At 32.9% G+C, this 265834-nt stretch overlaps 7 protein-coding genes and 1 long non-coding RNA gene across 13 annotated transcripts; 2 read left to right on the top strand and 6 right to left on the bottom strand.

The window, feature by feature from the left end:
* Positions 1–5477: 5477 nt before the first annotated feature.
* LOC132720148 (alanyl-tRNA editing protein Aarsd1-B-like) lies at positions 5478–15251 on the bottom strand. The gene is made up of 11 exons (XM_060704189.1): positions 15093–15251; positions 13475–13603; positions 12465–12482; positions 11885–12084; positions 10827–11103; positions 9979–10112; positions 9435–9501; positions 8760–8851; positions 8022–8076; positions 6874–6968; positions 5478–6001 (listed from the first exon to the last, which is right to left on the bottom strand). The coding sequence occupies exons 1-11, from the start codon at positions 15129–15131 to the stop codon at positions 5854–5856; spliced, it is 1254 nt and encodes a 417-aa protein (XP_060560172.1). The 5' UTR covers positions 15132–15251; the 3' UTR covers positions 5478–5853.
* A 4-nt stretch (positions 15252–15255) lies between these two features.
* On the top strand, positions 15256–36465 carry LOC132720133 (uncharacterized). The gene is made up of 8 exons (XM_060704166.1): positions 15256–15411; positions 18378–18860; positions 20096–21626; positions 23811–24133; positions 25661–30310; positions 30658–30812; positions 35179–35291; positions 36294–36465. Exons 2-8 carry the CDS (start codon positions 18527–18529, stop codon positions 36442–36444), a joined length of 7257 nt encoding a protein of 2418 aa, XP_060560149.1. The 5' UTR covers positions 15256–15411; positions 18378–18526; the 3' UTR covers positions 36445–36465.
* Positions 36466–47779: 11314 nt separating this feature from the next.
* Positions 47780–52381, top strand: LOC132720124 (A disintegrin and metalloproteinase with thrombospondin motifs adt-2-like). The gene is made up of 6 exons (XM_060704156.1): positions 47780–47966; positions 48188–48340; positions 49475–49663; positions 50123–50281; positions 50608–50742; positions 51749–52381. Exons 1-6 carry the CDS (start codon positions 47900–47902, stop codon positions 51955–51957), a joined length of 912 nt encoding a protein of 303 aa, XP_060560139.1. The 5' UTR covers positions 47780–47899; the 3' UTR covers positions 51958–52381.
* Positions 52382–52892: 511 nt separating this feature from the next.
* Positions 52893–59149, bottom strand: LOC132720123 (sperm microtubule associated protein 1-like). Its single transcript, XM_060704142.1, has 3 exons — positions 58482–59149; positions 53944–54043; positions 52893–53674 (listed from the first exon to the last, which is right to left on the bottom strand). The coding sequence occupies exons 1-3, from the start codon at positions 58743–58745 to the stop codon at positions 53469–53471; spliced, it is 570 nt and encodes a 189-aa protein (XP_060560125.1). The 5' UTR covers positions 58746–59149; the 3' UTR covers positions 52893–53468.
* On the bottom strand, positions 58695–79814 carry LOC132720110 (uncharacterized). 4 transcript variants are annotated; one of them, XM_060704116.1, is made up of 6 exons: positions 79320–79814; positions 75845–76105; positions 64899–65037; positions 64379–64502; positions 62886–62962; positions 58697–58835 (listed from the first exon to the last, which is right to left on the bottom strand). In XM_060704116.1, the coding sequence occupies exons 1-6, from the start codon at positions 79326–79328 to the stop codon at positions 58813–58815; spliced, it is 633 nt and encodes a 210-aa protein (XP_060560099.1). In that variant the 5' UTR covers positions 79329–79814; the 3' UTR covers positions 58697–58812. The 4 variants fall into 4 exon arrangements, with proteins under 4 accessions (XP_060560091.1, XP_060560099.1, XP_060560109.1 ...); XM_060704126.1 differs by lacking the exons at positions 75845–76105; positions 79320–79814 and adding exons at positions 66105–66245; positions 66545–66909; XM_060704098.1 differs by lacking the exons at positions 75845–76105; positions 79320–79814 and adding an exon at positions 71167–71897.
* Positions 79815–130928: 51114 nt separating this feature from the next.
* LOC132720055 (interaptin-like) lies at positions 130929–171713 on the bottom strand. Its single transcript, XM_060704045.1, has 12 exons — positions 171631–171713; positions 160543–160736; positions 157530–157601; positions 155353–155406; positions 154636–154815; positions 151386–151502; positions 138493–138636; positions 138007–138123; positions 134702–134818; positions 134110–134214; positions 133004–133183; positions 130929–131116 (listed from the first exon to the last, which is right to left on the bottom strand). The coding sequence occupies exons 1-12, from the start codon at positions 171711–171713 to the stop codon at positions 130929–130931; spliced, it is 1551 nt and encodes a 516-aa protein (XP_060560028.1).
* A 9163-nt stretch (positions 171714–180876) lies between these two features.
* LOC132720065 (myosin-11-like) lies at positions 180877–254876 on the bottom strand. 3 transcript variants are annotated; one of them, XM_060704055.1, is made up of 22 exons: positions 254732–254876; positions 249849–250022; positions 248510–248708; positions 247847–247891; positions 247313–247489; positions 246257–246373; positions 245363–245497; positions 244700–244753; positions 244345–244449; positions 201066–201182; positions 200180–200314; positions 199855–199908; positions 199512–199616; positions 195604–195783; positions 193202–193306; positions 192436–192543; positions 191159–191338; positions 186570–186674; positions 185794–185901; positions 182943–183056; positions 182056–182101; positions 180877–181598 (listed from the first exon to the last, which is right to left on the bottom strand). In XM_060704055.1, exons 2-22 carry the CDS (start codon positions 249885–249887, stop codon positions 181586–181588), a joined length of 2241 nt encoding a protein of 746 aa, XP_060560038.1. In that variant the 5' UTR covers positions 249888–250022; positions 254732–254876; the 3' UTR covers positions 180877–181585. The 3 variants fall into 3 exon arrangements, with proteins under 3 accessions (XP_060560038.1, XP_060560046.1, XP_060560054.1); XM_060704063.1 differs by lacking the exons at positions 192436–192543; positions 193202–193306 and having other exon boundaries at positions 180879–181598; positions 254732–254875; XM_060704071.1 differs by lacking the exons at positions 192436–192543; positions 193202–193306; positions 195604–195783 and having other exon boundaries at positions 180879–181598; positions 254732–254875.
* On the bottom strand, positions 204553–211969 carry LOC132720086 (uncharacterized). The gene is made up of 3 exons (XR_009624300.1): positions 211729–211969; positions 205879–206052; positions 204553–204726 (listed from the first exon to the last, which is right to left on the bottom strand). It is a non-coding gene; the product is annotated as an uncharacterized LOC132720086 (long non-coding RNA).
* Positions 254877–265834: the final 10958 nt, after the last annotated feature.

The following is a 265834-nucleotide window of genomic DNA, read 5'->3' as shown; positions in this document are numbered from 1 at the left end:
AACTTGTCTACTCGGCATTAATTTTACTACCCTATTTTCATAAACATTTATGAGGCCTAGAACAGACATACGCCCAGTCTCCATTTTACGTACTTCTGACGTTTTAGTTCAGTTGTTGACGTTGACACTAGCATGACCTTTAAAACTGTTTAACAATTGCCTCACGTTTGGGTACAGAGCCAGGGCCCCTGGACGACACTTGTCAAGTTTACGTTAGTCGTCCACATACGCCACAGCTCAAACTGAAACTCTCGGGCATTGTACCTCACATTAAATGCAAGCTTTAATGTGAATCAGGAAAGGCCGTCATTCTGCACCTTCATAAGTAGCAACTGTTGTATACGGAATTCCATAAACGACAACCTACTGTTTACTATCAATTGCCTACTGTCAACAGCTTAATCGTTAAGTTACTGTCAACTGCTTAATGTTTACAGGCGACTGATTTATGCTTACTGTTAACTGCTAAATACCAACTGCTTACTGTCAAGTGCTTAATGCTATGTATGAAAAATTCGGCAGACATTTTCTTTATCAATTAAAACTGATCTTCTCCAAACATTTAATGTTGATATTATGTATATGCTTAGAATAAAGATGTCCCACTCGTGTTAAAATGTTTAAATCAACAGGAATTAACAAGGGCGGATGTAGATGGGTCAGGGTTAGTTATGGCTTTTAAAATTTTCTTGTCTATCTCTGCGAAGTTGTCCGTTTTAGCCCGGACTCGTCCTTTTGAAACCTGTCTTAAATGTTTCTGTTATATAAACAGACTATGAAAAAACTAGCGTTAAACTCAAATTTTACAAACGGTTAAAATATGACCCCATTTTTTGATAAAAACAAAATCAACGACTGATCAGATTTCAACGCCGTTTTGATCAAAACGGTATGTTGAAATGTTGCAGGGCCGATTTTCAACGTTGAGAAATGTCTCATTGGGCTTATTCAAGGGGGAGAAATATACTACAACTTGTAAGTTTACAATTTAAACACTGTTGTCTCCATTGTACCGGTATTTTGTGATGTGTGCGCTAACGACATAAGTATTATTCCATTGATATTTCAAATATTGACAAAATCAATAAAAAATGTATCATGTGGATATTCTTATGAAATATTCATTGAAAGAAAAATGTTGATTGTAGTTTTGACATTTATATGATGAAAAATAATATTTTACTTACCAGCACCATCCATAGTTAATTATTTTTGTGGTTACTGTCACGTATGATACAAAAATTATAAATTTATGGTATTACATACCTTCTTTTATAGACCAATTCATTTTATTATATTAATTGTGATCATTTATTCTGAAGAAACAGAAATATGTCGATTATTTCATAGTGTTGTTTAATAAATAATATATTCCAAACAGTGATTTTATAATGATGTCGGGTCATTCGAATACGACGTCATCAACCAGGATTTTGCCATAAGGCCATCTAAGTACAAACATATATAAGTTAAAAGATCGTTTTTGCTAGATATATCTCTATATATTTCAATTTATATTGTCTCAATTTTCATCACTTTTAGCTAATATGAATTTCAAAATTCGATATCACATCTTCCTTAGCATACCCAGTAACAAATTGGTTTAAGTCTAACAGATGTGATAGACAGAGGAAGGATATCATCGTAAATGGCTATGGTTAAAACACATTTGATGAATATTCAGGATATGATCAGATTTCACAGATCATACAACCGTATAAATTGGTTTGTGTTTTGATTCTACATGAAATTATGAATCACAGCTCAGTAATTGTGTAGATATCATCATTTGCTTTAAGAATAAAAGAATATTAATTTCTTCAGTACACTCAGAACGAACATGTAAGTATAGTTAAGTTATTGTTACTCTTGGTTCAGTTTTGTAACATTAAGCTGAAATTTTTAAATGATTAAAGTATTTGTTCGGGGTAATAAAATAAATTGCACATGGGTTTGTGAGTAACAGGAAAAATATCATCCCTTTTATTAAGAATATCGAAATGTGTTTCTACCCTCCTGGCTTTCCTCTATATTTACCCATTTTTATTTGGATTTTTATGCAGTCTTCTTTGAGATATTCTTTCCGTCGTGGGTTCTGGTGTGCCCAAAATATGCAATGCGTATGAAGAAAATGCCGCTAAACAGACTCTAAATACTGAGTTGTCACAAAATCTTACCACCAAGCGATGCTTAAACATTCAAACAAACCCTTATTGAAACATTTATTGAGATTGGTCTCAAAATAAAGGAATTGCCGATCAAAATTCCATCTGAGCTCCATATGTGCTTAAAAGATCCATAGGTGCATGATATAGAAATCATCAAGATAATAACGGATCACTTCCATAAAACAATAAATGTTTTATTCTTTTGTGTATCTTTCTGTAATAAAAACTAATATATTCGATATACATGTAGACACATTGTCCAAAGACGAGCCTGGATAACATCACCATAAAAGATAAAAGACATTTAGTATACTGTAAGCATAGATTACCGCTATATTCGTAAGTCAGTGGCCTTTTTAAACGTACACATATAGGAGCTTTTATAGCGTCACTTATTCCGATAACGGTTAAAGCGAGGTTTGAGGAAGTAAAATGCCATCACTTGTTTCATTAAAATTATTTCAAATTATTTCACCCCTTAGTACAATACACACGTATTACAGTATTTGGCATGTATCATTGTTGTCATAGAGTACATGTACCTTTATTTTATACAATATTATGTGAATACCACCTACAAAAAATCAAACTAAAACGAAAACATAATATCAACTAGTATAACACGTTACTTCTATTCAGCTCCCCAATGTCACTATAAATTACTACAAATAAAAGCATATCTTATCGGTGTTGATTATATATTATATGTTACAATAACAGTTTGCTGCAAAATTATAAATAGATTTAAGTTTATGATTCTTCATTTACCATTGTCATAAATATATTTATTTGATTTTGCGTTGTTTACTTGACAGGAGAGTAGAATATTTTTTTTCGATGACAGTTTTAATGAAGAAGTTTACTTGCAATTCACTACATGACAATCAATAAGAAAATACTTGTGCCTTTGAATGGAAAATCTATTAGATACACTTGAGGAATCTTGAAGTGAAGTTTTTTATCAATACTAATTTAAATAATTTAGGGAAACATTATATGAAACAAAAGCTTTACAGAGATATGGCCCATTTTGTTTGTTAGCTGTTTAATATTGTCCACATTCCGTTGTTTTTTTTAGTGGGAAATTATTTATCATACCAGTAGTATTCGCTCTGTGTCAAAATTTTTATATACTCGGTATATTCTAGATATTATTTTATATTGCTAGCAACAGGTAGTTAGCCTATTGAGGTAGTGATATCTAATTACCAAACACATAGACTAATATACTTTCAGGAAAGCTACAGAACTTTAATTGTTTAAATTGGCTTAGACTGGCTATTCAATAAGTATATTAAAGTGATCCATAGATTTGTAGATGGCTTCCTATATCACCTTTATATGGATCTCTTCAGCACATAAGGAGCTCAAATGGAATTTTGACCGGCAATTCTTTTTTTTGCGCCCATTCTCAATAAATGTTTCAATAAGGGTTTGTTTGAATGTTTAGCATCATTTTGTGGTAAGATTGTGAAAACTCTGTGTTTGGAGACCGTTTAGTAACATTTTCTTCATACGCATTGCATATTTTGGGCACACAAGTACCCACGACAGAAAGTATATCTTGATGAAGACTGCATAAATTGTTATAATGTTGTCAAACACTTTTCAACAAAGGTGTCAACTCTCCAAAAAGTCCAGTTTTATTGCATTGTCACTCAATTTTGTCATATTGAATATTGCAAATCCTTTTATCCCCAAATTATCTAAACATAATGAAATAGCCAGTTCTCAGTTCTTTTCCAACACAATATTTAATCTTTCAAGAATTTGTTATATTTATACAAGAATTTTTATATACATTACAAATATATTTTATTTATTTACTGAAAACATGAAGAAACTGCTATCAGAAATATATTTCAAATTACCTCCCTTTATTTACATGAACTGTTGATTTTTTGTTTAAATTGAAAATATGAACAAACTCATCAGAAATATATTTCTAATTACTTCCCTTTATTTACATGAACTGTTAAATTCGGTCAAATATTTTTAAGTTATGCTTTTTGTAACTTATGATATTGATAATTCTTCATTTGAGCATCTGGTTTATCATATTAGACCTTAAGTTTTTTAGGTACAGAGACTTTAATGAATATAGGTATTATATTTCAGCAAAGGAATAACAAGTAAAGTTAGTAACACCAGTATTATAGCCCTAGTAACTGTTAAGATATTTACTTTCAATTACCAACAATAAAAAAGCTGCCAGGACAGCATGCTTTATTATTATTGGTGCTTGATTTAAACAAGTGCCTTGAAATTAACAAAGACAAAATTTTCATTTAAAATATATAATGATATATAGTTATGGATAGTTACCTAGGTATTTTGTTCATTAACAATCCATGCCTGAGTCATGTGTCTTGGAAAATGACCTTAAAGTCCAAAACATAAAATTACTTAGAAGTAAGTTTCGAATGAATAACTTCAGAAGTTTTGAAGATTAATGTTGCATGTGAAACTTAAAATTCACAAAGGGCAATTATTCAGTCAAAATATAGGTCTTTGGTTTATACAGAATTTATTTTAGTTCGACTGTGTAGGAAGCTATTAGCTTATAGTCACACTTTCGAATCCGTTCCTGGAACCAACCAGTACTGAGCAATGAGTGTAAAGTTTCTTGCTCAAGGAAAAAACGACTTGCCCCCGACGGGGTTTGAACCCTTGCGGCTATCGATCATTAGATTACTAGTCTGACGCATTAACCACTCGGCCATGCCGCCACCTATGGGTTTTTGGAAGTGCACACAGTTATCATAATGAAGACCTGTATGAAGTTTAAGGAAACATCCTTAGTAGTTTTGAAGATTGGTGTTGCACCATTAATTTTCAAAATTAACAAAGGGCCACATACATGTATCTGTCAAGTTCCATACTAGAGTTATAGGTCTTGGAAAATCACTTATATTGACATGGTAAAAAGTTCAAGATGAAAATAAAGTGAGAAGTGCGTGTATCATATTCTTCAATTTTGACATGAATGAGCTGTTCTATGCAGCAATACACTGGAGTAGTCATTATAAAACATAAAGTAAAGAATCAACCAAACTAAAACTCCTTTTTACAGGCAGTATGTTTGAAATAAATTACAGATTTTCTGTCTGCTCAGACAACCAGCTGGCAGACTACAAACAGAAACATGACAGAATAGACTCTTTGAAGGAAAATATAGGTAGGATGAGGAAGGAAAGGATGTTTCGGATACCAAATTGGTCAATTCATTGTTCTGTAGAATTGAGGTCATGATACAAAAATTAAACAGTTGTTTTTTTCTAATTTTTTAATCTTTCTTTTTTTCTTCAATAGATAAACAAGCATGTTGAAAGTGAAATAATTGAAATCAAATTTGAAAGGTGTTTGATAGAAATAGGAAGACTGTTAATTTTGTTAAAAACAAAAATTAACCAATAACTACATGGGCAAAGGACCGCCCTTGTTGTTGTGAAATATGCTTAAATTAATGACCTAACTAAAATTAATGTTCAACATAATTTTCATATTCTATGAAATTCAAATTACCTGACCTTTGTGTTAAACAAAATTAATAAATATATTTTAAATTAGGAAAGAGTGTTATACAGAGAATCTATTTCATCCACAAGAAATACTTTTTTTGATTTAACATGGATGTCTATGTGTCTGTAATAAAAACTTAATTGTCTATAACAACAAAACATCATCAAGACTCATTTGTTGTCTGCTGCAAGTCTCCTTGTTGATATTCCTGCACCAGCTTGGCAGCCTTTGTTCTGTTCTGTAATTTATTTGCCTTTCCTTGAAATCTTCCTTTACTGTAACCACCTTTCCCTTCGAACACTTCCATCACTCTGAATTATTATTAAAATAAAAGAAACAAAATGCTGTGACTCACATGCTGAAAAGTACAGAATGTTTTCAAAAAACAAGATCAAATAAATATTTTTTTCTCTAAAATGTTTGTACATTTTATTATTTTTACAGTTAAAACACTATTTTGTATTCTTTCACTTATGATTCCACCTTCAAGATGAAATTCCTTTTATCAAAATTTATGAACTTCAAGGCGTTTTATTGAATTTCAACAAAGAATAAAAATTATTAAAATTGTATTTATTTCTTTTTTTAGCTTAAACCAAACATTCAGATTTTGTATCATTTTCAGATTACTCCTTTTGATTTCCTAATACCACTTAAAGCTGTATGCCTCCAGATAAGCCAAAATATTTCAAGAAAATCAAACACTTGAGACAAATGTACTAAGATTTTAAGAAAAAAAAAAAAAAAGAAAAAAAGAAAAAAAAGAAAGGCATATAGCCGAAACGTATGCAGTAAAATTTAATTACTGAATGTTCGTGTTTGTGTGACTTGTCTGTTTATTCTAAGATTTTAAGAAAAGTTAAAAGAAGTTAAAAAGTAATAATTTACATGTTATGTCCAATCATTTACTGATTTTGCAGTATTAATCACCATATTGCCACTGCTTTATTAAATTTTGTTCATATTTTGACCTCTTTTTGGTAATTAACGTGGATTGTAAGTGCATTACAATGAGTAAATTATTTTTTTGTTCACTTCACATGATTTTTCATTTAAATACATTTTTAAAATTTTATGAAAATTAGCATCTGGAGGTCAATGCTACTTTAAATCTTTTTTTTTAAAGAATTTAAGATTTGTAAAACAAAATAAACATGTTGAACCACCAGTCTTATTTACTTACTTTGGACCAAGATCTTTGACAATTGTTTCTGGACCAGACATCATAACAAAACCTGTTCCCTTGTCTTCCCCAGCCGTTAACAGACATAACACAGTCTAAAAATAGTAACGTCTATACTTAAGCATATTACAAGTTATTTAACCCTAACCTTGCTGAAATTGTATAACGTACTTGGCAGTGCATTGAAATTAAACATTCTTTAGTGTGAAACATTAAAACTGAGTCACAATCTGATTAAAACCAGCTCTATATAATGCTCTGCTTCTAGATCTGACCGTGACCAAATACAAAGTCATTTCTGGTGACCTTTCACACAGCCAATCATCAGCCAGCTTTCATAATTTTGAAAGCAATGAACTTTACTAACAGTAAAAGACTACATGGATAAACAGTCAAATCTGCATCTTAACTGATGGCTTATGTCAGTAAATATCCTGTCTGATAACTGAAAATTTTGACTGGTATGCATTTAATTTACTTAAATCACAATATGCTATTTTATTTCATACATGATAAATTAACATTATCCATAGTCATGCATTACACTGGGATAAAGGTTTGTTGAGTTCTTCATTGTCACACATCAGAACATAAACAGTTAATATTTCAGCTGTATATGTACCCCAAAGTCACTCAACTTGATAAAATAACCAGTATTTTAATATGCTTTTGAAAAGATTAAGAATGTTAGAGAGTCATACCTGATAGCCAAACCATCAAAGTTTGAGTGTAATAGAGTTAGAGCTGTCACTGATTCAGTGCAAGGCATAACAACGATATACATGTATGATCTACTGATATATCAATAATTACCTATAATTACTTGTCTGTCATTCACTTTCATACCTGTTTAAATGATTCAGTTCTTGTTTATAAAAGCCCATTGCATGATTTTTATCAAGACCATTTTTTTTGGTCATTTTTGCTGTGAAATATTTCCACTAGATAACAACAGCATAATGTTAGACATGGGCCCTGCTTCTGTACGTTTTGGGTAAATTTTCATAATTTCTAGACATTTAATTAGTCAAAATTATCAACTTTTTTTAAATGTGTATTGATTATTTATCGACAGAAAAATAAACATACATCAATATTGTTTCTAATCCATGACATATTTCACAAGTGAAAGATTTAACCAATATTACCTCATCCCCAATCTCTTTTAAGAGTGTGTTCAAAAAATCTAGGTCCCCTTCTTTTCTGCAATAACACAATGACGGTTACATTACCAGTATGTATTTTTAAACACTGTTATGATTGATAATCAGTACAAGAGTGTATAATTAAAACTGTAATAAAATGTTACAAGGTTTTTATACTATCAATTACATGTATAGTGTACATTACAATATTATAATGAGGGCAAAACTAACTGTAGAACATCTGTTTATGACGTTTCAACATAATGACATCTACACTGGTACAGACTATGCCATTTAACTTCCAAAAACAAAAACAACCTTTGTACAGTCACTAAACACAAATAAATTTTAAAATGTAAATCTAAAACTATTGACATTTTTTTTATTTTTGATTAATACAATTACAAAGAAAGTATTTTTTTTTGGTTTGGTTTTACGTCACACTAACATAGTATATGTCATATGGTGACTTTCCAGCTCTACTGTTGGAGAAAGACCTCAGGTGCCCTTCTGTATATGTCAGGCATGAACGGGCACCTGAGTAGAACCACTGTAAGCTAGCTGGATAGCTTCCTCACATGAAAGAATTCAAAGACCCTGTCCGGATTCAAACCCACAGACGTGAGGGGCAAATGGTTTACAGTCAACAAAGAAAGTATGAACATCATCTAAATATTGCGCCATACATGTCCTGTGTTAATGTGATTAAGTCTGGAATAAATAATGAGCTCAGTGTGTTACCTGTGATATATAAAGTATGGAGGTTTTGTCTGTTGAGACTTGAACTTCTCTGCCTCAAGTGTGGCTAAATCTCTCAATAATGTTTGTATTGTCTGAAATATCCAATCTAACAAAATTATGAAATGGAAAAATACAAAACTACACTAAACCTTTGTCAGCATAATAATGCAAATTTAAGGCACTTATTATAAGGAAGTGCAATCAAACACATTTACATTGATCCCTTCAAAAACAAAAGAATTTAAGCTTTTGATTTTACAACATCAGATTGAGCTTCATCATATTCATCAAACATGTATATCTTATATATAAACATGTACCTTCATAGTATATGATGAAAACAAAGTGAGATTGTGAAAGAAAGCCTTGTATGTTACCCCTTCTGTAACACAATAAAAATTACCTTTAAATCCTGTGGATCATATGGCTTTGGAAACAGTTTGTATTCTTAAACATACATTATCCTCTGAAAATCTGACGTGATGAACAATAGGGGTAACTTTCACAATCGAGTGAATCATCCTATGAAATTTAACAGATTTAGATGAAACAGTAAATGAATTGAAACATGTACTTTGACTTTTACCTCTAACATACTGACCAAATAAAAACAAGTCCTACAAATACAAGTAAGCTGTCTGTTGAATGGATTTGAAATTTCTTCAGAAGATTTACCTTTTGAGAATTCTTTGACCCCTTCACAGCTTTCTCAGTAAGTTCATAATGCTGTTCTAATGGTCCTCTACAATGAAACAAATAATATTTATACCTTATGCTGTTGCAACTGCCTGTTCATAGTTCATTCAAACTGCGTTCAGATAAGCATACAAGGGGGACAACTTTATGAAAAGTCTTAAAAGAAGAAACTGAGAAGTTCAGGTAAGCATAGAGATGTTATAATTTGTATGAACAGAGCAGATCTTTTATTTTCTAGACATATACAAATGTACATTGTCTTGTTAACATGCAGTAAATACATAATATAAAACATAATCACATAAATATATGTATGGTGAGTGATTATAATAAATATTAATTTCCAGTTCCGTCATGTCAAAAATTCTCATTCGAGTCCCTTAAATATCTGGTGTCAGATAAGGAAACATGGTTGTGACCCAATTAAGGCTCAACCAATAATCAATGGGTAGCCAGGCAGACACCTAAACAACTTAACTATATATGCCCTGGTATTTTGTATATAGTTAAAAGTAAAACTTACTTTAAAAGAGCTGTAAGTGACTTTTCCACATCATAACATCTACTTAAGTAGTCTAAGACACGCTTCCCACATACAAAGTTGAGATTTGTAGAATTCTTCCTCTTTCCTTTCTCTGTTGACAGCAATTTTATCATCTACAAAGTCAAAAATTTACACAACAATAAATTTCTTAGTTATCTTACTGCAAATACTTATCTTATTAAACTATACAGATAAAATTTATATTGGAAAAGAAAACATATGGTTATAGTTGATTGATTATACCAAACACTGCATCAATCTCAATATATTATCATGCCAAATAAATAAGGCTGCATGAGACAAATTATGAAAATCCATTTTTAATGTTAGTGGTAAGGCTCCCATGTTTACAATTTTTTGTAAACGTTTACACGATTGGTAATAACCGAAACGATACCGTTTAAACGGTGGTACTTCTATGTACTATACTACATCATGTATTCGAATAGCCAGATGATGACTTAATTACTTTCTATTTTTAACACATGTACAAAACAAATAAATAAATAATGTTCAAGGGTCATCACGATTGTGTCGGCACACATTTTTTGCATTGAATCCCCATTTCTCTCTTTGAAAGATCAAAGAAAAATCAAATTTACAAACATGTTTTATGTCACAAGCAATTATTGCAAAGCAATGCTGTGTGGAAGGTTGTAAACACCGTTATTGACTTTGGAATAAACCAAATAAAATTGATAAAATCCATGATGACAGGCAATGATCAAGAAATTTTGTAAGATAATATAGTCATTTCGATTAAACGGTAAAAAATATCGTAAACGTTTACGAATGAAAATATAGTCAGGCTTAAAAAGTTAGGTTACCTGTAAATCAGAAGCATTAGAGACATGAGTTCCACAACATAAACAGGAATCTATTCCATCTATTGTGAGAACACGTACAGCTCCTTCGTGGTCGTCCGGTAGACCACGACATCTCGCCTTTGCTAGTTCCGGATCATCCTTGTCGTGATACAATGTCGGGTAAACTTTTACACCCTCACGTATTTTCTCATTTAAGATACATTCAAGATTGACCATTTCTTCAGCTGTCATTTTTGGAGTGTCAAGTTCAATGAACGACACTTTGTCTCCAAGATTCCTGCATAATACATAAACTTTGTTAGTAAAGCCATGCACATACATGGACTAGTTATTAAAAGACAAAGACTGAAACTGTTCAGTAAATTGATTTGTTACAAGTAAGGAAGAGATCTCATGCTAACTGAAGAAGATTTGTGGTTTAACCTAAGTAAATGTACTTGCTTCCATCTGAAATGATGTGAGAATAAGGCTGTGTCTCCCTCAACATGTAAAGCTGTTTAGTAATCATATGACTTAAACCATTTCCCCCCTAAAATATCTTAAATGTACATGCCCATCTATCAATTTAGGCAAAATTATTCATCATTTTAGGGAAAATTCCTAAATATGTAGTGAATAAATAGTAAACAATGTAGACCATGATGAAACACAAGGAATGCCAGCTAATCTTGTGATCTTGGTCTGCACTAGCTGCATGGGTATATATAATTCGTTTCTGTTAGCAGGCTGACAGTAATATTTGAAACTACAACATCTCTCCTCAAACCCCAAAAATTAGTAAAAGTAACAGAAAAACTCCAATTCTTCAATAATCAAGCAAAATTGATTGAACTAAAATGACAATCCAAAAACAAAAACATGCTAATATTAAATCTTTCTTCTTTTTTGAAAACAGCATATCATTTTAATGGCCTTGTTTATAGGCAACTACATAACCGATACATGTACAGTTTATATAATATAAAATACATTACCATACCATCTAAGCATTAATTTTTTTTCCCTAACAAATTAAGATCTGTCTTTATAAGTGTATGTCAAAAAAGTTGAGATGTTACCATGTTGTAGTTTTATATCCATACACGTTTTCTGCTATAGCCGTGATGAGATGCTGGCCGGAATGTTGCTGCATGTGATCAAACCTTCTTGTCCAATCAACAACGAGATGTACGTCCGTACCAGGTGGTATCTCACTGGTGACAAAGTTGACAGCGTCTGTTCCACGTCTTGTTATACGTAACACCGGAACATCATTTATCTGTAAACATCATTTAACCCTTCATTATCATTACTTATATCAAACATAATATTCTATAAAGATATGGAACACTTTTCATTAAGCAATAACCCTCTATTTGACAATACTTTTCATCTTAATGTTTTGCCATTTTAGAGTTAAATTATTTGTTTCAGTGTTCATATATTTGTACAGTTACAAAAAATAAATGTCATGTGCACATATATACAAAACTAATTTATCTCCATATAATACAATGTTATCACTTTTGCTCAAATGAAAAGCAATTTTTTTCAGTCAAGAACGTAATAAATCTTGCAAAATTGAACACTTTTGATTTTAAACTTGAACAGTTTATAGGTCATATCTGAATAGTTTAAAGATTATCAAACATTTCTTACTGTGCCTCTGTCATCTGGCTGAAAAAAACGAAGTAAATGCTCATCATTATTTTGTTCTCCACATATTTTACTGTAATCATCATATTTCATAATCAATTTGCAATTCACTTACTTAATAATATATGACCAGAACATCTGAATAGAAACAACATTATAAAACACTATTTGCTTTACTTCACTATCAGAAAGGCATTGTTATACTCTTTGACATTTGGGAATGCCTCCTAGCTCATATCTGAGGCAGTTTTTGTTAGAGAAAAAGGGCCTAGACTCATATAAAACAATTCAGCCATAGTGTTAAGGTACAATCATGAACTACTTAATATTGTTCAGTATTTGATTTATTGAGATGTGGCTCTTAAGCATACCATGTAGACTAAGTTTATACTAAATACTAAGTTTACACTATAGAATCTAAATTTACACACAAGACTTAGTTTACACTAAATACTAAGTTTATACTACAGACTCTTAATTTACACTAAAGACTCAGTTTACACTATAGACTCTAAGTTTAAACTTTAACATGACTTAAGACTAAATAGTTTACACTAAATACTAAGTTTACACCATTGACTCTAAGTTTACACTTAAAACTTAGATTACACCAAATACTAAGTTTACACTATAGACTCTAAGTTTACACACAAGATGTAGTTTACACTAAATACTAAGTTTACACTATAGACTCTAAATTTACACACAAGACTTAGTTTACACTAAATACTAAGTTTACACTACAGACTCTTAACTTACACTAAATACTAAGTTTACACTATAGACTCTAAGTTTACACTAAAGACTTAGTTTACACTACAAACAATGTACTAAGTTTACACTATATACTCTAAATTTACACTAAAGACTTAATTTACGCTTAATATTTAGTTAACAATAAATACTAAGTTTACACTGTAGACAGACTAAGTTTACCATAGAGACTCCTGGAATGTTAACACACTGGACTAAGTTTACACCGAGGGCATTATGTACACTGAAGAAAGAAATACCTGACCACCTCCTTCTGGGAACAGAACTGTATCTTCTAGAATCACTTCATAACCTTTCAGAACTTCCTTCTTTCCATTCTGAGTTACCTTTAACTCACCTGCAGTACAGCTCTTTACTTTTGTATCAAACTGAAATTTTAAAAAACAAAACATTTCTATAACTTGTGCATGTCAGCATTTAATATAACAACATGTATCCCCTCCACTTTAATAGTATGTCACTTGTCAAGGGAGTTAACTTGATTTGGCTTTTGGGACTAGTTGGCAAAACAACTTCAGGAGTCTGCATAATATTACAATTCTATAAAATAAAACACATTTACCTGAACTAATCTAGTACACCTCACCTGGCTAATGAACTTGTATTTTGGAAAAAATTACTGCAGTAAAAATTATCATGTCATCTTCACCTTTTATAAAAAAAATTAAGAAATAAAATTGCTCTTTAAATTGGCATCCAACTTTTAAGAAATAAAATTATTGCAATAGTTCGCTTCATGAAAAAGGGTGAAATGAATTATAATTATGCCCCTACATTCATAATAAAATTTCTTTAAGAACAGCAAAGTTTAGATTAACATTGAGGCTAATTTAAACAAACTGCATTAACTATTTTCATATTTGTCATTTCTTTTTTTCCTATTAAACGGATTAAAATAATTGTGAATTTCAAATATATTTTATCAAGTACAGAAAAGAATGACCAAGACTTACTTTGTAGATTATAACAGCTGTAAACTTTTAAAACAATCAATGCCACTAAATTGTTATCAGTTTTATAAACAAGCTCTAACATGATGTATATATATTACATAAGGATCTCATGTATCACTTTGAATAAAATTTACTGTATCTTTATATTGAAAGAAGAATATCAAGTGTCAGACAGGAATTTACACAACTTTTACTATCCTATTATCCTGTAAACCATATATAAAAGCATGAGGTATTGTAAATGACATATATCCTTACTGTATGTCATTTAACAAAGAAAAGTCTACAAATTTAACTTATCAGTAATTTTATGTGCAAGCTCAAGATCATAACTGTAAAATCCAAATCAATACAAGCTTTATAACAGCTCTACTAGCTACTTGAGTTTAGACAACTTAAAATAATTCAGTAAATTCTAATATGAAAATGCATGCATACTTAATAATTTACAATTGTTTTATATAAGAAAACTGACACTTATGTACATCTAATTACATGTACTGAATTTAACTGACATTATTTAGAATGATGCAATCTTTGTATTATTTTTAGAAACAAGTCAATCCCCAGGTCTTCCTGGAATGGAAACTACTGACTAAAATGTTAAGAGAAAATTTAATTATTAATTAAGTTATTAATGCTACCTCTTAAAGTAATCATTATTGTTATCTGCTGCTTTTTCATGTACACGGGCAGATTATTTCATTGAAAGTTTTAAATATAAAACCTGGGACAGAAGATAACACCAACAATGTGTCCTTTAGGCTTTACTTTCAATGACAATGTACTTCATATTCAGTTCATTAGATGTAGGTAAATATTAATCACCTATTCACTTAGTAAGTGTACTAAATTCATTGAAAAATACATTAATAACATTCCATCAATAATTTAAGCTGCTTACCTCTCTTAAATAACTGTTCTGTTGACAGGCTAACGCCATTATAACAAATTGGTGTAACTGTGCTGAGCCCTGTTCAGTAGTCAGTATGACACTAACTTGCGTGTATTCCAAAAAGAAAGTAGAAACTGAAAGTAGGACACTGCAGCATTATGGGAATGTGCGCCGACGCAGAAACCACTTCCTGTTTTAAAAAAGAGCAGCAAAATACGCAAATTTTCAAAAAAGAGGCTCTAATTCCAACATTAACCAATATGTTTACATACGAGGCATAAATACTTTAATACAGTGTGATATCCTAACGACAGTTCTTCCAAACATGGTAAATTATGACCCGTATTACACAATACTTAACTTTGTTTACGTTTTCACGGGGCACCTGTTTAATCTTGATTCGAAATTATGCAAAGCTACGTAATTTTTTATATTAAATTAATGATGCCAAGTTCAATTTTTAGTTGTTTTGTTTGTTCATTTTTGAAATATGCAATATTTAAGAAATTGACAAAGTGTCAATGGCTGTAAAGAATCCTCTCTGAGATCCATAGGACTAGAGATCTAATGAATTACTAATTAGATTATTTATGGAGTAACTAGAAACAAGTGCAATGTTGACCACTCCATCTTACCACTGTCTTTTACATTTATTGCCAAACCTATTTTATGCCAATTTGTATAATTTCAAACTGTCCCAAGATTATAACAACAAAACCATTGAACTTAAATAATTGGACAAAAGGTGTTATGTTTTAAGGGATTGCCCATTTAATCACACAATCAAAAGGTGAAAAGGTCCTTTAAGTATTAAGAACACACAACTTTACAAGTCACGCAGAGAGGTGCAAATGATTTTCCTTCTGAAATTCTTATGTTATACATGATCATTGATGTACACCAGAATGTTGAACCAGAGACATAGATAACGTTATCTATGTCTCTGGTTGAATCAATCATTAATTTTGTCAAGGCTTTTAATTGTATATTGTATAAAACATTTATATAACATAGTCCAAATAGAGTTACATTACAGAGAGAATCTGTCTATTAAACTGAAAAAGTACTACTGAGTATTCAAGATCCTGATGCATAGAAATATAAAAAGTTACTTCCGAGTCAAGATCCTGATGTATCAAAATATTAAGGTTAGGATAGAAAGAATGTCCATCATTTGAATAAAATCATTTTTATTGTAAGCAAATACAGTAGTTTTTATGTGAGATGATATGAATTCCCCAAAAGTCATTGTAAATCTTTTAAATCTCCTGCGATACTGTTTTGTTGTTTTTAGAGATACAGTTTTCACTTTTGTGAATGATTTTAAGTTGATTTAAAACAAATTTTTGAGTTCAGCAAGTCTATCTCAAAGATTATTTCTTGAACTTTCTTCCTAAACCATGAATATTGTAATAAATGAATACCCATTTTCATTTGTTCAGTATTGCACTTTCAGACTCTTTTCTACTATGATTTGGTAATTAGTTCACTCTTCATTTATTCATTCTTTCAATTCATTCTCTTGCAGTAATTCAACTGCAACTAATCCATTATGGCCAACCCTCTTATTTGTTCACTTCCACTTACATAAGCAGATTAAAGGACACCTGCTGTTTATGACATGTAAATTAACTTGTTTATCAACACCACTCCAGGTGTCAATTATTGAGGGAGTGTCACTATGCTGAAAGAGGTCTCAAACTCTGTAATGGTTTCAGTACAATAATGGTCCAGGTCATAAACCACACAAGTCAATATAACATTAATGGCAGTATTTTTTCTTGGTATTTTAGGTAAAATTATTAGATAAAACATGTATATTCTTCTTCTGTTGTTTGCTTCACAATCAAGCCAGTATCTGTGGTACATGCATAATTATATATTATACTGTATATTATACATAACAGGTTTCATATAACATCAGTGTCAGATTTTTAGTTCACATGTTTGGAAGAATGAAATTATGTTGTCAGAGCTATAATAATCACTAGGATATTGTTGCAAAAAGTTTAAGGTTGGATACTTGCTTATCCAGGCAAGACTTAGTTGTAAGACAAGGAACATTTTTATAACGCTTTTTTTGGGAGTAATGCCCCTTTTAATTTTTTTTGTTAAATTGCTTTTTTAAGAAGAATGTTATGAATTTTATCAAATGAATGATACCTGGCCTACTTCATTTTTTTCTTTTTGAGAAAGGGTACATGTAAGACAAGGCCCATGATCTTGAAAAATACTATATTTTGTGTTATGCCCCTTACTACATGTTCTACTTACAATTTTAATTTTTTTTTTGTTAAAATTTGTTTTCAATAAACCAATTATGAAAACTGTAGGAGTTGTTTTACTAATTTTTGGCATACTTGCAAATTAGGAGATGGCACATTCATAGGAAGAGGGATGTAACAGAGTGAATGATAATTCTAGAGTTATGCCCCCTTTCCATATTGAAAAATATGAAACTGAAATATGATGTAAATACCAATAATTTGAACATTCACAGTCAGAAAATTATTCATCTTATTTAGAAATAAACCGGCATTACACCTTACACTCTTAAATTAAATTTTAATGGCCTTATCAGATGACTATTGACTCCATAACTCTTGAACCAGTACCATGATAATTGTGAGAAAAAATGCATAGATGTTTTTTTTAAATATTAAAGTTGTGATTATTTTTCATGAAATTGCGATTTTATTTACCCAATGACAATTGCTCAAATGTTTTGTCAATTTATTAAGATGCTTGCTTTTTCAACTATGTTACCCAAACAAGACTCATACTTAAATACAAATGTACATGTTTAGTTATTTTGTATCTCCATGGTGCACTTGATGGGGTGAATGCCTGGTTTAGAAGACATGTAAACATAAAGAACATGACTCAACAACTTACTGAGAGCTTATGCATCATTGTATGAAAAAAAAATTTTTTTTTAATTGGTCAGAATTGTAAATTTTCATCAGAATTGTGAACTAATCAGTCAGACCCTCTCAGAAAATTGTGAAGGATTCTTTATGATTGTGAATGTGTCCGTTTTTAGTACCATTTATATAAGGGAAAAATGCTGGACTGAGATAACCAACAGCGGCTGTATGCAATAGTACATACAATGTAACTCTGACACAGATTTTGACAAAATTACAATCTGTTTTTACTAACAAGTTTTCTAACTAAGGTTAGATGTTTTAGAGAATAAATTGCTCTATTTTATTAATATAGTATAATTTATATATTAGCAGATCAAGATTTTAGTGTCTGACGTTTTAACAGAACTATGTTTTCTTTTTGTAGAAAAACAATGGGACCAGCAGTATGTTGTAAAGGAACAAGTTCCCATATAGACAGAATTATCTTTGTTATGATAGGAAAATGTTAAAACGGTTTTACCATGGAGATATGTGGGAAGATGGATACTTGTATGAACACTAAGACATTCTGGAATGGATAATTCCGGTTTTGTATCACTGAATTTTAGTATGAACGTTGCAAATAGTCAGCCACAGTCCACGAGTCAGATTCTGCAACAGTTACCTGGCATTCAACAACTTTTCACCACCCAGAATGCTTCAGTTAAACAGTCAGTTGCGCAACCTAATGTTATCCAACAGGCAGTTTTACCAGTCAATAGTCCACAACAGGCTGGCAATCCAACTGTCATGGCTGCTCACACAGGTTTACAATTTATTGGACCACCAGCTGGGTTTTTGGGCCAACAACAGCAGCAGCAACAACAACAATTGTTGGCTCAGCAGGCAGCTGCCCAGCAAATGTTAGGTATGTTTGTGTATATGTTTTTTTTTCTGTGTACAAGCACATTGAATGCAGGGAAGCTATTAAAATAGTGTTTTTCTGCAAAGTACCTTCTGTGCCCAAAGCAAAATTCAACTTTTGAAAAATTATTTGCTTATATACCACAGTCCACCAGTATAGAGTCAGTTCTGTCTGTACATCACTTAAAGCTGCATGCCTCCAGATGAGCCAGAATATTTAAATATAATCCAACCTGAGAGAAATTTACTAAGATTTAAGGAAAAGTAAAAAGATTAAAGGTTTAAGGAATAATTTACATGTTATGTGTGATTTATAATTGAAACTTCCTGTTTTATACTCCAAAATCTCTAGCATTGTATGTCTAAACTAGGTTTATTTATTATCAACTATTTTATTATTTCATGAATTTATTTAATTTTTTTTCTAATCCTATCAAAGCTTGTATTGATGTGTTGTCTCTGCTAGTGTTTATAGTTTAGTAATACTTGCTCCTAAAGCTGTAGTGATATACATTGTATATATAACGAACACTGCAGAACGTTGTCAAATATAACAAGAGGAAAATCAATACTTAACTACTTAGATAATTTTTATTGAAGTTAATTTCTTTATTGGGAAAATCTTGAATTCTCTGTGTTTGATTTACATAAATATATAAAGTAAATATACTTTGGTCTAATATTCTTTTTATGAACAGAATTACATTATATTTTACAAGTTTGTTTTACAATACCTAAAATTGCTTGATACTTTTGACAATGTGTCTTATCAAAATAGCAGCATGGGCCTTAATGTGGAATAAATGTCTCAGGTGAGCTAAAGTCTTAATTATTGAGTCTTAGAAAGACGACAAATGCTAGTTAAATATACAGTTCTGTGATACAAAATATTTCCTCTGACGTAACAGTGGCATAGTTATAGAAGGTAAAGATATACAAAGGAAATTATCAAGCATTCAGATTTATGTCTAGAGTATCAGTTTCAGCATTATTATGAATATTAGATATGGCTATGATGCTTATAGGATTAGCCTTAGTTAGGTGTTAATTAATACATGTATTTCTATTTAATAAACGTGTTGCCATTTTTATCTATCGGAAGTTTGCTTATACATTCGATTTGATACATGTATTAAAACATTATATTATGAACATGTCTATCATTTCTTAATTAAAACATGAAATGTTCTTGATACTCTTATAATTAAAGTGATATTAATAAAGTGATTTTTTTTTCAGGACCACGAGGTATATACACTGCCAATTATCAATTGATGCCGAGGAATTACACGTTAGTAAATCAAGGGGTACAAGGTACCGGGGTCGCTGTTCAACTGAGTCCTCAGCAGCTAGGAAGCAACATTGGTACAGCCACACTTTCTCCCCTTGAGCAGCAGCAACAGTTCTTACAGTCTGCGGGGTTTGATCCCCAGATAGCAGCTTTACAACATAATCAACAACAGATCGCCTTCCAGAATGCCACTGGTCAACTAATGATACAGAGTCCAACTCAACAATTGATGCTTCAAAGTCCAAACCAGCAGTTTGCATTGCAAAGCCCTTCTCAGCAGTTTACTATTCAAAATCAGAACCAGTTTGCTGTGCAGAGTCCTAATATTGCACAGTTTACACCACAGCATCAATTGCTATCAAATGGTCAAGGTAACAACGTCTTGGTCCAAGGACAAAATGGTGGAATGATTTTAAGTGAAAACTTCATCACACAAGGACTGAATCAAAATGTGTTTATGCAAAATCCTGGAATAGTTCAAAATGTCAACCAACAAATGTATGGAAATGCCCAGAATATCTTATCTAATCAGATAACGGGCCTTCTTTCTCAATCACAGGTAATAACCAATCAGAACATGGGAATTCTGTCTGTTAACCAATCACCAACTGGAAATGGAAACATAGACAATCTAACAAAAACAAACTCACAGAATAATAACCCAGGCATAACGAATCAACAGATGCAACTTTTAGCACATATTGCAAATCAAGGTGGTACAGACCTGAGTCAGAATTTACAAAACCAACAGAATATGGCCAACTCCGCAAACCCTAACCAGTCTTTGCCAAGTTTTGGACATTTTCTTTTACATCACCATATGCAAAGTTTACCTCACCCTTTCCTTCAAAACCTTGGATTGAACTCTATTGGTGCCCAGCAGGCAGTAGTTTCAAATGCTGCAAGTGACCAGAGTGTTAATAGAAATATCATAGGTGCTTCAAGCCAAACTGCCACTCTATTGAATCAATGTGTTCCTAATTTAAGTTCAAACGAAAACAGTATGCAAGTGCGGACGGTTAGTGATAACAATATCAACGCTGAGTTCAATAACTGGAATATTGGGCAGTTTTCAAATCAAGCAAGGGTTGTGAACAATATTTCATTATCAGGTGTACAAACAAAACATTTAAAAGGTGTTGAGTTAAAGCCTGGTGTTCAAAAAATGTGTTCTACAAAAACAACAGTGAGCACTGTTACAACATCAAATACAATTTCAGCAGGTGTTGTGACAACACTGTCTAATGTTCTCTCCAGAGTAACATTGCCATTGAAAGTTTGCACAAATGAACTGAAAGGAAGCATTTCTTTACAAGCTGCCAATGTATCAAATACAGTAAAACAAAATATCTTGCATGAGTTGAAGCCACAAGTAGATTTGAGTGAATCAAATCATGCAAGTGATTCTGATACAAAAACAATCTTGGTGCCAAATGGATGGGTAAGAGCATTAGAGGGAGATTCCATTGTTTATTACAGGTGATTATATATTACGTTTACAGGATTAAATTGATATGAGCCGCGTCATGACATAACCAACATAATGGGTTTGCGACCAGCATGGATCCAGACCAGCCTGCGCATCCGCGCAGTCTGATCAGGATCCATGCTGTTCGCTATCACTTTCTCTACTTGTATTAGGGTTTGTAAGCGAACAGCATGGATCCTGATCAGACTGCGCGGATGCGCAGGCTGGTCTTGATCCATGCTGGTCGCAAACGCACTATGTTGGTTTTGTCATGACACGGCTCATATATACATTGTATACATAATTGATAAAAATCATAATATCCATGTATATGTATTCAAACTGTTTTTTTTTAAACATTGATTTTTTAATGCTTCCAGAAGGGGAGGAGCATATACATGTACATGTTGGCACTGCTTTGTTTGTCCTTCCATCCACCATTTTGTCTACCCGTTCTTCACTCTGTTGTTTGGATATGACTTTTAAAGAATGGAATGAATTTGATCAAAACTTCACTCAGTGAGAAGTGCAGTGCCCAAGTACCATAATTCTACCTTCCTTAATTTTAAGCTCAACTACTATATTTTAGAATAGGAAGAGTACTAGTCTGTATATTACTTTATATGGATAGAAGAGTACATCATGTACACAGGTTCTTTAGAATAACATTTCAGTCTTCATCATTAGGTTTTATAAACCACTGATTAAAAAGTCTTGAGACATATACATGTAATAAAGATTCTGTATATTGTAATTAACATTGTTACCTCACTTAAGTGAAATTTTATATATGTACATAAGTACATGTATGCTTATAAAACAATTTTCAAACAACAAAGAATATTTAAAATATGAATTGCAAATATTTGTCCATATTATATGTAATCATTAAAATATATGCATTCATTTGTTATTGAAAAAATTGACTTAGACTATAAAGAAAATAAATTATTAATTACCTCCCTTTATTAACATGAAATGTAAATTTGGTAATATCTTTACAAATAATGTTTTTTGATAAATCTTCATTTGAGCATTACATTACATTTATGATATAAAATCATAAAAAAGTTGTGTTACAGGAACTTTAAATAAACTTGCTATGTAATGTTTGATTTTATAGTATCACTACCAGGTCATAATCGATGCTATATATTAAGGACCTTAGGTAAATGTTATTATATGCCCGAAAGAATTTCGGGCATATTATGTTATACCCCCTGGCGTCCGTCCGTCTGTCTGTCCATCCGTCCATCCGTTAGCAATTTGGTTTCCGGAGCATAACTTAAGTTCCATTTGGCCCACAATATTCAAACTTCATAGGATGATTGTCCATATTGGGTAGAAGACCCCTATTGATTTTGGGGTCACAAGGTCAAAGGTCAAGGTCACTATGACTTTAAAACTGAAAACAGTTTCCGGAGCATAACTTAAGTTCCATTTGGCCCACAGTGTTCAAACTTCATAGGATGATTGTCCATATTGGGTAGAAGACCCCTATTGATTTTAGGGTCACAAGGTCAAAAGGTCAAGGTCACTATTACCTTAAAACTGAAAACAGTTTCCGGAGCATAACTTAAGTTCCATTTGGCCCACAGTGTTCAAACTTCATAGGATGATTGTCCATATTGGGTAGAAGACCCCTATTGATTTTGGGGTCACAAGGTCAAAGGTCAAGGCCACTATTACCTTAAAACTCAAAACAGTTTCTGGAGCATTACTTAATTTCTATTTGGCCCACAGTGTTCAAACTTTATAGGATGATTGTCCATATTGGGTTGAAGACCCCTATTGATTTTGGGGACACAAGGTCAAGGTCACTATTACTTAAAAATTGAGAACAGTTTCTTGAGCATAACTTAAGTTCCATGTGGCCCACCATATTCAAACTTCATAGGATGATTGTCCATATTAGGTAGAAGACTCCTATTGATTTTGGGGTCAAAAGGTCAAGGTCACTATTACCTTAGAACTGCAAACAGTTTTCGGGGCATAACTTAAGTTCCATTTGGACCACAATATTGAAACTTCAAAGGAGGATTGTTTTGTGAAGGAGGTAATACTTTATTTAATTCCCATGTCTTACAAATGCTTCATCTTTACTTTAAAAAAAATCACTTTCGGGCATATAATGCTCCGCCTAGCGGTGCTCTTGTTATCATATATGTAATGATAAGTGTATTTATGTTTTACAGTCCAACATGTACAAGACTTACATCAGCAGAAAGTGTTAAACAATACTTGGTCACTGATGGAACCTGTAAATGTGGCCTGGAGTGTCCGTTTCATATTGACAGAGTGTTCAACTTTAGCAGTGAAGTTATAAGTATCAAATGGACTCACTCCAGCATAAAAGACACTGGCAATTTGTGTAATCATAAGAGAAAATATTCAGCATTGAGTGCATGTCAGACGACTAGAGCTAGTGTAGGTTTGAGACCAGATGTTTCCGTGGTTTCAAGCAGTGCAATGATGTCTCCACGTGTTTCAAGTACTGTACAAGAAAATCAAGACTTATGTAAGTTAAATATAATACGAAAATATGATAAAAATGTCAGATTTCATTCATTGCTATATGATTAGGCTTTCTAAATTTATATCACATGTCCCTGGCTTTGCATTGAGTTGCAAGGCTTTGTTGTTCAGATGTGAGGAAGTGGGGTGCTTGTGTCTGTGGCCGAGTGGTTAAGGTTATTGACTTTAAACCACTTGCCCTTCACCGCTGTGGGTTTGAATCCTGACAGCGACTTTGGGTTCTTTCATGTTAGGAAGCTATCCAGCTTGTTTGCAGAACGTTGGTGGTTCTACTAAGGTGGCTGTTTATGCCTGAAATAATGTTTGGAGGGGCACCTGAGGACTTCCTCCACCAGTAAAGCTGGAATGTCAGCATATGACCTAATACTGTGTTGGTGCAACGTAAAAAAACAAAAAAAAGGTGAGAAAGTTATTCATCTGAATCATGAGAGATAAGTGGTTCTACCCATCTACCAACATAAACCTAAAATAATGTAATGTTGTATATCATTTTACCACCTCAAGTTAGCCATGCAACATTAATAGCCTCAGTGAATTGATGACTTTGATTTAAACATAAACAAGAAGTAACACAAAATCATTATACATGCAGTATTTAAAACAGTGGAGAACGACAGTCTGTTTGCTGCAATGTTAAAAGTGTTAAAATGGATTCAAGTTGGTTTGTGTGAAGTCTTCCAGACATAACCTGTATAAAATTCAGTACATTTAGCATTTTTTGACTATATGAAAAAGATTGCAGTATTAAGTATAGATGATTAAACAAGACTTACCTTTGGAAAGTCGCAGTTTGAACTATGTTTAATCAACTACAAACCACTTTTGGTGATTACAAGGTCCACAAAAGGGTTTATTACCCTTCCAGATTTTTTCCGCCTTTTTGATTGGATATTGATCACCCGAAAGAAACTGATATTACGGAGCCAGACGGGTAATATACACACTAAATTTCCCCGTTGGGTAACATGCGCTGTGGCGATGCGCGTACGGTTTGATTTTACGCATTGTAAATTCTGATTTACAAGCACTTTTTAACTGTCAAATGATAAATATTTACCAAAATAGAGTAATGATACATATTCTCATCAGTATTGAAAACAAATATGACCTTGTGAAAGCTTGATATTAATTCCAAAAAAGTGCTTTCAACAGACTACTCCTTTTCTCTTGTTTACATTTGTTAGGTTCGAAAGAAAATACGTCGTGTATGTGAGGTCATGTTGGGTGAAGGGGTACCCTAAAGGGACTCTTATTTCGCGTTTCATTTGAAGTAGCAATGATTTGTTTTAAAATCGTCTTAACTTGGCACAGGAAGGGTAATAAAATTATTATTTTGGTTTAGGAGTGATATATGTGTATATATTACCTGCCAAGATAAAATATCACCCTCGCCTAACGGCTCGGGTGATATAAAATCTTGACAGGTAATATATCCACATATATCACTCCAAAACCAAAATAACATATAAAATGTAGTTGATAAAATAATATATAATCTTTTTGTTTTCAGACATGAGCAATAAAAAACAGAAAATTGAGAGTAAGGTTGAAAACAGTGATAAGAAGGCCGAAAATACTGACACTGAGAAGAAACCAAAGTCTTTTCATTCAGTTGAGTTACAGAATGTACCAGGTGATGATAGTCAAAATGGAAAGGGTGTGAAATCAGTTGGTGGTAGTTCGGATGACAAAAATGCAAAAAATATTATTTCAGATAACATTGTTAGTACAAGTTCAGTGGATAATAGTGGTGTTGATGAAAGTGCAAGACCAGATAAATCATTGGTGGAAAAAGAATCAGTTGTGCTCCAGACTGAAAGTCATACAAGTGATCAGATTGTCAAAACACCAAAAGTCCATAAAACCATTCCCAAACAGACTTTTGTAGTGAACTCGAGTGATGTTCCAAATACTGGTGTACTGACAGAAGCTACTAGTGTTAGCACATTATTATCTAAAACAATAGAGAGAAAAGTTTTAGAAGTGATGAAAAATGAAGTAGATATTCCATGTGCAAGCAGTGATGAAAAGAATTCTCAAAGCGTGCAGTCTACAAAGTCATCAGTGCAGTCAAAATCAACCACTGACAAGAAGTTGTCTCCAGCAAAGTCTAAAAGTCCTGTTCGGTCTCAGTCAAGGTCCAGATTATCTTCTGGCCTCTCATCTCCTGGGTCAGAAAGAAATTCGTCTCGGTGTTCTGACAGATCATTGTCTCCGAGAAATGACCATGTCTTTTCCACAGATATGTTCACACACTTTATGAACTTCTGTGGTGTTAATCCATCAGAGTTGCCACCAGTTTTCCAGCAAAATTTTGTAAGAGTTCCAACTGTAAGTCCGTCAACAAAGAGTCCAGCAGTGCAAGAAAATGTTCAGCAAATACATAACGCTCTGAAAGAGCGAATGAAATTACCTGTATTACCACCGAATCCACTGACACCTTTTCAGGCAAACGTTCTTGCAAATTTGCATAAATTGTCTAGTCCACCAAATCAACAAGTGTTCCCTCCATTTAATTTGCCGGGACTTGCTGGGAATGTCCATGGTAGTTATCAGCATGGTGCTAGTATTAGTTCAAAAGGCAGCTCTCAATCAGCTACAAATGTCCGACCATATCCTCACCACCAAGGACCAGGGTTTCCTTTTAGTCCTATGTTTACATCTCTAGGTGCACCTCATGCACAGATGTCAAATTTTGTTTGGTTGAGTCAAGATGGAAAAAGTAAAATTAAAAAAGGAAGGACCAAAAAGGCTGAATGTGAAAAAGTTGAAGATTTTTTTTACAGTGATGTTCCACCACCAAATGTTGATGTCAGTCAGTTGAAAGATAAAGGGCACGGTCCTATTCCAAAACAGAAAATAGCCTCTTTCCTTGACAATCCATCAGAATTTCTCAAACAACAGACAGAACTTGTCAATAACTCAATATCCTCTACCTGTACAAGTCCTGTTTTAGATAATAAAAGGACAGAATCAGAAGATGTGGAGAAGACAAGATCCGACTCTGCCTGTTCAGATAGGCTAAATAGTCCATTTAAACCTGAAAAAGAAGCATATGATAAAGATAGTACAAAAGCTACAAAGAATCCTGAAAACGAGAATGAACCTTCTAAGGTATTGTCAGAAAATGTTGCTACAGCTTCCAATAGTATTGTAATTACATCAACTGAAAATGTAGTTGCTGTCTCAAAGGATTGTATTGTCTCTAAAACATTGCCTGTCATCCAAACTGTACCTGTTGCAAGTGCACCACCCACTCCTACAACAGTGGTTCACCATACACCAGGATCATTGTCTTGCCATCAGATGTCTCTAATTAAAGCCAGACAACATGCACTTGGTATTAAAGAGGGGAAACAGGATCATCTTCACAAAGGAAATGTACTCAATCCAATTGCTGCCATATTAAATGATCCGACTATAGGGCAAGTCTTTCAACAGATGTTTCCAGAGGCAGTCCAAGAGGCTTTAATGCAATCTCTTGAAGTTCCTAAATCATCCATTCAATCTGTTGGGGAACAAAGTACAGCATCATTAAGTGCACCAAGAATATCAAGTGCAGCCCATCTTCCATCAGTACCGTCCTCGCTTCATCAAGGAAGCATTGATATGGTTCCTATGGGAATACAAAGACCAAATTTCCCTATCCAGGAACTACTGAATAATCTATCACAAGGAGAGTTTCCAGCCAGTTCTTTATTATCCGCAGCAGCAAAGGCGCAGATAACACAACAGAATCATTTAGGCATGCTAATGACGCATCCGTTTGATCCCCTGTCTGCAAGATTGTTACCTGTTCATAGTGAAACTGTTACAACAGCTTTGACCACAAATGCCTGTGGAATGCAAACAGTGCCTGCTACAGATAACAATAAATTGCAACAACCAGTATCTTCTGTCCTCGGGAAAACTTCTATTGCAAACATTGCTACAAATTCAAATGTATGTGTTAGTTCTGCAGAGAAGCCAAAATCTAAATCTGGTGCACCAAAAATTTCAGAACTGTTAAATAGGAGTGATTCCAGTAAACGCCATGAAGTAGATATGTTTAATATGATTCAGCAGTTACAAAGACAAGGTAATAATGTTAATCCTGGGCATATTTCTCTGCCAGAAATAGCTAAAGTTGGTCAAGTATTACCACATCAGCTGCCAACACATAGTCAAGCGAATCAAAATCCTGCATCTCAAGACATAGACAATTCAACATTAGTTACACCTGTTGTCAGTCAGCATCCAACATTACTTGATACACAACTTCTTCAGATGTATAATGCGCTTGGGTTTTCCTTACAGAATGTTACACAACATAAACAGCATTTAGTAGGATCTGATACAAGTTTAGACTCATCAAATCCTTCATTGAATCAGCATCAGATACTTAATACACAGTTACAGCCTTCTTCCATATCTGCTTCAAGTGTTCCACTATTACTGAGACAGCAAGATCAAGGCAATGGTAACATATCAAATGCACAAACCTTCGTACCTTTACTTGGCAATGCACATGCAGCCACACAGTTGTTGAATCTTCAAGGTGTACATCCTCCTCAAAATGTAAATGAACTTCTTCAGCAACAGCCTTCTTATGGTGGAAACAACTCGACTCCACAAAACAATAATTTTAATCTGCAACAATTACCACCAAACCATTCTGTTAGTATACCTAATACAGGTGTTGATCCTACTCAAAATCCTCTTCTTATTGGCAATCATTTGACAATAAATCCAAACACACAAGCGGTTATGAACATGTTAAACATCCAACATTCCATAGGAAATGGGACAAATCTAACAGCTATGCAGTTACAAACACTACAGCTACAGCAGCAGCTACTGCAACAATTGCAGCAAGTTCAAGGAATGCAAAATCTTATAAGTCAATTTAATTTACAGAACATAGGTGTGAACAATAGTTCTACTGTTGAAAGAAAGCAAGCAAATGCAGTTGCTAGTGCCAATATAGGAAATGATGCAGTTGTACCAGACCTGTCTAGAAATGATGTTGCAGGTGCACCAGTTTCATCTGGGACATCAAATATGGAAGTTAATGTGCAAACCTCAAATGATGTTAATAGTGAGGCAGTGGTAACAGGTGGTAATGAAGAGATTACACTGAGAAAATGTAGCACAACAAGAGTGATAGCAGCTGCTGATACTACTGAAGATTGTACATCAACAACTAAAACTGTTGATATAGGCACTGAAACAGATGCTATAGAGGAAGACAATTCTGAAGTTCAGTCTGAATATGAAGATGACCCGGATCATAATATTAGTAATGCATCTCAATCTGACATGGAATCTGAGTCAGGTGACGTAACATCTCTTATGTCAACTTCAAAAGATGTTTCTAGTAATATCTCAGCTGTAACTAGTTTACCTGTTGTAAGAACATCAAGCTTGAATACATGTTTAGCAATAGCAACACAAAAGGGCACAACTAGATCTAGCGAATTGGAGTCCAGGTTGCTTGGAGAAAAATCTAGTCTTGCTAGAAGTCAGAATCTGTCAGCTGAGTTGACTAAACCAAGTGGAAATGAGTTAAAACTTAAGATAAAGAGAAAACGATTGTTAGAGTCCTCCGTGGAAAGAGCTGTAGAGAGTGCAAAGAAGTTTAAATCTAAAGACAAGAAGGAAGAACAAATTTTGTTTGAGAAGAAAGAATTGCGATCGTCAACTCAAGCAGCAACAAAAGCATCTTCATCATTGGCAGCTGTAACAAGTAAAGGTAAAGATGCCAGTAGAATGAAGGAAATGCAGCTGGATGTTAAGTCTCAATTAAAACAAGATGAAAGTGAAAGTGAACCTAAACCTTCATGTTCAAATGAACTTGGTGTTATCAAAGAAATCCAAAGTAAAGCACAATTGTTTAAGGAATGCCTGGAATGTGATTCTTCCGTCGATTCTGAAAACAGCTCACACAATTTAGATATAACAAGTAGTGCAGAAGAAACTGTGAACAAAGACAATCTTACAAGCCGTATTGCAGCAGCATTATCCAGTCAGAAAGGACAGTGGCAGTTGTCATGCCTCAAGATGAATTTATTACATGTACCAGAACGTGTTACAGATCCAAAGGCAAACAATATGGATGGGTTAACATGCGATACAGAGCAACAACAAGAGGATGATGTTACTTCTAAAGATAACATTGGAGGTAAAACAATTTTTTTTTTATATCTTATTTATTAATTTCCATTACAGAACCCATAAATGAGTGACAGTCACAATCAAAGGTAAGAGGATAATGCTTTGTCTGGTGCAAAACTTCTCCCTGCATTGAAGGATTTTAATTTAACTTGACACAAGTGTCCACCATTATAAAGTAAAGTGGCATGTCATACAATTTAAGTAGGTCTGTAAGTTAAGGTCACACAGGTCAGATTAAAAGATTGTTCGCAGCATTTTTGTGCTGTTTGCAAAAGGAACCTGTAAAATTTCATGATATACATACTTTGTGACAATGGTATCCTTGGTTTTTGATAACTATTCTTTATGTTTCAGGAAACAATGATGGTAGTCAAGAAAAGCAGGCAATACACCCAAGGTCATTCAGTACTGGGGATCTTGTGTGGGGACAAATACGTGGATTTCCATCCTGGCCTGGCAAACTTGTTGACAATACTGAATCAAAGTGTGGAGATGAAATAGAAGGAAAAGTAAGATCTTATTCTTAGTCTTATTTCTAGAATTGAATTCAAGATTTAGAGGCATACAAAGCACATGCTGTTTTCAGTATTTTATGTGATACAAATATGTCACTTCTTTATATAGGAAAAAAAAATGTACGAATACTATTCACCGATTTTACTGTATCAGTTAATGAATGTTTATATATTTTCTGAACATTTACACTTTGTACATTTTCTACACTATATCTTGATGAAGGTCTTGAAAGACCGAAACTAGTAAATCCTTGAATAAACTAGTTACAAACCATCCTGATGTTTGATGTTAGTTCTCTCCTCTTGATTTACTTGTTAATTTTCTACACTTGTAATCAGTACCATACCTGGGTATATCCACTTGCCTGGGACCTTGGAATACTATTCTGCAGTTCATCCTACTGGGGCAACATGCCACATATACAATTCATTTTTGTGTCGCCTTGAAAAGGTGACATATAGGGGTTACTTTTGTCGGCGGCGGCGTCTGTGTCGGCGTCGTTGTCGGCGTCCCCTAAAGCTTGTCCGGAGCATAACTCAGTCACTATAAGTCTGATTGACTTCAAACTTGGTATGCATGCTTCTTTCAATAACCCGAAGTGCAGTGCACAAGGACCGGTACTCTGCAGTTCTTATTTTTAGCTCACCTGTCACAAAGTGACAGGGTGAGCTTTTGTGATCGCTTTTCGTCCGGCGTCCGTCCGTCCGGCGTCCGTCCGTAAACTTTTACTTTAAATGACATCTCCTCATAAACCACTAAGCCAATTTCATCCAAACTTCACAGGAATGTTCCTTTGGTGGTCAACTTTAAAAATTGTTCAAAGAATTTAATTCCATGCAGAACTCTGGTTGCCATGGCAACCGAAAGAAAAATCTTTAAATATCTTCTTTTAAAAAACCATAAGAGCTAGAGCTCAGATATTTGGCATGAAACATCTTCTAGTGAGTGTCTACCAAGTTTGTTCAAATAAAAGCCCTGGGGTCAAAATTGGCCCCGCCCCGGGGGGTCATTGATTTTCCCTATATGCATATAGTAAAAACTTAAAAAATCTTCTTTTAAAGAACCCAAAGAGCTAGAGCTAAGATATTTAGCATCAAACATGTTCTAATGGGTGTCTACCAAGTTTGTTCAAATAAAAGCCCTGGGGTCAAAATTGGCCCCGCCACGGGGGGTCATTGATTTTCCCTATATGCATATGGTAAAAACTTAAAAAATCTTCTTTTAAAGAACTCAAAGAGCTATGGCTAAGATATTGAAGATCAAACATGTTCTAATAGGTGTCTACCAAGTTTGTTCAAATAAAAGCCCTGGGGTCAAAATTGGCCCCGCCCCGGGGGGTCATTGATTTTCCCTATATGCATATAGTAAAAACTTAAAAAAATCTTCTTTTAAAGAACCCAAAGAGTTAGAGCTAAGATATTTAGCATGAAACATGTTCTAATAAGTGTCTACCAAGTTTGTTCAAATAAAAGCCCCGGGGTCAAAATTGGCCCCGCCCCGGGGGGTCATTGATTTTCCCTATATGCATATAGTAAAAACTTTAAAAAAATTTCTTTTAAAGAACTCAAAGAGCTATGGCTAAGATATTTAGCATCAAACATGTTCTAATAGGTGTCTACCAAGTTTGTTCAAATAAAAGCCCTGGGGTCAAAATTGGCACCGCCCCGGGGGTCATTGATTTTCCTTATATGTGTATAGCAAAAACTTAAAATCTTCTTTGAAAAAACCCAAATAGCTAGAGTTAAGATATTAAGCATGAAACATCTTTTAGTGAGTGTCTACAAAAGTTTGTTTCAAATAAAAGACCTGGGGTCAAAATTGGCCCCCGCCCCGGGGGTCATTGATTTTCTTTATATGTGTATAGCAAAAACTTAAAATCTTCTTTGAAAAAACCCAAATAGCTAGAGTTTAGATATTAAGCATGAAACATCTTCTAGTAAGTGTCTACAAAGTTTGTTCAAATAAAAGCCCTGGGGTCAAAACTGGCCCGGCCCCAGGGGTGTCATTGTTTTTAACTATATGTGTATAGTAAAAACTTAAAAAAAATCTTCTTTTAAAAAGCCCAATGAGCTAGAGCTTAGATGTTTAGCATGAAACATCTTCTTATGGGTGTCTACCAAGTTTGTGCAAATAAAAGCCCTTGGGTTTAAATTGGCCCTGCAACGTTGGGGGGGGGTGGGGGTGGGGGGTGGGCCTATATACAGGTGAGCGACCTCAGGGCCATCATGGCCCTCTTGTTTGAGTTATTGCCCTTTGTTAATTTTCATACTTTAATTTTTGTCCGGGCCATTTCTCTTCAACTAAAAAAGCTATGGACTTGAAACTTCATAGGATGATAGATCTCATTAAGAAGAAATGCAGTGCACAAGAACCAGTACTCTGCTACCTCCTTATTTTTGAGTTATTGCCCTTTGTTAATTTTCATACTTTATTTTTGTCCGGGCCATTTCTCCTATTGTATAAAAGCCATGGACTTGAAACTTCATAGGATGATAGGTCTCATTAAGAAGAAGTGCAGTGCACAAGAACTGGTACTCTGCATTTCTTATTTTTTGAGTTATTGCCCTTTGTTTATTTTCATATTTTAATTTTGTCAGGGCCATTTCTCATTAGGTATAAAAGCTATGGACTTGAAACTTCATAGGATGATAGATCTCATTATTAAGAAGTGCAGTGCACAAGAATCGGTACTCTGCATTTCTTAATTTTTGAGTTATGGCCCTTTGTTAATTTTCATACTTAATTTTTGTCCAGGCCATTTCTCCGAAAGTATAAAAGTTATGGACTTGAAACTTCATAGGATGATAGATCTCATTAAAAAGAAGTCAAATTAGTAAGGACAACACAGATATTCTTCAAACTATAAATTTTAAGGAACCCTCCTCACCGTCTAGTACAGAAACGGTTTGCCAAGATGAGCATGGTATGTTTAGTGAAACAAACGAATTCATTATAAACATTGGACAGATTAATGGATTATTAAACAAAGCATAATTAACTTTTGATCTTTTTTATTCAAACAATATACATGATATACTCAATGATAAACTCGTTGGAACAGTGCCAAAACTATATCTATTATTAGCAACAATACTTCTATTTATAGTAACAAAACACAAAAAAGTATCCCTAAATAACAGTACTTCAGTAGTTAGAATTTGATATTTTTTAAGCCTGATGAAGAGTATTGTATTACTCGAAACTAGTAGCCAATAAAAACTTTTTAAAAATGACCTGGTGTTGTACGTGTGTTCCTCACCTACTTTATTCATCATTAAAAAGAAGTGCAGTGCATAAGAACTGATACTCTGCATTTCTTATTTTTCAGTTATTGCCCTTTGTTGATTTTCTTACTTTATTTTTGTCCTGATCATTTCTCCTCAAGTATAAAAGCTATGGACTTGAAACATCATAGAATGATAGATCTTATTGATAAGAAGTGCAGTGTACAGAAACTGCTGCTCTGCACTTATTATTTTTTTAGTTATTGCTCTTTGTTATTTTTCATATTTCATTTTTGTCCTGGCCATTTCCCCTAAACTACATTGTTCACAAGGCGACATATCCGACTCGCGGAGTTCTAGTCTTCCATTTATGTGGTAATTTTTGTACCATGATGTTTATATAACAAAAATAAAATGACATTTTATAATAAATAACAGATTGAATTTGCAGTTATGGAGTCATTAAGGCTTTCCCTATCTTTGTCAAAATGCTTAAGGTTTAATATTACTTTTAGGTCAATAAGCTTTCATATAATGGTAACTTTTGAATTAATAATTTGTAACAGGTGTTAATCATGGAATAACTTTTGATAGAGAGGAATTGTGACATCACACAGTTAAAATCTGTAACCTTAGCATCATTTTAACACAACTTTACATTCTTTGGGATATTCCATAACTAATTTATTACCACTTAATGTCAATTTGATTTTTTAACAAAAATATAAAAAAAATTTCCCTGACCGCCCACTGCCAGACATTCACCATACTATAATCTGGGTTTGCACCTGTGATACCCGGCCAAAAATGGTTCAATGTACAGATCTTAAAGTGTTTCAGTAAGCTTATAATTTCCAACACAATTAAACTAAAATCAATTTCTTATACAAAATCTGATCAAAAGGTTTACTAATGAGACATATACTGAAACTGTTTTGGTTATGTTAATCTCTATTTATTCTGTCAAATCAAAACAAATGAGGGAAATCAAACAACACCTAGTGACAGTCTCATGCAAAGCAGTATGGTCATTTTATCTTTTTAAGATCTTTTTATACCTTCTGTAACAAGAAATGTTTATTTAATGATGTTAAGATTACATGTATTGTATTATAGTTTTTTTGTTTTACTGAAGGTATATGTAAAATGGTTTGGTGATAACACTGTGACCCAGGTTGAACCAAGTAAATTGAAGACCCTGTCTGAAGGACTTGAAGCTCACCATAAAGCAAGAAAAAAACACAGGAGGTAAGATATTTGTATTTATCATGCTTTACTTTTATTGTTTCTTTATCTGTTATGTTATCTGGGCTCGAATCCTGGCATGGGCTCTGGTTTTTTTTTCATGTGAGAAAGCTATCCAACTAGGTTACGGAATGTCGGTGGTTCTACATGGGTGCTTGAAATAATGCAAGGACGGGCACCTTAGTTCTTCCTACATTAGTAAGACTGGAAAGACCCAATGAAAAAACGGGTTTGAAAAAGTCTTTGCATGTAGTACCATTTCCTTTCAACTTCTGACAGTTAATTGAAGTTATTGGCTGAATTAATGTGTTATACCAACATGTTAAAAACCTGGCCATGTGTCCGCTCGATTTTAAAACTGATAGAAATTTTGAAAGAGAAAAAAAAATCGTATTATCTTTTTTATTTGGAATATTTAAATTTGTTAAGCCATATTAAAATCGATTGTGGTCTTTGTAATATTCAAATAATTTCTTGGCCTTAGTTTATTCATAATAGATCAATAAATAGAATAAGTCCTAATTATAGCATACAGATTACAAAGTGACTTTTAACATGGTTTGTCCATGTTTGAATTATGGAATGAATATTTAAATTTAAATGTAAAGGAATTTAAGGTTTAAATGCTTCCTACATTGTATTTGATGTACTGGGGTATTATAATGGAAGTCTACAGTAGAGGACAGAAAATGAACAGTAGTCTGTTGTATTTGAAGTACATTTTTACAATAAGGGATGGAAAATGAACAGTAATGTTATTGAAGAATATATTTACAATAGGGGATGAAAAATGAACAGTAATCTATTTTAATTGAAGTATATATTTACAATAAGGGATGGAAAATGAACAGTAATCTGGTGTAATAATATTATTGAAGTATATATTTACAATAAGGGATGAAAAATGAACTGTAATCTGATGTAATTGAAGAATATGTTTACAATAGGCGACAGAAAATGAACAGTAATCTGATATATTGTAATTTAAGTATATATTTACAATAGGGGACGGAAAATGAACAGTAATCTGGAGCAAGCTATACATCAAGCCATGGCTGAACTAGACAAGAAAGATTTTACACCAAGTGAGAGTAAGGAAACTAGTAAATCGGACAAGATAGTTAAACAAGTTAAAGTTAAACAGAAAAAGATGTGAACTATGACTTTCTTGATAAAAGTGTGCTTGATAAACTTTTGCAAAGTTTATCATTATAACTTAGTAAAACATTTTGCGATGGTATAATTGTTGAATACAAAAGAAATGTATGTAACAACATTTGATTAAGATTTCTGACATCTTTTGGACTGTAACTATTCCACTATTGAGACCATTTCACTTTTAAGACTTCCATTGTGTGTTTGTCTTATTCGTGGAATTTTACAGTGCTATATCCAATACAGGATAAAAACAGAATGTAGTCTAAGAGTAGAATTTTCCTGAAGATATTTAGAATTATTTTTGGTTTTCTTTAGTTCTTAGGTGAAGAATAAAAGAAAACTCTGTTATATGAATTGTTGTTTAAGTGGTTGTGAAAATAATAAGATTATTATGTAGAAATTATAAATTTCTTTTATTAACCAATTAACCTGCCCACAGTGAAAGTGATTTGCCTTTGCCACCAGTATAGATCCAGGCCAGCCTGAAAATCTATACAGTCTGACCAGGCTCTATATTGCTGGTAGCTCAAGTTTTGTATTTTGATTATGAAATCCCCTACACCTTTTAATGGACTCTTCCAAAATTAAAAGAAGGACAAATCCATTTCACAAATTAAACAGGTTATGGGTTAAATATGAAATGATTGTTTTATTCTGGAAACAATGGCTACTGATTATTTGTATATATAAGCCAAAATAAATATTTTCTTAGATACAGTTCTTTTACTTTGTGCCATATTGTTAATAATTGCATTATATTTACATGTTTTAATATAGGAGATCTGATGATATTTGTTGTTGGAAGTTTGTTCAGTACGTATACCAGTGATGTATTTATGAGCCGTGTCATGACAAAACCAACGTAATGGTTTTGCGACCAGCATGTATCCAGATCAGCCTGCGCATCCGCGCAGTCTGATCAGGATCCATGCTGTTCGCTTACAAACTCTATTACATGTAGAGAAACTGATAGCGAACAGCATGGATCCTGATCAGACTGCGCGGTTGCGCAGGCTGGTCTGGATCCATGCTGGTCGCAAACGCATTACGTTGGTTTTGTCGTGACGCGGATCTTATGTTAGATAAATTATCATGTTAACTTGTGTGTTCAGTTTTTTTTTCCATAGTATATTGTTCAAAATATTGTTAAAGATTTAACCATGATGAAAACGAAATATGCAATTCAATACTTATTTATTGTGATTAGTTATTTTAATCAAAATAAGCTGTTTCAGTGAATGAAATATGTTGACCTGCGAAATGACATATTTTGACAAAATATGTTATGTTATGTTTATGATATGTAATGTGTTAATATGAAGAGAATGCTATTCTTGAATATAGGGAAATATATAAATAAATATATATATATACATGTAACTATATATATCTAATAATTTTTCTTTTTCGTTGGCGGATTCAATAATATACCATATAATTTCTAATTTAGTTATTAATATTGTTGCATTCAATGCTTTTATAATTTATGTTTCCTGTTTTCTTTACTTCTACAGCAAATGTTTTATTTGTGTTCAAATTTTATACATTCAATAGTACTGTGTTTAAGAAGTGCTTTGGTTTTTGTTTCTGTGTTTTGTCTTATTCTATAATTATCACCCGCTTTGAACATAATAAAGTGCTACTTTTATTGTACTTTACTGCCTGAAATCTTCATTTATTTTTCAATGCTTTTTTGTATATTAACATCTTAAAGATATTTTGTATGAGTTCATCTCCAATTTAACACCAAACAGTTTATTTTTGGTGTCATTTTGTTCTTTAATTATAATTCTGTATATTTAGCGTGATTTCCCAGCAAGACGTTACATTATCGTAATGTCAATACCAGCTGAAAATGTGTATGATTGGACATAACAGTTAAAGTTTGTTGATATTTTATAGTAAGGTAGTCTTACTGCAATGCTTTCCGGCCAAAAAAAAATAGCATCGGCTTATATTGTACCATTACGGTTATTTTTGGAATGTTATTTTTTCAAAATCTTGGGCATTAGATTATTTACAATCACTCATCCTTTATTGCTATGTACTAAATTTTGGTTATAAACAGTTGAAAATTATTGAACACCGAAGATTGTGAAAAATAACGTTGTAGAAATGAGGGATTTATTATGATATTGGCCGATGTTAGAAATTTTTTGGGGAAAAGCATTTGAGTAAGGCTACCTTAACATGTTTAGTGCAGTTTTTAGCAGGTTAGTGCTAATTGTTGATGATATGTAAAGTATTTTATGCTTCTCTATGTGCAATATTTCTAGATTGTTCTTATTTGAGTTTGTTTATTATAGTAAAAATGTAGCTATGTAAATTACATAAATGAGCCGCGTCACGACAAAACCAACATAATGCGTTTGCGACCAGCATGTATCCAGACCAGCCTGCGCATCCGTGCAGTCTGATCAGGATCCATGCTGTTCGCTTACAGACCTTATAACAAGTAAAGAAACTGATAGCGAACAGCAGACTGGATTGATCCATGCTGGTCGCAAACTCATTATGTTGGTTTTGTCGTGACGCAGCTCAAATAATGAAAGTATGGTCCATGTATAATCAGGGAATGTATACAATTATTATCAGTTTACATAGGCATGGCATATGAGTAAAATGAATTTTTGATAATGAATAATAATAATTATATGCCTGAAAATATTTCAGCATAAGTTGTTATGCACTAGGTTGTCTGCTTGTACTACCAAATAGGGATAGGGGGCTACCTATCTGTCTGTTAACAGAACAAAAGAGGTCATTAAAGTTCATTCCATAACAATAGAGGAAGTGGCTTATGGCCTGTTATTAAACAAAAAAAAATAACAATAGAAATGACCCTTTATCCCAATTCTGTCACACATATGTCCATCCATCCCTCTGTCTGGCTATATCCTTTGAAGGAAAATGGAACTTCTTGGCAGAAATGTTAATCATAATGAGATGATGTGCAGAACTCAGTAGTATACAGTAGTAGACCTCTATAAAAGTTTTATGAATCATGCACATAGGGTAAAAAATGCCCCCACCCTGGAGGTCATACAGTAGATTTATCATAACGATAATAAAGATAAAACATGTTTTCAGACAAGTTTCTTTGATTGGGTCACTTCCATTATTGAAAGATTATTTTTGATTACTCAAACAAATTTACATTTGGGTGTATATTGCCCCGTCTTTGCGGTGCTCGTTTTACTAATGTGGAGATGAGAAGTAAGGATTTATTTATGGCCATAGTAGGTTTTAGTTGTCATTATTGGGCTTCCTTGATACACTTACGATTTTTATCAAACTTCACAGAATATTTATCTTGTATTGTCCTATTTTTATTAGGTCATTACAACATGATTTTAGTTGTCATGACGATGTCATTGATATAATAATATCTAGATTTTAAAAAAATCACAAATTTCTTATAATCATATATTTTGTTTCAATTTCGCTTTGCATTCTATTATTTTTAGTATTGTTTGGGAATAAAATGTTTGACAGTTTAAAACTGCATTGTGTAAGTATTCACAGATATAAAGTTCTTTTTCCAGCTGTTTGTATACAATTGCTGCTCATCTTGTGGTAAAGATTATTATACCCCCAAAAACGAAGTTTGGGGGGGTATATAGGAGTCACCCGGTGATCGGTTGGTTGGTCGGTCGGTCGGTCGGTCCAGACGTCCTTTGCATTTTCCTTGTCCGGAGCATAACTTGAAAACTAATGGTTGGAATTCAATATAACTACAAACAATGGTCAAGCACATTGAGAGGAAGTGCAGTGCACAAGAACCATAACTTTATCTTGACTAATTACAGAGTTATTGCCCTTTGTTACTTTTCCTTGTCCGGGGCATAACTTAGACTACTGGTTGGAATTAAAAACAACTTCATACAATTGTCAAACACAATAAGGGGAAGTGCAGTGCACAAGAACCATAACTCTATCTAAAGTAATTACAGAGTTATTGCCCTTTGTTACTTTTCCATTGCTTTCTTTTGTCCGGACCATAACTGGAAGACTAATTGTTGGAACTCATTATAACTTCATACAATGGTCAAGCACATTGAGAGGAAGTGCAGTGCACAAGAACCATAACTCTATCTTGACTAATTACAAAGTTATTGCCCTTTGTTACTTTTCCTTGTCCGGGGCATAACTTGAAAACTACTGGTGGGAATTATAAACAACTTCATACAATTATCAAACACAATAAGGGGAAGTGCAGTGCACAAAAATCATAACTCTATCTAAAGTAATTACAGAGTTATTGCCCTTTGTTACTTTTCCATTGCTTTCTTTTGTCCGGACCATAACTTGAAGACTAATTGTTTGAATTCATTATAACTTCATACAATGGTCAAGCTTATTGAGAGGAAGTGCAGTGTTCAAGAACCATAACTCCGTCTTGACTTATTACAAAGTTACTGCCCTTTGTTACTTTTCCTTGTCCAAAGCATGACATGAAAACTACTGGTTGGAATTCAAAACAACTTCATACAATGGTCAAGCACAATAAGGGGAAGTGCAGTGCACAAGAACCATAACTCCATCTTGACTAATTACAGAGTTATTGCCCTTTGTTACTTTTCCATTGCTTTTTTTTGTCCGGAGCATAACTTGAAGACTAATGGCTGGAATTCAAAACAACTTCATACAATGGTCAAGCACAATAAGAGGAAGTGCAGTGCACAAGAACGATAACTCTATCTTCAGTATTTATAGAGTTATTGCCCTTTATTACTTTTCCTTGTCTTTCTGGACTTATTACAGAGTAATTCAATAAAACTTCATCAATGGCCAACCACATTGAAAGGAAATGCAACATACAAGAACCACAACTATCTTTAATTGCCACAACCATAACTCTACATTTCAATTCTTTTACATGGTATTCTGTTACTAGTAACATCCTCATTTTTGAAGCAGTCTTGTGGGGGTATTAATCACATTCAGTGATAGATCTAGTTGTGATTTAAAGCTGCATGCCTACAGATGAGCCAAACTATTTCAAGAAAATCAACCTGAGAAAAGTACAAGGATTTTAAGAAAAGTTAGAATATTTACAAGTGAAATTCATTTAATAACTTACATGTTACATGCAATGAATGACTGATTTTGCAGCTGTATCTATCACTATATTTCTAAATAATACTGCATGACAAACACAGCAAGGGCTTTTTTCTTTATTTTGACATTTTTTTGGTAACTTACCTGAACTGAAATTGCTCTTTGCAATGTGTAGATTACTTTCTTTTTTTACTTGAAAATATTTTAACTTCTTGATTCATTTTCAAAATGTTCATGAAAATAAGCATGAATCTGGAGGCATGCTGCTTTTAACCCCTTCTTCAGTACAAACGAAGATCATTGCTTGTTTGCCAGCCAATCTCTTGTTAGGTTGCAGTCAAATTTTGTACTTAAGTACTTGCTGTACCATATTTTTTCTTTTGTAATGAATCTGTATGATTTGAACAAATATTAATTTCAGCTTTTTCATGTGATTAGTGCACCTTGTTAGCTTTTTGGAAAGATATCCAATTTAATATAGCTTGGATATACATGTACACATGAATGAACATAGGCTTTAATGTTGAGTATAAGTTCTATATGAAACTGGTAAAGGATTTCCTTGATTATTCTATGGGCCATCTTGTAAGAGAAATTTGTACCGGTGACTGAAATAATAGGAGGTAAAATAATTTGGCATTTTTGTCCAAAACCATAAATGCCTTTAAAGCAGACTTTTATATAACATGAAGGATACAAGTATATTTTAACATGGTAAATGTAACCATTTGCCTGCTAGTGGCAACATGTTTTACCCATAGGAAACAGAACAAACTAAGATCTGCTAGAACGTCCATGCTATCTCGTGGTCTATGGTGATCATTTGTACCTGTAACATGATGTTGAGCATTTAAAGCCTACATTTTCTTGTAAAGCTGGAAAAGTGACCATACATGAGCCGCGCTATGACAAAACCAACGTAATGCGTTTGCGACCACCATGGATTCAGACCAGCCTGCACATCTGTGCAGTCTGATCAGGATCCATGCTGTTCGCTCACAAACCCTTTTACAATTACAGAAACTGATAGCAAACAGCATGGATCCTGATCCCACTGCGCGGATGGGCAGGTTGGTCTGGATCCATACTGGTCGCAAACGCACTTTGTTGGTTTTGTCATGACACGGCTCATAGGACCTTCACATTGCTCATGGATACTCCATTGTTATTTTGTTCTTACTATTGTTCTTCTGAGCCACGAAAATGAAAATAGTCATATAAAAGCCTAGTGGAATGAATGACATTAAAAGAAAGTACAGTTACCTATTGTTCCTCTAGCCACATATGTATCCATATGTAAACTCGGTGAAACTCAGATAAATAGTAGTGGCTGATCCTCAATTACGTAACATAATTTTGTACTGAAAACATGAGAGGAAAAAAAATTGTTTAAAACTATAGAAGCTGATAAGGGGGTTATTTTCTGTAAAAAGGAATGATATGTGTTATTCTCATTTATTTTCTTGGGGTTGTGTATGTTTTGATGTTGCTTTTGTAAGTTTTATATATTTTATTTTTTTTGCAAGGTTCATTTTTTCATTGAATCATTTTTTTTAAATTCTACTAAATTCTTATACACATTGACAGGTGAAAGAAATATGTTGGCATGTAGGCTTAGCTAGATTTTATTTACAGTGTGATTTTTTATTGCTGTCTATTATATTTTGGTTGTTTTCTTGTTGTTTGTTTTATATACATGTTTAATGCTTATTTTCTCCCGTTGTTTTATGTTCTTTTAATGTGGAGTGCTTGATTATATAGAAAGGCATAAATGTTTTATTTTTTTATTTTTAAGGCATATAAGGCAATATGAATACTTTATTTTTAAAATTATCAACAATTGTAACATTGTATTAAGGGTAAAAAAAAGAATGGTGTGACTATAAAAATAAAAATAAAAAACCTAGTATCAAAACCTGATTAAGACGTCAAATGAAACCAAGTCTATATGGTAAAATTTATAACATATTAGACAAGATCAAAGATAGATTTTAAGGTCAAAAGACTCAAAACTACAGTAGGTCACAAGAAAAACCTTGTCAGTTTTCGGAAAGATACAGAATTGACATATTTAATAAGTTTGGTTAGAATTTTTCTGTTGTAGTTTAAAATTTGAGTATTAGTTTACTCACAGGTACATAGGCCAATAGCAGAGGTGCTGCATTTATTAGGGTCTATTGAGATCATGTATACATGTTCATTAATCTTTGGAATAAATTTATTAATGAGTAGATCATAGAGTAAGACTCTTGTCAAGTATACGTGCCAGTGGCCAAACTTTGAAATATGTTTACCTCCAGCTAGACTCAACTCAAGTGAAGGATGCTTTTACACCTTAATGAAACTTGATAAAGAGCCATGACATGACAAAACCAACATAATGGTTTGCGACCAGCATGGATCCAGACCAGCCTGCACATCCGCGCAGTCTGATCAGGATCCATGCTGTTCACTTACAAACCCTATTTCATGTAGAGAAACTGATAGCGAACAGCATGGATCCTGATCAGACTGTGCGGATGCGCAGGCTGGTCTGGATCCATGCTGGTCGCAAACCCATTATGTTGGTTTTGTCATGGCGTGGCTCATATAGTTTCTCTCTCATTTACATCTTTATACAAGATTGTCTATACAAGATTGTCGAATAAAACAAAAAACAAAATTGTTGAGTCAGTCTGTCATCTGCTCAAAAGTTTTAGCTGAAAATGTGTGATCCCTATATGTCAGACGCAGGAGATGTTTGGCTGTTGAACAATTTTTTTGTAACCCTTTCTGTGATTACGAGAATTTACCTAAATTTGTTTGATGTTTACACAAATTTCACCTGATAATGTTAAGATTTATGTTTTGAATTTACAGAAATTCTCTGAAGTAAAAAAAAGTTGCCTACTATGTGTTATGCCGGAAATGCTTTTTTTATTTTATGTTGTTTTATTTTACAATATATTACCATACACCTACTATGTAGTTCCACTTTATTTCTTTGTTACTGGATTTCTCCACAATAATTCTGTATTATTGATAATGGAAAATAAATACTTTAAATCATGAACAAATTGTGTTCTGTTTTCTTATATCATATACTGTGTATTGATTGTTGTTATCCTTTAACTATTTAGAGTATGTGTCAGTCAGTCTTTCACACATTCTTAAATACTGTGATAACTTAAAGGTCCATTATGCAATAGAAATGCTTTTATTTGTATTTCTCAAAATTTTCCGTTTTCAGTGGCCTCTTAAATTTTCCAAAAGTAACTTATTGGCTAATTACCAGAAACTATATTTCGCTTCTGTTATGTTGCCTTTATGTAATTTTACAGTTAAAGTGATTTAAAGTGAAAGTATTTTGTATGGAAGTCAAAATACCATTTCGTTTACATTTTGATACTTTTGTGACAAACAATTACACATTCAGTGCTACTTTCTTCAGGTGATACGTGTCATGCTCTAAAACAACTATTTCAACTTTATAAAACTCATTTTTCTCTTTCTAGAAAGGAAAAAAAAATCGTTCCTGAGGCATTATGTGTCTAAATATTTCAAGGGTAAGCTATTGGGTCATTCGTCTGACTGTCTTCCACTTTTTAGAATTAATAACACTCTATAGGATGCAGTTTTGAAGGAATCTTCAAACTTTGTCAAAATGGTTGTCTCAATGATGTCTTGAACTAAATTAAACCTGGTCAAAACTAGGTTACAAGGCCAGAAAAGCCTTGTTAATTAACATTCTTAATAGAGGCTCCCAGAGTGACAGTCAGGACTTCTAGAAATGTTTTAATACAGGTCATCTGTGGTCGTATGTTTTTACGTGGTCAGTTGGAGGCCCGTCAGGTGCAGGCCCGTGTTAGTTGGAGGTTTGTTGAAGTTTAGCTAATATCATACTACATTATAATCATTATTAGATACATCTTTAGTGGAAGAATCATCAATATAAAAGTCTACATTGCCATTTGTTCGATATAAATGGTACTGCATTAGCATCGCATTAAGACAAACTTTAAAAAACTCTTAGTTTCGTGCTGTTTTTTTTAATGTTCTTTGATTAAGCCCATTCCAATATTTTCTTATTGACTTTATTAAAATGTCTAAAATCTGATCCTCATTGGTTGAAACACGTTTCCTTCTAACATAAAGATGGTATTTTTTTAAGTTTTGAAACAAAAAATGGCTTATCTCCCTTATATGTAGGTAAGTAAACTATACATAAAGTTTGTATCAAAAGCTCTTCGAACTTTTTTATGTGTTAAACACATGTACATAATTCGAAGACAAACATCCTATATATTTGCAAGCCATGGTGTGTTCAAAAAGGAAAATAATGTCATATGTAATTGATTCTCTTGAATGGTTAGGAAATTGTTAACATGGCGTGCAGTTCGCCAACAGTTATTTAAGGTAAGCTTTGAAACAATATGCTTGACTTTACCCGAATTTTATTTGTAGCGATATCTGTTGTCGTGGACTTCATCTGTTATCCCACGTTTTTCGATTTTACTGTGTGTACACGATTTATTTTACAGTTTCCACTTTTTGTAATAGTTTGGTATACGCTGTTTTACTTTTATTGACTAAAATATTTATATTAAAGGAAGAGCCATTCCGCATGCTCATTCTTGCGTCAGTACTTGGACTGCATGATTTTACTCTTCGTTTCATTAGCTCGAGTGAAGTATATGATTTTTATACCACAAGATGAAAATAAATCCTGTATTTATGGACAGTATTTATAGAAAAAACTGGAATTTTCTGTTTATTATGTACATTAAAATTTGACAGACTTTTCTTTACATTAATTGTGTGTATTGGCTGAATTAAGAAGAAAGTAGGCCGGCAAGACACCAGTGAAAATACGGAAAATATGTTTCACTGCAGTGAAAAATAAATTTTTACAATGAAAATACGGAAAATGAAAACACGCATATTAATTTATAGATTTTTCTCAATATTTCATTTAGAATGATAAATACAAATACGCAGTTTTCTTTATTAAAATACAAGATATTCCTTAAGAACTTTAATGCTTGTCGGGTGAGAGTGTGGTGGGGGGAGGTATATAGATTTAGAGGTTTATAGATTTTTCTCAATATTTCATTTAGAATGATAAATACAAATACGCAGTTTTCTTTATTAAAATACAAGATATTCCTTAAGAACTTTAATGCTTGTCGGGTGAGAGTGTGGTGGGGGGAGGTATATAGATTTAGAGGTTTATAGATTTTTCTCAATATTTCATTTAGAATTATATAATAAATACAAATACGCATTTTTTTCTTTATTAAAATACAAAATATTTCTTAAGAACCTTTAATAGTTTGGTGAGTGTGTGTTTGGGGGGAGGTATTTGTTTGTCAAGTCTATATGTATCCCGAGGGGGGTAAAGCATGTAAACAGTCATATCTGTTATATGTTAACCCTGGTATCTGATTGTTAAATGGGCAAATAATCTGTCGATCTAATATGTCCAAGTTAGAATATAAAGTGGACGAAAACAATAAAAATATTCGTGCCATTATCATACTTGTATCTCAGTTTTGTTGTTGTGATGTTACTGAAGTATCCTCATGTATAGATGAAACATGTTGTTGATCTACTAATGAGACAATTGCTATATCTTGTTCAATATAACAATTATCCTTCATGAGCTTTCATTTCATACAGACATCGATTAAACTTGGAAAGCATTATAGAGCGGTCCTGTTAACATATCTAGGATGAAGTAAATGAAATATATTATTTTCATCAGTAGATGCCTGAAAACCATGGAAAACGGGAAAAACTCTCGTTTACTGTAAAAAAGTGGATAATTGAAAGAAATACAATTTTAATAGTTGTTATTGATAGTTAAAAGATAAACCAGATTTCATTACATTGTAACACCAGAACAGAACAGAATTTTTATTAACGTATACAATACATGTATCTTGTTAATACAACATCAAATTAAATACATACAATGATAATGATAAGCTCGTTATAAGCACGTATTATATTGTGACACTATGCCATCAGGTTAAGAGAGGTCCTGGGAACGGGCTTCATGTGCTTCTAGCAAGAAAACTTTATACTCGATATCCTACCTAAATGTATGTATTTTAATATGTAAATCATATTATATTTTATATTACTTTAGAGTGGTTGCCCAGTAACTTGTTTATTTCATATCTATCAGATATATCATGGTTTATAAACAAACAGGTTCAACGGTCAAATGATTTGGTCACCTTAAGGCATGAAACACGACAATAAAACTTTTCACCGTCCCAGGAGTGTACATCTGATTTTATCTTCTGTAGACATAAAACTATTCATGTTTTGTAATTTTCTGAACGAAAATACACTTTCAAATGTTATTATGAAAGCATCATATGTGTGATTAGCTATATAAATGAATAATGGAAACTTTAACATGGAATATGTTATTTGCGATGGTCATTTGTTCGAGCCTGTGGAATTTTGCTGGTAGGACAGTACTTGATTTTATTATATCCGAACAGCCTAAAATTATCTATTGAATTTCAACGTTTAACTATAGCCTAAATTTTATATATCTTGTGCATATGTTTTATTTTTTAATAATAAATAAAATATTGTTTTTATTTTATGAAAATAATTGACCTTGTGATTAAAAGGAAAAACGTTAGTGACGTTAAACTGATGATGAACTTTTAAATTTTAAACAGTGGCTGAATGGAACGATTGGAGCACGTGGTCCGCGTGCAGTGCTTCGTGCGGAAATGGTGTACGCACACGGCAACGTACATGTATGGGTGGGGTATGTGAAGGAGCAGAAGAAATGATTTCAACATGTGTACTCTCCGATTGTGATACAGAAGGTTTAACATTTAATTACATATTGAGATTATTTTGATTTTTACTGATACTGTACATTATATTATATTTTTTCTATTAGTTATAGATTTAAAATTAAGACTAATTTTACCATATAAATACACATTTAGAATTTAATACATGTATGTATAATTGCGTTTCGACGAAACTTTGGTATTGATTTATATGTAAAATATTTTATAATTTTATGAACTTTTTTCCGAAAATTATTTACATTATTATAATTAAGTTTACGGTATATTTTTGATGTACTGAAATATCAATAATTGATGCTTAATTAATATACTACAGTATCAAATATGTGGTTGTAAAGTGTGTTACGTTTCAACATTTTATATTCGTGAACTCTTTGTCATAACATGCGGAAATTTCCAAACTTAGTTTATGACATTTATGAGGATTATCAACATTTTAACAACTTCATTAAGCGTTTATTACATATGAGCCGCGTCACGACAAAACCAACATAATGGGTTTGCGACCAGCATGGATCCAGACCAGCCTGCGCATCCGCGCAGTCTGATCAGGATCCATGCTGTTCGCTTACCAACCCTATAACAAGTAGAGAAACTGATAGCGAACAGCATGGATCCTGATCAGACTGCGCGGATGCGCAGGCTGGTCTGGATCCATGCTGGTCGCAAACGCATTATGTTGGTTTTGTCGTGACGTGGCTCATGTAATGTTAGCGTTACATTATAGGAGCGACAATGATTTATTTTCTTGTTTACTGTAAACCATTCTTATTTTGGATATGTGATAAATAGAATATTATATTCGTAACGCTTCAATACAAAATTTATTGAACTCTATGAATAAAACAATAATTTGCTCACAAGAAGCCCGTGTAATATGATAAATATTCAACTTGTTCAATAAACTTAGTATTGATAAATTCAAATAGCTTTATCAATAAATTTATTGAACTCATTCAATAAAATAAGTTTATGCACGTCAGATGCTCGCATGAGATTTATTTAATTTGTTCAATAAATTCAGTATTTCAAACCTTCACTCATTCAATATAGATTTACTTGTTGAATTTCTTACATTAACAGTAATATTTTCATAAAGTACAACATCTAGTATGTAATGGGCAGGAAATCTGATTTTTTCAGTCGTGCAGAAATGGTGGTCAGATTGGGGGCAATGGTCTGTTTGTACACGTACTTGTGGTGGCGGAATGCGTACACGTACACGCTCGTGCAGCACGGGTAATAGCACGGACTGTTGTGAGTATACAGATGAAGAGTCGTGCCTGTTAGAACATACACAGACTAGAGAATGTATAAATGACGACTGTTTAGGTATGAAATATTTTATATATTTACTAAGTAAAACATATTATTAAAGTTTTAGAAAGAACAAGATCTTTAAATTTATTGTTTGATAACATAGACTCAAATGATACTTTCTAGCTTTTACTATTTAATGTACAAGTGAATGATTAAAATAAATAACAAATATCAGAGAAATAAAAATAGGATTCGGGCTTATTTTAACTGACAGCAGCATACTTTACTTGAGATGAAGAATTTAGTTACAAATCTATAATACACTCCAGTGTTGATCACCTTTTGCAAACTTTATATTAAGTCTTTGACAAGTGTTGGGGGAAATTTTATTATTAAAGATCAAAGTTATGAAAAGTCACCGAAATTTACATATTGATTTTGGATAATTGGAAACATTTCAAGCCACTTTTAATCAGCTTACTATTACAAGGTGTAACTAGATCATAACGCTCTAACATTAATCTGTTACAGGTACATGGTCAGATTGGCGTATGTGGGGGACATGCTCCGCGAGATGCGGCGAAGGTGTTCAGTCCAGACTTCGGGAGTGCGAGCCTACTGGTTCTAATTGTATTGGTGGTAAAGAACAATCAAGAATGTGTTACATACAATGTCCCCCATCGGTAAAATGTAAGTTTATATTATTAGCAGGATAAAGTTGCTTGATTAACTGAGCCCACATCACGTGCCTTCTCTGTTTCGAAAAATAGAAGTAAAGATATTTTCTTGACCGACAAAACAGAGGGTACGAAAACAGAGGGTACGAGAAAGGACTGACAGTTATTTTTATTGACAACAATTTTGTCTTGGAAACAGAAAAAAACCCACAAAAATGTATAGCTGTACTTTGCAAAAAAATAAATAAATAAAATAAAATAAATAGAAAAAAAATAAAAATGAATAATTGTCTGGTTTTCTAGAGAAAATTAAGTAATATTTTGACATTTATTATGTAGTCATTTCCGACATGGATGAGGCCAAAAGCTGTGACAATAACAATCCATGTAAAAACGACGGAATATGTGCAACCAATGGTGATCACGTGACTTGTATTTGCCGCGGAAATTGGCGAGGTCGTAATTGTAACGATAGTAAGTTTTCAGTTTATCTTACAATATCTAACGTCAATAATATAATACATTATTTATTGTTTTGCAGTGCTAAAATATATGACCCGGTAAAACTAAATATCTAACAAAAGAAGTAGGAAACATTGAAAATAATGAGGAAGAAATACTAAGTATTTAAAGCAAATTAATAGCAGAAGACATTGCACGAGGTTTTTATGTTATTGCATTTGATGTAATCACACACAAACATAACTTATATTACCAAAAAACGAATTATCTGGAGAACATAGAGTAACCTGCAATGCTAGTAATGCTTTCTCTGCAGTAAAATTCGTAATTCTTTAGTCGAAAGATGATTTTCTGAAAGTTTCATGCTTGTATTACCATTTGCACTATTTTCTCAATATCCGCCCCACCATGCTGCAAGTTTCAATGACTATAGGTATATGTCGATCTTGCCAGCCTTCCCAGTCGCGAAGTTTGACTGAATACCCCGCATTAAAAAGACCAGAGCAGGACCATTTCCGTTATATAATTTTGCTGGATTAAGGGGTAATAAATCCTTATTGAATGTTCTTTGTAGTGAAAGTTATTACCCCTGTTTTCGCATTCTAATTTGTGCCCTCATAATGTAATAATACTATGGTGGCTGATTTGGAACACTTTTGTGCGTCGTATTGTCGCTAGCGACAGCACGACAAAGCGTCAAACAGCGTGCTGTCGTACTGTCGTCCTGTCGCTAACGAAGTACACCAAACGGTGCGTTGTCGTGCGGCGTGTTATCGCGATGTCACATTGTCGCTCAGCTCAATTCGAAGGACTGGCTATTTGTATATATTTAAACCAAGCGACAGGGCGGCATTGCGACAACGCGCCGCACGACAAAGCGCCGGCTAGCGACAGGACGACAAGACGACAGTGCGTCAACGGCGCAAAGTGTACCAAAATTAACCACCATATAATACGGTATTTGACAAGATCACACTGGCACTTTTAGACAGATTTATTAAGAACTATATTTTTTCAGTGTGTTTATATGACAACGATGAGATGGCGTGTGCGAATAAACGAGGTATATTCTATGATTGTGCCAACTGTAACAGATTCATTGTGTGTTCACGCAACAGGGACGCGCCTATATCAATGAGCTGCACGACAGACAGAATGTGGGACGGTAATGGATGCCGTCTTGCCAATGAAACAAGGATATTGTGCCTTGAAAACAGCTATCCTTAACAGTGATCCAAAGTTTATTTTTTATCTAGTAATAAACACAGAAATATTTCTTGCATGGGCGTGGATCAGCGCAGAACTTACATTTTTTGCCATGATTGCAACTATATAAGGAAATATTCCTAAATTGAACAATTTGCATTACGTCTACAGTAAAGTTTGTTGGGTTGTTCTTGATCTTGGACCACAAGTATATTTGCTTAGGTAGGGTATTTTTTTTTATATAAGTGGGTAAACGGACGCACGGAGTTTGATCCGACGTTATTATATATGTACAAGTACAAGATCAATTAATCTAACATTGACCTTTTCATTCAGGATTTAGTTCTAGCAACTGCTTACTGGAATTCGCTCATCGTATATTTTCATCCAATGCAGTCAGTGTATGTGGCAGACGTCAATTTTCTATTGACAGTCACGACGTTAACATTGTCTATATACACGGTTGCTACAAATTTTTGAATCCTTTTTGCAATTAAAGAAATCAACTGTGCAATATTATCATGTAGTTACAAAGGCTTAATTCTGACAGGTTATAAGACCGGTTATATAAGCAGTTATATAAACAGACGGACCATCTAACCAATTAAAACATTAATAAATGATAAAATGTACATGTATACTGATATAAAATAACTTTTGTGATTACGGATAATTCAGAAGTTCTCATATTATCTGAACAAACATTCATCTTCCGTCTTTTCTTTGAAAGGAAAATAAAAAACTCGGCATAAAATATATCACCAATGGCGAGCGATATTATGATAGGTTACTCATATAGCGTCACTTTTCCTACTAGATCTTTTTTTTTATCAATTCCCATTCATCTATTTTTTTTATAAATCTGTCGTTTATATGATGTTAACATAATGTTAAGGACCGCACTATGCGGATCTTTTTTGTTTTAAATGTTGGAAAATGTGAAGCAGAAGAAGAAAATAATGTTTGAGGTATAATTTATTCTTGTTAATACTGCAGCCCAGAATTCTTTTAAATAATGTTTAAATAATAACAGACTTTTCATGTGAACTATTCTGGTGAACAGCCTTTCAAATAAAGCATAATCTATGACCAAAGAGTTTCTTGTATTTAAAAAAAGAAAAGAGAAAAAAAAAGCCATCTAACACAGTCACTTTCACGTTTATGTTTGTTTATTTTCAAAACAAAGTGGATGCATGTATATTTTTTTATGTTTGCAAAACTTTATGACTACTAACAGCACATTTATAGTAAAAAAATCGGTACTCTTGAAAAAAAGACACTGAACATCACTTTATAATGATAACGTATGTACAGAAAAAAAATCATAAAGTAGTATTTCAGAATTCGTCCTTGACTCGACTACAGGAAACAAAATCTTCAGTTCAAGTTTTACTTTACCTCAAAAATCATACAGAGCAATACATGATGCACGTAAAAATGAGTAACGTATTTAAATGATTCAATGAAAGGAAGAGAATTTTTTTTTATCCCCGATTACAAATAGAAAGACGATATAACAGGGTAGACATTGTTTATTTGGCTTGCACTGTTTTCCCGGAGGTACGCGGCACTACGGTTATTTCATGGGCTGGAGATCTGCTCGCTGTTCCGAATTTGGACGGACTTTGCCGGAGCCATGGTGTGTTTCGTCTGAAGCCAAACTGACCGTTGTAACCAATAGCAGGTTTAATTCCTTGCATAAATTGCGCATGCCCATCGCGTAATTCACTCGAATATCCTGTAAAAAGAACAAGAATTCTGTCAGTTAGACATTTGAATTGAAAAGGAATACCACTAGTCTTTTAAGAATTTAAATTTACGACATTTGAAGTACTTAATTTAGTAATTGGGTCTCAATAAACTAAATATGTGACAGAAGCTATAATAGTCTAGTCAAAGCGTAAAGAGGAAACATTAAAAGTAGGTCAACTTCATGTTAATGCAAAATATGACGTTGAGACTGTTTTATTAAACAAAATGCGGATACAAAATGTATTTTACACTCACCGGCCCCTGCTTCATTTCTTAAGCTAACATATTGACTCCCTGGACCACGTTCTTCAAAATAATCCATCACGTGACCATTTATAGATGTACCTGGAGGAGCCTGAAAATACAAGTAACATTTTTCTGTCAGTATGATACATTAAACAAGAAAATATATACACGTACTTACCTGTCATTTCAATGATAAAATTTATATTTATTGATTAGAAGTAATACTTCACTCAAATTTTTGAGCTGGTTATGTATTTAACATAAATTAATTCCTCATATAAACCAACTTTTCCGGAGAAAGGTCACAGTTAGTTGACCATCAATGAGTTTACTCGTGACTTTTACGTTAAACTTTAAACGCTAAAGTCACTGTCTCTGACGTTACAACAACAATTGAACGGCTACGTTCTTTTATAACATGAAACAAATCTAAAAAGTTGTTGTCCTCGGCGAGTATGTAGCTGGTGTTGATGACGTCTCTATCTGGCAAACATCGTGCTGACATCTTGTCCCTTGCACCTTGACTTCTTCGAATGTCGATAAAGAAGTTTACCATAAAAGACATATATTAAGTGTTGTTGAGCTATCTCGGAACATGTTACACAACTGACAATGCTTCACATAAATGCTTAAAACTCGTTTGGCTGTTTCCATCGCCATGATGCTTTTAGTCACTTCTCCTATTGATGAAATGTATCTGAACAAATTAACAATTTCATGTCACATTTTCGTACAGATAAACGCTCATTTCACGGTTTTCGAAAATACGTAAGCTCATTTCAAAATTTTCAGACAGACAAACGATCATTTCACGATTTCGGACAGATGAACGATCATTTCACGATTTCGGACAGATGAACGATGATTTCACGATTTCTGACAGATAAACAATCATTTCACGTTTTCGGACAGATGAACGATCACTTCACGATTTCGGCCAGATGAACGATCATGTCACGTTTTCAGACAGATGAACGATCATGTCACGTTTTCGGACAGATGAACGATCATGTCACGTTTTCGGACAGATGAACGATCACTTCACGTTTTCGGACAGATTGACGATCATTTCACGATTTCGGACAGTTAACGCTCATTTCCCGTTTTTCGAAAATACGTACGCTCATTTCAAAATTTTCAAACAGACGACCGATCATTTCACAATTTCGGACAGATGAACGATGATTTCACGATTTTGCATACATAACCACCTTCAGCAACAGAACACATACTTCGCACCATAATGTTGTTATAGCTGCACGAGTATCCTGATATTGTACTGCCATACACTATGTTAAAACTTAATTGTGTCAATTACTTTTATCTATCCCATATTTTTCATTTATTTGTTATCATTTAACCTTCTAAGTCTTTCATTTTGACTTAAAGCTTCCATTTTCGGAACATTCCATTATAGATTTTGGGTTTTTCAAGATTAAAATTTAAAGTCAGTCAGCCAACAGTATATAGCCTGGTCAGACTGCACGGAATTTCAGGCTAGCCTGGCTCGTTGTCGCACTGTCGTCCTGTCGCTAGCGAATCATGCCAAACGGCGCGTTGTCGTTCGGCGCGTTGTCGCGATATCTCCCTGTCGCTTGGCTTACATATATACAAATAGCCAATGCTTCGATTTGAGCCGAGCGACATTTGACATAACGACAGCACGCCGCACGACAACGCGCCGTTTGGCATGCATCGTTAGCGACAGGACGACAAGACGAAAGTCGCTAGCGACAACACGACGCACAAATGTATTCGAAATCAGCCACCATACATAGGCTACATTTTTTAATAGAAGTTCTAGAGATAAGATGACAACTTATATTAGATTCTATAAATCTTTCAATGTAATCATCAAGTAAATGTTTCATACTTAAGTAGAACTATCCAACATTAGTTACAGTCGGTAAGCGCATCTACTTCCTGTGCTGGCAACAAATGATACAGGTTGAATTTGATAAACTTGCAATAAATGATACAGTGATTTCGTTTACCAGACGTGATACTTGTAATCATTTTTCATGATATAACCACTTATAATAAGATTGTACGATAATTAGTCATTCAATCGTTAAGTCTCCTCAAATTATTGAGTGGGTTAGCTATCCCACTTCACGGCACAGAGCTTAATATAATTATAACCAAGTTGACTATAAACCAATTCAAAAGTGTTCAAATTCAGGCAACGACGACATTTGCCTTGAATAACATTTAGCCAACTAGTAGCGACTATAATCTACAAGGCGAACAAAGCAGATCAGCCGGTACATATGTACAGTCATTATAGATTGCACTGTTCGCTGTTCAGTCAATACTTATTTTTAAAATTTTCCTTAGAATTATTTATGGTCATATCCTGATTAAATATACCTTGACCCAAATGAACCTAGCTAGAATGATATAAATTTAAACATTACTGTGCACAGACACCGTCTTACAACGTCACCGTGCCTCTAGCTCGTATTCCTTTTATTTGAACGTGTATTCATTTGAATTAGTAAAGTAAAGTTTAATGCGTTTGAAGTTATGTATAACGCTTGCCAATTATTTCTTTTATTGGTTAAATATGATATTTATGTTCATGGAAATTGATCTTCTGTTACCGATAAAAATACTCCGCGCTTTAGTTAAACACTTTAGGAAATATTCATTATCGGGTTGAGCATATCTTCACGGATTTACTCTGTATTACACGTGCACCGTCTGACATTATTTTTCTTTTGATTGACATTACGATGAATTTAATTGAAAGTCATTGTAAGTTTAAAAGTTCGATATAGAACTGAATTTGGCACTTAACGATATAGGAGAACTTATATTGGCGTAGTTTATTCACGTTTAAATAAAGACCATTTATGTACTTTTTGTATTGGCATTGTGCGGGCCGGTCTTTAACACTGTATAGATAAGGTATACAATAAAACTTTTATAGAAAAACATGGCACATACGTGTCGAATTTCAGACTTATAATCCCAAAGTTAAATTGATTTTCTATAGTTATTTGACATTCTGTTTTAATAGCATATCAATATAAGCCTGTGAACTTATTAAATAGATGTTTTTAGTTATAAATTTAATGAATAAATCATCATCATCTTTGAAATATCAATTTAAGAATATTTACGCAATGAAACTGCTCAAGTGCACATCGATAGCGGAATGACAAGAAAAGAAAAGAAAAGAGATTAAATAAGACCAAATAAACGCTGACTTTACTAGCCCAAATATTCACTGAAAGTGGATACGTATGTACCTTTTATGTAGGGTTTATGCGATACTGTATCCTCAAGGGTCTAAATTAAAATATATAAGTCATAGAAAAAGTGATAACTAAATAGTTGGGAAAGACACACTTTTTATTTACGAAAGAAACACTCATTTAACATGAAACCTCCAGTATACAAAGTAAACAGTTTAACACCACTAAATATGTTCTATTATATGATATGCATACACATTATACTTGTTGAAACAATTGATTGAATATATTATTAAATTAACGTAACCATTTCAGGCAGTTTTATTCCTCCATTTCTATTGTTCATGAGCTAAATAGGTCACGTGACAGCTCGTGACCAATAAATTTGTTTAAAGCTAAACAAATATCTGAACATAAAAGAAAAAATAAACAACATACATCTCAAATAAATAAAACAATGAAAGTATCACATATTTTATGCAGGTTTTTTGTTTATGGATACTGTATATATATAAAACTATATATAAATAATATCATTAAATAAACACATTTGATTCAGAAAGATGAATTTCATACAGAAAACGACAGAAGTCAACCCACATATTGAATGTCCATTTAGCACACGCATTTAAAGCAAACAAACCTTTCATAAACAACAACAATAACAACAACAACAACAACAGAAAGCAGATCTTATTTACACATATTATGACAAATAAATACATTATTTTACTTGTACAATCAGAGCGTTCTAGAAGAATGTCAGCAGTTCCATATATTAATACGTTACACTACTAAAAGACAAGGCAACCCCAAAAATACTGATTAAATATTGATGAACATCGGCATATATAATATAAGTCTTACTTTCGCCTCTCAAATGTCTCAGTTATTGTAAAACAATCTTCATATGTGAATTTCCTTAACCGTTAACTTACAACATAGTAAAGCTATTCTTTCCAATGTGTAAGATGAATATTTCCATCTCAAAAATGATTTTAAATGTAAATATATGTTAGTGATAAGAAAAGTTAAAAAATTGGCGCGCTGATTTTTTTATGAGAAACAAGTACAGAATGACAAATTTATGTTGTATTACAATTCCGGTATACTGACAACATTGAAAAATGTCTCTGTATCAACGAAAAGGTAGCTTTTATAATGAGAAATACAATCGAAAAATTATAACAGAATAAAAAAATTCAAAATCAAAATGTACAATAAACGACAGATCTTACGATGAAATTTTCAAATGACCTGAACCAAATAGAAATAAAAATGAGTCGATGTTGAACTAGAAAATGAGAAAAGGATATAATAATAAATATGTATATAAAATAAACAAACCTGTCCTGTTTTCTCTAGAGTTTTATCAACGCCTTGAAATTTGAAATAATTACTAACATGTTCATCCTTTTGCGAATTATAAGGAGGAATAACTGGCCCTAGTTTAGGATTAGCTTTAGCAAAGTCAGAAGAAATGCTGCTGACTGCATTACAGTCAAGTACAAAACCTCTTTCCTCCATCATTAATTTCTCGGGAGGAGGAGTGGGTGGGGTACGATATAATTTATTATGTCGCTTAGCGGATTTTGATCTGTCGTCTGTCATTCTGTTCAAAAAGGGGTCGCTCCTGGCGTCTGTCTTGGTGTTCGTATGGACGGAGTTACTCCTGGAGTCACACTTCCGGCTGGGGTAGTGCTACAAAATATCAAAACAGTTTCTTATGTTAACTATCCAGTCAAATGTTTAAATAAACACTTTTATTCTTATCAAACGTCTTTAACAAACTAGGGCCATTCCTATCACAAACAATTTAAAGTTATTCCGTTTTCACAGCACAAGTCAATGTTTGTTCCAGATATCAAAATTTGTAACACTTCGATTAACTTGGTATGATTATAACACAAGATCATTCGCTAACAATCGACGAAACGAATGCCCTGGCCTGTTGCTATGTAGAACAAAAAAACCCTAGCCGTAGTGTAATACAAAACATAGCTCCAACTACCCGATAAATGCTTACCCATAAATGGCACCGATAGATTAATGCCTTTCAGTATTAATAATAAGTCGGATTTACACATTGAATTACAAAACATTGGTATAGAAATTATGATTTAAAACTTAAAACCGGATAAGTTATGTGTTTAAACTATAAACATGTACAATTGTTAATGATTGCTAAAAATCAATGGTCATTTGACAACTTTGTATTAAAATATTAACGTTCTTAAACCGTCGCCGGTAAATCAGATTAAAAAACATGTTCAATATATTTTTACACTGTTGTCCAGGTTCCCAAGACAAAGGCGACGATTTATAACGTGGACTTTAAAAGTTGGTTAGAAAGTACAATAAAGTATTTTGTTCAGGTTTTCCCTTTTTTCCCTCAGTCATTCATGAGACCCCATCCCGCCCCATATCATATCGTAAATATTTTACATTTATAAATCGAATTTATTTTTACTCAATAAAGTTACAATAATTGATTATAATGTTGTTTTTCAGAAACGTTAACCTCATTAGTTAAGGAAAAATAGCACTCATTGCCTTCACTTATCAGACCCTGTATTTAATGACCATTTTAAAGGAACTCCACTGAGGTCCAAAAGCTTAAAATAAACTAAAATACATAAATCAACCGGGGAATTTAAGAAAGATATGCAAAAGATAATTAAGAAATATACTCAGAAATTAATTGAAAATCACATTTTTTCGTATTTCTTTAGCATGATATGAGTCAAAAGCTTTGCAACGCTTTTCGATTTTCGATCAATTTTCAATTATAATCATTATTCTGGAAATATGAGAGAGCGAATGATCCGATATTTTACACATAAGCTATTGGTCAAGACCTACATCATATGGAATATCAATCTTGGAAATTATTTTCATTTCTATCATGTCAAAAAATTGACAGTGGAGTCCCTTTAAAATGCGTTATCTTGTATAAAACTGTTATCATGTTGTCTGGGCCGGAGGAGTGGGGGCAGCTTATCAGCTTTACTTGATTGAAATGAAATATGTGTGCATGTCTATGTACATTGTTATTGTAAATATTATTATAAATAAATAAATAAATAAATAAATAAATAAATAAATAAATAAATAACATAACATAACATAACATAACATAACATAACATAACATAACATAACATAACATAACATAACATAGCATAGCATAGCATAGCATAGCATAGCATAGCATAACATAACATAACATAACATAACATAACATAACATAACATAACATAACATAACATAACATAACATAGCATAACATAACATAACATAACATAAAATAACATGAACAGTAATCAGCTTTCTGTAAAAAATAATTTTCGAAGCTATGTACGTATTCACTCCGTACGCTTATTGCCTGTCTTTTTACTGATACAAACTTATAATAGATTTGAATTAGAGATAAAATGCTGTATACGTGAATTCCTTTCAAATGCAGATATCAAATTCAATGCATTTTAAAATCTAGAGTCGACGAGGACATTTAAATCATGTAAACATAAATATGAGTAAGATTCTACACGCATTTCATTCTACACCTTTTATACAGGGATAGAATATAATGCAGTATTCATGTATATAATTCATGTATAACCTTATACATTGTTGTATATTTGGTCCGGTTCTATATTTTGTATGTCTACAAAGCAATTTAATGGTATACAATACATTAAATGGGTGTTATCGGGTCATCAATATTTGAATAAAACTTCAATGCAAGACTACTGTTTATATATAATGTCAATAAGATATATAGCCGTGTAATTGCAATTTCAAACAATATGTTTACATATGGATTTATCCGCCTTACCCTATAATCTGCATACTTATTTGTTTCGATAATTTCTTCATTGAAATCTCGATATAACAATTGCGTATGATTTAAGCCCAATCTTAGATTTTTACACTAAAATAGTGTATTTTAGCCAGATCTGATATATATAAAAGTTATTGCTGGCACATTCGAGAGATAACGTATACATGTATTATAATAAAACATAATTATCTATTGTACTATGACAACATAGGTATTCATCGGGTTAAGCTATAGAAGATAGATTTATCATTTGATATCACCTGTATATAACATTTGGTAAGCTGAAGAAAAATATCTCGTTTCTTAAATGTTTAAATAGTTAAAAAATTGAGAGATAAAAGACAAAATCTGTACATACAATATAACAAATTACCATCTTAATTAAATTCATTACGTCATTACGAAGGTTATATTGGGGAGGATGAAGGGGGGGGGGGGGTAAGAAGATAAGTATACCGTAAAAATGATATTGTTATTTATGATAGTTTACATATATGTTTATAGATAGACATATAATGAATCTCCTGGTGGCGGTATTGACAATTTAGATAAGAAGACCGAAAATATCAAGTGTCTGTTGACATAAGCTTCCAGTGGAGGCCTTTTCTACCATAAACCTCGTATTGATTTTAAGTCATTCCTCGTTTACAATTGATTTTCTGTCACGATAAAGTAGAAAATTATAGATAAGTTTTTATATATCCACAGTAAGAGATATGAATCTAAATTGATGATTACACAATATGTAAACTTTCCCTGTTTATAACCACTAAACAAATCTAAGCATTTAAGCATGGCAATTGAAAACACTTGTCTAAATTAAATTTTCACAGGCAATAAGCTCAAAACATACACATTAAATGTGGAAATAAAACACATTTTGAAAGAATACCGTACTTGTTATGTGAAACGGTTTTTGAAAGGCACATCATTTATGGCATCCGATTATAAACGAGAAGAGGCAAACCAACCACTGGTATTTACTTATCTACTAGTATATGTTTTATTTATAAGCCATATATAAACAGGAGGGATGTCTTTCTTGCGAAAATGGTATGACATCTAACTAAAAACATAAATAAATGAACAACAACCACAACAACAACAACAATAATAACAACAACAATTTCTGCATGCACATATTTGTTTTGAATAATTACATATGAAATAATGAAAAAAATCTGTTTAAATTAAACTACAATTTAAACAAAAAGCTAGGAAGACGGATATATCTTCAGATACAAAACTGAATGTTTAATATACAGTGAAACCTGCATTAAAAGACGGTTACAGGTTATCTGTATTGACGATTATCATCATTAACCAAAAACCTGCCGAATTCCTGTAATGAACATAACCGCTTTGAATTTGTAATAGCCCGTTTAATTTTAAGGTTAAAAAAAGTTACCAAAGCTGTATCGAGCCTAGTCAGACGGCACGTGTATGCGGGATGACCTAGGTCTGTACTGGTACCATACCATAGTCATAGGTTCCAGCAGGTAAAAATTAAACAAGACATCGTCACCTTAGTGCAATAACTGGTTAACTCCTTTTAAATTTAGAAGGACTTAACCCGTTATTACATAACTTTTTTGCAAGGTAAACCAAATACCGGTTTTTTAAAATAGTTTTAGTGACAACTTGCTGTTTTTGTTCCTATCACAACAGAGGTTTGACTGTACATAAAACAACAACAACAACAACAACAACAACAACAACAACAACAACAACAACAACAACATTTTTATGCAAAGCATAGAATAGAACAACGTTAAATTTTACGATACCTCTATTAAATTGATAACATGTTATTAAGATGCTCTAACGCTATAGAATCTACTAAATTTCTACTGCACAATATGCATAGCTATCTACTTATGCAGGGCATGCATTATTAATTAATTTTACCATTTTCTCTACCAAACAGGCTGTAGCGTTTGGCTATAGTCATTTTTCTATTCCAATAATTTTCCATCTTATTTTCTCTGAAAGAAAATTGGCATTTAAAATAAATATTAACAAAGGGAGACAAAACCGTTAGCAAATTAAATTCTTGGCTTGGTAGCCTCCCTTTAACCTCGCTTTTAAACTAACCTACCTCGAGATAAACTAAATTTAATGTTTCTATCTTAACAGGAAAACTAACAAGTTATTTGGATAGTTAACGTTATAATCAGTGTTAAGCGCTTGTCAGAAAATATGCAGTCATACTTATTGTTGCGATCTATTTTTATTATTGACATTTTAATGCCCGGCGGAAACTGTCTTTGACTGGCCTATTCGTCTGTCTCCGCCCCTAAACATCTCAATTTTATGCATATCTATACTTCAATGTTCGAGATTTTATTTTTTCATTTATTTATACATGACCTTAGCAGTAAAATATCTTGACACTGTGTCAGTGAATTTTGTCTACATAAGAGTGTAGGCGTTTAATGAACGCATTTTGTTTGACTGACTGTCCGTCTGTCTGGTATCGTGTTTCTTCGAGTAAGATTAAAATATCTTACTTGCGAATCTTCGACGGTCAGATTTTGGAAATCCTGTCAACTATTATTAACATTTTCACTGGTGAAACAATAAGAGTTTGTGAACTTTTTGAATTGCCTTTGTTTAAACAAATTTTACGTCAGATTGAAGTAAGCTCTGGAATATTGACGGCTGTCTACGTAATGTAGCGTCAGATGTAACACGTGTCAATTTAGATTGACGTAACGTCATTTTCCAATCGCAGACCTTATTAATAATACGGTTATAGTGGTTATAGTCTGTTTTTGGTGAATAAAGATGTTTTAATGTTTAACAAAAGATACCAAATTTGGACTGAAATGTGCGATCGAAAAAATGGAGATACTTCAATGAGGGTTGTCTTTTAGAAATAATAAAATTTAGAAATAACAATGGCCTTCTAGGATTAAAGAGGCCTACCCCAAACAAGTGTGGGGTAGGGGGTAAGGAGGTGATGGGTCCTATAATGCTAGCAAGTTCCAAGTGGTGAATATCATGTTTTTATATCATTCACTCGAATACAACGTGAACGGGTAAGTTAGTATTCAATTCTTTAACCTATAAATCACACTTAGTAGAAATTAGAGAATAAAAATTGATTCATTTATTAATGTGAACAATTTATAACTGATGTTAGAATATTAAATGAGCCGCGCAATGACAAAACCAACATGTTGCATTTGCGACCAGCATTGATCCAGACCAGCCTGCGCATCCGCGCAGTCTGATCAGGATCCATGTTGTTTGCGTACAAACCCTATTACAAGTAGAGAAACTGATAGCGAACAGCATGGATCCTGATCAGACTGCGTGGTCGCAAAAGCACCATGTTAGTTTTGTCATGGTGCGGCTCAAATATGTATATTATGATATACAATGTATGTAATACTTACTCTGCTGATCGGGTAACATTTAGTAATTGTTGAACATCTTTTCTCTTGAAGTAGGCTTTACAATGGCGGTCTGAGGAGGCGTCGTATTGGGGGATTATATCTTTGAACCTTGTTCGTCTTTTTTCTGTTATATCATACAAGTGAAAAAAAAATCAGCTTTTTAATTATTTGCATAGTATTAAACCTTACTTTATTTAAAGACACGCGACAATCACTGTCGTCTGCTGATAATTGAATCGTTTGCTCATTCAAAGTTTGAAATTCTTTTTGACTTTCCCAAAAACAAAAACAAGACTGGTTTGTTCGGGCTTCATGTTACGTAAACAGATCTTATGATAATTCCCTAGACTTAAATGCACAACAGGACTGACAAAGCTATATTCGGAGACAAAATCCTTATGTTCATATTTATCAATGAGACCTAAATAAGATTGGTTTGTTTCTTGATTTGGCTATGCACCTTTTATTATATAACCGTTAAAACCTCTCAATATTCAAATAAACTGGAATTTTAGCTGACCTGTTACAATTGCGTCGTTTGTGAATTTAGTTTCTCTTGCCCGGATGTCCTGTATGCTGGGTGTTCTTTGAATTCGGTTTCTGTGTGATAACTTATTTATATTTTTCTCCTCTTTTAACATCTCTCTTGTCTTCATCTCCTGAAATGATAATTATTTTTTTTTGATTATAAGTAGTTAAGACTATAATTGGTTATTTTGCACCGTAAGTACTTTCGCGTGGCGGGACGAAAGAACGAATTAAGAAAAACTTGGTTTGTACATTTCTTTTTACATCTCGAGTTATCTTTCCTTTTAACGAAAATACGAATGTACGCCACTCGAAAATGAATAAGAATGCACGCCACATAAAAATACGAATGTATGCCAGCAAATGACGCCAAACGACAATATGAATGTACGCATATGATTGACGCCACGTAAAAATACGAATTTATGCGTACGAATTTAATGCACGCCACGCGAAAAGACGAATGCATATTGGAAATATACATATACGTCATACGAAAAGACAGCAGTACAAAAACAACAACAACAACAACAACAACCCCTCCCCCAGAAAACATGACAAATAAAAAGATAAAAGCTCTACATGACACTATCAGTTCACACGCTTCTATCAGTTACAGCAACGATATTTTTCAGGACCTATTGTACGAATAATTATATGAAAATATCCAAATCTACAACTCCTGGAGGAATGAAAATTAATTTAAATATTTTTCAGTTAAACAAAACCAAAATGCTTGAAATGCAAAATCGCCCATAATCTCGGCGTACATTGACACACAAATTCTCCTCCATAACCAAGGGAGGTAATCAAACATACACTTTTAATATAATCTATCTAGGAGTTATCTTTCTTGTTAATGAATGTTTTAAGTTTTATCACAAAGATAAAATTTGTTTGAGAGTTCTTTTATTATTTCTCCTCTGACATGTTAAACACAGAAATGACTTTAAGTAACTTAGCATGGTTTTGTAGTTTCTTGAGAACAATATTCATATGTATATAACATAATTCTACCATTCTCAAATTATAATATAAAATATATGAGGCGTATATCTGTATAAATAGATAATATAAACCTCACGGTACTCCAATGAAAATCACCATGACAAAAGTGCTGTATTTAATAAAAAAAATCTTATAAACGATCAATTAATAAAGAAAGTCGACGTGTATTTTCCATGGACACTTGGCTTACTCTATTTTTATATGGAGTGCCGACGAATTTATTATGACCATATTGTGACGGTGTGTTGGACATGGATCTCGCTGTCTGTGTGCCTCGTGGTGTACTAGATACTGGTACACTGGCCGTCTTCACAGCTTCATCAATGGCCTCCTGTAATAATTACATTTATATATGAAACAATTAACTTATTGTTTTAATGTATATAACGTATTTTTATATAGTATTTTATTTACGCTTCCTTTGTTAAGTGAAATATACTACATATACTTTCAGAACTGTACAATTTCTAAACTAAGATCAATAAAAATAATCTATTCTGATGTCACTATAATATATAAAAAAATCAGAACATTTCAGACTTTATATTAATCTTTATTATTATTGAATTATTACACATTAATTACAGACTTCATTTTAAAAAAGAAAAAAATGGTACAAGGTTTTCTTACCTCCATTTTTATTTGATCACCAAACAACAGGAAATATATAATGACGTCACGTAGAAACAAAGTATCCTTCTGTTTTTTTGTTGGTCAGTCAAATACAAAACACATTATTTCATGTAGAAATTAGCATCCAAATATTGACAACACTTATATCCGAAATACTGATATTTTTACATCAGCGTTTCAAAAATGTTCTAGCAACCGGATATGCCCACGACTTCAAAAGTTCTACTTTAACTTAATACACAAAGATTTTAAATTCAAACAATTAATTTCACTTTAAAGAAAAGAATTATACATGCGAATAATGTTAAGATATAGGTAATCCTCCAACGAGATTTATTCTTTTAATCTGTATAACTCCAAGACATGTATATCGTTTGGGACGATTGTTTTTCGACCAAAGGTTAAATACTTAATCTCCTAGTCTCATACATTTTCACAGAATGTACTATTCTATCAGGTTCAATATTGTTTTTTAGAAGGTCAGTACGTGTAAATATAAATATATCAATACCCACAAAAAACATATTCTCTAAGGTTCAATATTGTTTTTCAGAAGGTCATTACATGTAAATATAAACACATCATTATTCAAAAGAACATTGTGAGTTTAAGATAATTTTGATATACCATTTGGTATGAACAATGTCTGGAATAGTAAAACTACAGCCTGAAAAAAAAATCATTAAAATATAGAGAGATTGATTGTAAGACAGATAAATAGTGTTGACATTTTATATTATATTAAGTTTCCAACACAGTTCAGAACATTTTTATAAACACGTTGTCCTATAATGAAAATATAGCCGGTACAGTTTACTCCCGAAAACTTGTATATCTATACAGTAATTTCTGTGCATGTGCTTTACTAAAAGTCATAAAGTAACGTCAATTTTACACCGGAATAGTTTAATGTTTTCATACATAATTTTAATATCAAAATTTGAAACTAAGTAAGCAACAGTATAGAGTCAGTTGAGAATGTCAGTGTTGGTTTAAGACTAATTTTAACCACTAGTATTTAAAGAGAGTTAATCAGTAACTGAGTATAATCTTGTCCGTTTATTTTAACTTTTCGCTTAATTAAAGGTCCCTGAACCATTCTGAGCACCTCGCCGATTACCAATAATCGTAGTCTTCGGGAAGGACCGAAAAGTTGCCGTCTTATCACGTCACAATAGACATTTCCAGATTCCTTTAAATCAACGGTGCCGATTGTCATAATTACAAATCTATAGCGCCTATGATACCTTCATTATTATGTAATAACACTTGACTATTAAATGTCTAACTTAAACTTTACCAAAGAAAATAGATACATGCATTTATCTAATAACTAATTGTTAAAAGCAGTTTCTAATCTGAATTTTAACTTTTGATATGTTTGAGGTTTTATCAAATTATGAATGGGTAAACATCACTTAACTCAGATTTTGTCTGATCATATACTCTATGTTAAGATTTAACACACCTTTCCAATCCATGAGTCTATTCTGTTAATTTCTAACTTGCTAGTGAGAGCTTTCGTTTCCGTTTTATTTGCACAAAGCATACGTAATTCACTATGACCAATTATCATTTCAAAGAAAAATCACTTGCAAATCAAAATATATTGGTGATCTGATATTTTATTACATCACAAATTTCTTTAAAATTTGAGATTACTTTATCAAGGTCCTTGAAGTGGTCTTATTATCGCGACTTAACTGTACAATGAACAGAAATGTTGAAGGTACATGCTAATAATTATTGAGAAGAGACAGACTCTCTATAGCAAAGATTTTTGGGCACGAAACTTGTTTTCCGAATTTTCACAACCTCATTTATGTTTACAAGTTTAGACTTAAGACTCAGTTACGTGCGTGTTTGACCATTTACTAAGGACGCCTGCTTGGCAACGCCTTCTTATGCTCCCCTATAAGGTTTCTGTCAGTCCTAGCGGGGATTGCGGCACATTCTTGCACCAACATGACCTCAAGCTCCTGCATTCTTCTAGATTGCATCTTATGAACTGATATTCGTACCTACAGATTGATCCATATGTGCTAAATTGGATTTAGGTCGGTTGACCGGGTTGGCAAGTCATGGTGCTCAATATACTCATTAAAATGAAAACACCGATATACAGCCTAAGATGCTGGCTAATAACTCACCGATGTACCGATGACCAGTCAAAGTACCTCTTTTTATCACATCTGTCCCAGTTAATGCTTCCCCACACCATAACCTTTCCACCTCGTAGAGGTCGTACTCAGCAATATTTCCGGCTTGAAACCATGTCTTAGGTCTTTTTCAGAATCTCGCACGTCTATCGATAAAATGTAGGCAAAAAATAAACTAACTGATGAAGACTCAAAGGAATTCTAATCCAGGGTCTTTGTCATCGTAGATTGTGCAACTTTCTGGATAAAGTGGATAATCAAGAACAGGTATCGAGCTACTGCCGACACCTTTTGTCTGTCTCTGCCATGCCCCCAGACGGATGCTCTAAACTGTTGGTACTTTGCCTTCTCTCTGGTGATATTTGTGTGATGTACACCAAGCGACACACCAACACACCAACCTCGCGGTGTGCGCAAACGCCCCTCCGCCCTCCATGCTCCACCATCCATACAGCCCTCCACAACTCTGTTTCACTCAAAGTATGCCTTATCATAGCGTTTGCAATTTTCAGAGACCATTAGTCCGACCTTTGAATGAATATTTTGTAATATCGGTTCATATGGACAATAATGTGTCTCTGATCCCGCTAAAATCAGAAACAGAAAAACGAGGGGTGCGTGCATTTCGTGGCCCCATGGCGAGACCTACCTGATAGAACATCGGGTATATAGGTCTGAACCATCTCAAAACATTGCTGAATCAAACTATGCAAAATACACAATGTAAATAATTGAATCCTTTTTATACTTTTCGTACTATAGTGAGAAACTTTGTTACTCAGCAGAAGTTAAAACTTACAAAAATAACTGAGCTACTTTCCCATTTTAACTTAAGAATCATTTCGCGGGAACACCAACCCGGCTTCTTGTTACGTTTTGCCATGTTTCCGTATTATGCTTTGTCCATGGTCCTTCATAGGGCTTCGATCAATACAAATAAAGTTCTTCTTTTTCTTATACTAGGCCATAGTTAAATTTATAATACATGTATGCTAAAATAACAAAGTTTGTTGTTAAGTATAGCAACGTTTATATACATGATGAAAGTAAAATTTGTTATATAATGCTGTAACATGTTGATATACATGTACATGCATTGATGTACAAACGAGGTAACATAAAATTTTAACTTTAAATGTACACGTATATACATTTGTATATATAATGTATATATTAGAATGTATATACAAATGTATTAGGTCTGGTACGGTTGTTAAGTAGTATTTGTATCAAAGAAAACAATGTAATCGGATTGATCTAGCTGTAAGAAGTAAGATTTAACGGTCTGTACCATTGTATCATTTTAGAAATTCTTTCATAATTCCGGCTTTACACTCCTATACAGTATAGTTATTAATTGGTACAAAATGTATCATGATTTTTTTCTACGCATGAAAATTGTGCGACAAAGACTTTTAAATTTTAAATATAGAAAGTACACAAGTACATCGGAACAATATTGTGCTTTATACCCGTTTTTTTATGTTGTCCCTTTTTGTCTGTAGTAAAATATCATTTAAGCCAATATTCATTCAGTCAAATTCACAGATCTTGTAGATTTTAATCAATTGTGCAATATAACGAATTTGACATTTGCTGTCAATAAATATGAACTTCCTTAAAACTCGTTTAGAATTGTATTAAAAGAAATATTTCATATAACATACAGTAATTAGTCATGAAAGAACTATATACATGTATATATATGTGGAGTCATTAGGCTTTTCTCAATAAAATTGATAAACAAGTTTGATGATAAAGAGCATTTTTATTTTCAGATCAAAAAATTATTGGCATAATCATGCATGACCATCGTCCGATATAAAGGTTCACGGTTTAGATTTTAACTACGTGTACTTCACTTGAATAACAATAATCTAAGTTACTAAAATTATGTGGAGTTACTTACAACACATTGAGGATGAAAAAATAGGCTTGCACATTGAACAAATTTTTTTTATGTATTTACATGAAATTATTACTCAGTAGACAAAGGCTATTAATTTCACCCAACAATTAGATGACTGCATTTTATGCAAAAATGGTTGATCTTAATATCTATGGAAATACTAAATCAGAGAATAAAATTGTTCCTGAAAGTCTATATTGTAACTTGTCTTATATTATCTAATAATATATGATAGCATTCTATCTGTAAATAAATATATTTTCTATTACCCGATTAAGTGTCATACTGTATTTTGTGTTAGTATGACCACATGACGTGATAATTCTTTTTTATCTATTTGCATGGCGATGTACTGTGAACAAGTTTTAAATAAAACTGTTCTTAAATCTTAAAAAAAAAACTTATCGTAATTCAGACACACTTATCTACATGTCTTCGTGTGAAGAAAACGTTCCTAATTCAATTTGTTTATTTTTTAATATGAACTTTTGGGGAAAGTTGATGAATACTTTTGAGACATAGCAAGCAGGGTAAAACTATATATAACGCACCTGTGAAAGCCAGTTCAAGGCCTCTGTTTGGGTCTTACTCCGGTCAAGGCCGTTCACTCTGTACCAATCTGATGCCGCATCTACTTTCCCGCGTAAATCTTTTCCATATAAACTTGTCATTTGTTTAACATTATATTCCTGAAGATAATCTTGACCGTCGTTTTTTGACTGTCCCCATTGTGCCCATATAGCAGACTTTCGAAATGGCAGTTTGTCCGGTGACGTTGAACGTAGAAAAGAACGTTCACGTCGAGGTGATTGTGATGTCGAGCGCGTCGGTGAGTAAGATTTTAACGGCGAATGCTGATTTCTTCGTCTTGGGCTGCCCCGTGCATGTTCTCGTAAAATGTTTTCAATTTCTCTTTCCGCCGGGGTTGATGAACCATTTTGATCGATGCGATCTTGAAAGCTGCTTGTCCGAGTTATATCTCCGTTTAACTTATCATTTCTACCGCTTGCTTTCCGTATCTCAACATCCATTAAAAAGTCCGACATTTTTTTCTCTCTCTAATTTTATTAATTAGTTCTGTTCACTCACACATCACCTTTGAGTATCTCTTATAATATATATAAAATTTTGATATAGATTAACAGATAGCCTATCTGAATGATCTCGTGTGCGATTGATCGGATTAAATAAAGCGGATAGATACACAGTTAATCCTAACACTGTCTCCGTAATACATACATTCGATTCTCTCCCTTTAATATTTTAAACTTTCTGTGACAAGCGCGTTCTTTTTTCTGCTCTATGCCTCTCAGATACGGTATTATCAATTTTTGATTTTTTTTTATCAAGTTTCGAAACTGTTAAAAGTCAAGTTATTGTTTGTTTTCGAGATACGATAACAAGTTTATATGTTTGTAGACAATAAATTGTAAATTATCGTCAAAGATACGGAACACTTGAAGAGGTGAGAAATACACTAGTTTTGTAAATGGTAAATTTGTAAGAGAAGGAATATCTCAGTTTTCATAAATATTGATAACCGTGTTTCACAATTCAATCAAAAGTCAATAAATTCTTTTCGTATTTGAAATATCTGTTTAATAAAGTAAACAATAGGTTGTCAAGTTCTTTTAAGGTAGAATTCATCTTTACTTATGTCTAATTTATATACAATTAAAATGATTTCACGCGACATTATATACAAATACTAACAATCAATAACCAGTCATTGAAATGCTTTTTCCTAGAAACACTGTCATAATCTAAAGCGCAGCATAAATCTAACATTAAGGTTATTGTATAGCTATTTATTATATTAAAACAAATACGTTTTAGTCACTACATTTCAGTTTGAAGTTAAGAACTAAAATTTATACACTGAAGCGAAAAGAAACATTGCGTACATCGCTCGGAAAGACGTCAAGTCAGACTTTTTTGTCTAATAAAAACTTTAAATTAAACATAATTAATTCTATAAATATATTGGTATTGCTTTACCTAAATATGACAAATATATTCGGTTTTGTTTCCCAAAAAAGCCGGTGGAGTACACAAATTAATGGTGGTTATTGTGATATTGCTATTTTCTACACCCTGCTAAATGTAAATGTGGCAACATATCTGTTGAGTATCACAACCGTATTAATAATTTAATACTCGTCAGAAAAAAAGGCGGTTGCGACATTAAGCATTGCCAAAATGTACAAAAAAATCCATTAAAGAATGATGATAGGTAGTTTTGGACTATCATTTCTGTGTATCATTATATAAAAACAGTACAATACTGCTGGCCAATTTTCCTTTACAAAGGTTTAGAAATGTCAATATCATAAGATATCGTGCCAAATTGACAACATAACTCACAAATGTTTTGATTTTGAAACAAAATCAATTTAGTCATCACTAAATCCACTCTAATAATCTGTTCGGATAAAGAAATATGTGTGTTTCTATTCGATAATCGTTTCAAGTCAATTTAGAGATGTCAATGGAAGCCTTGCATAAATAATAGTTTGTTAATAATCGTATTCAACAGTCTGTATAAAGAAAATGTTTGAAATATAGACACCTTATCTTGATAAACAAAGCTTTATGCAAATATAACAGGACTTCTAAGATGTCCACGTGAGTCATGGTTTGTGTCTGACAGTGTAATGAAAATATTTGGTAACATGGAAATAATGATGATTTAATTAGACAAGATATTCCATGTCACTGACACGAGCATATTTTACATTCATTAAACGGTGTGCAGAAGAGATGTTTTTAGAATTAAAATCAATTGAGTACACTGCTAGTTAAGCCTTGCACACGATAGAGATTATTTAGGAAGCGTAAATAGGGAGACAAAATAATGCAAGTAATTCTGTGTCATTTTATATATGATTTATCTTTATAAGATCTGCATTACGTAAGAACTTTACAAGTATATCATTGTTTCACGACATTTTTTTTCATCTCGACTGAAAATCGGTGAAATTGTTAAAAGGACGGTTCCAAATTTCACTGTTATTGTTATGTTGTTAGTTCATCATATAACTGTTATTGTTATGAGAAAAGTTTCTCATTTTTACTGTTTTTGTTATTGTTAAAGAGAACAGTTTTTTCTGTTTGATTGTTAGTTCAAATAAAGTTAGTTCCAAATGTCAATGTTATTGTTCAGACCTTTGAACAATTCCCAATTGCAATGTTCCTGTTATGAGACCAGCACGCAGTTTCTATATTACTTTATTGTTTATCATTTTTATTCTTTATTGTAATTGTTTGATTATTTTATTGTTATGAGTACAGCTCCCAATCTTATTGATAAATTACCAATCTCAATCTGTACTATTATGAGATCAAGTGTAATAAGCCTAAATACTAGTATACTGAAACAAATGATCCTGGGTTATGAAAGTAAAGACTAAAGTTGTGTTCGCAGAAAACTTAAACAAGGGGTCTTTATAATCAAGTGTGAATTATAAAGTTTTCTTTTTGGAAACGTAACATTCACAACCCCGTCATATCGTTGTCCATACAAAGATATGTAAATACCACAAATGTATTACGTATCTATTGAACAGTGACATATTTGTATGAAAGATCAATCACTACTATACGAGTTGACACTTAACTTGCTCCTTAATCAACCTTTCATTTCTAAGAGACTCAAACATAGCTCTTCTAGGCTTTAAACATAGATATGTTATTACAAACTCAATGGTCTTTGTTCTATCGATGACCTTTACAACCCTATTCGCAGTTTCAAACAAGAGAAATGCCATTTTGAAAGGATTAACGTCCATACTACCGTGTATGTTTCCAAATCTAAACTATGAAGGGAAAAAATTCAAATCGGACATGAGTGAACATGTACAATGTATCTCACAATATATTTATGACGCCTTTGTTATGTACTATGTAGTATCGTTTTATCAACAATAACATACATGTACATTATTCTCGACACTATTTCGGTTCTATTCTGGGTTTTGGCTTTAAGGCTTTAAAAATATTAACATAAAACATTCCAAGTAAATTATAACTGCACAAAAATGCTTGAATTCATAATTAATGCAGAGCGCATATCACCGGGAGGCAAGCTTAACTTACTGGTGCTGAAACATTGAACAAGTTCGCAGGTATGGGCATCAGACCATTAATTGCTTGAGACTATACAATTGTTGCGAAAGACTTAAAAAATATATTCTATACATGGTTCGGTCTGCCTTCGACAGGAAAATAAAATGTCATCGCTAACCTTATTTGCAGGAAAGTGTTACAAAATATGAACACAAAGGTGACCGAGAAAAGTAATGGCAAACATTTTCTTGTTCAATGGCAGTGCTTCGTCGCAAAGGACAATACTTATTTCAAAAGCGTTAGTGAAAAATCAAGTAGGAGCATTAGATAAGAAGGTTTATTCTTAAAACCTGGCCCCATGTGACTAAACCCTTTCTAAATAGTTGGATTTTTTTTGTCTCGTGTATATGCTAAAGCTCTTGTACAACAGCATTCTGCCTACAGTACAGTAAGTTTTCTATTCAAACGGAGATGGTCTACATCGTCAACTATTTGACGAAACACATATAAATGTTCGTCTATCAATCACACAATGTACTCGTATCATGGTTTTATTATTTATTACAATCAATATTCAGTATTAAACTGTCTTATTTGCAAACTGATATGCACAGATTTCATACCATATAAGTATTTATTTTACCATTTCATGTTATTATATTTCACTACATGGAGTCCTCTTTACTGATAAATCCACCCACTTAACATAAATCATAAATGGATTGTAGTTGGCCAAACAAATAATGATTTATTAGTCTTCGATAGTCCAATTTTAACTTTTGATTGCAAACAGATAATAACCTTCATAACAATCATCATGTGTTTTGTAAATATACTTCTAAATTTATGACCTATCTAAAACTAAACAAGTTGTTAACAGTATTACAAAGTCTAGATACTCGAGAACCTGTAAAATAAATCACCATATCGTTGCCTTATTTGGTCATACTCACTTTGTTCATGCCGAATACGAGTATACCCTACATTAATAAATTAAATGTCTACATCTATTTAAGGTAGGGTCTCTAAAATATCTTTGAAAATATCCGTAAAGCAACCTCTCCTTTACTATGCTTTTAGTGGTTTTACCGTTTATCGTTAAATGAAATATTTCATATATATATAAGAAAATACTGTAGGAAAAAGAATAGAATACAAACTTACATCATCTGACATTCTTTCTCTCTTGAGTAAACTTTTGACAAGTGGTGACTGGAAATAGGCTTTGGCACACTTGTCCTGTCTGGCACTGTACACCGGGATGATTGGCTTTTTCCTGGGGTAATAGTACACCGTGGTTCGTATAGCATCGTTCACAAACTTGTTTTCAAGCGTTATAAGTTCTTTTGGCCCTGGAAGGTCTTTGACATTTTCTTGAACAGTATCTTTATGCCACAACGGACTTCCATAAACAACCCAATCAGTCTGAAATATTATAGAACGTAAAACTTTTCGTAAATTTTATAGTCGTATCATCTAAACAACTATGTTTCTAATGTTGCTGATTTATGACTATTTGAAACATAAACATAGCTTACATTTGTCAAAATGACCAGACATTAACTTGTACTGATATTCTAACAAACCTGAGATATCTGTTATTTGACTAGTTCTATAAAGATGACTTGTAATTAATGGTATTGTATTCTTTGTTTTTTGTACAGGTGTTGAAATGTGTGATGCTCAGGGTTTTATATGAAGAGTCAACAAATCTAAAACATGAAACATGAATCAGTAATAGAAGTTCACATAATATCGAAGTTTATCATATTCAAGTGAATTGGTCTATAATGGAATATCTGTTATACCATTAATAATTTTATTGATAGTATTTAGCATTATTAATGACAACAAACCATGGACGAATTATATATGGATGTTATTGATAAGTGTGAGATACAAGATCCGATATACTCTAGTAACATGTTTATATGTAGCAGATAATTAATTGTTCTAGAACAAAATATTATTATTTATCATATTAATAACGTAGGACTCTTATCCAACATTTCTTTTCTGAAAGAATTTTGTAAGAATAACAAAATGTGACATTTTAATTGTTTTATGAATATTTGAAAATATCATGGATAATGTGTCCTTTGTAGACCAAATTCTCTTTAGGTCAGTATCTATATATTATTACTATGTTTTTTGTTAATGCCGACAATAATTTCTACGGAATTTTTGCTACCCCACTCTCCCAAAAAGATTTCAATTTTATAGCGTAATTTTATTTTCTATGATAATGTAGAAACTTTGAGTGTAAGGGAATTTGTGTTTCATCATCCTAACTTGATTGAGGGTTATGGTTTTAGTACAGCTAAAATGCTTACTCACTTACAATATTGATGACGTATTATAACCAAGTTTTGATATACATGATTTTAATGCAGACAATATCTTTTAAAGTAAGATAAAAGTAGTGTTGTATGTAACGAGGGATTAGGTGCACAGGAGGTCCCCTTTTTTAAGACTAGCCACCAACTTGAAAACGTTAAAATTGTTAATAATTTACGACTTTGTTCTAACGTTTTGAGTAGTTTGTAAAGTCAAGAAATCCTTATCGTTCAGTTTTACAACATTGTCAAATATAGACAGAAAAATAAAGGGATTTTCGTTTCAACATTTTAAGACTTTGGATCGCTGAGAACACCGAAATCAAATCAAAGTAATAATAGAATGGTGTACGAGATAAAAGAAGATAAAATAGCATTAAATACAAAGCCTTATGACAACTGTCACATTAGCTCACAATAATTTATTTTCAAATCAAATCATCGATATTTAAATGTTGATAAATAAATCCATACATTTAAATACATTTAGTTTCTTTTGACACGAAAACTTGCAGATAAATTCTTCTTACATAAGTCAGGTTACTTTATGACAATACATGTATTCACATTCCTTTTTGTTTTACTGAGGATTTTACATTTGTTTTCAAAAGTTTGAATATACGGTTACATCTTATATAGCCACAAAAAGCGACTGCATTATACGTCATGTATTTGTATTGAAAGCAAAGTTATTGAACTTCATACTAATGTTTTATCATGTAATACTTTAAAGCGGCCTTCAGTTTTTTATTGTTTTATTTAAAAGAAAAAAGCAATACTGTATTGTTTCAAACTAAGTATTTCAGTAATTTTAACTCATATAATCGTTAAGCCTTCTTCAAAACAGCGTCCCGAAAAAATAGACGATGGGGGAAACTAATCATCTACTCTAATAATTTACATATAGAGTGCGGACCGGTATATTAAAGGTATGATCCGGGGGTTTCCTTATTGTATATGTATTTCATCGACGGCAAATTTCGTTTTTTCACCTTAATTCTTTTGATTTGACAATTATATAAAACGATTTATCTAAAGATAACATATTTAATAACTAGAAGCTGAAGGCCGCAATGAATCCAGCTGTTTCGTGATTGACGTTTATATGCTACAGCAGTCATATCTATATAATTCCTTTTAGTATAAGTATAACATATTATATTTGGATATAAATATATGATAAATTTGTTTTCTGCCTTTGAATAGATCGCACGAGTATATAGAACAACCTTCGTGTAAATTTTTGGATGTTTTTTTCTCTTAATTGAAGTTTTATAAATAGGCAGTGAATAAATCAGGCAATCATATAAGTACATGAAATAAATCTGGATTTGTCTGTCACTGTTTCTTAGTCTAACAAGATAAAATAAAATGAGAAAAAATGAGCATATCTTTTCTTCATTTTCTTAAAATGGAAGGTTTTTGTAACCAACTTGAATTATAGTTTAAGATGAAAGATGTGTTAATCCGGCTGAAGTGCAGCAAACGACATACTAAAACTTGCTAGGATATTCTAAAAGTATTTACCACCCGGAAAATCAATCTGGAATTCTTTAGAAAGTTGTGTTTTATGGACCAACTATTTTTTCCAGGGAGAATGTTCAAAGCTGCGGTTTTCTTGTTAATCTTTTAATGATTAAATAAAAAAGAAAACTTGAGGGAATAAAAAACAGCGCTACACAATACATCATACATATAAATAACACACGTGAATGACAATTAGCGTAACAATAAAGCTTTTTTTTAAAGTTACATTCGAAAGTGTAAAATGTTGAATAAATAAAACACTCTTATCTGGCACATGAAAAATGTGAAGATAGTGAGTGTAAGAAAATGATAAATATATAAACTACGAGGTTTTATTTAATTATACTCCAACTTAAACGTTATGTAATCATTCAAAGTAGGTGTTAACTCTCCTTGTTCAAATTTTGAAAAGCTTATCCTTGTATATGTTATATTCTTAATTGAGACATTATAAACAAATAAAAAGCACCCATTGGCACAATCTTTGGTTCTGCGTAATCAGGTAACTGGCAACATTTTTTTCAAATATTTTTTGTTAATTATTTTGGTTCATATTTATACAATTTTAGCATACTAAACAATGGTACACATGTATGTACTTAATACACTTATTTTTTTAAATTGAAAATTACATGTACCATTTCAATGATGAAATAGAACACTAGAAACCATTAAAGAAAATGAATCAAATAATATATTACAGAGAAACAAACAAAATGAAATAAGGCTTCTTTCACGTGATTTTAAAGAATTCATAAAGTATTAATTTCACTTACCTGAGCCATTATGATCCACCCTGTTATTTTCTATCACAACGTATGTCTTTAAAACACTTTCCTGTCACTCAAATCAACAGTTCACTTGAACAATGTATCAAAAATATCTTCCCATTCGACAATTGTCACGGGATTTTTTTTTTTAAAAAAAAGGTTATTTAACTGAAGATTTACAACACGTTGTCTGTCGAATTATTTACTTTCATATCCTGAAGTTTTGTTTTATTATATAACTTGAAAAGAAAACAAACCCGATATAGCGAAACCTGTTAGAGTCTATACTTGATAGTAAATAATAATCACTGTCCGTATTACACCCTACCCGGAATGAAATGGCTAACTATAAACTATAATTACGTTTAAAGATGTATCACTTCATATAATATTGGTTTATTTGAATTTTTATTTCAATACAAAAAAGTAAAGTTTCTAAGTTTTATGTAACGGTAATGTATACTGTTAGATTAACATTATCAGTGTTTATGACCGTTTCATTTCATGCAATTGTTGTTTATCGCACTGGAGAAACCAGCAAACGGATTGACGACGACTGTGTATTTTACGCTTGCATTGTGACATGAGGAAGGTGACTTTGTTGTGTTGACTTATCAACGAACAACTGATAACATGTTTACTTTGATAATTTTTTTTCTTCCAAGAGTCAACCCTGTAAACATACATACGGGCATATCAAAATGTATGCGATGAAACAAATTAAAAAAACAACGAAGAAATATAATTATAATTCAAATTAACAATTCATCATGATCGTGCTTTAGACGAAAAGAAATACAGAAATCTACTGCAGAGATAAGTTTAAGTTATTCTTATCTTTAACTTCTTTGTTAATTTTATTTTATTATTACATGTACTTGAAACAACGAGGTACTCTAAGTGTTCAAGTTGGAAATAAACTTTTCTTCTTCTTCTTCTCTTAACGTCGACAAAAGGGAACATAAAAGTATTATAGTAAAAGTAAAGTATAGTTTCTATTAGAGACCAAAATACATGATGAATGATCATATTTGATGTAATCATGAGAAATAAAATTTTAAAGATGCTGGTTATTATTTGTTTTTGATTTCAGCCAAACTTTATTACTACATGTACTGTAATGTATTTACTTATATTCACTTTTCCGAATTAAAAGATTGAACTTAAGTCTTTATATTTTTTTTCTGGTCATTCGTGATTAGTGATTCCTGCGCCTTTAAATAAGCCGCGTCACGACAAAACCAACATAATGCGTTTGCAACCAGCATGGATCCAGACCAGACTGCGCATCCGCGCAGTCTGATCAGGATCCATGCTGTTCGCTATCAGTTTCTCTACTTGTTATAGGGTTTGTAAGCGAACAGCATGGATCCTGATCAGACTGTGCGGATGCGCAGGCTGGTCTGGATCCATGCTGGTCGCAAACCCATTATGTTGGTTTTGTCATAGAGCGGCTCAAATGTAGGAAATTACCGCTCATGCCGGTGCTACAGGGCGCGAGGGTTGTTGCTCATTTTCATTATACCTCATGTACAGTACATGTACATGCATCCGAATGATCACCATTTTCCCAGATTTTATTATAGTTTGAAAAACATTGACATTAATAATAATAATAATAATAATAATAATAATAATAATAATAATAATAATAATAATAATAATAATAATAATAATAATGATGATGATAATGATAATGATAATGATGATGATGATGATGATGATGATAATTAATGTCAAGATAAAAAAATGCCTAAATTCAAATGAGAAAACAGGTCCTCGTTATGGTGTAAAATAGAAAAACCGAATCCCTAAAGAAAGCCCAACTTGAAAATGTTGCAGGCTCGGTTTGATTTAGCTGTTCATGGAAGGTACTGGAAAGCCAAGCCACCGCTCACACACCCAGCACCGGTCCAAGCAGAACTCAACATTTAATCATGGTAATGGTAAAATTTTAAATTTAGAAACATCCGTAGACGTGTTCATACGACGGTTATCATGGAACCTTCAATGTGACACAGTAGTGCCATTCCATGAAAAGCGGCCTATCATTTTAACATTACTTATGCTTTGTTAAGGTTACAACGTAACTGTTCAGTTTACACATTAACGAAACGTTTCTTTATAACGGTCAAAAATCTCTTATGTAACAATTTAGTGTTGGTCGCAAACAGAAGAAGAAGAAGAAGACAACTTTAGAAATAGAGCTACTTTTTGCTCCCAAGGAAATTAAGGAGCAAGAGACACGTATGGTAGTGTTTCAGCTACCAAATACACATGTAATGCTCGTCTTTCCTTTACACGTTTGTTATATCTCATTTAAGAATACAATTTTGCATCACTCACAGTTCGTTTCAAATCGGATTTGGAATCCTTACATTCTCATACCAGGGTCGCATTAATAACTACCAAGTAGCGCATAATTAGTTACAAATATTTTGAGAATTGCTCTGATCATTTTATTGCTTATTTTGTGGTAAAAAAGAATTAGAAATAAATCCTCTTTACAAGTAGAAATCTGAACATACAATACATGCAAGATACTAAACCAATTTCTTCTTGATGTAGATATTTATATATAAATATTTATACATCTTTCTTTATAAAACCAGCTCGTTAACGAATTAAGAGTTTCATGCTTACTTAAAGGATTACATGTACAAAATAAAACAACTATCTGATTATAAACACACAGTAAATATTTCTTTAAATAAACTGTTAACTGCTTCATTTCTTTGTCATTGTAAAAACGTATTCATATGTAGTTTATTCAAATTCTGAAAGGTCAAGTACGAATTAATTTTTCTCTTTAAATTTCTCTGTTAATGATTTAATGTATTTACGCTAATTTATTACTAACAAGATTTCCTCTCAATTGAAAAACCGACCATGTCGATTCTACTACAGAAAAAGAAAGATTTGAACTACTCTGAATTTCTCAGGCATCTGGTACCTTTTCCTCACACGAAAGGTTCCTCCAGGATCTATCTTGGGACCGTTATTATTTTTAATACACGTGAATGATATGCAGTCTGTGAATAAATGTAAACTCTTGCTATATGCGATTGACCCCGTTATTCTTGTTGCTGGGAAGAATATGTATTTTTTAAAAAAAAATCATTAAATCGTTTTTTTTTCAATCTATCGGTTGGTACCGTTAATCCTGTCTAAATTATTACTTGACAAAGGATGGCATAAGGAAAATCCATGTACTGATGGCCATTAGCTCTTTATTCTAAATTTGACAGCCATAATTAAGATTTGTTATTAGCTGAATTTAGAAAATTATGGTGGCTGACTTACGCCATGTCGTACTTTCGCGTCTTCGCCTCTAAATGCGAAAATGCGAAAACACGAAGGGACGACAAAGTTAGACAACATATCTTTTGACTATGTATGGATCTATTATTAGACTATTATCAGACATTACAAAACTTAATAATAATAATAAATTGATGTCTCCATGCGCAGGTACAACCGGAACGCGAAAATGTAACAATGCGAAAATGTAACAATGCGAAAAAGTGAAAATGCAACAATGCGAAAATGTAACAATGCCAAAAGAAAAGTTGTACTTTGTCTTCACTTTATGTTTCCGCATTTCTGTATTTTGAATGCGAAAAAAGGCGAAAATACAACATATGGAATGCCAATATACAACTGATTGTATGTGTCGTTTTGCCTCGAAAATCAAAAAAAAAAAAAAAAAAAAAAAAAAAAAAAAAAAAGAAAAAAAAAAAGAAAAAAAAAAGCGAAAACACGAAGACACGCCAACATTGTCGTCCCCTCGTGTTTTCGCATTTTGAGGCGAAGAAGAGGAAATACGTCATGGCGTAAATCAGCTAGAATTAAACAAAAACTATTTTTTAGGCTAAATGGCTCTTTAATCCTTAGTCTGCTGACGACAACTGAGTCTAACCCGGCAACCAGTTCAGACCAAGATCGTGCCGGCATATCCGTGCCGTCACAATACGGTTCAATATGAAGTCAGTTCCTAAAACATTTCCTTAGATGATGACTTGTTTAGGTCAGACTGAAAAATTGTCAAGTTCATTTAAGATATTTAGCTTTCTAAGGGTTAAATTGTTCAGTTGGGTCATATAATATTATTACCTGATACCTTATATAAATGTGATTTGGTATTTTTTTTTATTATTACCTGATACCTTATATAAATGTAATTTGGTATTTTTTACTGTTTTCTGAAATTTTAAAAACGTCCACGTTCGCAAACTGTTGACCGGTCAATAGTGTCGACTGAATTCCTCGCGTGCTCTGACGTCATTGACGTCATAGAGGATTCCCACTTGAAGCGTCCATCGATCTTGATCATAAACCAGACGTGACGTGACATAGTTAAAGCATTAAGTTTAATTATTAACATATGTGCAAAACAATTTTCTTGTTCCTTTCTTCTTCTGCAAGTATTATTAAAACAGCATACGTGATTTTGAACAGTCAAACAGTTGTCCCTCGGTGTCGGGGATAGTGTTTTGAACTGTTGCCCTCGGCCTATGGCAAAGCACTACCCCCTCCAACTCGGGCCAATTGTTTGACTGTTCCCAAATCACATATGGAATACTGTATACTGTTTTCTGAAAATCTTCAAAAACGTCCACGTTCGCGAACTGTTGACCGGTCAATAGTTTCGACTGTTCCCCTCGCGTTCTCTGACGTCATAGAGGATTCCCTTTAAAGCATACATCGATCTTGATCATAAACCAAACGTGACGTGACATAGTTAAAATATTGTTAATTGAGAAAGTTTAATTATTGATATATTTGCAAAAGTATTTTCTTGGTCTTTTTTTTCTTCAGGAAATACTGTTTAAACAGTAATTGAGCAGGTAATAAAACAGTTATTTCATATGTCATTTGGAAACAGTCAAACAGTTGTCCCTCGGTGTCGGCGATAGTGTTTTTAACTGTTGCCCTCCGCCTACGGCCTTGGACAACAGTTCAAAACACTATCCCCTCCACCTGAGGCCAATAGTTTGACTGTTTACAAATCATATATGAAATAACTGTATTCTAATTGTTTTCATGCAGCCTGCAAGCACAATATGGTTCATAAAAGTATCAAAAACACATTTAACAGCTCCTTTTATGATGATGTTTAATTTCTACTAAGGGTTTCCCAGGCTTTTAATTCTTCTAGTGACACATTTATTTTATATCTATTGTGTTTATAAACTGACAGACTTTCATTTGTTATGGCTCCATTATCAACATCAAGACAGAAGATAGAATCCAATCTCCTAGTTACCCAATGATTGAAGTGTGTCGGCAGATGAAAAGGGAAGACCACATAAATCTGTCAGTGAGATTGATTTAACCCTAAAGACAATAACTTAACATTATACTTGCATATAAATATATACGAAGGGAAGTAACTCTAATACAAACTTTTTATATGTTTTGTTTAGATTTTGTATCCATGTATTTGGATGTGTTTTTTTTTCATTTATTTCTTATACGAAAAACATTTTTTTAATTAATTTTATAAACATTGGCAGCAAAATAATTTATCAATGTTACAGCTTGTAATGTCATTAAACAAAGTTGCAATGTTACTAAATAAAGTGGCAACGCCACTAACAAAGTTGAAACATCACTAAACAAAATGGCAACGTCACTAAACAAAACTGCAACGTCACTTAAAAAGTTGCAATATCACTAAACAAAGTTACAATGTCACTAGAAAAAGCTGTCATTGCGATTGTAATATTTTTCATACACGCTGGAAAAAAGATGTTACTGTTGGTAAACGAAGCTGATATTGTTTCGACCTAAAATGAAATATTTTGACAGACAGTAAGATATAAGATATATAGCTTGATTAACTTTAAAGTTGCAATGTCACTGAAAACGGTCGTAATCTCAAAACCGAATAAAGTGTCCTTGGAACAAAAATATACTTCTTCAAAAACTATTATTAGAAGGGCACATGCTAATAATGAAATTTAGACATATGATGTAAATACGTTTAGTTTGAAATACCATTAACTGATTTTAAAACGATTATTCAATGATCTCATAAATAAAACAATTATTTTTATTTAACTAGAATAAAATGATACATTTGGGTCTGCATATACAATTTGCATCTTTATTGATGCTTTCAATAATATAAATATAAAAAAGCTATTCAGTCTGCTTCTTTGACCCTCAAAAAGATTCATATACTTGAAATAACTTGTAACAACAACAATAATATTGCGAACATATAACATATTGTTTGAATTAAAGGGTCCACTTTGCAAACATAACTTCATCATATGCTACTTGTGGTAATACTTTTGTTATGTTTTAAGACAAGAACTGATCAGTTTTGACATTTATTCTGTTGCATTATTGTAACAAGGAATACTCGTGAATAAATTTAGTTTAGCAAAGTATCTGTCTAAAGTGCAATGTCTCATATATGGTCATTTTATAGAAAATATTTGTTTAGAGATCCTGTATATTGTAATTGAGGTTGTATACCACACTTAAGTGAAATTATGTATATATGTGTACAATTATGCTTATAAAACAATTTTCAAACATCGAAGAATATGTAAAATATGTACTGCAAATATTTGTACATACTATATGTAATCATTAAGATATAGGCATTCATTTCTTATTGAAAAATTTGACTTAGACTTTATAGAAAATAAATTTTTTATTACCTTCCTTTATTTACATGAAATTTTAAATTCGGTAATATCTTTATAAATAATGCTTTTTTGGAACTTAAAAAATTGATAAATCTTAATTTGAGTATCATATTCATGATATAAAACCATAAAAATTGTGTTACCGGATCTTTAAGCAAAATAAGTTATGTATTCAAATTCCGTTATATTGTCACAAAATATCCTGTATAATTATTATTGTGTAAAAACAAAGCAGCGTTACACCTGTGATACACTTGACAAAAGTACAAATATGCTTTTATTGCTTAATCAGAGGCCACCACCTTGCTAATCTCCAATGAATTTGCGAAGAGTTATGCAATATTGCTTGGAAATAAATGTTGTCCAAATTCTTAGTGATATAGTATGAACATTTTTATATAATGAATAATATTTTTCTTTCTGAACATTTCATTATCTGCTATATAAATACATAAATACATGTATATGTAATATCGGATCATGTATTTCACCCTTTCCAACAACATTAATATATAATTCCTCTGTGGTTTGTTTTTGGTTTAGTATCTCATACTTAATACTACGAGGGATGTTCAAATATGAATGCAACTGGGTCAATTTTCAAATGGGCTTAACAGAAAGTGCCAAAATAATAATCAAAATACTCATCACCATATGATATACAAAATTTTAGTGTTTTAATCCAATTTTTAAATGTGTTTTCATACGTATGTCATTCATAATAAAAATATGAACATATTTAGGTAGGAATTTGCTGTCTGTACTCCTGGTTGATGTTAACCTGACTTTTTAATCATGGCGTAGACCAGATAACGCCGGAAAACGAAATAGCTTGCAACTGAAGCCCGCTCTAATACAAGCAACTTCCAAGGTTATGCAAAGTGTTTGATAAAACGGCTTATACACTGACGGAGATCAAATATTCTGTGGAAGGCTTATATTTTCCCCCGTAGACTGGTGCATATCCCAAAGAAATTGGTAAGGATTAAAATATTTACGGCTATTTTCTTTTCCGAATCGAGCAATATTTGTCTTGGAAATGATGCCGAAAATGACGTTGAAATGTCACGTGGTATTGCTACACTGATCATGGGACTTACATGATTCTTCATAGTAAGGAAGAGTTTTGCTTATTAAAGTAAAGTTAACCTCAAAATTGGATGTCGTATCTTTAGAATCACTCTACTTCAAACTGAGTGAACATGATTTGCTTTTAAATAAAATCCAGATGTACAAAAGTAATACCATGACCGTTGTCATTTTTTAACATTAAAACGTAATTTTTTCTGCCGATATTTGATGGGTATTTCCCCTATATATGTAAGCTTAAGGCCTCAACAGACGGTAGGATTTAGTTGTACAACACTAATTAGAGATAAGATGAACAATTTTCAAAGCAATACAACACTTGCATTCAGACCGTAATTCTGCATTGTAGGAATCATGTGAGGTTTCCCTAAAAATAGTTCCCTCTCAATTGATCCTAACACACTTTACTCACTAAATATTTTTTCTCTACGAGTAATGATTAAAACACCTCCATTTTTCATTTTTTTTTTCAATTTTAAATTTTCTACTGACTGAGCTACCCGGCCGGAGGGGATTAGAGAACAGTTCGATACTGTGACGTAATCATTCCAGAATAATTTGGGATTCGAACATACCACAACTTTGGGTCTCCTGAAGAGTCTACCATATCTTACTTCTGTGTTTACCTTTAACCCTATAATCGTTTTGGAATTTCATTCATTACACCCATTATCAGGCGATAATTTGGCAATCTGTTACTTTTTCTTTGCGGGAGGTCTGTACGACAAGATTTTCAAAATAGAACATTCCTATCCCTGACATCTACTATTAAGGTTTACGAATTCAAGAAATAATAGCCTTCACACATTTAAGATTTGCTTGTACATCTTAGTTTTAATTGGTGTTGTAATTCAAAATCCTATCGTCTGTTGAGGCCTTTAGTGGAAGAAACTCTGCTTCTTCTGCTGTAATTGAAAACAAAAATATAGTGTGTTCTCTCTCTCGAACAAGAAGGGGCGTGCAAATTTGTTCGAGAGATCGGTAGTTAAGCCCATCTCACACGGAACACATGGCTTATACGGTTGGCCGCCCGTGTAAACCGTACATACAACCGAACTAACCGTGAATTTAACCGAGTTACACCGACCCACCAATGTCTGTCAGGCTTATCATGACTTCTAATTCCCTTATCCTGTCATCTGTTGCTTTTGGCATTGTTTGATATAACCAATATCCACATATATAGGTGTTCTTCGTTGAAAGTTCGATAATTTATAAGCCAAGCCATCAGACTGGGTCAATTCATATCAAAACATACACAAATACGTGATAATTCGAGCAGATCTCGAACAAAAGTCGGCGGGACCCTATGTAAACCCTGTGAAAGTCGAGTAAATCGAGTAAAAAGTCGTGTTTAATCGTACCAGGCCGTACTAGACCGTACTTGGAACCGTGCAACAATCGTATGTATTCGTATGCAAATCGTGTTCAAACCTTGCTTGACCGAGTATATCCGTCCTTTATTCGTACATGCTCGTGCTACATTCGAGTCTAACTCGTGCCAACTAATCCCCAGGCACGGTTGGAGCTAAATACTCGTACCAGTCAATCCGTGTATAACCGAGTATACCGTATGGGAACCGTGTGCCCAACCGTGTTTTGTGTGAGGAGCCAACCGCAGTTAAGGTTTTATCATGTATCGTACTTTATGGAGATATAGGTGTGGAAATTACCGTGGTTATATACTTGTTTATTAATGTACAAAATGAAATAAATTATTAAGTCTTTACGTAAGGGAAGCACAACTATGTTATGTCTGCTTTAGAAAGGTGGTTGTTTAAAACATGTGTATCTGAAAACAACACGAACATTTTGAGACATTTTTGATTTGCGGTTTAAGCCATGATTATGTTGAATATTGGTGACCGCGTATTCAATTTTTACTGAAGATGATAGCCTATCATCTGCTTATCCTTTGCAGACACTCAAGTCTAACATTACATCCAATTTTTGTGCAAAGGATGACCGTATTAGGTTCCATAATGATTTACAACCTTATTGAATAATAATAAAAAAACAACGCAAAAACGTGTCGTGATTTAGCGTAAGAAACACACTAGCAATAACAGAAGTTATCATAAGAACTCTGGGATATCTTCAGAGTTATCACAAGAACTCCAGGAAATTTAATCGGTATAAATTTGTTAGCAAGGGCTTTATGTTTGAAATTTTGCATTATAATTATGTAATTCATTTAGACACAGTATATGAGTGCTACCAGCGTGAGATACATGTGAGCATTTTGAGTGGTACCAACCTGCTGTACTTTTGACTAAAATATTATGCGCGTAACTGAGTTACCATCTTAAAGCACTTTAACCATACGAGTGTTACCAATTTGATGTGCATTTTAGTATATTCAGTGTTATCAACGTGATATACCTTTTTAGGATATGAATGTTATCTGAAGTATATTTTAGTATACGAGTGTTACCAACTTGGCGGTGGCTCTTGTTAAATATATAAGTTTTACCAACATGAGATACTTTTTAGGTACTGAAAGTTACCAATTTTTGGGAACATTTTGGTATTTAAAAGATACCAATATGAAGGTCCTTTAACCATATATTTTAGGTTAATAATGTTAACAAATTGAATATATACATTTTTCACTATTTAAATGTTATAAATATGAGGGTTTTTATGATAATTACATGTACTTGAAGTACATTTATGTATAACTTTGTTGATGTGGCATTCTTTATGAAACGAGTGTTAGCAACTTGAAGTTTTTTAGCATACGAGTTTTACTAACGTGAAGTACCAAGTATGTAATTGTAACCACTTTGATTTTTTTTAAACATAGTAGTACATTCTTAGTATATGGAATGCTTTTTAGGACATGAGTGTCAGCTACTTGAAATACTTTGTATTATACTAGTTACCAAGTTGAAGCACTATTGAGCATAATTATGAGAGTTACCTAGTTGTAGTACTTTTTAACAAAATGAGTGTTACCAAATTGATGTACTTTTTAGTATATTTTGAAGTAGCAATTCATTATATACGAGTTAACAACTTGAAGTTCTTTTAAACATATTAGTGTACTCATAATACACGACTGCTACCAACATGAGGTACCTTTTACGACATCAATGTCGTCAACTTTAATTACTTAAAGAAAGCGAGTGTTACCACATTGAAGCATAAATATATAAGAGTTATAAATTTAAAGTACTCCTAACCATACAAATTTGATGTACTATTTAGCTATTTAGTATATGAGTGATACTAGTATTAACTACTTTTTTAATATGTAACAAACTTGCATTAGCTTTAAATATTGGAAAGATACCAAAATGAAGCAGTCTTTATATACATTAGTGCCACCTATACATTTTAGGATATGATTTTAGCAAGTTGAGCTACTTTTAAGTTAAGACTGCTAGCAACTTAAAATACTTACCAGTGCTTGAGTGTTGCCAACTTTGTATATATTTATGTAGGTAAGTGTTTCTTATTAATATGAAATACTTTAAAATATAATTAAGAGTCTCATAAACATAGAACTTTTAAGTATATGAAGTTCTTTTAAGTATATAAGAATTTTCAACATGGAATTCTTTCTAGTATATGTACGTTACCAACATGAAGTATTGTTTAGTAGTGAGAGCTGGCAACTTAAAGTACTTTTTGTATAACATGAAGTACCTTTTACTATGCGGGGTTTATTTAATTGGACATGACGCTATTTTAATATACATTTCCTTGTACGAGTATATAGCGGGTATTGAGTTTACATTTTTCTCTCGTTTCCTTTGATTTATTTGTTGTATACTATAATAGTATTTGTATTCAGAAATTATATTATGTAATGTCAAACGAATGTTTAAATAGTATTTGTATCCATTGAAAAAAGTATAATGTATAAAGTAATGATAAACGAAAATGTTAATTAGAAGTTGAATGAGCATACTGTAACGGTTTTTCAGCATTTACTTGTGGCTACTATTTAAGAGTTAAGAATTTTGTTCTTTTTTTTTTTAAAGAATAACAGACAGTATTCAGACAGTATTTTGATAAAACGATGACCAATTGTTGTTTATATTGTTAATAAAATGTGCATTATATATATAACATGTACATTTGTGAAAGGAAAATTGATTACAAAATAAATAAATAGAAAATATGTAACATTCAGTATTAAATATTTTTGTACATATTCCTAACTTGATATAACTTAATGTAATGAAGTTTTATGCAATCTGATCTGCTGATATCACAGTTTATAAATTGTTCATATCTATAGTCATGTTATGGGCATTTGCTAGGAACATACTCTCAGGCTTTCGTTCAGGTCAAAAGAATTTAAACCAAAATTTGTGATTCTGGTGAACGTGTACAAAACATTTTGAATTGTTGTATGCCTTACATATGAGACCGGTTAGACCATAATGTGGATCTGATTCTCTTAATTTTCAAACAGGAAGGAAACAAGATGCACAATTATACAACTATAGCGTTAGTTGGTAATTCACATTTTGTAGACGTTACTATATAGCTTCTTGAGATTTTTTTAAAGAAGGCTAAATGCCGAGACCCATTGAATCTGAAATGTTTGATATTGGCGTCTAAATCCCCATAACATGCAAGATTCATACTTCGGGTGCAAGCGTGAAAAACTAGACTGACATCGCATAATATTCTGTTTCGCCATTCTAATTAAACATTACTGTAAATGGCTGGTTTGATCCTGTTTTTCCATGCGTATGTGGATTGTATAGTTCCAGTGTTTATGTAAATTCATACGAACGAAGTAAGTCCATAGCGACCTAATATTTTGTCTGACAGACACTTTCCTCAGCTCCGGCATGTAGGATGTAAGTCTATTTTTAAATACTTGTTTAATTTTAAATTGTGTATGTAATCAACAGAATAAACCGAATAATATAAGTTTCCTTTGATAAATGATGACACTTATCGGATAAATGCCAAGGCTACTTAAAACGCAGTCTGTCCTTGAACTTTTCGAAACGCTTTGTATGTTTTATGCATTTACGGTGAGCTCGTTCAAGGGGATTTAACTGTACCCCATATAGCGCGCGCGGTAAAACCATTGATTCATACAGTGAACTCGACAGTTCCGGGTCGTCGACAATTCCGGGTCACATTCAGAAAAATTTTTATGTTTATTATTTGAAAATCATCCCAAATGATTTAGTTTTTCATTAATTTTATAATCAAGTCATATTGACTAATAACTTAGCTACTTTCATGTTGATTTCGGATGTTGTCATTTGAAGAATGGATGTCGCAATCACGAAACGCTTGACGGCATCATTTCCCACGAAAGTGAAAGCAGATATTATTTGTTTACATGCCACCGCAAAAACTGTTATTTGTATAAATAATGTAAGTAATACAGGTATGTTTTGCACAATTATTTGAAGATTATTTACCACTGAACAAGATTAAAAACTTTCATCGCTTTTGTCAAACGTCTTTATGAAGAACTAGCAGACAATATGACCTAGTTTACATATGTCAATTTCGGGTCAGCCAGAGGGAAATTCTCAAAATTAGGAATGTCTTTCAAAAACGATTTTGGTAACTTTTTAAGAGTAATTAAATGTATATATTGATATATCTAAGGTAAATCCTTGTGACTGATCCATTTAAACTTGTGTTTACATATATTTTTGATATTGCTTTAAATGTGGATTGGTGTCTCTGTATAGAACTGTTACAATGGTTTCAACATAGGTAATCGGCGCGTTGATTGGTCACTACCCCGCACCCCCTCCCCCTCACCCCCCACACCCACTCTACAGCCCTGATACTCTCAAAAACCATGTAAAATACAGTATTTTTCATTTGAAACATGTTTAATATTTGGTTTATGCTTTTAATTCAATAACCTTCATTTCCTACAAAAAATTAAAAAATGATACATATATATTTAGTAAAGGTATGCAACTCGCCGCTCAATTTTCAGCACTCATCTTAATATGAACTCCATAACTTCAACATTTTTTCACCAATTTTCAATATTTTGGTACCAAATGGTAGGGAATTGATTACTCTTAAAAGGAATTAAAGTTGTCATTACAATCATTTCAAGTTATAAGAGAAGATATGTAATCTCGAAGTCACCGCAAGTGTAACTCGACAGTGATCTGACCGCTGGGTTTTCTTCAAAATTACCGACTAAAACGGCAGTTTATTCGAAATGAATGCATATTTCATTGTATTGCGCATATAAATATGATCAAATTATATTATTATTATTTGTAATAACTGTTCAATCAAAAACATTTATAAAACTATAACAACCTTTTTTTCCTATATGTTAAATTCCAAATTATAATGCAAGTAATAGTTCTACAGAGTGCTCTCCCCTTCATTTTTTTGTACGGAGTATTTTCATTGTCTAAGGTTTTCATACGACAAATGAAAATACTCCATACGAATGCTTCCGTTTATACATGTGTACTTTCATTTTGGATTGGAGAATTTGGCATATCGGAAAAAAGGTTTGTTATAGTTTTATTAGCTCTTTTGATTGAACAGTTATTACAAATAATAATATCATTTGATCATATTTATATGCGCAATACAATGAAATATGCGATTCATTCGAATAAACTGCCGTTTAGTCGGGTAATTTTGAAGAAAACCCAGCGGTCAGATCACTGTCGAGTTACACTTGCGGTGACTTCGAGATTACATATCTTCTTATAACTTGAAATGATTGTAATGACAACTTTAATTCCTTTAAGAGTAATCAATTCCCTACCATTTGGTACCAAATATTGAAAATTGGTGAAAAAATGTTGAAGTTATGGAGTTCATATTAAGATGAGTGCTGAAAATTGAGCGGCGAGTTGCATACCTTTACTAAATATATATGTATCATTTTTTAATTTTTGTAGGAAATGAAGGTTATTGAATTAAAAGCATAAACCCAAATATTAAAACATGTTTCAAATGAAAAATACTGTATTTTACATGGTTTTGAGAGGTATCAGGGCTGTAGAGTGGGTGTGGGGGTGAGGGGGGAGGGGGGTGCGGGGTAGTGAACCAATCAACGCGCCTTTTACTATGGTTTTCAAACCAGAGTCTTGAAAAGTTGTATGTTTTTTATATTGTTACAGTACTTAGATTACAAAATGTATTTTTGTGTGTGTTTTTAGGGTTTTACTTGTTGATGTTGTTTGTTTGAATTTCTATTTTTTTTTTTTTGGGGGGGGGGGGGGGGGGGGGGGGGGGGCCCGGGGGCTGGCTTCATTTTTATATTTACTGTATAAATAAATATTAAATTGATCTTTTTTTAGGAAATATTGGCTCCGAAAGAAAAACGGAACATACCTTTGTTCACATTGCAGACCCTGTTGGAGAAGATGAACCATTTCCAGTGTCCTGATTGTACACTGAAGATGTTAATATTTTTTGTTTAAAACATATTTCTTAAGTGAGATAAAGTTTTTCAAAGATTTATATAAATATATATTCTGTATGTTCTGTAATTTGGGGAAATAAAGTAGTTGCACTCTGAGTATACTTACCTAGCTTTCCCATCTGTCAGCATGTTACTTCTTTTTTCTCAAGCTGTGTATTTACTTTCATTGGATTATAAAAAAAATAATTTATAACTTTGGTGGTGCAAAGTGCAGCATTTTGTAAAATGAATGTGACAGCTCTTGGTAGAAAAAAATAGTATAGCACTGTATTACTTTTTTTATTTCAGCCGAATAAACGATCCATTGAACACAATCAACAGACAAGATGTTCAGAGAGTGTTTGTAATCAGTAAATGCATGATGATAGACCAAGCTATTTCAGTCATTGAGAATACAGAAAATCAGTTTATTCAAGGGGTATCATGCCTTACAAAGAAAATTCCGGATCACCATATAAACAGGTACCTCCAAATGCGCTAAAGAAGTTGTTGTAATTCATAAGTTTGGGGACCTTTTTGTTGAAAAATGTGAAGATGTTAAATCGTATTACATATACATGCACAGTGCGTTTTAAACTGAGTGGCAGGTATTTAGTTACCCGCACTCCAGAGGCATGCCGCATTGATTGGTTCATCTTTGTCTGGTCGGGGGTATACATATTGGTGAGAAGAGAAGGGATATGATGGAAAATATCTATTCAGATGCCTAGTAGTTCATTGGTTACTTTTTTTGTGGGGTTTTTATCATTGTGTCATGCTCCTTTCTATTAATAGAGAATACAACAATATTATTTATGCTTGTTTGGTGGTTGGGTACCGACCATTAGACAAGTTTAATGAAAATATGCCACTCAATGGTAACAGAATACCAAACATTGTTTTTTTTAAATTATTTGAATAATTTGCTGATCTGCCTGTAGGGGCATGTTCCTAGGTCTTTGGCAGAGTTGTTTTCATTCTGGTATAAGATGAAAAGCGGTTAATATCTTTGCCGAGGCCAAGGAGACCAATACCTAGTTTCCCACCATGGGGCCTTCAAAAATGAGAGAAGGAGGGAAATGGTTATTCCTGCAAATATTTTATATTTAAACAAAACATAAATGCAGTTATCTCTCGTTAAGAAGTAATAAACCACTTCAGTTTAAAGAGTGGCTACGAAATGTTGGTGATATATAAGTTAGCAAGCCTTTGTATGTAGACAAGTGATTTAATATTCAACATATTGTGACCCTAGATATTACTAATTCATGTTAACTTACTGGGGTGATTTTTCATTTTCAACTCCTGGTTTAATACATGTCTTGCAGTCCTATTTTTTCTTTCATGTTTTTAATTATGCATATTTTAATGTTTTTTATATGCAATAAGTAATTGCAGGTGATCTTTTTTTGTTCTTTCTTTGCCTGGTGATATATTCTACCTCTTTTCAATTTACATTTTATTTTTATATTGAACAACATAAATGCTCAATTAAAAGTGTTATTATTACTGACAAGCTGTTGTTTGTTGAATAATTACATCGTTTGGAAGATGTCCCCGAAGACAAATATAAACATTTTTCTCACGTGACCGGAATGGCAAGTGCGACCCGAAACTGTCAAATATACAGCGGACAGATGTAGTCTCTGAAAAATAAGTTTACCAAATTAGTAGAATTGTTGAATTATATCATAGTAAGGAGGAAGTATTTGTTGCACAATTTATGCAGTTTAGTTTCTCTCAACTTTCTTTTCAAACAGTCACGCTTCGGTAATTTCGTTACTGACCCGGAACTGTCGAGTTCACTGTATATTTTCCTAGACGTGAGCGGGTTTAACTCCACGATCTGCACAGATATAAAGTGTTTTGCGGAGTTAAGTTCAACTTTCCTCTATACATGCATTTTCTGATAAAGATAATGACTTATTACAAGGCACTCCCAAGTGCAAATAACCGTCAGTTTCTTCGAATTCTCTGCTTCTAAATCTGCATTTACGGTGAACATTAGTTTTGTCATTGAAAACAACGACATTTGCAATACACACAATTCATTCATTTTGATAGTTTGTATAACATATGTCAAGAAGATTATCAAGTTCGTGTTTAACATGTGATACCTCTCGACGTTGGACAACCACATTTTATATAGCAGTATTCATTGTTTTCTATTTCATTCATCAGTTGATGCATAAACGAAATAAATAAATACCATATATACATAAGAACTGAGGCACTGTCGCTGCCTGGTACCTTGCAGAATCGGAAACCAATCCGATGCATAGCACTATTGAAACATTATGTGAAACTTGAATAATGTAATGTCAATACCGGTATTGTATAATTTGATAACTAGTAGAGATGTCCATGCTCTGTGAACGCTTGCTTAGCGTCTAATACACACGTATATACTGGCGATTTTTTTTTCTTGAGCGTAGTTAATATATATTTACGTAACATATATGTTGTCGTCGGACAGTTCACATTTTTTTAAATTCTCCTTGCGATGATTTAAAGTGTAATTTTCCGTCGTCTTCAATTACCTGCATGCGGATATTTTCATAAAGTTAAAGCACACAATAAAACAAAAATAGTTTCTTTTTATTGCATCCCTTTATTGTTTTTGGAATAATCCCCCTCTTTTTTTAATCGGTCGGAGTGCGTAGGGTAGTGTTAGCATTCCATTAAATAACTTGATTAATACACTTCGGAGTAGGACCCAGCCACAGGCAAAGTAATCGGACCTGGGAAGAAATATATGACCAGATTGATAAAAAACCTGTGGTTCATCTTAAAAAGTGCCAAAAAAAAACAAAAAAAAATGTATAAATGACCCCTTTAAAAATAACTAATAAGTTAGGGGAAGGCCCGGAAACTCCAGATCGAGCCTACGAGCCAGGGATTTCAATTTCCCGGGCCGCGTTGTGAAAACAATTGGCTCTGACAATTAAAAAAAAACTTTTATCACTATTTCACGTTTATATAAAGCTTCAAAGATGGGAGACCTAACCCGCAAGTCCTCTAAGCCCTTACCCGTTCATGAAATTCTATCAGGAAACGAGCGACTTCGTGCTAAAAATCCTTGGTAAGACCTAATTGCGGCACAATAACAATTGCGGTAACGTAAAACATAGAACTAATACATGTATGTCAGCTGACTACGGGTCAAAATTAACTTGAATTTACTAAATAATAAATTTACTAAATTACATTTAAGTTTGGAAACCACTCACAACCGTCAGTAGCATCTTAATACACACTGAGATTGGAGTTTCAAACATTTACACGGTCTTTCAATCGCTTTCTAACGCCATTTTGCATCTTGTGTGAAACGTTCCGTTTCGTTGCTATTGGCCAATCAGAAAACTCCCGTTACAAATTCCGAACAGCTGATTGAACAATGGCCGTAAGAAAGTAATCTAAAAGACGTGGAAAGGTTTGGAAAATTCGAATTTTGCGTGTATCAGTGCTCTGGGACGGTTGGTGAGTGGGTCCAACTTAATGTATTTAGGTAATTATTATTAAGTAAATTTCCAAGGTAATTTTAACCCGTAGTCCAGCTGACATACATGTATTAGTCTATGTTTTACGTACCGAATTGTTTGTGCCGCAATTATGTTACCAAGAATTTTTTTTAGCAACGAAGGTCGCTCGCTTTCCCTGATAAGATATTTCATGAACGGGAAGGGCTAGAGACCTTAGGTTGGTCTCATTTTGAGCTTTATATAACGTGAAATAGTGATAAAAGTTTTTTTAATTGTCTGGCCAAGATTGTTTTCACAACGGCCCGGGGAAATTGAATCCTGCTCGTAGCCTCGGAATCTGGAGTTTCCGGCCCTTCTCTTACTTTTATAGTATATTTTAAAAAGGGGTCATTATATGACATTTTTTTTTGTTTTTTTTGACACTTTTAAGATGAACACAGGTTTTTTTATCAATCTGGTAATATTTTTTCTTCCCAGGTCCGATACTTTTGCCTGTGGACCCAGCGTGAATAATGTTTTCATATTTTTACACGCCTTACCTTTTCTACTTTTTTATGTGCTTACAAAATCATTTCTTCTTTAAGTAAAGGTTTCAACAGACGGTAGGATTAAGTTGTCAACAACTTAATTAAAGATATGAATGTACACGTTTTCGAAGTAATACATCACTTGCATTCAGACCGTAAATCTATATTGTATGAATCAACCAGGTTCCCTCAAAAATAATTCCATTCAGATAGATCCGCTTTATCAAGAATTTACTCAACTTTTAATTGCTTAAATTAATTTATGTAAATATTAAATATAATTTGACACAATTTAAAAGATTGATTTTATAAGGAGCTAAATCGGTGGATTTGCATGGGGGGAGCAATTTACGATATTACCATGGTTCTTCGGAATTGAATAACATAATTTGGAAACAACCTTAAAAGACCTGTTTTTAATTTTTGATCTCACAGTGGATAAATATTTTTTCTGCATGAGTAATGATGGAAACTCCTACATTAAAAAAATAGTCTATAATCATTTTCAGATTAATTTGGGATTCGAACATGCCACTACTTAGGGGCTCCATAAGAGTTTTTCAACATCCATTTTACTCTTTCTTACTAATTTTGTTTACATTTTAGCACCAATTGCTCTGAAATTATATTCATTAAACACATTATCAAAGGATAATTGGTATATCTGTCAACTGTCATCATGGGAGGTCTGTACAACTAGAATTAAGCGATATAACATGTCCTATCCTATAAATCTAGTATTATGTTGTACGAATTCAAGTAATAGTAGCTTTCATACAATAAGATTTGCTTGTACATCTAAGTTTTAATTGTTGATGTACTTCAAACCTACTGTCTGTTGAGGCTTTAACAATGCCAGCGTTTCGTTCCAATACAGTTTAATGTAAGAGTTAGGATGTATTAGGCTGTCGCTAGTTTGGCAATAAGAACGGTAGCCGAGTATAAGTCGTTGAATAAGTGTAGTTTCACAAATTTCGAGTTTTAATGGGTATATTAGAACGTCCCTTTTGTCTAAGAATGTTCTATAGCGCCTAAATCTTCCTGTTTAACATTTCGCCAGTGAATTACATTTTGCGTACTATTTCTATCAATTTCTTTTGCCGCATGCACATGATAACAACATACAATAAGCCGATGTGTGAAAACACTAAGAGCATCGTCATCTAAAATTTGACAATCAATTACATTTTGTATATAATTATCATGCACAATTATATGATGAATAAGCGCCTGTCTATCACTATTGTACAGTACATTGCTGACCATTGACCCTTAGCATAAAGGAAGTGTGTTTAATGATTTAAGATCAAATTTTGGCACAGGATTTGACAACGAATCAACGGTATGGATAGGAGTTGAGATGCGGCTTGGTTCAAGTTCAGCATTGTAGTCGCCAGTTATAAATAATGTACCTTTATTTTGATATGCACATATGATATTTTCCAAGTCTTCAAGGTTTTGCTTATACAAGCGTATTGAGTGACTTTTACATGGCAAGTACACTTGCACGAAAAATATATAATATCCAGGGACGTCATAATGATAACACATATGAAGTTTTCACAGTTCAGTTTTAAGTTTGGTTATACAAAATATTTATGTCACAAGAGAACAAGCCCTCCCTTGCCTATTTTCTCGTTGAACATATATCTAGATCGGGATGAATTAAAGCATAACTTACATATTAGGAGTTTATACTTTCTAAAGAATGTAAATCCCGTCTGAACAACCAATGTTCAGATATCCAACAAATGTCAAATTTATCATTTGCCGGAAAATCTGCAAAGAAGCTTGCATGGGACATTACACCAGTTGCATTCCATGATGCTATTTTTAAACTTTGAAAAGTATCAAGTGGTTATCCTATCCGTTCTCTACCTTGCGCCCTGTCCTATTTTTGTTTCGGGACCTCCTATGTCCCTTGCCGCTGGGTCGTGTGGAGATGCGTCAATTGAACGCCGCCTTACCTTGATGATCTTGTTTATCATATCATATTCCATTAGTTATAATGACAATTTTATTTAACATCGCCGTCAAGATCGCTATAAGGATTACAATCAGTCAGATTATACTGGTCATCTCTATGACGATTAGAAAATCGCATGTTAGACGGATAACGAGACTTTCCGTTATTGATTTTTCTTGTCTCTTTGACCTTTTTGGCACAGGGGTACTTCATTCCGTTTTTATAACCGTTACATGATAACCAAGATCTACATTGAATACCTTTTGGCCAGAATTATGGGCCATTGACAAGGAAGTTTGCCATATGATTGTCTTCATTGTCTACATTTTTTCGGACAACTGTTGACCTAAGGCTCGTATTCAGAAACGACACTTAATCTCAATCTCGACTCAAACTCACGAAAGGTCGCCTCAAGTAACGCTGGAGTATACTTGGGGTAAGTAACTCACAATGTGCAAAGTGGTATTCGTTTTGTTTACTCGACCTTTCCTCTCGTGAGGGAGACTTGAAAAGTTGACCGATCGGTTTAATTGCATAACATCACTCAATTTACATTGAAAAGGTGTAACCATGTCGTTTAAAAGAGTGTATTTCACCGAAGTGGAACAATTTTGTTAAAGAATTAATTATTAAAAATCTTTATTTAAAAGAAAAAAAAAACGAAAAAAAAAAAAAACGATTTTAAATATATGTTCGATAAAACAAAAGCATGAGGAGAAATTTAAAGAGAATTTAATAATTTTCAAGTAGTAAATGCCAAAATAAAATAATGTTGGAAAACCTGAAAGACAGGACGAAAAAAAAGAAGCTAAAGAAAGTAGTGAAAGGCTTATAACAGGCATTTAGAACTGAAAAAAGAAATACATTTCAATAGCGTTAACTTTATTTTGAAAGTAGCATGCATTTTTTTATGTCAATGAAATTCTTTTTGCAATACACAATTATGTTTCCATTTTTTAATCGTCGTATGACATTTTGCCTCAGAAATTCTATCAATTTTATTTCTCAAAGTTTCAACTTTTACAAAGGGTATACTCATATTGCATTATCTTTTTATATGGAAGTCAAAATACTACATTACCATCATAACACTTTACTGCACGTTCAGTGCAACTTTAAATAGTTTTTAATTATTTTTTTAATAATTAAAATAGAAAGAGGCATAACGTGCTTTAAACAAGACTGTTTTATTTAAATCTTTCAAATATATAATCCTTATCTTTTTAATTTCTTGAATCAAATTCAATGATTTTGTACATAAAAATCCCCGTCAAGACCCCCCCCCCCAAAAAAAAAACAAACAAAAAAAAACAAAACAAAAAAAAAACAAACAAACAACCCTGTTTGATTGTGATGCTGGAATGCCTAACGACTGAAGCGGTAAATCATTTATCAGCTGTTATAAAAGTTACAAACTGAATCTAAGTATTGAAACGCCATACTCGTTTAGTAAAGTATATTTTACATAAATCATGCTTAACAAATTTTGCTACGTGGATTTTGATTGTTGTTTATAAATAATATACTCAGACGTCAACGCTAATTTTATGCCATGGTTATTCATGACGCAATGAAGATTTTTTTTTTCTGTCATGTTTCCTTTGAAATATCTTTAAATATGTGGATTGCGAATTCTATGTCAATCCCAAAGATATAACTTGTATCTAACTGTTATACATATGCCTATATTTAGACGCATACGACAAATCATCCGAGGACTTGAGTCCAAAATCATCGATGGTCACATTGACAAACACAGGAACACTCATTTTCATGGATATTAGGGAATATCAAGAAATTTCAAATTTGAAACCATATAAATTAATTTCTTTTTGGCAAAAGTACTGGTATCCCGCGCGCTGAATACCCTGTTAATACTTGTATCATACTGGGTACACCCCTTTGAAAATCAAAAGTTTTGATAAAATTCAACTTCTGGAATCATCTCTATTCCTAAGTATCTGTTTTTCAACATTTATTTTCTAAAATACTGTCAGTTCGCGTATTTGATGCACTTAAATGTATATGGGACGAAATAAATTCAAAATCAATACTCACAACTAAGTGGTATTCACTATTATTTTATTGAAGACACCTCAAGGTAGCCCCCTCCTAATCTCACAGATTCTCAACTTTCCTGAGTTCACTCGACACTTACTTTATAACCTGAATACCACTTTACTGAAAGGTGAGGACTGTCTTAACCGTTAGGCGATTATATGGGATTTATTCATTGAGTGTGAGTGTAAGTATCGATTCTGAATACGGGCCTAACGTTCTTATTTCTGAAGACCGAACTGGTGGGCCTTTGTTACCAACATACTTCGCTAATTTTGCCTCAATTTAAAAACGTTTAGTTCGGCGGCGGGTGTACTGTAAGAAATCATCATCAAATCGGTACATTTGGTATTCCAAGATCTCATTGTATTCTCGGTTAAAGATGCTGTTTGAGATTCATCTGAAATAACGTTTTGATATGAATTACCAGATGACGCAAGTTCGTTGAACGCCGCCTTTCCTTGTTGATCTGGTTTATCATATCTACTTATTGTTTGCCATTCGGTCGGATATAATAGGACGGATGGGAAGACCACCGAACGTAGGTTCCAGTTCTTTCTCTTATTGATCGTTTACTGTGTAAACACGACGAGCTGTGTAAGCATAGCCATTGGAGGAAACGGTACTGCTACTTTCGGTGAGGGAGTGGGGCGGTTTTCGATTTCAGGTTCGGTGTAACAAGCTGAGGTTCAGATACTAAAGCTGTTATAACATTTTTGAGACATTGTTGTATGCCGGAAGAGGTTGGTCAGTTGGGTTTGCATTATCAGATTCATAAAATGGACAGTTGTATCTAGAGTATGGTGCATGTCTTTATTTTCTCTTTTATTTTTCAATCATAATAAACTTTTAAATCATAGTTACAAAATTCATAAAGTATAATTTCTAATCAATGTTATCAAATTGTGACAAATATATTTTTATCTTAACATCTTCTTATAATTTTTTGAAAGAAGAAATTGAGTGCTAAGAAAAGCTAATAGTACTTTAAAGTGCATAGTAAGTATGAGAGAGAGAAAAGTAAGTGTAAGAAAAAAAGATAAACGGAGAATGAGAGAAGAAAAACATAAAATAAGAGAAAAAGATAAGGTCAGTTATGTCCCTATTAAAAGATAGTTGAAAAAAATCCATTTATAATGATATTTGACAAACCTAATACTAGTACGTAGTATATGATAAAATTTATATAAATTTAAAATTTGACCATTTTTCTTCACCATTTTGTAGATTGTATTTACGATATTTGCTTTTTCAATTCTAATTCTATAAGAGAGAAATGGCATAACTCCTTCAAAAGTGGGTATCTTTTTTTAAATTTCATTTTAAAAATGAAGTATTTATACAGAGTTATGATAAAATTTACAGTGTTATGTATACCTAATATACCGACACACATGTCTTAAGCTGAGAGGTATTTCGAAACCTTAAGAGAATAAAAATGTTTGGATTTTGTTCCAGAAAACTTGTTTGAATTGACATTCCCATATTAAATGTTCATTAGATTCTATCTCCATAGAACAATTATCAGACAAATTGATAGATGATAGATGATAGTTTGCATATTTTTTTTTTATGATTAACGCATTTAAATTGTATCGATAACTACAAAGACTGGTGTTTACAGTAGACTGTAAATATTGGTTTACAATCTGTTTCATAGTCATTAAAAATGTGTTCCCATTTGATAAATGCAGTTGGATTTTCAACAGTTATTGCATTAATTTGAAGTTTATACAACTAATTTGGTGACTTTGTTTTTTAGTTTTTCTATTAGAACATCTTCTTTATTCCTGTCGAGAAAATGCATTGAAATGTTGTCTTTCAGGCTTTTTGGGACAGCTGAGATTAATTGATGATATTTTAAATAATCTTGTGTATCTTATGTATTTGTTTAACACATTTTTGAAGCAGCATGAGAACTAAGATTACTTTCAAAAATAAATTTACCACCAAATCGTTTTTAAATATTATCAAAAAGGCTTCGCCAGTGTCCATTGCTTTCATTTGAAATCAGTCTCTTTACCCAGCAAGCTTTAATTGAAGTTAAAAATGATTTTATATCTATTAATTTTAATCCTCTTACATCGAAGTTGGTTATAATAGTTTTACGCTTAAATTTGTCTGTTTTACTATTCATTAGAAGTTAAAAAATATTGTTGTTATATCTTTAGTAATGTGGTCAGGCAGGTTTTCAAGAACTGTAAATAAATTAATTAGTTTTGGTAATGCAAATGTCTTAATTACTGTGACTTTTCCCAACAATTTTTATTCACGGTGTTGCCACTGTTTTAAACATGTTTTAAATTCTTGTAGTTTAGGTTCTAAGTTTTGCATATTCATTTTGGAGTCGTGGATTTGTGTAGAAAGTAATCACAAGCGTTTTTGCATTGGCTAAGTGAAATTCATATAATCTGCATAATTTAAAGGTATTCTTTTCAGGGCTCCAAGGTTCAAGACAACAAATTTTATTATCTTTTGCAATTCAGTTCGTTAAAAAGTGAACACATATGATTAATACGGAAGACGAAAGGGGACAGCCTTGTAAATACGATTTTTGTACACTTTATACAACAATGCTACATAGATTAATTAATGATAAACTAATTTCCCTTATTCAGAAAACATTTGCACGGGAGAAAGTACCTTTCTTGCATGTAATTCTAACAAAACCGTTTTTATTTGTTTGGGTCGTCAGACCAAACAAATAATGGTAGCGAAATTTCAGACTCTAATGCTGTTAATTGCAAATGCCGAAAGTAGTCCGCTTTTTTGAAGCGGTTACTTCCCTTTATATGTACACTAATGCCGAAAAATTCAGAGGAGATTACTGCGTAAAGATGGTCAAAAGACAGGCGCATTAATTTTCAAGCAAAATAATTCCCGAATGGTCGAAGATTTCTAATATTGTTTTATTCTTTATAGATATACATGCTTATAGTAAGCTCCATGATTATTTACATCTAGCTGTGTTAAACAACATTTAGCGTTGTTACAAACCCTAATTAAGAATGATATGGTTTTCTTCAGGCCGTTAATATATAAATTCACCGTGGCCGAGGGTGCGCGCGCTCGCTTAGGAAGCGAGAGGTCTGGAGTTCAAATCCCAGTTGAGGCAACTCATGTTTTTTAATTGTTTAAGTCAAATAAACATTGGACTGAATATCAATGTTGCAATTAGTCTTATAGCCAATTTACTACAATTAAAACGCTGGAAAGGATTGGTGGCACATTACAAAAACAAATTGGTTAATAATCTCACAACCTTCACCTTTCTGACATTCTGATACCCAAACAAATTCAGCGCCTTCTGTGCTTTGATTTTACTAACGGTATTGTTAAACATTATACTATGTGGACATGTGACGAAGCACTCTCTTTTCATTTAGACAACATTTACGTCAGGTTTGGTAATACCCTATTTAAACAAATCATAGGAATTCCTATTGGTACTTATTGTGCACTCCTGATCGTCGATTTGTTTTTGTGCTGCTATGAAAGAGACTTTATGTTGAGTCTCTCTGAAGATACACTATAAGATGTTGTAGTAGCATTTAATAATACAAATGTACTTGCATTTCCTAAAGCCCTAACATTCAGTGTGGTTATTGTAGATTCCATATATAAATGAAATTATAATTGTTATTTTGGATGTTGTTAAGAAAGGAAACGATCATTGTTCTTGATTTATGAAATAAGAAAATATTGTTCATTTATGAAGTTGAAGGCCAAGGGCAATTTAATATTTAATTTCTAGTGTTTTTATTCTATGTGGTAATGTATTGGATATATGTAATAGTAAGATCTTTAATCTAACTACAGAAAGTAATTTAAAGTCAATCAGATTTTTTTTAATTGGGAGAAGAAAAAATGGTGGTCTAGAGATGCATACAAAGGAAATTGTAAAAAAGATTCTGTAATAGAAGTAAAAAAGAAATAATGATGAAATAAAAAGAAACAAAAAGAAATAACAAACAATTGACTTGGAAAATAAAAAAATACGAATTAAATGATTTAAAAAGGAGCAAAAAATAACAAAAAAAACCCCAACAACAATTGACTTGAAAAACACACACACACACGCACGCACGCACGCACGCACACACACACACACAACACACAAGAGAGAGAAAACATTATTTATCTTCACCCGAAGAAGTGAAAAAGACAAAACAAACATCTCCCTACCAAAAAAGAAAATCCCAAGCATAATTCACCATGAGAAACTCTCTATAAAATGTAAGCATAATATGTATACTCAACTAGAACTATTTTGTGTTTCTCTCCTATATAGACACAAATTGTACTTTTCATTTTTTTTTATAAATAATCAAGAAATATAATATTCACAATAAACGTGTACATGAAATAGCAAGAAAAGCTATTATGCAGTTTACAAAAGTTAAACAATAATACACAATTTTAGTTCCATATATGATACATCTTGCGCAATGTAGTTATTAAAAGGCCAGATAGTTGTTTACATTCTATTTTGAAACAGTTATTCTACATGCAGGTTTCCAAAGTTTATAAAATTTAGCATTGTCAATATTTTACCACTGTCCAATTTTAAAGATGTATGATTCTTTTACATTGCATTATATGCCACAAAATTATTCGCTCACATATTTCGATAACTGCATCTTAAATTACTCATTATTTGTCAAAAACTTACATAAACAAAACAAAATAAAAACAAAAAAGCAAAATATAAGCAACATAATGGCTAAACAGCTCACATGTTCATTCAATGGAGCAAATCTTCTCCTTTGTTAAGCATTGGCATTTAAAAAGATTAGGTGTTACACCTTTAACAGTGTGTATATGGAATAGAAGTATATGTAAAGAATGCTGACAAAATTCCATTGATATTTATATATAGAATTTCTAGAGTGAAATTTTACACGTCTCCACAAAGGGAAAGTATAGCTTCTTAACTTCAGCGACTGGTGAAAGTTCGTCTTTCTGACCAACTAATGACAAAAACCGATTTTCTCAAAAAATGTCAGTAACGAGAGTTTTTGCTTCTATGTGGCTGTTTGCTCTCTCTTAAAAAGAAAACAGTATTTTTATTATTTCATTGTATATGTCACGTGACATTACTTTATAATATTATTTTATTTTCTAGCGTTTTCTTTCATTTTTACTATGACATTCTGTTAAAAATAAAACCCATATATGCTTTTTATTGATTGAATAGAAACGTTATGTACCTATGTTAGTGGAACACTAAAGGCGCGTCAAAGACAACATGACTCTTGTTAACTGTAAACCGTTGTATATGGACAGGTGATAAGCAGAATATTATAGATTAAAAAGTAAATGTATTTAACTCATTAGATAAAACAATATTATGCTTATCAAAACATAAAATAATTTTATTCAACATTTTCATTTAAATGTAGCTCATTCAATATCCTCTATTTTCACACTCAAGAAAAGATTGAGAATATAGAAAGGATGAAGTCACCTACCTTTGTAATGAGCAGCTTCTTGTGATAGACGCATGTTCTGTGTTTCTAATCTTTTCACTTCATCTTTTAGGTCACAGTTCTCTTTTATCAAGTCGTTGTATGTCCCCGATGCTGTTGCATCTTGAAACACATAATTATAGACGTTCACACATTCCTTTTCTTTTAAGATTAATTAAAAATTTCGAAATGTAAGACAAATGGTGTATTGCTTTTCTGTTTTTCAAAGCGCTTAAAACTTGAAAAAAAAAACAAAAAAAAAACAACAACAACAACAACAAAAACAACAACAAAAAACAAAAACAAGACACCAAAAACATTGTTTAACTGATAAATCACACATAAGTACAACACATATCACTTTAAACTTAAGTGTCACTCAATTGAACTTAAGTGTATAGTACATGTATCTAAAACAGACACAATGCCAACAAACTGAGCAGTGCCAAGCATTTATATATATCGTCGGAACCCACGGGTACTGATTCTGGTGATAACGTGCGGATGAAGGGTATATGGAACGAGTACTAATGGGTAACAGAGGATGAAGTTAAGACATGAGCTGTCACGCAAGTGACGAATGCCCCCGAAAAGATTTCTTAAGCATGCACGTATTACATAATAAAAAGAGAATAAAAGTAGCGTATTTCTTTATATTGGTCTTGTGAAATGAAGAGCTATCTATAGCAAAATTACACCTTGGGGCAAGGGTCTTGGATGCGACACATCATCTTGATGTGGTAGACATTATTGATTTATGCCAAGTTATTTTAAAACTCTTTAATGCATTTCAAAGTTATAGTCCGAACACGAATGTATGTACCTATAATCTCTAATAATCCTTCTATACATGACAATGTTACAGTTTGGAAACTAATATGTACCTTCAAACTCTTCTTATGGGCATAAGTACCTTCAAACTATTACAATGACCTTGGCTTTGGAGGCTGGAACATGGGTCTTACACATAACACATCAGCTTGATGCGCTAGACATTTGTGCCAAGTTATTTTAAAATCCTTCCATGCATGTCAAAGTTACAGTCCGGACACGAATGTGTGCACCTATAAACTCTTGTGATAACGTGAAACTTCAAAATGTTAGTGTGACCTTGACCTTTGAGGTAGGGACGTAATTCTTGAACGCGACACATCGTCTTGGTGTGGTAAACATTTATGCATAGTCATTCAAAAATCCTTCGTTGCGTAATAAAGTAACAGTCTGGACACACATGTGTGTACCTATAAACTCTTATTACAATAAATTGAAACTTCAAAATGTTGGTTTGACCTTGACCTAAAGGCTAGGGACGTGTGTCTTTAATGCGATACATTGACTTGATGTGGTAGACATTTATACCAAGTTATTCTAAATTTTTTTAAATACATGACACAGTTACAACCCGGACACAACTGTGTGTGTAACTATTAACTCTAATTGTGATAATTTGTAATTTCAAAATTTTGTGTGACCCTTTACCTTTTTGATAGGAGGAAAAAGGGGGAGCACAGACAGACAAGACGGAAGAAAAAACCCAACCTTTTTTGGAAAATAACTAGTAGTTTTTCAAAGTACATTAATTTTTTTTTTCAAATGAAATTCATTTTCGATGGAACCTCAAATAATACTCATAAGCAGTTGAGACAAAACGTGTATACATGACTACAAAATAATGAACATCTTAATCCTAAAATGAACTGGATTTCAATATCTCAATATGTGTAAAAAAAATAATAAAAAATATACTAATAAATGTCCCCATAAAGTGAAAATTAATTCACCTTTATTACTAAAGTCTTGTAACAGTGATCCCTCGGAAACATTAATCACAACAACAACAAAATTACATAAAAATTGCAGTCTCTGTTTGATTGAGTCTGCACATGAGGGATAATGACAAGTTCATAATTTTCTTTTAAAACAATAATTTGTTACCTCCAACATCCTCTCGATTTTTCAGTTCAGTTTCCAGTTCAGTCACCTGTTTATTCATAGCTTCATTCCTCCTCTCTAAGCTAGTTATTTTGGTTTCATATTCTTCTAAAACTGAAACTGAAACTTGGAAATGAAAGAAAGCGTGTGAAATTATCGAAATAACACTATTCTTAGAATATAATATACTTTTATAATGGACAAACACGATGCGATGATTATGCCCCCCTGAAACTCTACCGGAACAACCAAAATATGAAAAGATCTACAAATCAGAGCGTCATTCACGTAACGCAGACTCCATCACTACCTGGCCACACAGAACACCGGTGAGGCACTTAATAACAAAGAAAAGTGAGCAATTATATGGACTACAATAACTAATTTTAGGAATATAAATGTTAGAAACTAACACTACACTCTCCTTAATGAATAATAAATGAACTAACAACTAGAGGAACAAGGTGAGCCAATAAACCAGAGAAACAAGGATAGCCATTATCGTTCATCAGGCTATAAAGGCTCTACATGACAAGTATAAAAATCCAAAAACACATTAAGCCTTAAGAATAAAACAGCTTTCCTTATATCGAAATACCAAGAGCTTAGAACCTAAATTAATCGATATCAAAGTTTAATTCCGCGTCTGAAACTATATATATGGTATAACAACACAATACAGTAGGTCACATGGTCAAAAACTACGTTAACTGATATAATTAATAACATATGAAATTGTTTATGTGGTTTCAATTCTAACAATTTAGCTGCCATAAAAAAGAATGTAATAAAAAAGGATGTAATAATGAAATCATACTGCAATTTTGCACCAGAAATTTTTCACATGGTTTAAATTCCAAAGCTGTATTTAATCATACAAAAACTGCGTCAATGATTTACATATTCAGTGAAATACAAAAGCGTGTATATGGTACAAATTTCAAGATTTGAGCTCCAAAAGCAAGGAAGTAGGTATACAAGTCAAATAAGATATAGGTAAATTGATATCAAATGGTGCCATTTCAGCAATTATGGTAGAAGTCTGCAATGCTACATACCAAATACAAGTTAAATATTTATACGCCGGCAGTAGAATTTTTGTTAAAGTCAGTAATTGAAGTTACACAACTTGTCAAATATGTATACAGTATAAAAAGGAAGGAAGGGCCAAAATGAGGAATTCTAACTTCCTTTGATCTTGCACAGTTACATGATGTGGCGATCATACATGGAAATTTTATGTACACGAGGTCAAAAAAATTGCACTTTGTGTATATTATGAACAAAAGTTCGTAGAACACGATATATGCCCCCTCTAAACTTTCTGTTAGTGACCTTTGATCTACTGATTTTAAAATCAAAAGGGGTTATCTGTGAATGATGATTAACTTCCCTACCAACTTTAATGATCATAGGACAAAACATACCGAAACTATCATCCAAAATGGTCTTACCATTTTGGGCTACTTGACCTTGACCTACTAATCTCAAAGTCAATATGGGTTATATACCAGTGATTAAATCATACTTAGCAATGTTTTAGCATTTTGGGTCACTGTGACCTTGATCTTTGACTTACTGACTTCAAAATAGATAGGGGTCATCTGTAAATGATGAACAATTTTCCTTTCAAATTTCGTGATCCTGAAACAAAGCATACAAAAGTAACGAGCCGGAAATGGTTTTATTATTTCAGGTCACTGTGACATTGACCTTTGACCTTACGACGTTAAAATTAATAGGGGTCATTTGCCAGATATCATCAACTGCCATATCAACTTTCATGATCCTAGGCCAAAGAGTACTCAAGTTATCCTTCGAAAATTGTTTAAGCATTTTCGGTCACTTTGACCTTGATTTTTGACCTACTGAACACAAAATCAATAGGTGTCATCTGCCAATGGTGATCAACCTCCCTGTGAACTTTCATGATCCTAGGCCAAAGCGTTCTCGTTATTATCCACAAAATGGTTTTACGATTTCGGGTTAAATACAATATTTAATATTTTATAAGTCACTTTCGTATTTCTCAGTGTGAGCGAAAGGAAGATCGCTGAGCTTGGATATAAAAACCATGCATATAAATGGAGTATTAATCATCTTAATGATTATTTTTGACAATAAGTATTATAGATTTCTGATAATGTACGTGTACAAACTGCAATATTAGCATAAATTCCAATTTAAAAGCTTTTATTTGATATCTTATAAGTCACTTTCGTATTTAGTTTTCAATGTGAGCGAAAGGAAGATCTCAGAACTCGTGTATAGAAATTATGCAAATAAAGGGCGATCAAATCAATATTATGATTATTTTTTATATTAAATATTATTAGTTTCTAATATTATTCGTCTGCAAACTGCAATTTTATTTTAAAATTCTATAAAAACGCTATAATTTATATTTTTAAAGTCACTTTCGCCAAAAAATCACTTTCGTATTTTAGGCAAACCCCGATGCGTAAGTAAACCACAAGGACTGGTGTAATTTGCATTGGATGTTGTTTTTCTTTAGCGAGAACTTTAGTCATGTGGCTAAATAAAAGCATTTCTTTTTCATTTTAAATTATTTCATCACGTTTTTTATCAAAAAATTATTATAACTTAATTATATACTGATATTCGTTCATGTTTTGAGAAAAAAATAAAATTAAATGAAAATTCTCGCGAGACTCATTTACGCGAGATTAGGCCTAAACGAAATGTTCTTGTGGTTTCAGTAACCTGACCGACTCTAACCGCACCTAACCTAGAACAATTTATTGCAAAAAATGGAGAATGCTTTAGTGTATATATCTGACAGTTAAAGTTCAATAAAATACTAATTAAAAAATGTTTTTTCGTCCTACCTACCCTTTTATTTTTCAGCATGTTACCAGAACATCAAGAACATTTTGTTTTGGCTCTATAACACATAAGCTTATTTTACCCATGGAATTTTTATCTTATGTATACCATATCTCGAGTTCCTTATGGTTCCCATTACCCATGGTCTACCTTAAGCTCTAGATATTGGATGTTTGGGAAGAAAAGATTTTCCCACACGAAACTATAAGATGCCATCAGGGCAGGGCAATTTTTGACCCCAATGTTATTGACTTGAAAAAAGAATTGTTAAGATCCAAGACAAAATGCTTTACAACAAATATCTAAGCTCTAGATATTGGATTTTTGACCGAAGAAAAGGAAAAGTTTGATGACAGTGTCATTATTTGAATAAGCTTGATAGGGATTCTTTTGAAAATGCTACACATCAAATATCCTAGTTTCATTTTCATTTCATAGTCGAGTTTCATTTTTTTGACATTTTGGGCTTGAATATTACTTGTGACGTATAATCAGCGAAGGTCTCAGTTTTGTGTCCTTAAAGAGTATTTATCTATCTAAGATTTGACACCAAGATTGAATACTAAAATAGAGAAAAACAGAATGCTTAGGGCAGTAGGACAGTAGTGCCATTCCATGAAAAGCGGCGTATGGTCCCCAAGTAAAAGAATGCTTGTGCCCTAAACGAGAAAAAAATGGGCGGAACTGCTGCGTTCATTGAATGCCGCCTTTCCTTGTCGATCTTGTTTATCATATTTTCTAAGTAAAATGTAATTTTGAAAGGGGATCTGAGGTTATGAAGTCTGCATGTCACAGATGAGACGTCAAAAGAGAAATTTAAAAAGCAGGCAACATATCCTAAGGGTGATTATACAGTATTCAAGTAGGAATACTGGAACCCCCCAAGTTGAAAAGGGCCAAAAAGAAGAAAGTAAAAGTACCACATAACATGTATAAACAACAATAATGTGCTGAACGATCTTCAATGATCGAAAATATAACATCATTGATTAAATGTACGGGGATACTTTTTACAGCAGCCACGCGGCACAAATAACACGGATGTGAAAGTCCAACACGACAAAATTGAAAATATTGCAAACTCGGTTTGATTGAGCCTGTTCATGGACGGTACTGGAAAGTGCAAGTTATCGTCCACGCCCCCTAGCACTGGCTTAAGAAGAATTCAATATTTAACACGAAAATAGTGAAATTTTGAATTTAGAAACATCCACAGTTGTGTTCATACGGCGGTTATCATGGAACCTTCAATGTGACATAGTAGTGCCATTCCATGAAAAGCGGCGTATGGTCCCCAAGTAAAAGAATGCTTGTGCCCTAAACGAGAAAACAATGGGCGGAACTGTATAAAATGGAATTTTGAAAGGGGATCTGAGGTTTTGAAGCCTGCATATCACAGACAAGACGTCAAAAACCAAATTTAAAAAGCAGGCAACATACATGTATACTAATTTGATAATATAGTATTCAAGTAGAAATACTGGAACCACCCAAGATGAAAACGGCCAAAAAGAAGAAACTAAAATTACCACATAACATGTATACACAACAATAGTGTCGTGCTGAACGATCTTCAAAGATCGAAAATATAGCATCATTGATTAAATGTACGGGGGTACTTTTTACAGCTGCCACGCGGAACAAATAACACGGATGTGACAATAAAATAGAGAAAAATAGAATCCATAAAGAAAGTCCAACACACCAAAATTGAAAATGTTGCAGGCTCGGTCTGATTGAGCCTGTTAATGGACGTTACTGGAAAGTGCACGTTATCGTCCACGCCCGCTATCACCGGCTTAAGTAGAATTCAACATTTAACAGGAAAATAGTGAAATTTTGAATTTAGAAATATCCGCAGACGTGTTCATACGGCGGTTATCATGAAACCTTCAAATTGACACAGTAGTGCCATTCCATGAAAAGCGGCGTATGGTCCCCAAGTAAAAGAATGCTTGTACCCTAAACGAGAAAACAATGGACGGAACTAGATAAAATGGAATTTTGAAAGGGGATCTTAGGTTATGAAGCCTTTATATTAAAAGTTCGGTAATAATTTGATGAATATATGCGCTGAAAATTTAGATGCTAGCGATTTATTTACACAGATGAAAGTTGAAAATAATTTTAATTTTGTAAAGTCATATGTTTTTCTTCATATAACTGTTTTTGTCAATACTTATGATGTTTGGATTTTGTATAAGGGTTTTGGGTTCTAGAGGGGGAACGGGGGTATAGTGTAAGTCGAACATCTGTGATCTTAAAGGCCTATTCTAAAAGATTGTACTGTTCATGTGTGGAGACAATACATTCAAATTAAACAAAACAAAAGTCTCTTTAACGGCTACCTCAATTGGACATGATGGTTGGCTAAATCACTGATCCTAAAAATTGCTTTCAATACATGATTTTGTAGTGATTATAAAAGTATGTTTTTGTTATAGCAGTGTAACTTTAAATGAATCTTCAGGCAAATTAATGACAAACATTTTAAAATGATCTTATGCACTCAAATCGCGCTAAAATAAGATTTTTTTTAAGTCCAAGCACGATTTTCTGTATAAATAATATATATTTTGGGTTTAAAGCGAAATAAATCTATATATGTTGAACGAAATTTAGACACCGACAGAATCACCAAATAGTTTCAAAAAAGTCATATTGCTCGAACAAATTCTGGAAGTACAATAACATATATTGTGGATATTGTATGATTGAAACAAGTCTAAGCCATTCACGTTATTTAACGTTTCCAGAGTTCTCTGTAACAACTAGTGTGGTATAACTTGACCGAAGTGTGTCAAATTAGGAAACCACCATTTTGTTCTGAATAAGGAGAAAAGTTTTGTTCCAGTGACTGCCAAGTGTATTCATTTTGAGAAAAATTAAAGAATAGTGAATGAAAATTTTGCTGATGTTCCCTTTAAATGGAATAAAGCTGATATAAAAAAGGTGAAAGGTTTTTTAAGCTCCTTAAATTAAGTTGGATAAGTAACTAGATTATAATGTTGAATGCCGGCTTATATATAAATGTAGAAGAATCACAATAACTTAGAACCTATAAAACATAAACATACAGTTTAAGTACAGTTTTTTGCACAAAAGGTTTAAGGATTACAAAATATTTGTAGCAATAATGAAAAAAGGAAAGGAAACAAAACAGAAAACTATAATTGGTGGAAGTGAAAATAACATTACAGAAAAGGGAGTTTAATCTAATAAAAAAGAGATTGACAGACTGCAGCAAAAGGTACACATTCAAAAGTAAGGAATGCTTAGGCTACATAAACTTATAATTAGAAAATATTAGTGGAAGTTTAACTGAAGTTTGGGGTGAGTTCAAAACATTAATTAAAAATGAAGACACCTCGAAATTCTGATACAACAACTGTTACAAACATTATGTAAATATATTTTATATATTAAACGTACATTTTTATGCAAATTATAAAAGGAAATGTTATTTTACTGTTTTTTTTTCCAAAATTGAAAATAAGCCCCAAATTGTAATAAAAGATTTATAGACTGTATTGCTCTTTTCATACTGTTGAAATGGTTCTTAAATCCTGAACCATGCGATCGATATAAGAGCAACCTTGGTACATAACTTTGAAACATTTTCTTAACTTATACACATTTAGCACACATTTATCATACGCGAGTTATATTATCTAAAAAAGAAATGAACTTCGTTTACAAACATAAAAATAAAAGAAGATACTAAAGAATTCCATTTAGATCTGACGAAAACATGAAAGGACCAACACCTTGAACGTTCACAAGAACAAATTGCAAAAAAATTAATTAATTGCTCAAGAAGCAAAAAAGAGAACTAATCATAATGAGTATTATACTAGCTAAAATAATGTAAAAATCTTAAAGTGGCAGCAAAAAATGGAACTGAGGACGTCTTGACAACATATGTACAAAATATGATAAACAAGATCAACAAGGAAAGGCGGCGTTCAACCCCCATACGACCCAGCAACAAGAACCGGTGGCAAGGAGCCCAGGCGGACCCCAATCAAAAACAGGTCAGGGCACAAGACAGAGCACGGGCAGGTTAATCCCTGAAATGATAAATAATTTGTAACTGATAAGGAACTCAAGGAAAACAAATGATTAAATAATAGGCCCACAAAGTCAAATGGCATAGGGGAAGGGACATGAGACCGGGGAAAGGGTGGTTAATCAAAAAATAAAAACTAGGGGCAAAGAGGAAGATACCGTAGACGAGAAAACAACAAGGGACACAAGCAAAAGTGTCACCAAAACAGTATGAAACAACATTGACAAACATCTGAGGAACACAGAGGGGCGCCGCCTTGGAACGGTAAGCAGCATAATAATGACTGCTGGGGAGTTTAAACCGGTTAATGGTGCACCAAACCTCGCTCTTAGCCCCACCATGTTCCTATAAACGAGACAGTGTAAATAAAATGAATCCCCGTCAAGTGAAATTCTAACAAATGTTATGGTTACAAAAGGTTAAATAAGTAAAACACCAAAAATGAGCATGTAGAAACATATAAAAGTAAACCCAATGATCATAACAAAGTACTCAATGTCCTAAAGGAAGACAGAGCAACAAGAATATGACCGAGACAACATAAACATATTAACAGTACATAATACAGTGCTTGCAAAAAATATATAAATATAAACAAACATAAATTGTCACAGACAGATATATTGTATAATGAATTGATACTATGCAAATTAAGAAGCAGTTTCTACGTCGACTAATCCTTTTCTTATTTGAAATTCTTCATACGAATATTTGGCAGTTTTTCATAACTTATTCTTACTCTTACATAACATAATGTTTGAAAAGTTTGCATGCTAGGCCTAATATTTTGTTCCAATTGTGGTATTCAGATTCAACAAGATTGGCATTACATGTTTTACAGATTCGATCATTTCTATGTATACCTTGATATTTACCGTCTTCAATTTCAAAACTATGGGAACTTTATCTAAAATCTGACATGTATTTTCTAAATTTATGTATATCAAGACATTCCAAATATTTTTCAAAACCAAAACCTTGTTTATACATTCAATAGTTTAACAATTTGGACATGTCTTCTATATCATATTGATCTCATAACCTCTGTTTTAAAATAGATGCAAAGTTGTAATTGTCCCTACAAGATAAATAAATACAACTACATCCTAAGTCATCCAATAATGCTTTAATCTTCCCCTCCCCCTTCTTTAAGCCCCCAGATACGTAAAAAACTCTGTTAGTTTCATATTTGGAGACATTCTAACACATGATTTAACATTTATATAAGTTGACTAAATAATATTTATCATTTTACAACTAATACCTGTTTTAAAAAGTTTAACCCATAATTCATCTCGAATCACAATATCAATTTTTTTTCATAATCAATAAAGGCACAAAGTAATTAGTTTACTTTGTATATAATTCAAAACGAATATATAATCAGTTGTCGAATGCTTATCTCTAAACCCAAATTGTGACTCACTAAGACATCACATTGTTTACATCATTTATTCAATTTATTTCTTAACAGCAGTAAACAAGAGCACCGCTAGGCGGAGCATTATATGCCCGAAAGTGTTTTTTTTTAGTAAGGATGAAGCATTTGTAAGACATGGGAATTCGCTGTTCATCCTATAAAATTTTACAGCTGTAGGTTGATTAATACTTAAGTTATTAATAATAAACTTAACCTTTGACCTTGTGACCCCAAAATCAATAGGGGTCTTCTACCTTATATGGACAATCATCCTAAGAAGTTTGAATATTGTGGGCCAATTGGAACTTTAATTATGCTCTAGAAACTGTTTTCAGTATTAAGGTAAAAGTGACTTTGACCTTGTGACCCCAAAATCAATAGGGGTCTTCTACCCAATATGGACAATCATCCTATGAAGTTTGAATATTGTGGGCCAAATGGAACTTACGTTATGCTCCGGAAACTGTTTTTGGTTTTAAGGTAATTGTGACCTTGACCTTTGACCTAGTGACCCCAAAATCAATAGGGGTCTTTTGCCCAATATGGACAATCATCCTATGAAGTTTGAATATTGTGGGCCAAATGGAACTTAAGTTATGCTCCAGAAACTGTTTTCAGTTTTAAGGATATAGTGACCTTGACCCTTGACCTTTTGTCCCCAATATCAATAGGGGTCTTCTACCCAATATGGACAATCATCCTATGAAGTTTGAACACTGTGGGCAAAATGGAACTTAAGTTATGCTCCGGAAACTGTTTCCAGTATCAAGGTAATAGTGACCTTGACCTTGTGACCCCAAAATCAATAGGGGTCTTCTACCCAATATGGACAATCATCCTATGAAGTTTGAACATTGTGGGTCAATTGGAACTCAAGTTATGCTCCGGAAACTGTTTTCAGTATCAAGGTAATAGTGACCTTGACCTTTGACCTTGTGACCCCAAAATCAATAGGGGTCTTTTACCCAATATGGACAATCATCCTATGAAGTTTGAACATTGTGGGTCGAATGGAACTTAAGTTATGCTCCGGAAACTGTTTTCAGTTTTAAGGTCATAGTGACCTTGACCTTTGACCCCAAAATCAATAGGGGTCTTCTACCAAATATGGACAACCATCCTATGAAGTTTGAACATTGTGGGTCAATTGGAACTTAAGTTATGCTCCAGAAACTGTTTTCAGTATCAAGGAAATAGTGACCTTGACCTTTGACCTTGTGACCCCAAAATCAATAGGGGTCTTCTACCAATTATGGACAATCATCCTATGAAGTTTGATCATTGTGGGTTGAATGGAACTTAAGTTATGCTCCGGAAACTGTTTTCAGTTTTAAGGTCATAGTGACCTTGACCCCAAAATCAATAGGGGTCTTCTACCTAATATGGACAATCATCCTATGAAGTTTGAACATTGTGGGTCAATTGGAACTTAAGTTATGCTCCGGAAACTGTTTTCAGTTTTAAGGTCATAGTGACCTTGACCTTTGACCCCAAAATCAATAGGGGTCTTCTACCCAATATGGGCAATCATCCTATGAAGTTTGAACATTGTGGGCTAAATGGAACTTAAGTTATGCTCCGGAAACCAAATTGCTAACGGACGGACGGACGTACGGACGCCAGGGGGTATAACATAATCGGGCATATAAAAAGATGATTTTACTTATTGCCATAACAAGTTTTAAACCCTTGAAATTTGAAGAAAAACTAGTATCTCCCTTTTGTATTTGTATCATAATACACTTACACCACGACTCTGGATATAAACCGAATTTCGATATTTTATTGAATATACGTAGTTACAAGATATAACACAATATAGTTGCTAGAGTCAATGAAGAATTCTGCTTCATTATTATTTAGATTACAACTTATATACCTTTTCAATGAAAAAATAGTTTAATATTTCTTTAACTGTACATGGTTCATCTAATTATTTAATATTTATGTCGTTACTTTGATTTGAATTTACTTTATCAAGTTTAAACTCACAATGTGCTTTATTTAAAACGTATTCTTAAAATGTTACAAAACGTCCATTTAACTCACATCATTAGAATTTACTTTATGATTATTCTTAAACGTTTTATTTTACATATTTCCAAAACCCTTCGTGGACTGTTTTTACTCATATTACAGAGTCTTGACGTTTCTTTTAGGTTGAAAGATCTCTTAGCATTCCTATTCACTATTGCTTAATATTTCCTACTTTTAAGAAAATTAATTTTACTTATATCATTATTGTTTATATCAAATGTTGTTTTCTTCTCAAGAAAAGTAAATTTTGCCCGCCTGCAATCTTCATTAAACCAAGGCGCCTTTTTTTAATTATTCGTTAACAATTGCTAGATTTAAAAGTTCTACCATGTATATTTTATGAAATGTCATATACAGTTTAAGAAAAAAAATGAATTAACACAGGTTTTAATATAAAAAAACATCAAAGCTCGGTTTACATATTAAATCATCAAATACATTTTTATGGATATTAAACAACATTTCTAACTCTTCTTTGTCTGTATTATCCCATATAATTTTATCGTATCGAGTTTATAGAAAAAAAATCATTTTCAACATTCAATGAAAACGTAATAGGATTACGACAATAATGCTCCCCGAATAGGTTTTCGACACAGAAAAGTATACCTCTTGTAGTTTCAAAATTATGTTCAAAGTATAAGAAAGAACAACGGACAATAACTCTAAAATTAGGCTAGGCAGAGTTATGGTTATTTTGCAACGCACATCTACCCAATGAGATCTATCTACATACAAAGTGTCTTGCTCATATCTATTATACTTTCAGAACTATGTCCTGGACACTATTCAAAGTGTTGACTATATTGCGTAACGGTTCGAGGAGCATAAAATATATATCATTTATTGACCCTTAATATTTTGCATTTAATTTAAACCAAATAATTATGATTTAAATCAACAAGTTCTTATTTATTCACGTATTCATGTTTATAATATACAACCACCAACTACATGCCACCACTTAATCGTTTTGCTCTTCTATTAGTTTTTGGACTGGGACATACAAAATATTTAAAACCTTTTAAGTCAATATTAGCAATATAGGTCATAAGAGTTTACGAAATTAAAAAAACAATCTGGATTATCTAGTTTGTTTTAAGCTATAATAGTATTCGCAGCTGCTAATCAGTAGCAGGGAAAACACAATGACCACCAATATAGAGCTTGTCAAATACTAAGTGTTCTAATCTAAAACAGCCGATTTATTTTGATTCAGTACTTTTATAAAAATTCTGGAATTAACATTTTTCGACGGTCTTGGATTTCTTTAGGATACTGATCAGGTATGCTTTATTCCTGTCGTGTTACTGCTAAAAAAAATTATGTTTCACATTCACTTTATCTGGAGTGTGACTGAAGTTTACCACTATAGGGTGATTTTTGTTGTTATCAAATTTCCCGATTCGATGCGCTCTAATGATAATGACGTAGCCCCTTCAATATTTAGGGCATTCTCACAAAAATAGAGTATTTTATTGGACAATCCTTTAGTTACCTTTTCTCTCCTGAAATGCATTACATTGTTTAAAGTTATAAAACAGAAGATTATCCAAAATAGACATTGACTGCAAATCATCCGAAATACGTTCTTAGTCCATGACAACATTTTGTAGCTTTTGAGAGTCAGAGATTAATTTTCTTATCTATCGCAGCCCCTTGATATATAATTTTCATCACAAATTTGGCTGTCATAATGCATGCTGGATTCGGTGTTTCGACCTGTTTATTCAGATCAATCGAAAGTCTCTCAAGAGATGTGACACGCGTGTCCATTGAATTCGGTTTATGTGACAAGGCAGATATTTGTGCCCCAATTGAGTCAAGTGTTTGCAACCTCTAATCAATAGCTTCTTTTTCCTATATCATTTGGCTATAGTTGGGAACATTTTTGTACTTCACAACAGCAGGTGTCAAGTGCTGTGTGGCAGCTGTAAAAAGTTGCCCCGTACTTGCTTCAGTGTTGTTTTTGGTCGATGCCAGCACTATTGAGAGTTGAGAATTGAGTACCGCTCAAGCCGGTGCTAGGGGGCGTGAGGGATGTTCCACGTATTCATTATCCCTCATGTACAAACTCAATCAAACCGAGTCTGCAATTCCCTTGTAATTTTGTTGTGATTAATACTTTCGAGGGATCACTTTGTTTCCAGATTTTTTTGACATGAAGGTAAATGTTGTATAGATTAGGACACTTGATTGTTACACTAAGAGTGTGGGAAAATTAATTCCAGCGTAGCGCGAAAAATGCAATAGAAAGCTTCCAGACATACCAGGAGATGGCACTGAAGATGATGTTTGATCAGTCATTGCAGAGCGTTTACCTATTGCTCAATATCACAATTTAATGAAGACGTAGTCCTCTTTTTTGTACCTTATATTTAGCGCCCATTCAAAATTCTGGAAACAAAGTGATCCCTCGGAAGCATTATTCAAAACAAAATAACATAAGAATTGCAGACTCGGTTTGATTGAGTCTGTACATGAGGGATAATGAATGTGTGCAACATCCCTCACGCCCCCTAGCACCGGCTGAGCGGTACTCAATTCTCAACACTTTATAGTGTTCAAACCAAGGAATTCAAAGGAACATCGAAACTTCTTGCCTTTAAAAACACCATCCGATGTATATCCAGATTGATAGAAGTTTGTTTTTAGTTTCTAAACGCAAAGCACATATAATCCAATTACCATATTGAAAATATCAATATTTGCCGAGTGTTTACCCGAAAATTTTCACAAATCAAATCCGGAGCTTAAAAAAACACGTCCGCCATAATCATCACGTGAATGATAATGCAAAAATTGAAATAATGAAAAAGACAGGTACCTGAAAGATGATGACCATAGGCTAAATGATAATTTACACGGTTTGCTCAACAGGTTGTCCCCAGATAAAAGAGGTGCTTGGATTATTAATGGCACTGTCTATAGTGCTACAAAAACAGCAAAACGATATAAAATATGATAAACAAGATCAACAAGGAAAGGCGGAGTTCAATGAACGCAACCCACACACAACCCATCAACAAGAACCAGCGACAAGGAGCTCAGCTGGACCCAAAACAAATACAGGAAATACAAATACAGGGCACAAGGCAGAGACCGTACAGGCTAATCACTGAAATGATTAGTAATTTGTAACTGATAGGAATCGAACGAGAACAAATAAACGAAAGAATAATAGCCCATCAAGACAAAGGGCACAGGGGAAGGGGACAGGAGACCTGGGGGTAATTAAAGAAATAAGACTAGGTGCAAAGGGGAAGATACTAACCGTAGACGATAAACAACAAGTGACACGAGCAAAAGTGTCACCAAAACAGTATGAAAAAACATAGACATACATCTGAGGGACACAGAGGGGCGCCACCTTGGAACAGTCAGCAGCACAAGTACTGCTGGGGAGTTCAAACCGATTAATGGTGCACCAAACCTCGCTCTTAGCCCCACCATGTTCATTTAAAACGAGACATTGTAAATTAAATGAATCCCCGCCAAACGAAATTTTAACAGTTGTTATGGTTATAAAAGGTGAAATAAGTAGACATGATCATGTAAATACATATAAAAGTAAACCCAATGACCATATCAAAAGTACTCAATGTCTTAAAAGAAAACAGAGCAACAAGAAAATCACCTAAAATGGTCCGACGAAGCAAGACAGAGGACGAACATTAAGACAATTCAGTCCTAAAGGGCTTTAAGAACTGTCCATCATAGTCTTCCAAAGAGGAAGCGTAGTGTCCAACTGTAACAGGGTTTAAGACCAAGCATGCAGTATGCCTTAAAATAGTAGAGTCATAACCTATTTTAATAAAACGTTTAATGATTTGAGTAAAAACAGCAGAAAAATTATCATAACCCAAGATCTTACGAAATTCTGGAAACAAAGTGATCCCTCGGAAGCATTAATCACAACAAAATAACATAAGAATTGCAGACTCGGTTTGATTGAGTCTGTACATGAGGGATAATGAATAAGTGCAACATCCCTCACGCCCCCTAGCACCGGCTTGAGCGGTACTCAATTCTCAACACTTTATAGTGTTGGCATCAATGATCCCGAAGGACCAGAAAATATAACAACACTGAAGTGAAGAACGGGGCAACTTTTTACGGCTGCCACACGGCACTTGACACCTGCTGTTGTGAAGTTTGTAAAATAAAGAAAAAATAGATAAATACAGAATCCCTAAAGAAAGCCCAACACGGCAAAATTGAAAATGTTGCAGGCTCGGTTTGATTCAGCCTGTTCATGGACGGTACTGGAAAGTGCAAGTTACCGTCCACGCCCCCTAGCACCGGCTTAAGCAGAATTCAACATTTAAACATGAAATAGTAAAATTTTTAATTTAGAAATATCCGCAGATGTGTTCATACGGCGGTTATCATGGAACCTTCAATGTGGCACTTCCGTGCCATTCCATGAGAAGCGGCGTATGGTCCCCAAGTAATAAAAAAGCGTGTGCCCTAAACGAGAAAACAATGGGCAGAACTAAATAAAATGGAAATTTGAAAGGGGATCAGAGGTTATGAAGCCTGCGTATCACAGATAAGACGTCAAAAGACAAATTTAAAAAGCAGGCAACATATCCTAAGGGTGATTCAACAATAGAATCTTCAAAAAATAGAATCCCTAAAGAAAGTCCAACACAACCAAATTGAAAATGTTGCAGGCTCGGTTTGATTGAGCCTGTTCATGGACGGTACTGGAAAGTGCAAGTTACCGTCCACGCCCCCTAGCACCAGCTTAAGCAGAATTCAACATTTAACACGAAAATGGAGGAATTTTGAATTTAGAAACACCCGCAGATGTGTTAATACGGCGGTTATCATGGATCCTTCAATGTGACACAGTAGTGCCATTTCATGAAAAGCGGCGTATGGTCCCCAAGTAAAAGAATGCTTTTGCCCTAAACAAGAAAACAATGGGCGGAACTAAATAAAATGGAATCTTGAAAGGGGATCTGAGGTTATGAAGCCTGCATATCACAGATAAGACGTCAAAAAACAAATTTAAAAAGCAGGCAACATATCCTAAGGGTGATTCTACAGTATTCAATTAGGAATACTGGAACCACCCAAGTTGAAATGGCCAAATAGAAGAAACTAAAAGTACCACATGACATGTATACACAACAATAATGTCGTGCTGAACGATCTTCAAGGATCGAAAATAAAACATCATTGATTAAATGTACGGGGAGACTTTTTACAGCCGCCACACGGCACAAATAACACGGATGTGACAATGAAATAGAGAAAAATAGAATCCCTTAAGAAAGTCCAACACAACAAAATTGAAAATGTTGCAGGCTCGGTTTGATTGAGCCTGTTCATGGACGGTACTGGAAAGTGCAAGTTACCGTCCACGTTGCCACATTGCCATCACATTGCCATTAAAATCAGACTGGCTAATCCCTTGTCGAAGAAATTTTTTCAAATCGCTATTGAATTTTAAAATTAAATCAAAATTACGATTGTAAAATTTTGTAAAAATTTTACGTTACTTATGATAATAAAAATAAAACTATTATGACAACAAAAACTCTATAATTACTTTAAGTTTTGAGAATTGAGCACCGCTCAAGCCAGTGCTAGGGGGCGTGACGGATGTTGTACTTATTCATTTTCCCTCATGTACAGACTCATTCAAACAGTGTCTGCCAATTTCATGTAATTTTGTTGTGATTAATGCTTCCGAGGTAACACTTTGTTTCCAGTTTTTTTTACAAATATTACAATCTTTATATGTTATTATTTTCAGGATGACAATATCATTGTTTTCTTCAGTAATTTGGAATCTGATTCTCAAAATGGAAAGGAAAGGGAAGCGTACGCCATAGATTGCAAGGAAATCCCTTTAACCGGTGTAGATTTTATCATGCAAGTCGAGTAAGTTGATATACATGCGCTTATAAATTGCAGACAGTAATATGGTAGATAACGTCTGCCATTTCCAGTTTTTGTGCCTTCGCCCCTCAAAAGTCGAAGGCGAAGACACGATAATATGCTTACTTATCTAGTAAATAAATAAATAAATAAATAGTATTATTATATCATTGAAATAATTTCATGTGCGGAGAAATTTTAATTTATGTTTGTGTCGTTATATATAACTAGAGAAAATTAATTATATGAAAATATATCATTTTAGGTTAGGCGAGCTAGAGCAGACGACTTGTACAAACTTAAACCCGGAATTCCGAGTCCAGAGTTTTATATGATATGTTAGTCATAGCAAAAGTGTCTTTTTAGGCTATAAATACATTGTAAATACAAGGCGGCGCCCCACTGTGTTCCTCAGATGTATGTCTTATGTTGTTTCATACTGTTTTGGTGACACTTTTGCTTGTGTCCCTTGTTGTTTTCTCGTCTACGGTAAGTATCTTCCCCATTGCCTCTAGTTTTTATTTCTTTGATTACTCCCCACCCCCTCCCCCGGTCTCCTGTCCCCTTCCCCTTTGTGGGCCTATTTTTATTTTCTTTAAATTCCTGGTCAGTTACAAATTTATTATCATTTAATGATTAACCTGTCCGTGCTGTCTTTGCCCTGTCCTGTTTTTGTTTGGGGTCCCCCGGGGCTCCTTGCCATTGGTTCTTGTTGCTGGGTCATGTGGGGGTTGCGTTCATTGAACGCCGCCTTTCCTTGTTGATCTTGTTTATCATATTTTAACACTGAAATACTTTTTTTGTAATTTGATTATAAGTAAGATAACAAATGTTTTCTGAGTGGATGTTTTAAAAGCTTATATGGTATTTGAAGATGATCTTTGTAAAGATAATATAGAGCAAGTATTACATATGCAACATTTTTACAATCACAGTTTTTAATTAGTAAAAATTCAGACATTGTATTATAAAGAAATCAGATTTGTTAAAGATATTCATAATGAACTATAAATGTAACAAAAATATACAGGGTAATTTTGAGTATATGATATTTAGAACGGGTCAAATGCAAACTCGTGATTTTTTTCCAATACACAGTTAAATATTTTGATAAGTAACAAAGTGTTTAATGTTCAATGCCCTAGCTCTAATTTTAAACCTTTTTTATCTATGAACAACAATAACAAGTATGTTTATGAAACTATTGCCAAATATTTTTATCAATACGTGGCAAATTTGATGTGACTTAGCATTCATATGCTTCAATATATTCTCTAATCACAAGTAAAATGCAATATGTACTCACTGTAGATGACAACGATAGCGATAATATACACATATGTCACATGTTACAAAAAGCACTAAGCAGTTGGCGGTAAGCATGATGCGAGTTGAAATATTTTGCTTTCATATTATGATAGCAGGTGTCGCATTTTTCGGTACATCCCGCTATTTTCCGGATGGATCCGCTATTTTCGCTATATTTGTATACTTAATTAATCACCAAGCACATACACGGACACTTTATTATAAGAATAAGCACGTAAAATGTCTTAATATATTAAAACTGCTTATATGTGCAGACGAAACCGGATTTATTCTTAACAGAATAAATGACTGCGGTATCTCAAAATGATAATGATAATAATATTTAGAAGCGCAACTCTTCATTAAGATTTACTATTGATATTTAAACGTTTGTAGCCTTTTGTAAATATTGTTTTGCATGAATTAGAACCATCTCAATTAATATTTGTTTATACCACGAATACTACATAATACAACGTTATATATCTTATATGATGCATTATAAAATCATTAAATAAGTGACCTATAGGCCCATTGGGCCGTGTACTATAACTGTACACAGATATGATTAGACGCCGCTTGCAAGTAGATATGCATTTGTCCACACAGCAATGTGGAAAATTTTAGACTTGATTTTGTGTATTTTTTGTTTTAACAAAATCACACTGTTCTCAAATTTTCTAATAAAAAAAGTTTTACTGATGTACAACATGTCACGGAGCTTTAAGGAATTTGAATAAACTTCTGACTGAAATGATAATGCCAAGTTTGAATATCATATTCTTTTTATCATTATCTAATTTTATTTACATAGTAAATTACGTGCCAATGAGCCAGTCTATAGTCGATTGTTCTAAAACTTAACCGTTGAAAGAGGTTACGACTGAGGCAGTGTCACTTACTTCATTTGCTCCGCCTCTGTTGAAGTTCGGCTCCGCCTTAAATTGTCGCAAACAAAATGATGCTCCGTATGCTAGCATTTATTCTTCGTTGACGGGACAGAAGGGAACCAGGACAACTTTGATGAATATCACTTGTCGAATCATTAAAAAACAAGTCACAAAGCCTAAACCACGCCCATTATCAGAGAGGCGGTTCTTCTGCAACCGTAAACTCGTTACGCTACGACCAGTAAGGGGAGATCACTGCAGAACAGTTCGTCCTCAAAATCATTTGAACATTATGCAATTCGTACCAATATTAACATGGATATATTCTCGGCACATATTGTCTTGAATTCATTTTAAGTATACCAGTCATTTCAATTTTACTTGCTATCCAATTTAATTTGCTTCGACCAGACGTTACAATCTTTGTCGCAACAGAAAAAACATTTTAGAATTTCAGACATGGCATGACTTTGTGAATTTATGCATTCACAAAAGTATGCAACTTTATTATTAAACAACGAGCACATACCAAGAATATGGAGAAAAAATTGATTTTTTCTTCGCATATTCAACTGTAATAGAGAACGATTTTCAATGCTGATTGACTGTTCACATCATTTGGCGGCGTCTTTGATGTGCAGCATCAACATTTCACTTGTTATTACGTAATTGACTATCACATGTCACAATAATAAATAATCCTTTCTTCCTTCCTTCCTTTCTTCATTCCTTCCTTCTTATATGTTGTACTGCGTTACCCACCTATTCGCCACTATTTGGAAAGTTAATAGACTAGTCAAATATGCCGGTGTTATGTTCAAGTCGTTTGATAAGGATCTTTTCCAGCCCTGAGGCAGATGCTAAACGACTGGATGACAGCATGTTTTAATAAGAGAGTACACTATGTCAAATATTGCATGAAACTGACACGTATATTTTCTATAATATTCCAGCCCAGGTCATGAACGTATCTTAGGGCTAAGCTGGTGGGGGTGCTAGAGCCTGAATCCGCCACTGAATAAGTACCCCATTAAATAAGTAATAACTATTTTTTCTATTAGATTGTATACATATATAAACTTGTATTGCACAATTATAACCTTATTCTACTTATACTTATCTTCTTTCAAGGGCAATTTATTTATTTAGTGCTTGGTACGTGTTTATATTTACACAAAAGAATATCGTTCTATGGTCACCGCAGTTTCTGTACGGAAAGTTTCGATGAGAGGCCAAATGTGGAAAAAAAAACACTTTGATGTAGATAATAGAGTTTTCGCCCCTTAACAGTTGAAATCGTTAAAAATTGTTAAGATTGTTTTTATACAATGTCAGATGATCAAACATGATCCACAAAGCATCAGACACCGAGCTTTTTTTAGTATTAACACTGAAAATTGAAATAAGCGAAAACTAACAGTAAAAACGCCATAAGCGATAAATCATATCAGGCAAACTTTAACAAAATATATCGTGTTATTTTCGGTGTACAAAAAGAGAAGGGAACAAAGTATAATCGATTTTGAATCTCTTGTACAAAAAAGTAATACAAACAAATACTAAACCGTAAATAGTTTGTATAAAGAATGGGGAACAGTTTATGGCGTTAACATTTTAATATTCCAAAACAGTTCGATAAATGGCTTGTGCATGTTCAATAGTTATCATTCAATGAAATAATTAGTCACTTCGCAAGTTTGAATGAAATAATTAAAAGTAAATTCAGATTAATACAAATAAGATTAAATATCATGAAGCAAGTTGGAATCAATCTTAATGCCAGTTTCAGTATCATCAAGCAAGATTGAATTAAAGCATTAATCTGTTCTATAAAAACGTTATACCTACATATATTGGTTTTACAAATAGTTTGAAATTAGCATGGCGTATCCATAGAAATACAAATTTGACAGTAGAAAAATAATAGGTGGGCAATTTTAAGATCTGTTTTGTTTCAACTGCACTAAATAAGTTAAAAATAACTTAACCTCGTAACACATAAATCAAATGTTAAATAAAAAGTAGTTTGATTGTTAAATTATTTTTAAAAAATGGGACGCTTATTGTATGTACGTATGTTTATAAACATGTATATAATGTAGGTGTGTTTAATATTATTTACATAAACACAATTATTGTGTAATACATACATTGCATATAAATATGTAAGGTATGATGGGAATGAGCCTGGTCCTCTTATACCTATTGCGGGGTAAATAAACGGCGAGATGGGGCCTCAAAAATATTAGATCAACTTAAATCAAAAATTAACAAAAATCAAGCAAATTTTAGATATTTAACCTTAAAGATCAAGGTCATATATTTGTTAATGTCAAGTTTAGTCTGGTGTACTTGAAGGTCTTGTTCCAAGGGTTGTTTTGGCAAGTATGAAAAAAAACACTAAGAACTTAAAAAGAATTGAGTTAGCGACGGCAACGCCAACATGACTGTAACAATACCAATGTTTTGTGTGAGTGTTTTTTTTTTAGTTGAGCTAAAAAAAGGATATCAACAAGAAGCTATCTACCTTTCAAAGAGTATATCTGGAACATGAAGTGCATCTGAAAGAAGGATAATCCTACAAATGTATCTACCTACCGTTTAGATCTGTTATTTTTTGTTGTAATTGGTCAATAGCAGAATCCTTTTCTGGCACAACTGTATTGTTAAGATATTCTAGTTGCTCGGAAGCTTCAGAGTACTTCTTCTCGTACATCTTAAGTTGCTGTATCTGTACAACACGCTGCAGACATTCTCTTTGTGACGTACCTAGTTCAACTTCAAGCAAAATATTATATATACTGTAAGTTACAACATACAAAAGCCTTTATCGTTTTTTAAGATGTTTTACTGAATAAAGCTTACGTGCTCTCATTATGATAATACATTTAATTCTATGTAGTGACCTCAGAATTTAGTCAGTAAAGCCTGTGTAAGCAAATGTGTAGAAATCTATTTTGGCACTCTTGTTCTTGACCCACTGACTCCTTATTAAATCAAAAGGATCATAAATTAAAACATGCAATAAAATTGTACATGCATAAATTTAATACTTTGAAAAGTAACATTTTTTTATGTTTAATACCCTATAATAAACAATACTTTCAAACTTATTTTATTTATAAATAACAATAAGAAATATGTTTATGAAATTATAGCCAAATATTCAGATGTATCAACATGTCAAGAAAGATGGAACATATGTTTTCAAGACAATAACATTCATTGGCATTTAATATACAGTTATGTTTCCCAATGTTTTTAAATGGTTTCAAACAAGAATTATTCGCAGACATTTATCGACAAATTCACTTTTGTTGCGAATGAAAATTGTTGAAACTAAAACGTGTACTTTTTTAATGCTGTGAAAAAACACATTTACATTTATTTTGGGAATATCAAAATATTCAAAACCTATTTCAATATCTGACAGAGAATTTACATAATTTTGATGATGTTTTTCTCCAGTAAATCATTCATATTACATGTAAGTTCGGAAGCTAGAAATCTTTAAGATCCTGTCACACAATTTTTTTATGGTTTTATTTCATAAATATGATGCCCAAATTAAGATTTGTCAATATTGTAAGTTCCGAAAAACATTATTTCATGTAAATAAAGGGAGATAATAACAAAATTATTTTCTATAAATTCCAAGTCAGATTTTCCAATAAGAAATGAATGCATATAATTTATTGATTACATATAATATGCGAAAAAATATGTGCAGTATATATTTTACATATTCTTCGATGTTCGAAAATTGTTTTATTTGTATAATTATATACAGATATAAGTTCTTTTAAGAGTGGTACACACACAGTAACAATATCAATCAAAATGTACAGGATCTTTAAGTATGACATATTGTGTTAAGAATTAAAAGTATATTCATTTGTGTTAGAGAGAAAAAAATATACCCCTATGTTTTGGTTTTACAAATAGTTTGAAATTAGCATGGATACAAACTTGAAAGTAGATTAAAATAATAGATTGACAGTTTTAAAATCTTTTTTGTTTCAACTACACTGGTTAAGTGGAAAAAAAACTTTAACCCGAGACACATATATCAATTGTTAAATAAAAAGAAGTATGAGTGTTCAAATATTTAAGAAAAATGGATGCGTGAATTGTATGTACATTTATGTTTATGAACATACATATACGGGTGTGTTTGATATTATTTACATTAACACAAGTATTATGTAATATATTTACATAGTGTATAAAGGATATAAGATATGATGGGAATGAGCCCTACTCCATACTACATATTACGGGGTAAAAAAACGAATAAATAAATAACAAAGATGGAGCTCAAAACATTATAGCCACTTATAGCAAAAATCAACAAAAATCAAGCAAAAGTCATAATTTAACCTTGAAGGTCCAGGCCATTTATAAATAAATGTCTGATGTAGTTGTAGGTCTTGTCCCAAGGGTTGTTGTGGCAAGTATGAAGAAAATACACTAAGAACTTATAATGTTATGATCAAGGTTAAAGTTTGCAGTCAGCAATGCCAACACGACTGTAACAATACCTCTATTTGTTTTAAAAAGGTTGAGTTAAAGAAGATATCAACAAGAAGCTTTCTACACTTCACAAAGCATATCTGTAATATGATGTGCATTTGAAAAGAAAGGATAAACTATAAATGTACTTACAGTTTAGATCTGTTAATTCTTTTTGCAATTGGTCTATAGCAGACTCCTTTTTGGGCACAACAGTATTGTTGAGATAATCTAGTTGCTGGGAAGCTTCAGAGTACTTCTCCTCGTACATCTTCAGTTGCTGGATCTGCTCAGCAAGATGCAGACATTCTCTTTGTGACGTACCTAGTTCAGCTTCAAGCAAAATATCAAACATACTGTAAGTTACAACATACATAAGCCTTTTTATTTTATGTTTTTCAGTGGATTACTGATTTATCCGTGAAAATTATATTTGATAATTTCACAGTAAACAACCCAGCGTTCGTAAGGCTTCCAAGTTTTCCAATTTCCTATCCACGTTTTTGAATGTTTTCACATCTGTCAACACTTATTTATTGTCTGTTACAATCCTCAAATAAGTTTTCTTTCTTTTAAAAAGGTGTATGACTAACAAATCCAAATGATATCCCTCTGAATCAAACACAATTACTTTCATCCAGTGAAATACACAACTTTAAAAACATTTAACATAGCCAGGACTAATATAATTTCGCAGTCAGTAAAAGAAATATGGATGGATGGTCGGACTTTTTGTCCTACTAGAATTGTTTGTTTTTATTATTTAAACAAGCATTCCGACATATTTTTTTAATAAGATGAATACTATCACCACCATGTAACGTTGATTGTGGAACTTATTTTTCAGCCCATGACTTCTTGTATTTAATGAGAAATTCGAGTTTTTTGAGGCTCTAAATGGGGAAAACAGATTTTAATATTAACGTAAATATTAAGGAAATTTCGTTTTAACTTGTTTTTAAGCATAAAATAAAAAGAAAATTTGTTTGTTTGTTGTGTAAGATGTAATTTTATTTCATCTCGTGAACTTTAAAAACAGTATTCTCACTCGTGGCTACGCCCACTCGATGAAAAAAAAATTCATCTTACACACAAACAAACAAATATCCTCTATATAGATTTTTAAGATGTTACTAAGTACAGCTTAAAGATCTCATTGTGATAATTTATTACGTTCTATTTAGATGTGACCCCAAATTTTAACGCTTAAATATTAGAATGAATCAATAAATAGATACATTAAAACATACAGAACTCACCATCCAATAACTGGTTCTGCTGACACATTTGATCTACATGTTCCTGTAAGTGTGTCGTGGTAGATTCACTCCTTTCTAATTGTTCCTTTTGTGTTTTTAAATTATCTGTTAATCAAAACCTGAATTATTTTCCATTGTGTTTGTAAAGATAAAATATATTTCTACCATGAACTTTTGTATTTCTCTTGAAACACTATTGAGACAATATGTGCTTTTACATTTAAAATCTTATATACTTAATATAATGTAACTACTGTTTAATGGTACTGAATAGACTGATTAAATAATTCATCAAACTTTGTTATTTGCCATTTAATGTTCAAATATGCAATTGTTTGTTCAACATGAAATACCTTTTGCACTTTGAAGTTGCAATTTGAGATGCATGTTTTCTTTTTTAACTTCATCTGCAAACATATAAAATACGATTTTATAAAGAACTTACTAAATTTGAAGGACAAATGCATTGAATGTTACGAAAATTACATGTTAAAATAAATAGTTAAATCCGAATTTACCATCATTTATATGAAAAGGAAATACAGTGTATATTAAACATATATAATCTCTAATTATTATAAATGATACTCACCAAATTTAGTCTGAAGGCTAACCATTTCCTTAGTTTTCACCCTAAGCTGCACCTCTGTATGTTTAATATGTTTGCTTTGTTCCATTGCTAAACGGGCCTCAAGAGTTTTGATATTTCCTGACAATCATTAATAAAAAGCAGGCATAAAATGTATACGAGAAGAACCAGATTGATGGTAAATACGTATATTAACCCATTGCTTCATGAGCATTTTGTGAAAAATGGCTGTTTTCATTGAAAAGTCTCCCGTTACAAGTTCAAATTGCTATAATACTATTAAAACTGCTTCAACACTAATCAAACTTGGCACAAATGTTGACTGGACCATTGCCCTTGCAACAACATGCTCAGGCTTAAATTTTCTGTTACCATGGCAACGAGGGGACATCTCAAAATTGCCAAAAATCACTATTTTGCGTTGATTTTTTCCATCAAAATTGATTTCAAAGTGCTGCAACTTCTCAATGGATTGAGATAGAGTCAAATGCTTTTCAGCGTTGGTTACACGTTACCTTATGATCAATCTGGGGTCATTTACAGCCTCTCACAAGTCCAAAATTTTCTTGGCGATGAGGGGGACTCCGCCCCCCTTCAAACCCCCCCAAACAGAAGGGGGCACATCCCCCTTCTGGCAACCCCCTGATGTATCTTTTGGTTTGGGGGCCGCGCCGAAAAAGAGGTCACTTTTTTTAACAACATTTCTCAAACAAAAACAAGTGTTTGGGGCCTAAATAAGGCATTTTTTCATCATTTGAGACAACAAAAGGGGGGGGGGGGGAAAAAGGCGTTAAAAGGCGTGTATATGAAGTAATGGGTTAACAAAAAATGATGAAAATACTTGAAATTACCCTTAATTCGCGTTTTTTCATGTTTAAACATGGTCTGTCATATAAATTTGAAGAAAAATTGTTGTTTTGTAGATTTTTTATTTTATTCATTAACAAAAAATGATGAAAATACTTGAAATTACCCTTAATCGCGTTTTTTCATGTTTAAACATGGTCTGTCATATAAATTTGAAGAAAAATTGTTGTTTTGTAGATTTTTTTATTTTATTCATTAACCCATTGCTTCATGAGCATTTTGTGAAAAATGGCTGTTTTCATTGAAAAGTCTCCCGTTACAAGTTCAAATTGCTATAATACTATTAAAACTGCTTCAACACTAATCAAACTTGGCACAAATGTTGACTGGACCATTGCCCTTGCAACAACATGCTCAGGCTTAAATTTTCTGTTACCATGGCAACGAGGGGACATCTCAAAATTGCCAAAAATCACTATTTTGCGTTGATTTTTTCCATCAAAATTGATTTCAAAGTGCTGCAACTTCTCAATGGATTGAGATAGAGTCAAATGCTTTTCAGCGTTGGTTACACGTTACCTTATGATCAATCTGGGGTCATTTACAGCCTCTCACAAGTCCAAAATTTTCTTGGCGATGAGGGGGACTCCGCCCCCCTTCAAACCCCCCCAAACAGAAGGGGGCACATCCCCCTTCTGGCAACCCCCTGATGTATCTTTTGGTTGGGGGGCCGCGCCGAAAAAGAGGTCACTTTTTTTAACAACATTTCTCAAACAAAAACAAGTGTTTGGGGCCTAAATAAGGCATTTTTTCATCATTTGAGACAACAAAAAGGGGGGGGGGGTGAAAAAGGCGTTAAAAGGCGTGTATATGAAGTAATGGGTTAAGAATAGTAGTTTCAAAAAAATTTTGCTTAGTTAGAATTTAACTTAGCAAAGTGATTTGAAATACAATGTAGTATATTCCTGCCATTTAACATCATAATGTGTAGGACTAAAAAGACGTTTTTGCCTGATCGGATAACATTGTATTATTCGTTTTTGAATAATTGGTGTCTTGAAATGCTGAAATTTGATACTGCTATTTTATTAAATACGAGTATATCAGAACCTGCATAAGATATTTTATATAAATCAGCGTGTTCTTATATCATCTAGACGTTTTAAGTTGAAGAAAAAGCTGGGGTCACTGGTCTCGTTTTCGAGTTTACTGTAATTTAATTTGTTTGGTTTTCCTTTTAGGTCATTTCCAGGGCTGGTAACTCACAAAAAAGTATATAAATTGGCATGTCATTGCTATGACATTTGATGAAGTTAAAATATATTAAAGGAACCAATAAAACATTATCAAATGTATATAAATGCAAAACTTTGATCTCTAACCGAGTGAACCCAAACTCCACCCGAACTTCAAGGACCACCTTGAGTTTGTTCCTTGTATGATACATTGGTAAACAAATACAAAGACTTGAAAGATATATGTCCTCCTCAAATAAAGGCTTCATGGGCAAAATTGTACAAATCTATTTTAAGCGCTTTTATCCTTTCTTGAACTGACCCCTTATTCAGTCCAAAGAAAGAGGGCTATGCAAGTTATCATCCTTTCAAATAGGAAGAATATCAGGCAAAAAAGAAAGGTTGTATAAAGAAATGTGTAAGAATCTATTTTTGGCATCCCTGACCATGACCCATTGACCCTCAACATGATTAAAAGGAAGAATTCAATTCAAATTATCTTTCAACAAAATATAGAAGACATCAGTCAATAAATAAAGGCTGCAAAAGTGTAGAAATCTAGTTTTAACACTAGTGACCCTGACCCAACCGACACCTAACTCTATCCAGGGGAAGAAGATAACTCAATTTTATGTTTAAATCAAATATAAAAGACAAAAGTCAATGATATAAGGTTTGACATGTAAAAGTGAAAAATCTATTTTTGATATTTGTGACCTTATCCCAAATAACCTTTAACTGAACCCAAAAGAAAAGGACCTTCTTAAAAAATGCTAAATGAGCAAAATTTTCAAACCAATGACCTTGACACCTTGACTTTTAAGAAAATGACCTTTTACTCCAAAAATACATTTCAGACATAAAATAAGTATGATATATTAAAAATAAATCCAACTTGCTAAAATGGTACAAGGCCCTATTTACAAAGTGCTAAAAAGGAATAACCGGGAAAAATGAATGGCACAGTTATATTACTTGGCAATACATGTACATGTATCATGTATTTGTATTGGTTAGTAAGTGTGGAAATTATAAAGTCATTACTTCGAGAGAACTTAGGATATATCCAACTTACCAGTTTAGATTAACCATACAAAATCGTACATGACGTTTTAGGTTAACCTCGTACGGACGGACGGACCGACTGATAGACGAACAGTTCAATTGCTATATGACCGGGGGCAAAAAATGTCTTTTTTAAAAGATATAAACATTATAGCATAGACCTTTAATTTATAATTATAAATGTTTCAAATGTTAATTTACCTTGATACTGTCGGTTTTTTTTCGTAAGTGTTTCCACTTTATTTTGTAGATCAGTTGATCTTTCAGTCAGAGTAAGCAGTTTGTCACATAATACCCTTGTTTCTCGTTCACACTGGTCTGCAAAATGTGTAAATTTGTCATATATGATAAACAACAGCGTTATATTTTTTCCGGAAAATGTATTCTGTTTACACACAGTTAACATGTGTGTTAAACAGTTGAAACATTTAATGTTGCAATTCTTTCGAGAATCCACCATAAGATTATAGAACAACAAAAGATACACGTTCATCACCAGGCTCAATCAAACCTATCGGTATCGACGTATTTTGTCAGTGTAGTGGCAGGAATTATATTCTGGCTCGAGATCTTTTTTGATCATACCTCGTAATAAATGATTAAATCCGAAGTTATTTTGCTTTATATGAAAAGGATATACAGTGTATAATGAAAATATAATCTGTAATTATTACATATGATACTCACCAATCTGAGCCTTAACTGTAACCATTTCCTCTGTTTTTGCCTTTAGCTGCTCTTTTATATATTCCATATGTTTCCCTTGTTCCATTGCTTTTAATGATCCTTCTCTTAATGACGTCAAACTGACCTCAAGTATTTTGATATTTTCTGACAATCATTAATAAGAAGTAGGCATAAAATGTATGCGAGGATAACCAGATTGGTGGTACATACGCATAATGTAGAAAAATAGTTTCAAAAATATTTTGCTTAGTTAAGATTTAACTGATCAAAGTGATTTTGCAATACAATAAGGTATTTTATCCTTGCCATTTAACACCATGTTGTGTAGGAATAAAAAAAAGTTTTATTACGGAAAAGATAGAATATGTACTATTCGTTTTTGAAAAATTGGTGTCTTGACAACACTGAAATTTGACACTACTATTTCATTAGATATAACGGACACTGCATAACATGTTTTGGTAGACAGACATTTCACTATTTGGACATTTCACATCAAGACGTTTCACTCCCTGTCTATACTTATACCAAAATTATTCTGATACTTCTGATATACTAAAATATACCTTTAATTTGATAAAAATGAAGTAAAAAACTAAGACCGGGTTTCACTTTGTCTAAGTATTAAAAGTTTGTATATCATAATTGTTAAAGTTTATTAAATTTTATTTCACTTGATTGGAGAGATCCTTGCAAATCATCTCAATTAATTTATTTATGTCTTATTATCTGATTAAATGTTACTTTACTTAACGCAAAACTTTTGGAGAAGTTTCTGGTTTCAAGACCATTGTTATATGTGGCTGTTGTCTGAAAACAATTTTAATGGTCCAATAAACTGATAAGTAAACTGTTGATTTTTGGGGAGGGTCCCCAATGTTAATACCGTCCGTCAAATCCTACTGCCGCGATTTTTTCTACTACTTTCTTACTACCTTGATTTTTTCTAAGCTGACTCATCACTCATCACAGACATTTACAATATGAAAATATTTTCATTCTTTAATTTCATATCTGCAATTTGTAAAGATAATAATTCTCTGAAAAATTCTTGATTATTGTTTGTTATTTTTTTTCAAAATCACTACTCCGTGATGTCATACTGCTGCGGTAATCAGGTTTAGGCATACGTACGTTGGTAATAAATAGTTCTGGTATGAAAACCCTTCTATATAATAACTTTATCAATATTTTTTTAACAAAAAGCATAAATGAAAATTTATAGGTAAATGCTTTTATTAGGTGTCAAATTTTCTTTATTATTTTTGAAAACAATTTTCCAATTACTACGCAGCGACCGACTGTTTATGACGGGTCAAAAACTAGAACGTTGCAACACCGTAGTCTCAATTATCATGCAGTTATAGACCATTAATAGTCCTTAAATTGTTTTTAAAGACAAAAAATGGTAAACTGTCGCTTACATCAGAGCACGGATTTAAATTACAATAATATAAATCCGTGATCAGAGACATGGATCATGCTTTCGTGATAACTAAGGAAAACTAACTTATTAGTACACCTTAGGAGGTTGTACGCGGAAAACGCTCATAAACCGCTGTATCATATAGCTGTTAGTTAATATTTTGCATACATTTAACTAAAAATTCACTAATGGTGATGAACATATAGTTTGAAAACATTATATTCTTAAACCATGTATCGCCGAAAAAAAACTATTTAACTACAAAATCCGTAAGGACCCTCCGACAAAATTTCACCACAAGATTACATTTAATATTAGCAAAATAAAAAAAGCAATACTTATATTTTCATCTTACATAATTCATTAATCAAACTTTTAATATTAAAGTATCTTTTAAAAATATGTCTGGCAATTGACAGATACCTACTCTGATCTTTTATTTGTAAAGGAATAAATTTAAACATGTGCTCTTTTGTTTAGGAATATTTGTAGTGAAAGTCTTAATATATCCACTAATCTCATAATTAGAATTAGACAGGTCAGGTATTTATACAGCCAGTTGTTTAGTTATCTACGCTCATTTTAATCCCAATAGAAACATTCAAATATTTGGGGTAAAAAACATGTCCAAAGTACCTAGTAGTCGTTTACTCGGTGGTGATCCCATTAAACTGATTATAGATTCGAATAGAAAACACAAATAGAAACATGTGTTTCGGTACAACAAAAATCGGAAGTAAAGTGAACAGTTAAATGACAGAAATATGTGGTCAAATATGTTTTAACAAGGAAATAATTATTTCAGAGAAAGACGCAAAGATCAGTCTTCAATCAAATGAATGACTCCGTATTGTGTAATTAGAAAGTTTATTCAATTCTAGGGCAACGAATCATAATTTGATAGTCCATGTGTAATAAAATTTTCAATACAGATTATGAGATACATAAAATCGTAATTTATATCGCATATGAATTCGTTTATGTTTTATTAGTAACCATCACCAATTTCTTTAAGATATGTATTTCAAGCCTATACTGTAACGTTAATCTGTTCCATATGTCTGGAATTTACAACTGTATATTTCTTTGATCTTATGACTGCACAATAACAGCAGGAGGTGCGCAAATTGTACACTTTCACATGGGAAGGGAGACTAAGTTGTAATGAATCACGCAAAACCCTTTCATTCTTTGAAATGCGCGCTATTGACAACTTCTATACAGTACCATTTTCTTTGAAATGGAATAACATTTGTAGTTAAATACTGCAATACTTATATATATATTATATTCTTTTTTCTTTACACTGAAAGTGCAAAAGTGGATATATATCGTTATGTAAATTTTACTGACTTTTCGAACTTTTAAATACTCATTTTACATTGTTCAACATTAACGTTTGGATTTACTCTGTAAAAAAAAAAAAAAGAATAAATCTTTAAAACAAAATTAGAAGATAAATGGATTACTAGATGCTGAAAGATTATTCCTGGTTGGATTTATATATAGATATGATCGTTCAATGTATACAGACAATCAAACATCGATGATAGCTGAAATGATGGCGAATTCTCCCAGACAACACGATCTGAACTTCTTAATTTCCAAATACTTGATCATCATTCACGATTAGAGTTATGTGAGTACACTGTTTAGAATTAAATGTTCTTATAACAATATATCTAACTTCATTGATTTTGCAAGTAAATTTTCGTTATGAAAACAGATAAATTACTATTGATTGAGTATACTTGTATATAATAAATTTAGAAAATTTGAACCAATTAAACTCTGTGTCAAAATTTCTCAGAGGAAATTAATTTAAGCCTAAATTGCAACAGGACACGCATACTAAAAAAAACAACATATATTGACTACGAATTAAAATATCTTATTTTAGCATTGGTCATAATTACAAATTATATTTACACATTTTGATAGGATACCTACTAATTCTCTTACTATTATGTTATCGCTCTTTATCATTAAAGAAAGTTTCAATTCAACATATTATTAAAAGCATTCAATAAAAGCTGGCTTTGGTCATATTTTGCAAAGACTATTGTTTGCATATTCTTTAGGAAACAGATGTATGTTCTCCTATCATATTTTCATATTTGTCTAATTTTTATATAATTAAATGTAAGTCTACATAATTTTAGCAGAAGTTTTGATAAGCAACTATAAAACTTTCATTTAGAATTGACCATTAAGCAAATAATTTTGCTTATATTCAGGAGATAATCACTCCTATTATAATGATATACTGATGCAACATTACAACTTGTCATTTTCTCAATAATCCGGCATAATTAACTATCCGGCTATTGATTTTAAGCTAAATTAATTTTAGCATTGGTCATTATTGCAAATTGTATTTGCGTTTTTTGATAGAAGACATACTGATTCTCTTACTATAATGTTGTTGATGTACGTATTCGTATTATTAATATATATCATTATAGAAGGTAACCAATTCAACAAAATGCATTATTTAATAGCATTGTTTGAATAAGAGCTAAAGTCTTCCGGAATTAGCTCTGTTAACTTTTGCAAAGCATATACTTTAAGAGACAGATGTTTCTTCTATCATATTTTGATATATATTATATGAACACATTTATTATTTGTTTATCATTTATTATAAGTCTGCATTATATTAGCAGCATTTTTGATCTGAAAATGATCATTTTTAGCAAGTGATTTGCATATTCTTTTAGGAGATAGAAGCTCCTACTATAATGTTATATTGATGTAACATTAGTAATGGTCATTGTTACTATATTCCAGCATTATTTATTTGCAGGATATTGTATTTCAGCTAAATTATTTTAGCTTCGGTTATTCATTGCAAATCATCTTGTGTCTTTTGTAGGATAGAAATCCTACTATAATGTTATATTGGTATAACATTATATAATATCATTTTAAAATATCCTTGCATTATTATTTAGCAGGATATTAAATTTAGCTAAATCTTTTTAGCTCCGATTACATTTTGTAATCATATTGTGTTCTTGTAGGATAAATATCCTACCGTAATGTTGTATAAGTTAATCATTATTTATGGTCTTCTTTACGATATTTCTGTATAATTAGTTAGCAATACATTATATTTAAACTAAAAACATTTTTAGCTGTGATTTATTTTTAATCATCTTGTGTCGTTATATAGGACATAAATTCTACTATAATGCTATTTAAGTGTAACATTATATAATGTAATTTCCAGTGTTTCTACATTATTTATCAGCAGACTGTTGAGTTAAATCTAATTTAGCCCTGGTCATTTATGCAAATTATATTTACATTTTTGTTGTAAGAGACAGATGCTTCAGCTCTTTTGCTATATATATGCTTATACATGTATATATTTATATAAAAAATAGAATAAATTAATAATAAAAAATGAATAAATAAAAATAAATAAATGAATTAACAAGAAAAAAAATAGATAATGATAATAAATAAATCCAGACGCGCGTCCGCTCAAATTAAGAAATATATCAAGATAAATACCCTTTTACGTTTGATAATTAGCGCACATATGTTTTATGTAGTTGTAGCAAAATTGTGTTGTTAATTCATGTCCAACATTCTTATGTTTGCGCGTCATGTCCTTATACATTATCCTAGCAGAATAGGGAACCAAATTTATTTTTATAGCAATGATCTATTTTTACAAATCATTATATATTGTTTTAGGAGACAGGTACTTCTATTATGGTTATATTCGTTTAACGCTGTTATTCGTGATTTTCTTTTGAACGTATTTGATTTTGTTATGAATAACAAATCCTTAAATTAATAAAATACGGCAGATGTATTACTATTTATATATATTTTTTTCCGTATTTTTTATTTCTGCATAAAATAGTGGTTAAACAAAATGTTAATAGTTATATGATATCGCTGTAAATTATGAATATTTATCGATCCTTTACAAAAAGTTTATTGATTTAAAATGGAATCAGTTTTTGTATACAACAATTCTATTACCTCAGTCACCTTTTATTATTAGATATCTTTTTTAATACGACTGACCTTTATACTTCAATACAATTTACTACCGACATGCAAATACAAATGCAGAGGAATATACCTCTGAAAATAAATCTATGTTTTTGTAAGAAGAACAAGGTACTCGTTCTCTCTCATTTATTTTACAGGAGAGCCTTGAAGAAAATCTACAAACTTTGCTTACAACTACTTGTAAATACAAAATTACGGAAGTACGAGATTATACCACAAAAACATTAAAGAAGGACATCCACGTAAAGGGAATAATTAGTTGTAAAGGAAGGAAAGCCTAAACGTTACCACAAACAATCTGAAGGATGGAAACACTTGGATGTTCTTACATTCCTGTACTGGATACACAAAGATAACCAAATAACGATCTCTATAACAATAAAACTGATATAAAAACAAATTAACTCCAGATATTTCAATTTTTTAACATTTCTTGAGTGTGAACCATTTCATACATCTTTCATATAAGTACATGATAAAATACATGAGGCACCTTAAGGAGCTTGACAATTTTACATATCATGTATACAATATCATTTGTGAAACTTTCTGGATATTAATAACCTGATCTGTGATATCTTGTGAACTGCCATATTGGGGTGTATGGTAATAAGTAGACAATTCATTCAGACATACGTTTAAAAGACGAAAGAATATTAATAACACACTTTTTATACTGACAAACACACTTTTTATTGCGACTGATTGTAATAATAACAATTTGGTAAAATATCAAAAATGAATTTTTTTGTAATATTAATTATTTGTTGGAATTTCTAGTTGCGATATCGGCAACAAGTTCAATACAACAAATACATGCAAGTCTGCTAATTAACCATGAATAATTTCATTTTACTTTCATGTAAAACACTGTCTTATATTTGTTTTACTAATTTAACTCTTTATTACAATAATAATAATCAGGACTAGTTTATGTGATTTTATCAATATTTGTGGTTCTAATTCAGATTGGCATATACTTTTGATCTGCTATGCAGATATGATAATCATTACAATATTACATAACACTGTTGATAGTATCAACGAACCCATGCAATGTTAGTTGATAAGATAATCAGTATCACTGTAGTGCCGCGTAGTTTAAGTACCTGTGTTAATTAATACCACATGTAACAAATTGTATGGGTGATTTTATAGGCATTTAATAGGTCCATTAGTTAGACTTATCAATCTGTTACATACTTCTGAAGCTTTTAAATAATTATATTCATTTAATTCAGTACAACTGAATTTATGAGATGGTAACTATTTATGAACAAGTTTACAATCCTAGTGTGAATATTAATGTCGAAAGTGTTATTTACATAATTATGTTATTTATTTTATCATGAGTTTCTTTGTAAAAATTTAAATACTATACATTATTATTTTAACACATGTTTTTTGATAAATAAATGTGGTTGTTTTAGTTACGACAACATTTAAACATATTGTGATGTATTTTAAATATAAATTAGCAATAATATATATCACAATTTGAACATAATTACATTTTATTGACGTTGTAACATTCCATAAATTGACTATGTATATAACACAGTGATATTTTGTCTATAACACATTTCCAATTTACAGCATTATTGTGTATGTTAAATATGTGATGCTAGAATGAAAGATATAACATTTTTGTTGAAATTGATATAATTTGACAACATTGTCAAGATTTATGCATTAACGATTTCCAGTTTAATAGATTTTAATCTAATAGAGTGAATATTAAAGCATTAAGACAATCCCAGTTTACGACACTAGTTTAACATATTGGGGTGTATGTTAACTACATGTATGGGTTGTTTAAATATAAATTATAATGTATACATTAATTATAAAATTACCTTATATTTTATTCATGTACCTTATAAATATGTTTTTTATAAAACAATCCCTGTTTTAGATACTAGTTTAACATATTGGGGTGTATGTTAACTACATGTATGGGTTGTTTAAAAATTAATTATAATGTATACATTAATTATAAAATTACCTTATATTTTATTCATGTACCTTATAAATATGTTTTTTATAAAACAATCCCTGTTTTAGATACTAGTTTAACATATTGGGGTGTATGTTAACTACATGTATGGGTTGTTTAAAAATTAATTATAATGTATACATTAATTATAAAATTACCTTGTATTCTATTTTCAATCTATGCACCATGTACCTTATCAACATGTTTTTATAAAACAATCCCTGTTTTAGATACTAGTTTAACATATTGGGGTGTATGTTAACTATGTAGTGCCTAAATGGTAAATTTAACTTATAAATTGAATTAAAAAATACTTAAAGTTTGTAATTTCTTTTCAAACTATGCATTCATTTAAGTAATAAAATGTCTTGATAAATTGAATCCCAGTTTGGACACTAGTTCAACATATTGAAGTATATGTTAACTATGTATCGCTTAAATGTTAATTATAGCTTATATATTGAATTTAATTTATCAATATAACAAATCAAAATGTTTTTGTAGTTTAACACACAAGAGTCATCATTAACTATGTATTACTAACACATTAATCATAACTTTATTTTGAACTTTATGTTTATTTATGAACAGTTTGTGATAAAATTTCAATACACTGATAAGATGAGATGAGATGAGATAAAATAAGATCTGTTTATAGTGACACTAATTTTAGCTTTATTGCTTTATTTATTTTTTTTATTTTATTTATTTTATTTTTTTTTAAATATAACTTTACATGTTAACATTCGATTATATCAAATTTTACTTAACGTGTACAAAGCTATAAATAGGCTGCATGTAATATAAAAAATTATAAAATGCATTTTGAAATATAATATTACAAAATACCTGACAAAAAAAAAAAGGTAGACAAAAATGTTGTTTATTGGTCTATGAGCAAATTGCACATGCACGCGTTCATTTTTGTTTGTAAATTGTAATTGTAATCTTTATGTCACAATTTAAATTGTCGCTCTTCCGTTTTCGTTGCTTTTCACGGTCTGTCGTTCCTCCTTTGGTTGGACAGTTTGGTGGTTTTTGTTGTCCAACTTTGTGTCATCTATTATAACGTTTGCTACAATTGTTTTCTATATGAAAGCGTATTTGAAGATTCTGGTTAATCTTTTGATTATATCATAATCTATTCTTAGACAATAAAGACGTCTGGCTCTGCCAGACATTATCAATCGAATTTCTGTGTTTGTATTAACTCTACTGATTATGACACAAAATAACAAGGAGGAACATGTACCGTGGTAATAGTAAAACATAAAATCGTAATTTATATCGCATATAAATTCGTTTATGTTTTATTAGTAACCATCACCAATTTCTTTAAGATATGTATTTCAAGCCTATACTGTAACGTTAATTAATCTGTTCCATATGTCTGGAATTTACAACTGTATATTTCTTTGATCTTATGACTGCACAATAACAGCAGGAGGTGCGCAAATTGTACACTTTCACATGGGAAGTGAGACTAAGTTGTAATGAATCACGCAAAACCCTTTCATTCTTTGAAATGCGCGCTATTGACAACTTCTATACAGTACCATTTTCTTTGAAATGGAATAACATTTGTAGTTAAATACTGCAATACTTATATATATATTATATTCTTTTTTCTTCCCTTACCTCCCCTCCACCCACCGGAACTAGAAGTGAGATAAATAACTTCATTTAACTTGGATATTTTGTATTTTAATGGAATAGTTTTTGTAGTCTCTATGTATCACATTGGACTTTACCTGTATAAGTTTCCTTTTGTTTTTGTTTTACTTTATATTTTTGCATAATATTATCAGCCTACTAACTTGAAGTTAAAGGTTTGTAAAATATTTTTCAAGGATGTAGCCCTACATCAAGTGGTTCTAGACACAAGATAAAAGGGCACAGGTTTCCATAACATGGTTTTTCCTGGGCGAGTCGACCACGATTTGAGAAATATTTTATGAACAGTACTTTATATTATATATACAATATATCTATTTATATATATGTTGGGCGTGTTTGTTGTCCAACTTTATGTCATCTATTATAACGTTTGTTAGGTGGTTTTTGTTGTCCAACTTTGTGTCATCTATTATAACGTTTGCTGGTTTTTGTTGTCCAACTTTGTGTCATCTATTATAACGTTTGCTACAATTGTTTTCTATATGAAAGCGTATTTGAAGATTCTGGTTAATCTTTTGATTATATCATAATCTATTCTTAGACAATAAAGACGTCTGGCTCTGCCAGACATTATCAATCGAATTTCTGTGTTTGTATTAACTCTACTGATTATGACACAAATTAACAAGGAGGAACATGTACCGTGGTAATAGTAAAACATAAAAATATTAAAGAATAAGAAGCTTTAAAAAGCAAAACAAAAAAAACGCATATATATACGAATGACTTACAGTCGAGCATCGGAAATTCATCAACATATCTTACGAAATTTTAATTTGAAAACGATATTTGCGCGCGCTGAAGTGATTAATGTTTATTTGAATAAATCAAATAAAAGAACTTTTCATTTTACAACACTTGAAAAATTACTACAGAAAATATGTTTTGTTTTTGTTTTGTTTTCAACAAAAGTGTGTGTGTTTTAAGTTCATTTATTCTCGGCGCCGGAATAACCATATGTCCGAGATTATAGCATCGGGGACGTCTTTTTCAAGCAGAATCTTCCTGGTAGCCCATTCTTCGTTCGTTAGTGGTAAAGGAGACGACAGTACTGTCAAAGCATCAACTTCCTGACTGACGACAACAAAAACGGCATTCATTAGCGCCAAACCTCCAGAGTAAGTTACGACAGGTCAACCAATCACCTCTGGTACTTGAGATGACTTGACCTTGACCTGCCGTGTGCCTTCTCCGCGACGTGCATACCTCTGGAAGAATTTGGAGAAGTTTCAACAAAAACCTCCCAAACACGCTATTTATAACACCATTCATAGCACACTGACGCTTCGATGTTCTCATCTATTTGCGGGAAATGGTCGACATGGAAAACCCTACGTAATAATTTCCGCAGTATATATTTCAAGCTAGTGAGGTTTAAAATCTATCGATTAACTACCATAAGTTGGTTGGGTGTTGGCGGTAAAAAAAGAAGATATAACTTCCTGATCAATTTTCACTTAGGTTGATTCAATTTTGAATAAGCTTTACAGATATTTTTTTTCAAGAAATATTTAGCTTTAATATTATCCGAAGCCGTCAAAGTCAGCGACGAGTAATGAAATGGGAATAATTTTCTGAAACGTGATTTTATTCGAGATTTGCTTCGGGAGAAGAGAACGTTCTGTCTCCGTAGAGCATGAATATTAATACTCATCACAAGACAGTGTCTTATTGATCTCAATTATGGTACATGTAAATATGTTTATTTTTTATGTTCAATTAAAATGTTGCTTAACTTGCAGATGTTATTATCATTCAATGATATTAAAATGACATAAAGTATTTATGATGAACAGTCCTAGAATATTTTGATAAGGAACCGTCAGTTGTAAAATGGTATTATGATCTTATAATGAACAATCGTCATACCTGCTGGTATGTCATTTATAAATGGTTTTTAGGTTTTTCAAAATTTGCATGATTAACAGTCCGAATGTAGACCTCAATGAAATGTTCTGGAATATTAACAAAATGAATAGTCAACCATATTAACCATATTTATGAATGGTTGAACGATAAATGGCGCAATGTGCATATCTTCTTATTTAACAGCACATTGTAAGCAAAAAGAAAAGAAACTATAAGTCTGAAACATTCTGTCATAGCCTCCCCATCAGTACATTCAGTGCTTTGATTTAATATACAACTGATTCAAAAGTGATGTCAAACTGTTAGTTGCTGGTCTCATTGTTTATACAACTAATTAGGTGACGAGATTACTGTTAACACCACAATAACATATTAAAGTTTGTTTAATGGCTACTGTTTAATAAATTAATAAATAATTTAAAAGAATAATTAAATTATACACATTTGTTTTGCATTTCAGAGTTTTAGGCTTACAAAAATTATAGATATATTTAATATATTGTTATTTTTGTTACTTTTAAAAATATTAATTGAATAAAAATATTTGATATCAAATAAATGACATTATTCCATATGGCTTTTTTTTATATATCAAAGTCCTAATGAAAATAGTATTCTCAAGGATAAGCATAGTATGTCTTAAAGTATAGTATATATTAATATTCCTTTATAATAATTATGTGTTTTGTGATTCATAGCAAACCATATCTTCATCATAACGTTGACATTTTTCAATGTAACAAAAATGAAACAGGATGTTTATTACAGAATTTGTACACTGTCAGTGCATGAAATATTGTATAATTAAGTTCAGGTCTTAGAAACATTTAATTGCTTATTTACAACAGAAAAACATACATATGTTATATTTTTAGCTTACCTGAGGACAATTTCCTCAAGGTGAGCTTTTGTGATGGCCTATTGTCCATCGTCCGTCCGTCAGTCCGTCCGTCCGTGCGACCGTGCGTCAACAATTTTTTTAAACAACTTCTTCACGTAAACCACTTGGTCAAGTTTGTTGAAACATTGCAGGAATGTTCTTTGCATGAAGCTGTACCATTACTCCTTACTCAATCAAAATGAAAAAAATACATTTCGTGTTATCTTCCTACCAAATATGAAAAACTTCTTTCAATTGATAAAGTATGTATGGGCAAAAATGTAGAAATCTATTTTTAGCACTGGCACTTTGATCTAAATTACCTCTAACTTAACCCAAAGAAAACGTCCTTCTTCACATATCTGTATTAATACGAAAGACATCGATATAAAAATAAAGGCTGTATGAGCACACATTTCTAAGTTAAATTTTCACATCAATGACCTTGACCTCGACACCAATAACCCTTACTCCAAAAATAATTAGAGGACCAATAAAGATATCTCCCTACTAAATGTGGAAGATTTCATTATTACATTAAGTATTTAGGAAAATTTAAGATGAAATCAAACTTGCTAGAAAAGTTTAACCATATAAGGCCATATTTTCAAAGAGATAAAAAAGGAAATAAATGCGAAAAATGGATGGCAAAGTTTAATATCTTAGCAATATCATGTACTTTGTATCGGTAAGTAAGTGTGGAAATTATAAAGTCATCAGTATAGGCAGAACTTAAGATATATCCAATTTACCGGATTGGATTAACCATATCCATTTTCAAAGTGCTGAAAAGGGCAGTAACTTGGAAAAATAGAAGTATAGTTATGTAACTGGTCCAGACTATGTACTTTGCATTGATTAGTATATGTGTAAATTATTAAGCCATTCCATTGGTACAAGTAGAACGTATGAAAAAAAAACAACTTTAATTGCTGTAAAATGCATTTTTACAGATATAAACACTATGACATATACCTTTAATTCGATTATAAATTATTCAAATGAGAGTTTACCTTGATACTGTTGGTTTTGTTCCGTAAGTGTGTCAACTTTATCTTGTAGATGAATTGATCTTTCAGTCAGAGTGGGTAGTTCGTCACCTAGTTGACCCTTCAGGCGTTCGATTTCTTCTGCAAAATGTACAAATCTTTCATTTACAATAAATTTGATATCATTAAATATTTGATATTCTTGACTTCACATATCATAATTAGGTCCATTTTCCACTGCGCAATAGTCAATGATGTATCAAAGGTGTCCAGCTAACATTATAGAGTACTGGATTCCGAACATCTACCTGACAAAAACCGAACTCTTCTTAATGTGCCTAACAAAAAATAAACGGGACAGACATTATTTAATATTTTTTAACTTTTTTAGCCAATCTGAATGTAGCGATTAGTGAGGCCCGAAAAAGCAAGAAAGCTTTGTATTATATTTCAGAGGAGACCATCTAAAGATTATTTATTGAGTATGTATATTCTTAGGTTTTGGTAACAAACATTCGCATGTTCTAAATTGATATGCTTCTATTAGGGGGTCTTTTCCCTTAGTTTTTTTAAAAAAAAACCCAGCACTTTAAAAAGGGGGCCCGGGGCCCGGTTTGAAAAAAAAACTCTTTTTAAATGATAGAAAAGACACTGACGGGATAAATCATTATTCAATCTTCATATGATTTTATATTTTGTACAATATCGTAATCAGATCACAGTTTGTTATGATTAAAGGGTTTGAAGCTAAACGTGATGAAATATTTTCATTGAATCGAAGGCCGAAAGAATTGTAACATAGAATGTTTCTGGTATTTAACGCACATGAAAACTTTGCCTGAAAAGGATAAATGTTTCGGAACAAAACTTAACGCTGTTATTTTAAGCAGGTTTTGCCGTTTTGCAATGGTTTCCAGCTTGTGCAATACGCTTAACAGGAACTTTATCAATATATCTTTTATATACGAGGGTTAGTTATATAAGTCGGGACACGAGATAGTTAAGTGGTTCGCACGAGTAACTGAGTCGTGGCCACGAGTTGCTATGTCATGCGCACGAGTTAATTAAGTCATGGGCCCCGAGTTTACTATTTAGTGAGAACAAACTTTAATTGTGTAAACCCAGCTGCAAAAAAGACTGATTTTATAAATTTTTTTTTAAAATTTTTGAAAGTTTAAAAAAAATCGACATTAAACCTTTGAAACAAACTGAACTTTTTTCATTAAATTTTGTAAGCTTTTTTTCAACAAAAAATTTTTTCCCGAAAAAATAAAAAGCGGGTTTAAATTTGGGTTTCCGGCAGCGCAATCCGTTTCCAAAAAAAAAAACAATAATGTTGGTTTTTAAATTTAAAGAAACATAAAAATAATACTATTCCAGAAATTTAAAAGCACAACATATTATGCTTAAATAATAAAAAAATCTAAATGCTTCGCTTACAAATAATTTTCTTCTTTTTTATTACCTCCCTTTACACTTGTAATATCTAAATAACAAGAATAAAGATCAACAAGACAAAGGCAACGTTCACAGGACGCTGCCCCCGGTCACACCTATGTAGGGCACCCAGAAGGCACCAAACAAAAACCCGGAGTGGACACAAGGGCGAAAGGTGTGGGACACGTAATGTGAAATAATATAAACCAAAACGGGCCCATAAGGGAATTAAAGGGATAAGGGCTGTACGGGTTTGAAAAGGTTTGGGAGGGGGGGGGGTTAAAAATGGAGAGGGGGGGGGGAAGAGAAAATACCTACGTCAACGACAATCTTTAAAAAGACAGACATCACAAAACATATAGACATCCAAAAACAAGTAACAATACAGACAAGAAAAACACGTGAAGGAACACAAAGGGGTAAATTTGCCTTTTGGAACGGCACGTCAGTGGTAGTTAAAGCAAACTGGGAATTTAAACCGGTTTAGGCGCGCCAAACCTCATTCTTTAGCCCTAATTGATGTTTTCCTGAATGACACGAAAATGTATATAAAATTTATCCCCGCCAAGTGAAATTCTAACAATGGTCATGGTTACATTAGACGAAATCAATAAAACACATACAAAATTATGTAAATATGTAGAAAAAGTCTGAGGTATTCCAAAACTGGGCTCGCTCTGCACATCATCTCATTGTGATAAACATTTTTGCCAAGTAGTTACAATTTCTTTCCACTGGTTCAAAAAATAATATTACAGACTGGACACGAAAACTCATATATAAGACTATGTAAATGAATTTATCCCCTTGTATGGGCAAACTTTAATTCTACTAAATCCAAACTTGTGTTCTGCACACCGTCTCCATATAAGTAATTTTTCTACCAACAAGGTTTTAAATTTCTTTCTATCGGTTCAAAAGATACAGAGCGGACAAAAACTCTTCATATTGAAACGAAATCACTAAGTGTGACCTTTACCTTGAACTGAGTAAGGTCAAACCTGCAATCTGCACTTCGTCTCATTATGGAACATTTCTGCCAAGCAGTTTGAATTTCCTTCCACTGGTTCAAAAGATACAACCGGACACAAAAACTCCAATAAGTCTATATAAATCAATAAATCCCCGGGGTGTGGTCAATCTCATTTATAGGAAGTCTAAAAGTGTGTTCTGCACACCGTCTACATACAAGTAATATTTATGTAAAATGACGGACGGACGGACAACCAGGTGCATAACAATATATGCCGAAATTCTTTCGGGCGTATAAAGAGAGAGGAAGTATTTTATCAAGTGAAACAAGTTAACTGATTCCAAATAGTGCCATTTCAGCAATTATGACAGGAGTCTATAGGACCATGCTACATACCAAATATCAAACGTCTAGAAGAATTTACAAAAATTGATTAAATACCTCAGCTCTAGGCTCTGCCCTTTTGGATCCAGAGAAGAGCTTAAAAATGCAATAATGCTTTTTAAAAACTTCTTTTAACTTTTTTTTATATAGAAGTTCATGATGCTTGCTAATTGCATTGATAATTTAATTCTGGCAGAATTAAAGTGACTATTCGTTTTGATTACCTCAGTTTATATAACCTGTTTACGTTGTTGATTTTGATATCAAACTAAAAAAGTGTCTCATTTACCACTTTTATTGATTTAGATTTATATTAATCATCACATACGTTTTTGTCATTGTTTCAAAAATAATAATCCTAGTCAATATTAAGATACATATTCCATGATATTTTTCAAGTTCTTGTTTGGTCTCAACTTATGTCTGAAATATGAAATGCTCTTTAAAAGACAGGATAAACCCACACATGACTCTACTTACTGGTTAGATGTGTTAATTTTTCTTGCAATTGGTCTATAGCAGACTCCTTTTTGGGCACAACAGTATTGTTAAGATTATCTAGTTGCTGGGAAGCTTCAGAATACTTAACCTCGTACATCTTCAGTTGCTGGACCTGCTCAGCAAGATGCAGACATTTTTGTCGTGACTCTTTTAGTTCATCTGTAATGAAGTTAGTTATAACATACAAACGCCTTAATATTTTTTAAATGTTTACTGAATAAAGCCTACATCCTCTCACGGTGATAATACGAGTATATTAAGCTCTTTGAAGTTGTGACACAAACATTTAAAGCTTAAATATTAGAATGAATCAATAAATGAACACATTAAAACAAACAAAACTCACCATCCAATATTTGTTTCTGCTGACATATTTGATCTAAATGCTTTTGTTTTTGTGTCGTGGTAGTTTCACTTTTTTCTAATAGTTCCTTTTTAGATTTTAAATCACCTGTAAATTAAAACCTAAATTATTTTCCATTTTGTACGTAACGATATTATATATTGTGACCATGAACTTTCGTATTTCTCTTGAAACACGACAATATGTGCTTTAACATTTAAGATCTTATATATTTGATATAATGTAACTACAGTTAAATGGTACTGAATAGACTGATTAAATAATTCATCAAACTTTGTTATTTGTCATTGAAAGTTCAGACGACATTTAATTGTTTGTTCAACATAAAATACCTTTTGCACTTTGAAGTTGCAATTTGAGATGCATGTTTTCTTGTTTAACTTCATCTGCAAACATATAATATACGATTTTATAAAGAAAAAACTAAATTTGAAGGAAAACCGCATTGAATGTTACGAAAATTACATGTTAAAATAAATGGTTAAATCCGAAGTTACATTGCTTTATATGAAAAGGATATGTAGTGTATAATAAAAATATATAATCTGTAATTATTACATATGATACTCACCAATCTGAGCCTTTTTTCAAGAAATATTTAGCTTCAATATTATCCGAAGCCGTCAAAGTCAGCGACGAGTAATGAAATGGGAATAATTTTCTGAAACGTGATTTTATTCGAGATTTGCTTCGGGAGAAGAGAACGTTCTGTCTCCGTAGAGCATGAATATTAATACTCATCACAAGACAGTGTCTTATTGATTCTTCAATTTGGTACATGTAAATATGTTTATTTTTTATTGTTCAATTAAAATGTTGCTTAACTTGCAGATGTTATTTCATCATTCAATGATATTAAAATGACATAAAGTATTTATGATGAACAGTCCTAGAATATTTTGATAAGGAAACCGTCAGTTGTAAAATGGTATTATGATCTTATAAATGAACAATCGTCATACCTGCTGGTATGTCATTTATAAATGGTTTTTTAGGTTTTTTTTTCAAAATTTTTGCATGATTAACAGTCCGAATGTAGACCTCAATGAAATGTTCTGGAATATTAAACAAAATGAATAGTCAAACCATATTAACCATATTTATGAATGGATTGAACGATAAATGGCTGCAATGGCATATTCTTTCTTATTTAACAGCACATTTTAAGCAAAAAGAAAAGAAACTATAAGTCTGAAACATTCTGTCATAGCCTCCCCATCAGTCATTCAGTGGCTTTGATTTAATATACAACTGATTCAAAGTGATGTCCAAACTGTTAGTTGCTGGTCTCATTGTTTATACAACTAATTAGGTGACGAGATTACTGTTAACACCACAATAACATATTAAAGTTTGTTTAATGGCTACTGTTTAATAAAATTAATAAATAATTTAAAGAATAATTAAATTTACAACATTTGTTTTGCATTTTCAGAGTTTTAGGCTTACAAAAATTATAGATATATTTTAATATATTGTTATTTTGTTACTTTTAAAAAAATTAATTGAAAAAAAAATATTTTATTATCAAATAAATGACATTATTCCTATGGCTTTTTTTTTATATATCAAAGTCCTAATGAAAAATAGTATTCTCAAGGATAAGCATAGTAGTCTTAAAGTATAGTATATATTAATATTCCTTTATAATAATTATGTGTTTTTGATTCATAGCAAACCATATCTTCATCATAACGTTGACATTTTTTCAATGTAACAAAAATGAAACAGGATGTTTATTACAGAATTTGTACACTGTCAGTGCATGAAAATATTGTATAATTAAGTTCAGGCTTAGAAACATTTAATTGCTTATTTACAACAGAAAAACATACATATGTTATATTTTTAGCTTACCTAGGACAATTTCCTCAAGGTGAGCTTTTGTGATGGCCTATTGTCCATCGTACCGTCCGTCAGTCCGTCCGTCCGTGCGACCGTGCGTCAACAATTTTTTAAAAAAACTTCTTCACGTAAACCACTTGGTCAAGTTTGTTTGAAACATTGCAGGAATGTTCTTTGCATGAAGCTGTACCATTACTCCTACTCAATCAAAATGAAAAAAAATACATTTCGTTTTATCTTCCTACCAAATATTGAAAAATTCTTTAATTGATAAAAGTATGTATGGGCAAAAATGTAGAAATCTATTTTAGCACTGGCACTTTGATCTAAATTACCTCTAATTTGTCTCATTTACCACTTTTAATTGATTTAGATTTATATTTAATCATCACATTACGTTTTGTCATTGTTTTTCAAAATAAATAATACCTAGTCAATATTAAGATACATATTCCATGATATTTTTCAAAGTTCTTGTTTGGTCTCAACTTATGTCTGAAATATGAAATGTCTTTAAAAAGACAGGATAAACCCACACATGACTCTACTTACTGGTTTAGATGTGTTAATTTTTCTTCAATTGGGGTCTATAGCAGACTCCTTTTTGGGCAACAACAGTATTGTTAAGATTATCTAGTTGCTGGGAAGCTTCAGAATACTTAACCTCGTACATCTTCAGTTGCTGGACCTGCCTCAGCAAGATGCAGACATTTTTGTCGTGACTCTTTTAGTTCATCTGTAATGAAGTTAGTTATAACATACAAACGCCTTAATATTTTTTAAATGTTTACTGAATAAAAGCCTACATCCTCTCACGGTGATAATACGAGTATATTAAGCTCTTTGAAGTTGTGACACAAACATTTAAAGCTTAAATATTAGAATGAATCAATAAATGAACACATTAAAACAAACAAAACTCACCATCCAATATTTGTTTCTGCTGACATATTTGATCTAAATGCTTTTTGTTTTTGTGTCGTGGTAGTTTCACTTTTTTCTAATAGTTCCTTTTTAGATTTTTAAATCACCTGTAAATTAAAACCTAAATTATTTTCCATTTTGTACGTAACGATATTATATATTGTGACCATGAACTTTCGTATTTTCTCTTGAAACACGACAATATGTGCTTTTACATTTAAGATCTTATTATATTTGATATAAAAAAATGTAACTACAGTTAAATGGTACTGAATAGACTGATTAAATAATTCATCAAACTTTGTTATTTGTCATTGAAAGTTCAGACGACATTTAATTGTTTGTTTCAACATAAAATACCTTTTTGCACTTTGAAAGTTGCAATTTGAGAATGCATGTTTTCTTGTTTAACTTCATCTGGCAAACATATAATATACGATTTTATAAAGAAAAAACTAAATTTGAAGAAAACCGCGCATTGAATGTTACGAAAAAATTACATGTTAAAATAAATGGTTTTTAAAATCCGAAAGTTACATTGCTTATATGAAAAGGATATGTAGTGTATTAATAAAAATATATAATCTGTAATTATTACATATGATACTCACCAATCTGAGCCTTAAACTGTAACCATTTCCTCTGTTTTTGCCTTTAGCTGCTCTTCTATATATACTATATGTTTCCCTTGTTCCATTGCTTTTAATGAACCTTCTCTTAATGACGCCAAACTGACCTCAAGTATTTCGATATTGTCTGACAATCATTAAAAAAGCATGCATAAAATGTATACAATGAGAACCAGATTGATGGTACATACGTACATAAAGAATGAAAATTTCATTTTTTTGCTCAATTAAGATATAACTTATCAAATTGATTTTGAAAAAATCTAGTTTTGTTAACTCTATCCCTGTCTTATAACACCATGTTGTGTAGGAATAAAAAGATAGAATATGTACTATTCGTTTGTGAAAAATTGGTGTCTTGATAATGCTGAAATTTGACACTGCTCTTTTGTTAGATATAACGGACACTGCATAACATACTTTATATAAATTAGCGTGATCTTAAATTATTTAAACTTTTAAAGTGGAAGGAAAAAGTGAGGTCACCGATTTCGTGTCCAAGATAACTGTCATGTGCTTGCTTTTGCTTTAATGTCATTATCAGGGCTGGTAACTCATAATTATGTCTATCAAATTTCTTACGGTCTATGTTTTTATATATCATTCGTCGTAAAATAAAAATCTGGTAACAAAGTGATCTCTCGGAAGCATTAATCACAACAAAAACTACTAGAGAATTGCAGACCCGGTTTGATTGAAATTTCATCAAAAGTTTTCATTTTAAAGTTTCATGGAATTCCATATTTTGAGTTACAACTTACAAATACAAAGGCTGTTTGAACACGTGTAATAAAAATTGTGCGCACGAGTGACTTTGACCTTGTAGCTCTAAACTCTGGATTATCCAAGGTATTTTCGTTCCAAAATCTGTGAAACATCAGTCAATAAATAAAGCCTGTGTAAACATATTTGGAGAAATATATCTTTGTCATCCTTGAACTTAACCCATTGACCCCTAACTCAATCCAAGTGAAAAAGATCATGCAACATACCTTTCAACCACATTAAAAATATATTTGTCCAAAAATAAAGGTTGTATGGACAAAAGTGTTCACATTTGATTTAGCACTGATGACCTTGATCAAACCGACCCCTAACTTAATCAAATGGAATTCGAATATGCAAGTTATCATCCTTTCAAATATGAAAAACATTAAGCAAAACATAAAGGTTGTATAAGCAATTGAGCAGAATTCTAGTATTGGCACCATTGACCTTTAGTCATTTACTCCTTACTCAATCAAAAGGAAAAATACAAGTCATGTTATCGTCCTACCAAATACGAAAGACATCTGTCAATAATTAAAGGCTGTATGGGCAAAAATGTAGAAATCTGTTTTTATCCAAATGTCCCCTAACAGGACTCAAAGAAAAAGGACCTCCATCAAATGTCTGTATTCACACGAAAGACATCAATTTAAAACAAAGACTGTATGAGTGAATTAACACCAATGACCTTGACCCCAATAACCCTTTCTTCCAAAAATGTTAGAGGACCAATTCAGGTATTTGCCAACTTAATTTTGGAAGATATCATTAGTTACATGAAGTAATTAAGAGATATCCAAGATAAAATCCAACTTGCTAGAATAGGTAACCATACGAGGTCCTATTTTCAAAGGGAAAAAATGGATAGCACAGTTATATAACTTGGCAATATCATACACTTTGTATTGGTAAGTAAGTGTTGAATTATAAAGTCATAAGTATAGACAGATACATCCAACTTACCGGTTTAGATTAACCAAATCCATTTGCATAGTGCTGAAAATGGCAATAACATGAAAAAATGGAAGCATAGTTATGTTACTGGTCCAGACCATGAACTTTGCATTGATTCGTTAGTGTTTAAATTATAAAGCCAGGCAATTATGGGCATCCCATAGTATAGTATCTCGTGTGCACGAGATAAGTAACTATTTCATGTCTTACTTTTATCATTTTATTTGCATTGTCGGTCTACAAATAACGCGGGTGAGTAAGAAGGGGATTCTCCGCCACCGAGCTTTTGCAAATCTAGGATTTAAAGCTTTTTAATGTACATATGATGTAAAACCTCTATTAATATCAATCATTTAATTTACTTACAGCTTGTTAACGGTTAAATGTACATGAACATTTTACCGTTTAATCGGTTTATTTTGGCAGTTTGTTCACGTTTTGTTTCTTCAAGTCGACTTATTTCTTGAGTTTTTATTGACAGCAGATTATCGGTTAAATTTCTCATTTCTTGATCTTGATGTCGCATAACTCTCTGTAAAATGTTGCACAACTCTTCAATAGACATTCCTTTACCTATCCCAATGTAAGGAAAACAACTATGAAAAATATACGTAGAACATATGCTTAGAATACATAATAAATATCTATAAATAGATTTAACTCCACAAAAAGTGTTTAATACGAGTAAGATTGTTTCATTAAATGTTGAATCAATTTTAAAATTGAATATTCCTTGATAGGAAATGTTCAGAACTTGCCTTTCTCCATAATTCATCAACTACATGCTTGATAGATACATTAATAATATACATAATATATCAATAATAAATGTAATATATCTAAAACAATATATGTAAAAAAAATAACACAAATAAAAGTAAGACTGTTTATGCCTTTTTAATTAATTTTAAGGGTATGTAATATGATAAACAAAATCAACAAGGAAAGGCGACGTTCAATGAACGCAACCCCCACACGACCCAACAGCAAGAGACACCGGCAGGGAGCCAAGGAGGACCCAAAACAAAAACAGGACAGGGCACAAGGAAGAGCACGGATAGGCTAATCACAAAAACGATACGTAAGAAACAATTTGTAAGTGATAAGGAATTAAAAGAAAACAAATAAATGATCGAACAATAGGCCCCGAAAGCCAAAGGGCACAGAGAAAGGGAAGAGGATATTAGGGAAGGGGGGGGGGGGGTAAATTAAAGAAAATAAAACTAGGGGCAAAGGGAAGATACTTGACGTAGACGAGAAAACAAAAAGGGACACACACAAAAGTGTCATCAAAACAGTATGAAACAACAAAGACATATATCTGAGAACACAGAGGGGCGCCGCCTTTGAACGGTCAGCAGCATAAGTACTGCTGGGGAGTTTAAACCGGTTAATGGTGCACCAAACTTCACTCTTAGTCCCACCATGTTCCTATAAACGGAACAGTGTAAATAAAATGAATCCTCGCTAAGTGAAATTCTAACAGTTGTTATGGTTACAAAAGGTGAAATAAGTAAAACACCGGACAGCTCAGGTAGAAACATATAAAGAAAACCCAAATCCATAACAAAAAGAACTCAATGTCCTAAAGTCTTAAAGGAAGACAGAGCAACAAGAAGATCACCTACAAGGGCCCGACGAAGCAAGGCAGATAACGAACATTAAGGCAATTCAGTCCCAAAGTACTTTAAGAACTGCCAATCATAGAGTCTCCCACTTGGTCAGTCAGATGTAATCAAAACAGGAAAGAGTAGCGTCCAACTGTAAAAGGGCTGAACACTAAGCATGCGCTATGTCATAGAATAGTAGGGTCATAACCCCTTTTAATGAAACGTTTAATAATTTTAGTAAAGATAACAGAAAAATAACAATGACCCAAGATCTTACGAAGTTTGAAAATAACATCCCCGTAAAAATCTGGCTGGCTAGTCCCTTGCCGCAGAAGTGGTTCTTTAGATCAATATTGAATTTTGAAATTTAATCACAGTTACGATTGTAAAATTTGGGAAAATATTAGCCCTGTTCAAGTAGCTTGCTAGTTATGAAAATATTTCGCTCGTTAAAATCCGTTACGTTGCTACAAGCTCTAGCGCATCTAATTAACTGAGATATAAAAACCCCATCCAAATGTGAATAATTTACTATGCCAAAATCAAAGTCATCTCTTTTGCCACAAATTTTTGTGTGAATAGATTTGTTTTGATAGTAATATGAAGATCCAAAAATGATATACTTAAATTTCAAGAATTCGTTTTATTAAGTTGTAGGTCAGTAGGATAAATATTAGACACCATTTGATCGAAATAAGAATTATCTAAATTAAAAATGTCATCAAGGTATCTGGAAGTGTTATTAAATGCTAGTATAACATCTTGTTGGGTATTTTCAGAGAGGATCAACATAAAGTCTCTTTCATAGCAATATAAAAACAAATCGGCGACCAGGGGTGCACAATTAGTACCCATGAAGTTATACTCAATGAAATAGTTTTATCAAATTTATAAATGGTATAATTATGATAATTCTATAAACTGATATAACATTCTGAACTCGAAAACATATATCTGTGATATTTTAAGTAGTGTTATGACCATTTAACAATAAGTACAATTCAAACATATTTTCATCATTGCAAACTGCATATAGCAGATGTAAAGCTTTGTAAACATTAACGAAGACTGATTATTTACCTTGCCGGTTTCTTTCTGCATGTTCCTGTACCTCTTTAAACTTCCCTATAAAATAAGATTCATTACGAACAATCAGTACTCAAAAATTAAGTTACCTGCACAGATACAACAAGTTAGTGTTTAGGTGGCATAAAAAAGGGACACACATCCCTGAATGACAAACATGTCCGGCAGAAAATAAGTCCGTGAAAGCGTCAAGCGCCACGTCAATTCAGTTATCCGTTGATACGGATAGGTGTATAAAGGTGCAGGAGCTTACGGAAATTACTGATGTGAGCGTAGGAACTGCACATCGCATACTGACGAAAGATTTTAGCATGAGAAAAGTAAATAAATATTTTTGTGTTGAATAATCCTAATAGAAGTTTAATAGTTTAAGTATAACATATCGGCGTTTTGGATCAAAATAACAAGCATTATGAGTAATAAGAATTCGTTAATTCTGATTTAAAACTTTTATAATTCCTGCTTCAATTTGTATCAGCAAGTAAGAAATGCATTAAGGTTATAAAAAAACAGTATCACCTATCTGCTTTAGTACAATGTATTTATGTATTCGCACCGTTTGACATCGCCATATTCCCAAATATTCAACTTCAATTGAAGGACGCGCTATTTGACATACTGAAAGACCTACAGACTGCAGTAAATGGTATTGTATAGTCAACAACAAGAGAGTGGTATGAAGACATTATCATCAAAAGTGGGTTGCACTCCACCAAAGATGAGTTCTGCATTCGGGAGCATATTTTGAAAAGCCATAAATATGATCATAGCGACGTTAACTGCGCGAACGACGTCGCTGACGTCGCGACATATTGTTGTGCGGGGGCGATAGTGCAAACATGACTTTCTTATAACATTAAAACTGTTTTATGGATTACTTTTGAATTTTTGAGTGTATTCAGAAGTGAATAAACCTTTTTATTATTTATTGTATATAATAGTTGAATGTATCAAATAAAAATATGAACAGTCTCATTATATATTGAACAACCCTCGTATTTTATATATATTTTATATGTGCTTTTAACAAATGTAATTGTTTGCCCAAAAATGACTTAACAGATTTTATGTAGAAAGAAATGATTCCAAGCATTTCTATATACACAAAAATTGTATACGTATAATGTTCAGCGTATGGAAATAATACATCGTTCTTACTATTTTCTCAAGTTTCTTCTGTAAATGCTTATTAATCTTTTGCTGAATGCACTTTACATGAACTTCATAGTTTTTCCTTGTGAAATCATTAAAACGTTAATATCAAGCAAGTATTTTAGAGCTGTTTAAAAGTAATCAAAGTAATCGCAAATTCTAATAAGGTGTGGCTTTCCTCTCCATTTAATAACATATTCCATATCTAAACAAAATTAAAACGTGGATCAATCATGACAGAGTCGAGTATGAGGTCGCTAAGTTTAATTAGCTACCCAGAGTATACGTAATATGTTTTGATTTATAGATTTTGAAATATTTTATTCCGGTTTATTCTTTTAAACAAACGATCCTTACTTTTAATTTCCTTAAACGATTTGTCCTCAATAAGGGAGTTTGCAGTTATTGATTGTCTGCATTGTGGACAATTCTGTTTCCGCTTCATCCACTCTTTTCACGCAGTTTGTACAAAATCGATGTCCACAAGGAGTCATTGACGAATCGTCTATTTCATTTTTGCAAATTGTACACTCGAATATTTCATCAATTGTGCTATCCTAGTAAATACAACAATGTTGATCACTTAAACAAGATGTAATATTTGCGAACTACATGTGCTTCACCCTACAACGCTGAGTAATACATCTTCTTGTTATTTTTATAATCTTATAGTTAAATGTGTTGAAAGCTTACCCATAATGAGCTGCGGGTCTTCTTTTTGTTCAATTCTCACCTTGAGAATTGAGCATACCTAAATTTATTATGGCCAGTATACTTTGCTACCATACTGAATAAAATGTATACAGTTACTTTTTCTTAAATAATAGGAAATACTAACCTAAAGGTTATTTAAAACACAAAGCGATCTTAGAAAAAGAAGTAATTCATTTCAACAAAATTTTTGCCCTTGATACTTTTAATATAGTCATATGTAAAAAAAAACCATCTTTTCTGTTTCAGTTTTTATTTCATTTCTATATATTATTACACAGAATTCGCAGGCACGTATCCACCGGGCGAAGGGAGGGCGTAACAAATGTATGCATGTATGTGTTTATGTATGTGTATGTGTGTGTTCGTGTATGCGTGTGTGCATGCGATTAAAGGCCATTATACCTCAAAAATGTTTTTATTTTTATTTCTCAAAAGCTGTTTTTTATTGGTGTACTTTTATGATATCCAAAAATTACTCACCGGACAGTTAGCTGAACCATCTTGTACTCTTGTTTCCTTTTGTAAATTAATCCATGTATAGTGATCTTGAATCTAATATGGAAGACAAAATACTTCTTTGTTTACATTTTACTACTATAATAACAAATAATTTTACATTGAGTGCTACTTTCTTCAGATGATAAACATGAATCAAGCTCTATAACCATTATTTAAGCGTTATAAATATCATGCGTGTCTTTCCTAAAGAACAAAGAATCTTATATATTTTAAACTTATAACAAATGTGTTAATGTTTCATATCACAATTTAAAGAAGCTCCATTTAAGTCAGAAATCTTAAAAACATACACATTAGAATTTTTGAATTTATCAAGTTAAAGTTACATTTAATAAATTTCATAAAAACAGAAATAGCGACATTTCATTAATAAATTGGGTTTTATATCGACTCCAGATCTTATTTTGGTGTCCAGACAACCAAAATGAGTTTTATAAGCATACAAAATGGACAACCTCATTGTGGCGAAATCGGAGGTACAATATCTTTTGCATTCAGATCATCCGTACATTAATATTAAATCAACAAACATGACTATAAGTAGCAGTCCTAATTTATCGGTATATTTCCGCATTGTAACGGATGTTTTCATACAAATTTAATCTTTTTTATGAGATGATTACTTTTTACTGAACCTCAGGCCTAGTGCATCGTGAAGTTAAACGGTTAACATGTGTTTGCACAAGAAAATCTCACATTTGTTGTGTTCCGGATAGCAGCTTTAACACTGTGACGTAGCGCATACACAAGCTGATTATAATCTTCATTTGCATGTTTAAATTCGTATACGAACTTTAGTGTTACCGTGGGGATTTCCGTTTAAAATCCTAATTTATGAACAATATTTGTTGAGATTTACAACAAGACTGTTAAAAAGGTTTATAAAATATCCCGTCTGCCTTCAGTCTTGGTCTTCCAACTTCGAAATTTTCATGTACACCATATTTTGATTGTTCACTGAAATTTGATAGCTTAAAATACTTGACTGAATTTTAAAAGGTGTGCATTAATTTTTTAATGTAAGATTAGTAAATTTCTTCTTTGAATTAAAGGAAATACAAATTTTTCTCTTTATTACATCTGCATATACTTAATATTTTTTGCATTTTTATTTTATCGTGGGAACTGACAGATTCGCGTCATTTTAGTGGTTTCGCCGCGGCTGTCCACCGTGTTTTATGACTTATTTCTATTCTTAGAATATTTCATTTAACGAAATTTTTCTTTCTTCTTGTTTTCGTACATGTTCATAAATTGTGAATTGCTATAAATTGCTATAAATTTGTTGATTCTAGAAATATTGTTTTCTTTTTGCTTAGTTAAGGTATTTCCAAAGATTGTTTTTAAAATAATAATTAAATAGTTTGAAGTCCAAACGTCAAGAAGCGACCAACCGAGTAATCATTCAAGTCGGCCCTAGTTTTTACAGTTACGGTGGTGAGCAGCTGAAACTGAGATCAGCCTACGTTAGAAAAAGTCAACTCACAGCTCACATTGCTAGGTTGCTAAACAGACTGCAAAATTATATTGAAACAGATCCTGACAGCCGACACTTAAACATATATGTACATGAGAATCAATACAAGTAAATGAAAAATGAGGGGTGACCATGAGCAACACAGGTTATTTTAGCGTGAGACACATTAGATCAATGTTAAAAAAATTATGTATAATTGTTAAAACTCATCCATGAATGACAATGTTGTAGGAAGGACACAGCCATCTATTAAGCACATTATGAATATGGAAGTACAAGTGTGCCCTTGAGTTTTAATGCTAGAGGCTAGATTTCTGAATATGACACATCCATATAATGTCCAAAAACAATTTTATGAAGTTATTTAAAAAAATTATCCTTGAATGACAAAATTATTGACTTGCCATGACAAACAATGCACAACTTATGCAAAATTAAATTTATCCATATATGACAAAGGTATGGACCGCACAAAAAGTATGAAATACTTTACAAATTGGTATTCCTTATATTTTTTGTAGGGGAGTTGCATTAAATGCTGCATTTATTTAAAGTATTCAAATTGACTGTTTTCGTATAAATACATCTATACTTTATATTCATATAATTTATGTATTCAATTTGTATTGTAAGTTTAATTTTCATTAAGGCTGACACACCTTTTGCTTTTCACTATTGCGATGTTCTATGACTGTGATTTTATTCAGTATGATATTGGTACAAAATTCGTTAATGAATGCTCCTTTCATCAATGACAATACCACTTCTCTTTTCTTTCATATTAGACAATAAAGTAGTCAAATTTAAAATGATACTGATGATGTTTCCACCAAAACTAAAATTTATATCAAATGTAGTGAGATCGAATTCATTTTACAATTTTTGCTGGAAGAACATTATAGATTATGATTTCTTTTCAAAAAGTATATATTCATACAATTCTTTTGTTTTCAAAACATATAAAATGCCATCACATAATTGTTTAACAGAAAATATTGAACAAAAAAGCAAGTTCATGAACATTATATCTAATGGTTTGGGTGTTATTCCCCCCCCCCAAGTTTCAGAAATCTCTACTCTTCTAAGATATATGATCTGCAGGTGTTAACTTTTAATAATAACTTGACAAGCTATAATAAACTAATGAAAGACAGACAAATGTGACATAATTTCATTCTACTTTGTGTCAAAAAAAAAAAATAATATCGGAAGGCAAAAAAATATCAAATAAGTGATTTGGCACCATTCATTTTTTGGCAAATTGATTGTGATTAATTTAAAGATTGCGATGACATGATGTTTCTTTCTTTTAATATGTTTTACAACTTTTATGTTTCATTTCACAAAATTCAAATAAATGATTAATGGACTAAAATTGAAAAATAAGGGCCAGTTTTATGAGCTTAATTATTTTGAACGTTTTTTCTTCTTTTTTTCTCTCTCTTTCTTTCTCGGTTATTTAACCCCGCCCATTTTTTAAGCTGTGCTCTTCTGTGATAAATGCTCAGGTAAATAATTTTTATGCTTAACTGATCAAGCAACCTTCAAATGATAAAGAAATTAAAGTTTAAACACAATTTACTTTACATTAAACTGAAATTATAAAGTTAAGGGCAGTTTTGGGAACATTGTAATTTTAAATATTTTTTTTTCGGTAATTTTATTCCATCCCACTTTTGAAGCTCTACTCTTACGGCATAAATGGTAATATACTGATTTTCTATGCTTAACTTGTCTAGCTTTGTTAAATTGATAAGAACACACAATTTATATTGTTTGTTAATACGGAAAAACGAGTCATCAAATTGTCAAAAAATGTTATTTTACCACTTTTATGGTAAATTGATAGTGATCATTTTAAAAGTTTGCCGTATAATTGTCATTTTTGCTCCATTAAATCATAAATTAGCCATATTTTATTTGATATTGTGCAATAAAAACTATTTTGTACAAAATTTTGTAAAAAGTCAAAAACAAAATAAATATGGTATTTTGTAATTTATGGTGGCCACATTGGCGGCCATCTTGAATTTTTGTACTTTTGCTCGGGCTGCGCATCTTAAGAAATTGGTTTTTAGAAACTACAAACGATATGCTTTATAATGGCAATGTTTCTTTTTTGATATAGTTAATTGCAATAAAATCCCGCCAACTCCTGGACTAATAAACAAAAGACATAACTCTTTTAAATGAAACCAACACATTCATGAATCCACATCATTTTTACGAGATACATCATTTGACAGTAAAAGACCGCATTCGAATTGCGCTTATTCGAAGTTTGGCGGAAATGCCGATAAGTTAAGACTAGGGAGACAATAACAGGTCGGCTGCTACAAATATACAGATCTTACCTGTCTTTCCGTTCGTGGTCGACTCCATGCCTCTGCCATATTTCCGTTAATGTATCTGTTATATCTTTGTCAAACCTAAGATTTCTGTTTGTGTGTGTTTTTTTCCAATTAATAAATACCTTTCATTATTCTATATTATCCTTAAATTTTCCTTTCTTCTGTTCTTGCATCTTTATACCTGTAATAAAAAGTGACAGTGTTTTAAAGGGAGACTCAGGCAAAATTTTGATTTCTTAGTTTTGAATTTTTCATTCATTATTCTGTAAATGCCCTCAAAATAAATATATTAGACAGTCAAAGAAACAAACCTTTCCTCCATATAAAGAATAAAATGATGGTTTCCTAACTTGACCCGCGTGGGTCAGGTTAGAGCGCTAGGATTTCACAATAGTTGTCAAAGTGAACTCTGGAAAGGTTAAAGAACATGTCAAATGAATGACTTAGACTTGTTTCAACCATACAATATCCACAATATCTGTTATTGTAACTTCAAGGGTTTGTTAAAGTCATCTGACTTGTTTTAAAACTATTTGGTGATTCTATTGGCGTCTAAATTTTGTTCAACATATATAGATATATTTACGCTTCCAGCCAAACTATATAGAATTTAAGCAGAAATTCATGCTGAAACTTCAAGAAAAGTCATTTTAGTGTGATTTGAGTACATAAGATCATTTTAATATTTTTGTCATTATTTTGCCTGAATATCCCTTTATATATATACAGTTTGTGCAATTTATGCCAAAATTCTGGAAACAAAGTGATCCCTCGGAAGCATTAATCACAACAAAATTACATAAGAATTGCAGACTCGGTTTGATCGAGTCTGAACATGAGAGATAATGAATAAGTGCAACACTCTCACGCCCCCCTAACACCGGCTTGAGCGGTACTCAATTCTCAACACACACTTAATAGTGCTGGCATCAATGATCCCAAAGGACCAGAAAATATAAGTTCACTGAAGTGAAGTACGGGGCAACTTTTTACAGCTGCAACACGGCACTTGACACCTGCTGTTGTGAAGATCAAAATTCTGGAAACAAAGTGATCCCTCGGATGCATTAATCACAAGAAATTTAATTGAAAATTGCAGACTCGGTTTGATTGAGTCTGTACATGAGAGATAATGAATAAGTGCAATGCATCCGGCTTGAGCGGTACTCAATTCTCAACACTTAATAGTGCTGGCATCAATGATCCCGAACGACCAGAAAATATAACAACACTGAAGTGAAGAACTGAATAACAATCTGAATCAAGTTCAGATCTTATTTCTTAGATGTAGATCTGATTGTTAGTTTGTTTCATTTTACGTCAACTCAGTGGGAACGTCCGTATGTCTGTCCTTAATACTTTTGTTTCTAGTCTATAACTTTTAAACATATGATTCTGTTTTGAAATAAGTTGGCACAAGTGATCACCATAATAAGACGATGTACAGAGAGCGCAATAACTGGGTTGCTACACCCAAGGTAAAGGTTAAGTGCTAAAAGTCTACATTTCATGTCCGCTCCATTTTCTTTAAAATATGATAAACAAGATCGACAAGGAAAGGTGGCGTTCAATGAACGCAGCCCCCACCCGAGCCAGCAACAAGCGCCAGCGGCAAGGAGCCCAGGAGGACCCCAAAGAAAAATAGGACAGGGCATAAGGTAGAGCACGGGCAGGCAAACCACTACATAAGAATAAATAAACCGCTGCAATGTTTTTTAAGACTACTTGGCAGAAATGATCACCATAATGATACCATTTGCAGAGCACAATAATCAAGTCATAATCCTTAAGGTCAGGGTCACACTCAAAGGTCAAACGTAAAAACATCTATTTTTCATGTCATGTCTATAACTTATTGACAATTCAACTATTTTAGAATTTTCTGGCACAAATGATCCACACCATGACACAATTTGAAGTCCTTAAAATCCAGTTTGCTACCCGAAAGTCAAGGTTATATGTTCTTCACATCTTTTTGACCTTATGGAAGATTTTAATAAGCTTGGCACAAATAGTCTCCATCGTGAGACTATGTGCTTATGTTATGCATGGTACAACATCAAGGCCATGTGTGGTAAAAGGTTAATAAGTAATTATTCATGGTTACTATGAAAGGGGATTAAGCTGCCCTTCAGACTGTCTCGTTGACATAAATTTACCCACTGATGTACAATTATAACCCAATTCGACTTAATGTCAACAGGTTGTCATTTTGTACTTTCGGTCTCGACAACCATAATAATAAGTATATAAATAATGTACTGTTTACTTTTTTCTATGAATTCACTTATTTCAGGTGGACATTTACTTAATATACTGGAAATAAACTTGTCAACAACTCCCAGCATTAAATTACTATTTGTTTAAATGTCTAGTTTATTTGCGTCGGTATAACCGAAATGCCGTATCCGCTTTTTGCATTCAACTATTGTGTTCGAGGTCATTAGCTGAAGACTTGAGGGAAATGGCCGAAAAGTTGCGATTGTAGACAGTATATAAAAATGTTTGAATTAATTTTAAACAAATTATTTTGAAGTAATGGACTGAATTCTTCATTGGCATGATTGATTTGCCAGCTTACCTGCCGGCTATATGAGCAACGCCATGTTTGTTCATTTCCTTCTCAGTATCATTTACACCTCTCAGACACTGCACCTTAGCCATATATTGCACACATTTCATCCCTCAAACACTTCAGTTCTCTTTTGATAAAACTTGATTTAGACACCTTACGGGTCATTTAAAGATATAGGTCATATCTGAATTCAACATGTCCGTTGGGTCCTAAAAGTTGTATTGTCCATGTATGCATAAACAACAAAATAATGACAACTTAACCAAATTTTAATAACTTGACCTTAATGTTAAGGTCAATTCAACCGTTTCCGAGGTCTTGTCCAAAATATTTTTGCCCAGTCAATTTGTTTTTAACATACAAGAAGGCCCTGACATGTCTTGTTTTGTCCAAGTATAAATCAAATCTGTACATAAATAACAAAATTATGACAATTAAACCAAAATTCAATAGTTTGACCTTGACGATCAAAGTCATATAAAGATCAAGGTGAAAGTCAGTCCAACCGTCTTGAACGACTTGTCTAAAAGGATGTGTTGTCAAAGTATGAAGATAATCCATCAATTAGATACCAAGTTAATTTCAATTAAAAAAAAATACAATTCAATAATTTATTTTCATTGTTAAGTTCATTAATCTGCCAAGATCAAGTTGAGTTTAATTTACATAAATGTCTAATCCTAAAATATTTTGTGTCTTAATATGAAGTTAAACCATTCATCAATCACAAAGTCCAATTACAGCAAAACAATTCAATTCTATAATTTTACCTTCAATGTCATTTATGAATTTAGGTCAATGTCTGTCTAATTCACTTAATGGTCTATCTTTAAAGATTGTTTTGTTAAAGTTTGAAGACATCCATTCAAAAATAACCAAGTTATACCCTCTTATAGCAAAACTCAACAAAAATCATCAAAATTTTGACTTCTGGCCTTGGTGGCCAAGGTCATTTATAAGGGTCCAGTCTACATGAAGGTCTTGTCCAAAGTGTTTTTGTGGCCATACATGAAGACAATACACTTAGAACTGAAAAAGGTAACGATGAACGTTATCTTTTTGGGACGGCAACAGAAAAGGGAATGCCGCCATTACTGTCGTTGGAAACAGACAAATGTCCCTTAAGCAGAGCCCAGTAGGGGAACCATGACATTGACTTCACCAAAGGCTTGATTTCTATAAAAAAGTGTTTCAGAAAAATAGAAACATAAACATATTCTCATAATCTCAGCCCATTTATCTAAATACAAATCCGTGAATGAATGACAAAAATATGACTAGACTCAACTACCAATGCAATCCCATCATCTGTCAAACTGCCAATTTCAATTGAAATAAGAAAGTTTTCAACATGTAGATTAATTTTATCTAAGAAAATTCTTAAGTAGCCTTTTAAGTATTACTAAGGATAAGACTTACATTGACTGTTTAGCGGGACGGACGGAAAATGTACGAACTGAAGGTTGGACGATGCAAACAAAAGGCCTGCAAGGCGGGGGAGGGGGGGGGGGAGAAAGGGTGGGGGAGTGGCAAAACATAACATAATAGTTGTGACAACATTCAAGCCAACATTGTCTGGAGATTTCCAAAAGGGTCTGTATTAAGTAACCTAAATTTAAAATTTGCTGGAGAAAGATATTTAAATTTTGAGTATGCGAGGAAAGTAGACATTATGAAAAGTAATAATAAGAATTAGAACTATTCCGTTGACATTTCGGAATCAATATAATTCACCATTTTCTTTGCACATGCGCAATGTCACAAACAGAATTAGTAGTCTTTCTAAATTTTGTTTCGTCATGATAGTGAAGTATTACAAGTTTCTAGTTGTTTTGAAATAATCTTCCTACTAAAATTGTAATAATAAGCAATTTTGGCAAAAAAAGGGCATAACTTCTAAAATATAAAGTTTAGAATAATGTCATTATTACTTCAATGCACATCAGTCAAGAAATTAATGCAAGAAGAACATTAAAGAACCAGTGACCCCAATAGATATTACAATATATAAATATAGATACCCTAATACATGAAACCTAATGTATTTACCTCTCAAATATGAAATATCTCTCTCAAATATGAAATATCTCTACCAATAAATAGAAACTACAAGAGCAAAAGTGAAGAAATCAAATAATTTTTTATCAGTCTCGTTAAACTGACCTCGACTTACGTGACCATATTCTCTTTCCAAATTTATAGGACCATCCAAAATATTTACCTACCAAATATGAAAGACACGATGGCCATCAGTCATTAAATAAATTTTGTGTAAGCAAAAGCAAAACGATATTTTAGCACTTGTAACATTAACATTAGTACCTCTATACCAAACCACCTTTGCATCGTTTTGCAAAATATAAAGCATCGGTCAATAAAAAGGAATGGCTTTATCACACACCCGTGCCGATTTTTCGACTCCGTAAATATGGTATTGCTCGGCCGTGCATATATCTTGACGTGACGGCATTAGCGTTATATAAACATAGTGTAAAGACGCGCTAAATGTTAGCGTTATACTAGCGGCGCGTCAATGAAAAATTACTCTTATTTTACTTTAAATGGTCTTTATTTTGGGTATGTGATAAATAGAATATTAAATTCGTGTAAGTTCATTATTTAATTTATTGCACTCGTTGAATAAAATAATATTATGCTCGCCAGAGGCTCGCATAATATGATTTTATTCAACTCGTGCAATAAATTCAGTATTGAACTTACACTCATTCAATATCCTCTATTTATGCGCTAAAATGGTACATAACAAGGGTTAATGCCAATAATAAAGGGAGATATTTAAACAATCAGGCAAGGTTATGCACATTATAAAGTTATACAAGTAGTCCTTTGACATTTAACCTCCTCTTTGTTCTTAGTCACTGTTTGATGTTTAAATAAAATTCTTTCAACACTGTCGAATTCCAAGTCTTTTTTGGATAAGCACTATTCTATATTATAATCGGAGCTATTTAAAAAACTAGAATAATGTTGAGTTACGGTACTTATACGAATAAGAAGTTTATTAAGAAGGAGAAAGTGATATCACTCTCTTAAAGCTTCTTGTCTCATATTGCATTATTTACATATTCGTTGCTCTCCAGGAGTGTTTTTATATCTACCAGTTTCTATCAATAAATTATGGGAGAAAGTTCGAAATGTAGTTAAAACAGTTCTGTACTTGCTTTCTTCGACACAGACTAAATACTTTTCCATTTAAAAGAATTTTTAAATTTGCAGTTTGTTTATAATCTTTGTAAAGTATTAATAGACGCATAAAGTCTCAACTAATCATTGTTTAAAAGTATTCTATGTATATCTATATCGAAATCGTTTGTCTTAAATATATGAAAAATTAGGTTTTGAAAACGTGGCATTAATAAAATGGCCAATTTTTTCGTTATAATTTCGACCAACATCTGTGTCTGCACGCCCGTTTAACTCACAACGAGTGTAAAATGTCCATCGGTAAAAATGTTGTGAGCAACTTCCGTTCCTCGTTGTGAGCACCCATCTAGGACGTGTGACACGATAAACAAGGTGAGTTTTTCATAATTTTTGAAGATTACAGACATTTATGTAAATATATCGGAATGCAGTTAGCTAGCGATGTGTTTTCCGAGTATGCACATGTAAAGATATTGCCTGTTGGTGGACAATTTGAGGGAAATACCGTGCGACGCAGTCACTCGGGGTAGCTGGAAAACTGGAGAAAACTTCTCTCCGGACCAAATTTAACATTGAAAACGTCGATTCTGGTAAAGTTTTGTGCATTCTAACCTGAAACAGATGCCCACAAGTCTTCAGCGTAAATTATTACCTGAAAGTCTTCATAGAAACGAAGATATACCCTTTTTTGCTTTAATCCTCGTTGTGAGCACCATAACCTCGTTGTGAGCAAGACAAGCGCAGTGCGTGTCTGGTTTGAATATGTGATTCAGATGGTGAAAATATAATTTTCAATCTACAAAAGCAATTAAAACGTTTTTGCACAGAAGCATTTCGTGCATACCCCGAAGGGAGGCATATTAGTTTTGAACTGTCCGTCCGTCAGTCCATCAATCCGTCCGAAAACTTTAACATTGGCCATAACTTCCTTATTAGTAAACGGATTTGATTCATATCTGAACACAACATCCCTTTGCACAAGACCTTCCTACGGACCTGTATTTTTTACCTTGACCCCTGAATGGCCTTTACATTTAAGGTCAAATTGTCAAAAAACATTAACATTTGAACGAGTTTGTGCATGTAAAATATGGAGGTTATTATTCATTACGTTGTGCCTGATAAGAACATCTCATGCTCTCTTAAATCCTTTTTTTCTTCGATACAGTCTTTATCAAACCACTTTTGCTCAATTTTCTATGTCTATAATTTAAGATTCGTTTTGTTTCGATCACTTCGAACACATCATATCTATTTGTAATTGTTCGAAAGAAAAATAAAGTTTACATACATCGATACTAATAATAATAATAATAATAATAATAATAATAATAATAATAATAATAATAAAACAATAATAATAATAATAATAATAATATTAATAATAAAGAGTTTATTTAACGTGAAAACTCTTTTGAACAACATGCCAATCTTCCATGAGGGCCTCCAAAAGGAACACTATAAATTTAACATGCAAACAATTGTAACATACATGAAGCTATCAATTTGTATTCACCGATATGTTACAATATCTCAAAATTAAGGTTTAAAAATGGTTCACTTGATAAATTAGATTCAACAGGCAGTATAAAAGTATGATAGATCTATATATAAACACCGCCTTAAGTAAACAAAAAAAACAGCGCTGATCTTAACAAAAAAAATCCATAATTGATTTTTTTATTACTTTAACCAATTTCTAGAAATTGATCTATAATAAAATGAGATACCTCTGCTAAATCCCCCTTTTCTAGTGTTTGAAGACTTACCAAAAATATGTTCTACACCATAATCATTTATTATTTAAATTTTAAGTGATATTTATTGATAAGAAAAAAAATGTCATAATACACTCCACTTACCTGAGCTTTTGTTATTGATTACTAACCTGTTTTTGCTCTATTGTTCTCTACATATTCCATTACAAATTAGCCGAAACAAAAGTTTAACGGCAATATAAGGTCATAGAAAAAGCACGAAAAACAATTGGTATGGATTATTACCAAAGGTTTTCCGACATTGATCATGAAAAGCAAACAATAGTTTTTTGTGAAAGGGTTAAAAGTCGTATTTATTTATTTAAATTTGATTAAGTATAAAATTATACAGTGTTTTCGCCCGTCCAATAACCGTCTCGTTTGTGCCATAAATTGCACCATTCTGACAATTTTGCAATCCGGGACATGAACGGTTGAAAGGTAAGTTGAAAAGTTTTGCTGATGTTATCTTTCCGCATCAAAAACTTTCAGTGGTTAAGTGACAAAATATTAAAATTGTATTTGTTTGGGTTATAAATTCCGTTTTTTCCCAACATTACTTCATTTTTTATCGTTATGTAATGGAGATAAACAATTTGGATCATGTACCAGTACTAGCATGTTCTCCATAAGTATGGTTCGCACTCACGGTGTCACGATCCGTTCAATACTGCACGTGATTTTATTAAACAAATATATATAGAGAGAGGAAATACTAACCATTTACTTGAAGAATATTTAAGGATCGTAAAAATTTCACAGTGGATTTTATTTACAAGTTTTTTTTCATAATACGTTAATATTTTACAAAAAATGATTATCTTACCTTTTGCCTTCTCTATATCAAGAGCTTGAAATAGAATCACGGCGAGTACTGAGTAAAACAAGGTAGTGTGACGGACATGACCTTTAACCATCAATGACCTTGTGTCATGCATATTATAAGCACATAGTCTCATCATAGTAATTATTTGTGCCAAGTTATTTAAAATCTTCCATGAAGTCAAAATGTTACGATGAACATTAAACCTTGACCTTTGGGTAACAACCTGGTTACTGGGTTCTGCACATTGTGTCATGATGGTGAGCATTTCTGCCAAGTTATCTTAAGAAAATGCAGCGGTTTAAATGTTATGGAGCGGACATGAAATGTAGACGTTTTAATATTTGACCTTTAAGTGTGAAATTGACCTTGGGGTGGTAACCCAATTATTGCGCTCTGCACATTATCTCATAATGGTGATCACTTGTGCCAATTTATTTCTAAAATTTTCAGCGGCACGAAAAGTTGACATTTTAACACTTGACCTTGGAGTAGCAACTAAATTATTTCGCTCTGCGCATTGTCTGGTGATAGTGATCATTTGTGCTAAGTTATTTAAAAAAGTTTTCAGCGGTTTAAAAGTTTTGGAGCGAACACGAAAGTGTAACAGAGGGACAGACGGGAGGACGTACAGACTGAAAGACGGAGGCCATTCCTATAATTACCTTCCCTCCCCTCATTGGTCTGCGGTTTTCACTTGACCAATGAAAATGCTCCAAATGAAACAAAAGGAAACAATCTGCTGCGCTAATTACTTTCAATAAAGAATATGACATATCGGAAAAAAGGTGCGTTTTAGTTTCATATGACGATTTTATTGAAATGTTATTACAAATAATAATTTAATTTTATCGTATTTAGAAGCGCAATACAAACAATTATTCATTCATTATGAATTAAGAGTGTTTTACTCGTTGGAGTTGTACCAAAACAATGCAATCAAATTTCTTCTGAGTTTCATTTTTTGACAGTTTGGGCGTGAATATTTTCGTATAATCAGCGTAGTTGTCAGTGTTGTTTCCTTAAAAAGTATTTATTTATCTAAAATTTGACACAAAGATTGTTGAAAGCACATCATGCCCCAGAAACAAATTATTTTACTTCTTTAGAAAGGGCAGAGCTGAATTTTATCATGCTTATATCATAGTTTTAGATTATGTTAGATGCTTGTTACCTGAAGAAAGTAGCAATGAATGTGAAATTATTTGTCATAAAGGTTTTCAAATGTAAACAAAGTAGTATTGTGACTTTCATACAAAACATTTATTCACTCTAACTGTACTTATTGCTAAACAAAATACCATTTTACATGCCGTCAACTAAATTTTATGGTTTTAGCAATCATGCAGTAACAGACAGATATGACAAAAACCTGCTAACGTACAGACAGCGTAACAAAATGACAGACAGACGGACGGACAGCAAAATGGCAAATCAATATGCCGTCGCAAAAACATGTAATGTTAAATATATCATGTGTTATAACGATGCTCAAAATACACTGTTACATGTTACATTTACGTATTGTCACATTATTCATTGTTATAGAATACAGTGTCACATAACTCAATGATAACATTACACACCGTCTAAAAACACGTTGTCACAATAAACACAGTCACAACACATAGCCAAATTTTACACTGTTACTCATTTAACATGGTTATAATATACACTTTCACAACACGTAGTCAAAATCTACACTTTTACACAACACATGGTCACATTATTTACACTGTCGCATAACAAACTGTCACATTTCAAATTGCAACATCGTCGCATTATACATTGTTTCAAAACATAGGGTACTTTAACACTCTCACATAAAAAAGTCATATTATAAACTTTTACATAAAAAGTCATGGTCACAATTCAAACTGTAACATTACACATGGTCACAGTTTACACTGTCACATTACACATGGTCACAGTTTACACTGTCACATTACACATGGTCACAGTTAACACTGTCACATTACACATGGTCACAGTTTACACTGGCACATTACACATGGTCACAGTTTACACTGTCACATTACACGAAGTCACACTTTACACTGTCACATTACACATGGTCACAGTTTACACTGCCACATTACACATGGTCACAATTTACACTGTCACATTACACATGGTCACAGTTTACACTGTCACATTACACATGGTCACAGTTTACACTGCCACATTACACATGGTCACAGTTTACACTGTCACATTACATATGGTCACAGTTTACACTGTCACATTACAAATGGTCACAATTTACACGGTCACAATTTACACTGTCACATTACACATGGTCACAATTTACACATTCACATTAAACATGGGCACATAATACGCTGTAACTCACAACACACGGCCATAATATATACATTTTAAAAAATCATAGTCACTTTCACCTTTCACGTAGTGTACATAGTACATAGGCATATTATATACTGTAACAACATATTGTCACAGTATAAACTGACACTATGTCACATCTAGTATCGTCAAATTATACAAATTCAAATTATATATACATTGATATACATCGTTACATTGTGCATTGACTCATCAAACATTGTTAAATTATACATTTACAAGTTATACAATGTACATGGTTAAATTATACACTGGCACGTTTAACATCGTTTACACATTATACATTGTTATGTTATACACTGACATGACAAGTATATAATATATCATTATACGTTAGATTATATATTGGCATGCGAAACATTGTGAAATCATACATTGGCACGTTATACATTGGCACGTCATACATTGCTAGATTACACATTGACACATTATTAAACATTTACGAATTATACTTTGTTAGATAATACATTCTAACGTTATACACATTGTTGAATTAAAATTTGACAAGTTATACATGATTTAATTATACATTGACACTTTATACTTGGTTTTATAAAACATTGACACGTAATACCTGGCAAAATTATACAGTAGCAAGTCAAACATATATTATTTAGACACTGACACGTAATACATGTAAACATCTATTTGGTTATTTCAACATTTGCACGTTATATAAATTGTCACATTATACATTGACATGTTATACATGGTTATATCATTGATACGTGATACATGGTTACAACATACATTTAGACGTTATACATTGTCAGATCACACATTGACACGTTATACATGATTACAACATACATTGACAGCTTAAACATGATAATATTTACATTGAAACGTCATGCATAGGTATATCAAACATTGACACGTTATACAAGGTAACATCATACATTGACATATTATACATGATAACAGCATTCATTGACAGCTTTAACATGATAATATTTACATTGAAACGTTATGCATTGCTATATCAAACATTGACACGTTATGTATGGTTACATCATACATTGAAACGTTATACATGGTAACATTATACATTGACACGTTATGTATGGTTTCATCATATATTGAGAAATTATATATTGTTAAATCATACGTGACTGTTAAATCATACGTGACAAGATCAACAATGATACATTGTCGCATCGTACATCGACATAAAATATTTAATCAAGAAATAAATAACTGATTCAGATATTTATACATTTTAACATTTCACCATTATAATAAGATTATATACGAAAATAAATTATACGTGTCATAATTAAATTTAGATACAATGCTACAAAGATATTGTCATTTATACACTGCCACACCTTGTCATAATTTGGATGCTGCTAATATATGTCATTTTATACACCGCCATACGTTGTCAAAATTTAGATGCTACTAAATAATGTCATTTTATACACCGCCATACGTTGACATAATTTAGATGCTACTAAAATATCGTCATTTTATACACTGCCATGTTATACGTAGTCATTTTACGGTTGTAACGCTAAGTATGGATATAATGTCATATAAGATGACATCAACATTTCCATATGATACATTGTTTCATTATATTACAATATTATACATTCATATTTTATCACTAGTGAAATTCTTAATGGCCAAATTATAAATAGTGAAATTGTTCGTTGCAAAATTGTACATAATGTAATTGTTCTTTTCCAAAGTAGACATTGTTGATTTGAAAATGTCGTTCAAACTGAACATTGCCAAATTAGACGTCGTTGTATCGTACGTTGACAAAATAATAGCACGCGGTATTTCCAGCTATATGTATTTTTTTAATGATGTAATTACATTAGTCGTCAATGCTACATCAACATCACTCCTCAATTCTGAAAGACAAAAAATACAATCTCATACAAAGTATATAATTTTTCATTTCTCTAAGATATTTTCGATCAAGCGGGACGGTAATATTAACTAGAGTATTCTAAGTTAGCTTTAACAGCGATAAATTATGAGATTATTTCTTTATCTTTATTGAAACATCCATCGCTTCTGTTAATCATTTTCTATAGTAACAATAGCATGATTTTAGTTGCTTGTCACTTGCTGAAAGACTACAAAATTTTATGACATGGACGTCATTTCGTTTCTGATTTCAAATTGGTTTTTCCTAAAATTTGAACCAAAATATTTACCGTTGCATGAGGAGAGACATTGTTTAAGATAATTTTTATATGAAAGCAACTGTTGAGGGTGCCCGTCATTAAAAAGTGATACATTTTATATGCGGCATAAACGTTCGAAAGGCATAATCATGCTTTTAAAAGTTATAATTATACTTACCTATTCCTTAGAAAGCTGATTTGTCTTTCAAGCTTGTTTGCTCTCTCTTAAACAGAAAACAGCACTTTTTAAAGGTTTTATCATTTCTTTGTATATAGCACGTGCTATTCAAAAATATTGTTTATCACATACACATGCATATATTTTGACATCATTTGCGTTTTACAAACACAGCGTTTAGACGCGCTAAATGCTAGCGTTATATATTTATACGTTGTCATAATTTGGATGCTGCTAAAATATCGTCATTTTATAATTTTATACACTGCCATACGTTATCATCATTTGGATGCTATAGAGGAATGATTCTTTTTCACTTCAAACGGTCTTTCGTTTTGGTATGTGATAAATAGAATATTAAATTCTTGAAAGTTCATTAATGAATTTATTGAACGAGTTGAATAACACCATAGATTCGCATAATGTAATTTTATTCAACTCGTTAAATAAATTTAGTATTTAACTTACACTCATTGTATATCCTATGTACTTATTATCTAGTTTATACAGAATATATTTCAGTTCGAGTGTGTATAAAGCAATGCGTTTGGAAGACAACAAGGAAACCACTGATTGACCCTGACATGGCAGCAATCCTTAGATTACTAGACCGACGCGTTAACCACTCATTCTTGCGATCACTGTTTTGCTTATTTTCTATTTTTGTTAGTTATATGTATATATGACCTTCTGGTATAGTATGAATAATATCTAGGCTTTGATAAAACAGAAAACATATCATTTAAGCTATATCCATTGTTTGAACTTAAAACTTAGTAATTTTTATTTTTACTCAAAAACACGAATTAAATCTATACTGATTCAATATCATCTATTTTTACACACAAGTCAACATAGAAAATAAAGTAAGGAATTACGTCACTTACCTTTGTAATGAGCAACATGCTTGTTCTGTTTCTCTAATGTTTTCACTTTATCTTTTAGGTCACAATTTTCTTTTATCAAACCCTTGTATGTCCTCGTTGCTGCCTTCAATTCATCTTGAAACATATATTTAAAGACGTACACTAATTTTTTTGCTTTAAAGATTAACTAGAAATGTTTAATTGTAAAGGTAAGTGGTGTTACACGTATTGCTTTTTATGTTTTTCAAAAGATTAACAACTTACAAAAATGCTAATTCGTTTAACTGATACACAAAAAGTACGACACAAATCGCTTGGTTGAAGCTTCTAAGTGTAATGTACCTCAAAATATGATATAAAAAATAGAGAAATACAGAATCCCTAAAGAAAGCCCAACACGACAAAATCGTAAATGTTGCAGGCTCGGTTTGATTGAGCCTGTTCATGGACGGTAATGGAAAGTGCAAGTTACCGTCCACGCCCCCTAGAAGCAGAATTCAACATTTAACACGAAAATGGTGAAATTTTGAATTTAGAAACATCCGCAGATGTGTTCATACGGCGGTTACCATGGAACCTTCAATGTGACACAGTAGTGCCATTCCATGTAAAGCGGCGTATGGTCCCCAAATAAAAGAATGCTTGTGCCCTAAACGAGAAAACAATGGGCGGAACTAAATAAAATGGAATTTTGAAAGGGGATCTGAGGTTATGAAGCCTGAATATCTCAGAAAAGGCGTCAAAATACAAATTTAAAAGCAAGTACATATCCTAAGGGTGATTATGTACATTGTAGCATTCAAGTAGGAATACTGGAACCACTCAACAAGAAAAATATCAAATAGAGGGAACTAAAAGTACCGCACACATGCACAACAACAATTATGTCGTGCTGAACGATCTTTAAGGATCGAAAATATAACATCATTGATTAAATGTACGGGGAGACTTTTTACAGCCGCCACACAGCACAAATAACACGGATGTGACAATAAAATAGAGAAATACAGAAAGCCAACAATGTGAGCAGTGGTATGGCTTAAAAACAACTAGAACTGCCACTGTCATGGCCTGAATACCCCCGCATACCACATAATCAACAGTGGTCAATTAAAGCTCAATAACAACCTCCCTGCCATATCTGAGGGTAGTAAGCCAGTGCATTGCATAATTATGTATTCTACATGTTTTTGTGGCAAAGATCAAAGTGACCTTACCTTTGACCTCAAAACTGAAACTGCCAATGCATGACTTGAATACCCCCATTCATGCAGCTTTGTCTGGTTTTTTTATGATGAATATATGAGAACATAATTATATGCTTCAAACGTGAAAATGTCAAAATCAACAACACTCAAGACAGGTAATCTAAAGCATTTGAGCGGATAAACTTATTGTAGTTAAAGCCCCTGTTACCTTGACCTTTGACACAGTCACCTAAAAATCAATAGGGGTCATCTACTAGTCATAACCAACCAAAATACCAAATATGAAGACTGCTGACTAAAGTGTTGTTACGCAATTGAGCACATAAGCTTTTTGAGCTTAAGGCTCCTGTGACCTTGACCTTTGACCCAAGGACCTCAAATTCAAAAAGGGTCATCTACTTATCATGACTAACCTCAATGCCAAATATGAAGACTGTGGGTGAAAGGTATCTTAAGTTATTGGGCGGCAGGCTTTACATAGTCAAGGCCCCTGTGATCTTAAAAACCATGACCCAGTGACCTCAAACTCAATAGGGGTCATCTACTCATCATGACTAACCTCTATGCCAAATATGAAGACTGTGGATCAAAGGAATCTTAAGTTATTGGGCGGACAAGCTTTTTAAGTCAAGGCCCCTGTGACCTTGACCTTTGACCCAGTGACCTCAAAATCAATAGGGGTCATCTACTCATCATGACTAACCTCCATGCCAAATATGAAGACTGTGGATCAAAGGAATCTTAAGTTATTGGGCGGACAAGCTTTTTTTCAGTCAAGGCCCCTGTGACCTTGACCTTTGACCCAGTGACCTCAAAATCAATAGGGGTCATCTACTCATCATGAATAACCTTCATATCAAATATGAAGACTGTGGGTCAAAGGAATCTTTAAGTTATTGGGCGGACAAGCTTTTTTCAGTCAAGGCCCCTGTGACCTTGACCTTTGACCCAGTGACCTCAAAATCAATAGGGGTAATCTACTTATCATGACTAACCTCCATGTCAAATATGAAGACTGTGGGTCAAAGGAATCTTAAGTTTTTGGGCGGACAAGGAAAAACCGACGGACGGCCGGACGGCCAGATGGCCGGACGGACAAGCTGATTCCAGTATACCCCCTTACAACTTCGTTGTGCGGGGGTATAATTAACTAGCCTAAGGTAAGCATCGTTGGAACGCATAGGGACTGATTCCGCTAAACATCGTGCGAATGAGAGTACGCATTGGTTATCGTGAATAAAGGTAGGGAAACAGATTATTTCAAATTATTTTAGATAAAACAAATGTCTTTTTTAGCAGTTGATAGACGTACCTCGAAAGTATTAGATTAAAGATTAGCTCTCACAATTTAAATATAATTGGAATGCGTTAGGTGACCAAAAAAAAATATTGGTACATACGCAGTGAGATATCAATTCATAAGTTTATATCGTAGAAGAAAAATTAATACTTGAGAAAATCAGTGGTGAATGAAAAGATTATAATGGAACCTCAGCTTATATTTATAAGCAATGAAGACAAGGCTTGTGTATTCATGAATACAGAATTATGAACATTTCTAATCTTGAAATGAACTAGTTTACGATGTTTCAATATGCGTCTTAATAATATAGAGTTGCTTTTTAATAAAAGATTTGTTAAATATTTAACAAATATTTTATTACCTCCAACATCCTCTCGATTTTTCAGTTCAGTTTCCATTTCAGTCACATGTTTTTTCATAGCTTCATTCCTCCTCTCTAAGCTAGCCATTTTGGTTCCATATTCGTCCTCTTCATTAAAATAATATAAAACGTTGAAGGTTACAGAGATATTTTGAAATTATAGAAAATAAGCAAGTCGCAAAATATAATATACTTTTATATCATGATTGTGTTTCCCTAAGAACTAAAATTTGAAATGAAAGATCAACAAGGAAGGATGACATCTACTAAACGCACTCCTCAAAATACCCAGTTACACAGGACCACCTGTAAGGTACTAACAAACACAACTGTTCCACGCCCATAGAAAGGAGAGCAAATGGTCTGCAAGAACTAATGCTAGGAATATAAATGAAATTATAATCTCTACTAAACAAATAATAAAATATGATAAACAAAATCAACAAGGAAAGGCGGTAATTCAATGAACAAATTATCATCAACAAGAGAGTAAGAGAGTTATGGTGACCCAAGATTGTCCACCTGTTAATAAAGGCTATATATGTCAAGAATTAATAAAAGAAAAAAGAAATCAGGAAACAAAGTGATCCCTCGGAAGCATTAATCGCAACAAAATTACATGAAATTGGCAGACTTGGTTTGATTGAGTCTGTACATGAGGGATAAAAAAACTCATAACTTAAAAGTTACTTATATTGATTAAGATCTATTATCACATTCGTTTCTGTCATTGTTTCAAACAACAAGAAACCTAGACAATAGTAAATTTAACTTACCATAATACTGTTTAAGTTCTTGTCTCGTCTCTGCTAGTCTTGTCTGAAGAATTTCCACATGCTCTGCTTGTGGAATATTGTTTCTTTGTAAATCCGCCACCTCATCTGATTATAAACAAACAATTATCATAGTATTGCAAGCAATCCATAAGTCCCCTACCGGTTAGAACCCCAGCAACATTCTGATGGGCCATTGGCCATTCAATTTTACCAGTGAATGAATGACATGAATGAACTTAAATCTTTTGAGTTCTAAGTTTGTCTATATCACAGTAATGTGTTAAGTTTCTTTGCCTAGTAAGGAAATTATGTTTATACAACCTTGTCATATTATTACGATGTGGGATTTTAAAGTAAATCCTATAAGGAATGAAGAAGTTGGAGTAAAAAATACCAATTTCTCGAAAAAAATCTAAGTTCAAGGGGGACATAATTCTGGAAATAGTCTTGCTAGAGTATTTAACCTTCTCAAAAATGTTGAGTGATAATAAAAAACATATATATGAAGTTTGAAGTAGATACATTTGGAAATAAAAAAGTTATTTAAAAATAATAAAGAAGTTATTTAAAAAAGACAACATTTTTTTCATAAAAATTCTATATTTAAAGTTTGAAGTAAACACCTTAAGAAATAAAGAACTTATGGTGAAAAAGCTGAAAAAATTTAAATCAGAAATCTTGAAATTCAGGCTATTTGTTGCCATAGCAATTCAGTACTTTTTGAGGTATCACTGGATCCAGTTTATGTGTTAAATTTGCCATATTTTCAGACTATTTGTTGCCATAGCAACCAGAATATTCAACATAGGAAGAAAAGAAAAAGATGTGCATAATCTCCAGACTGCCATCTACCCATATTTCAAGTTTCAAAAAATATTTTCAGAACTTTTTGAGTTATCACTGGATCCAGTTTATGTGTTAAATTTGCCATATTTTCAGACTATTTGTTGCCATAGCAACCAGAATTTTCTACATAGGAACAAAAGAAAAAGACGTGCATAATCTCCATACTGCCATCTATCCATATATCAAGTTTCATAAAAATATTTTCAGTACTTTTTGCGTTATCGCGGGATCAAGTTTTGTGGACGGACGGACTGACTGACAAACAGACGGACGGACAGACGGACGGACGGAGGGTAAACCTAAAGTCCCCTCCGGTTAAACCGGTAGGGGACTAAAAGGAATAAAAAGGAAAAGAAATTCATTATGTATTTATAGAATCATTTCTTTACCATCTATCGTATTTAGTTTAGTTTTTAAAACAACAACAATAAAAAACGATATCAACAAGAAGCTGTCTATAATTCGCAGAGTATATATGGAATATGAAGTGTACCTGGAAAAAAAAACAAAAAAACAAGAGCTGTCGGTAGGACAGCAACGCTCGACTATTTTTAGTGCTTGATAATAAAAAAAAATGCTTGATATAGTTACCTCCTCCTGTTTACAGGTTGGGGTCATGATGGTGAACAAGTGTGCAAAGTTTCAAAGCCATATGTCAATGGACCTTGAAAATATTTGAACTATTACAAAAACTTTAACGTAAATTCTAAGTCCAAAAAGGGGCATAATTCTGTCAAAATGCTTGATAGAGTTACTTCCTCCTGTCTACAGTTGGGGTCATGATGGTGAACAAGTGTGCAAAGTTTCAAAGCCATATGTCAATGGACCTTGAAAATATTTGAACTATTACAAAAACTTTAACGTAAATTCTAAGTCCAAAAAGGGGCATAATTCTGTCAAAATGCTTGATAGAGTTACTTCCTCCTGTCTACAGGTTGGGGTCATGACGGTGAACAAGTGTGCAAAGTTTCAAAGCCATATGTCAATGGACTTTGAAAATATTTGAACTATTACAAAAACTTTAACGTAAATTCTAAGTCCAAAAAGGGGCATAATTCTGTCAAAATGCTTGATAGAGTTACCTCCTCTTGTCTACATGTTGGGGTCATGATGGTGAACAAGTGTGCAAAGTTTCAAAGCCATATGTCAATGGACTTTGAAAATATTTGAACTATTACAAAAACTTTAACATAAGTGGTTACGCCGACGCCGACGCGGACGCCGACGCTCGGGGTACTACAATAGCTCTACTTATTCTTATCGAATAGTCGAGCTAAAAACAACAACAACAGGATATACTAACACATGTTTCTACTTACTGATCAGATCTGTTTATTTTTTGTTGCAATTGGTCTATAGCAGAATCCTTCTGTGGCACCACAGTATTGTTAAGATAATCTAGTTGTTGGGAAGCTTTAGAATACATCACCTCGTACATATGTGGTTCCTTGACCTGCTGAGCCAGCTGCAAACACCTTTGTCGTGATGCATCTAGTTCAGCTTCAATCAAAATATCAAATATACTGTAAGTTACAACACACAAAAGCCTTTATCATTTTAAGAATGTATACTAAATGAAGCTAGAAAATTATATTTAGTTCTATTTGGTTGTGACCCAAACATTTAACGCTTAAAATATTAAAATGAACAAGATATGTTTGTAAAACATGTTTGCCTGTAGGAGCACATTTGTCTCACGAGGTGTGACCGATGTCCTATTTGCGACAAATTGGAAATGAGCACACAATAGAAATGATACTCGAAGCACATGTCTCACATTCTTCTATTAAATTCTAAAAAGGTAATAATAATTATGCCCGTCCGTATAACGACTTCTTGCCATTGTTCTGTGTTTTCTGTATTTATAATACCGTTTTTTGGTAACTTCCGGTCAATCAAAAACATACTGCCTCTGCATAGGAGTCATATATTAACTTAAAGAATATCCCTGTTCTGCATGTCACAATGAAATGTATATTAGTGCAGTATTCGGAACCCAAGCTTATACTAGTATGCTGCAAGTCTATTCTTATCGCTTTTAATTGTGACACGTTTCCTTCCGATGCTTGAAGTTTTATTGATCGCACGGTTTGGAACTTTTCTTTTGTTCTTACTAACCCATTATACTCAGTACACTTCAATGAGCATTTGAAAACTGTATTGATATATATTTCATTGATTCATATAAGAAAAAAACTCGACTGCTATACAGCGGTTGATTTTTTATTTATCAATATAGTTGTTTTCACAGAGGCTCCAATGGGGCAGTAGTAACGGACATTCCCAGTAGCAAAAAAAATAAATAAATAGGAATCAATAAAATAAAATAAATAAATACAATGAAAAATATAAACAAAGATAATTTATGAAATGAAATTTACTCTCATTTTAATCAAAAGGTACATCCGCTGAATAAATAATTTCCACTGAAAAAAGCCCTTTAATTTTGAATCAATTTTGGTAACAGTTTTACAATTCGCCTCTAACAGTGGATGTCTTTTGTATATCTTTTTTTTTTGCTGCAGCGAAAACAACTTGAAAAAAACTGCCTTATCATAAATAACTGTAATGTAGCTAACGATTTATTTATTAATTTATTTATTTCTATTACAAAAAAGTAAACATTATGCCATTGCGATAAAACAGTTATAGTATATGAAACCCGTTAGTTACGAGGATATAACACTGGCTGGGCGACACCTCGGGATGTTTCTGAAAAAAATTGTCTCGGTCTAACGGCCTCGCCATTTTTTAGCGACAACATAACCTATACCGTTATCGCCTTTTCGTCTTGTCGCTAGCGACAACACGACAAAGCGCCAAACGTCGCGTTGTCGCACTGTCGTCTTGTCTCTAGCGAAGCATGCCAAACGGCGCAATGTCGTTTGGCACGTTGTGACGATGTCGCCCTGTCGCTTGGCTTATAAGCTAATCCTTCGATTTGAACCGAACGCGACAATGTGATATCACGACAACACGCCGCACGACAACACGCCGTTTGGTGTGCATCGTTAGCGACAGGACGACAAGACGACAGTGCGACAATGCGCCGTTTGGCCGTTTTGGATTACTTTAACTTTAAACTTAAACTTCTAAGTTTTGGTTTACTTTAACTTGTAACTTTAAATTCTAAGTCCAAAAAGGGGCATAATTCTGTCAAAATGCTTGATAGAGTTACCTCCTCTTGTCTACATGTTGGGGTCATGATGGTGAACAAGTGTGCAAAGTTTCAAAGCCATATGTCAATGGACTTTGAAAATATTTGAACTATTACAAAAACTTTAACGTAAATTCTAAGTCCAAAAAGGGGCATAATTCTGTCAAAATGCTTGATAGAGTTACCTCCTCCTGTCTACAGGTTGGGGTCATGATGGTGAACAAGTGTGCAAAGTTTCAAAGCCATATATCAATGGACTTTGGAAATATTTGAACTATTACAAAAACTTTAACGTAAATTCTAAGTCCAAAAAGGGGCATAATTCTGTCAAAATGCTTGATAGAGTTACCTTCTCCTGTCTACAGGTTGGGGTCATGATGGTGAACAAGTGTGCAAAGTTTGAAAGCCATATGTCAATGGACTTTGAAAATATTTGAACTATTACAAAAACTTTAACATAAGTGGTTACGCCGACGCCGACGCGGACGCCGACGCTCGGGGTACTACAATAGCTCTACTTATTCTTATCGAATAGTCGAGCTAAAAACAACAACAACAGGATATACTAACACATGTTTCTACTTACTGATCAGATCTGTTATTTTTTGTTGCAATTGGTCTATAGCAGAATCCTTCTGTGGCACCACAGTATTGTTAAGATAATCTAGTTGTTGGGAAGCTTTAGAATACATCACCTCGTACATATGTAGTTCCTTGACCTGCTGAGCCAGCTGCAGACACCTTTGTCGTGATGCATCTAGTTCAGCTTCAATCAAAATATCAAATATACTGTAAGTTACAACACACAAAAGCCTTTATCATTTTAAGAATGTATACTAAATGAAGCTAGAAAATTATATTTAGTTCTATTTGGTTGTGACCCAAACATTTAACGCTTAAAATATTAAAATGAACAAGATATGTTTGTAAAACATGTTTGCCTGTAGGAGCACATTTGTCTCACGAGGTGTGACCGATGTCCTATTTGCGACAAATTGGAAATGAGCACACAATAGAAATGATACTCGAAGCACATGTCTCACATTCTTCCATTAAATTCTAAAAAGGTAATAATAATTATGCCCGTCCGTATAACGACTTCTTGCCATTGTTCTGTGTTTTCTGTATTTATAATACCGTTTTTTTGGTAACTTCCGGTCAATCAAAAACATACTGCCTCTGCATAGGAGTCATATATTAACTTAAAGAATATCCCTGTTCTGCATGTCACAATGAAATGTATATTAGTGCAGTATTCGGAACCCAAGCTTATACTAGTATGCTGCAAGTCTATTCTTATCGCTTTTAATTGTGACACGTTTCCTTCCGATGCTTGAAGTTTTATTGATCGCACGGTTTGGAACTTTTCTTTTGTTCTTACTAACCCATTATACTCAGTACACTTCAATGAGCATTTGAAAACTGTATTGATATATAACAGTACAGTTTTTTTCATTGATTCATATAAGAAAAAAACTCGACTGCTATACAGCGGTTGATTTTTTATTTATCAATACTCGAAAGTATTAGATTAAAGATTAGCTCTCACAATTTAAATATAATTGGAATCCGTTAGGTGACAAAAAAAATTGGTACATACGCAGTGAGATATCAATTCATAAGTTTATATCGTAGAAGAAAAATTAATACTTGAGAAAATCAGTGGTGAATGAAAAGATTATAATGGAACCTCAGCTAATATTTATAAGCAATGAAGCAAGGCTTGTGTATCAATAAATACAGAATTATGAGCATTTCTAATCTTGAAATTAACTAGTTTACGATGTTTCAATATGCGTCTTAATAATATAGAGTTGCTTTTTAATAAAAGATTTGTTAAATATTTAACAAATATTTTATTACCTCCAACATCCTCTCGATTTTTCAGTTCAGTTTCCATTTCAGTCACATGTTTTTTCATAGCTTCATTCCTCCTCTCTAAGCTAGCCATTTTGGTTCCATATTTGTCCTCTTCATTAAAATAATAAAAAACGTTGAAGATAACAGAGATATTTGGAATTATAGAAAATAAGCAAGTCGCAAAATATAATATACTTTTATATCATGATTGTGTTTCCCTAAGAACTAACATTTGAAATGAAAAAAACAAGGAAGGATGACATCTACTAAACGCACTCCTCAATATACCCAGCAACACAGGACCACCTGTAAGGTACTAACAAACACAACTGTTCGACGCCCATAGAAAAGAGAGCAAATGGTCTGGAACTAATGCTAGGAATATAAATGAAATTATAATCTCTACTAAACAAATAATAAAATATGATAAACAAGATCAACAAGGAAATGCGGTAATTCAATGAACAAATTATCATCAACAAGAGAGTAATAGAGTTATGGTGACCCAAGATTGTCCACCTGTTTATAAAGGCTTTATATGTCAAGAATTAATAAAAGAAAAAAACAGGGAACAAAGTGATCCCTCGGAAGCATTAATCGCAACAAAATTACATGAAATTTGCAGACTCGGTTTGATTGAGTCTGTACATGAGGGATAAAAATCTCATAACTTAAAAGTTACTTATATTGATTAAGATCTATTATCACATTCGTTTCTGTCATTGTTTCAAAACAACAAGAAACCTAGACAATAGTAAATTTAACTTACCATAATACTGTTTAAGTTCTTGTCTCGTCTCTGCTAGTCTTGTCTGAAGAATTTCCACATGCTCTGCTTGTGGAATATTGTTTCTTTGTAAATCCGCCACCTCATCTGATTATAAACAAACAATTATCATAGTATTGCAAGCAATCCATAAGTCCCCTACCGGTTAGAACCCCAGCAACATTCTGATGGGCCATTGGCCATTCAATTTTACCAGTGAATGAATGACATGAATGAACTTAAATCTTTTGAGTTCTAAGTTTGTCTATATCACAGTAATGTGTTAAGTTTTTTTGCCTAGTAAGGAAATTATGTTTATACAACCTTGTCATATTATTACGATGTGGGATTTTAAAGTAAATCCTATAAGGAATGAAGAAGTTGGAGTAAAAAATACCAATTTCTCGAAAAAAATCTAAGTTCAAGGGGGACATAATTCTGGAAATAGTCTTGCTAGAGTATTTAACCTTCTCAAAATGTTGAGTGATAATAAAAAACATATATATGAAGTTTGAAGTAGATACATTTGGAAATAAAAAAGTTATTTAAAAATAATAAAGAAGTTATTTTAAAAAAGACAACATTTTTTTTTCATAAAAATTCTATATTTAAAGTTTGAAGTAAACACCTTAAGAAATAAAGAACTTATGGTGAAAAAGCTGAAAAAATTTAAAATCAGAAATCTTGAAATTCAGGCTATTTGTTGCCATAGCAATTCAGTACTTTTTGAGTTATCACTGGATCCAGTTTATGTGTTAAATTTGCCATATTTTCAGACTATTTGTTGCCATAGCAACCAGAATATTCAACATAGGAAGAAAAGAAAAAGATGTGCATAATCTCCAGACTGCCATCTACCCATATTTCAAGTTTCAAAAAATATTTTCAGAACTTTTTGAGTTATCACTGGATCCAGTTTATGTGTTAAATTTGCCATATTTTCAGACTATTTGTTGCCATAGCAACCAGAATTTTCTACATAGGAACAAAAGAAAAAGACGTGTATAATCTCCATACTGCCATCTATCCATATATCAAGTTTCATAAAAATATTTTCAGTACTTTTTGCGTTATCGCGGGATCCAGTTTTGTGGACGGACGGACTGACTGACAAACAGACGGACGGACAGACGGACGGACGGAGGGTAAACCTAAAGTCCCCTCCGGTTAAACCGGTAGGGGACTAAAAAGGAATAAAAAGTAAAAGAAATTCATTATGTATTTATAGAATCATTTCTTTACCATCTATCGTATTTAGTTTAGTTTTTTTAAACAACAACAATAAACAAGAGCTGTCCGTAAGACAGCGCGCTCGACTTTTTTATTGCTTGCCAATAAAAAAAGTTTTTGCAGTAAAAGGCAATACAAGAATCTCTGTATTTTTAAAGTGAACAATGGCCATGAGCATTAAGATATTTAGTGAAGAATTATTTTATTATGACATAATTTATGGTAAAGTGAACAAGTGGATAGGAATGAATTTTTTTAGATTTTTTAAGTTTTTTAGTGCTTGCCTATAATACAAAACATTGACAGTTAAGGGCCATAATTCAAATAAAATCTTTGACAGAATTACCTTCTCCTGGACATGTTTGGGAATCATGATTGTAAACAAGTATTCCAACTTTCAAATTAATATCTCAAACAGTTCAGTCAAAAAGTGGACTGGTACTAAAAACTTAACCAAAGATTCTAAGTCGATAAAAGGCCTTAATTTTTAAAACAAATCCTTGACAGAGTTACCTTCTCTTGCGTACAGATGGGGGTAATGATGTGAAATAGCATTAAAAGTTTCAAAGCAATATCTCAAAGGGTTAAGGCAATAAGTGGATTTTTACCCATATTCAATGTATTTTCTAAGTCAAAAAGGGGCATAATTCTGTCAAAAACCTTGACAGAGTTATGTCCTCTTGTCTGTTGATGAAGGTCGTGATGGTAAACAAGTATGGTCAGTTTCAAAGCAATACCTCCAATGGTTTTGAAATAAAGTGAGGTGGTACAAAAAAACTTAACCAAGCTCAATACACTTTCTAAGTCAAAAAAGGGCCATAATTCTGTCAAAAACCTTGACAGAGTTATGTACTCTTGTCTGTAGATGGAGGTTATGATGGTGAACAAGTATGGTAAGTTTCAAAGCCATACTTGTAATACTTCTGAAATAAAGTGGGGTGGTACGAAAAACTTAACCAAGGTGTGACGCCAACGCCGACGCCGACGCCGACGCCGACGCCGGGGCGAGTAGGATAGCTCCCCTTTTCATAGAAAAGTCGAGCTAAAAACGATATCAACAAGAAGCTGTCTATAATTCGCAGAGTATATATGGAATATGAAGTGTACCTGGAAAACAAACAAAAAAAAACAAAAAACAACAACAACAGGATATACTAACACATGTTTCTACTTACTGATCAGATCTGTTATTTTTTGTTGCAATTGGTCTATAGCAGAATCCTTCTGTGGCACCACAGTATTGTTAAGATAATCTAGTTGTTGGGAAGCTTTAGAATACATCACCTCGTACATATGTAGTTCCTTGACCTGCTGAGCCAGCTGCAGACACATTTGTCGTGATGCATCTAGTTCAGCTTCAATCAAAATATCAAATATACTGTAAGTTACAACACACAAAAGCCTTTATCATTTTAAGAATGTATACTAAATGAAGCTAGAAAATTATATTTAGTTCTATTTGGTTGTGACCCAAACATTTAACGCTTAAAATATTAAAATGAACAAGATATGTTTGTAAAACATGTTTGCCTGTAGGAGCACATTTGTCTCACGAGGTGTGACCGATGTCCTATTTGCGACAAATTGGAAATGAGCACACAATAGAAATGATACTCGAAGCACATGTCTCACATTCTTCCATTAAATTCTAAAAAGGTAATAATAATTATGCCCGTCCGTATAACGACTTCTTGCCATTGTTCTGTGTTTTCTGTATTTATAATACCGTTTTTTGGTAACTTCCGGTCAATCAAAAACATACTGCCTCTGCATAGGAGTCATATATTAACTTAAAGAATATCCCTGTTCTGCATGTCACAATGAAATGTATATTAGTGCAGTATTCGGAACCCAAGCTTATACTAGTATGCTGCCAGTCTATTCTTATCGCTTTTAATTGTGACACGTTTCCTTCCGATGCTTGAAGTTTTATTGATCGCACGGTTTGGAACTTTTCTTTTGTTCTTACTAACCCATTATACTCAGTACACTTCAATGAGCATTTGAAAACTGTATTGATATATAACAGTACAGTTTTTTTCATTGATTCATATAAGAAAAAAACTCGACTGCTATACAGCGGTTGATTTTTTATTTATCAATATAGTTGTTTTCACAGAGGCTCCAATGGGGCAGTAGTAACGGACATTCCCAGTAGCAAAATAAATAAATAAATAGGAATCAATAAAATAAAATAAATAAATACAATGAAAAATATAAACAAAGATAATTTATGAAATGAAATTTACTCTCATTTTAATCAAAAGGTACATCCGCTGAATAAACAATTTCCACTGAAAAAAAGCCCTTTAATTTTGAATCAATTTTGGTAACAGTTTTACAATTCGCCTCTAACAGTGGATGTCTTTTGTATATCTTTTTTTTTTGCTGCAGCGAAAACAACTTGAAAAAAACTGCCTTATCATAAATAACTGTAATGTAGCTAACGATTTATTTATTAATTTATTTATTTCTATTACAAAAAAAGTAAACATTATGCCATTGCGATAAAACAGTTATAGTATATGAAACCCGTTAGTTACGAGGATATAACACTGGCTGGGCGACACCTCGGGATGTTTCTGAAAAAAATTGTCTCGGTCTAACGGCCTCGCCATTTTTTAGCGACAACATAACCTATACCGTTATCGCCTTTTCGTCTTGTCGCTAGCGACAACACGACAAAGCGCCAAACGTCGCGTTGTCGCACTGTCGTCTTGTCTCAAGCGAAGCATGCCAAACGGCGCGATGTCGTTTGGCACGTTGTGACGATATCGCCCTGTCGCTTGGCTTATAAGCTAATCCTTCGATTTGAACCGAACGCGACAATGTGATATCACGACAACACGCCGCACGACAACACGCCGTTTGGTGTGCATCGTTAGCGACAGGACGACAAGACGACAGTGCGACAATGCGCCGTTTGGCCGTTTTGTCGTGTTGTCACCAACGACAATGCGACGCACAAAGCGTAGCAAATCAGCCACCACGAGTTACATGTATTAGAATTAATAGTTCCACTTTAGGTTTTAGGGTTAAGATTTCATAACAAGAGCTGTCGGTAGGACAGCAACGCTCGACTATTCTAGTGCTTGATAGTAAAAAATAATGCTTGATACAGTTACCTACTCCTGTTTACAGGTTGGGGTAATGATGGTGAACAATGTGCAAAGTTTCAAAGCCATATGTCAATGGACTTTGAAAATATTTGAACTATTACAAAAACTTTAACGTAAATTCTAAGTCGAAAAAGGGGCATAATTCTGTCAAAATGCTTGATACAGTTACCTCCTCCTGTTTACAGGTTGGGGTAATGATGGTGAACAAGTGTGCAAAGTTTCAAAGCCATATGTCAATGGACTTTGAAAATATTTGAACTATTACAAAAACTTTAACGTAAATTCTAAGTCGAAAAAGGGGCATAATTCTGTCAAAATGCTTGATACAGTTACCTCCTCCTGTTTACAGGTTGGGTAAATTATGGTGAACAAGTGTGCAAAGTTTCAAAGCCATATGTCAATGGACTTTGAAAATATTTGAACTATTACAAAAACTTTAACGTAAATTCTAAGTCGAAAAAGGGGCATAATTCTGTCAAAATTCTTGATACAGTTACCTCCTCCTGTCTATAGGTTGGGGTCATGATGGTGAACAAGTGTGCAAAGTTTCAAAGCCATATGTCAATGGACTTTGAAAATATTTGAACTATTACAAAAACTTTAACGTAAATTCTAAGTCGAAAAAGGGGCATAATTCTGTCAAAATGCTTGATACAGTTACCTCCTCCTGTCTATAGGTTGGGGTCATGATGGTGAACAAGTGTGCAAAGTTTCAAAGCCATATGTCAATGGACTTTGAAAATATTTGAACTATTACAAAAACTTTAACATAAGTGGTTACGCCGACGCCGACGCCGACGCCGACGCTCGGGTGACTACAATAGCTCTACTTATTCTTATCGAATAGTCGAGCTAAAAAAGCATTCGCAATATTTCTTGATGATTGAACTTGACATGAGGTTAAACGGCGAAAACATTTCTGCCGTGGGAATATATATGACAAATAATTCATTAAAACTGACACGCGACAAATGTGCTTTCTTGTCCCTTAAAGAATATGAGACAAATGTGCTTTCTTGTCCCTTTAGAACTTGATCGGAGCACATCTGTCACACAAATGGGTGTTTTTTGGTAGACATTTGAGGTCCCATTTGTCTCATGTGGGACAAATGCGACCGCATCGGCCTTACGTAAGACCAATGTGCTCCGAGTCAAATGTGTTCCTACAATGCCCACTATCGACAGCCAATTAGTCATGTGGTCAGGTTATTATGACTGACTTTTGACCTAATGACCAAGAAAGCAATAGAGGTTATCTACCGGCCATGACTAGTCACTAGGTCATTGTGACCATAAAGGCCGTGTGCAGCAATTTTATTTTAAGTTATCAGAAATCCTACCAAATAAAATATGCATACATGTTATGAATCATTTAGGTCTCCTTAACGACAGCCAATTTGTTATATTACATAAGACCATGAAATGTGTGTACCAAAGGCATTTTTAGTTTAATAAAAAGATCAACAAGGCAACTTGAGTTGTTGAGTTATTGGTCGGAAAGGAAACCGTCTGTACAAGATCAATGTGACTTTGAAATCAATAGTGGTTATCTACTGGCCAAGACCAATGTACCTGTGAAGTGTGAAGATAAAGGCCCCATGTGTTGTTGAGATATTGATCAGAATCTGTTTTACCTATAAGGTCAATGTGATATTGACCTCTGACCCTTGAACCTAAAAATCCATTGAGGTCATCTTTTGACCAAAAGCAATACGTTTGTGAGTTTTGAATGCGAAGGGTTCATGGGTTGTTATTGACAGGAAGCTGTTTGGCATATAAGGTAATTTTTCCTTAGATATTGATCAGGAACCATTTTACCTACAAGGTCAATGTGACCTTGACCTTTGATATATTGACCCCAAATCAGTAGGGTTCATCAACTGGTCATCAACAATCATCATTGCAAGTTTGAAGTTCCTTGGTTTTTGAAGTGGGGTATAATCAGAAAGGCATACGAAACTCACCATCCGATAATTGTTTCTGCTGAAACATTTGATCTAGAAGCTCTTTTAATTGTGTTGTGGTAGTTTCGCTCTTCTCTAACTGTTCCTTTTGTGATTTCAAATCATCTATAAATTAGAACCTAAATTATTTTCCATTGTTTAGGTTACGATAAAATATCTATTGAATTAAAACTTTCGTGTTTTTCTTAAAACAAGACAGTATGTTCATTTACTTAAGATGTACTATCTAATATAAAGTAACTACAATTTAATGGTAATGAATTGACTGACTAAATAATTCATCAAACTTTGTAATTTGTCATTGATATCTCAGATATTTAATTGCTTGTTTAACATGAAATACCTTTTGTACTTTGAAGTTGCAACTTCAGGTGTAAGTTTTCTTTGTTAACACCATCTGCAAACATATAAACATACAATTTTATAAAAAAGAAACTAAGTTTTCTTTGTTAACTTTGTTAAGTTTTCTTTGTTAACACCATCTGCAAACATATAAACATACAATTTTATAAAAAAGAAACTTCATTTGAAAGAAAAATGCATTAGATTTTACGAAAATTACATGTTAAAATATATGATTTAATCCGAAGTTACCTTGCTTTATATGAAAAGGATATGCAGCGTACAATAAAAATATATAATTTCGAATTACCATAAATGATACTCACCAAATTGAGCCTTTACTGTTAGCATTTCTTTTGTTTTCGCCTTAAGCTGCTCTTCTAAATTTTTCCTGTGTTGCTGTGCTTGTAATGAACCTTCTTCTAATGATGCCAAACTGGCCTCAAGTGTTCTGTTTTTATCTGACAATCAATTATAAGAAGAAGGCATAAAATGTAATAGAGGAGATCCTGGTTGATGTATATACTCGTATATTTAGAATAATAGTTTCAGAAATATTTTGCTAAATAAAGGAATAACTACCCCAATGGGCACTATAAGGAACTAAAGAATTGACAACATAAGTCAGATATATACCTTAAAGGACACATGTATGTAAATCTTAAAGAAATTTTACAGTATGGTAAACGAGTTATGGCTTTTTTTCTGAACTTAAGCTTGGATGTTAAAAGGGTCTTTTTTTAGAAATGATGAACCTTTAAATAATCTGCGAAATAATCCTTATGAAAAATGATACCTCATTGATCATTCTTTTATTTCTTTCTCATATTATAAGATTCTATTTTCTATTTCATTTTATAAAATGGAAACTGAATAACATATTTTATATAACTTAGCGTGACCTTGGAATATTTAGATGTTTTAAGTTGAAGGTCACCGATCTTGTTTTTAAAAGTTAAGTGCTACTGAATGAATGTATGTGTATTTTGTTTTTGTTTTGCTGTTAAGTCATTAAGTGTAACTTTTTGGTTAGCCTTCTCATTTATCCTTGGCGCAATACAAAGTTTCATGGAATCCAATAATTTGAAAAGAACTTTGTTTGATAAGTAAAGAGACTAATGAAAAATAAAAAATAGCCTTTTTGAAAGATTTGAAAACTATAGCATAGACCTTTAATTCGACTATCATATATGAATGAAAATGACAGTTTACCTTGAAATTGTCGATTTTGTTCTGTAAGTGTATCCACTTTATTTTGTAGATGAGTTGATCTTTCAGTCAAAGTGGGAAGATCGTCACCTAATTGACCTTTTAGACGTTCAATTTCGTCTGCAAAATGTACAGACTTGTCATATGTAATTAGATATCATTTAAAATTGACTTCACAGATCATAATTAGTTTAATTGACCATTGCGCAATAGTTAATGTTATATTAAATGTTGCCAACTAACATTACAGAATCATCTACCCGACAAAAATCGAACATTTCATATATAGCTTAAAAACAAACATAAAATAATTTACTATTTTCTTTTCTTAGCCCATATGAATGTAACGATAAACGGAGCCCAAAAATGTCTCGCAAAATCTTTGTATTACATACATATTTGAATTATTACTTTTCAAATTTCAAACAACTCTTGTTAACTTTGGGCAGCAGAGATATAATTTTAAACACTTTAACATTGGTGCAAAGGAATATTAAGTCCATTTAATTATGCAATGTCTTTAAAGCATCAAAATTTGTTATCTGAGAAATTTACAAAAGCATTATCTAATATAAAATCATATGTTCACTTAATTTTCCTCCAATAAGAGGCATGTTTCATTTGTTCACATTTCTTAATCTTGAATATAGATTGATTACCAGTATACATCACGAAGGCCTTAAATCAACGCTTGCGCATCATATGGAAATCCCTACGCGGAGGTATAAAATATGTTTAGGATTATTATAAGAAGCATAAATATGCTAATTATGCAATAATATTTGAAAAGTTAGTGAGACTTTACGTCTTACTTCTATTTTTTTAAATCAATTGACGTTGGTGAATTAGAAGGGGATTCTCCGTCACTGGGCATTCACATATCTAGAACGTAAAGCTTTTCAGGGTACATATGATGTATATATATATTACCTCTATTAATATTAAACGTTACTTATAGCTTACGGTTTAATGAACATGAACATTTTACCGTATAATCTGCAAATAGTGGCAGCCTGTTCACGTTTATTTTCTTCAAGTCGACTTATTTCTTGATCTTTCATAGAGATGAGGTTGTCGGTTAGGTTTCTCATGTCTTGATCTCGCTGTGGCATAACACTCTGTAAAATGTTGCCCAACTCTTCTACAGACATTTCATTACCTAACGTAACGAAAATAACCATAGAATTACACACGCTCGGAATATATTTTAATAAAACAGCTAAATTTGATGATGAAATTTCTACAAAAGTGTGTTATACGAGTAAGATTGTTTCATTGAACGTTTAATCAATATTTAATTTCAATAATCTTTGATATGGTTAATAATCAGCCAATGACACTAAAGAAATTCTAGAAAAAAATATATACAATATTATACAGTATTTTTTCTAGACTTACTTTTGGCATTATTCCAACACTGTGTAGAGTCCCTGTGGAATAAAGTGGTTGTGTTGACTGTGAAAGTCTTATTCATGTATTAACCATTTAGCAATTATTCCAATCCAAACATATTTTTATCATACAGGTAGTTTGTAATTATTCTTTCAAATTCACTCTTTCACTCACACAACAGATGTAAAGCTTTGTAAACATTAAAAAAAAACATGTTGCTTACCTCGTTGATTGTTTTCTGATTGTTCTTGGGCCTCTTTATACTTCCCTATAAAATAAGATTTATTGCGAAGGAACATAATTCAAGAATCTAGTTGCCTACTTTAAAATAAGGAGGAAATAATATATCGTTCCAAATATTTTCTCAAGTAAATCCTGCAAATGCTTACATTTTGCATGAACTTCACAGTAATTCATTGTGAATCCATTAAAAACCTTTACGTTAATATCAAATATATTAAAGTTGTTTTAAAAATCTAAGAGCAATGTGAATTCTTATTGGGTGTGCCTTCCCTCTTCTAATAAAATTCCATATCTAAACAAAATAAAATGCGGATCAGTCATGACAGAGTGCAATGGTAGAATTCTACGTCATTGAGCACAAGAGGGCCATGATGGCTCTGAAATCGCTCACCTGTATAGGCCCCCGGGGCTGAGCCAATTTTAACCCAGGGGCTTTTTGAAACAAACTTGGTAGACACACATTAGAAAATGTTTCATGATTTATATCTAAGCTCTAGCACTTTGGGTTTTTTAAAAGAAGATCTTTTAAGTTTTTACTATACACATAAAGGGCAAAACAATGACCCCCGGGCGGGGCCAATTTTGGCCCCAGGGCTTTTATTTTAACAAACTTAGTAGACACTTACTAGAAGATATTTCATGCTTAGTATCTTAACTGTAGCTGTTTGGGTTTTATTAAAAGAAAATTTTTTAAGACATATAAGGAAAATCAATGACCCCGGGGCGGGGCCAATTTTAACCCCAGGGCCCTTATTTGAATAAACTTGGTAGACTCTCATTAGAAGATGTTTCCTGCTGAATATCTTAGCTCTAGCTCAAAGAGTTTTTTAAAAGAAGATTTTTAGGGAAAAACAATGATCCCCCTGGGGCAGGCCAATTTCAACCCCATGGGTTTTATTTGAACAAACTAGAAGTTGTTTCATGCTTAATATCTAAGCTCTTGCTATTTGGGATTTCTAAAAGAAGATTTTTTAAGTTTTTACTATATACAAATAAGGAAAATCAAGGACCCCCGGAACGGGGGTAATTTTGACCCCATGGCTTTTACTTGAACACACTTTGTAGATACTGACCAGACAATGTTTCATGCCAAATATTTAAGCTCTAGCTCTTTGGCTTTTAAAAGGAGATTTTTAAGTTTTTTCTTTTGGTTGCCATGGCCACCAGAGTTATGCATGGAATTAAATTCTTTGAACATTTTTTAAAGTTGACTACCAAAGGAACATTCCTGTGAAGTTTGGATGAAATTGACTTAGCGGTTTATGAGGAGATGTCGTTTAAAGTAAAAGTTTACAGACGGACGACGGACGAAAAGCGATCACAAAAGCTCAACATATTATTTTGTGGAAAGGAGCTGAAAATGTAGCGCACCAATGATTGGCTTAAGTGTTTGATATAATTAAAAACAAAAAGTTTTACTGCCTAGTTTAGTCTTGAAAACGGGATAAAGGTTTTGCTTCCTAAATGCTCACCCCAAATAAAATTTATCCCTTGTTAAGGCTGAAACCAGAGAGTAAAACTTTAAACGTTTTTTTTAAATTATACCAAGTACTAAAGCCAATCTTTGATGCGATACATTATGCTTTGGTATTATAATGATTTCTTAGAATAAAAAATATTTTGCCTTCGAGTCAACAACAAAAACAACAAAAAAACCCAGTCCGTTGGGAGCATTAGGCATGTACGCGGTGACGTAGTATCCTACCATTGGAGCAGAGCATGATATCACAAAAGTTTAATCAGCTTCTCAGACTATATGTTAATAAGTTTTGATATTTAAGTTTGCTTAAATTTTATTCCGGTTTATTCTATTTAACAAACTATTCTTACTTTTAATTTCCTTAAACGATTTGTCCTCAATAAGGGAGTTTGCAGTTATTGATTGTCTGCATTGTGGACAATTCTGTTTCCGCTTTATCCATTCCTTGATGCATTTAGTACAGAATCGATGTCCACAAAGAGTCATTGACGAATCTTCCATTTCATTTTGGCAAATTTGACACTTGAATATTTCATCAACTGTGCTACCCTAGTAAATCAAACAACAATTAAAGTAGATATAATATTTGCGGATCACATGTACTGTACCCTATCACTCTGAGCAATAAATCTTTGTTTTATTTCTATTATCTTATATTTAAATGTCTGGGAAGAGCTCTTCCATAAAAAACAATATGCTTTCTTTTTGCTGAATATTCTGCTTGGGAAATGATCATACCTACATTTATTATTTCTAGTAAACTTTGCTATCATACTGATTAAGATTTATACATTTACTGTGTTCTGAAATAATGGGACAAACTTACCAATAAGTCATCTAAAACACGAAGCAATTTAATCAAAAGAAGAACTTTATTTTGAGACATTTTTGCTCTTAAAAACAGATAATAATCTTACATATAAACATATGATAGAAACATCATCTCTGTTTCTGGTTATAAATAGCATGTGTCATTTCTAAAGAACAAAAAATATTTTCGATTCTGGCGCATGATGTGCCTTAAATGTAAAATTGTATCCAAATTTCCTTTCAAAATTATATCGTTCAGGATGTTTTATGGGATTATAAAATAAATTATGCAGTATCATTAAAATTAGGATGCAGAAAGGTTCATATTTACATTGTATCACTCCTGTATGTCCGACATTTAATGGGAAATTAAGAAACGTGTATTCTAAAATGTGAAACCGAAAATGCATCTGAACATTGAAAGAAAGAAAGTCATTTCAGTAACGTTAAAGTCTAAAATATTCTGGAGAATACAGGTACGTGAACACTAAATTTTGAGCTGTGGAATGCTTCAGAAATTTCAAATTTATTATAACAAATTCAATCACCAAATGGCAAAAAATTCTGGATCCGTTTCGGATTACCATCTTAATACCTAAAAAAAAGTTTTTGCTCAACCATAAGGTGATAACATGTGCTAAAAAGAAGTAATGTTCTGTGATCAATAAAACACATTCTCTTAACACATGCAACTTCCCTCATGAATAGAAGACATGATTACCTTAAATGCAAATGATTCATTTATGAATACGAATCTTTTTACGAGAAACATCATTTGACCATATCAGACAGCAACCGAATTGCGCTTATTAGAAGTTTGGCGGAAGGGGACCAAGGGTTTCGACTGATGAGACAGTAATGTGTCGGCTGCTACAACTATGCAGATCTTACCTGTCTTTCTGCTCGAGATCGACTACCTGCCTCTGCCATATTTCCGTTTATGTATAGGTAATAATTCTGAGAATCTTTCTGTCAAATGTTAAATTTCTTTTGGCGTCTCTTTCCCAATGAAGAAATAATTCTGATTATTTCATTTGCCTGTTTTCTGTTCTTGCGTCTTAAGACCTGTAAAGACAATGGACACATTTTATATTTTCTATTTGTGAAGTTTTCGTCAAACTGATTTATGGATAGACTTGAATCGTCCATTAACACTGCCGTCTGCAAGCAGACTCAAACCGAGGCTGCCATATTTTTTAGTCGGAATGTATGAGCTCCATTATATATCTCCTAAGGGTGAAAATGATCAAATTATATGGTTCACCCAATAGAAAATTGGCTTTGCAAGAAAATGTACAAGTCAAAAAGGTCATATGTTTAACTTCATATTTTTGCAAAAGCATAATTTTAATATGCAAGGTAAATTTACATCACGTTATCTAACTAATATCATATGACAGTACAGTGTGTACTGTATGAAATTGATTCTGAAATCTTTAAAGAACTTTACTTTGTTATGCAATAAAACTCTCAATATGGTCTCATATGTATTTCATATCGCTCTCGTACAATGAGAACCCATTTATTTGTTCATGTGTTAATACAGATAAGGCGATAGTCCTTGGATAAATAGATATGTTATTTTCTGATTTCATACAACTCAAGGAAGTAGCAAAGGCGCGATTAAAGATGAAAACGAATACAAGTCAATTAGATGTGAAAATAACCAAGCAGTCAGGTTTGGGAATTTAGACCAGTAATTTTACAAAAATTAGGATTGACTGGCTTTGAGAGACCTCAGGAGGCATTCCTTTTGATTTTAAGCCTTTCATTTTGAGAGACTCTTAGATTCCATTGCAGAACAATTATATCATGAGGGTATCATGTCATAATCTCATTTGATTTTGACCTAGGCTGATCAAAGTTATCGCTAGTACATTAAGCCTTGAGTAGTGCAGTAGATTTTGAACTTTAGAAACCGGCTACCCAAGTTTATCAAAACATAATTTATGAATACTGACGTTTTCAGAGCTGTAACTGAAAAAAAGTTAAATGTAATCAAAGTCATATAAGCTTTTGAAGACATCTGATTACTTATGTTTTCGGTGATAAACATTTGGTACAATTGTCTACGGGTATGAATGTAATATCAATTTGGCTTTTACAAGTTTTTACAGTCTGAAAATTAGGCACAAAACCAAAAGGGTTCATACTCATCAATCGCTTTGTAATAAAGATAGAGTTGTTGCCTCCCCAGTGGTTAATTTGAATAAAAAAGCCATTCCTAGGGATCTACATATAAGATCTTACAATTACCACCCCCCCCCCCCCCCCAAAAAAAAAAAAATTCCGTCTGCATCTAAGATGTATTTAATTTTGATTCGTCTTCTCTACCATTGTCAATCAACCCTATCTTCAATGAATTGGTTCCAGCTCAGTTTTGAGTATATGAGGCTTGTTCTAGAGATGCCTGCAAAACCTACATATTTATCAGCTGAAAATGCGTGCACATGCACATGTTTATATTTCAATCTCAATTTTAAGGCCCTATCCAGATACATACAGATATTACTTATTGACCCGTAAACAGTAACATTTACTGCTGTGTTACTATGATGTTAATAATTATGAATTTTCTTAATGGCATTTCGGTATTCTTAAGTCTGCAGACCATTGTCTCCAGCCGAAAAACAAGACCATAAGGCTTCAAGAATATATGACATTCTCAAGCCAAATATTATTTGATCTGTTATTCATTATGATAAACCAATTTAGCCGCTAATTCAGTTATCACTTTAAATGGCCATTTAAGTGGTCAAGATCATTTTGTTTTTTAAAGTTTGGTGTCCACCTGTATCCACAAATGTCCATAATGTGTAACATATACCAAGAAACCACTTGTACTGCAAAATGCCTCTAGCATTTTATAGAGGATCCAAGTCTCAGAATCAGTCTATTTTTCTAAAAGCAAGCAAATAAACGGGTTCAACAAATCCTAAAAAAGAACATTAATGAAATTATGACAACTTAACCAAAATTTCAAAAATGACGGGCAATGTCATTTGAAGCTCAATGTCAAAGGCAGTTCAACTACCAATGTTATATTTTGACATTGTATAACCATTATCTTTTTAACTGTTGACCTGGCCTTGGACTTAGACCTTTGAGGTAGTGCCCTGATTCATGCGCATTGCACGTCGTCATTATGTCAAACACATTTAAGCATTATATTTTTTTTAATCCATCCATCAATGACAGATTTGTTCAGTGCATTTTTATCAAACATTGCCCTTGAAGTCAGAGTGTGTCCTTGACCTTTGAGCGTCAGACCTTAATGTTGCAAATGACACATTGCCATAAAATGCTACATTTATACAATTTATTTTGATAATCGTCCATAAAACTAATGACAAAGTTATGGACTAGAAAAAGTTCGGACAAAAGAACGGATTAGACGGACGGAAAAATCAACGGACGATAGGTTGGACGCGTTAGAAAACTATATGCCTCTCAACATATTTATTCATTTCTTTCTTTAGGGATGTTGGCATAAAATAAAATGAAATGTGCATTCAAAAAGTTGTGACAACACTCATAGCAAAATTTAATAAAGATTTCCATAAGGGTTTGTCTTAAAAAAACCTAAATGGAAAGTTCGCTGGAGATACATTTTCTCATTTGGGTTAAAATGAAGTAAATAGCCATAATAAAAAAGTTATGAGAACACTTCCATCAAAATAATGAGCATGCGCAATGCCATACACAAAATTAGAGAACTTTCTTAGACATTAAACGTCAGTTCACTGTTCAGATAATTTATTTCTTTTAAAACATATCTTATAAAAAAAGCACCGCATGTAGTATAAATTTCCGCATAGGGCAACCAATAATAACGTTAAAAGGGGTATAAATTCTAAAAGTATGCAATCAAACCTATATCCATTATCTAACATATTCGTCTCGTCATGATAATAAAGTATTACAAATTGATAGCTTTGATAGTTTTTAAATTATTCTACTAATGATATTCAATTTTGGCAAAAATGGGGCATAACTCCTAAAATATAGCTTTCAGAAATAATGCTCCAATGCACATCATTCAATAAATGCAGAGCAAAATTGGAGAGAAAAAACCCAACTGTTTAAGCACAAATTACCCCATTAGATAGATAGATAGATATTTATTCAGGTTAAAACACACATACATGTATACATAAAACAAACACATAAGCATTTTATATAAAACTGATGACACAATTGTAATAAAATATTTCGGAAGTTTGTCAGACATAAATATCACAGACGGCTCATTAAATAATAAAATATTATAACTAAAAACAAAATCTAAAACTCTTTCTTTCCTATGACTAGATATCAATTTACTAGTTTAATAAAATGTAAGGACGTAAGTGGAAACATGTATAGAGTAGTGTGCAATAACCTCGGATTGCCCATGAAAGCCCGAAGGCTTATTTCCAATGGGGTCCTTGGATATATACTTACTATAATATACAATATAAAACACAAAAACATTGAAAAATACAAAACTTTGGAAACTGGAAGATGTCATTTACGTAAAATATCAAACTTTAGTATTTCCATTAACTTTGCTAAAAAGAAAACAATAAAAATGAGATCAATATCTAGTCATACTAGTGGATTTAATTATGATTTACTAGCCTAACTGTTCTAGTAAATGGGCCTTCACAGAGCTTTTGAAATCTCCTATCTTATTAATTTTTTTGATGTATGTTGGCAAGGAATTCCAATCATTAATTGCTTTTTGAAAAAAAGTTACATTATCTTTCCCATAACTCCTGGGACCCTAAAATTTTACTGATTCGACCGAGTTGAATAAGAATGAATGTCTCGAACAGGTATAAAATTTTCTATCATATATGAAGGGCACTGGTTATTAACAATTTTATAAACATGATTAAGACGTAATTGCTTATTTCTGTTTTCTACATTTAGTAAAGACATATTAGCAAGAATAACATTATTGACACTATCTCTAGGTCCCATACCGTGTATAAATCTAACAATTTTATTCTGACAAATTTGAAGCTTATTTTTAAAACACTTGTTCAGGCTCGGGTACCAAGAAGAACATGCATAATCAAGGTGACATTGTATTAGTGCTGAGCATAAATATTTTCTAGTCCTAAAATCTAAAACATTTGCTTGCCTATACAAAAACTTAAGACGTGAATTCACCTTTGTAAGAATACAATTAACAATAGATTCACCTGACAAAGAATCATCAATATTTAAACCTAGATATTTAACAGATTTTGTGGATTCAATAGTATGTCCATTACAAACAATTTTGAACTCTTTAACTTGTTTTAGTTTACGTTTGGAACCAAAAATAAGACATTCAGTCTTTCCTAGATGAAGTGACAATTTGTTATCTACAAGCCAAAACAAGACTCTAGTGTTTGTCCAAGTTTTTGAGAAATAATACTTGGATTTTTGTGAGCAAAAAGAATTGCACTGTCATCGGCATACAGAATAAGTTTACATTCTTGATCTATACTAATTCTCATGTCATTTACATAGCACAAAAATAAAAGAGGACCCAGGATGCTGCCCTGGGGAACCCCACATGTAACAGGCATGTAATCTGATAAAATATTATCAACACTAACAGTTTGTTTTCTACCTTTAAGATAAGACATAAACCAGTCAGTATTAGATATCCCCATCAATATCAATTTTCCACATAAAATATCATGGTCAACAGTATCAAATGCTTTTTGTAGATCTAACATTATCATGCCTGTGTATAATCCTTTGGAATTATTGTTTCTGATATGATCCATAAGATGGATAAGACAAGTGTCAGTGGAATAGGAATTTCTAAAACCTGACTGTAATTCATACAATAAACTAAAAACTTTTCAAGTTGAGAATACACTGATTTTTCTAAAATTTTTGAAACAATGCTTAAAATGCTTACAGGTCTATAATTTCCTACTTCAAGATTACTGTTCTTTTTATATAAAGGTTTTACCCTAGCTACTTTCATGTCATCAGGGACATAATTTTCTGAAATTGACATATTTATGATAAAAGTAATTGGTATTTTCAAAAATGAAGCTGCATCTTTTAAAACTCTAGCAGGAATTTCATCTAAACCAGTACTCTTTGATGAGTTTAAATTCTTAAGCTCTTTATATACAAATGTCTCAGACACATGTTTTAAGTACATTTTATTATTCTTAGTATTTCTATCATTATAAAAATCTAACAAAGCTTGTGAGTCAATGTCAAACTTTTTTCTAGCACAAGGTAACTTATCCACTAGCTTAGAAGCAACAGTAGTAAAAAAGTCATTAAAATGATTAGCAATTTTTAAAGGATTATGACAATTTTCACTATCAATTTTTAAAACAATACATTAGATACAGGAACACCTAATGTATCATGTAAAATTACATCAGTCTCAGTCAATAAATTGAAACTGCAAGAGCAAAAATAAGGAACATAAGGCTCGCAAACCTGACCTTGACCTACGTGACCACATTCTTCTTCCAAATTGATGGTATCATCCAAGATATTTTCAAAATAATAAAGACATGATGGCCATCAGTTAATAAATAAAGTTAGTAAAAGCATAGATAGCGGTATTTATTTAAGCACTTGTTACATTGACATCAGTGCCCATTGAATCACCCCTGTATCTACCTGCAAACTATGAAAACCTTCAGTCAATGAAAAAAAGCTTTATATGTCCAAAAATTTATTTCCAGTACTAATGACCTTGAGATTAATCCAAGTGACCATAACTGCACTTACCGTAAGTTAAGTCCTTCCAATATGAAAAACATCGGTCAATGAGTAAAGGCTATAAAAGCAAAACATTTACCAAGCGAAATATACGTATAATAAAGGAAGATGATTAAACAATCAGGAAAGGTAATATACATTTTACTTCCTCATTAGTCTTTATCACTGTTTAATGTGTTAATAAAATTATTTCAACACTTTCCAAGTCGTTTCCCGGGAAAGCACTATTGTATATCATAATGAGAGAAATTTAAAAAAGTAATGCAGAGTAACGGTACTTATACACTCCACATACCTGTTAAAAGCGGTGTAAATCAATTACTGAACGCTTAACCGGTCAGTTATTATTTACTAACCTGTTTTTGTTATATTGTTCTCTATACATTTCATTGCTATGACCGTTACAATAGTTTAGAGGATCATTGATGAATAAAGCTCTTGCTCACAGAAAAATCACGAACTTCCAAACTATTGGCATGGATAGTCACTCAAAGTTTTCCGAAATTGATAAAGAAAAGCAAATACGTTCTTGATAACTTTTGTGAAAAAAGCTTAAAGCCGTATTCGTTTATTTCAATTTGATTTAGTATATATTTTCAGCCGTCTGTCGCCGGGCCACTCATTCGGGGATATATAGAGAATAACATGCTACTGTCTTTTGATATCAATTTTATCAGGCTCGGCTGATATGGGCAGAAAAGGCTCGGCTATCAGGCAAGGCTGATATGGGCTAGAAAGGGCGAGGCTTGCCGAGCCTTTTCTGCCCATATCAGCCGAGCCTGATAAAATTGATATCAAAAGACAGTAGCGTGTTTTTCTATTTATCATGTAACACATAAAAACTGTCAAAATAACAAAATAATCTACTTTAAAATAGCGAATTTCGTAAAACAAGGGGCTTACAGTTCAAAGAAATAATTCTTGAAAACAAATTCCTCCGCCCCTGAAACTTAGAATTTGTAAATGGCGGCCATTTCTTCTTTCGACTCGTATAAAAGATACAACAGAATGTAGGCCTAACACGATAAAATTCTTACATTTTAATTCAAACATCGATCCAAAAATTCCCTTAGGCTTAGAATCACATGAATATTAAACTTTAATGCACATTTTGTCTTGAATTGTCAAATTCAATTTTAAGTTCACGATAATTTCAATCAAACAAAAGTCAAATCTACGGAAGAGCATTAGTGCCAGGTGTATGTTTTTCATTACCTCGAAATTTCGAGTTACTAACTCGAAATTTACTTACTAACTCGAAATTTCGACTTAGTAACTCGAAATTTCGACTTACTAACTCGAAATTTTGAGTTACTTATCTCGAAATTTCGAGTTACTAACTCGAAATTTCGACTTAGTATCTCGAAATTTCGACTTAGTAACTCGAAATTTCGACTTACATTGCACGACTTTCAATGGTTGCCGGTGAAAGCAAGGATTGAATTCAAGATACTTTCTTTTGTGTGTAGTTGTTGCACATTGACAGAGCACCTTTAACATTTATTTAACAGAACAATTTTATAGGGTCAAATTGTCCACACATACTGAACATATCCTTCGCTTTTTTGTGGAGGGGGGGGGGATGTAAAATCACACTTTCCACATTTCCGTGTTAACAGGGTGTTTCTTTTTCTTAAGCACACATACAACCATCATATGGAGAAACAACAAGTCCAAAACCCACCCTATTGAAAACTGTGCAATATCATGTGTTAAATAAGTTTTAAATGACGTGTATAGGCCAGTTAGTCTGTCACGTTTCTTTATACTAATAATGTTTTTGTAACATTATTCATTATTTACTAATACTTTGATTCATATTGTGTTGATAAAAGTTGATAAAAGTGATACTTGTTATAATATATATGTTGGGAACAATATAAAAGCATCCGATTTTACAAGAAATATAGTCAGTCCAACAATTTTGACAAAGGCCCCAGCACGCCCTATTTTGGCCACGCCGCGATACTTTCCCCAGATGTCCCACACGTAAAGTATAGGATCGGTTTTTTTACAGGGATGAGAAGAATATGATTAGTGAAAAGATATGTTCGAACAGATGGGATACAATACAACGTCTGAAGAACGCCTGAACGTACAAATTAAAGGAAGCCTTGTATTTTTTATGTCGGGTGTGTACATGCCATTACTAAGTTTAAGTTAAATTTCAATAGTTTTTGTCCAGGCACCCGTTTCTCCATCTCCATCGTTCAAAGGCACTGCCTACTATATCTTATACCATCTAAAATAACTTTGGCCATTCTTGTAATGTTAATAAGTCGAAATTTCGAGTTACTCAGGTCACGTGGCAGTTAAATTACCCAATAGTGTTGTTTTGGGCGCATTTTTTCACCCTAAAGCAACCTGTACGTGTTGTATATTTTTTTACGGTTATTAATCGAGGAATGAATGTTAATTGAAAATTAATTGGATAATGCTTATCTTATTTGGATGGAATGAATTGCCATATTTTGATTAGTTGCTCTACTAAACGTATTATTTTGTTTTTGCAGGTTCAACAAAGGAAGTAAAGGTGCTATTTTCCAACCTATATTATTCAGCAGAGGAGGTCAAACAGACTAGGGCAACCATCCAAACCACTGTAAAAATACAACAAAAGCATTTACCATATATAATTATGCTTTATTTATGAAAGAAATAAAGACTAGATAAACTATTTTTCACTTGTTGATACTTTGCAGGTCTATGCTCTTAATATTGGTGAACAACGTAAGTAAAAAGATTATGGTGTACAGTCTCCTGTAGTGTGTAATTAAATTAGCCAATCAATAGCGTCGTTTTAGGGCACTCTTAATCAAAATGGCCGCTCCCGGATGAAGTGAAAGTAGGATTGTTCATGAAAAGGAATAGCTGGAAAACAGCTTAAATTTACCTATTTCATAAAGGTTAGAGATTTTTTAAAAAGTTAAAACATTTTATAAAATACAATCACATGGTTTTTATAGACGCATACAAAACAATCCTTATGGGCGTCGAAACTGGTCACTCGAGGATAATAAAAAACATACACCTGGCACTAATGCTCTTCCGTACAAATCGGCATTCAAACACAAGCTACACAAACATGCGTCTTATTTTTTAAACGAAAAAATTTGTTCACTTTTTAAATAATCCGGCGATATAGGGTAAACATTCACAAGTTCTCAAAGAAAATCGTCTAACCTGTTTGTTATCATTTCATTTCATGTATAGTATGACGTGAACATAGATGATGTCATTTGCAATATAAATTATGACGTCACTTCATGAAACTATTCGCAATCTAATTTATTCGTAATTGAAATCGAATCGACCTAATAAATAAATTAAATAAATATCGCATCTTGATCCAAGACTTGTAACGGTATGAGATTACATTTTAGAATTCACATGCTGATAAAAATGAGAATATAAAATGGGCGGGGCTTATTTTTGATATCAGGTATACTGACCTGATATCAAAAATAATTATCAGGCAAGTGTTATCGGGCAGTTACCATAGCAGTTGCATGATAAAATGACAACATGGGTCGACAGATTTTCAATAAGTTTAATATTGTCATGGAAACATGGAAAGATACGCTCCTGTAATACATGACATAAACAAAACAATATAAATACAATGTCAAAATAGGGGATTAGCAATACATATTCATAATATCAAAGCAATGCACGACAAACATTACATATTATAGTTTCAAATACACATGATTACCTGTAGATATATTTATATATAACTACAAAATGGATATTTAATGTTTCAGCACAAAAATGGCTTGTTTACATTTTCAAAGTATGGCGGATATCACTTGATCGAATGTGATTGGTTAATATGCTCGTGCGGGGAAAATCAATACGTTAGATAGATTACAGGTGTAAAAGGGATAACTATTGGTAAATAGCTAATACAGGTGTACGACTACCAATATGTAATACAGGTCTACGACTACCACTACGCATACACAAGCTACTATCTCTATAATTGGTGTTCAGATTTACTATTTGATTGCAATATTATGTTATTATGACTAGTCGTATATTTCGTTATGTATCTGAAACAGAATAAACATTACTGTAAAGTATACAAAAACATACATGTTATAACATAGTTATACATTAACCCTATGACATATTCCCCCCAGTTACAAAAATGTCGTCCCGACATTTTCAGTCAAGTAAACAATGTACATCTGAAAAAAAAATATATATTCAGATTATCTGTTTGTGGCGTTAACGTCCACCTGAAATAAAAAAATTGTATATTAGTATCATGTATATAATATAGTACATAGATTTAATATACTTCAATCCCACTTAGTGAGTAATAAATATACGCGATTCAGGAATCAGAATTCCATTCTTTGCACATATGGAAATAGCAAAACATATTTTTTTACCCAAGCATTTTCATAACACACACACGCACCACACACTGTATATGAATTTTTTTAGCGTAAGATAATATTTTCTCCGTAAGTTACTCACGTAAATGCTTATGTTTATTTTGCCGCATGAACTTCACAGTAATTCATTTGTGAATTCATTAAAATAGAGAAAAACAGCTCTCTTAAGAAAGGCCAACACAAAAAAATTGAAAATATTGCAGGCTCTGTTTGATTTAGCCTGTTCATTGGAAGTAATGGAAAGTACAAGTTACCGTCCACGCCCCGGCTTAAGCATAATTCAACATTTAAACACGAAACTGGTGAAATTTTAAATGTAGAAACATCCGCAGAACCTTCAATGTGACACAGGAGTGCCATTCCATGAAAAGCGGCGTATCCTCAAGTAAATATGAAAACTTTAGTGTAATTATATTTGTTTTAAAGTAATCCAAGAACAATCTGAAATTCTTATTGGGTGTACCTTTCCTCTTCTAATAAAATTCCATATCTAAACAAAATTAAAACGTGGATCAATCATGACAGAGTCGAGTATGAGGTCGCTAAGTTTAATTAGCTACCCAGAGTATACGTAATATGTTTTGATTTATAGATTTTGAAATATTTTATTCCGGTTTATTCTTTTAAACAAACGATCCTTATTTTTAAATTTTCCTTTTAAACGTTTTTGTCCTAAAATTAAGGGATTTTTGCAGTTATTGTTTGGGCCCTCTTGGGACAATTCTGTTTCCGCTTTACCATTTTTGATCCCTTTAGTACAAAATCAGCCCCACAAAAAAAGTCATTGACAAAATCTTCCATTTCATTTTGGAAAATTGACACTTGAATATTTCTTTTCAACTTTTGGGCTACCCTAGAAAAATAAAAAAATTGGTGTTTAAATTTTAAAAAAAAAATTTTGTAAAAAATTTTGGGCCAAAATTTTTATGTACCCACCCTCCCACTCGGGGCCCAATACATTTTTCTATTTTCCATAATTTTTGTTTTAAATTAAATGTGTGGGAATTTCTACCATTGAGAGCAGTAGGTTTTCTTTCTGTTGATAACTCTTTTTGAGAAATGAGTATAACTACTCGTACATTTATAATTGCTAGTGTGATTTGCTTCCTTCATAAATAAATGTACATGTATACAGATGCTCATTTAAAAAATATAACAGGAAATACCAATAAGTTATTTAAACACGAAGCGATTTAAGCAAAAGAATTAATTTATTTGAGACATTTTCGCTCTTGATAATGTATAAAACCCTTTAATATAGTCATATATTAGAAACGTTTTTTTTCTGTTTAAGGTCAATGTGTAAGTTTTTTTTTCATTTCTATAGATTAATACTTATTATTCTCATGTAGGCATTGATTACTGGGAGGGAGTCACCTCGTTAAAAAAAGTAAAATAACAGTAACAAAAGGGAGGAAAGAATGATCTGATTATCCCACAGACCTACATTAAATGGAATACAAATCTCGGAAAAAAATATCCCCCCAGCCCTAAGTGGAGTCCATTTAAGTCTTTTGATATAAGTGAAAAACAAACGTAGACAATACACAATGTTCTTAAATAACATTACTAATGCACCTTAAGACCGTACATTCAATTTATATATCATGAGTTATAAAAATGTCTGACAGGTTATATGGCTCAGTGTAGATACCGTTGTCAGCTGAACGACTCAGGTTATATGGCAAACAATCATTATTACCTGTCAGACATCTTAACGAACTTATAATACAACATTATCACATTATTTGAAGAACATGAACTGATCATTTCTTTATAAATTGGTAGCAGCCCTGTATAAAGATTTTATAAACTTCAGATTTTATAAACTTCATATTTCATGATTATTCAATAAAAAGCGGCGTACAAACGTGCAGAAAATAAAACTGCTAGTTCATTGCATAATAATGAGTTGATACAAAATAAATACACGGTTGCTTTCATGTTATGAAGTACCTTTATTTTTTCTCAAATAAAGCAAGTATTCTGTATCTTAAATTCGTTATAAAGATGTCTTACAGGTTATATGGTGCTATATAAACGATTGTTTGCAATATAACCCTATGCAAACAGCTGTATGAATAGCGCTATATAGCCTGTCAAAGACTTTAACAACTACAAAAAAACGTCTTTGCTCAATCAGAAGGTGATAACCGGTGCTAAAAAGGAGTAATGGTCCTTGAATGCAATCTCAGAACTATAAAAAACATATTCGTTTGTGTAACCGTACAACTTCCGTCATAAATAAACAAAGATAACTCTTTTTAATAAAATTGCCCAGTTTTTGAATTCGCAACATTTTCATTAGATACATCATTCGATATAAGAACGCATTCGACATGTGCTTATCCGAAGTAAGGGGGGAAGGTAAAAACATTAACATGGGGGTCGCTAAAACCAGGGCAATTTTCCCTGTCTTTCTCCCAAATTTTTCCCGGGGTTTAGGTATCGAATTTTTCCCCTTGTCAAATGCAGTTTTCCCTCTGGGAGTTTTTTTTTTCAAAAAAATTTAAAATTTTCAAAATTTTCGTCTATCGTTTAATTTGTCTGTTTTATGTTCTTGCGTCTTTAGACCTGTAAAGACAAGGAACACAGTTTATATTTTATACATGTGCAATGTGCAACAAACTGGTTTGTGGATAGACTTAAATCGTCTTGTACCAATGCCGTCTGCAAGCAGAATCAAATCGTGGCTTCCATATTTTTTTGTCCGGAATGGATGAAAATTATCAAATAATATGCTTTGTACTAAAGAAAAAATGATTTAACAAGAAATAGTACAAGAAGGTCAACATGTGTATCACAAGGATTTTGTAACTCATGCAGTATATCCATAATGTGCATCAGAAATTTGATATACAGTTTATGTTAAGCATGTGCTTAGTTTACTCACTTTTGACTGTATAATATATCATAAATTAATATCATTTATAAAAATTATATCATATTTATTAACAAGAGCCACAGCCAGGCGGGGACAACGCCCGACTTTCTTTATTTATTCTAAAAGCAAACAAATAAACGATTCAAACAAATCTTTAAAAAAAAAAAAATTAAAGAATGTTTTTTAATATTTTAAAAGTCTGTCAGTCAAAATTTTCGTTTAATGGGAAACATTTTTTTAAAAATAAATTTAAAAAAGTTTAAAAAATTAAAAAGCAAAATTTAAACATCTGAAACCTTTACGGTCATTAAAAGGTTTAAGGTCAAAATCTAAAGGTTTCCCAATCCGTTTTTGTCTTAAGTGTTGTATTGTCCATGTATGAATAAAATATGTACATAAATAACATAATTATGACAATTTAACCAAAGTTCAATAATTTGACCTTGACAGTCAAGGTCATTTAAAGCTCAAGGTCAATGTCAGTTGAACCTTTCAGAAGGTCTGTGAGATTCTTACTCTTGTTCAAAAATTTGTGCTGTCCAAGTATGAAGACACTCCATTGATTAATTACCAAGTAACAGCCAAATATAGCAAGGAACAAAGAAAATTCAATAATTTGCCAAGGATGACAAAGAAAATACAAACAATTAATTTGAGCATTCCATTATTAAGAAAACAAAAGGTCATGAGTCAAGGTTTTGTTTACATAATATAAATATATGTACCTGCAACTAAACTTACTATGATATGAATTACTATCCACTTGATCGTTTTACATGAGCATTCGCTTATTTTCAGCAAGATTTTATATGGACTTCTTCGAGAAAAGATTTCAATATAATGGTAAATTTTGTGTTTCTGGTGAAGGATTACTTGTGATTGACTAAAGCTGTTTTTACACAATCTCGAAAACCATTAAACGTAGGAAAATGCACTTGGTATTTATATGTAAAGAAAATTACCGTGCATATGATAGGCTCGGTCTAGTTAAGATTTAGGAAACGTTTCAATTAATCAAAATAGTCGCCAAAAGACAAAGACTTTATTTAACGAGATAACTCATTAGCATATCAGTCATCCATGAGGCCCTCAATAAGGGACAATATAAATTTAACATATTCAAACTATTTAGATACATAAATGTTATATACATGAGGCACACCGAAATGTAACAATATCTTAATTACATGTATAAGGTTTTAAAAATGGTTTACAGATGACTTGCTACATTTAAGTCGACAGGCGGTATATTAATATGACATATATAAACACCATAAACAAAAAAGCGATGATCTTAACCCAAACAATTCCATAATTATTTTCTTTCTATTACATTAACAATTTTTTTTTATATTTGATCTATAATAAAATGAAATACCTCCGCTAAATCTCCCTTTTCTAATGCTTGAAGACTTACTACCAACAATATGTTCTACACAATAATCATTTATTTTAAGATTTGAAGTGTTCTTCAATGATATCCATGCTTCATTAAGAAAAAATAATGCCATAATACATTTGTTAAATTGTTCTCTATATATTTCATTGCTAATTAGCCATAACAATAGTTTAGAAGATCGTTGTAACGGCGTTATAAGGAACAAAGTGCTAGTCCATAGAAAAAACACGAACTTCCAAACAATTGGTATGGAAATTTTCCAAAAGTGTTCCGACATTGATCATGAGAAAGCAAACGATAACCTTTGTGAAAAGGGCTAAAGGCCTTTTTCATTTATTTCAATTTAATTTAATATATTATATGTTCATCCGTCCACTAACACTGTGATGAATGTTTTTTTAATTTTAACATTTTTTTTTTTTTGAGGGGGGGGGGGTGGTGTATGTCTCCAACAAGTTTTTACTCATAGAATCCCTTTTAAACGATCGTTTATATTTTATCAAAAAATTAACATATTCATCTCATAAAATTTATTATATTTTAAGTAAAATGATACATCAAGTTTTACATGTGTTTTAAATATCCAATGTTTATGACATTTCAGCCGCTGCACGGAAAAAAATAATTAAAATGGGTTCAATTTTTATTTATATTTGAACAAAAAAAAGGAAATTTGATTTCCTTTACCTTTTTGCCTTTCTAATAATCAAAGGCCCCTTTTTGGAAAAGGGGGGAAAATTTTTTTGGCGGGGGTTTTCAAAAAAAAAAAATTAAAAAAAAGGGGCCGGTTCCCTTTTTTAAAAAAACACCTTTTTAAAAACCCCAATTTTCTTTGCCCCGGAGAATAAAAGTTTGTTTTTCTTTTCCTTTTTTTTTAACCTTTTAAACCCCAAAACCCCTTGGAAAACCCCCTGAATTTTTTTTTTAAATTTCCAAAGCCCCTTTTTATAAGCACAAAAATCTCATGCTTTTGTAAAATTTTTTGTGCAAAAAATTATTTAAATTTTTTTCCTAAAGTCAAAAAAAATTTAAAAATTTACCCTTTGGGGGTTTGCAAAACCCGGGGTGTGGGGTTTCTGCCCTTTTTTCATAATGGTGAAATTTTTTTCTTTCCAAGTTATCTTTAAAAACATTGCCCGCGCCTGCAAAATCGTCTCAAAAATTGTGATCACTTTGTGCCAAAATTTTTTCAAAAAAAAAACAGCGGCCCCGAAAGTGGGGACATTTCATTGGGTAGCAACCCCCTAATTTTTATTAAAAGATAGTTTTCCCCCCGGGGGCCCAAATTATTTTTTAAAAAATTTCAGGGGTTTTTTTTAAAAATTAGGAGCAAAACACGAAAAATGTTACGGACCCGGGAAAACACGTCGGACCCGGAAAAGGGGTTTTCGGACCGTTTTACATTTAGGGGAAAGTATATGGGCAAAAAGTTTGGGGCAATTTTTCGCCCCGGGGAATTTTTCACAGCTGTGGGTTTAAACGCCATTTTTACGTTTCTGAAAAAATTTTAATAAATGCTTACCATATTAAAATTTTGTCACAAAGTTTTTCAACCCGTAAACAATATCATCGCCGTTTTAACCTACATGTACCTTCATCAACGTTAATAATACAACAACATCATCGTCGTTATCATCAACAACAGCAACAGCAACAACAACATCATCATTATCTTCAATGAAACATCATCATCGTCATCGTAAATCAGCAATGTATTTGTTTAAGTCCACGCCGTCTTGCGGATCATTTTACCAGTAAGATGACACTGTGCCAATACACAGTTACTGGCTTTGTCGAATATATGTGCTAAATATTTTGAACATTCATATTTATTGACTTGAAGATAAAATATCGACTTTTTGTGCCCACACTCTGTGGGGGGGGGGGTTTAAATGTTTTACTTGTCTGTGCGCCTGTGTCTGAGTACGTTCGTCTGTCCGTCCCGGAATCTTGCTCCATAAATACTTTATTTAGGGTCATAAAATTTTAGATGAACGTTGGGTCAGCATTATGTTACAGTGCACCTGGGATTTCGCAGTCATGCCAGACTTGTTACCCTTGACTTAGTCAAACCGGTTGTTGTCAACTTGTGCCGCGTTTAGCATCAACAGTATATGAACTAAGGGCATGGTAATAAATCTTACGCGCATAAAGCTTGATTTACTTACAAATGACGTTATACCATCAAATAAAATTAATTATTTTACGCCGTGACTTAGATATAAGCAAAACTTTTTTAATCACGAAAAAATATTTTCATAAATGAGCCGCGTCATGACAAAACCAACATAGTGCGTTTGCGACCAGCATGGATCCAGACCAGCATGCGCATCCGTGCAGTCTGATCAGGATCCATGCTGTTCGTTTACCAACTCTATTACAAGTAGAGAAACTGCGAACAGCATGGATCCTGATCAGACAGATGCGCAGGCCGGTCTGGATCCATGCTGGACGCAAACGCACTATGTTGGTTTTGTCGTGACGCTGCTAAAATCATTTTTCTTCACACTGCAAACCAGATGTATAATTTTACAGTAGTGCACACGAGAGGAGACAGTATGAATGGCGTTCTTCATTCCACATTTATAACTTGCTCCTTAAATGAATGTGTTGCCTTATAATAGCCAATGACATGCTGCAGCTACTGTGAAGCAGGATACACAAAGTCATTAACAAGGCAAAAAGCGTTTTCATTCAAGTTTTTAAAGGGGCAAAACTCGGAAAAAATCACTGAACAGGAAAACGCCGACGTAGTGCACAACTATTGCATTAAAGGACACACTATTAAAGCACCATTGTGCAAACATCACTTCATTGTATGCTACTTAAGGTGATGATATGTCATGTATTAAGACAAGAACTGATCAGTTTTGACATTAATTACATTATTATTACAAGATATACTCGTGGATATATATATATAATAAACAAAGTATTTGACTCTTGTAGTGGCAAAATATTTCACATAAGGTAATATGTCCCTAAATTATGTTGCATGGTCACACAATATTCTGTACAATTATTATTGCGTATACACAGACAGCAGCGTTACATCTGAGTTTCAACTGACAAAAGTCCAAATGTGCTTTTTTGCAGAATCAGGGGCCATTAATTTGCAAAGAGTTATACAATATTTCTTGGGAAAATATTGCTTAAGTTTTAAGAGATATGGTATCAACATTTATATGATGGACAATAATATTTTGTTCTGATTATTTTATTATCTGCTATGAAAATATATGTGATAAAGGATCATGTATCTCATTCTTGCCAACATCATTTATATATACATGAGATTCCTTTGTGGTTTGTTTGTGGTTTTTGTATTTAACACTAAATACTATCAATATAATTATTTACTGTATTACAAAAACTTCCATTATAGACCAATCACATAAAAAGACCTTCTTTTTGCTTAATCAGTGGAAACCCGATTTCCAACACATTTTTATCAAAATATTAACGCCACTTAACATGCTGACAACTATTCAAAGCAAGTTTCATTTTAGTAGTTAAGTTATAGTTTAATAAACACACTTGACACAAGTGTAGAATTTGTCATTTTTGCTGAATTAGGGGTCATACCCAGTGAATTTCCGTAAAAATACCTAAAGTTCACATGCTGACAACTGTTATTTGAAAGTTTCATGGTTCATACTTTTGAGAATACACGCCTGACGTCTAAGAGGCTATTAATCAGGGGACGTAACTCAACATATCTCAAATACATTCAATTAGATTCACGTAAAATGCTATTTAACATGCTGTCAACTAGGTTTTGAAGCATTATCAGACAGAACTGGCAGAAACCTGTTTACGTACAGATAGCGCAACAACATTGCAGACTGACGGACATATTGAAAAGGCAAACCAATAGCAATCGCAAAAATATGTCATTTTAAATAAATCAGTTCATCGCTCTCCTTTATAACACACTGTAATATTTCACATTTAACGTATTGTCATATTATTCATTGCTATAGAATACAATGTTACATAAGTCGTGATATCATTACACACTGCCACATATACACTGTCACGACACATAGGCACATTTTACACTTTCATACAACACAAGTCACATTATAAACTGTCACATAACAAAAGTTCACATTTGACATTATCACATAACATAGTGTATTTTAACACTGTCATATAAAAATGATTATATCATACACTGTCACATAACACAGGGTCACATTTCACACTACCACATAACATATATACCCATTATACATTTAAACAACAAAAGGTCACATTTTACACTGCCACTCAAAACATATGGTCATTATATATACACTTCTAAAACACATACGTGTAGTAACTTTCATCAGGTACGTATATTATTAACTGGATGGATTATCTGCCACGGCAGCATATTTTACCGTTATTGACTTATACTGTATAGAGTTGCGGATACCGTTAATATACGTATCTGGATTATACAATAACATATATATTACATGATTATACGTTAGATTATACATGCATATGTTAAGCCTCGTTACATTATGCGTTGAGACATTATACATAGTTAAATTATACAATAACATTATGTATATCATATCATTATACGTTAGATTATACATTTACATGTTTAAACCTCGTTACATTATGCGTTGAAACATTAAACATAGTTAAATTATACAATAACATGATATATATCATTATTTAGATTATACATTTACATGTTACAGTTACATATGGTGTAATCATACATTGCTGTAATCATATATTGGCACGACATACACGATTAAATAATACACTGACACCTAATGCATTGTTAATTTATAAATTGACAAATTATACAATGATAAACTTTAAATTGACACCTTATATATATTGTTAAATTATAAATTGACACTTTATACAAGATTGAATTTTAAATTGACACTTTATACATGGTTAAATTATAAATTGGCACTTTATACATGGTTAAATTATAAATTGACCTTTTATACATGATTAATTATTAATTGACACTTTATACATGGTTAAATTATAAATTAACGTGATTTATATATTATTAAGACACTGACACGTTATATTTGGTTAAAGCACACATTGGCAATTTTAAACATATATGTTGATTATTTCAACACATTATATACATAGTCACATTATACATTGACAACTTATACATGGTTATATTATATATTGAAAAGTTATCCATTATGAGAACATACATAAAAACATACAGTGACAAGTTATGATTTTTTTGTTACATCATAAATTGACACGTTATGAATTGTTATGTCATACATCGACACGTTATGAATTATTTTATCATACATTGGAACGTTATAGAAGATTACAACATACATTGACATGTTAAACATGGTAAAACTAACATTGCTGTGTACGTATCTATATCATACATTGGCACGTTATACATGGTCACATGGACTCACATCGCACATTGACACGTTATACATGATTACAACATACATTGTCAGGTTAAACATAATAATATTTACATTGATACGTAATACATAGCTATATGATACATTGACACGTTATACATGGTTACATCATACATTGCTAGCTTACGGAACGTCGGTGGTTCTACTCAGTTGCCCGTTCGTGCCTGAAATAATGCACGGAAGGGCTCCTGAGGTCTTCCTCCACTAGTAAAGCTGGAACGTCGCGATATGACCTATACTGTGTCGATGTGACGTAAAACCCAAAACAAACAAACAAACATCATACATTGAGAAATTATACCAGTGACATAGATAACATGTTATCTATGTCTCTGATTATACATGGTTACATCGCACGTGACAAGATCAACAATGATACATTGTCGCATCATACATCGACATAAAATATTTAATCAAGAAATGAATCACAGCATCAGATATTTATACATTTTAACATTTCATCATTATCATTATATTATATACGAAAATAAATTATACGTTGTCATAATTATATTTAGATACAATGCCACTTAAATATCGTCACATACACTACCATATTATATGTAAATTGTTTCATTATATTACAATATTATACATTCATATATTATCACTAGTGACATTCTTAATTGCCAAACTATAAATAGTGAAATTGTTCGTTGCAAAATTGTACATAATGTAATGATTCTTTTCCAAAGTAGACATTGTTGATTTGAAAATCGTCGTTCAAACTGAACATTCCCAAATTAAACGTCGTTACATCGTACGTTGCCAAAAATGTAGCATGCGGTAATTCCAGCTATATATATTCATGTTTAATGATTTTATTACATTAATCGTCAATGCTACATCAAGATCACTCCTCAATTCTGAAAGACAAAAAATACAATCTCATACAAAGTATATAATTTTTCATTTCTCTAAGATATTTTCGATCAAGCGGGACGGTTATATTAACTAGAATATTCTAAGTTAGCTTTTACAGCGATAAATTATGAGATTATTTCTTTATCTATAATTTCATCTTTTTATTGAAACATCCATCGCTTTTGTTAATCATTTCCTATAGTTAGAATAACATTATTTTATTTGCTTGTCATTTGCTGAAAGACTAAAACTTGTATGGCATTGACTTCATTTCGTTTCTGATTTGTTTTTATAAAAGTTGAACCAAAATATTTGCCGTTGCATGAGAGACATTGTTTAGGATAATTTTTTATATGAAAGCAACTGTTGAGGGTGACGGTCATTAAAAAGTGATACATTTTATATGCGTCATAAACGTTCGAAGGGCATAATCATGCTTTTAAAAGTTATAATTATACTTACCTATTCCTTAGAACGCTGATTTGTCTTTCAAGGTTGTTTGCTCTCTCTTAAACAGAAAACAGCACTTTTCAAAGGTTTTATCATTTCTTTGTATATAGCACGTGCTATTCAAAAATATTATTTATCACATACACATGCATATATTTTGACATCATTTGCGTTATACAAACACAGCGTTTAGACGCGTTATATATATATATATATATATATATATATATATATATATATATATATATATATATATATATATATATATATATATATATATATATATATATATATATATATATATATATATATATATATATATATATATATATATATATACGTTGTCATAATTTGGGTGCTACTAAAATATCGTCATTTTATAATTTTATACACTGCCATACATTGTCATAATTTGGATGCTATGAAGGAGGAATGATTCTTTTTCACTTCAAACGCTCTTTCGTTTTGGTATGTGATAAATAGAATATTAAATTCTTGAAAGTTCATTGATGAATTTATTGAACGAGTTGAATAACACCACAGGCTCGCATAATATAATTTTATTCAACTCGTTAAATAAATTCAGTATTAAACTTACACTCATTCTATATCATATGTACTTCTTATCTAGTTTAACAGAATATATTTCAGTTCAAGTGTGTATAAAGCAATGCGTTTGGAAGGCAACAAGGAAACCACTGATTGACCCTGACATGGCAGCAATCCTTAGATTACTAGACCGACGCGTTAACCACTCATTCTTGCGATCACTGTTTTGCTTATTTTCTATTTTTGTTAGTTATATGTATATATGACCTTCTGGTATAGTATGAATAATATCTAGGCTTTGATAAAACAGAAAACATATCATTTAAGCTATATCCATTGTTTGAACTTAAAACTTAGTAATTTTTATTTTTACTCAAAAACACGAATTAATCTATACTAATTCAATATCGTCTATTTTTACACACAAGTCAACATAGAAAATAAAGTCAGGAATAACGTCACTTACCTTTGTAATGAGCAACATGCTTGTTCTGTTTCTCTAATGTTTTCACTTTATCTTTTAGGTCACAATTTTCTTTTATCAAACCCTTGTATGTCCTCGTTGCTGCCTTCAATTCATCTTGAAACATATATTTAAAGACGTACACTATTTTTTTTTTTGCTTTAAAGAATAACCAGATAAAAATGCTAATTCGTTTAACTGATACACCAAAAGTACGACACAAATCGCTTGGTTGAAGCCTCTAAGTGTAAATTACATGTACCTCAAAATATGATATACAGCAACAATGTGAGCAGTGGTATGGCTTAAAAACAGTTAACTAGCCTAAGGTAAGCATCGTTGGAACGTATAGGGACTGATTCCGCTGAACTACGTGCGAATGAGAGTACGCATTGGTTATCATGAATAAAGGTAGGGAAACAGATTATTTCAGATTATTTTAGGTAAAACAAATCTCTTTTTTAGCAGTTGATAGACGTACCTCGAAAGTAATAGCTTAAAGATTAGCTCTCACAATTTAAATATAATTCAAATGCGTTAGGCGACAAAATAAACAAGAACTGTCGGAGGACAGTAACGCTCGACTATCCGAAAATTTGTCACAAGGGTGTTTCATTGAGTATAATAATGCTTACCTATAAATACATAAAATTGTCTGAAAAGGTACAAACCCTTCAAGTTTCAATCCATTACCTTCAGTAGTTATGAAGATACAAGCTTACACACAAAAACTTAACCAAGAATTTATGAATCGAAAAAGGGGCATAATTATGAAAAAAGTAAATCAGAGTTATGGGACTTGTGCCAATCATCTTAGATAATCACAGACAACAAGAGTGTGAAGTTTCAATCCATTCCCTTTAGTAGTTATGGAGATACCAGCTTACACGCAAAAACTTAACCAATAATTTCTAAGTAAAAAAGGGGCATACTTATGCAAAAAAGCAAATAAGAGTAATGGGACTTGTACCAATCATCTTAAATAATCACAGAGACTAAGTGTGTGAAGTTTCAATCCATTCCCTTCATTAGTTATGGAGAAACCAGCTTTCACGCAAAAACTTAAACAAGAATTTCTAAGTAAAAAAGGGGGCATAATTATGCAAAAAAGCAAATCAGAGTTATGGGACTTGTGCCAATCATCTTAGATAATCACAGAGAACAAGTGTGTGAAGTTTCAATCCATTCTCTTCAGCAGTTATGGAGATACCAGCTTACACGAAAAAACTAAACCAAGAATTTCTAAGTCGAAAAAGGGGCATAATTACGTAAAATAGCAAATCAGAGTTATGGGACATGTGCCAGTCATCTTAGATAATCACAGAGAACAAGTGTGTGAAGTTTCAATCCATTCCCTTCAGTAGTTATGGAGATACCAGCTTACACGCCAAAACTTAACCAAGAATTTCTAAGTCGAAAAAAGAGGCATAATTATGTAAAAAAAGCAAATCAGAGCTATGGGACTTGTGCCAATCATCTTAGATAATCACAGACAACAAGAGTGTGAAGTTTCAATCCATTCCCTTCTGTAGTTATGGAGATACCAGCTTACACGCAAAAACTTAACCAATAATTTCTAAGTAAAAAAAGGTGCATAATTATGCAAAAAAGCAAATCAGAGTTATGGAATCACCTAAGATAATCACAGAGACTAAATGTGTGAAGTTTCAATCCATTCCATTCAGTAGTTATGGAGATACCAGCTTACACTCAAAACTTTAACCAAGAATTTCTAAGTAAAAAAGGGGCATTATTATGTAAAAAAGCAAATCAGAGTTATGGGACATGTGCCAGTCATCTTAGATAATCACAGAGTACAAGTGTGTGAAGTTTCAATCCATTCCCTTCAGTAGTTATGGAGATACCAGCTTACATACAAAAACTAAACCAAGAATTTCTAAGTCGAAAAAGGGGCATTATTATGTAAAAAAGCAAATCAGAGTTATGGGACATGTGCCAGTCATCTTAGATAATCACAGAGAACAAGTGTGTGAAGTTTCAATCCATTCCCTTCAGTAGTTATGGAGATACCAGCTTACATACAAAAACTAAACCAAGAATTTCTAAGTCGAAAAAGGGGCATTATTATGTAAAAAAGCAAATCAGAGTTATGGGACATGTGCCAGTCATCTTAGATAATCACAGAGAACAAGTGTGTGAAGTTTCAATCCATTCCCTTCAGTAGTTATGGAGATACCAGCTTACATACAAAAACTAAACCAAGAATTTCTGAGTCGAAAAAGGGGCATGATTATGTAAAAAAGGAAATCAGAGTTATGGGACTTGTGCCAATCATCTAAGATAATCACAGAGAACAAGTGTGTGAAGTTTCAATCCATTCCCATCAGTAGTTATTGAGATACCAGCTTACATACAAAAACTTAACCACAGGGACGCCGACGCCGACAAATGGGTGACTGCATTAGCTCGATTATTCTGCGAAAAGTCGAGCAAAAAACCAAAGCAGGTCATTCCAGTTTATTCAACAGTTTAGACTCAGAAGGTTCTGTTAAATATTTGCTAGAAATAGTAGACTGGTCAAGAGAAACACCCTTCACAGATAAGCAACTCGGTATGTTCTTCATAGATAGCATAAATGCTCATTTCTTCGAAAATGAAATTTATTTTCGACGGATTTCCGACCGTTGGTTTGTTTGTCGTGATACGGTGTAATTATTCATATTGGTACATACGCAGTGAGATATCAATTCTTGAAGAGAAATTAATACTTGAGAAAATCAGTGGTGAATGAAAAGATTATAATGGAACCTCAGCTGATATTTATAAGCAATGAAGACAAGGCTTGTGTATTCATGAATACAGAATTATGAACATTTCTAATCTTGAAATGAACTAGTTTACGATGTTTCAATATGCTTCTTAATAATATAGATATGTAAATTTATCGAGACTGGCACGGATGATCAATAAGTAGATTTTCAACAATTTGCATAAAACATCAACATACTATAGTATGTCCCTGCGAGGCGAGTATAAATTCAATTTTAATACAAAGTTCATATTTGTTTTTCAATAAAAGGTTTGTTAAATATTTAACAAATATTTTATTACCTCCAACATCCTCTCGATTTTTCAGTTCAGTTTCAAGTTCAGTCATCTGTTTTTTCATAGCTTCATTCCTCCTCTGTAAGCTAGTTATGTTGGTTCCATATTCGTCCTCTTCATTAAAATAATAAAAACGTTGAAGGTAACAGAGATATTTTGAAATGATAGAAAATAATCAAGTCGCAAAATATAATATACTTTTATATCATGAGTGTGTCCCCCTAAGAACTAACATTTGAATGGAAAGATCGACAAGGAAGGGTGACATCTACTAATAATACTCCTCAATATACCCAGCAACACAGGTCCACCTGTAAGGTACTAACAAACACAACTGTTCGACGCCAATATAAAGGAGAGCAAATGGTCTGCAAGAACTAATGCTAGGAATATAAATGAAGTAATAATCTTGCATTAAACCCTACTAATCAAATAACGAAATAATATAAACAAGATCAACATGGAAAGGTGGCGTTCAATGAACCAACTATCATCAAAAAGAGAGTTATAGTGACTCAAGATCGTACATCTGTTTATAACGGCTTTATATGCCAAGGATTTATAAAAGAAAAAAAAGGTCTTGCAACAAAGTGATCCCTCGAAAGCATTAATTGCAACAAAATTACATGAAATTTGCAGACTGGTTTTGATTGAGTCTGTACATGAGGGATAAAAAACTCATTGTTTCAATCAACCAGAAACCTAGACAATAGTAAATTTAACTTACCATAAAACTGTTTAAGTTCTTGTCTCGTCTCTGCTAGTCTTGTCCGAAGAATTTCCACATGCTCTGCTTGTGGAATACTGTTTCTTTGTAAAACCGCCACCTCATCTGATTATAAAAAAGGAATAAAAGGAAAAGAAAATTCTGGAAACAAAGTGATCCCTCGGAAGCATTAATCACAACAAAATAACATAAGAATTGCAGACTTGGTTTGATTGAGTCTGTACATGTATTTATAGAATAATTTCTTTACCATTAATCGTATTTAGTTTAGTTTTTTAAAACAACAACAACAGCAACAACAACAACAATAAAAACGATATCAACAAGACGCTTTCTATACAGAGTATATCCGGAATATATGAAGTGTATATGAAAGAAAAACAACAGTGATGTGCCAACAAAAGTCTCCACTTACTGATTAGATCTGTTATTTTTTGCTGCAATTGGTCTATAGCAGAATCCTTTTTTGGCACCACAGTATTGTTAAGATAATCTAGTTGTTGGGAAGCTTCAGAGTACATCACCTCGTACATCTGTAGTTGCTGAACCTGCTCAGTCAGCTGCAGACAACTTTGTCGTGACGCATCTAGTTCAGCTTCAATCAAAATATCAAATATACTGTTAGTTACAACACACAAAAGCCTTTATCATTTTGAGAATGTATACTAAATGAAGCTAGAAAATTATGTATAGGATATCGACCGAGTACGAGGTCTTTCCTAAACAGAAAGATCGATGTACGAGGCCGATATCCAACTTACACACCGTTAAAACTATATTGGCTTGAGCAATGCCTGATCCGAAGCATTTGATGAAATGCACAAATATTATTTTTAACACAACGCATATACAGGTAAGCTTTTATCAACGTTCTGCTTAAATACAATACATTTTTTGCATTTAAATTAATTTTGCTTTCCCCTTTAAAATCAAAAAAGCTACATGTGCAATTTGTAAATAATAAAGTGAACAGACTGTAATAGAAGGTATGTTAAAGAATGAATGTTGATAGTATTTCGTATCAGACAATGCAGACCGCCTCCGTGGTCGAGGGGTTAGAGTCGATGACTTCTAATCCAGTTACCTCTCTGGCGTGGGTTCGATCCCCGGGAGATGCTTTGGTAGTTTAGCGCGGAGGAAGGTAGTCTAGTACTGGTGTAACTCTCCAGGAACGATGGTTAGGAAACTACTCGCCTATATGACTGAAATACTGTTGAAAAAGGCGTAAAATGAAGCAAACAAACAAACAAACAAGTATCAGACAATGCAGATTCTAGGACATTTGCCCCGGACAGTTGCCCTCCGGATGTTTGCCCCCTCTTTTCCGTTGTGATTTGTCACTTGTCATCTCGTGTATAGATTTTTTAGTTTTATTTGTTTTTTGGATGCTATTTTGACTTTCACAAATTTGCGCGAGTTTTTGTGTATTTAAGCACCATGAAATTTCCACAATAGGCGATGAATTATGGTAGCAAACAATTCAACAATAAAATATTTAAAACGGGGAGGGGGGGCAAATGTCCGCCCCTTCCAAAGATAAGAGGGGGCAAATGACCGCCACTGCAAAAAGGGGGCAAACTTTCGAGGGGGCAACTGTCCGAAGGACAATGTGTGGATACCCAGCAGACCACGAAAGACTTACATATGTATATTGTTGGCAAGTGTAAGATACATGAACCGAAACTATATTTTATGTAGCAGATTATAAAGTGTTCTGGAATAAAATATGATCGTTCATCATAAAATGTTTTAAACTAAATCAATTATAACTTTATTAACATTTTAAAATCGTAATGAGTATGCTGTGATTTCTGCTATATAGTTTCATAGATATGAACTTGAAGCGTCCATTTTGTTATATTATGAACTTAATGACAGAATAACTATTACTCTAAAAATGACGCGATTAAATAAATGTTAAATGTGTCCTAACTTTGATATGCTACCCATTATTTTTATTCAAAGATTGAATATAGGGATGCTGGAATAATTTCTTAGTTAAAAGGGTTTTAATATTTGATTGCATTTCATGTTTTCTTTGTCTGCGCATAGGCAGGTCTATTTTTTCACGTGTATTTCATGACCGGGTCTGTCTGACTAGAACAGACCTGTGCACGTGCAAAAGATAGACCTCATAACGGACTTTCTTTTGTTTAAACAGGTCTATCCGAAAAATATAGACCTGTCACAAACAATAGAGGAGGTGTGTAAATTTAGTTCTATTTAGTTGTGACCCAAACATTTAATGCTTAAAATATTAGAATGAGTAAGATATATTTGTAAAACATGTTTGCCCTGTAGGAGCACATTTGTCTCGGAGCACATTTGTCTCACAAGGTGTGACCGATGTCCTATTTGGGACAATTGGGAATGAGCAAACAATACAAATGATACTCGAAGCACATTTGTCTCACAATCTTCCATTAAATTCTCAAAAGGTAATAATTATGCCCGTCCGTATACCGACTTCTTGCCATTGTTCTGTGTTTTCTGTATTTATAATACCGTTTTTCTTGGTCACTTCCGGTCAATCAAAAACATACTGCCTCTGCATAGGAGTCATATATTAACTTAAAGAATATCCCTGTTCTGCATGTCACAATGAAATGTATATAAGTGCAGTATTCAGAACCCAAGCTTATACTAGTATGCTGCAAGTCTTTTCTTATCGCTTTTAATTGTGACACGTTTCCTTCCGATGCTCGAAGTTTTATTGATCGCATGGTTTGGAACTTTTCTTTTGTTCTAACTAACCCATTATACTCAATAAACTTCAACGAGCATTTGAAAAATGTATTGATATATGTCAAAATAGCCATTTTATTTATGAAAAGAAACACAAATGTCCGCCATTTTGTATTATTTATTGTTTTGACGTGACGTCACAATTGTGGCGTTCTATCCGGTTCGCGCGTTGTGTATTTATATGAAATGAAATTGGAAATAAAAAAAAAAAAAAAAAAAATTTGATTTCGAAAGAAGCTTTATACATATTGTCGGAAAGCTTAATTTTTAGCAAGTCTCCTTGTTGGTGAGCAGGTCCAGTGAGGGAACCGAATAAAGCAGCAAGTCTAGAAAACGGTCGGCTTTCTAGTGAAGAGTTGAGCCTTAGCAACGGTCCGCTTCCCAGTAAAGAAGCAAGTCTAAGAACGGTCCGCTTCCCAGTAAAGAAGCAAGTCTAAGAACGGTCCGCTTCCCAGTAAAGAAGCAAGTCTAAGAACGGTCCGCTTCCCAGTAAAGAAGCAAGTCTAAGAACGGTTCCGCTTCCCAGAAAAAAGCAAGTCCAAGGAGCGCAGCAAGTCTTAGAAGCGCAGCAAGTCCAAGGAGCGCAGCAAGTCTAAGAAGCGCAGCAAGTCTAAGAAGCGCAGCAAGTCTAAGAAGCGCAGCAAGTCTAAGAAGCGCAGCAAGTCCAAGAAGCGCAGAAAGTCTAAAAGTGAAGCAAGTCCAAGAAGTGCAGCAAGTCTAATAGTGCAGCAAGTCCAATAGTGCAACAAGTCCAATACTGTAGCAAGTCCAATAGTACAGCAAGTCCAATACTGCAGCAAGTCTAAGAAGCGTAGCTAGTCCAATAGTGCAGCAAGTCCAATAGTGCAGCAAGTCCAATAGTGCAGCAAGTCCAGAAGAGCAGCAAGTCCAATACTGCAGCAAGTCCAATACGGCAGCAAGTCCAGGAGTACAGCGATTCTTAACTTATAATCACAAATAACGCTCAGAATATCGATAAAAAATCTCATAAGTGAAACCAAAATTGACAATTGGGGGCTCGTCCGGGATCACTTCAAAGAGATTTTGATAAAATGAGCAATATGTATACGACGAATGGTTAAGAATAGGAGAAAAGCTAGGGTTATCCGGCAGCGATTTATTATTGTTCTTCAAGAGAAGGAAGAAGAATGCCTAGCCAGAGAGGAAAGGGCCCCGAAGGCGTGAAGAAGAAAGAAGACAGATGGAAATAAATTTGAGCTCCAGATGAAGGAAAAAGATCTCGAGATTGAGCGGATCAAATCCTGCAAAAGTAACCACCAGTGAGGGAAGCAAGTCCCTCAGACCAAGAATACCTAAGAGTTCCGCCCATTGTTTTCTCGTTTTTAGGGCACACGCTTTTTATTACTTGGGGACCATACGCCGCTTTTCATGGAATGGCACGTAAGTGTCACATTTGAAGGTTCCATGAATAACCGCCGTATGAACACATCTTGCGGATGTTTCTAAATTCAAAATTTTACTATTTCACGTTAAATGTTGAATTTCTGCTTAAGCCGGTGCTAGGGGCGTGGACGGTAACTTGCACTTTCCAGTACCGTCCATGAAACAGGCTCATTCAAACCGAGCCTGCAACATTTTTCAATTTTTGCTGTGTTGGGCTTTCTTTAGGGATTCTATATTTATCTATTTTATGATCACATCCGTGTTATTTGTGCCGTGTGGCGGCTGTAAAAAGTCTCCCCGTACATTTAATCAATGATGTTATATTTTCGATCCTTGAAGATCGTTCAGCACGACATTATTGTTGTGCTTGTGGTATTTTTAGTTTCAACTTTTCGGCATTTTCTAGTTGGGTGGTTCCAATTTCCTACTTGAATAATGTTGAATCACCCTTAGGATATGTTGCCTGCTTTTTAAATTTGTCTTTTGACGTCTTATCTGTGATACGCAGGCTTCATAACCTCTGATCCCCTTTTTCTAAATTCCATTTTATTTAGTTCCCCCCATTGTTTTTCTCGTTTAGGGCACACGCTTTTTATTACTTGGGGACCATACGCCGCTTTTCATGGAATGGCACGTAAGTGTCACATTGAAGGTTCCATGATAACCGCCGTATGAACACATCTGCGGATGTTTCTAAATTCAAAATTTTTACTATTTCACGTTAAATGTTGAATTCTGCTTAAGCCGGTGCTAGGGGCGTGGACGGTAACTTGCACTTTCCAGTACCGTCCATGAAAACAGGCTCAATCAAACCGAGCCTGCAACATTTTCAATTTTGCTGTGTTGGGCTTTCTTTAGGGATTCTATATTTATCTATTTCGATGAAGCAAATGATAATATAGATTCATTTCTGGAGAGATTTGAAAGATTTGCCATCAGCCAAGACTGGGAGAGAGACACTTGGGCCATGAGCTTAAGCTCATTACTTTCAGGGCAAGGTCTGGAAGTATTCACAAGTTTGCCTATTGAAGAAGCCAACGAGTATGACACCTTTGAAGAGGGTTATCTTAAAAAAACGATTACCAGTTGACTGAAAGAGGGTTTCAGGGTAAAGTTTCAGGCAGAGCAGACCCCACTACCTGGTGAGTCTATTTTTCAGTTCATTGAGAGGTTGAGACGATATTTCACAAAGGTGGACAGATATGGCTGGGTTTAGAGCAGACCTTTCATGGAATAAGCGAGCTCTTAATCAAGGAAACAGTTCATCGAGGGGTGTTCCACAGATTTGGCTGTCTTCCTGAAAGAAGAGAGTGCCGATATCAATAGAAGAGTTAACACGCCTTGCAGAGCAGTACATAGAAGGGCGCATAAAGGGGCGTCTTCTGTTTTTGCCAGAGGTACTCCAGTCCAAAAACAAGGGCAGATGGTGCAAGAGATACATTCAAAGAGACACCAAGCCAGAGTGACAGAGAATAGAAATTCGCCAGTGAAGACATGCTTTATTTGTAACAAGGCGGGCCATTTAGCCAGAGACTGCCGACAGAACAACAGAAGCCAAGCCACCGAAGGTCCATCTGTGCTTTATTTGCAAACAAGACGGGGCATATTGCAAAAAGATTGTAGGCAGACAAAACCAGAAAGGTGTAAAGAAGTGACCGCAAGGTAGCAGCCGTATGTGCCAAAGCAGACCTTAATCCCACTAGAGAAGAACACTGAAGATGGAAAGTTGAAGTTAGCCAGTGGTTGAGACTGTGCCGATTCCTCGCGGGAGCTTGTACCATTGATTTATTGGGGAAAGAAGAAAGAAAACCTGGAGTTTGAAGAAGGGCTTTGTTGGAGCAGATTACAAGTTAAGAGTGTTGAGAGATTACTGGATGTGAGTTAGGCGGCGGTAAAGGGAAAAAGTTTGTGAAGAAGAACAACTCACGGGTTAAAGAAATTGTTATGATAAAAACAATTGAGTGGAGATGCCAAAAAGTAGTACTTTTGGCGAAAAATATGTGGTCGATACACCATACTATGTTGGGGAGTTAGAGGCAATGTGCTTAAGTCATTAATATGCGATTTAGTGATTGGGGTAACGTTACCGGGAAGAGTACTTGATAAAAGCCTGATTCCTGAAAATGAAGGAGGACAGAAGAACCAAATCGGCTGTGGCAGCAGTCATTGACAAGAGCACAGCATCAGAGAGCAGACCGTCCAACTAGAGCGTTGACTGTTCCAAAAACCTTCCTGCGAAGCTGAAGTTGACATAGAAAAACTGAAGGAAATCCCAGAAAGGTGATTATTCATTGAAGAAAGTTTGGGACTTAGCAGAGAAGGCAGAAGAGCTGCGGGAAAAAAAAAAAAAAACCAAAAAAAAAGGTGGAGGGTCCAAGTTTAAACCGCACGTGGGTGGAAAACGGTGTGCTTTTTAGAGTCTTTTACTTTCAGAAAAAACGGTGATGACTCCAAACAGATTGTTGTTCCAACAGACTGTAGGAAGAGAGTGATGGAACTTGCACATGGAATCCATTGTTGGTGGACATTTTGTCATCTAAGAAAGACAGAGGACAGAATCCTGACAAGCTTCCATTGGCCAGGAATAACGGGAGATGTGGGACGGTTTTTTGCAGATCGGTGACGTGTGGGCCAGCAAGACCAAATCCCAAAAGGAGCGAGTGAAGAAGGTCCCCCCTAGGAGACATGCCGGTGATTGAGGAAAACCATTCATCGAGTAGCAATAGACTGATTAGACCGATTTATACCAGTTGTCGGAGAAGGGCAAAACAGAATATATCTTGGAATCGGTGGTGGATTTTGCCACACGTTACCCTGAAGCCGTGCCATTGGCGAAATAGACACCGAGAGCATTGCTGAAGCACTGCTTAAATATATTCAAGGGTAGGATTCCCTTTCAGAAGTTCTAAAGTGACAGAGAAGGAATCATTTACAGCAGACCTCATGAAGAGATATGCCGACTCATATCTGTGAACAACTCTTTCACAACACCTTACAAATCCAAAGTGCAACGGCTTGTGTGAGCGGCCTAGAAATGGAGTGCTTAAAAGTAATGCCTGGCGGAAAATGTGCCAGGAAAGACCCGAAGGACTGGGATAGATACTACCGGCCGTATTATTTGCATACAGAGAGGTACCACAGGCGAGTACAGGATTTTCCCCGTTTGAGTTGCTGTACCCGGAAGAACAGTTAAAGGGGCCAATGCAAATACTTTAAGGGCGACATTGTGGACTCAAAGAGATGATTCCAGAGCATACAGAATACATACCTGTATGTGGCTCATACCTGAAGCAGCGCTAGAGGAGATCATGCAAGATAGCCCAGAGAAAGCCTGATGAAAGCAAAGAATACATACAAGCATCACTGTACGAACAAGAAGAGCCCGAAATAGAGTTTTTGCGAGTAGGAGGATAAAAGGTGTTTACTGCTTCTTCCCACGGATAATAATAAGAATGATGCTGCAATTTGGAAAGGACCTTTTCAAGTTTGCTCGAAGTAATGAATAAATTTGATTACAGAATCAAGATTGGAGACAAGCTGAAGAACCGTTCCACATTAATTTTCCTGAAGAAATTATGAAAGAGCGCCAAGATAAGATTGCAGCAAAGTTTGTAAGCGATCATAGAAGACGTTGATGATAATTCAGATGTAGCGGTGGACGGACGAAAAGGTCTCCTGGACTTTTCCCTAACTACACAAGTGGAGAGACAATAACCAAGATGTCAATATCAGTGAGGGGACTTTACTCCTGGGAACAGAGGAAGCAAGTCCTTTCAATACTTCAAGAATTTAGCGAAGTGTTTTCAGAGCGACCAGGAACAACTCCACTGATAGAGCACCATGTTGAATTAACAGACAGACGCCTGTGAGAGTGGGGAAACCAGTACCCAAATACCAATATAGCCAAGAGACAAGCTGTTGAAATGAAATACAAAGATAATGATAAAGGCTGATGTGATAGAACCATCTGTGTCGGAATTACAACGCACCGGATAGTTTCATTGTCAAGAATTAAAGATGGAAGTAAGTAATCGTTTTTTGTTATTTGATTTTAGAAGACTGAATGCCCGGTCACCAAAATTTGACCACCGAAAACCAATAGGCAAGCCGTAGTGAACATCATGGCAAAGCTGAAAGATGCTAAGTTTTTTTACCAAGATCGACTTATGCAAAGGTTAAATTGGCAAAATCCCAGTTGCTGAAAATTTGCCGCAGATTTACAGCATTTCAACGGATAGAGGGAGTTTATCAATTTCAAGCGAAAATGCCTTTCGGTATGGTTAACTCTTTGGAGCCACATTCAACAGAATGATTTGCGGAAGTTAATTTTGGCAGGGGTTTGGATTTTGTTGACAATTATGTTTGACGATATGATAGGGCATACAACAACCTGGACAGAAACATATGGGAACAATGCTGGCGGGAGCTGCCTCCAAAAGTTGGCAGAAGCAGAGCTTACCATAAAGCCATCGAAGTGTTATAAGGATATATAACAACATTGGTTTTACAGGAACATATGGTGGGGAATGGCATAGTTCAAAATGGAAAGGGGAAAAACTTGAACAAGAATCAAAGAAGAAGCGGAAGTGCCAAAGACTAAAAAGACAAGTTAGAGCATTTCTTAGGACTTGCCGGATATTACAGGGAGATTTATACCATCGTTTGCTGAGATTGCGGCACCTCTTACAGACTTAACGAAGAAAAGGCCTTACCAAACAATGTACGAAATTGGGAGATGAGCAAGAAAGAGCTTTTTTAATACTTTAAAGGAGCAACTTACCAAGAGTCCAATTCTTCGACTGCCTGAATTTTTTCAGAAAGAGTTTCATTTTACAGTGTGATTGCCTCGAAATGCTGGGATTAGGTTCGCATTGCTTTCAGAGATATGAGGGAGAGTTGTTTCCTATTGCCTTTTGCAAGCAAGAAGCTACTTTGATCGTTGCAAAAGGAACTAAATTCTGTAGGAGAAAGAGAGTGTCCTAGCAATCGTATATGGAATTAAAAAGAAGTTCCAAAATATACTTGTATGGGAAAGAGTTCATCATACAAAACGGACCACAGTTCATTGTCGTACATCCAGAAAAAATACACCAGACCCAACGGGGTTCGATTAGTGAGGTGGGCCTTATTCTTCAATCATACCAGTTCCGGTATTGGGGAAGCCATCAAAATGATCCGACAATATCTTTGTAGACTACCTAAGCAGACAGTATCAAGAAACAGATGAATAAAAAAGAATGTTATTTTGAATTTGATGGAAATATTTAATATTTCTTTTGAAAGAGGGCTGTTTGTCAAAATAGCCATTTTATTTATTGAAAAAAGAAACACAAATGTTTCCGCCATTTTTGTATTATTATTGTTTTTGAACGTGAACGTCACAATTGTGGCCGTTTCTATCCGGGTTCGCGCGTTTTGTGTATTTATATGAAATGAAATTTGGAAATAAAAAAAAAGAAAAAAAAATTTGATTTCGAAAGAAGCTTTATACCATATTGGCTCGAAAAGCTTAATTTTAGCAAGTCCTCCTTGTTTGGTGGGCAGGTCCAGTGAGGGGGAACCGAAAAAGCAAGCCCAAGTCTAGAAAAACGGTCGGCTTTTCTAGTGAAGAAGTTTGAGTTAGCAACGGTCCGCTTCCCAGTAAAGAAGCAAGTCTAAGAACGGTCCGGCTTCCCAAGTAAAAAAGCAAGTCTAAGAACGGTCCGCACTTCCCCAGTAAAGAAGCAAGACTTATGAAAGGTCCGCTTCCCATTAAAAGAGCAAGTCTAAAGACGGTCCGCTTCCCAGAAAAAAGCAAGTCCAGGAGCGCAAAAAAGTCTTAGAAGCGCAAGCAAGTCCCAAAAGGAGCGCAGGCAAGTTCTAAGAAAGCGCAGGCCAGTCTAAAAAAAGCGCAGGCAAGTCTAAGAAGCGCAGCAAGTTTCCAAGGGAAGCGCAGAAAGTCTTTAAAAGTGAAGCAAGTCCAAGAAGTGGCAGCAAGTCTAATAGTGCAGGCAAGTCCAATAGTGGCAACAAGCTCCATTAGCTGTAGCAAGTCCAAATTAGTACAGGCAAGTCCAATACTGCAAGCAAGTCTTTAAGAAGCGTAGCTAGTCCAATAGTGCAGCAAGTTTCCAAAATAGTGTGCAGCAAGGTCCAATAGTGCAGCAAGTTTCCAAGAAGGAGCAAGCCCAAGTCCAATAACCTATGCAGCAAGTCCAATACGGCAGCAAGTCCAGGAGTACAGCGATTCTTAACTTATAATCACAAATACCGCTCAGAATATCGATAAAAATCTCATAAGTGAAACCAAAACAGTACAGTTTATTTATTGATTCATGTAAGAAAAAATCAACATGAAGAAATAAATAAATACAATGAAAAATGTAAACAAAGATAATTAATGAAATGAAATTTACTCTCATTTTAATCAAAAGGTACATCCGCTGAATGAATTTTTTCCCCTGAAAAAAAGCCCTTCAATCTTTAATCAATATTGGTAACAGTTTTAAAATTCGCCTCTAACACTGGATGTCTATTGTATATCTTTTTTTTGCGGCAGCAAAAACAACTTGAAAAAACTGCCTTATCATAAAAAACTGTAATGTAGCTAACGATTTATTTATTTATATATTTATTTATTTATTTATTTTACAAAAAAGAAAACATTATGCCTTTCGATAAAACAGTTATACACTGTAGTATATGAAACTCAGTTAGGTTGACGGGGATATAACACTGGGCTGGGCGAACACCTTGGGATGTTTCTGCAAAAAATTTTGACTTCGGTCTAACGGCCTCACCATTTTTTAGCGACAAACATAAACCTATACCGGGTTATCGCCCCTAGCGACAACAAGACAAAGGGCGCCAAACGTCGCCGTTGTTCGCACTGTCGTCTTGTCTCTTAGAAGCATGCCAAACGTGCGGGCGATGTCCTTTGGGTTACGTTGCTGATGATGTCCCCTGTCGCTTTGGCTTTGTAAGCTTATCCTTCGATTTGAACCGAAAGCGACCAATGTGATATCAACGCCAACACGCCGCACGACAACACACCGTTTGTTGTGCATCATTAGCGACAGGACGACAAGACGACAGTGCGACGATGCGCCGCTTGGCCGTTTTGTCGTGTTGTCACCAACGACAACGCGACGCACAAATACGTAGCAAATCAGCCACCATGCGTAACATGTATCAGAATCAATGGTTCCACTTTAGGTTTTAGGGTTAAGATTTCATAAAAAAGAATTCGCAAACTTCTTGATGATTCGACTTGACATGAGGTTAAACGGCGAAAACATTTCTGCCGTGGGAATATATATAACGAGTAATTCATTTAAACTGACACGAGACAAATGTGCTTTCTTGTCCCTTAAAGTATATGAGACAAATGTGCTTTCTTGTACATTTTAGAACTTGATCAGAGCACATCTGTCACCAAATGCCACCGCATCGGCCTTAAATTGTGCTCCGAAGTCAAATTGCTCCTTTAACAATGCCCCTAACGACAGCCAATAAGTCATGTGGTCAGGTTATCATGACTGACTTTTGACCTAGTGACCAAGAAAGCAATAGAGGTAATCTACCGGGCAATGATCAAGTCACTAGGTCATTGTGACCATAAAGGCTGTGTGCAGCAATTTTATTTTAAGTTATCACAAATCTTACCAAATAAAATAAACTGTTATATCGTGTTTTGAATCATGTAGGGTTTCCTTAAATGACAGCCAATTTTGTTATATTACATTAAGACCATGAAATGTGTGTATCAAAAAGCATAAAAAATATCAACAAGGCAACTTGAGTTGTTGAGTTATTGGTCGGAGTACAAGATCAATAAGACTTTGAAATCAAATAGGGGTTAGCTTCTGGCCAAGACCAATGCAGCTGTGAAGTGTGAAGATAATGGCCCCATGGTTTTTGAGATATTGAATCAGAATCGTTTTTTACCTATAAAAGCAATGAGATATGACCTATGACCCTTGACCCCAAAAATTCCATTCAGGTCATCATTTGACCAAAGGGGCAATGCATTTGTGAAGTTTGAATGTCAAGGGTTCATGGGTTGTTATTGACAGGAAGCTGTTTTTGGCATATAAGGTAATGATCAGGAACCATTTTTTACCTAACAAGGTCAATGTGACCTTAACCTTTAGTATATTGACCCCAAAACAGTAGAGTTCATCAACTGGTCATCAACAATCATCATACCAAGTTTGAAGTTCTTTGGTTTTTGAAGTGGGGTATAATCAGAAAGGCATAGGGAACTCACCATCCGATAATTGTTTCTGCTGAAACATTTTATCTAGAAGCTCTTTTAATTGTGTTGTGGTAGTTTCACTCTTCTCTAACTGTTCCTTTTGTGATTTCAAATCATCTATAAATTATAACCTTAATTATTGTCTATTGTTTGGGTTACGATAAAATATCTATTGAACATAAACATTCGCATTTTCCTTAAAACACGACAATATGTTTCTTTACATTTAAGATGTAATATATTTAATATAAAGTACGTGTGTAACTACAATTTAATTGTACTGAATTGACTGATTAAATTATTCATCAAACATTGTAATTTTTTCATGATGATTCACACATTTAATTGCTTGTTTATCAATAAATACCTTTTGTACTTTGAAGTTGCAACTTCAGGTGTAAGTTTTCTTTGTTAACTCCATCTGCAAACATATAAACATACAATTCTATAAAAAAGAAAAATGCATTAGATTTTACGAAAATTACATGTTAAAATATATGATTTAATCCGAAGTTACCTTGCTTTATATGAAAAGGATATGCAGCGTACAATAAAAATATTTATTACATGCTTTTCGGTGGTTTATAGAAATATATCAGTGAAATAAAACTGGTAATTTCACTGTTTGAAACAGTGAATTACCACTTTGATAATTTCACTCTTTTGAATTTAAGCCCCTTACGTTGTTTCAGTGAAATACCAGCGTGCACAGTACTGGGCACCAACTTAATGATGTGACGTCGTAAATGACGTCACGTAATATTATTATTTGGCGCGCTTTTCATTCAGTATTAGTTTTAATGTCTTTTTAAAACGTTTCTTTGCATATAATAAAAAGAAAATTTGTTTAGTTTAGTGTAAGATCGAAATATATTTCACCTTGTGAACACCAAAAGTTCATATTTCACTCGTGGCTGCGCCACTCGTGAAATATACCTTTTGGTGCTCACTCGGTGAAATATATTCCGATCTTACACTGAACTAAACAAATATCCTCTATTAATTTCGAATTACCATAAATGATACTCACCAAATTGAGCCTTAACTGTAAGCATTTCTTTTGTTTTAGCCTTAAGCAGCTCTTCTAAAATTTTCCTGTGTTGCTGTGCTTGTGATGAACCTATTTTTAATGACGTCAAACTGGCCTCAAGGGTTCTGATTTTTTCTGACAATCAATTATAAGAGGAGGCATAAAATGTAATAGAAGTGATCTTGGTTGATGGTATATTTATTTAGAATAATAGTTTCAGAAATATTTTGCTTAATAAAGGAATAACTACCCCAATGGGCACTATAAGGAACTAAAAATTGACAATATAAGTCAGATATATACCTTAAAGGACACATGTATGCAAATCTTGAAGAAATTTTACAGTATGGTTAACGAGTTATGGCCTTTTTCCTGAACTTAAGCTTGGATGTTAAAAGGGCCTTTATTAGAAATGACGAACCTTTGAATTATCTACGAACTAATCCTTATGAAAAATAATACCTCATTGATCATTCTTTTATTTCTTTCTAATATAATGTAATTGTATTTTCTATTTATTTTATAAAACGGGAACTGAATAACATATTTTACATAACTTAACGTGACCTTGGAATATTAAGATGTTATAAGTTGAAGTGTACCGATCTCGTTTTTAAGAGTTAAGTGCTATTGAATGACAGTATGTGTGTTTTTTGTTTTTGTTTTGCTGTTAAGTCATTAAGTGTATCAAATTTCAGTTTAACTTTTGGTAAGGCTTCTCATTTATCATTGGCGCAATACAAAGTTTCATGGAATCTCATTATTTGAAAGGAACTTTGATTTATAAGTAAAGAAACAAATGAAAAAGTAAAAAAATAGCCTTTTTAAAAGATATGAAAACTATAGCATAGACATTTCATTCAATTATCATAAATGATTCAAATGACAGTTTACCTTGAAATTGTCGGTTTTGTTCCGTAAGTGTGTCCACTTTATTTTGTAGATGAGTTGATCTTTCAGTCAAAGTGGGAAGTTCGTCACCTAATTGACCTTTTACACGTTCAATTTCGTCTGCAAAATGTACATATTTGTCATATGAAATTAGTTATCATTAAAAAATAACTTCACAGATCATAGTTAGTTTAATTGACCATTGCGCAATAGTCAATGTTATATTAAATGTGCCCAACTAACATTAGAGAATCATCTACCCGACAAAAATCGAACATTTCATATATAGCTTTAAAACAAACATGAACTAATTTACTATTTTCTTTTCTTAGCCGATATGAATGTAACGATAAACGGAGCCCAAAAAGGTCTCGCAAAATCTTTGTATTACATACATATTTGAATTATTTCTTTTCAAATTTCAAACAACTCTGTTAACTTTGGGCAGCAGTGATATAATTTTATACACTATAACATTGTTCATAATTGATATCACTTTGACAGTGTCAAATATTACATGGTGCAAAGGAGTATTGAGTTCATTTCATTATGCAATATCTTTAATGCATCAAAATTTGTTATCAGAGAAATTTACAAAAGCATTAGCTAATATAAAATCATATGTTCACTTAATTTTCCTCCAATAAGAGGCGGGTTTCATTTGTTCACATTTCTTAAACTTGAATATAGATTGATTACTAGTATACATCGCGAAGGCCTTAAAATCAACGCTTGCACATCATATGGAAATCCCCATGCAGAAGTACAAAATATATTTAGGTTAATAAGTATTATTATAAGAAGCATAAATATGCTAATTATGCAATAATATTTGAAAAGTTATTGAGACTTTACGTCTAACTTCTATCTTTTTATTTCAATTATCGCCGGTCTACAAATTACGTTGGTGGGTACGAAGTGGATTCTCCGCCACTGGGCTTTCACATATCTAGAACTTAAAGCTTTTCTGTGTACATATGATGTATATATATATTACCTCTATTAATATCAAACGTTACTTATAGCATGTTACCGGTTTAATGTACAAAAGAATTTTACTGTTTAATCGGCTAATAGTGGCAGTCTGTTCACGTTTATTTTGTTCAAGTCGACTTATTTCTTGATCTTTCATGGAGATGAGGTTGTCAGTTAGATTTCTCATGTCTTGATCTCGCTGTGGCATAACACTCTGTAAAATGTTGCCCAACTCTTCAACAGACATTCCATAACCTTGTCCTATGTAACGAAAATAACAATAAAATTACACACGCTCTGAATATATTATAATAAAACAGCTAAATTTGATGATGAAATTTCTACAAAAATATGTTATACGAGTGAGATTGTTTCATTTAACGTTGAATTAATATTAATTTGAATAATCCGTGATACGGTTTATAATCAGCCAATGAGACTTAAGAAATTCTAGAAAAAAATATATACTATATTATACAGTATTTTTTTCTAAACTTAAAGTTAACCATTAAGCAATAATTTCAATTCAAACATATTTTAATTTTACAAGTATTTTGTAATTAGTCTTTTTTTCAAATTTACTAACACAACAGATGTTAACAATTACTGATTGCTTACCTCGTTGATTGTTTTCTGATTGTTCTTGTACCTCTTTATACTTCCCTATAAAATACGATTCATTACGAAGGAACATAATTCAAGAATCTAGTTTTTTTACACCGGACGAAAACAGGAATCGTACTTTGTACAAAAGTAAATGTTTGCTTAAAAATGACAAAACAGATTTTATTTAACAAAGAAATGATACCAAACATTTCTATACATACATTGTATATGAAAACTATTTAGCATAAGGAAATAATATATCGTTCCAAATATTTTCTCAAGTAAATCCTGCAAATGCTTATATTTTGCATGGATGCATTTCACATGAACTTCACAGTAATTCATTGTGAATCCATTTAAAACATTTTCGTTAATAAACTTTTTTTAAAAAAATTATACCAAGTACTAAAGCCAAACTTTGATGCGATACATTATGCTTTGGTATTATAATAATTTCTTAGAATAAAAGATATTTTGCCTTCGAGTCAACAACAGAAAAAAACCCCAGTCCGTTGGTAGCATTAATGTGCGCGGTGACGTAGTATCCTACCATTGGAGTAGAGCATGATATCACAAAAGTTTAATCAGCTTCTAAGACTATATGTTAATAAGTTTTGATATTTAAGTTTGCTTAAATTTTATTCCGGTTTATTCTATTTAACAAACTATTCTTACTTTTAATTTCCTTAAATGATTTGTCCTCGATAAGGAAACTTAGAGTAACTGGTTGTCTACATTGCGGACAATTCTGTTTCCGCTTCATCCACTCCTTGATGCATTTAGTACAATATCGATGTCCACAAAGAGTCATTGACGAATCTTCCATTTCATGTTGGCAAATCGAACATTTGAATATTTCATCAACTGTGCTACCCTAGTAAATCAAACAACAATTAAAGTAGATATAATATTTGCGGATCACATGTACTGTACCCTATCACTCTGAGCAATAAATCTTTTTTTTTATTTCAATTATCCTTTTTTATTGTTTAATGTCTGGGAAGAGCTCTTTCATAATGAACAATATGTTTTCTTTTTGCTGAAAATTCTGCTTGGGAAATGATCATATCTACAGTAATTATTTCTAGTAATCTTTGCTACCATACTGATTTAAATTTAAACATTTACCGTATTCTGAAATAATGGGACAAAGCAATTTAAGCAAAAGAAGTAATTTATTTTGAGACATTTTTGCTCTTAAAAACATATATATAATAATATTAAATATAAACATATGATAGAAACATCATCCCTGTTTCTGGTTAAAAATATCATGTGTCATTTTCAAAGAACAAAAAATATTTTCGATTCTTGAGCATGATGTGCCTTAAATGTAAAATTTTTCCCAAAATTCCTTTCAAAATTATATCGTTCAGGATGTTTTATGGGATTATAAAATTCATTATGCAGTATCATTAAAATTGGATGCCGAAAGGTTCATATTTACATTGTATCACTCTTGTATGTCTTACATTTAATGGGAAATTAAGAAACGTGCATTCTAAAATGTGAAACCGAAAATGCATCTGAACATTGAAAGAAAGAAAGTCATTTAAGTAACGTTTTAGTCTGATATGCTCTGGAAAAATACAGGAACGTGCACGTGAACACTAAATTTTGAGCTGTGGAATGCTTCAGAAATTTCAAATCTATTATAACAAATTCAATCACCACATGGCAAAAAATTCTGGATCCGTTCCGGGTTCCCTTCTTAATACATAAGAAAACGATTTTGCTCAATCAGAAGGTGATAACCGATGCTAAAAAGAAGTAATGCCCCGCTAATGCAATCTCAGATCAATAAAACACATTCTCTTAAATGCATATGCAACTTCCTTATGAATAGAAGACAAGATTACCTTAAATGCAAATGCATTATTTATGAATACGCATTTTTTTAGGAGATACTTCATTTCACCCTGTAAGACAGCTCATCCGAAGTATGGCGGAAAGGGCCGAAAAGTAACGACTGATGAGAATTACGCGTCGGCTCTTACAACTTTTTAGATCTTACCTGTCTTTCTGCTCGAGATCGACTACCTGCCTCTGCCATATTTCCGTTTATGTATCGGTAATATTTCTGAGAATCTTTCTGCCAATTGTTAGATTTCTTTTGGCGTTACTTTCCCAATGAAGAAATAATTCTGATTATTTCATTTGCCTGTTTTCTGTTCTTGCGTCTTAAGACCTGTAAAGACAAGGGACACAGTTTGTATTTTCTATTTGTGCAGTTTACGTCAAACTGATTTATGGATAGACTTAAATCATCTATTACCACAGCCGCCTGCAAGCGGACTCAAACCGAGGCTGCCATATATTATAGTCGGAATGTATGAGCACAGTTATATAACTCCTAAGGGTGAAAATGATCAAATTATATGATTCACCCAATAGAAAAATGGCTTTTCAAGAAAATTGACAAGTAAAAAAGTCATATGTTTAACTTCTTTTTCGCAAAAGCATAATTATAATATTTAAGGTAAATTGACATTTCGTTATCTAACACTTATTATATGATAGTAAAGTGTATACTGTATGGTACAGTGTGTATTGTATGAATCTAAAGCTCACAATATGGTGACATATGTATTTCATATCGCTCTCGTACACTGAGTACCCAATGATTTGTTGATGTGTTAATATAGCAGTATTTGTCAGATAAGACGCTAGTCCTTGGATAAATCGAATGTTATTTTCTGATTTCATACTGCCCAAGGAAGTGCCAAAGGCGCGGTTAAAGATGAAAACGAATAAAAGTCAATCAGAAATGAAAATAACCAAGCAGTCAGGTTTGGGAATTTAAACCAGTGGTTTTACATAAAGTAGGATTGACTGGCTTGGAGACACCTAAGGAGGCATTCCTTTTAATTTTAAGCCTTTTATTGAGAGTCTCTTTATTGAAAGACTATTGGACTCCATTGCAGAACAATAATGTTATGAGGGCATCATGTCATGTTCTCATTTGATTTTGGCCTAGGTTGATCAAAGTTATCGCTAGTACTTTGAGCCTTGAGTAGTGCAGTAGATTTTGAACTTTAGAAACCGGCTACCCAAGTTTATCAAAACATAATTATGAATACTGACGTTTTCAGAGCTGTAACTGAAAAAAATAAGTTAAATGTAATCAAAGTCATATAAGCTTTTGAAGACATCTGATTACTTATGTTTTCGGTGATAAACATTTGGTACAATTGTCTACGGGTATGAATGTAATATCAATTTGGCTTTTACAAGTTTTTACAGTCTGAAAATTAGGCACAAACCCAAATGGTTCATACTCATCAATCGCTTTGTAATAAAGATGGAGTTATTGCTTCCCCAGTGGTTAATTTGAATAAAAAGGCCATTCCTAGGGATCTACAGATAAGATCTTACAATTACCACCCCCCCCCCCCCCCCAAAAAAAAGAAAGAAATACGTCTGCATCTAAGATGTATTTAATTTTGATTCATCTTCTCTTACTATTGTCAAACAACCCTATCTTCAATGAATTTGTTCCAGCTTAGTTGTGAGTATATAAGGCCTGTTCTAGAGATACCCGCTAAACGTACATATTTATCAGCTGAAAATGCGTGCTCATCCACAGGTTTATATTTCAATCTCAATTATAAGGCCATATCCAGATACATACAGATATTATTTAATGACCCGTAAACAGTAACATTTACTGCTGTATTACTATGATGTGAATAATTATGAATTTTCTTAATGGCATATCGGTATTCTAAAGTCTTCAGACCATTGTCTCCAGTCATAAAACAAGACCATTAGGCTTCAAGAATATTAGACATTCTCACGCCAAATATTATTTGATCTATTATTCATTATGATAAACAAATTTGGCCGCCAATTCAGTTGTCATTTTAAATGGCAATTTAAGTGGTCAAAGTCAAATTTTTTTTATAAGTTTGGTGTCCACCTGTATCCACAAATGTCCTAAATGTGTAACATATACCAAGAATCCACTTACTGCAAAATGCCTCTAGCATTTTATAGATTATTCAAGTCTCAAAATCAGTCCTGTCTATTTTTTTTAAAAGCAAGCAAATAAACGGGTTAAACAAATCCTTAAAAAGAACATTGATGAAATTATGACAACTTAACCAAAATTTCAAAAATGACGGGCAAGTCATTTGAAGCTCAATGTCAAAGGCAGTTCAACTACCAATGTTATATTTTGACATTGTATAACCGTTATCTTTTTTACTGTTGACCTGACCTTGGACTTAGACCTTTGAGGTAGTGCCCTGATTCTCTCGCACTGCACGTCGTCATTATGTCAAACACATTTAAGCATAATATATTTTTTTTTCAATCCATCCATCAATGACATATTTGTTCAGTGCATTTTTATCAAACATTGCCTTTGAAGTCAGAGTGTGTCCTTGACCTTTGAGCGTCAGACCTTAATGTTGCAAATGACACATTGCCATAATATGCTACATTTATACAATTTGTTTTGATAATCGTCCATAAAATTAATGACAAAGTTATGGACTGGAAAAATTTCGGACAAAAGAACGGACGGGACGGACGGAAGAATCGACGGACGATAGGTTGGACGCTTTAGAAAACTATATGCCTCTCCACATTTTTATTTTTTTTTTCATTCGTAAGGGTGGGGGCATAAAATTAAATGAAATGTACATCCAAAAAGGCTGTGACACACTCATAGCAACATTAAATATAGATTTCCATAAGAAACCTAAATGGAAAGTTCGCTGGAGAGAGATTTTCTCATTTGGGTTAAAATGAAGTAAATAGCCATTATAAAAAAAGTTATGAGAACACATCCATCACACCAGAATAATGCTCATGTACAATGTAATATACACAATTAGAAGACTTTCTTAGACATTAAACGTCAGTTCACTGTTCAGATGATTTATTTCTTTTATAACATATCTTCAAAAAAGCACCGCGTATAGTGTAAATCTCGTCTGCATCGGGAAACCAATATCAATAATCAAATATAACGTTAAAAGGGGCATAGGCGCTCTGGAACAGGACCGCATATTGCGGCGCATAAATCCGAATCCGTACCAGCTTTACATATTGTTTGTCCGACCTTTGAATATCTTTTTATATTATACGAGCGGATGGTCTTAAATATCTTATCTCAATTTAATATAATCTGCAAATTTAAAAATCAGCCAAGTTTACGGTATATTGAAAAAAGAAAAGGAGTGACATCCACCATTTGCCGCAACGTTCGGCGTAAGTTACCCCCCCCCCCCTTGATATGCTTAATTTTTATTTTAATTTGTCTAGTACTCTCTTTATGTCACTCAATACATGGGAAACTTTCACATTTCCCAACAAGGAATACCAGATGAGTGCCTTGAATAATTATCTATGGATCATGTTTTAATATTCCTTTTTTTTTCAGTTAGGCAAAATCTAGTAGACCAGATTACTAAAGTGTCTGTTTTCTCCATGTAAACAAATCATATCACGAATACGCCCGTTATAATGCCGACTGTCAAACACTTGTGCATGTCAACATGTGTAAACATTAAACCGTTACGATACCTGATAGTTGACAACGATAACGGGAACAAAATTCTGAAAAAATAGTAATCAAGTGTAGCCAAAGGGGGAAAACTCATGCCGAACGTTGCGGCAAATGGCGGATGTCACTCCTTGTCTCAAACTCCTCACACTGATAACTTCCCTTGGCAAAATTGTAATCACTGCCTTCACAAACGTCACATGATGATTAAAGTCACATGACGTAACGTCGAAATTCAAATGTAAATATCGACCGTTACATAGAAAATCTAACGTCATTTTTCTCTTTCTGTTTTATCTTTAACTTTTTGTACCTACGTCCGTTATATTTGATCAAAAAATTATCAAAAGTATACAAAATAATGAAAAATTAATTAAAAAGCTAAAAATATAAATATCCAAATATTGATATTTCAATGTTTGTGATGGCAGAGATATCTGTACTGATAAGGGGAGATCACTGCGTAGGAGATTGTCCTTGTCTTTTTTTATATTACCGTAAAATTTGACCAGTTTTAAAAGTAACAGATTGGGTTCAAGTGATAATATATTGTTTGAGGCCATATGCTCGAATAATACTTTAAGATATTCAGATGTAGCAGAAACGTTCTTTAAAACCGTTACACGATCGAAAATATGAGCCGCAATCTGCGGTCCCGTTCTCGAGTTCCTATGAAAAGGGGCATAACTTCTAAAACTATTGCAATCAAGCTTATATCAATTATCTTACAAATTCGCATCGTCATGATAATAAAGTATTACAAATTGATAGCCTTAATAGTTTTTTTAAAATTATTCAACTAATGATAATCAATTTTGGCAAAAAAGGGGCATAACTCCTTAAATATAGCTTTCAGAAATAATGCTCCAATGCACTTTATTCAATAAATGCAGAGCAAAATAGGAGAGAAAAAACCATCTGTTTAAGCACAAATTACCCCATAAGATACAGGAACACCTCATGTATTATGCAGTTTGTAAATTACATCAGTCTCAGTCAATAAATTGTAACTGCAAAAGCAAAAATAAGGAACATAAGTCTCGCAAACCTGACCTTCTACATCTACATCTACATTGTACGTCGGCGCAATCACACTTGATTATGACGCGACCTTGACCTACGTGACCGCATTCTCTTTCCAAATTGATGGTCTCATCCAAGTTATTTTCAAAATATGAAAGACATGATGGCCATCAGTTAATAAATAAAATTAATGCGGTTTAAGTAAAAACATAGATATTTATTTTAGCAATTGTTACATTGACATTAGTGCCCCTACATTTAATCACCCCTGTATCTACCTGCAAACTATGAAAACCATCAGTCAATAAAAAAGATTTTTATGTTCACAGTACTAGTGACCTTGAGACCATAACTGCACTTACCGTAGTTAAGTCCTTCCAATATGAAACACATCGGTTAATGAGTTAATGCTATAAAAGCTAAACATTTACCAAGCGAAATATACGTATAATAAAGGAAGATAATTAAACAAATCAGGAGGTTATGCACATTTTACTTCCACATTTATCTTTATCACAGTTAAATGTGTTCAACACTTTCAAAGTCGTTTTCCGGGCAAGCACTATTGCATATCATAATGAGAGATATTTAAAAAATGTAATGCAGAGTAACGGTACTTAAACATACCTGTTAAAAGCGGTGTAAATCTATACATTTCATTACTAACAAACATAACAATAGTTCAGATGATCATTGGTGCGTTAAATATAATGAATAAAGCTCTAGCTCACAGAAAAAACACAAACCTCTAAACTATTAGCATGTATAATCACTAAAAGTTTTCCAAAATTGACCAAGAAAAGCAAATACTTTCTGAATAGGGCTAAAGGCGTATTTACGGTGTTCCGTTTGGACACGTTTGGACAATCGTGACATTTTATTTATTCTGTACCCGCGATGCACGATGGTACGATGGTGAAAACGCGATGGCATGATGGTACGATGGTGAAAACACGATGGTACGATGGTGTAATCACGATGGTACGATGGTGAAATCGCGATGGCGCGATAGTACGATGGTGAAAACGCGATGTGACATCGCGTTTTCACCTACGTACCATCGTGATTTCACCATCGTACCATCGCGTTTTCACCATCGTACCATCGCACCATCGCGCTATCGTGTTTTCACCATCGTGCCATCGCGCTTTCACCATCGTGCCATCGCGATTTCACCATCGTACCATCGCGATTTCACCATCGTACCATCGCGATTTCACCATCGTACCATCGCGTTTTCACCATCGTACCATCGAGTTTTCACCATCGTGCCATCGCCTTCCGGTGGACATGCGCATTGTATATCTTTATCAACAATGGATAAATGCATAACTATGTATTATGTGAGAGGCTATACGTATCGAGACATTTTAAATATCGTGAGGCTTAAAACGGGATTTGATCTCAGCACAGACTATTTAATAAGAGTTGTGTATTAAGATTCAATCATTATAAAACCTTTATGCACTGTGATTTATTCATCTTGTCTAGATATCTATAACACAAATTTTTTAAGGTTTTATATCATAAATATGATGCTCAAGTTAAGATAAGTTCCAAAAAGCATTATTTGTAAAGATGTTACCGAATTTAACATTTCATGTAAATAAAGGGAGGTAATAAAATTTTATTTTCTGTAAAGTCTAAGTCAAATTTTTCAATAAGAAATGAATGCATATATTTTAATGATTACATATAATATGTATAAATATTTGCAGTACATATTTTACATATTCTCGATGTTTGAAAATTGTTTTATATTAAAGCATTATTATATAAATATATATAATTTCACTGAAGTGTGGTGTTAGCTCAACAGGTACAGCGTTGGACTGTGAATCGGGCGATCGGGTTGGATTCCCCCGACGGGTGCAGGCCACTTTCGTTGTGATTGATCATGAAATCCTTTCTACGGTCATTGACACTGGTCTCTGCTCTGCAGAAGTTTCAGTTCCTTGCGAAAGTGAAGGCAACTAGTACTGGTAAACTGCTTGACAGCCTGCCCAGGAAAATGCGGTGGTTGAACTGTGTTCTTGTGAATTCAATGTGGCTTACTGTCATGATCGGAAGTGAAAACTATCACCACAACCACCACGGTGTACAACCTCAATTACAACATACAAAATCTTTAGAACGGTACAAAATTGTCTTTTGGTATAGCTGTCATGTGTTTTTTTTTCAATTATTCTTGCTTGAATATGGAAGAATGAAAAATCAAAATACGTTCAGGTATTAGAAAATAAAATTATAAAACAAAATGAAAATAAAAGGAAAATTAAAGAAAATACTGAGCCAGAAAATGATGCATCAAGAGCTCATACATATAGATAAGATAATTCTATTTCCCGAGACTATTAGAATGTGTATGTCTTAAAGTGAGAAATGTTTGCCCTTGACCTGGTCCGCGATTGGGAATTTAAAGCCAAAGAATATTATATTATATTACTATATGGAATATTAACTATTACTGCAAAAATTGTAAATTCGGCGCTATAATCCGAGCATAGGTTCCAGTGCCAGACCTGGGGATTGATCAGTAATTTACTTAATTACAATTACTTTCAGATTTTATTGATATAGATTATGATTGAATTCTCAGATTTGCCTCTGTAATCAATTAAATAACATAAGAGAACAGAAGAAAACGTTATTTTACTTTGATTCGTACATAAATGTAGTACATTATCAGAAAAGTACAGAACATTAACTCAAGTTAGTGAGTTACATACAATATAATACATGAGTATACATAACAGTGGTGAATATTTGTTAATTTTAACACATGACAAGATATTATTTTTAAGGTATTTGTAAGAGGAAAATAAATAATTATCATGAGAAATGAAAAAAGAAAAAAACAAACAAACAGCTACCGCCTGAGGTTATTCATGATTTTCATGATACATTGATCAAAATGCATAAACAATACATTTTCAATACTTATATTCAATTAATGATAACAAAGTTTAAAGTCATCGTCACGTTACATTTATCCGGCTTCATCCGAGACCCACATAGGCCTTTGTTTGTCTTCTGCGTACATATTCAACGATCATGTCTTGTGGCAAATTAAAAAAAAAAATTCGTGATATAAAAATAAAATGTATTTTCAGTACAGATATTGCGACATTTTGTTTCAGTTTTCGTCAACTGAAAGGACACTTAAAGAGATTAGGTTTGAAAAGAAGACAACCATTGGACTTCGGCCAGATTGAAGCAGCGATACAGGTACAGTATACATTCTTTCTTTATCTATTTAAAAGCTTAAGATGGCAGTAAGAGTCTTGTCGGATACACAAGTTACTGCAAACTATACTGTTTCTTGGGAATAAATTAATTAGTTAATAAAGAATAACATGAACATTTTACAAGAAAACTGTATCCTGTAAAACTTTGAATAAAATAAAAATCAACATTTCTTTGAGTTCTTCTTTTTTCGTTAAAGTGGTGTTAATTGCTATTTTGAATGCACAAATTAAAAACAACGGCAAAAATCCTTACTGTAATCCATAACTTGTAACTGTATTTAGACTATTTTGAGCAGGTTAAAAATGACAGCTTCGGAAAAATCCGTGAAAATGTCTGGGTTTTTTTGTTCAAAATATCTCAAGTTTTTACTAAATGACAGGATTTTGTGTTACTAGTATAGACGTTCATCCATTGGGGCCACGCAAGCCAAATATCTTTCCCGTGAGTTTTTTCTTGAAAGTTTTACAGACGTTCAATCTGGTCCGGTCGAGGAAAAAATGCTGAACAAAAAACAGACATTTTCACGGATTTATCCGAAGCTGTCACCTTTGACCTGCTCAAAATAGTCTAAATACATGAAAAATGAGTCCAAAATTACTTAATACATGTAGTAATTCCAGTCAATGGACAATAGTTTCATAGCAATGTGTTTGATATGTTGTGTCTGTCAGTTACATGCATACAATACCATATGTATCTTAAAGGGACTCCAGTGAGGTTTTTTGACATGATGGGACTAATAATATTTTTTCCAGATAAATGCACCATTTGTTGTAGGTTTAGACCTCTAATCATTGTGCAAAATTTCAGATCATTCGCGCCCTTCGTTTTTCCAGAATAATTATTCAAATTGTAAAAAAATGACCCAAAATGAAAAGCGTTTAAACGCTTTTCATTCAAATCGGGCTAAGAAAGGCATAAACATACGATTTTCAATTTATTTCAAAGTATTTTTCTTATCTATCTTTGCATATATTTCTGTTTAAAGTGCCCCAGCTCATTTATGTAAGAAATTCAAATGTTATGTTTTTAGGTTTTCAAACCTCAGTGGAGTCCCTTTAAGTTTAGATATATACAATATAATAATACCAACCAAATTTATAACCTACCTGTACCGAGCGGTAAATTTCAGGATCTGCCCCCACTGCAGTGATCTGTCATCACTGGCGCCGGTATAGAATAACACCGTGTTCTAAGTATAATAAGTTGACCTTTTTAACATAATAAAACCCCTAAAAACACGTGAATTTTCAAATACATGTAACGCCTGATGGGATGCTCGTAGCAGTTGGTATTTTGGTGACTTTGGGGTTGTTCAAACATTATGAACTACATAAATCATATGGTTTGACCGTCAATGTCAAACTAAAGAAATTCTGTTTTATATAACTGGCTATAACTTTGTTATTTATAAATGGTACTCAAAACATCCTTAAGGTCAGGACCTTCATGTTTATCAAACGCAAACTGACCTTCATTTATGTATGACTTTGACCTTAAAGTTCAAATTATTGAATGTTCACTGACTATTGCTATAAGTGGCTGTAACTTAGTAATTAATCAATACCTTGACAAAACAACCTTTTTGACAAGACCTTCTCAAAGGTTTAACTGACAATTACCTTGAGCTTTAAATGACCTTAACCGTCAGGGTCAAATGATTGAACTTAGGTTAAGTTGTCATACATTTGTTATCTATGTCATACATGATTAAAACAGCACTTGTGACGAAACGGACATGTTGAAAAAAAAATAGATATGAACTTGACATTTAAATGACTTGTTTTTGTTAAAAGCGTTTATCTATTTTACAATAATAGTTCCTAATATGATAAATTCATTTTCGTCCAATCTATTTCACTTCAAACTGTCCTCTTTAGTGTATCTAATCATTTATTTAAATGTCGCGTAATTTAGGATAAACATTATCACAATAGTAAAATAAGAAAAAATAAATAAAACGTATAATAAAGCCAATACTGCAACATCAATGCAAAAGATAAACTATAATGACAGCCTTGACAGGCCTATAGCTGATAATGTAAACGTTATCGTGTTCGAACTTCGACTTTTAAACATGTACACATGTACGTCACAGTAATATGATCTGTTTTACCGTTCGATTAATTCAATAGTCTTCTATCATTACACACCTCCTCTATTGTTTGTGACAGGTCTATCTTTTTCGGAAAGACCTGTTTAAACAAAAGAAAGTCCGTTATGAGGTCTATCTTTTGCACGTGCACAGGTCTGTTCTAGTCAGACAGACCCGGTCATGAAATACACATGAAAAAATAGACCTGCCAATCCGCAAAGAAAACATGAAATGCAATAAAAAATAAGACTTGAAATAAAATGTAAACGATTGTCATCATGTTCCTGTCTTACAAAATCGGGATACATATTTTAAACAAGATAATGTTTATTGAATGCACTAAGCAATTATTCCTGCATCCCTATATCAAATCGTGGAATAAAAATAATGGATAGTATATCAAAGTTAGGACACATTTAATATTTACTTAAATTCGTCATTTTCAAAGTAATAGTAATCTAAGTGGTTCTTCTGTCACTAAGTCCACAATGTTACAAAATGGACGTTTAAGTTCGATGAAATTATATAGCAGTAAGCAAAGCATACTTACTACGATTTTAAAATGTTAATAAAGTTATGAGTGATTTAGTATAAATAATTTAATGATGAATGATCATATTTTATTCTAGAACACTTTACAATTTGCTATATAAAATATAGTTTCAGTTCATGTATCTCCCACTTGCCAACAATATACATATGTGGGTATTTCGTGGTCTGCTGGATATCTGGACATTTGCCGCCACTTTTTTGCAGTGGCGGTCACTTCTCCACTGGCGAACATTTATCCCCCCCCCTCCTCCCTGTTTTAAAAATGTTAGAATATTTTGAATTGTTTGCACATTTAGCTTTTTTTCATTATTATTAAAAAGGGAAGAGCAAAGTTAAATGCAAAATATATTTGAGCCGTGTCATGACAAAACCAACATAGCGCGTTTGCGACCAGGATGGATCGCGCATCCGCGCAGTCTGATCAGGATCCATGCTGTTCGCTTTCAGTTTCTCTATTTGTAATAGAGTTTGTAAGCGAACAGCATGGATCCTGATCAGACTGCGCGGATGCGCATGTTGGTCTGGATCCATGCTGGTCGCAAACGCACTATGTTGGTTTTGTCGTGACACGGCTCATATTGTTTTTCAGCAACACGTTGATAAAAGCTTACCTGTAAATGCGTTGTATTGGAAATAATATGTGTGCATCGGATCACCCATTGCTGAAGCCAATATAGCTTTACGGTGTGTAAGTTGGATATCGGCCTCGTACATCGATCTTTCTGTTTAGAAAAGACCTGGTCACGAATTTCGTGAAACACCTCGAGCGCTACGCGCTCTCGGTGTCACATGAAATTCGTGACCAGGTCTTTCCTAAACAGAAAGACCTCGTACTCGGTCGATATCCTATACTTACCTATACTTATTGCTATGTGCCATGTCGTATGAGCGTGTTTCGGGGCACAAAAATACTTTTGCAAAAACCCGCCACGCAAAAACACGACATTATGTATGTTTGGAGTGTTTTTGACAGACGACCTTTTACCCCGCAACACGAAAGCACGCTAAATTCTATGTATCATGTTTTTACCAAGGGTTTTTCGTATCATTGCATGGCGGGGCGAAAACACGCCACATTTTGAATATCGTGTTTTTGCCAGCAATCTGTCGTATTTGCGGTTCACCACAAAATCCTTCAGTGTTTTTCTGTAGGAAATAGCTTGAGTAAAATTTTTATGAAAATCCTCGCAAATCGTTTGACCAAGTGGGCAGAATTGAATAACATTATAGATGAATGTCAAGCTGGTTTTAGGAGTAATTATTCAACTATTGATAACATTTTTAATCTTCAATCTATAGTACAAAAATATATTAGTAAATCAAGAGGACGATTATATGTGTTTTACGTTGACTTTCTTAAGACATTTGACAATTGTGTACATTTCAAAATATGGGAAAGTTTAGAAAGGAAGGGAATATCCCCTGAAGGCAGATTTCTAACGTTATTCCGGAATATTTATTCTCAACTTCAGTCATGTGTAAAAGTATCAGGACCTGCGATGAACGGGCTGACTGATTTCTTTGAGTGCGCCAAAGAAACAAAACAAGGTTGTGTGACGTCATCTATCATTTTTAAACCTCGTGAAATACTTAAATAATAAATGTCAAAATGGATTCACTATCTCACAACATACAGGAGAGCTGTATTGTTTATTATTTGCTGATGATGTCTCCAGTTTTGCCGACACGGCTATAAATCTCCAAAGACAAATAAATGAAGTAAGTAATTATTGTGCTGAAACTGGGATGTGTATAAACCTTGATAAATTACATTATCAACCGGTAGGAAGTTAGCAGTAGCAGTGAGCAGTAGCAGTAGCAAATCTATAAAACGTGAAGTTGGCAGTAGCAGTAGGACAGCAGTAGCAGTAGCAAAATTATAAAACGTGAAATTGGCAGTAGCAGTAGCTCAGCAGTAGCAGTAGCAAAATTATAAAACGTGAAGTTGGCAGTAGCAGTAGCTCAGCAGTAGCAGTAGCAAAATTATAAAACGTGAAGTTGGCAGTAGCAGTAACTCAGCATTAGCAAAATTATAAAACGTGAAGTTGGCAGTAGCAGTAGCTCAGCAGTAGCAGTAGCAAAATTATAAAACGTGAAGTTGGCAGTAGCAGTAGCTCAGCAGTAGCAGTAGCAAAATTATAAAACGTGAAGTTGGCAGTAGCAGTAGCTCAGCAGTAGCAGTAGCAAAATTATAAAACGTGAAGTTGGCAGTAGCAGTAGCTCAGCTGTAGCAGTAGCAAAATTATAAAACGTGAAGTTGGCAGTAGCAGAAGCTCAGCAGTAGCAGTAGCAAAAATATAAAACGTGAAGTTGGCAGTAGCAGTAGCTCGGCAGTAGCAGTAGCAAAATTATAAAACGTGAAGTTGGCAGTAGCAGTAGCTCAGCGGTAGCAGTAGCAAAATTATAAAACGTGAAGTTGGCAGTAGCAGTAGCTCAGCAGTAGCAGTAGCAAAATTATAAAACGTGAAGTTGGCAGTAGCAGTAGCTCAGCAGTAGCAGTAGCAAAATTATAAAACGTGAAGTTGGCAGTAGCAGTAGCTCAGCAGTAGCAGTAGCAAAATTATAAAACGTGAAGTTGGCAGTAGCAGTAGGACAGCAGTAGCAGTAGCAAAATTATAAAACGTGAAATTGGCAGTAGCAGTAGCTCAGCAGTAGCAGTAGCAAAATTATAAAACTTAAAGTTGGCAGTAGCAGTAGCTCAGCTGTAGCAGTAGCAAATCTATAAAACGTGAAGTTGGCAGTAGCAGTAGCTCAGCAGTAGCAGTAGCAAATTTATAAAATGTGAAGTTGGCATTAGCAGTAGGACAGCAGTAGCAGTAGCAAAATTATAAATCGTGAAGTTGGCAGTAGCAGTAGCTCAGCAGTAGTTGTAGCAAATTTATAAAACGTGAAGTTGGCAGTAGCAGTAGCAAAATTATAAAACGTGAAGTTGGCAGTAGCAGTAGCTCGGCAGTAGCAGTAGCAAAATTATAAAACGTGAAGTTGGCAGTAGCAGTAGCTTAGCAGTAGCAGTAACAAATTTATAAAACGTGAAATTGGCAGTAGCAGTAGCAAAATTATAAAACGTGAATTTAGCAGTAGCATTAGCACAGCAGTAGCAGTAATATTGTAGCAGTAGAACAGCAACGCATTTTCGCGATTTTACTACTACGTTTAAGAGGGGAAAAGGCCGCAAAAAATAGCTCAATATTTTGCCCTATTTACATCCGATATATATCACAGGATGAACCGCAAGCAAGCGGGATTTTTCTTTTTGCATTTCGATTTCGCGTTATTTTATCGTGTTACAATCGCCATTCAGACGACAATGAAAAACCAAGCTGACCGTAATTGAACACTTCATTCAGATGAACAGTCACTTCACTTCGGCTTTACCTACGAAAACCGAATGATTTCATTTTGTTCTATATATACCCGAAAATCAAAAATAGGCGTTAAATAGAGTTAAAAGTTTTTTTACGGTCGTATGCAACAACACGAATTCTGCATGGAATGGAATTATTTGTTAATGAAGGGGATCATCCTTTTTACTATGGAATTTCATACATGACAAGTGTCCTGTTTAATGCGCACTTGGTCCTGTTTACTGCGAGCTGCCTCCTGTTTAATTGCATAATTCTCAGCAGGAACTTAATTGACATTACGCCAGAGAAGGGATCGCTCCGCCCACTGGTTCAGGCGACCCGGTCAGTAAGAACCTTAGACAAAGTACGGTATCGATGTATTGGCAAAACTGTAATGTCACTAATGTTACAAATGAATTTACCTTATATAAATTTTCTATATATAAAAGTTTGATGCTTTAATGGTTTTATTGAATAGTAGATCTATTTCTCAATGTATAAATGCATTATGGTATTTCATAAAAAGCGTAGGAAAAACAATATCTGCATTCCGTATTAATGATGCATGAAACGTTTTATTAAAGATCGTGTTATTTGTTGTTGATTTCAATGAAAATTTAAAACATACAAAATATCATTATGTCTTACAAATTCAAAGAGAGACTATATGTAGAAAGTATATGATTATGTTATGAACGTTTTATTTCGAAATTGAAAAAGCGAAGCAAAAACAGTAAAGTTATATTAGTGACACAAATGAATTTAAAAAAATCATTTTTCGAGTTTTATGTGCGAAATTCTGTTGAGATAAAACATTAATTTGTTCAAGTATTTATAAAATTGATTCAGAAAATTGCATGCCCTTGTTAACTTTTTATATGTGATTATGTATTGTTAACATACATTTGATATGATTCACGGCATAACACAACGTTATTCTCTTTAAAATATGCTTCACATACATCAGACATGATGTTATTGGTATTTGTTTCGTATAAGCAGATCTATTTGAATATTTTATATTAATTTATTGAACTTTAATAGAAATACTCGGGTAAGATAATTTCACCAAAGTTGTTATTGTATTTACTCATTATATTTGCATTTCTCTTGTAATTTTGTTGTGATTAATGCATCCGAAGGATCACTTTGTTTCCAGATTTTTTACAGTAACATAATTTTAAAACTGATTTCTTTAAATCATCATTCATACATAATATAAAGGGAAATGTAAATATTTTGAGATACTTTTATCTATTTAACCTTTCCTGATCTTGTTTATACTAGGTTTGTTGGAACTCTCTATATCGTGTAGATATTGTTACGCTACGGTCCAGCTATATGGTACCAGGCCCCTTTAATCCTCTTTAAAATGTGGTAACGTGCTCAAGACTTGGTGGCCAATAATCGTACTGGACTGTAGAGAACGATATTGTATTTACGAACAATGAAACGATCACAAATATAACAATGTTCTATATAAAATAGAAATTGTTAGTGTTAGGGGGACTGATGATACTTGTTTCGGACAACTGTCAAAGTCTATATATAGATCTATTTTATTACGACATCTGTCAATAGTGGGCTACTCTGTATGACCCGGTATGGCTAGGACACTGTACTCCACAGTACTTGATAACACTTCCTTACTTCTGGAGGTACGCCAGTTTAAGATTAAAATTGAGTCACAAAGAAGAAAGACTGTTCACAGTTTACTAATTTTAATTAGTGTTAAACTGTTAATAAATTCAATTGTCAAATATTCAAATAACAGTATTGTAAATAACATCAACACATGTATATAATTCATATAATTCAGTCTTAAATATCCGATAGCTATGTCTTACATAGACTTCACATAAATTATTACCACGACTGCCGTTAAATTTCTATTCAAAATGTGGAAACGTAAATATAAAGTTGGTCGAGTCAGTGACCGTATTAATGTGAAACAAAAATGATAAAGTTTTTATCAATTATTCTTAGACAATAATTGATTAAATGTAAAATAATAATCTAAAGACTACGTTTTATTTTGCCTTAAAAATAAGTAAAATTTGCCGTTCAGAAGAACACGACAATAATGTAGACTAACCGAAAGTTAAATGAAAACTGACTGAAGTTGATCATTTTCTGGCCTATTTATACCAAATCTGAGAAAACGAACATAAGAAGATTCGAAAAATGTTCATCTGTACGTTTTGGTCGGTTGACAATGTTCGACG

This window comes from Ruditapes philippinarum, unplaced genomic scaffold, assembly GCF_026571515.1.
Source record: "Ruditapes philippinarum isolate M1 unplaced genomic scaffold, ASM2657151v2 ctg1364_1_1_1_1, whole genome shotgun sequence".
Lineage (NCBI taxonomy): Eukaryota > Metazoa > Mollusca > Bivalvia > Venerida > Veneridae > Ruditapes > Ruditapes philippinarum.
Note: the sequence above shows the minus strand (reverse complement) of the source record. Positions and strands in the feature narration are given on the sequence as shown.

Coding starts and splice junctions, on each gene's coding strand:
- LOC132720148 (XM_060704189.1), bottom strand. CDS start 15,131: ATGGCGTTAGCCTGTCAACAGAACAGTTATTTAAGAGAG. Junction 8,077..8,759: donor CCATACTTTATATATCACAG/GTAACACACTGA, acceptor GTGTTATTGCAG/AAAAGAAGGGGACCTAGATT. Junction 6,002..6,873: donor GTCAAAGATCTTGGTCCAAA/GTAAGTAAATAA, acceptor ATAATAATTCAG/AGTGATGGAAGTGTTCGAAG.
- LOC132720133 (XM_060704166.1), top strand. CDS start 18,527: ATGGATAATTCCGGTTTTGTATCACTGAATTTTAGTATGAACGTTGCA. Junction 18,861..20,095: donor AGCTGCCCAGCAAATGTTAG/GTATGTTTGTGT, acceptor TTTTTTTTTCAG/GACCACGAGGTATATACACT. Junction 30,813..35,178: donor GAGATGAAATAGAAGGAAAA/GTAAGATCTTAT, acceptor GTTTTACTGAAG/GTATATGTAAAATGGTTTGG.
- LOC132720124 (XM_060704156.1), top strand. CDS start 47,900: ATGGAAACTTTAACATGGAATATGTTATTTGCGATGGTCATTTGTTCG. Junction 48,341..49,474: donor CTCCGATTGTGATACAGAAG/GTTTAACATTTA, acceptor TGATTTTTTCAG/TCGTGCAGAAATGGTGGTCA. Junction 49,664..50,122: donor TATAAATGACGACTGTTTAG/GTATGAAATATT, acceptor AATCTGTTACAG/GTACATGGTCAGATTGGCGT.
- LOC132720123 (XM_060704142.1), bottom strand. CDS start 58,745: ATGACAGACGACAGATCAAAATCCGCTAAGCGACATAATAAATTATAT. Junction 54,044..58,481: donor CTCTAGAGAAAACAGGACAG/GTTTGTTTATTT, acceptor TTGTATTTTCAG/GCTCCTCCAGGTACATCTAT. Junction 53,675..53,943: donor AAGAAATGAAGCAGGGGCCG/GTGAGTGTAAAA, acceptor TTCTTTTTACAG/GATATTCGAGTGAATTACGC.
- LOC132720110 (XM_060704098.1), bottom strand. CDS start 71,661: ATGTCGGACTTTTTAATGGATGTTGAGATACGGAAAGCAAGCGGTAGA. Junction 65,038..71,166: donor CCTTGAACTGGCTTTCACAG/GTGCGTTATATA, acceptor TTATCATTTCAG/GAGATGAAGACAAGAGAGAT. Junction 62,963..64,378: donor AATGTTACCCGATCAGCAGA/GTAAGTATTACA, acceptor ATTTTCTTTCAG/AGAAAATAAGATGGAAAATT.
- LOC132720055 (XM_060704045.1), bottom strand. CDS start 171,713: ATGGCTAAGGTGCAGTGTCTGAGAGGTGTAAATGATACTGAGAAGGAA. Junction 138,124..138,492: donor TACAGTTAAGGCTCAGATTG/GTGAGTATCATA, acceptor CACATTTTGCAG/ACCAGTGTGAACGAGAAACA. Junction 134,819..138,006: donor AAAAAACCGACAGTATCAAG/GTAAATTAACAT, acceptor AATGATTGTCAG/GAAATATCAAAACTCTTGAG.
- LOC132720065 (XM_060704055.1), bottom strand. CDS start 249,887: ATGGCAGAGGCAGGTAGTCGATCTCGAGCAGAAAGACAG. Junction 248,709..249,848: donor GATCTCGAGCAGAAAGACAG/GTAAGATCTAAA, acceptor TTGATTTACTAG/GGTAGCACAGTTGATGAAAT. Junction 247,490..247,846: donor ATCAGAAAACAATCAACGAG/GTAAGCAATCAG, acceptor TTCGTTACATAG/GACAAGGTTATGGAATGTCT.